This window comes from Gopherus evgoodei, unplaced genomic scaffold, assembly GCF_007399415.2.
Source record: "Gopherus evgoodei ecotype Sinaloan lineage unplaced genomic scaffold, rGopEvg1_v1.p scaffold_34_arrow_ctg1, whole genome shotgun sequence".
Lineage (NCBI taxonomy): Eukaryota > Metazoa > Chordata > Testudines > Testudinidae > Gopherus > Gopherus evgoodei.
Window position 1 is genome coordinate 2,688,041 of NW_022060016.1, and position 288,358 is coordinate 2,976,398.

A 288,358-nucleotide genomic window follows, 5' to 3' on the forward strand; every position below is an offset into this window, starting at 1 on the left:
CGGGACCACTGGGATCATCTAGTCTGACCCGTATAACACACGCCAGGGCCCTTCTCTTTCAGTTTTTGTTTACTTTATCAGGGTTTATTACAAAAAAATGGGTGAAAATCAGGGCAAAAAATTAACTGCAGGGATTTCTGGGTCGATACTGGATTTAATACAGGGAGATGGGAGGACAGAAGAAAGCAAGAGAGAGAGAAAAAGCAGGAGGATTGAAAATGAAGGCAGTTTAAGGCCGTGGAATGGTACATTAACAGTGTGTAATCTCCCACGACCCTACTGTGACGCACCTGGATTGACACTTACTTCCCCCCCCCCCCCCTTCAGCTGATGAGCCGCTTGCAATATCTGCCCCCACCATCAGCACGTGGTGGGAAGCACATGGTCTCCTGAGGCAGGAGCTTCCTCTTCTCTGTGCCCGCCCACCAGCGTCTTCCAGCCAATGGGAAGCGAGCGCTGAGGTTGCTGGTGTCTCAACGTTCTGAGCCAGCTGGGGAGCAGTGGCTGGCTGGGGGGCTCCGAGCAGGTAGGGGGGATTGTGGGGGTGGGCTGGCCCAGCGGCGGTGCAGGGGAGTCCAGGCGCGCACGGGGTATCAGACCCCACGTCTGCCCTGCTCTTGGAGGTGGTGCTGCTTCCAGTGGCTGCTTCAATGCGACCCTACAATAACAAACCCCAGGAGACTGAGTCGCTGCTTGTCTCACCCCTTCCCCCCAGAAATCACTCTTTTCCTGGACCAGCCCAGAGGCCCGGGGTTTGCTCCTGGATTGTAAGCATGCGGTGACTCCCTTCTCCCCAATGCCCTGAGTATCTCTCCCTTCCCTGGCCCCCAGCCTAAGAATCTTGAATCCCTGAAGGGACCAAACAGGAAACGGCCTGGGGGGAGGGCGATTCCTTTCTTTATTTTCCCTCCGTCCCAACGTAGGACCTGTTCTCTGAATCTGTTTTACCAACCAGAGGATGTTTATTCTCCTGTTTTTTTCTGTTTAGTGACAAGATTCATTGAAACATTGGGCTGACTCGAGCAGTCAACCTAAGTGTTTGTCTAACCTTGTCGAATTATTTCTTCCCTCTGATGGTTCCCCAGAAGGGATCAGACCGGCTGAATGCAAGAGCATATCTCCTGTCCACCACCTCCTTTCCCTTCCTTTGCCATCAGTAATATCCTTCGGCACTGAGTTCCACAGGTTGATTATATGCTTTAAACATATTGCTTTTTTTAATTAGAACTGGAAGGACGTTTTCCAAGGGCATGTTTTTCCACTGAAAAATGCCAATTCATTGACAGCTTGTGGAAACAAGTCGATTTTGATGAAATTTTGTTTGCAGGGGAAAAAATGGAAGGAAAATCCATGTGAAATTTCAGTTTTCCATTCATGAAATGACTCTTTGGTATCTTTAATTTTTATATTCTCTAATCCAGCGTAATACATTTAAAAAGTCAAAATCTAAATGAAATGTTTAGATCAACCCAAAATGAATTTATTTGCAGAACTGTGTGTAATCAGAAAAAATATCAAAATCCTGGAATTTCCAGCCCAAATGGAAAATCGAATCCTACTTTTAACTACCTCATGCCCTCACTGCTAATATTAGGAGTGGGTAAACAGAAGGTCCTTAGTGACCTGCTCCAAACCATTCCTTATTTTACATTTCCCTGTTCCCATGCGGATCCCATTGATCCCCTTTGAGAGTTGCTGATGGAAAAGTGCTAGAAGAGCTAGGAATGATTATCCACCTGACATCAGTGAGCCGAAGGGGTTATCAATTTCATACGCAGCTTCATTTTCTTCTGTCAGGGTTGGTGGCCTCAGACCATCTGAGGCTGGTGATTCATGTGATTTCCAGCACATGCTGTGCGGATGATTTTCTGTCTATTACAGACCACTGCTGGAGTGGGACCTTTGCATAGAGAAATCGAATAAGTCCTGGTGGGGTTTTTAGTGAGGAGTGTCCTGTGGTTTGGTAACTCCTGGTTCTTGGATGGGGCACAAGGCAAATCCCGTCCTTTCCTAGTTGTTAAAAGAAAAGTTATTTCCCTTGATGTCCTAGCCAAATTCCCTAAATATCTCCTAACTCTTTGTCCTCCAGTTTCAGTTGAACATAACATTATCATTTATTTTTTACTTTCTGTTCTAATCTGTGGGGCACCGTTGCTGTGCAAATAGTCTCTGTGCTCCACCCTAGAGGTGGCTGCATTTCAGTGATGAGTAGAGGTGAGGACATTCAGGTTATTGTTTTGTGGCTGGAGCCAGTACCTGTTTACAATGGCGTCAATGGCGCAGTGGTGCTGGGCCCACACTCAGAAGGGTCCCCGGCGCCTGAACTGAGCACGGGCAGAGCCTTGGGGTGGGGGAAGAGGCCAAGAAGGGGCAGGATCCTGGGGCCAAGGCCTCGGGGGAAGGGGCCTGAGGGGTGGCAGGACCCTGGGGCCAAGGCCTCAGGGGAGAGGCCGAGTAGGGGTGGGACCTCAGGGGAAGGGGCCGAGCGGGTGGCAGGGCCACGGTCCAGGCACTGGCGCCCACAGAAGATTAATCCAGCCCTGCAAGAGCACATCTCTCTGCAGCGCTGCCAGTTCATTAGTGAAACTGACATAAATACTTGCATGCTGGGGTGAAGAGTGCATTGAAATGATCACACAAGTGTGAGATGAAACTGAACAGGCTACAAAGCCACCACGGCTGATCTAATATCTCCACCTCTGTTCACTTCCAGCCCCTGTTTTGCTGCAGTGGCTCTCCCTGGTGATCTGAGCGGGTCTTCCCAGTACACCATGGCACGGCATAGCAAGCTCCAGAAGCAAGTCTTAAGCTTGTACAGACAGTTCCTACGAGCCGGCAAAGAGAAGCCGGGGTTCTTACCTCGGATACAAGCCGAGTTCCGGAAGAACGCCAGCATCCCCCGCATGGATGTTATGCACATTGAGTATCTCCTCCGTCGCGGCCAGAGGCAGCTGAAACAGCTCAGAGACGTTAACACCAAACAAATGGGCACCTTTGTCAAAACTAAGCCCGAAGCGCGGTGACCCCTGCTGGCTGGTGCAGGCGGCTTTCGTGTACTGGGACAGTTAACGTGTGAATTCAGAGATGTGCCTTCCAGATTCTCACATCCTCATGCATCCCTTTTGGTTTGCATGTGGGTCCGATCACAGTGAAGGAAAACTATCCAGTCGGTGCCATTGTCCTACCTGGACTGGAGTTCACTGGGATAAATGAAGCCTGGGTTAGGTGTCTTTACACCAGGGAGCCACCCAACAGAGGGTGCAGTTGAGAAGCTGATCTCTATAATTCTAAGATTTTTAATAATTCAGGTGTGGACGGGTGATTTGCAGGTGACGTTCTTGTTTCCAATACCTGGGACATAATCTGTTCTCCTACCCCTGTTGTCTCTTCTATTCCATCCTGTAGCTAAAGTCAAACAGGCAGATTACCCAGTAAAATAAAAGAAAGGGACAGTGGTGGGTTGAAATCCTTTTTCTGTCATTTTTTTTTTATTATCCTTAGTGCCTAAAAGCTCCAGTCATGGACCAGGCCTCCACTGCGCTAGGTGCTGTACAAACAGTGGATCTAGGTGCTACAATTCTTGAGTGTCCCACCGAAATGGCTTCGAAGGAGCAGAAAGAGCCGAGGACCTGCCTTTTGAAAATTGGGTTCCCTTAAGGTGTCTCAAGACGGGTGGCTCCCTCCCTGCAACCCCAAATCACTAGCCACTTCTGAAAATAAAGGCCTTTGGGCCAAGGCCTTTTCCAGGGTGTACTAGCTCTGTGTGTGTGTGTTGCCAGGCAAGCTTCCTGCAGGTGTCTCCCTCCCGCAGTGTACCTTGGCCCTGCCATGGAGGGACCATATCTAGGTCTGAGAGGCTGTTAGCGAGTGGTGGCTGGCTTGCTTAGCCTTGGTTTAAACTTACTAGGCTGCAGCTACCCTGGGCGAACTCTCCTAGCGAAGACACAGCTTATCCCACCAAAGTGCCTTTTCTGGTGAGAATTTATTACCAGTGCAGCGAGTGAAGCAAGCTCTCGATTCATAGACTTTAAGGCTGGAAGGAACCAGTGGATCATAGAACTGGATGGGACTCTGCGTCAGCAAGTATAGTCCGAAACCCCGTCATATAACCCCAGTCAAAACTCATTGAGCGCCGCTGTCAGATCAGTTCAATTGTTTGCCCTCAGCTCCTATCGGGAGGCTTTTCTCTCTCCTCTGATGGTTATAAACCTTCTGGTTTCCAGCCTGAACTTATTCCTGGCCAGTCTTTACCCCTTTGTCTGACCACTAAATCACAAGCCATAAAAAGTCACCTCAGTACCCATGTGTTGAGCCCAATAACTTGTGTGGGACTAAACCATCTTCCAGAAAGGCCCCTGGTCCTTGGATGGAGAATCAAGAATTTCCCATGGATGATGGCTCCAGTGTTAAGAAATTGAACCTTATTCCTAACTTGGATTTGTCCAGTTTCAATGTCCAGCCATTGGTTCTTGTTCTGTCTTTCTCTAGCTCAAAGAACCCTTTAGGACGTGCTTTGTTCTCATGGAGGTACTGTGATCCACTCTCTCATCATCAGGCATTTTCTCGGTCCCTTGAATTATTTTGATGGCTCTTTGCTGCATCCACTCCAATTTTGTCACTTTTTTCTGCCAGTATAACTGCGTCTACGCTGGGGTTCTTGCAAAAAACCAACCCCCCCAATTGCCATTATGAGAGTGGCAAAAGTTAGTAGCGTAGCTCTGGCCTTATTTATAGATCTGTTCCTTATCCAAGGACGTCCCATCCCGCAGCGTGAAAACGTTCAAGGGAGCTAAACCCAACCCCACACTGATATGAAGCTGGTGATCTGTGTATCCTCAGCTTGGCAGTTGCAGTGAATTCTCGGTGCCATGAAGATGATTTTGCTGCCGCTGGGGCTTGATTCTCTGAAAGAGCAAATCGCTTTGGTTCTCAAATGTGTCAGTCCTCTGGTATTTACAGTCCACGCTATGGCTAGACTCCGCTGCAGCCCCTAAAAATCATAGAACTGTCAGGCTGGAAGGAACCTGGAGAGATCGTCACGAAAAGCCCCCTGCACTGAGGCAGGGCCAAGTAAACCCAGCCCAGCGCTGACAAGGGTTTGTCCAGCCTGGTCTTAAAAATCTCCAGTGACGGGGATCCCACAGCCTCCTTTAGGAGCCTGTTCCGGAGCTTCACTCCCCTGAGAGTTAGAATGTTTTCCCTAACATCTCACCTAAATCTCCCTCACTGCAGATTAAACCCATTACATCTTGTCCTGCCTTCAGTGGACACGGAGAACAGTTGATCACCAGCCTCTTTAACTGTCATTAATGTATTTGACGACTGCTCTCAGGTCCCCCTCAGTCTGCTTTTCTCCAGACCAAACATGCCTGGTTTTTTTTAACCTCTCCTCCTAGGTCAGGTCTTCAAAACCTTGGATCCTTTTTGGTGTTCTCCTCTGGGCTCTCTCCAATTTGTCCACGTCTTTTCCTAAAGTGTGAACCCAGAATTAGACATCGCCCTCCAGCTGAGCAGGACAGTTACCTCCCGTGTCTGACATGCCACTTCTCTTAATACACCCCAGGACGATGTCACCTTATTGAAGGGGTTTGTGTCTGAAACCGCTTCTCTCGAAGGTGCTGTGATTGTGTTTGTCCACCTGAACTGTCTTGCTGATCTTGTTACGACTTGAAGGTGCACATCACTGTTCACCAATCTGTCTGCACCTAGGACCCTGCCCTGATTTCTGAGCGTAACCTCTTAGGTGTCGGGCCTCCTGCTTTCACCTCGCCTGGGGGGAATCATATCGCTCTGCCACTGTCAGATGGGGGTCAGGGCTACAGTGTTTTGTGCTACTTGTGATTGGTCAGCAGGGCCCCCTGCAAGACTTCCCTTCGGTGGATGCAGTGCCCCAAACGGCCGTTACAAAATGGCCTATGTGCTTATCAGTGGGAATAAGGTGTAGCCAGAGAAAAGGGTTTCTCACCCCATTCACACGGGTCAGTCTCATCCCAGAACCTTCCCATCTCTGGGGTCTGGGACCACCTTTGCACCAACTTTGCCTCTTTTTATAAAACCTCCAAGTCCTTTGTCTTCTCCTGGAGCTGGGTTTGTCCGGCTCTCCAGGGGGGTCGGAGATAGATTTCAAGGAAATTGCTTTTCTGCACTGTCCTTTAAATACTGTAAAATGGGGGTAGCTGAAACTGTGCTCCCCTTTCTCACTTATGTGTAATCTGGCCCCGGTTTGAATTAACCCTTCGCAATCCTCTAGCAAGCAACCCAGGAAGAATCAGACAGACGGATCAGATTAATAAGGCAGCTCTCACGCCTCTCGCCAGTCCCAAAGTGTGTGTGGGGGGGGCGAGGGCGGGAATGGTATATGCAGCTTGCGCTTATAAAGGTGGGAGAAATTTCTGAGCTCGAGGCTACAGGCAGGGAGGGTTCATTCATCTGCTCTTCCAGGCTCCACAACTGCAGCTGAAAGGCAATGCTTCCCTGGCTTGAAACTGATCGGTTGGCAAGTTTAGCTGCCTCTAAGCTAGCTGAGTACACAGAACAGGTAAATAAACCCGATGGCCAGTTTAGATCAGGTGCCTGCATTTATCCAGCTCAAGCAGGGCTGGGGTTTGATTGAGGCAGTGTGTGGTAACCCCACCTCTCTGGGTTTCGGTTTCTGGCTCTGCCACAGGCTCGCCTCCTGACTTTGGGGAAGTCACATTGCTCCCTGCCTCAGTTTCCCTATCTGTAAAACAAGGGAAACCACCTCCTTCTATTAGGGAGTTACAAATATATTTGGGCTAGAACCCACTTCATCACCTGTATGAAGTAAAATTGGGGAAATTTAAGTTTAGGTTTTGTAATGGTTGGGTCATTATGAAACCTAAACTTAATTTCCCCAATACTAATTTCCCCCTACTGTTACTCACATCTTCTTGTCAACTGTCTGTAATGGGCCACTCTCTTGCCACTTCAAAAGTTATTTCTCCTCCCTTGGTACCCTGTTAATTGATTTATCTTGTTAGACTGACTTAACACTTGGTAAAGCAACCCCCACCCTTTCATGTAGCTGTCCCTGCTCCTGCATCTTTTACTTCATCCATCTGATGAAGTGGGTTCTAGCCCATGAAAGCTTATGCCCAAATAAATTTGTGAGTCTCTAAGGTGCCACAGGGACTCCTTGGGTTTTTTTTGCTGATACAGACTAACACGGCTACCACTGAAACCTACTAAAGATTTGTGAGCCTTGATCACTAGCTCACAACATGCGAGGGTCATTATTTAAATGTACTTCTGGGAACAGATGTAAGGGAACCATTGGGTCAATGTGCTAGAACAATTCCTATGGCCAGTCTAGCAGCCTCTCCCTGACAGCTTCAGAAGAAGGTGCAAGGAGCCTCTACTAAACCTGCCTCTAGCGAAAGGATCTTCCCAATGCCCCATGGCTGGGGCCTGTTGTAGAGGTTTATAACACAGCTGTAGCAGTGGAATGGTCTTCCCAAGGGAAAGGAGAGGGAATGCCATTGCTTGTGATGTTTACGCTAGACTGGTCAAAACCCTGAGGACTGGAAGAGAGCAGAATCATTCTGCGCTGAGACCTGGGGTCTAGCTATTGGCTCGTCTACACTACAGGGCCTTGGCCGATATAACTCTGCCGGCAGCACCCCCTACTGGAGGCTGCTGCCAGAAGGTGCTCTGCCAGCATAACGGACTACACGAGCTGAGCCAACAGAAGCTTTCCTCTGTCTGCAGAGTTGCCACTGCCCTGGAGGTTTTGCCAGCATCGCTATGTCAGCTGGATGTGTGGGGGGTTTTCACACTCCCTAGCCAACAAAGCTATGCCGGCAAAACTTTGCCATGTAGACTAAGCCCATGGTAACCGAGGCGGGTTTGTCCCCGTGGTCGGGATCAGCCTGTCCTGGCAATGCATTGGAACTGCTGGCTGAGAAACAAGGCTCTAACGGAGAGATGGGGATGGTGTAGGAAGCAAATCCAAGTGTTTTGAGGGGTGGGATTCTGGATGGGAGGGATGACCTATACCCCCGCCTGCTGCAATCTGCCGGGGCTCTTCCAGGCTCTAAGCACAGACAGCTCTGGAGATCTGAGTTCGCTGCTCAAAACCTGGTGGTGAGCATAAAAGGACCCGAGCAGCCTCTGTTCTGCTATCTCGGAAGGAAGGGGACAAAGTTCAGAGAGTAGGTGCCAAGCTGGGCTGGAGTCTTTGAGCTCAGCTGTTGCTTTGCCCTTCCTTGAAGGCTGTGCTACAGGTGAGTGGTATTTTCAGCTCTGCTCTGGGGTATTTCTCATGGGTTCTGTGTCCTAATCTGAGAGAGATTTTGTGTATGTTTGGGGAGGGGAGGGGGTCATTAACGTGCCATAAGCTTTATAGCTTCTTCTACACAGGCTAGCCCCAACCTCTAGATCATCTGTTTCCAAGCTCTGTGGCTATCTTAGAGGCCAGCAGTATGGACTAGTGGATAGAGTATGAGGTTGGATATAAGAACTCCTGGCTCTAGTCTCCTGTGACCTGATGAATAAGGCACAGGGTTGCATGTCAGGTCTCCTCAGTTCCCAGTTCTGCACTCGCCCACTGTGTGACCTTGGGGAAGTCTTTTCAGGTCTCCCGTTCCCTGTCTGTAAAAGGCAGGCAAGAGAGATTTAACCGCCTGAGGCAAGTGCTTTGAGACCCGCATGAGTTTGTTTAGACCATAAGCGTGTAGGGACATGGGCTGTGTAAAAGCCTGAACAAACTGCTAGTGCTTGATAAATGTTGATTCATAGCGTGCATGAGGCAGTGAATAGCCAAGAGTCAGAGAAATTAAGATGCAAAGGAGGTTTTGTGGTGTCTGCAGCTGGGGATTGAAATGAAATGGAGAGTTTATGAGACCCAAGGAAGCTGTTCCAGACAGTAGGAGATGCTGGTGAGGACGCTGAGTTCGGCTGGCTGGAGCAATTCCATGGAACATTCCCGACTGGATCCTGAAGGCAATCAGGAGCCGGGGAGGTGTGTCTGGATTGGAGCTGATGTATCAGAAAGTGGCAGCGGGGACTCAGGATAGCCACTGGGAAGGGATGCACAATAGCTCAAGCAAGACGAGTTGAAAATGCAGGCGATTTTATTAGTGGCTGGTCAGCTGGATGCAGATTCCACCAGTCAAGATATTTTTGGGACTCATGTTAGTTTCATCTAATTTTGATGCAAAGTTATGAAAGCGCTTTGATCATTTCAGCATTATTATAATACATTGAGATGAAGCACTTCGGGCTTATAAATTATACTATAAATCAAAGTGCTTTATTTCAACCCATATCATATATGAACCATTATTCAATGGTAAATATTTTATTCAATGTGATATTTTTTTCAAAATTTTTAAAAGGGCTGTTCTGACTTCTTTTAAATATTATATTACAAGTAGAAATTAAGCACTTTGGGCACATATGTAAGCTGAAGGGCTTCATCTCAACATATACCCTATAGGAAACATTATTAAATATTACAGAATATATTCTATTTGAAATGAAAAATAATCAACATGCTTTGGTTTGACTTTGAAAGCCCTTTGGGCTTGTACATGATAAGAAGTTGAAGCGTTTTGTTTCAACATATATATGGAGCGTTATGAAATGTGATATTCCAAGTGAACCGCTTTGATCAAGTTGTTCCAAAACCATTTTTCGCAAATTTCATTCTGTAGGAAATCCTCACAATTTCATCTTTTTCTTGCAATTTGGGATGAAAGGAAACGGAGTGGAAATTCTGAGTTATGAGCAGCTCACGGGCTGGTGAAGCTGTGATGGAGGTGGGCAGCAGAGAAGGGGTGACAAAGGCCGGGAATAGCTCAGCTTTGAGGACAGCCCTGAGATTGTGGAGGCAGAGCTGTTCTGAGTTAGGTTGGACATTACGAAAAGCTTCCTAACTGTCAGGGTGATTAAGCACTGGAACTAATTATCTAGGGAGGTTGTAGAATCTTTGTCACTGGAGGTTTTTAAGAGCAGGTTTGACAAACACTTGTCAAGGATGGTCCAGATAATACTTGGTCCTGCCTCGGTGCAGGGCGTGGACTAGATGACCTCTCAAGGTCCCTTCCAATCCTACTTTGCTATGATTCTATGAGCTGGTGGAGCCAGGTTTTGAAAAATTTGTGTCCTCCTTAAGATCTGATACCTGCTAGGCTTCAGATACACTGGCTGTCTCTGCTCTCACAGCCCATCCTAGCTGCTGCTGCTGGAATAACTCAGGTCAACTTCACCTGTTTTGTCTTGGAGACGCTTCACGGCAGAATGGCCTATAAAGGCATCTTGCTGATCTTTGGATGTCTTGGTAATTCCTCTGCATTCTGTTTGTTTTTTTTTTCTCCCTAGCTGGCTGATCTAGTCAAGCCTCTTCAGCCCTTGAATGCCCCAGGAATTACCAGTGCGATGGTCTCCCATGCCCAAGGTAATCAGCTGGCTAGTTATGGACAAGAGTCCTTGGTTCTCAGCGCCACATTAGGCATGGAGGGTTGGGCTGCAGAAGCCAGGTCTATATGACCTGATATCTAGTAGCCAGCCCACAGCTGGTTATCAGGGAGGCAGCTGCATTGATCTGAGAATGGCTAGAAGCCACCGTGACTCATTGTGATCTGAGGTGGGGAAGTGACAGGACTTGAGACCTGGCAACATTTCCAGTCCTGCCCTGGATCCCAGAGTATCCGGCTATTTCTCATGATATGGTTGGTGGTGGGATAGTTATTTACCTAGACCAGGGATCGGCAACCATTCAGCAGTGGTGTGCCAAGTCTTCATGTATACACTCTAATTTAAGGCTTCGCGTGCCGGTAATACATTTTAACGTTTTTTAGACAGTCTCTGTATAAGTCTATAATATATAACCAAACTACTGTTATATGTAAAGTAAACAAGGTTTTCAAAATGTTTAAGAAGCTTTATTTAAAATTAAATTAAAATGCAGCTCTTATTAGTTTAGCGTGATCCTTGCCCTTGCTTTTCCTTGCTGAGTTTTCCAATGTCTGGTGGCACGTATTTGGATACTTTAAGCTGCACACAGGCTTCTGAGTGATCAGTTGTTAACCAGATGGAACCCCAGATCAGCAGCTGAGGTGAGTGGAGCTGGCGGCTGGTAGGGCTGAGCAGGGCCGTCTAGCAGGGGGCCTGCGCTGGAACTCCAACCAGAAGCAAGGTGAGTGGGGCTGTGGCGGGGACCCCGGCTGGCAAGGGGCCAGCAGCCAGAACCCCAGAGTGGCAGCGGGCTGAGCGGGTCAGCCGGCCCAGCTCTGGGGTTTCGGCGGTGGGCTGAGCGTTTCCACCGGCTCCAGCTCTGGGGTTTCAGCTGTCGGCTCCAGCTAGCCTGGGTCTCAGCCCTCTGCCAGCCTGGGGTTCCTTCACCCAGGCCAGCAGCGGGTGCTGAGTGGGACCAGAGGCGAGACCTCAGCTGGCAAGGGGCCAGCAGCGGGAATGCCAGAGCGACGGCGGGCTGAGCGGCTCAGCCCACCCCACGTGCCATCAAAAATCGGCTCGTGTGCCACCTAGACACTAAGCTTTTTGGGACTGGGGTCGTCTTTTTGTTATGAGTATGTAAGCACCCCACACAGTGAGGCTGCCAATCCTTCATTGGCTGCCTTAAGATGCTACAAATAATACAAGTAATCACCGGCAGTGCGGTTAACAATAACAATCATTAGACTCCAGAGTTAACAGCACCACAACAAATGAGGGTCTGCTGGCTCCTCTTGGAGTTACTTGTCACAGACAGACAGCACTGCGTAGGGCCTGACTGGGAAGTCTCCTTTTTAGTCATGAGATCTGGACATTTTAATATGGATAAATATATATATTAGAATCATAGACTATTAGTGTTGGAAGAGACCTCAGGAGGTATATAGTCCAATCCCCTGCTCCAAGCAGGACCAACACCAACTAAATCATCCCAGCCAGGGCTTTGTCAAGCCTGACCTTAAAAACCGCTAAAGATGGAGATTCCACCATCTCCCTAGGGAACCCATTCCAGTGCTTCACCACCCTCCTAATGAAATAGTGTTTCCTAATATCCAATCTAGACCTCCCCCACGGCAACTTGAGTCCATTACTCCTTGTTCTGTCATCTGCCACCACTGAGAACAGCCTAGATCCATCCTCTTTGGAACCCCCTTCAGGTAGTTGAAAGCAGCTATCAAATCCCCCCTCGCTCTTCTCTTCTGCAGACTAAATAAACCCAGTTGCCTCAGCCTCTTCACATAAGTCATGTGCCCCAGCCTCCTGGTCATTTTCATTGTCCTTTGCTGGACTCTGTCCAATTTGTCCACATCCTTCTGTAGTGGGGGTCCAAAACTGGACGCAATACTCAGGTGTGGCCTTACCAATGTCGAATAGAGGGGAATGATCCCATCCCTCGATCTGCTGGCATTGCTCTTGCTAATGTAGCCCAATATGCCGTTGGCCTTCTTGGCAACAAGGGCACACTGCTGACCCATATCCAGCTTCTCATCCACTGTAATCCCCTGAGCGGGATTCTTCCGTCCTAAATGCAGAACTCTGCCCTTGTCCTTGTTGAACCTCATCAGATTTCATTTGGCCCAATCTTCCAATTTGTCTGGGTCACTCCAGACCCTATCCCTACCCTCCAGCTAATTTACCTCTCCCCCTAGTTTAGTGTCATCTGCAAACTTGCTGAGGGTGCAATTCATCCCATCATCCAGATCATTAATAAAGGTGTTGAACAAAACAGGCCCCAGGACCGACCCCTGGGGCACTCCCCTTGATACTGGCTGTCAACTAGAGATGGAGTCGTTGATCACTACCCGTTGAGCCCGACAATCTAGCCAGTTTTCTATCCATCTTATAGTCCATTCATCCAGTCTATTCTTGCCAGCAAGTTAAAAAAGTATGCTGTGGGAGACGGTATCAAAAGCTTTGCTAAAGTCAAGATATCACATCCACTGCTTTCCCCATATCCACTAGGGTGACCAGAGGTCCCGATTTTATAGGGACAATCCCGTTTTTGGGTCTTTTTCTTATATAGGCTCCTATTACCCCCCACCCACTGTCCCAATTTTTCACACTTGCTGTCTGGTCACCCTAATAGCCACAGAGCCAGTTATCTCATCATAGAAGGCAATCAGGTTGGTCAGGCATGACTTGCCATTGGAGAATCCATGTTGACTGTTCTTGATCACCTTACTCTCCTTTAAGTGCTTCAAAATTGATTCCTTGTGGACCTGCCCCATGATTTTGCTGGGGACTGAAGTGAGGCTGACTAGTCTGTAGTCCCCCAGGTTCTCTTTCTTCCCTTTTTAAAATATGGGAACTGTATTTGCCTTTTTCCAATCATCTGGGAATTCCCCCGACTGCCATTAATTTTCAAAGATAATGGCCAATGGCTCTGCAGCCACATCAGCCAACTCCCTCCGCATCCTTGGATGCATTAGATCTGGACCCATGGACTTGTGCACGTCCAGCTTTTCTAAATGGTCCTTAACCTGTTCTTTCACCACTGAGGGCTGCTCACCTCTCCCCCATGCTGTGTTGCCCAGTGCATCAATCTGGGAGCTGACCTTGCCTGTGAAGACCGAGGCAAAAAAAGCATTGAGTACTTCAGCTTTTCCACACCACCTGTCACTATGTTGCCTCTCCCATTCAATATTTAAAGCAAAGGTTAGCATCTGTAGAAATGGGTGATTTCAGCAAGGAAGCAAGGCACGGAGAGAGCCATCTATGGAGGGTTACTGATCTGCCTTCAGATGTCAGGGACTGCATCATTGGGTTATTATGGGCCTTGCTGTCAGACAGCAGGAGGCTCTGGATTGAGGCAGAGCAACAGGCTACGGGGCAGCAAGTGGGTGAAGGCTGCTTGCCTGCCTTGGGAAAGGGAGAGACCGGATTTTGTCTGGGAGAGCAGCAGCTGGGAGCAACCATCTGCCTGCTGGGAGCCCCAATAACCTGCAGGAATAGGGCCCGGTTTCTTGTTCCAGCCCCTCCCTTAGGCGCGGTTGTGGCTGGCACAGTTTTGAAAGCAGAGTTACGCTGGCTCTGTAACCCTGAAGCCGAGTGACTCTGCCTGCTGGTGCTTATCACTCCCTGACCTCTTGCTGTTTAACTGGCTTGTTTAACCAAGGAGGGAAGGAAAGGGGGAACCTTTGGCCATTGGAAGGTTGCGTGCAAATGGAGAGAAAAGGATGGATAAAGAAGGGCTGAGCATGTGGTGTTGCCTTCATTTAAATACATGCCCAAAGATGCCCTGAAAAGCTGGGAGTATCATTGGGTGCCTGGCCTGAAGGAGGTGGCTAAACAGCTCGGCAGCTGCAGTTTTAGAGATGCTTGTTATTCCTGGGCTCCTGGTAATGTGTGTAGACGGCTCCCATTCAGTGGGATTTCTGCCAGGAGGATGACCACAAATAGCGGCTTTTATTTCCCATGTCACTTTCCCAGGCATCTGACTTTTGTGGCTGAGATCAAGAGCTGAATGCAACTTAAAGAGGAACTGGATGATTTATCTGGCTAGGCAGAGTTAGAATAGCTAATAATAATTCCTAGCTCAGGGGTTCTCAAACTAGGGGTTGGGACCCCTCAGGGGGTTGTGAGATTATTACATGGGGAGTCACGAGTTGTCAACCTCCACCCAAAACCCCACTTTGCCTCCAGCATTTATAATGGTGTTAAATATATAAAAAAGTGTTTTTAATTTATGGGGGGAGGGTCGCACTCAGAGGCGTGCTGTGTGAAAGGGGTCACCAGTAAAAATTTTTTGAGAGCCACTGCCCTAGCTATTATTTGTAGATCTCAAAGTACTTTAAAAAGGAGAATCAGTATCTCTCTTCCCATTTTACAGATGGGGAAACTGAGGTAGACTCACCAACGGTCACCCTGTGGGAGAGGCAGGAATATAACCTAGCTTTCTTGAGACCAAGCTCAGTGCTCTGTTCACTAGGCCACATCCAATACTGCCACAAATGTTAGAAAGGATATTAAATCTCCTGTTTCAAGGTTTTAAACCAATCTGTTAGAGACCAGCATGAGACCTCGTGGGAGGCAGATTAAGAACATCAGAATGGCCATACAGGGTCAGATCAATGGTTCATCTAGCTCAGTATCCTGTCTTCCAACAGTGGCTGACGCCAGATGCTTCAGAGGGAATAACCAGACCAGGGTAATTATCAAGTGATCCATCCCCTGTTGTCCAGGCCCAGCTTCTGGGAGTTGGAGGCTTTGGGACACTCAGAGCATGGAGTTATGTCCCTGACCATCTTGGCTAATAGCCATTGATGGACCTGTCCTCCAGGAACTTATCTCATTCTTTTTGACCCCAGTTACACTTTTGGCCTTCACAATGTCCCCAAGCAATGAGTTCCACAGGTTGACGGTGGGTTGGGTGAAGACATACTTTCTTATGTTTGTTTTAAACCTCCTTAAGCCAGTTTTCACTGGGTAGATGGTCGTGTTTTAAGATACTCTGAAAACTATTGGTTTCCAAGACATCTCATGAAGCTCAGCTGCCTCTCAGGGTCTGTCTACATTGCAGTGGGGAGGTGTGATTGCAGCCTGTGTAGACGCAGCTGCCCTATATCAAAGCTAGTGTAATTATAGCAGGGAAATCACAGCACAGATTCACAGATTCCAAGGCCAGAAGGGACCACTCTGATCATCTAGTCTGGCCACCCGTGTAACACAGGCCAGAGACCTGCCCCCAAATAGTTCCTAGAGCAGATCTTCTAGAAAAACATCCAATGCTGATTTTAAAATTGTCAGTGATGGAGAATCTACCATGACACTTAGTAAATTGTTGCAATGGTTAATTACTCTTACCATTAAAAATTTATGCCTTTTTTTCAGTCTGAATTTGTCTAGACTCAACCTCCAGTCATTGGATCATGTTAGACTTTTGTCTGTTAGACTGAAGAGCCTATTATGAAATGTTTGTTCCCCATGAAGGTACTGATAGACTGGAATCAAGTCACCCCTTCCTCTTCTCTTTGTTAAGCTAAATAGTGAGAAACTCAAGGAGCTCGATCTATTGGCCAGGTTTTCTAACCTTTTAAGGCCTAAGCCTACATTCTCGTGGCACTTCTCTGAGCCCTCTCCAATTTATCAACATCCTTCTTGAATTGTGGGCCCCAGAACTGGACACAGGAGTCCAGCAGCGGTTGCACCAGTGCCAAATATAGAGATAAAACGACGTCTTTACTCCTGTTCATGACTCTCCTGTTTATACATCCCAGGATCACATTTAGCCACAGTGCTGCCCTGAGAGCTCGTGTTCAGCTGATTACTCACCATGACTCCTAAATCTTTTTCAGCATCACTGCCTCCCAGGAGAGAGTGCCCCACCCTGTAAGTATGGCCCACAGTAGCATGGGAAGTGGCACAAGCTAGACCTGGGACTTTTTCAGGCCAGGGCAAAGGAACATCTGAGCCTTTCTTTTCTCTGTCTATCCCTCTGCATAACAGAGCGGTGAGCAAGAGTGCTGGGTGCTCTGCTAACTCCGCTTGGCTTAATACTAGCTGAAGCAGCGTGAAAAGGTACGCTTATGGGCTCCTAGTGGTGTTAAGTGCTGTAAGCTGAAATGTCGTTGCCTCAGTAATGTTGCTCAGTGCTTCTGTCTTTGGAGCACTGGTGTTATTAGTACTTGTCATAACATTTTTCCCAGATCTGGACCTTAGCGTCCAAAATATGGGTATTAGCATGAAAACCTCCAAGCTTAGTTACCAGCTTGGACCTGGTAAAGCTGCCACCAGCCAGGAATCTATACAGTGCCTGGTGCACTGTGGTCTCCCCAAAACGTTCCCTGAGGGACCCCCAGACTCAGATTCCTTGAGTCTCACAACAAAGGGGAATAAACCATTTCCCTTCCCCCCTCCGGGTGTTCCCTCCCTGGGTTCCTGGAGAGATATACAGAAGCAAGCTCCGTGAATCTAAACAGAGGGACTCCACCCTCCCTGTTTCCAGTCCTGGAAACACAAGTACTTCCCCCCTCACCCAGAGGATATGCAAAGTCAGGTTAGTAAATCTAACACAAAGAGATTTCCCCCCCGACTTCTTCCTCCCACCAATTCCCTGGTGAGCTGCAGACTCAATTCCCTGGAGTCCCCACTAAAGAAAAAACTCCAACAAGTCTTAAAAAGAAGGCTTTATATAAAAAAGAAAGAAAAGGACATAAAAATGGTCTCTCTGTATTAAGGTGACAAATACAGGGTCATTTGCTTAAAAGAAAAAAAATGAATAAACAGCCTTATCCAAAAAGAATACAATTTAACACATTCCAGCAACTATACACATGTAAATACAAAAGAAAACAATGTAAACCTTATTGTCTTACTATCTTTGTACTTACAACTTGGAAACAGAAGATTAGAAAGCTGGAGATAGAAAAATCACTCTCATAGCCGAGAGGGTACAGACACTAGACAAAGGACAAAGAACTCACACCCAAACTTCCCTCCACCCAAATTTGAAAAAGTCTTGTTTCCTGACTGGTCCTCTGGTCAGGTGTTTCGGGTTACTGGTGTTACCCCTTTACAGGTAAAAGAACATTAACCCTTAGCTATCTGTTTATGACAGTACTAATAGCAGAAAACGCAGCCTGCTAATTCAGCAGACCTCGATGTTACTCATAAAGAAAGACCACAGGCATGGGTCTGGTGACAAAGGCCCTCGGCCAGGTTATTGGTCCGAAGGCACAGTCCTAGCGCCCTGGCTCTGTGGTTACATGTACACTAACCCATGAGTGCTCCGTGGCAAGGAGCGGCTCAATCAGCAGTGGAAGTTTCTGCTACCCCCTAGACAACACAGAGGGTTAAGGCAAGGTACCCCGATATTTATAGCCTGAAACAAACAACTTGTGTACCACCTTATGTGTTTTATGGTGTGTGTTACCTCCCCTTATTCCTAATATCTTGAACAAAAAAATTCTATTTGTTATTTTGTCAAAGCATTGTATCTTGTACTAGATTGGGATGTATCTGTATTTGCTGCCATATACATAAATATCCAGAGTCTAGTGCACGAGCAACAACTTTGCCAAGTTCATGTACCGGACACAGAACTTGTAAGCATCTGTTGTACTACATGGCCTGACTTTGGTTCATAGCCTCTGGTTCATAGTCCAGTCAATTCATCATTTAACCAGCTGCGTCCTTAGCTACTGTTTAGCAACTACAGCTCAGTCTGAAAACACTAGCTATTATCTAATGGCCATGCAGCATGGGCAGGCAACAGCACGACCTGCTGTCCCACAAGAAAACAACATGCAACAGCCAAATTGCATCTAAGGATTGCCTCTGAGGAAATTTTCCAAGGCAGAGATGGGCGCTAATCTCCCCCTAAAACTTCAATAGGAAAATGGTGCCTTCAGGATGCCTGGTGTTCTGCAACAGGTGCTTCGCTTCCATGAATGTGTTATTTTCTCATTAGGTCTCTTTCCACTATTTGCATAAATCCCATTGGAGTTAGGTTGCTTTCTTCCCGACATAGCAGGGTGCAAGTTTATTAATAAAATAATTACTTTGTTGCTTCTGGTGGCCACACTAGGGTCTCTTTGCATATCCCTCCATTTCCCCTCTGAGTGCCATCCTCCCGTCCCCCACTATTTCAGGACTTCCTGAAACTCCCCCGTCAATCCCCCAATCCCAAGAGCTCTGTGTTTCCCATGTCCCTCTCCTCCATACCATTGTCCCTCATATCCCACACACACCAGGGGTTTCATAGATTCCCAGGCCAGAAGGGACCATTGTGATCTTCTAGTCTGACCTCCTGCATAGCACAAGCTGGAGAATGGCCCCAACACAATTCCCAGAGCAGATCTTTTAGACAAACATCCAGTCTTGATTTAAAAATTGTCCGTGGATTGAGAATCCACCATCAACCTTGGTCAATTGTTCCAGTGGCAAACTACTCTCCCTGTTAAAAATTTACTCCTTATTTCCAGGTTTCTGTGTGGTTTCCCCCACTACAGCTACATTAGTATGGGAGGCAGGTGGGCTAGCTGCCCCGAGAACATATCTAGGAGGGTTTCAGATGGGATCATACATGTGGCAGCTAGAGACTGCTATTTTATCTCCAGAGCTGGAGATCCCACCTCCAGCTCCAGCATAGACATACCCTAAGTTGCTCTCTTGATGGGAATCTCAATGCAGAAGCCAGGAACATGATGGGTCTTGGACCTTTGCCAAGTATTAAAAGCTCACAAGGAAAAGAACAGGAGTAATCGAGCATCCACCACTGATGCTTTCGATGAGGCTGATCTTCATGTTTTCCCTTGTCCCTGTTGCAGAATTCCAGACCAAAGAAGACGTCTACTGCTTCGCCTTAGCAAAGGCCCTGTATAGTGTACCCACACCAGTGACTGTTGGGTTTTATGCACCATGGGGACACTGCAAAAACCTGCTTTTACAGAAAATCCAGCGTGAGTATGGCCCTGGGGAACATAAGGAGGGGAAGGGATGGGAATTACAACCTTCTCCCATTCTTGGATGCTCCTCAGGAGGGATGGATTGTCAATCTGGAAGATACTCGAGGGGGAAAGATTTAAGGTCCAGGTGTCTAACGTACACCTTCCTCTCTTATTGCAGAGTACATGGTTAGCGAATCAACAAAGAAAGACCAGCAGGAACTTCAGCGGACGGGGAAAAAGCAGCGTGGAAGCTCTGGCCGGGATCTGCTCAAGATCCTGTTTCTCATGATCTTCTATCAGCCGGTCCTGACGGAGCAGCAGAAGCAGAGAAAGAACGTCCAGCATGTCTTCATCCATTTCAGTGCCTGGGAGTATGCAGGCAGTGACCAGCTGTGGGCAGGCCTCATCACCACACTGTGTGATGGCATCGAAAACCACTTTGGTCTCCTACCCGTGAGCCTTTACAGGGCCATAGGAAGGAAATGTGGCATCATCCAGAGACATGGGGATCAGGAATGGGTTAGCAAAAAGTACCTTTGCCTCCCCCTGTGGGCTGCTGTGATCCTTGTGACCGTGGTAGCTATTGGGGTGGGCATTCTCCTCCTAGTGGTTGGCATCCCTGTTGGGGATGCCTCGGGAGACGCAATAGCTGTTGTGGAGGGCATCGGAGCGACGGCTGTTGGCGTCTCTGCGGCCGCTGCCATTCGGATTGCCATCATGGTGGTACGAAACGTTATCGTTACCCAGAAGACCCAGCTGGAGAGACAGATGAATCGGACAGATCTCAGCGCTCAGCTGGGTTTCATGAGCAGCGTTAAAAGCGAAGTTAGGACAATCACCAGGTTCCTTCAGTTCATGGAAATCTTCCAGCGGCGGAAGCTGCAGGTGGTGCTAGAGATCACCCACTTGGACAGGTGCAGCCCTGACAAAGTGGTCGGCGTCCTGGACGCCATGAACATCCTCCTCTCCGACTATGATGCTCCTTTCATCTCAATCCTGGCTGTCGACCCGAGCATCATTGTCGACTGCGTGGAAAGCTCTATGTACATGAAGGGCATGGCCAACAACGGTTATGAGTTCTTAAACCGCATCATCACCCTGCCCTTCTCTGTCCCTCGGATGGACTGTGACACCAAGTTGAGACTGATCAGGGACATCACCGAGCGCCGGAAGCAGCAAGAGAGAGACCTGGAGGAGGAGGTAGGCTTCCAGCAGGATCGCAAGATGGAAGCTAACTCCAACTTTCTCTCAGGCCCTTGCTGCAATTCTGCCAACCACAATGCAGAGAATCCAGGTGCAGATGACAACCAGATACCTCTCGTAGTCAGAAACCTCAGAACCCAGGAACCAGGACCCGGTGGCTATGGGAAGAATATCAGAGCCAAAGACCTCATTCAAGAAGCTTTTGACTACCTCCTGGATGACTCCTTGAAGGAATACATGACAGACAACGTGGTGCAGATGCGGCGGATCGTGAACACCATCACCATCACCATCAGGCTCCTGGCAAGTAACGTCCCCAAGGACGAGGTATGTCCAAAGAAAGTGGTGGACTGGGTGCTCCTTGCCAACCAGTGGCCATGCCGTCTGAGCTGGGTCTTGCAGTGCATTGAGGATGAGGAGCAGAGGAGCAGCTTGGGCAGCTGCCAAGGAAGCCCACTCCCCCATGACATGTTCCTATGGGAGGTCTATGAGAAGTACATGGAAGAGCTGGACATGCTTAAGGGCCAGATGGAAAAACTTCTGGAACTGGACCGGGATCCTGAGCTCTTCCATAACTTCCTGTGCGGCAGGTTTCGGGTGAAGGAGGCCATCTTCTACTTGCCCTATACGGTCAACTTAGATCTGTCTTTGAAAAGGCAGATGGAGCTGCAACGCGGTAGTCACAGCCTGAAACAGACAAAGAAGTTCAACAGGCTCACCGCGTGCACGCTGCTGGGTATGACGGTGGATGATGTCTGCAGAGAGGTAGGCGACTCTCATGCTCACGCTGAGAGGGAGATGAGGGCTACAGGCACTGGGGCTGGGAAAAAAACTATCCCATCTAACCGATGCATTTGCAAAAGCAAACCATAAATGTGCTGCAGAACATTTTCGTTTCAGCTTTTGCTGACGCAGGGCTGGACTCAGGGTTTAGGATTGACTGTTACTCTCTTTGTAGTGTTAGGAACATAGCAGATGCTGTTCTGGATATCCTCAACACTTCAGGGGACTTTTAAAATTCATAATGACTATGCTTAACCCTTGGCAGAAGTGCTGCAATAGGGGGGCCAAGAGGCCAGAGCCCCATCACTTTTAAATGTGGAAGAACTGTGCACTTTTTCCCTGTGTAAGAGGTGAGCAGCAGGAGGAGGGGGCGGGGAGGAGCGAGTGGAGGACAGGGGAAGAGGTGGTGTGGGGATGGGGCCTCAGGGGAATGGGCAGTGCGAGGGCAAGGGGAGAAGGGGCAGCACAGAGGTGGCGCCTCTGGGGAAGGAGTGGTGTGGCCACCCCGCTCCCTACTTTTAGGAAACTCTAGCTGCTCCTGACCCTTGCTACATGCTTGAAATGGCCCAGGAAATTTCTTCTTGGAACAACAACTCTGATCTTGGAGCTCTTTCCTCTGACCCTAAACCCCTTGGCTGGATCTCCAAGGGCCCGGCGGCGGCGAGTTATATGGGCCCCATGGTGCTTGTGCTCCACCAATATTTAGGAACATGGGCCCGGCTCCAACAATGTTTGGGCTTATCCCACCCCACCCCTATTTTCACCCCTTCCCCCAATCCCCCCCCACCTCCTTCTGGCTTCCACCCCCACCCCAGAGTGATGCCAGGAGCCAGTGGGGCGGGACAGACTGGAACCGGGTCGCTCTGGGCACCACCAAAAATTATACAAACCTAAAAAGCCCTCTCGCCTGCAAGCAGGACCTAGGAAACCCCCTCACTCTGAAAGTGACAGCTTGCAATTCCAACACAGTCCTCAGTACACCACACTATCCCTTTCCCCTTAGTTGCCTGATCTTCTGTACTTGTCACACCCAGTTGATCACTGGTACCTCCAGTAGTATTCCAGCATACACCAGAGGGATTTTCCAGATACTGTTGATAGTCCTGCAACCTGCTGGCACGGCTTGTTTGCTAGAATCTGAATGAACTGACACAGGTTCCTCTCTGGAGCCATCACGGAATCTTCCTAAGAATGTGTTGTGAAACATTTCAAATATATGTGTGGCATTAATGGAAACTTCCTCTTCTCTTGCAGATGGACACAGTTGGCTTTAAGGAAGAAAATGTCCAGCAGTATAAACAGAGGCTGAGGGACCATAATCTAAATGGACGTGCCCTGGTTTACAGTGACAACAATGAAATCAAAGAAGCCCTTAGCATGAGCCTTGGCGAATGGACGCTCTTTAGCATATATTTCCTTGGAGTCCTTCCCCAGACGAGTTCATCCCTTTCTGTTGCATCCTCGGTCCCATTATATGTCAGGCAGGAGGCTCAGAAGAACATGTGTGGCTTAAGAGATAATGTGGCTAGAGGGAGCAGGCTGTCTTTGAACATCTCCAGGGAAGATCTTCGGGAGAAGTGATAAATCTTAGTGCTGTACAAAACTGGAAGCAAGATCTGGACTTTGCCCATCACTGTACTTCTCTGCACCATCAACGACACGTCGCAGACAAAGCAGTAAGGTGTCTACGGAACAGTTAGTGATGTGAATGGGGCACTATAGTGTATCTGAGGGATTTGGGGCACATTCATGTCAACACAGTGGATCTTTAGACACTGGATGTCACTGTAGTTTTGTCTGGTTAGTACAGCAGGAGACTAGGAATCAGAATTTCTGGGATCTATTCCTAGTGCTGCCCCTGGCTTCTTGTGGTTTTGAGCAATTGTTCCTTCTTTCTGGGTCTCCATTACCTCATCTGCAAAATGGCTTTAGTGCATATTTTAGTGCATATAACACGTGCACTGTTACTTTCCTAACTGTACTGGAGCATTAAGAGCAAAACTTGCCCCTTCCGCTGTGTCTCCAGGCACAGTGGAACCAGGGTGATCGCCCTGTGAAGGTGGCACCACCCAGGGAGCTCTCTCATGCCATCTGTGCTATACCTCACAGCAGAGCATGAGGAGCGAGGCCTGTGGATTCGTATTTCCACAGATCTATTGGGCTGGATTCCAATCTCTCACTATTGTAAGTCAGAAGTGACAGAAGAGGACCATGCAGCCTTCTGTCTGCAAAGCACTAAGCCAGTATTAACCAGTTAATCCTCATGCACAACATCAGAGATGGGTAACTGTTTTTAATCCCCTCTTTACTTAAGAGGGGCATGGAACAAGGAGTAGAGACAGGTCCAGGGTTACATAGCAAGCCAGTGCTGGATCTGGGAATAGAACCCACGAGTCCTGGCCCTGCATTTTGGACTCATGACTCTGGCCAGGAGAAGCTTTTATACAGAGTCCCTTTTCTGCCTATAAGAGCCCTTCCAGGCCAAAATCCTGCCCCCCCTGCATAGCACAAGCAGCTAAACTTGCCCTGGAGAACTCCTCTTGGGCTGACTGGTGGGGAGAATTCTTGCTAAGAAGCCTTCTAACCATGGTTGGGCTGCTCTTGTAGCAAAATCATCCACATTACCTGTGACACCCCCCAACCCCGCAAAAACATGATGATGGGAGGTAATTGGTTCCACAGTGGGCCTGGCTGTCTACACAGGAAGGTAACCAGTGACTATTTTTGTGTTTAATAAATGTATGTTAACACATAGTCCTTCCCTAATCTCTTTCCTGTGGAGGCTTTAGGAATTTAGGGCCCCACCCCAAAAGCATCTGAGCATCAGGCTTGACAGAAATCAGATTTTTTTCATTTTATAATTTTGATAGATTATATCAGGGGTAGGCAACTTATGGCACGTGTGCCGAAGGCGGCACACAAGCTGATTTTCAGTGGTATTCACACTGCCCGGGTCCTGGCCACTGGTCCTGGAGGCTCTGTATTTTAATTTAATTTTATATGAAGCTTCTTAAACATTTTAAAAATTTTATTTACTTTACATACAACAATAATTTAGTTATATATTATAGACTTATGGAAAGAGACCTTCTAAAAATGTTAAAATGTATGACTGGCACTCGAAACCTTAAATTAGAGTGAATAAATGAAGACTCGGCACTCCACTTCCAAAAGGTTGCCGACCCCTGGATTATATTGTCATGGAGTCACAGGCCCGGTGCTCTGGAATTGCTCTGTATGAAGCTAGACAGAACTCTGGTGTAGTGTGCCATGAAGTCTTTTCGGCTAAGGCCTTCCTAGGTCTGGCCTCGGAGCATTCAGCACCCCCATGCACTTCATGGCTGACTGCGGAGTTGGGGTGCAGGGTCCCCCTGGCTGGAACCCTGGGAGAAGCCAGGGGGACCCTGCACCCCAACTCCGCAGTCAGCCATGACTTTCAGCCAGCATATAAAACAGGTTTATTAGTTAACAGGAACAAAGAGTAGAACAGAGCTTGTTAACACAGAAAGCAGGACCATTCAGTAAAGTCCACCTTGAGGGGAGGGAACGCCAGAGCCTTGAGGTCCTGACCCTCCCCCTTGGGCCTCAAAACAGAAGACTGCCTCGCTTCCAGCAGCCACGCCTATTGCCCCATCTCAGTTCTGTCTTACCTCCTGGACAAAGTGTCACCTGGTTGAATTTCCCTCCCGGTACTCAGGTTTGCCTACATACAGGCAGTTGGAGGAGCCTCACCTATCATTGAGGGTCTCAATTCTTATCCTTATCCCCACCACCTAGGCTAATATAGAGGGAAACTGAGGCACACACAGTATTCATGCACAACATTAAGGTTCATGTATAACATAAAGGGAAAGAAGCCACTTCCTCACAAATATCCATGTTTATTTTTAAGCATATCTTTTATTTTTACAGACTGAAATTTTCAGTTGCAGGAAAATTATGGGGTGAGGGTGTCAGTAAATACTTATGCAATGACAACACACGATGAGCTTTAAGAGTGTTGTACCTATTAAACCACAAACTGTCAACATCACGTCAAACTAGGCAAAGTAAATAGCCTTCAATCAAACTCAAGTAAGTTCTCAAGCGCCATTGTCTTACGTGGCCCAGCTGTAAATGCCGGTCATTATCTATGGAAATATTTTTTCATGAGTTTGTGTGTGGACAGTGAAACTGACATTGACCAACATCTACCAATTAAAAAAATGGAATCCTTCTAGGCCTACTGTAACACGCTGGCTTGCCTTTTTAGGGTATGTCTGCACTGCATTTAGCTACTCATGGCTGGCCTGTGCCAGCTGACTCAGGCTAAGGTGCTGTTCAATTGCCACTGCCTAAGGCTGAACATCAACACTGCAATTAAACAGCCCCTTAGCCTGAGCCCAAGTCAGCTGGCATAGGTCAGTCATTGGTGTCTAATTGCAGTGCAGACATACCCATAAGGACTTGAGGCTTGGGACTGGCCAGCCCTACTTACTAAGTAGGCACACGTGCAGCCAGTGGGTGATTCCCATATAAGAGCAGCAGGACACTGTGGGAAAGCTCAGGAAGGCTGGAGACAGACTCCTACAGGGAAGACTCTGAGACCAGGGGAGCTAGCCATACTAGGAAGGGCTGGGAGCAGCCTACCAAAACAAGAAAGTCCTATGCCCAGTTTAAGAACAGAGGGAAGATTTTTGTGTTTAATTCTGAATTTTAAGTTACTCAACCATATCCTAAGGCATGCTGTTATTGGATTTACAAAGTCCTTTTTGAGTTTATTGAGAAACTAGGAGGGGAAACTGCAGTGAGGGGCCACTTGCAGTGACCACAAAGGACACCTGGGAGGAGGCCACTCATTGGCACCTAGACACAGTCATTAAGGTTCCCAAAGCGAATCTTGGTTTTAGGCTTTGCTTGTGTAAAGCTGACAGATGCCAGTTGTCATCAGCTGGGATCACACCTGGGATCTCTGGAGCTCAATGCATGAGCTGCTACTGCATGAGCTAAAAGACATCTCTTTCTTAGTCTTAGGTCTACACTCGGGGAGGTGGGGACTCGACCTAAGATATGCAACTTCAGCTACGCGAATACCTCGGGCAATGCTGGATTCAGGGGGCTAGCCCAAGCATGCTAGGGCATGGATGTCTAACGCAGTGTAGACATACCCTTACTGAGTGAATCTAATTGTAATTGGACTGTCTATCCAGCCCAAAGGGCACGATATGTCTGCGGTATCTGGCAGGCTGCTGCTCAAGTCTCTTCAATAAAAGGACTTCCCAAGGAACACAAAACAAGCTACTTACCTGGCTAACCCAGGCTATGGGGGCCCAGATTCCTTTCATTCTACACCCATCTCTTTGGTCCAGCACTAGTCCCAGGACCACATCCTTCCTCCTGCAGCCCTCCTCCCTAACTGTGCTGCTGGCTGGCTTTTATAATCACATGGTCTGTTCTCATCAGGGTCTGATAATCAACCTGGGCTGGCTGGCCCCAGGAACACTGGCCTGTTGCAGTATCCGTTGGTGTAGTGTCAGCCTTACGTAAGAAGTCCTGAAGCTGAGTTCTCCCCCCCGCCCCTTGGTAATGTAGTGCTGGAGTGAGTTTGGCATTGATGTCTCTCCTGGACAGTGATGCTGAGCGATTCTTTAGGTCTGTTTCATGGAAAGCTTTTTGCAAATTGCATTTTCATCCTCATGCTATGCTGTGAAATGGCATTCCAGAGGTCGAGAAAGTTTGGCTTCCTAAAGGCTTCACCAAGAGCCAGTGGCACTGGAACAATTTTTACAGTGCGGGTGCTGAAAGCCAGTGGTCCCCCCCAAAACTTTTAACTTCACCCCCCCTTAGTCCTGTCTGTGCCCCCCCTTCAACTGGGGCCAGGTGCAGGACCATGGCTTTGGTGGTGGGGCAACAGATGGGTAAGGGGGGCCTGTCATAAACGTATAGATAAGGGTAGCATAAAATCCCTCTTTACCCTGTAAAAGGTTAATTTCTTTTACCTGTAAAGGGTTAAGAAGCTCAGATAACCTGGCTGGCACCTGACCAAAAGGACCAATAAGGGGAGAAGATACTTTCAAATCTGTTCCTTCCAACTACCACCATTCAGGGCCCAGCATTCTACCCCAGCCCCCTCCAAACCCCAGTGCCAGTGTTCCCTCCAACTGCCATGGAACATTCAGGGCCCAACATTCCACCCCAGCCCCCTCCCACCCCCAGTGCCAGTGTTCCTTCCAACTGCCATGGAACATTCAGGGCCCAGCATTCCACCCCAGCCCCCTCCCACCCCCAGTGCCAGCGTTCCCTCCAACTGCCATGGAACATTCAGGGCCCAACATTCCACCCCAGCCCCCTCCCACCCCCAGTGCCAGCGTTCCCTCCAACTGCCATGGAACATTCAGGGCCCAGCATTCCACCCCAGCTCCCTCCCACCCCCAGTGCCAGTGTTCCCTCCAACTGCCATGGAACATTCAGGGCCCAACATTCCACCCCAGCCCCCTCCCACCCCCAGTGCCAATGTTCCCTCCAACTGCCATGGAACATTCAGGGCCCAGCATTCCGCCCCAGCCCCCTCCCACCCCCAGTGCCAGTGTTCCCTCCAACTGCCATGGAACATTCAGGGCCCAACATTCCACCCCAGCCCCCTCCCACCCCCAGTGCCACTGTTCCCTCCAACTGCCATGGAACATTCAGGGCCCAGCATTCCACCCCAGCCCCTTCCCACCCCCAGTGCCAGTGTTCCCTCCAACTGCCATGGAACATTCAGGGCCCAACATTCCACCCCAGCTCCCTCCCACCCCCAGTGCCACTGTTCCCTCCAACTGCCACGGAACATTCAGGGCCCAACATTCCACCCCAGCCCCCTCCCACCCCCAGTGCCACTGTTCCCTCCAACTGCCACGGAACATTCAGGGCCCAACATTCCACCCCAGCTCCCTCCCACCCCCAGTGCCACTGTTCCCTCCAACTGCCACGGAACATTCAGGGCCCAACATTCCACCCCAGCTCCCTCCCACCCCCAGTGCCACTGTTCCCTCCAACTGCCACGGAACATTCAGGGCCCAGCATTCCACCCCAGCCCCCTCCCACCCCCAGTGCCAGTGTTCCCTCCAACTGCCACGGAACATTCAGGGCCCAGCATTCTACCCCAGCCCCCTCCCACCCCCAGTGCCACTGTTCCCTCCAACTGCCATGGAACCTTCATTCGGGGTTCCTATGTTCCCCGGCCACAGCTCTCAAGCAACATTCAATCTCCTCCCGCCCCACCTGTCAGCCTCCGCCAGCCACCCTTCCCGGCATGCAATGCCCCACCCGCAGCGCTGCCAGGTGGGGAGACTACACGTCCCAGCATGCAATTCTCCCCCACGAGCGCCGATTCCTCCCTCGGGAGGGTGGGGCTGCGATTCTCACGGCTGAGGGGCTGGGCTATCGACCCTATTGGCGGCTCTCTCTGGAAGGGGGCGTGGTTATTGCGAGTGGCAGGCTCGCTGACCTATCCTGCTGGGGTCCCGCCCCTTGGAGGGTGGTGCTCCTGTGAGTGACAGCCCGGACCACCTATCCGCGTTGGGACTCCCTCCCCGTCCTTTTCCGGGGGCCGTGGCAGGGCTGCGGGTGCCGGGGAGACTCCGCCATGGGCTGGTGGGCGCGGGCTGTGGGGCGGGCGGCCGGGCGCTTCCTGCGGGGGGCGGCCGGGCGCGGGCCCCCCCGAGGGCCCCGCCGCAGCTCGAGCCGGGCCCCTCCCTCCCCGCCGCCTCCCCCGGTCTCGGAGCTGGACAGGGCGGACGCCTGGCTGCTCCGGAAGGCGCATGAGACGGGTCAGCGCGGGGAGGCCCGGCCCGGCCCGGCCCGGCCGGGGGCGGCTGAGGGGGCTGCGGGCAGGGGAAGGGACCCAAGGGTGGGGGGGCACATGGGGGGGAGAAGGGGGGCTGTGTGGAAGGGGCACATGGTAGGGGGGCTGTGGGGTGGGGGAAGGGGACCTGGGAGGGGAGCTGTGTGGAAGGGGCACATGGTGGGGGGGCGGGGGGGCTGTGTGGAAGGGGCACATGGTGGGGGGGGCGGGGGGGCTGTGGGAGGGGGAAGGGGCACATGGTGGGGGGAAGGGGCACATGGTGGGGGCAGGGGGGCTGTGTGGAAGGGGCACATGGTAGGGGGGCTGTGGGGTGGGGGAAGGGGACCTGGGAGGGGAGCTGTGTGGAAGGGGCACATGGTGGGGGGGCTGTGGGAGGGGGAAGGGGCACATAGTGGGGGGACAGGGGAGCTGTGTGGGAGGGGCACATGGTGGGGGGGCAGGGGGGCTGTGTGGAAGGGGCACATGGTAGGGGGGCTGTGGGGTGGGGGAAGGGGACCATGGGGGGGAGGGAGGCTGTGTGGAAGGCGCACATGGTGGGAGGGCTGTGGGAGGGGGAAGAGGCCCATAGGAGATGTGGGCTGTGTGGTAGGGGCACATGGTGGGGAGGAAGGGGGGCTGTGGGGTGGGAGAAGGGGACCATGGGGGACAGGGGAGCTGTGTGGAAGGGGCACATGGTGAGGGGGCTGTGGGAGGGGGAAGGGGCCCATAGGAGACAGGGGGGCTGTGTGGAAGGGGCACATGGTGGGGGACAGGGGAGCTGTGTGGAAGGGGCACATGCTGGGGAGGAAGGGGGGCTCTGGGGGGTGGGAAGGAGCCCATGGGGGGGCAGGGTGGAGGAAGAGAGTCAATGGGGAGGGGTCCATGGTGGGGGGGGCTGTGAGGAGGAGAGCTGGAGGGGAGGAGTGGCTGTAGTTGGGGATGGAGGCGGTGGGCTGTAGGGGAGGTGTGCTCTGGTCAAAGGAGGAGGCCTGTGGTGGGTGGGGTGTTGGGTTGGAGGGGGGGGCTTTAGGGAGGTTGTGGGGGAGCTGTAAGGGAGTGGGGCCAGGGTAGGAGACAATGTGGATAATGGGGACTGGACATAAGGGTCTTTGGGGCAGCACAGGATGTGAGGATGGGGGCACAGGAGGGTCACTGTACTGTGAGGGCAGGACGGTGGAGGGGATCTCATGGGGTGGTAGCTAGTCCATTTTCGGGTATGATGTGGTCTGAGGCATTGTGGGGGATGGGCTGCTGCCACTTGAGACATGATGTGGGGTGTGTGGACAGGGTGGGTAACGCAGGAATAGTGTGGATTAAGGGCTTGGTGTGGTGTATCAAGGCTCTGTTGGGGATGATGAATGGAACAGTGCAACATGGGTGAGGGGACAGCACAGAGTTGCAGGTACTCTGATGACAGGAATGGGGTAGGGAACTCTTGGGAATAGCATGGTGGGAAGATGGTGTAGGGGACAGTGCGATGATGGGGTTGTCATAAGGGCTGAAAGGGCATAATGTGGTATTCTAGATGTGGACGTGCACCTTGGGTTGTCACAGTGTGATGGCATCTTGACACATGGTCTTGTTTTGGTTAAAGAGAGAGAGTGTCACTGACCAGAGTGGATAAAAATAATTGATTTTAAAAAAAAATCAAAAACTTCAGATTTTCTTATTTAAATAAGATTTTTTTTATAAAATGCTTTTTGGGGAAAAAACCGATCTAAAGATAGTTTTAATCAAGATACGTTATAGTTCAAAGAGATCTCATGGAATAGGGATTATAAATTCTAATTCTATAGAATGAGACAATATATTCATGTAATATTTAAGAAAAGTTTTGTAAATGAGTTCCAATAGTTCATGGATTAGGGATGCAATCTTATGGGGTTCCAGGGGCTTCTGCATAGATTATTTAGATTGATCTGTCTGTCTACCCAGTGGGACTCAGTGCTCAGTCTAGAAGATGCCATCAGAGATGCTTAGTTTTGCAGGTCTCAAACTCTGGATTTGTGTCTCCAGAGAAAACATGCTTGTTAACAGCAAAACTGTTTTTAAAATAAATAAATACCATATATACTCGTTCATTAGCCAATTCATTTATAAGGCGACCCCCCAAAATCGATAGGTAAAAATAGCAAAAACTGTCTGACCCTTTCGTAAACTGACCTTTTATTTCAGGGATTGGAAAACTTTGGCTCCCGGCCCATCAGGGTAAGCTGCTGGTGGGTTGGAACGTTTTGTTTACCTGGAGTGTCTGCAGGCATGGAACCTCTCAGCTCCCTGTGGCCGCTGTTTGCCGTTCCTAGCCAATGGGAACTGCAGGAAGTGGCGCCACTTCCCACAGCTCTCATTGGCTGGGAACAGCAAACCGCGGTCACAGGGAGCTGAGGGGCTCCAGGCCTGCGCACATTCCAGGTAAACAATACAACAATGTATTAGATATTCAATTCAATGATTCCGTAGGGTTTTAAATCATCAAATTTTGGTGGAGACCCGCTTATAAGCCAACCCCCGCTCTTTGATGTGTTACTTTTTTACCAAAAATACTCAGCTTATGAACAAGTATATACAGTAATATATTGAGGTGAGAAATAACAGCCCTCAACCCTGTTGTCCCTCTGCAAATTTGCATACGTAGAGTCAATCCTTTTTCTCTCTCTCTCTCTAAAAGTGCAAAGTTTCAAAAAGTTCAATGAATAGAAGATTGTTGGGGGCGGGATAGATCTGGACAAGGAGATGAAGTCTGGAGATAAATGTGAGAAGGGAGGGACAGGCAGTAGAAAAACAAAAGTGAAACTGTTTGAGCAGCATATTCCATATGTATCATACCAGTCTCTCACTAGAAGAGAGAACCTGTAAAAGAGACCCAGTTTGGGAATAAGAACCATTCAGTAAATATGTTTGCTGATGATTTTTTAAAGAAAGTCACACCAGTGAACTGGTGGAAGTCACTTAAGCACTTGGATTCAGGGACTGTTGAAGTGATGATCTCACTTTTAACAGAAGTAGCTGCTTCTGCTGGTGTAGAAAGAATATTTTTTTCCTTTGGACTAATTCATTCCAAACTGAGAAATCATTTGGGACCTGAAAAAGCAGGAAAGCTTGTTTTCCATTTCCAGATTATGAACAAACAGGAAATGAATGTAAACATGACTGAGTTAGCTGCAGAAGCCAATATCTTAAGTTTCTCATGTTGACCTGGCTGACACAGTCTATTTAATTTTTTTTTAATATTTCATTAACTATTTTAGTTCAAAACAATTTTAACAAAAACAAACCTGATTTTAAAAAACTTGAATGTTTAACTAAATTCAAAAATTCATATGCTTGTTTTGTTAAAATATTATGTTTGCTATTGAAGAAAAACATCCAGAATACATATTGTTGTTTTAGTTAAACACTTGAAAAATGTATAGTGTGGGCCTTCTAAAAATGAAAACTACATCTATGAGTTGTGAAAAATATATATTAAGGTTATAAGAACCAACAAGAATGCACTTGTATGTAGAGATCCATGATTAAATGGAGTCTTCCTGACTAGTGATTTAAAACATGATTTAAATTAATTTGATTTAAATCAAATCCACACTGTTACTGACTAACACTTAACTACCTTAACAGCAATAGCTTTTACTGCTTTAATGCCTGTTTTCATCCCAAAGAACAGTGCAGTCATCTACGTACGGTGTCACTTCACCTTCCCACTAAAACACACAACTTGGGACAGGAAGTGAGAGAGAATCCCATATCCACTATGGGGGACTAAATGTAATTATCCCAGTTGGGCTGCTCCTCCTGATGCTTGTGAAATGCAGCTTAGGAATTTTAATTGGTACAGGTAGCCAGGATGCTGGTTCTATGTTTTATCTAAAAAATAGCATGGCCCCTCTCACTATGTTGAGCCATCTAAGTCAGTAATGAGACAAAGAGGAGGGCACTCATCTTTTCATCACCATTATTCTACTGTACAGTTTCCCCTTACACCATGCTGTGGCATGTTGATCAGTACTGATTTGAAAGGAAGAGCTACCCCCTCACTGAATCATTGGTGCGTCCTGCAGCTCGGGGACTTGGAAACTTCACACCTGAGTGCTATCCATACTAAGCCGTACTTAAACATCGCAACCCAAGGTGATGCAGCTGCCTGTTAACTTGATAGGGTGATAGACTGAAAAGGGAAAGTGGGTTTTAATGGGATGAAGCCAGAACTAGAGGCCCAAGGGAGATTTTAACCTATGTTAAAGATGAGCAATAATCATGGTGCCCTTCTTGCCTAGGTCTGGTAGATTGTCTTTCAAAGACACTTCTGGAGTTTCCTATGGGTGTGACAGAAGTTTGAGACACTACAGAACCATGTGGAGGTTGGATGCTGTGGAGTCCTGAATTTGAAAGGGGTGAACATGCTATAGACAAAAACCCAAGGCTGTGACAGTTAATCTTTTAAAGAATTTGCTTCCCAGACATAATGGTTCCTCGTATCCTCTCTACCACAACAGGGAGCAGTATAAACGAAATAACAAATGGCTGAAGAAGAGGAAACTCTAGCTTTCTCCTGTTCTCTACTCAGGTTTCCTGTCCTGGTTTCGCAATGGCTTGCTGGCAACCGGCGTCGGAGTAATTTCTTATGTTCAGAGCGACATAGGACGAGAGGCAGCTTATGGTAAGTAATGCACGCTATAGATGAGCAAGGGTGACATTTGAACTGGACACTGCACCAATGAAAAGTATTATTGTCACCAGGTTAGTTAACCGATCACTGAAATGTTGATTTTTGTAACTAAGGTCAGTTCACTTATGCCCTGTCAAACAATTGCTAAGCCCAGAGGTGGCCACATGTCAATTATGGGTGAAGCAGTCCAGTCCAGTGTGTACAGAATTAGTCACTTTCATAAAACACTTTGAACCACATGGCTCTAGCAGCTGTTTTCTATACCTGTAAGATCAGGGAAGGTTTATAACCACCTGCATAGCACAGGTCAGACTAGATAGATGACCAGTGGTTCCTTCTGGCCTTAGAATCTATTAATCATTTTTTATAAAGCTCCTACAAATGTATTGTCTGGATAGATCTTTAGCCAATAGACTATAATGGCTTATATGATTATAATAGTCTATACGAAGAAGTTAATAGGCATCTTGAAATTGCCTTAGTGCATATTTACGTGCTAGACCAAGGGTAGGCAACCTATGGCACGCGTGCCAAAGATGGCATGCGAGCTGATTTTCAATGGCACTCTCACTGCCTGGCCACTGGCCCAGGGGGCTCTGCATTTTAATTTAATTTTAAATGAAGCTTCTGAAATATTTTAAAAACCATATTTACTTTACATACAACAGTAATTTAGATGTATATTATAGACCTATAGAAAGAGACCTTTACAAACATTAAAATATATGACTGGCACACACAACCTTAAATCAGAGTTAATAAATGAAGACTCGGCACACCACTTCTGAAAGGTTGCAACCCCTGTGCTAGACCCAGACGGCTCCAGTGCTGTAGCAATGAAATGGTCTGTAAAAGATCTTTGAATAGTGATTATAGAACACATGCAGGTCTGAGAGTCATGCGTGGATCCAATGTCCAGCTTAGCCCATGAATCCCTGGGTAATAACCTTGAACAATTTACTTAACCCCAATATCACTTAATTTCTCAGTCTGTAAAATGGTGATAATACCCCATTGTAATACATTTTGAGAGAGCCATTGAAAAGATGTGGTAGGTATGGATCATACATACAGGCTGCAGCTGTTGGGAGTTACTGAGTTTGAACTCTTGGGTTATTGAATTTCTATGGGGGTTAACTCTCTGTTCCAGGAAAGCTGTTATAAAATGAGGAAGCTGCTAGCAGATATGCTAAAATGGCAGCAAACTGACCTGTATGTCCAGGAAAGATATGAATTGTAATGTGTATAAATGTGCTGGACCCTAGACCTTAGAAAAGGAGATGTAGCTGCCCTCAGATGAGATTTAGAGGATGATGTAAAATTAGGGGAGAGGGAGGAGGATGAATATGTAATACAGAGGCCTGTAATAAGGTGACAGTGTGAAAGTAACGTTCTTGTTCCCGCTGGGCTAGAATCTTGAAGTCTGGTGCACTCATTGGAGGAAAAAATACCAGATTTGATCTTTATATCAGAGGTCATCCATCTACCCATTTACAGAAATGGTGTTTCTCTTGTGAGGCAGTTATATTGCACGGAAGGCCTCCCATCTGAGGAAATTAAAGTTGTCTCATTTCACCAGTTTTATGGGACATGTGCCAAAGATTGGTCAGAAGCATGTGACTGTGTGACAAGATGCAGTGTTCATAACCATTGTGCTGGAAGGGTAGGGCTGCTGTCAGTGTGTAAAACATACACACTAGGATCACGACAAAAACTAGTGATGACCTTTTGACTCAAAGCCCTTTGTCAATGACATGGTGACCTTACCTAGCACTGTGATTTGAGGATCCCAAAGCATGGTACAAGCTCAGAACTGCCTACTCTGTATGGCATGTGTTCTCTGTCAGGACTTCTTTAAAATCTGTTCTTGGTTCTGCTGTAGACTTGCTGAATGAGCTCTTGGGTAGGTCACTTCCCTTCTCTTTGCCTGCTTGCCCATCTTTAAAATGGGGATAATACAGTCACCTCCCCTGAGGATATGTGTTTTCATAGAGTACTTGAGATCCTTTGAAGGGTGCTATACAACTGCAAAGTATTTGTGCCGATCCTCTAATCTAGTCTTGCTTTATTTGTTCACTGATGCCACATGCTAGTACTTAGCCTCCTAATTCCCTACGAAGAAAGTAATGTGACGACATAAATAGCTGACTGGGACATAGATGAATCAGCTAGGAGGAGCACTCTCGCTGCTTTCTTCTGCACACAGACTACAGGGAAGGGAGAGGAAATGCAAGAGAAATATGGGACTGTTGCAAAGAATTTTGCTTGAGTATGGTTATTTTAAAGCTCACCACAGTGTGGTGCAATGGTTCTTCAAAACTGAAGAGAGAAGAATTGTATTTGTAAGTTGCCTCATGTTATGAAGAGTTGTGCGTTTATGGTTGAGCTGTATCCGGTTGAAGAATTCTTGACTTTAAGACAGGAAGTTCAGGCCAAGTTTTATCTCTTGTTTTGTTTTTAAAATTGGCCTGGTCTGTTTGATTACAATGAAAGCCATTTTGGATTTTGATTTCTTGCAGTGTTTGCAACTCAACCATTGCAGCTTGGGGCTAACACAGAGGAACTTTGTGACAGAGTTGAGAAGAAAACCCATGAATCCTGAGACCCAGTCATGTGCTTTAGCCATCCTTCCTTCCCCCCCCCCCCCCCCCCAAAGAAACAACTCTTCAGAACATGTACAAGGCAGTTTTCCTTAAACCCTAACTCAAAGTGGAGAAATCATAGGGAAGACTTTCTGGCATCACCTGCACTGGCAGAATTGTGCTTAATACAGTTGTTACCTGCAGTGTTCTAGCACTTCTTGCTTGACTTGTGTGAATGGGGATTTATTAAAACGCCCCCTAGGGAGTCTGGAACAATTTTATAACTCAGTCAATCCATATCCATGCTAGCCAGGGAAACCCTGCCAGCAACGGTCATGTACAGTGCCTGTCATAACTAGCATGGCCCTGAGTCCATTATAAAGAGAGAGAATGGCCTAGAAGTTAGGGCACTAGGCTAGGACTTGAGAGACCTGAGTTCAATTTCCTGTTCTGCCACAGACTTCCTGAATGACCTTCGCCAAGTCACTTCTTCTGTCTATGCTCCTTACCCTATCGTGCAGGTGGGGATCTTAGCACTTCCCTACTTCACAGGGGTGTTAGGAGAATAAATTACATTAAAGACTCAGCTGCTCAGATTTTTCCCTTGGAGGATGGTTTACCAGGCTCTGCTCCAGATGCATGGATGGATTTCATTCTCTGTTTCTACTCTAGGTTTCTTCATTCTCGGCGGGATTTGTGTCTCTTACGGCAGCGCCTCCTACCTTGTCAGCCTCTTCCTCCTCCGCCGCACCATGATGCTTGCTTTCTCCACGGCCCTGCTGAACGGCACGGTGGTCACAACAGTGGCACTGTTCTGGCTGTGCGCCATCTCCCTCTACATCGGTCGCCTTGAGGTTGAGATCATACAGGAGGACAGTGGTGATGATTGCCAGGACACAGAAAAGGATGATGGGAAGTCGGACGAGTAAATACCAAGGTTTTGGAGAATTTTGCTGCTTTCATGATGGTCATTTAGAATGTTCTCCATTGCACTCAGTGGCCTGAGTTTTAATGCAATAGATACAGCGCCCATGGGCTGTCCTGCTCAGTGTCCAAGGGCACGAAGAAAGGGCAGCTTTTTTGTAAATAAGACACTGTGGTGGCTGCTTTATATTTATTTAACATTTTCCAGATTGGCAATGAGAATTAGCATTAATAAAATTGGATCATCGAACAGAAATATGGCTGCAGGACACCCTGCTTTGGTAGCAGATGGATTGGTGGGACGGCTTCCCAGCTGGGAGCTTGCGTTGCTGTCAAAATGGATCTCTGATGCTTTTAAAAAGTTGGCTGTCCATTGAGATCCTGTGCTCTTGTCTCCCACATACATCCCATGTCTGTTCTGCCAGGTATGCAGAAGCTGGAAATTTTAAGCCAAATTCAGCTGACGCTCCCTAGAAATGTTGAATCGCAACAGTATCCCATGGAGTTCGAGCCTGCTGCCCCGGCGTACGTTGTAAAGTTAGCACATCACATTGAGGTTACTCACTATGCCTCTTGAGCCCATTTTACATCCAGATCAGTTAATGTTTGTATTAAAAAGATCAAAACAAAACTGCTCTCTTCCTGTGTCTGAATGAAATGTACACTCTAGGATTACTCTCTCACTCTCCCCATATCCACTTGCAGAAAGGGCCTGATTACGTTATGTTACGAGTTGAGAGTACGGTTCCAGTCCTACCCTTGCTGCTGCTTTGCTCAGGTCACGTATTGCGCTTTGCCTCAGTTTAGTTATCTCTAAAATGGGATATAATTGCCTACTTCTTGGGTAAAAGGTTTGTAGAGCATATTTGAGATCCTCCAGTGGGAGGAGTAAAGGATAGGCAAAGTATTTATTTTTGATCTATAAAACTGTTTACTTAGGGTATGTCTACATTACCCGCCGCACTGGCGGGCAGCGATTGATCCTGCGGGGGTTGATTTATCGTATCTAGTCTAGACGCGATAAATTGAACCCGAGCACTCTCCCATCAACTCCTGTACTCCACCGCCGCGAGATGCGCAGGCAGAGTCGACGGGGGAGCGGCAGGAGTTGACTCGCCGCAGTGGAGACGCCGCGGTGAATAGGTCTAAGTACGTTGACTTCAGCTACGTTATTCAGGTAGCTGAGTACATGTGGGCGGAAGTGACCCTGTGAATAGCTAGAAGTAAGGCCACCTATCAATGCAAATACAGGGAGGGAAATGTGATGCAACCAATTAGAAACCTCACCCGGCTGTGACTGCATCTGTTCCCCTCTCCCAAACATTATTACTTTCATTTCTTCCAATGGTTGGTTTTCACTGGTCTGAACAATCATTTGCCACGTTGTTCATTTGAAACTTCACGACGTTGTGATCTGGAGGCTTAATCCATCCTGCAAGGCAGGAAACAAAATCAAGGGCCTGGATCCTTGACTGGAGAACACACTTTATACTTCCTTGCCCCATGGGCTGCCTCTTTGCCAGATGTAACTTGTACTGGCATTCTGAGTTACGCTGGCTGGCTGCAGCTCCAAAGTGCTGATGTGCTAGCAAAACATCAGATAGAGAAATCCTGGCCATGCCTTCTACACCAATGAAGTGTGGTGTGGTGTAGGAACCTCTGTACCAGTTCTGCCCTATTGGATGCGTCTATGCTGGGAGGATCTCCCAGGGGGCTGGTTATGTTGGCTTTCGGGTCAGACTCTCCAGGCACTGCAATGCAAGTATTTTCCCAACAGAACACTAGGAATAGCAGCTTTTACAAAGTGCTCTAAAACCCCCAGCCGAAAGATGCAAAGCCTGTGCAGATAATTAGGTGAGAGGCTTTTTATAGTCTCCTGACATCGCTCCAATAAAATCCTCTTTGTAGGAATAATGGAGGACAATATTAGTCTCTCTCTGAATTAGAAAGTCTTGCAGTTGGTATCCTAGCACCTCATGTATGCGGAGTAAATACTAAGAGGACCTTATGGAATTATTCCAGCTTTACACTAGTTTGATAGAGCATAATTTGGCCCCATCTCTTGGTCTCCAGGAAATGACGCTTGTGAAAGCCAGGTGATAAAGACACGTTGGCTATTTTTCAAACCAGAGGCGGCAACCCATTGATTTAAAGCCTCTCTGGGCAACGCATAGTGACTCCGCTCCAGGCATAAGCAATTGATGTAAATGACCTTCAGAGCATTTGGCATTACGGGCTTCCGGAAGGTGAGGAGTTGAGCAGATGGAATGCGTTAATGGCAGTTTTTGTAACTAATGCAAAACATACCTGGACCATTTTCCTGTGCTGCGGTGTACTTAATCTGCTTTGCACTGCTGTAGCTTCTCTCCTGAGGGTTTCACTGTCTTGCTGATATCTCCATCTGACCTGCTGCTTTTGCCTGGCCTTTCTAATGACGATTAGCTCTCTTCCCTTTCAGAGGCATCTGCCTTTTTTCCTTGTTAGTTGTCCACCTGTTTAAATTATGCTGTAAACTTTTTGAGGCAGGGTCTTGTCTGTTAAAAGCACCGTGCTAGCATGTTGTGTGTGTTGTGAATAAATCATATAGGACTGTCAGTCTGGCACATTTCACTAATAGCTGTTGTGAAAACTTTTTTCTCCGGTTTATAAACTCTGTCCTATTTCCCTATGGTACCTGCTGTTCAGCTCATTTGACTAGCACCTTTTGAAATACCCAAGAGGAACGATGCCCAAGAGATTAGATGAGCCCTCTAACGACTCTGGGATTTGCAAATGCTGCCAGTCCTCCTTATTTTTGAAGCAATTCTACATGAATCTTTCACAACCAGCCTACCCTCTGATAGCTGCTTTCCATGATGGATGCAGCAGCTGGCATAATAAAGTTTGTAGAAGTTTACACTAACTTTTCAAGTAAAATCTCCTCTTCTCCCATTGAGTTTGAGTGCAACTCTTGCCTGCACTGATGTACTTGAGCAAGATGAAGCAATGTCAGATGGCGGTTATTCATGAAGCATGGTCTAGTGATTAGAGCAGTGATTCTCAAACGTTTGTACTCGTGACCCCTTTCACACAGCAAGCCTCTGAGTGTGACCCCCCCTTATAAAATAAAAACATTTGTTTATATATTTAACACTGTTATAAATGCTGGAAGCAAAGTGGGGTTTGGGGTGGAAGCTGACTGCTTGTGACCCCCCACATAATAACCTCACGAACACCTGAAGGGTCCTGACCCCCAGTTTGAGAACCCCTGGATTAGAGCAAGGGATTAAGTCAAGAATCCTTGGTTATGTTTTCAGCTCTGGGAAGAAGCGTAGTCTAATGCTAAGTGTAAGGGATGGGCTTGTTTTGGTATTTCTGGGTTTTATCTCCTGCTCTGACACTGTCTGGGTCTGTAGCCAAGTCAGTTTCCTCATCTGAAAGGGAGAATACTTACCCAGATCTACAGAAGAAAACTGCTTTCGAATATGAAAGCGTCTAAGCAGATGACTGAATGTGAAACATAACTGACTAATAATTATTTTATTTCTTTAAATGCCATGTCTGCATGAAATCTAATGACGGAGGAGAGTGTAAGCAGTAAGAGATGGAGCAAGAACAGAACAGAAAATGCACAGAGCAGTGGAAGATTCTCCTCCTCTCTTCCCTAGACCCAAAAATGTGAGGGGGCTTTTATAACTTATCTCAGAAGCGCTGTTGAGTCCAGGGCTATATCTCTGAAGACCTTGTTTTTATGCACTGTCCAGCTGCATTGCCTGTGAGAGGGATTAAAGTAGGGACCATCTATCTGCCCAATTCCTGTCAGTCTGAAACCTTTTCAGGTATTCTGAAGCACAGTTTTGGAAAGTCTGACAAAGGGTATGTCTACATCTACAATTTTGCAGCGCTGGTTGTTACAGCTGTATTAGTACAGCTGTATAGGGCCAGCGCTGCAGAGTGGCCACACTTACAGCAACCAGCGCTGCAAGTGGTGTTAGATGTGGCCACACTGCAGCGCTGTTGGGCGGCGTCAAGGGGGGTTCGGGGAACGCGAGAGCAAACCGGGGAAGGAGACCAGCTTCGCCGCGGTTTGCTCTCGCGTTCCCCGAACCCCCCTGCAAACCGCAGGGAAGGAGACCTGCTTGCACGGGGGTTCGGGGAACGCGAGAGCAAACCGCAGGGAAGGAGACCTGCTTGCTCGGGGGTTCGGGGAACGCGAGAGTAAACCGGGGAAGGAGACCTGCTTGATTACCAGAGGCTTCCTCAGGTATGCTGGGATACCTGCTTATTCCACGGAGGTCAAGAAAAGCGCTGGTAAGTGTCTACACTTGATTACCAGCGCTGGATCACCAGCGCTGGATCCTCTACACCCGAGACAAAACGGGAGTACGGCCAGCGCTGCAAACAGGGAGTTGCAGCGCTGGTGATGCCCTGCAGATGTGTACACCTCCTAAGTTGCAGCGCTGTAATCCCCTCACCAGCGCTGCAACTTTGTGATGTAGACAAGCCCAAAGTGAGTTTTGTTGTCATGAAAATCACTGCCATTCTCCTTTAAATCTGCTACCAAATACCCATCCGATCTAGTAATCACTGAAAATACAGTGGGTGCTTCTTCACAGATAGTGGGCTGTTGACTGACAGATTCTGGGCCTCTGCTATAGAGGCAGGGGTGACCGTGTGTCTGAATTCCCTGATACTAAACTGAAACCCGCTCCCCAATTTAAGGCATGTTTGCAAGCAAATGGCCTGATTTTCAGAGGTCATGCACCCACAACTCCCATTGGAACTGGCAACAGCTGTGGGTGCCAGCACCTTTGACAATCAAATCCTTGGTGGTTCACAATGGGTTTCCATCCCCCCTAAGACCTGTGTCTTGCTGGGATGCTGTTCATACTGGTCACCTGACACATTCTGCTGCTGTTCCCTGGCATTTCATTCATTTCATGCTTTCTTCTCAGTAAACCAAAAGGGGAGAAACAAGTTGATTTCTTATTTATTTTTTAAGTTTTATTTTCATTGAAATCCTGGACTGCAGAAAGCAGCCGCAATGACAACACCCAGTCAACGATGGAAGCTACCTTCATCGGACGAATGGGGATGGAAAAATTAAAAAAAAACAGATCCTTCAGCAAAATTACAGAAAAAGCTCTACTGTTTGGTGGTGGGGTCGGGTTTTGTTTAACAATTATACAAATCTCTTTTTTTAATAAGTGCTAAAAGTCATGACATCGGTTTACCTTTTTAAGTGCAGTCAATGGAGTTGTCTCTTTGCATCCTTTTGTTCTCCTAGCTTTCGGGAAGGAAGGGGTTCAGAGGTGGCTCTGGCCCCACCCTGAGGGCTTGTTTTTGTTGGATCATTCAGCTGAAGTGCTGTGTTTGCATGGGGAGGGAGTGGACTGTAGAACAATGCCAGCCTGTCAGACTAGTCACTGGTTCAAATCCAGCCCAGTGTGACCAGGAACAATGCTCGCTGGAATGCGGTGATCTGGGAAATTAGTTGATCTTAATTTAGTTCCTAGTTGGCCCCACTGCAGTTCCCCCTCTTGGCAATCTCAGTGCAAAAGCCATGGATTGCAGAGACTACAGAAATGGAACTTTCCCTCATCCCTAGTGGGTGGGCTTACCAGGGCAGGGGTGAGGCACCGTGGCAGGGGACAATGTGAGAAATAGGGAGCTGACGCTGCCTCTGCTCGTGATTAGACCAGCTGGCAGAGCGGTCACTTCCAGATTCACAAAGGCATTTAGGCATCTAAATTTCTTGATTTGGGCACTATCCCAATCCACAACCCCCTCCCCTCCCCCGCTTGGCATAACTCTGTAGTTGCCTAAAGTCAGTGCCTCAATGTTCCCCAGATACCCAAGTTTCTGCCTCTGGGCATATGCACAATGCCTCATTCAAGGCATCTGGATGTCTGTCTCATGCGCAGGCCCCAGCATGATCTACACACCTGAGGAAGATAGGCGTTTGCTTGCGAGTCCTGAGCTGGTGGGCATGCTCCGAGCACACCTCCTGCTTGGGTCCTATTCAAATCTGGCCAGAGAAGGTGGTGCTACTGCCCACTTTATAGCTTTTAACTCAGTGGTCAGAGCACTCACCTGGGCTGTGGGAGACCAGATGGTGAGAGAGGATTTGAACAGGGGTCTCCCACCTTTTAGGTGTGCCCTAACCAATGAGATATTCTGATGTCGGGCTCTCAGATTCTTCTCTTGAAGTTGTTCCCCTTTGGATAAATAAATAGAGGAATCAGGGGGACTGGACTGTTGGTGGAAGCTCTAACCACTGCTTGACCATCGTTCGTACACACACTGGTCAAATGACCATTTAAGCGCTTATCGTGTGTCTTAAGAGACAGGTGAGTGCAAATGCTCTTGCTCTAGCTTAAAAGCAAATGCAATTTGCGGTTGTGCGGGCTGGATTTCAGCTGAGCCCAGCTAGTGTTTGATTCAGGACCAAGTGCTGAAGCCACTGGAAGCTCACCCCCTCTTAAGAAAAAGGCCTTGCAGTGAAGATGATCGTAATGAGAACAGGAACTCTCCAGCCAAGCTGCCAGAGCAACCTGGAAACCCTTTTCTCTGTATCCAGCTTCCATTCATCCTTCCTTGAATAGGAGAAAAGCTCCCAGTGGCACTAGGGGAGAAGCCTCTTTTACCAATCCCCCCTCCTCCTAGGGAGGAATAAAAGGAAGTTTGCTGCTGGCACAGAGCGGGGTTAGCAGAAGGCCTGGTCAAAGAACATAAGAATGGCCGTACTGGGTCAGACCAAAGGTCCATCTAGCCCAGTATCCTGTCTTTGACAGCGGCTAATGCCAGGTGCCTCAGAGGGAATGAACAGAAGAGGCAATCACCAAGTGATCCATCCCCTGTCGCCCACTCCCCAAGAGCAAAGCACTCTCTTTATTTTGTTAATAATCTGCAGGGAAAAGCACTTAAGCCTAGTTAGCCTTTACAGAGCACTGGGCCAAACTGCTCTGTGGGTCAGAAAACAGGCATAAGTGGCCAGTTAGTCTGACCCAGAGCTATGTGCGGTTGGGACACGACTGAAATTTACAAGCTGAAGAGGCCAACAGGATTGGGAGGCGTAAGAGAAGCAGCCACCTGGAGGTGGTAAGATAAAGAGGTGATGAGAGATGGGCGCCTTGTCTTACACATTAAAGCAGCTACGGAGAGGGTGTAAGTCACCTCATTTTGCCTTCCCCGCCAAACAGAATAAGCAACTCACTTAGCTCCTTGCGCCCTCCCAACTGCATTTACCCCACAGATTTCCAAGGAAGCTGCATCCGTTTGCTCCAATTTATGTTGCTCTCTCGGGGTCTTGGCTTCCCCAAACCCTGTTCTGCTCTCAGTTACCAAGGAATCACTCCAGATTTTACCCGTGTCAGAAGAAGAACAGAATCTGGCCCCCAGCTTCAACAATTGGGCTGATCTTCAGCTCCATAATAAGTGTCTGGCAGTAAGAATTGATTAACGTTTCTACAGCATTTTGAAGCTGGAAAAGTACTAGGGGCCAGATCCTCTACTGCTGTAAATCAGCCTAGCTCCATTTTTCGACAGAAATCGGGCCACACCACGAGTGCAAAGTGTCCTTTCTTCCCATGCATCATTATGCATTAATGGGAGAAAAGGCAAAGAGGGGAAGAAAGCTCCTCCTGCTTTTAAAGATATAAATCAGGAAAGTGAGGGTGAGCTGTTGCTTGCTGTGATTCTGGCTTTTCCACAAAGGGGAGCTGATTTTTAAAAAGTGCAGATTCTGTTCACTGGTGTAAATCTGGAGTAACTTATGGACCCACTTTGGATTTACACCAACATAACAGGAGCATCTGTCCCAGAAGGGTAAAGCTATGAAGCAGGGAGCAGAATACTGATCTGTGCTGTGATTTAGTCGGGGGGGAGGGAGGGGAATGAAACATGAGGATTGATTCCAGAATAAAGATTTTTTTCCCTTCTTGAAACATCCAGCAGCTCATGCGGTCGTGAGCCCCCAAGATGAGTTTCAAAGGAGCACGGACTTCAGCGCAGAGCTCAGGGCAGAGTCAGTTCAGGGTGGCATGTCTAACGAGATGCCTTCAGGGCAGCCGCTTGGCTTAGTCCTCTTTGCGCTCTGCGGCTGACAGGCTGTGGATGCTGCCGCTGGCCACAGAGAAGGGCAGCGTAGAGAACAAGGATTCGGCGGCTGTGAAAACGCCTCCCGTGGCGCCCGAAATCTGCGCCAAACCGGTGGCGTTGGCTGAGTTCCCAAACGGCGCCACCATGTTAAGCCGCTGGATGTGGTGATACATAAGTTCCATGGAGGTCTTGGACTCTGCGCTGCCGATGTCCATGAGGTTGATTGCATGGGAGGCAGGCAGCACGCTGCCTGGCACCGCCAGGGTCACGTCGGCCGGGGCGTATCGGATAGTGCTGGTGGTGTAGAGGCTCTGGGAGCCTGTGGTGCTGGCGATGCCGTGGTGCCCGCCAAGCTGGTGCACCAGCGGGAGGACCACGTTCCCCGCGTGGAACCGCTGGAGCGCCTCCATCTCGCCAGGATAGACCATGGGGGCAAAGGGCGTCGACGTGGCCCTTTCCTCACACGGTGAGCCCGAGAGTGGGGGGGAGAGCGTTTCAGCTGAGGGGGCTGGCAGCATAGCCCGGGGAGAGGTGCTGAAGGGGGCCTTGGCCAGGCCCCCGCTGCTGTCCATCTCGGGAGGGGTGAGGACAGAGTCCGGGATGGAGACGTACAGGTGGGAAGTGGCTTGCCTCAGAATGGGCTTCTCCAGGTTAAGTGCTTTGCTCACAGTGTAGGGGGGTCCCTCGTGGAGGGCATCCCGGGCAGAGGGATAGGTCCACAGGGCGGCCTTGTCGTACTTGGGAGCCTGGCTCTGCTCTGTCTTAATGCTAAGCACTGCGCTGGCTTTTGGTGGGTAGCTCCTCTGGGTCTGGATGACGGAGGTGAACTCTGATGTGCAGGGCCGGCTTGGCCCCGCGTTCCGCCCTACCGCCATATTGTACCCGTTCACCCTCCTCTCCAGCGCCACCGGCTGGGGCGGGAGATCAGGCTCCTCCTCGCTGCCGCTGTCCGACTCCTCGGTGCTGACGAGCGAGGCCTCCTGGGGGGGACTGTCCGGCTGGAACTCCAGCTTGATTCGTTTGCTCCGGGGCCCCGTGCGCCTACTCTCGGCGTCGCTCGCCCCAGCTCCTTCCGACACCTCCTCATCCTTGTAGCTCGTTTCCGGGCTGCTGGCATCGTTCTCCGCCATGGAGCAACGGGTCCCGTCATCTGGGCTGCTCCGGGAGTAACCTTTGGCCAAGACCCCAGACGCTTTGGGCAGAAACTGGTTCCCCTGCTTGTGTTCCGGCCCATGGTCGCTTTCTGGAAGGGAAGAAGAGAAAGTGAGTCAGGAGCAGCCTACTCAGCGAGGGATCTGGACGGAGGTTGTTAAACTCCACCTCGCTGCTTTCTGCCAGCAGGCGATGGCTTTATTTTATCTAACAAAACATTTTTTCAGAGCGACACCTAATGGGAGTTATAGCCCACTTTATAGCTGCTTCCTACCAGCAGGGCAGCTAATGATCACAACCTCAGGGCAAACCGGCAATGCAAAGTCAACGCGGCATGTTTCCTCTTAGACTGTGTCCCTCCTGCCAGGATAGATCTGATTCCCAGCCTCATGGCCAGAGAGGAGAGGAAAAGATTAGCTCCCTTAATAAGATTGTACTTTTCTTCCATCCGAGTGTTACAACACCGGTTCCTAGTGTCGCAATGCTCACCACCTCTGCTATACAGACGGAAAAACCAAGATGCTGAGATGGGGTCGAGGTCACACTGTACCAGAACCAGGAATAGAAGCGACCCAATGCACAGGGCTGTGCGCTAATCACTAGCCCAACCTGCCTGTCTCCAGGGTTATCTGTAGCTTCAGTGCAATAGGATTCCTTCATGCTCTGGGCTGGTTAAGGGCCCAAGCTTGGATCCTATCTCTAGGGCAATGCATTGGAGATGGGGAAATGCTGCTCGGGTCCCATCTATTCCATTCCTCACCAAGGGCCAGTGCTGGTTTCTTCCCTACACGTAGAGCTGGTCAGAAAATGGGTATTTTCCATGATTTTTTTTTAAATTAAAAACAACTAGATTTGGAAGGATTCATTTTTTGTCAGTAAATGCTGATTTCGCAAGGGGGGTGCCTCAGGGTGGAGGGGGGAAGCTGCCACGGTGGGGCACCTCAGGGCGGGGGGGGGAGGACACAAGGTGGAAGTTTCGCCTAGGGCACGAAACATCCTTTCACCGGCCCTGCATGACCCTACAATATAATTTATCATCTGCCAAGAGAGGTTAATTAAGATGAGGCTGTGTCCAGAGTGAAATTTATGATGCTTTGCCCTGCTGTGGCTTCCTTCCCCTGAGGATCTTAAAGCACCTTACAAACACTCAGTCAGAAAGCCTCATGATACTTGCCCCCACAATGGGTAGGAGAGATGACGTATTTCACCCCTCCCTGAAATGCAGCTACCTCTAGGGTGGGATGCAGCGGCCTGTTTAAAGCCATAGAACAGGCAAGGAAGGAAACATGGACTCTGCATGTATTTGAAATTGCAGAAGGATTGGGGGAAGCTAACAGTTATTGCCCAAACTGGAATTTGGCTAGGATGCAGGGAGTTAACGTGTGTGAAGCACTGGTGCTCTGCGTCAGTCCGAGCTTGGCTAATTTATGCCAGCTGAGGAAATGCCCTTAGGTTGCTGATGAAAATGATCCTTAATGATCATGAAGTCAGGGCTTCATTTTTGCCCCTTATTTGCAAGCCCAAATCTTCCATAACACAGCACCCTCCCGAACCACAGCGGGATGCTCTCTGGGGTTATGACTTAGAAGGGAGAGAACTCCTTTCTGGATAGCCCCCCACCCCCTGTAGCACGGAACCTCCCAGAGCCGCAATGGGGCTAGGAATGGCTTAGAAGAAAGAGCCCCCCCTGCTCACCGACAGAGATGGGGCTGGGACTCCCAGTTTGGGGCATTCATTGATTGTAAGGCCTGAAGGGGCCACTGTGATCATCTAGTCTGACCTCGCTGTGTGACGCAGGCCAGAGAACTCCCCTGAGTTAATTCCTTCATAGTGGATATATTGGCAAAGCCAAAGCTAAAATACCCATCGCAGTACAGCAGTGAGTTGGAGGCCTGCGGCTACCAATCAGGGCATTGGTAACCTAGGGTCCCTGGAATGAGGCAGGTGCTACCAGAACATCCTGTCGCTGGCTTGGTAGCAATCTGGCCAGGGCTTTTACCTTTGAAGTCGGGTTCCAAGTCAGACACGTCAGAGGCATCGGTCTGTCGGGCTGGAATCCCAGGCAGCTGGAAGATGTCCAGGGCCATGTTCTTACACTCGGGTTTGCTAAAAGGGTTTAGCAAAAGTAAATCAGAGAAACAACAGATCAGCTTGTTCCCTCGCTGATGGGATTTCTGTAGCACAAGCTTAGGTCCTGTGGGAGGCAGCGTGGGCTAGTGATTAGAGCAGGGAACTAAGAGCCAAGACTCCTGAGTTTAAATTCAGGGTCTGGAAGGCGAGTGATTAGAGCACGGTGGGATGACTGGGACTGAGGACACCTGGATTCTATCCCCAGCTCTGGAAGTGGACTGGGGTCTAGTAGTTAGAGCGGGGAGGGGCTGGGAGTCAGGACTCCTGGGTCCTATTTCGCTTTGGAAGTGAATTCAGCTAAATTGAATTAAGTCAATTTTAATTCTGGATAAGAGCATCCACAGAGAGGTTTAGTTCAGTTAAACGAATCCATTTTAAAAGCGAATTCAGACTAAACTTTCCTGAAACTATGTCTCCACTAGAAACTGCACAGCAGTACACCTGTAGTAAATCCACCTTGCCAATCTAGTGCTGTCTGCACTGGGGTTTAAGTTGACTTAACTATGTCTCTCAGGGGTGTGACTTCTTTGCATCCCTGAGCAATGTAGCTGAGTCGATCTAATAATCCCTGAGTGTCTCTGTACAGACAAGCCCATAGGCACCTAGGAGATTTAGGTGCCCATGGGTTTAGGCACCATCTTTGAAAATGTCATTGGCATCTAAAGGGTGGACTTAGGTGTCTAAGTAACTTGCCCAAGGTCACAGCCAGTTTGTGACGGAGCTGAGACTTTAAACCAGGTCTCTTATGGCCCAGTGTAGTACTCCTATCCCCCAAGCCTCCCTAGAAAGGGCCTCCCAAAGGAGACAGAGCAGTGTGTGCTGCTCCTTGGTAGACTGCTAAGCCTGCCGGGAGGCCATGAAATTAAACCAACTGCGCCCCTAACAAAAGAACTGAAGAAGGAAAACTTGATTTCAAGCTGACACAGCCAGCCACCTGCAGGCTGGTCTCTGCAAAACAACTCCACTAGGGCTATGGCCTTATTGTCCAAGAACAAACAGGGACAGATTGGAAATCGCAAGCTCTCTCTTTTAGAAAACAGCCAGCTTTGGGGTTTCATTGTTTACGGACGGGCAGAGTTGGATCCGATTCAATTGAGCCGATCCCTGCAAACGGCTCTGCCAGAGCTCGGAGCGGGGAGGAAGGGGAAAAGCACAGGGCCAAGTTCTCCCCTGGTGTAACAGCCATAGTGTCACTGCTGCACAGGGAGAGGCAGGATGGGTGCTAGTCGGTGTAACTCCTTTGAGGTAGATTGTGCTACACCAGGAGTGAAACTGGCCCACCCTCCTCCATGTCTGTATCAACTTGAATCCAAGGATCCCAAAGCACTTTATTAACAGTAATTTAGCCAGCAGTCCTACAAGGTAGCCATGATGACCCCTCCCCCCCATCGTCTTGCAGAAGGTGAAACAGGACTGGGTTGCACTGTCCTCCCAGGGTTAGCCAAAGAACCCAGGAATCCTGAGTCCCCCAAGCCCTCTCTGTAAATCACAGTCCCATCCCAAATAACACTACAGCGAGTAGCCACTAGTCGGTCTCCCGCACCCTGCCAATCTAGCCCAGCCAGGGCGCATGACTGGGGAGGCTGGGAGAGGCTAGCTACAAGAGTGCGCCCCTGAGAACGACCTGCTGACAGTGGGCTCAGTCTGGGGTGGGACGGGGAGGGTCCCCCTTGCCTCGCCTCATCATTCATCATGTGCTGCTTCCCAGCGAAAAGAAAGTAAATAAGTTTCCATTCCAGGAAGGCTGAGAGAAAGTTAATTAGTCTCTGTAATTACAGCACTAATTAACTAAAATACTAATCACCCTGACAAATCATACACTGGTATCTGTAATTACTTACAGGATTAGCATAATAATAGCTCCTTTTGCTTTAGCAGGGGAAAAAAACAGCCATTAATAACCATCTGTTGTAGTCATTCATATATTAATTTATTTTAGATATAAAAAAAACACCCCTCTCCTCGCCAGAGAAAGTGTGTAATTCTGGAGTCGCTTTAATGGTGCAGGTGGGGGAGACACTCCAGACAAGTGGTGATTTGTTGCAGTGCCACACCCACCCTGCGATGTTTGCTCAGAGCTGTTCTCTGAAGCTACAGAGGCCAGTGGCCAACATTCATAGATTCCAAAGCCAGAAGGGATCATCTAGTCCGGGGGTTCTCAAACAGGGGGGTCACGCGGTTATTACATGGGGGGGGGGGGTTGCAAGCTGTCAGCCTCCACCCCAAACCCTGCTTTGCCTCCAGAATTTATAATGGTGTTAAATATATACAAAAGTGTTTTTAATTTATGGGGCAGGGGTCACACTCAGAGGCTTGCTATGTGAAAGGGGTTACCAGTACAAAAGTTTGAGAACCACTGATCTAGTCTGACCCCCTCTCCTCCCGTATAACCCAGGCCAGAGACCGCCCCCGCCCCCGTACCATTCCTAAGGCAGAGCTTTTAGAAAAACATCCCGTCTTGATTTAAAAATGGTCCGTGATGGCGAATCCACCCCGACCCTGGGTGAGTTGTTCCGATAGTTAATTGCTTTCACCGTAAAAAACATATGCCTTCTTTTTCGCCTGGATTTGTCTAGCTTCAACATCAGGTGACACGTCCTGGTGCCTCTCGGTGCTGAAGGGAAAGCCTCCCTGTGCAACTGATGCGAAACAGCATACCAAGCTAACCTGAGGGGTGGCTGCCAGTGAAGGGATATTTATGGCCAGATGCATTGCTTGGGCCTGGTGAAAGGGCCCAGGTGGCATAGCAGCCAGGACACTAGATTAAAGGTGTATCCACACTCCAGTTGGGAGTGCTGATCAAGGTAGCACACTAAAAACAGCAGTGCAGTTGCAGCAGTTTGGGCTAGCAGTCGAGCCGGCTTGTACGTGGGTGGCTGGCCCACGCTACTGCCCACGCTGCTATGGCTCCGCTGCTGTTTGTACTGCGCTAGCTCGTGTCTGCACACCCATGTGGGGAGTCGTAGAATCACAGAATATTGGGGTTGGAAGAGACCTCAGGAGGTATCTGCTCCAACCCCCTGCTCAAAGCAGGACCAATCCCAACTAAATCATCCCAGCCAGGGCTTTGTCAAGCTGGGCCTTAAAAACCTCTAAGGAAGGAGATTCCACCATCTCCCTAGGGAACCCATTCCAGTGCTTCACCACCCTCCTAGTGAAATAGTGTTTCCTAATATCAAACCTAAACCTCCCCCACTGCAACTTGAGACCATTACTCCTTGTTCTGTCATCTGCCACCACTGAGAACAGCCTAGATCCATCCTCTTTGGAACCCCCTTCAGGTAGTTGAATGCAGCTATCAAAGAACATAAGAACATAAGTACGGCCGTACCAGGTCAGATCAAAGGTCCATCTAGCCCAGTATCTGTCTACCAACAGTGGCCAATGCCAGGTGCCCCAGAGGAAGTGAAGCTAACAGGCAATGATCAAGTGATCTCTCTCCTGCCATCTGTCTCCATCCTCTGATGAACAGAGGCTAGGGACACCGTTCTTTACCCTTCCTGGCTAATAGCCATTTATGGACTTAGCCATCATGAATTTATCCAGTTCCCTTTTAAACATTGTTATAGTCCCAGCCTTCACAACCTCCTCAGGTAAGGAGTTCCACAAGTTGACTGTGCATTGTGTGAAGAAGAACTTCCTTTTATTTATTTAAAACCTGCTACCTATTAATTTCATTTGGTGACCCCTAGTTCTTGTATTATGGGAATAAGTAAATAACTTTTCCTTATCCACTTTCTCCATATCACTCATGATTTTATATACCTCCATCATATCCCCCTTAGTCTCCTCTTTTCCAAGCTGAAGAGGCCTAGTCTCTTTAATCTTTCCTCGTATGGGACCCTCTCCAAACCCCTAATCATTTTAGTTGCTCTTTCCTGAACCTTTTCTAGTGCTAGAATATCTTTCTATATCCCCCCTCACTCTCCTCTTCGGCAGACTAAACAATCCCAGTTCCGTCAGCCTCCCCTCATAAATCATGTGCTCCAGCCCCTTAATCATTTCTGTTGCCCTCCGCTGGACTCTTTCCAATTTTTCCACATCCTTCTTGTAGTGTGGGGCCCAAAACTGGACACACTGCTCCAGATGAGGCCTCACCAGTGTCGAATAGAGGGGAATGATCATGTCCCTCGATCTGCTGGCAATGCCCCACTTACACAGCCAAAAATGCCGTTAGCCTTCTTGGCAACAAGGGCACACTGTTGACTCATATCCAGCTGCTCTGTAGACGTCCTGTGTCAGGAGACCTAGGTCCTAGGCCTAGCACAGTGGGGTGAGCCTGAACAAGTCACTTGGTATCCTGGATCCTCCCACAGAAATCAGTGCATGTTAAGCCCCCTAAATGCCTTTGAGAATCTGGGACTTGCCTCTGTTTTCCCTCCTCCCACTATCTTTTACTGGGTTTGTGAAGATCTCAGCACAGGTTACGGACTCTGAGTGGGGAATGGGGTCTAGTGTCTAGAGCAGAGGGGGCTGGGCGCCAGGAGTCCTGGATTCTAGTGCCAGTGCAGGGAGGGGAGTGGTATCTAGTGGTTAGAGCAGGGAGGCTGGGTGCCAGGACTCCTGGGTTCTGTTCCCAACTCAGGGAGAGGAGTGGTGTCTAGTGGTTAGAACAGAAGGGAGCTGGGAGTCAGCACTCCAGGGTTCTAGGCCCTTTGCTGTTGTGGCACTGCACATGTCATTTCCTCTCCCTGTGCCTCCATTTCCCCATGTGACCTCAACAGGGGATTCTAAGTGCTACTGTAGACGACTGTATTTAGGCACCCGACTCCTTTGATTTCAATGCGAGTTAGGCCCCGAAACACCTTTGAGGGCCTCTGTTCCTATACCTGGGGAAACTGGTGCCTGGAACACATGAGAGAGGGGCCCAGCAGAGATGCACAGCTCTGCGTGTGTCTATCAGAGCAGGACTGTGGGCGATGCAGATTTCCCCCTGCAGCCCCAGCAGGGAGGTGGACGATACAGATAGAAATGGCAGCTACCTGCTGGTCTCAGATCACATTTTCCAGGGTGTCTTCCACACTCTGCAGCTATGGAGAAATATTTCTCAACAAATTACAGCCCTGCTGGAATGGGATGGGGCAAAGGAGGTTTTCAATCAGGTTTGCTGCTTCTCTCAGCATTTAATAGCCTGTGCAGCTGGATCCTTGTCTACCAGGAACTGCTGCGATGAAAAGTATTAATCACTAAAACACTTACAAAACAATCAGCCAGCCTGGCTGGATGTGATGGGCAACGCACTAGACTAGGAGGAAGGACTCCTGAGTTCTGTTCCCAGCTTGAGGTGGGAGCGTAGTCTAGAGATTAGAGGAAGGGTAAGGGGAGGGTGGTTAGAATAGTGAGGACGGGGGCAGCTGAGGGACAGAACTGCTGGGGTCTATTCCCAACTCTGCCACAGTCTGACCGTGGGCAAATCTCTCTGTGTCTCAGTTTAAACAATGACACTAGTAAATACTGCCCCCACTTTCCATGGGTATTGGGAGGATAGGTCATTTACTGCCTATAGGGACCATCTCCTCTTATGTGTTTACCCAGCAAAGTTCCCTCTAATTTTTTCCATCCATGTGCGGAATAAATATTATGTTCACTGAGGTATGTGTGGATGTGCACCACCACTAAAAACAAAAAAAACTAGACATAATATATAGTTTTACAAAGTTCAATAGGGATAATTAGTCCAGCCAGGACAGGTAAGGCATTTTAGAACTCACTGCTCAAAGAATTAAATTGATGTGTAAGAGAAATAAAAATTATGAAATGCACAGACCAGTCAAAACACTGATATACCACACTTTGAAAGACTAAAACTACAGAGAATATACGTGCATTGCAGGAAGTACCAAGAAGTAACAATAATAATACAGGTATGTGTTGGGAGGTGAGTGTGACACAGAGAGTGTTTGACACAGTGTGTGTGTGACACAGTGTGTGTGTGTGTGTGCGTGACAGTGTGTGTGACAGCTCGTGACACAGAGACAGTATGCGTGTGTGTGACACAGAGTGTGTGACAGTGTGCAACAGAGACAGCCTGTGACACAGAGACAGTATGCGTGTGTGTGTGAGAGTGTGTGTGACAATGTGCAACAGAGACAGCCTGTGACACAGAGACAGTGTGTGACAGTGAGTGTGATACAGAGACAATGTGTGAGTGTGATATAGACCCAATGTGTGTGACACAGACAGTTTGTGTGTCACAAAGACTCTGTGTGTGTATGAGAGAGAGACACAAACAGAGACAGCGTGTATGCTGGCTGCTGGGAGAGTTTCTGAGATGCCCTGTGCTGTCTCTTGAAGACACTCACTGAAAGCTCTCCTGCTTTGTCCTGAGCCCTGTTGTCTCCCCTTCTCTGCTGTGTGGAGATGGGGTACATGGGCGGGGGAGAGAGAGAGAGAGAGTGTGTGTGTTTGTGAGCGAGAGAGACAGACAGACAGACACTGTGAGCTGGCTGTTGGGGAAATCTTAGAAACAGTGCACTGTCTCTTTAAGAAAGGCACTCAGCCACCCACCCTTCCCCGCAGCAGCTCTGAGTCCTGAGTCCAGCTGTGTCCCCTCTGCCCTGCTCTGCAGAGATGGGGTACAGGGGCTGGGGGTGAAGGGACCCCTGACATCAGCACCCTTCCTTCCCACCCCCACCCCCCCCGCACAGCCAGCAGGATGGCCCCAGGAGCAGCTGCAGGAGGGAGCAGCAGGTGGAGAGAGGGGCACCTGTACACATGCTGCTGGCTGTGCTGCTCTCTAATCAGCTGGGTGGCACTTAAATCTCTCCTGCCCTGCACGGTTTACAGGGAACACAGCCCAGCATTGATCCTGATTGGCTGCTACCGCAATCCAAACATTAGTTCACCATACAGTGCTTTGGAATCCTCAGATCGCCTGTGCACACAACATTGCCCTCTCCTGGATGAACTCAGAACAGCTCACCTGTGTGTCCTAGACCCTACAAAGCCAGCAGTTAATGGGGATTGCCCCGGAGCTCAGTGGGTGGTAGCTGCCTGAGCTTTTGGAGCAGAAGGGTCTGTGACTCTATCCCTATTGGCACTGCGTGTGGAACAGCGATGCCCTTCTTCGGTAGCTTGCTGATTTGTTCCATGTGATCTCACCTGAGGATGTAATTGACCCAGACCATATTCTTCTCACTGGGGTTCTTGATGTTGACCGAGATGGTGGCACAGGACTGAATCCACACAAAGCCCCCATTCTTCTGCAGCCAGCGGTAATATCGGGTCACGACCTGGCCTTTTTTCAACACTAATTGAAAAAGAAGTTTGTTAGCTGAAGGCTGCCAGGCCCCACCCCTTCCGTTCTATCATGAGCACAGAGAGCCAAGAAAGGGGCTTTTACCCCCCCCCCCCCGCTCAAGATCCCAGTCCCACTTATCACAGCCACGGCTCCTTAATGGTTTATCCAGCTTGTCGTCATCTCGGATGTCCCCAATTCAAGCTGGATGTTGATCAACTGGAGAGGGGTCAGAGAAGAGTCACGAGAATGATACAAAGGATTGGAAAACCTGCCTTAAAGTGAGATTCTCCAGGAGCTCAATCTGTGAAGGTTAAAGGGTGACTTGATCCCAACCTATCAGTAACCAGACGGGGAACAAGTATTTGATCATGGGCTCTTCAGTCTAGCAGAGAATGACTAACACAATCCAATGGCCGGAAGTGGAAGCTGGACAAATTCAGACTCGAAATAAGGTGTCAGTTTTTAATAGGGAGAGTAATTAACCACTGGTGCAATTGACCAAGGGCCGTGGTGGATTCCCCATCCCTGGCAAGTGTACAGTGAAGACTGGATGTATTTTTATAAGAGATCTGCGCTAGTTCAGACCCGAATTAATTCAGGGCATTCCTATGGCCTGTGTTAGACAGGAAGTCAGAGAAGACGACCAAATATGTTAAGGGTTGTTATAAAGAGGATGACGATCATGTGCTGTCCGTGTCCACTGGAAGTAGGACAAGACGTAATCGGCTTAATCTGCAGTGAGGGAGATTGAGGTGAGATATCAGGACAAACTTTCTAACTCGGGGAAGTGAAGCTCTGGAACAGGCATCCAAAGGAGGTTGTGGACTCCCCTTGGTTGGAGATTTTTAAGAACAGACTGTCAGGGCTGGTCTAAGTTTACTTGGTCCTGCTTCAGTGCAGGGGGTGGGACGTGATGACGTGTCAAGGTCCCTTCCAGCCTGACATTGCTATGATCACACTGGTCCTTCTGGTTTTTGAAGCTGTCTGACTCCATAGCACATGCCAGGGCCCGGCTCAAAGGTTTGATAGGTTAAGGGCTAGTTTTTATTAATAACGGACTGCACCTTTCATCCAAAGCCGCTTTCATGCTGCATATAAAGACCCTAGTCCAGCTGCTCCCTCTCTAGGGTGGGATGCAGCAGTTGTCTGAACATCTGCCTTGCAGTTTAGGCCAGGAAGTGTAGAAAGAATCCTGCATCCAGTTGAAACTGGAGTGGGGAGGGGAGTGGTTTAGGGAGCAGGGATTTAATCGCCAGGATTGGGATCTCGCCTGGACAAGCAGGGGTTAAATGCCTGGATTCTGACAGGAATGTTCAGTGGATTTTTAATGATCACAAGGGGTCAGGATCCGATTTGAAAGATAGCAAGGCCAGCCCAGACTGCAAAGGGAGAGCGCCCCCTGCTGATCACCTGCTCCCTGCCCCCTAGCGCCATGTTGGGGTCAGCACTGACTCAAAGGAGAGAGCGCCCCCTGCTGTGTCACTCATGGCAGCCCCTGCAGCACAGCGCCCCCTAGCACCGCACTGGGGCAACGAGGTCAGTGCTGACTCAGAGCTCCTTAAAGTTATCAACCACTTCCTACAGCACTGCACGGGGGCATTGAGATCAGCATCAACTGGGAGCAGCGTGCTGCCTAACTGGCCATAAGCACTATTCCCTGTAGCGTCCTGATTGATCCCGGGAGGGCACCCATCCAAGAACTGAGTAAACCCAACACTCCTTAGCTTGGTAGAATTGCTATCAGCCTGCCTGCCCAGAGGCATAAGCATTGCCTTCTAGTGCATCGATAGACATAACACAGACCAAATCTATCCCTGGAGACAAGGGCGTTGCGATATTCCCCTAGGTCTCTTGCACTCTCTTGCTGATCCACAGCCCATTCCTGGGCGCCTGCTTGGACTTCTCCAAAGGCAGATCAGTGTTGGGTAAGGAACTATCAACCCCTAGTTTAACATGGAACACATTACATGGATTGAAAACTGGCTAACTGATAGATCTCAAAATGTCATTGTAAACAGGAAACCCTTCTCCAACAAGTGTCTTTCCAGTGAGGTCCCACAGGGATCAGTTCTTGGCCCTACACTATTTCACACTGTTATCAGTGACCTGGAAGAAAACATAAAAATCACCACAGAAATTACACAAAAATTGGGGGTGTGGTAAATAACGAAGAGGACAAATCGCTGATACAGAGTGATCTGGATCGATTGGTAAGCAAGGCACAAGCAATCACTATGCGTTTTAGCACGGCTAAATGTCAGTGGATACATCTGGGAACAAAGACCGTTGGCCGTACTTACAGGATGGGGGACTCCAGCCTTTGGAAGGAGGGGCTCTGAAAAACATTTGGATAATCAGCTGAACATGAGCCAAAAGATCTAATGCGAACCTGGGATGTATAAAAAGGGGAATCTTGGATAGGAGCAGAGAGGTTATTTTATGTCTGTGTTTGGCGCTGGTGCGTCCACTGCTGGGATCCTGTGTCCGGTTCTGGTGCCCACAATTCAAGAAGGAGGCTGATAGATTGGAGAGGGGTCAGAGAAGAGCCACAAGAATGATTAAAAGATTCTAAACCCTGCCTTAGAGTGATAAGACGCAAGGAGCTGGAGCTATTTAATTTAACAAGGAGAAGGTTAAGGGGTGACTTGATTCCAGTCTATCAGTATTTACCTGGGGAACAAATATTTACAAATGGGCTCTGCAGCCTAGCAGAGGAAGGTCGAACATGATCCAATGGCTGGAAGTTGAAGCCAGACACATTCAGACTGGAAATAAGGTGTCAAGTTTTAAATGGGTAATTAGCCATTGAGACAATTTGCAGTTTACGAAGAACCTTGGGGCTCAGCAAGACTTGCCTGGGATCCGGCACATCAGGTCTGCTGGGGAAAGGACAGGGCTGATGGCAGATCTTGCTGGACAGGCAGTGCCACATGCCCGCCTGGAGGAAATCCAGCTATGGACAAGAGCGCATGCAGCATGGCCAGCCCCTTCGCCAGGGAGAGCACCCCTCCTAGGAGAGACGATCAGGGAGGCAGGAACTGAACCCCTCTCACAGCAAACATGACGCAGCTGAAGTTAAAAAAGCAGCTACGGAGGCAACTTTGGAGCTGCTCCTGACACTGGAGAGAAGCAGCTTAGACCCAGATCAGCGCAGGCAGCTTTTCCCAAGCGGAACAAAATGACGCACATGACAAAGAGCTAGAGGGCAGGGGCGTCTCCTGCAGAGGAGGTGAGGGGGAAGGGGAATCCATTGGCAGAGACAATTCAGCAAGTATCCCAGGAGAGGATAGGGACACAACTTTTCTTTGCACTAGGAACCCAGAGCCATCCAGCACACAGGCACAACTTGCTGTGTGTCAGAGTAGCACCTTGTTGTGCTAAGGGCTGGACCCACACTCCCAGGGAGACAGTCCCAACCCTGAAAAGCTGACATTCAAAAGAGACCAAGGAAGGATGATTAACCTCATTGTACAGATGGGGGAAAAATGAGGCACAGAGATTTTTTTTTTTTTTAAAGTGATGCAGGTTAGGGGATCTGTGGCACATGTGGGACTCCAAGACTTGTCTCCTGAGTGCCCAGTGCCTCACTCCCACAGCACTTCCTGCCTCTGGCTGATGAATTTTGGAAATCCAGCAGAGAGCCTTGCCCGCTGTTCTGAAATGTCCCTTTATATTTCTGTCCCCACCAACATGGCATGGACCCTTCACCCTGGAGGGAGGAAGAGCTGGAGCAAACCAGAGCAGGGGATTGTAACTAGGATGCTTACAGTCCAGGTGGCTCTGCCGGATTCCTTCCAAGTCCTCGCCATGGATAAACTGGTAGCAGCTTTTCCCTACCAGCTCCGAGGGGCATAGGTCCATATAATCGCTGATCCTGTGGGGGAAGGAGAGCGGGGGGGTTATAAAGGCAGGGAGAAGCAGAGAGAGATGGGAAAGGGTGGACCAGCTGAACGCCATCCCCTGTCCCAACACAGAGACTGGCTAGGAAGGGGTGCCGACCTGGCATGCCCCAGGATGCTGTTGGATGGTAGGGGCCAGATCCTGAGCCTGGGTAAATTGGCGCAGCTCCACTGATTCCAGTTGACACTAGCTGGGGGTCTGGTCCTATTGACTCTAATGGAGCGACAGCCGATTCACACCAGCTGGGGATCTGGCCCCATCAACGCCAAAGGGGTGACGGTGGCTTCACACCAGTTGGGGCCCTGGCTCCCAGAAAGGGAATGGATCCCTTATAGTGGGGCGAGAGAGACTCCCAGACTACAAGGCTGTATCAGGTATTAACCTGAGGCCAAAACAAAAGGCACAGGCCAATTTTATCTCTGACATCACTGCAGTGACTCCAGATTTACTCCCAGATGGCTGTGTGCAGAATCTGGCCCTAATGCCACCGAGTCACTCCAGACCCAGCCGTCTGCCCAGGACCCACCTGCTCTCACAGTACACGATCTGCAGATCCATGTTGACCCGGAACACAAACATGTGGCACTCAATGCGCACCTCGCTGAGCGTGGATGGCGGCAGCGTGTGGGCCAGAGCCACCAGCCCCAGGACTCGGCTGAGGACTGAATGGGCGTGGGAGAAGGACGGCAGGCGGGGGCGGAGACGGCCAGTAACGTGAATCACCTGTGTGTTGCGGAGGGGTTGGAGATAAAGAGAGAGGGGTATGTATGGGTGGGGAACATTTATTCACTGAGACAGCATCCCTGTGCCGTACCACTGACGGAGAGCCTGGGTCCCTAACACCAGGGCCATGCCAGGAATGAGTCCAAGGGAGTTAGACAGCGGGATATGGGCAGTCATGCCTAGTGGTTAGAGCAGGAGTCAGTCCAGCTGCCCTTGAGACTAGCTCTGCTGCAGGCCCTGATTCCTGACACACGGTGGGTGCCTCCTACTGTCGCTGATCCCACTGCCACAGGCTCCTGGATCCCTTTGAACTTGTGCACTGTTGCAGAGCTGTCGGCCATGGGGAGAGAAGCGGAGAGAAGGAAAGGCTGGCACTAACCATTCACAGCTCGCACAGTGGGCAGCAGGGTACAGCCTTAGCTGGGAGGAAGCATCAGGGGCAGGGCCTGCAGAGAGGTCTGAACGGGAGAAAATGATCCAGGCTCAGCAGAGGTGAGCAGCTAGCAGGGAAAGAGGGAGACTTTTGGCATTTGCATTGAAATTGATCAATCAGGTATTTCAGAGCCTGGAGGGCACAGATCTGATCACCCCCACACTATCAGCCTCTGTAGGAAGACACTGGAAAGGAGATGTGTCCCCACTTGCTAACACAAGGGTTTAGAGGCACTGCACGTAGCAGACCACACCCCCAGGCCCCATTACCTTGTAGCCAGAAGTCTTGACGTGCAGCCCTCTCTTGGTCAAGGTGGATTTCATACGGACGAAGAAGGATCGTTCCAGGGCGTCGTGCCTGGGGCGGGCATGGGAGCCGGCGGGATCTGAGACAGACACGGCGCGATCAGCGTCATTGCTCAGGCCCCCGGCAGGCCACACAGCGAGAAGGGGGCATGATCATCCACCCAGGGCTCAGACTAATCACCATGAGGGGCGTGGCCTTTGTCAGAGCGAGGCTGGCCTTCAAATAACTGAGGTGCGACCACTTCTGCAGCCCTGTAGGCGTGAGGCAGGCCGCCCCGGATTCAAAAAGCAGGTGGCTTCCTGCAGGGATGGGGGAGGAGTCTGTTTTCCTGCTGGAGTAGGGGCACGGGGCTGTGTCATCTTGCACGGCTTCTCAGGCATCACTCTTGCAACCCGCTCATCCCAAGCTCCCTTGTGCCCCACCTCTGACCCTCTGGGAACAGATCCCTTTGAACCCCAATTCCGCCAGCCCCCGCCACAACCCCCATATGCAACCCCCTGTCCATCTCTCATAATCTGGGAGTAGCCGTTTTGCTAAGACTGTGTGCCCCTCATCCCTCTGGCTTGCCACTCCCCCCCCTTAAGAATGGCACTCATCTCCAGCGGAACCCCCTCCCTCCAGGAACACACGTCTCCCCCCCTACACCTGCGCTGCTCTGCACTCCCCAGTAATGCAGAGGACGGGCCGCTGTCTTCTTTCCGTCTGGAGAGGCAGAGCGTGCTCCGGGCTGAGCTTTATATCTCATTCTCTTTTACGCTCCTGCTTCGTATAAATCTTTTAAAGGTTCCCCAGATAAAAGCCAAGCAGACGGATATCAAATGAGGTGGAAGGTGAGTGAAGATTCCCTTTCATTTCTCGCCACCCACCAGGCTCCTGGATGCCGGCTCCTCCGCACGGCCCTGGTGTGGTTGTGGATGTGCGGGGCGGGGAGGCAGGGACGGACACCGACAACCCCTGGGTGAAGGTGGCTGGCGGGGGCCAGGTGAGTGAATAACCAGCCAGCACAGAGTTTGGGCTCCTACCCTCCCTGGGGAAGCAGCTCACACATGAGTGACAAATGGCTGGGAATTCCAAGGCTCGGAGAGCGGGCCGGGGGACAAAGAGGGGGGAAGGGGTTGGGAACAGAGACAGAAGAGGAAAAGAAGGGGAGAAGGGAGAGGAAAGGGGAGAGAGAGACTGGGGAAGGGAGAAAGGAAGAGGGGGGAGATGAAGGGAGAGAGGATGGGGAGTCCAGTGGCTAGAGCAGAGAGGGCAGGGTGTCAGGACTTCTGGGTCCCACCCCCAGCTCTGGGACAGGAGCAGGGTCTAGTGGTTAGAGCAGAGAGGGCAGGGTGTCAGGACTTCTGGGTTCCACTCCCAGCTCTGGGACAGGAGCAGGGTCTAGTGGTTAGAGCAGAGAGGGCAGGGTGTCAGGACTTCTGGGTTCCACCCCCAGCTCTGGGACAGGAGCAGGGTCTAGTGGTTAGCGCAGGGAAAACTGGGCATTTGGGACCGGTGGGTTCTTGTTGCAGCCCTGGGGCAGAGGCAGCGGGTTGGGGTAGGGGATGGGTCCACAGGCTGTTTCTGGCCAAGCAAGAGAAGTGGCTTTACCGGGCTCAGAGGCCTCGTTCAGGGAGGAAGAGCAGGAGGAGGAGGAGCTGGCCCCGGAGAGGCCTGGGGGTTTCTGGCTCCTCAGCGGGGAGCCGACAGCATCGAAAGGCGGCTTGAGCCCCAGTTGCTCAGCGACTTCAGGGTGATCTCTGGGATGGATGTAGTCAAAGACGCTGCTGCCCGTCAGCTCCACCTAGAAGACAACAGAGATGGGGGGTGGGGAGTCAGAGCTGGGCTCCACTGTTTGGGGAGAGAAAGAAGCTAGCTGGGGTCATTCCCCTTTGGGATCCCAGCACCTGGGACCCCCCCCCCCCCGGTGGGACTCATGCCCAATGTGTCTAACACTAAGCTGGCTGACAGACCCAACCAGCCCTTGGCCGAGTCACCTGGCTTCTCCCTTCCCCACCTTTCTAAGCCAGGCCCCGGTGCTCCCATGCCAGACAGCCATCAGAGAGGCGATCAGGAGATTGCGTCTGTACAGCCCCTGGCACCATGGGCTACTAGGCGCTACTACCATCCGAATAACTAATAATGGGATCCATCCACAGGGGAGATGGAGGAGGGTGAACCCCAGCAGGTGCCCTTGACCAGAACATGCTGTTGTCTCACGGGCAGGCATCTCCTCCCCTGGGCTGTGCTCTGGAAAGCTTGCCGGGGATGTGATTAAAAGCCCCAGCGATCTGACTCAGAGACAGCCCCCCCACCCACCAAGAGGGGAAAATAACCTAATTAGTTAGCACAGTTGCCACCTTTCACATGGTAAATAAGCACCCCCCCGCCTGTCACAATAAGCCAAAAAATCAAGCTAATCCCATTTCAAAACAAGCCAATCCCTAAGAACTCCAGCACTCTGTGACTAGAGCCCCCCCGACATGCAATCAGGGCCTGTGGTGGGCCCACTGTGAACCCCTGACTCTCTCCCCCCAACCCCTTGCCCCTGCTTGTCGAGATACGGTCCAAAAAAACCACAACAAGCTACCAGCCAAAAACTAGCCAACAAGCAACTCCCAAGCCAATTAACCCCAAAACAAGCCCAAATTCTGCGTTGTTTTCCTGTGGGGCTGTCAGGTCTGCTAGTTAGCTGAGAGCTGATAGTTAGCTGAGCTGATGGGATGGCCTGCGATGACAGGGACTGGACACGATGTGCCAGGAGGTCCCCTCCAGCCCTGGGTTGCCTAGGCGTGGATTGCTCAACAGCCACGGGTGCCCCCTTGGCGAGGGCACACGCCTAGCAGGGCATGGACCAGGTGCCCCCTTGTGAGGTGAGAACACCAAGCAGCGATCCCTCTGTGGTCCCGGAGAGACCCAGCAGCCTGCCCCCTCTCCTGTCAACCAGGCCTGGCTCTCACTGATCACACAGGGCCGCGTCGCGGCGAATGCAATAAACCTCTGGGTGGAGCGTCTGTTCTGCAGCCAACCCCCCCACTCCCCCCAGACACATGCACGGTGCACCAGCCAGAGCGAGGTCAGCCGGAGTGACCTCCGCGGCGACTGCAAAGGAAGGGGCAGTGCCCCCATCACCATGCCAGCCTGCCCGGGAGCAGCGGCGTCCCCGGTGGAATACCGAAGGTCAGCGCGTCGGGTTAACATTTCCCACCATATAATGAAGAGAGAGGCTCAATAAATAATCATGCCGAGAGCTTTTCTTCGCCTCCAGGGTTCGGGGGCTTTCCAGAGGGCTGAGCCGCATTAAAAGCGAAAAGGAGCAAGCATCGGGCTGCCAAGGCGGCAGCTGGAGATGGGCTAAGGACCGACGCTGTGGAGGAGACCGCTGCCGCCCTTGGGAACAGTGTGCTGCACATGGGGGGGGGGTTGCCCACAGGCAGTATGCCCTAGTAGGATAGAACGGGGCAGGTGGGCAGAAACTGGGAAACAGGACTCATGGGCTGGGGTAGGGGCTACCTTTGTGTTCTGTGTTCGTACTGCACCTAGTGCAATGGGGTCTTCCCTGTGACGGGGCTCCCAAGTGCTACCACAATACACCTAATAGCACTAAAATGTACAGCGCCTAGCACAATAGGGGTCTTAGTCTATGACTGGGGTTTCTGGGCACTACTATAATTCATGTAATAGCAATAAAAACATACAGAGCCTGGCACAATGGGGGTCTTAGTCTATGACTGGAGCTTCTGGGCACTACCATAATTCACCTAATAGCAATAAAACTTACAGCACCTAGCATAGGCGGATATTAGTCCACAATCATGGCTTCCAGGCTCTACCATGTTTTAAAAAATCATAATATTTGCCATGCTGGGAGGGTAGTGGATCTAGTGCTTACAGCAGGGATGCCGGACACCTGGGTTCTAGCCCTAGCTCTGGGAGGGGAGTGTGCTCTAGTGGCTACAGCAGGTGTCTGTGAGCTGGGATTCCTGGGTTCTGCCACTGATTTGGAGAAGGGACGCCAGTGCACGCCACATCACTTTATCCCAAGATAGTGAAAGATAATACCTTCCGGGGGGGGGGGGATCACAAGGATTAATTAACGTCTATGAAGGGCAAAGACTTGGCACCCTGAGCCAGTGGCCATGGCCCGTTTGCCCCCAAGACCTCAAAGCGCTTGAAGAATTCAGTCTCATGCTGCGTTTGTGCCCGCAGGAGGGCAGGAGAGAGATCGCCGTGGTCCCAGTTACTCATCGGAGGTGTCCGGATGCCAGTGGGATGGGAGCCATGGAAGAGCCTAGACAGCAGCGCGCCTAGAGGCAGCATCCTGCTCCTGTTTTCACACTCAGGGGAAGTGAGGCGCAGGGACTCAGCCAAGGGCTCCCAGGCCTGTGTGTTAGCCACTAGCCCACGCTGTCTCCCCAGCTGGCAGCATGGTCTCAGCACGGCTGCCGCGCAAGGCCTGACTACCGCAAACCCGGAGGCTTCTGCCAGCTAAAGGGGCAGGGCAGATGGGGAGGGGTTTGTCTGTCCAGCTGGGGGGGGGTGCATGTGTGAGAAGGGGCATGGTGTGGAGGGGAAAGAAAGAAAGGAAGAAAGGGCTGAAGACCAAGAGCTATTTCCAGGGGGGAGATGGGAGGGAAGGAAGGGGATCTGGACAGTGTGTGTGTTGGGGGAGGGATGGGGGATGCCCCTCCATGAATGAGGCTGGATAATACAGAGCTGGGATGAGGTCGGGGGAGTGGCTCAAATTCTCCCCAGATGGGGGAGGGAGGGGAGGGTGCCGAGCAGCCCTGATCCAATTTCTTGCCTCAGAACCATGAGCCCCCTCCCTCCCCCAAGCCTGCGGCAAGGTCCTCTCCACCAGCATTGACTGCAGTATCAAAGGCTGCCTTCTCCTTGCCTGCGGCTGGCTCTGGGTCTGCTGTGCTCGCTGGGGATGCATTAAAAGCGCCTGCGATCTGACTCAGACACGGAGGCCCTGGGGAGCTCTCAGCGAAACCCTGACGTGCAGCTCAAACTATGCCCCACCCAGGTTTCTTGGGCCAGAGGCTCTGAAAGCATTTAACCCTCCTTCACTTATAGGGAAACTGAGGCACGGAGTGAGGAAGGCACCTAAGGTTACACAGTAAGTCAGTGGCAGAATCAGGTGTGGAAAATCTCCAGATTCCTGACTTCCTGTCCCCTATATTAACCACCAGACCCCACGCTCTGCCCAGAACCAGGGGCAGAATGCAGGAGTCCTGTTGTGTGACCTGCAGCAAGTCCCTTCCCTGCTCTGTGCCTCAGTTTCCCCTTCTACCCTTTGGACTGTGAGCTCTTCTGGGCAGGGACTGTCTTGCACTGTGTCTATGCAGCACCCAGCACAAGGGGGCGCTGATCTCAGCTGGGGTCTGTGCAGCACCATCACAATGGAACCCTGAGATCAGTTGGGGGCCACAACTAATTATGTGTCCTCACTGCCAGTCCCCTAAACAAGCCTTTGCACCACACTCCCTCAGAGGTAGGAGAGCCCAGGAGTCCTTACTCCTAGTGTCCCTCATGCCTGCTCTAACCATTAGACCAGGTACATACACCAGAGCATCATGCATAATTCCCTTGTCATCTCTTCTATTTCTAAAGCATATTGTATTCCAAGATCCCAAAACATCTGATAGACTAGCACTGGAATCAAATCATCCACCTCTGGGGTGGGGTGTGGCAGCCGTTTATACAGGCGTCGCTCACCCAGCACTGAAAGGCAACCACCTCTGGGGTGGGCTGTGGCAGCCATTTATACAGGCGTCGCTCACCCAGCACTGAAAGGCAACCACCTCTGGGGTGGGCTGTGGCAGCCGTTTATACAGGCATCGCTCACCCAGCACTGAAAGGCAGCCATCTCTGGGGTGGGCTGTGGCAGCCGTTTATACAGGCATTGCTCACCCAGCACTGAAATGCAGCCACCTCTGGGGTGGGCTGTGGCAGCCATTTATACAGGCATTGCTCACCCAGCACTGAAATGCAGCCACCTCTGGGGTGGGCTGTGGCAGCCGTTTATATAGGCATCGCTCACTCAGCACTGAAATGTAGCCACATGGCAACTGCAACAGCAATAACTGCATGACAGCCAGGCCAAGAAGAGACGAAGAGCCCAGTGTCCAGGTGGTGGTTGCTTTCCGAGGCAGAATCCCACCACCGGGACTTTCCCCGCACACAGGCGCCCTGCTGTGCTAAACTCACCTCCAGCAGGAGCTGCCAGGGAACGTGGCTGGAGCTGCTCACCCGGGAGAGGAGCCCTATCTCTGCACAGGGCACTGCTGCAAGATTCTGTCTCCCTTACCCCGGCCAGGAGCTACAAAGGTTAGGTGGCTCTCCCCAGCCCAGGTGCCCCTGTTTCCCCCACCACCCTGGAGAAGGAGCATCCCAGGGGAGACCAGGAGGAGGCCCCACTGTCATGGACAGGGCAAAGCTCCTGGATCATCAGTGGCTGAGTAGGGGCCCAGGTGCAGGAGAGGGAGCAGAGGGGGACTATACTTGGGGATCTTCGGGGTTCGTTTCTCTCATGCCCCATGCACTGGACCCCAGCACTGATGGGAACAGCCCCTGGTCCCCTTGTGCAGGACCCCTCCCATGGCAAAGTGATCCTGGGAGAGCAGTGAATGCGATTTAGCAGCTGGTAATGAGGCAGCGCTGGCACCAGGCAACTGGTCAGCTCGCCACGGCCCTCACCATCCTCTTCCTGCCCTGAGCCATCAGCATAACCCAGTGACGGAGCTGGGTTCTCTTGCCAGCTGTCTCTTGACGACCTTAGGTGATCACCCCACCCTGTGCCTCAGTTTCCCCCTCAGGGGCTGTTTCCCCAGCTGCAATCCCTTCCTCCTCCGGACACTGAACCAAGTTATGCTTGCGGCATCCTGGCTGGGGACTGAGTGCTCCCCCCATACTCAGGCCAGGAGGGATGCACTCTCCGGAGACCAGCAGAATGCAGTAAGTCAGGCCGGACACTGGTCTGACTGGCTCTGTCTGACAGGATCTGTTGTTCCAAAGCAGAAGAAAGGAGCCGAAGAACATCTTTGAAGTTTCTCTGTTCTTCATCTCGACAACAGGAGAACAATGGGAAAGGCACAGAGCTGGGGGAGGTGCCAGGGGGCAGCGGTGGGAGCCTGCAGCCGGCCCGATCGATCGATCGATCCTTTCCTTTGCTCAGCGCTGGGCTCTGAGCCTGGGCTCTGCCTTTCAACTCCAGATTTCCCCTACAGCAATTAGAACTGAAAGGGAAAGAAAAACGGGGGCTACAGAACACTGTGCTGCATTACTGAAGGGAGCGTGAGACAGCCGGGGACCAGGGCTGAGGTGTTTGGGCTCTGCATGGGTTGGGGAACCGGCGAGGGTGGGGGTCGGCTTTCCAGATCCTCGGTTCCTGTTGGGGCTAATGGTCAGATGTCACCGTTAAGATCTCAAAGCGCATCACGGGTATTTAATCAGACAGCCAACCCGCCCAGTTATCCCATTTTACAGGAGAGGAAACTGAGGCACGCAGGAGGGTGTCTGCAAGGTCAGAACTGTGGATAGAATCCAGGAGTTTTGACTCTCAGCTCCCCCTTCCCCATTCCCCCAGTCAAACCATTAAATCCACTTCCACTCCTAGAGCTGGGATGAGAACCCAGGAGTCCTGGCTTGTTTGCTGGGCTGCCTTGATGGCTCAGGGTAGACAGAGAATAGTCACAGCACAGTCCATCCCAGTCATGCTCCTAATTCACCCTCCCATGGGCCCTGGGGGGCAGAAAATAGTTCAGTGCGCTCTGGCCATGCCCCTGATCCACGCCCTACACCAAGGGGCTGGGCACAGGGTCCTTCCACCAGCCAGTGAGGCCCCCTCGCACCACCTGGAATTCCACCACGTTATGGCCCCTTGACGCTGACTGAGCAGCCTGAGTTTAAGCAGCATATCTGGGGCGGCGCAGGGAACTGAACACAGATCTGAGCCCCTGCCCCTTACCCTGCAGGGCAACCTGGAACCAGAGAGATCACACAGCTGAAGCTGTGTGTGTGTGTGTGTGTGTATGTGTGTGTGTGTGTGTGTGTGTGTGTGCGCACCCGCGCTGCCCCCTGCTGGAGGGGATAGGCCCTGCTCTCTCTGTGTGGGGCCCTGCTGAGTCTGGTGTGTGTGTGTGTGTCCCCCTATCTCTGCTGCCCCCTGCTGGAGGGGATAGGCCCTGCTCTCTCTGTGTGGGGCCCTGCTGAGCCTGCTGTGTGTGTGTGTGTGTGTGTGTGTGTGTGTGTGTGTGTGTGTGTGTGTGTGTGTCCCTGCTGCCCTCTGCTGGAAGGGATGAGCCCTGCTCTGTGTGTGTGTGTGTGTGTGTTGTGGATACTTGAAGTCCACGACTGAGAATTCACCAGGGCATTTATACAAAGATGGCTCAGTTCAGTGCCCCTTTGTCTGGGTGCTCCACCGCCCCTCCGCCCCCACCAGTCGTAGTCAATCCAGCCTTTAACACAATCGTCAGTCACACGGCAACACAACACATGTACAAGAGCCCTCATTTGTTGCAGAGATAATAGCTGCTATTAATTATTCACGCTGCCAGGGCCAAGAGACACAGCGACAGACAAGGAGAAGGGGAGGTGGCCCCAAGGTTTTCTGGTGCAGGTGAAACTCAGATAAGACAAAGCCCCGGTGTTTGCTAAGAGGCTGTTCCCATGTGTGTCCTGGCTTCGCTGGGGATATGGTGGGGGAAACTCCTGCCTCTTTTGTCCAAAGAGACCTGGTGCTAAAATGGCATCTGTGTGGTGGAGGGCCCGGGCGGGTCAGGGGGAGTCCTGGATGAGCCCTAAGCCTTTCAAGAGCTGATTTGTATCATATGGTCTGTCTCCATTAGGTTCGTAGAGGGGACAGATCAAGGTGCCGGGGGCGGGTGTATTATCAGGTTTGGCCAGGGATGGAAGGGGGTTCTGCTTCCAACTGCTAGGCTAGGGTCAGAGCTTGGGGAAGATCCTTACCCCTGAACGCAGAGATAGGGTTGAACCAAACCCATGGATCTGGGGACGTCTCAACCTGAACCTGGGCTGGGTCTAAAGACTGTAGGTTGTACCCATCCCTGCCCAAAAGGCTTTGGGCCTGATGCTGAGTTATTCCATCTCTGCATAGGGGACAAGGGTAGGTAGAGGTGGCTTTATGCCTCCTTTGTGCTCCTCAAATTCTGTGCCTAGCCCCCCCAGTGTCACCTAGAGCAGCCTCAGGGCTGCTCTAACTCATGTTCTGCTCCCCATGGAGCCCGGGAGGCAGAGAATAGCCAAAGCGCAGTGCACTCCAGCCACACCCCCGATCCACTCCCTCTGGGACCTGGGCCGGGGGGTGGAGGGGCAGAGAAGAGCCACAGTGCAATGCACTCCAGCCACTCCCACAATCTGCCCCATGGGGGGTGTTTCAACAAAACGGAAATATTTTTCAAAATTATATTAAAAAAATGCCCATGAAAAGTTTTGATTTTTCCTATAGAAACTGACTTGTCATTTCAAAATTTGCTTTCTTTTATATATATGTAAAATCAAAATGAAATGCTTTGATTGGCCCAACGTGAAACTGGGGAGGGGGGGAGGAACTTAATTTCACGAAAAATTTCTAAATTTTGGCTTTTCCTCTCGATGTGGGATGGGAAAAAAATAAACAGAAACCTCAACATTTCTCCCAGGGCAGAAAATCGATTTTCCAACCCGCTGTAGTTCCCATCAGATACCCAGACTGGTTACACACCCCAGGGATCCCTCTGCAGGGTGGGGGAACTGGAGACATCTAATCACCCTGGGGCAAACCCCTCTGCATCTAGGCCTCTTCTGGCTCTTACCAGCAGAAGCCCATTAGCACATCCAGCTCCCAATACAATTCAGACCTTAAGCTAGTCTGACTACTCAGCACTTTCCAGCTGGAGACCTCCAAGTGTGCTTCAAAGGAGGTCGGTATCATTATTCCCATTTCACAGATGGGGAAACTGAGGCATAGAGCAGCCCACAGTCACTGATAAAGCCAGCCTCCACAACCACCTGCCCCTTCTCAGAGCTAGGAACAGAACTCAGCAGTCCTGGCTACCAGCCCCAGGAGTCAAACCCAGGAGTCCTGGCCACTAATCCTGTGCTCTAACCCCAAACCCAGGAATAAGAACCCAGGAGTCCTGCCTCCCAGCCCTGTGCTCTAACCACTAGACCACCTGGCTCCTGTGTGTTTCTCTTAGACCATCACAGCTTGGATCTTACTCTCACTGAACTTAACGAGAGATTTGCCACTAGCCTCAGTGGGAGCCGGACTGCTGGGTGTAACACTGATGCTCAGCGGTGAAATGGGAGGCACTTTTCCAGCCACTGATGCACCAGACCTGGTAGATCGTCGCCTTGTGATTCTCACTGCAGCCCACCAGGTCACGTTGCTCATGCGTTTTAAGCTGCCGCATGGTCTGGCCACCTGATTGGAATTTATTTCCAGCGGGTGTATCCATTATTCATGTTAGTACACAGCTCGCATCGCTCCTACCTGCGAGAGCCCGAGGTAAATAGACACCGTCTCGGAGATGTAAAGAAACTTCCCCTCTTGGTTAAGTGCAAACACAAACCCGTCCAGAGACTGAGAAGAGAAGAGAGAGACAGAGAGAGAACAAATTTACTATGCAGCTCACTTGGGCCGGGCGCCGGCGGCGCCAATGCTTTCGATGCCGCTGGGGTTAGCTCGCCATCGCAAAGGCTTTCTTGTACACGCTCCGCGCCCCAGCGAAGTGACTCGATTTCCAGAGCTGGCCACCACCTGCCTGGCTTTGCAAAGACGACAACTCTGTTCCAGGGGAGGGGGAACAGGGAAGAGGGGACAGATGCTTGAAATAACCCAGTGGGTGGGAAAGCCAAGCTGGGACCAAAGCCTCCATGAAAAGCTGCAGCTTGGGAAATCTAACAGCATTCTCCTGCCTGCCTGTCTGTGTCCACCTGGTGTCCCCTGTCTTATACTCAGGACCGTCTTTTTGTTCTGTATTTGTACAGCGCCTGGCACAATGGGGTTCTGGCCCATAATTGGGGAGCCTAGGTGCTACCATAATACATCGAATAGCAATACAAATGTACAACGCTTGACACAATGGGATCCTGGTCTCTGACTAGGGTGCCTAGGTGCTACAGTAATACACCTAATAGCAATACAAATGTACAGCGCTTGGCACAATGGGCGCCAGGTCTCTGACTGGGGTGCCTAGGTGATACCGTAATACACCTAATAGCAATACAAATGTACAGTGCTTGGCACAATGGGATCCTGGCCCACCGCTGGGGTGCCTAGATGCTCCCATAATACACCTAATAGGAAAGAAATTGTACAATGTCTAGCACCATGTGGGGGCTGGTCTGTGACTGGAGCGCCTACGTGCTACCGTAATACACCTAATCAACAATAATCACAATGGTTTGATACTTTCACCATGCTATGGAAGGCCCCAGGTGCCTTGTCCCATCTCCAAGTGCTCACCGTGGCCCGGGCCCAAAAGGAGATCTCAGCCGACATTCCACAGACCATCGTGCAGGGCCGATGAAATGTCCTGCACTGCCAGCCCTGGAGGCTGACAGCAGCTGTGCACCCACAGGGCTGCTGCAGGGCAGGATCCGCAGACACCCTGCTTGTGCCACATGCCTCACTCCAATCCACACTGCTGATCCGAGCCTCCGGCCTCCCTTCTGGTGTGGGTTGCATGCCCTTTATCCAGCCCCCTGGGCCATTAAAGCAGCTGTTTAAATAAGGCCAGATGTGTGGGTGGGGAGGGGGTCCATGAGACGAACCTCCCCCAGCAGCTGCCTGCCAGCATCCCAGGTCCTGAGCCCACTGTCTGGTTTCAGGAGTGAGGGTGAATGGGGCACCCATGGAGCTGTGTGGGCTGGTCCCAGGGCTCAACACACAACAGCCTCAGCCCCTGAAGGTGTTTAAAATGCCTGGCTTTCAGATGAGATGCAAATTGATATCCCACTGCAATTTATGCAAGAGACAGGAAGGTTAATGCTGGTGTTCTGGCCAAATTCCAGCCTGGCTGATTGTATCTCACCTCTCTAAATTCCCCTGTCAGTGGGTGCAGGATTTCTCTTCATGGCCTGCCCTAGACTGGCATGCAGCCTCCTCGTCACACAGCCCCTGCGCCACTCCCCACAAGCAGCTGCATCTGGGCAAGGGATTCCTGTGTAACAGCTGCTGCACCCTGCCCCAGAGGTGGCCGCATCTTGACAGAGTGTGAGCGATGCCTGTATAAACATCTGCCATGCTGTACCCCAGAGGTGGTTGCATCTCAGCACTGGATGAGACGTCTTTGTACCAATAGCCCTCACTGCCCCACCCAAGAGGCAGCCCTAGCTCAATACCAGGTGAGGGAATCCTGCATAAACATCCTACCCCAGAGGCAGCTAAGTTAAGGTGCACTGCAGGGAGTCACATTCAGGAAAGAAAATCCTGGCATTTCGGCACCAGATGATAGTGCCGTTTATAAACAGCTGCTGTACCTCACCCCAGAGGCAGCTGCATTTTAGTGTAGGGTGAGGTTATCACAGTCTTAAGGCACTTTGGGGTCCTTAAACTGCCCTCCCCCACCTGGGCTGGTTAGACTGACTACCGGACCCATTTGTGATGGCCCAAGCCAGGATTTACCCCACTGGACAGGACACCCTGCAGTGCTCCTGAACTGCATCTGCAAAGGAGTCAAGATGCCTCTAAGGGTCAAACTGGTGTAACTCAATGTCATTACACCTGTTTACACCATGGCTGTATTGCACGGTGGAGCACTGCTCCCATTCAGGTGAATGTCGTGTTAACCCTGCTGCCCAATGACATCTCACCCTCCCACAACATTGTTAACCCTTTCAGTGCTGGCCACCTGAGGAGGAACAGCCACCATCACACTGAGGCCTTCCCCCCCCCCGGGGGGGAGGGGGGCACCCCATAAATTAAGAAGATCCACATAGCTACTAGAGTGCACTATACTCTGAGCACAGTGTGAGCACAGGATTCCCAGCCTGGCCACCAGGGGACACTGGACAGCCCAGACAGGCTGGCCTGGCTCTACTTCATGCAGCTGTAAAGTTGGCTTCAAACTTGGGTGATTTTAGGTGGCAGATTTCTTTACTCCCCCCCACCCTCCATCCCCAACCTCAAGCTGTGGCTGGCCTTGATTTCCTGCCTAGTGAACTGAGCACAGGACTGGGAGCCAGGACTCCTGGGTTCTCTTGCCAGCCCTGGGAAGGGAGTTGGGGGCTGGTGGGTTTGAGCAGGGTGGGATAGGCGTTAGGACTCCTGGGTTTTATTCCCAGCTGTTGGGAGGGGAGTGGGGGTCTAATGGCTGAGAGGGGCGGGCGGGCTGGGCGTCAGGACTCCTGGGTTCTATTTCTGGCTCTGGGAGTGAAATGGGGTCTTGTGATTAGAGCAGGGTGGGCTGGGAAGCAGGCCTCCTGGGTTCTAGCCCCAGCTGTTGAGAAGGATGTTGTAGCTAGCATTTAGAGCAGGATAGGCTGGGAGCCAGGACGCCTGGGGTCAATTCCAAACCCTGCCACTACCCTTGCATGGGACCTTGAGGTGAGTCACTCCACCACCTTGCAAGAAGGGATAAGGACAATGGACCTGCTTCTTTGCAAAGCCCTAGGAGGAGACGGACTCAGCACTGCTCAGAGGGCCCCGCGGACCAACCCAAGGGGGCAGGGACACCAGACCAGCTCTGGTCTCTGATATAGGCCGTGCATGCACGTGGATCCAAGGAACAGGCACAATTGTTCTGAATGCCGCCTGAATACATTTGTGCCAGTGCAATCCCCCTCACCATCCTGTTATGGAGAGACATGATAATAATGGGAGATGAATGCCACTGACAGTCACATTAACGTTCAGCCGCGTTAATTACCGCTGCCAGACAAAATTGCTTTTTTATCAAGTGGTTGCGATGAGCCACTCGCAGGTCAACAGTAATTAAACACTTGACCCCTTTTGGGGGGAGTAGGGTGGCTTTCATGTGATGGGGAATTGATGTGTGTGTGCATGTGGGGGGGTGGGAACTACACCCCCCCCAACAGATTATTCCTATGTCAAGTTTATTACAGATGTGGGAGGGGAAGGAGTTAAAACATGAAAACTCCCAGCCCCTCCTGACACCAACGTTTTAAACACGATGGACTAGAATCCAGCCTGTTCTGGGATGGCCCAGTGAGGATTCTGTGCCTGGCTCTGGGAGGCGAATGGGTTAGCACGGGGGGCTGGATATCAGTTTCCTACTATAAAGTGGGTGCACAACTGGTTGAAAAACTGAGAGTAATTATCAGTGGTTCACAAGCTGGAAGGCTATATCGAGTGGGGTCCCGCAAGGCTCTGTCCTGAGTCCGGTTCTAGTTAATATCTTCACCAATGATTTGGATAACGGCATAGAAAGTGCACTTAAGAACATCAGAATGGCCATACTGGGTCAGACCAAAGGTCCATCTAGCCCAGTATCTTGTCTTCCGACAGTTGCCAGTGCCAGGTGCCCCAGAGGGAATGAACAGAACAGGGAATCATTAAGCGATTCATCCCGTCGCCCATTCCCAGCTTCTGGCAAACACAGGCTAGAGACACTTATAATGTTTGCGGGCGATACCACGCTGAGTGGGGTTGCAAGCACTTTGGAGGGCTGGATTAAAATTCAAAATAATCAACTACAGAAATGGTCTGAAATAAAGAGGCTGAAATTCAATAAGGACAAATGCAAAGTGCGCCACGTAGGAGAGATCTGGGAGTTAGAGTGGATCACAAATGAAACATGAGTCAAGGATGTAACGCTGTTGCATAGAAAAGTGAACCTCAGTCTGGGCTGTATTTGCTGGCGTGCTGTAAGCAAGACATGAGAAGTAATTCTTCCGCTCTACTCCACGCTGCTAAGGCCTCTGCTGGTGTATTGTGTCCAGTTGTGGGTAGTACACTTCGGAAAAGATGTGGACCAATTGGAGAAAGTCCAGTGAGAGCAACAAAAATGATTACAGGTCTAGAAAACATGAGGGAAGATTGAAAAAACTGAGGCCATGTCTACATCTAAAATTTTGCAGCGCTGGTTGTTACAGCTGTATTAGTACAGCTGTATAGGGCCAGCGCTGCAGAGTGGCCACACTTACAGCAACCAGCGCTGCAAGTGGTGTTAGATGTGGCCACACTGCAGCGCTGCTGGGCGGCTTCAAGGGGGGTTCGGGGAACGCGAGAGCAAACCGGGAAAGGAGACAAGCTTTGCCGCGGTTTGCTCTCGCGTTCCCCGAACCACCCTGCAAACCGCAGGGAAGGAGACCTGCTTGCTCGGGGGTTCGGGAACGAGAGAGCAAACCGGGAAAGGAGACCAGCTTCGCCGCGGTTTGCTCTCGCGTTCCCCGAACCACCCTGCAAACTGCAGGGAAGGAGACCTGCTTGCTCGGAGGTTCCGGGAACGCGAGAGCAAACCGGGAAAGGAGACCAGCTTCGCCGCGGTTTGCTCTCGCGTTCCCCGAACTACCCTGCAAACCGCAGGGAAGGAGACCTGCTTGCTCGGGGTTCGGGGAACGCAAGAGCAAACCGGGAAAGGAGACCAGCTTCGCCGCGGTTTGCTCTCGCGTTCCCGGAACCACCCAGCAAACCGCAGGGAAGGAGACCTGCTTGCTCGGGGTTCGGGGAACGAGAGAGCAAACCGGGAAAGGAGACCAGCTTCGCCGCGGTTTGCTCTCGCGTTCCCGGAACCACCCAGCAAACCTCAGGGAAGGAGACCTGCTTGCTCGGGGTTCGGGGAACGCGAGAGCAAGCTGGGGAAGGAGACCAGTTTGATTACCAGAGGCTTCCTCGGTGATGCTGGGATACCTGCTTATTCCACGGAGGTCAAGAAAAGCGCTGGTAAGTGTCTATACTTGATTACCAGCGCTGGATCACCAGCGCTGGATCCTCTACACCCGAGACAAAACGGGAGTACGGCCAGCGCTGCAAACAGGGAGTTGCAGCGCTGGTGGTGCCCTGCAGATGTGTACACCTCCTAAGTTGCAGCGCTGTAACTCCCTCACCAGCGCTGCAACTTTCTAATGTAGACAAGCCCTCAGTTTGTTTAGTTTGGAGAAGAGAAGACTGAGAGGGGACATGATAACAGTTTTCAAATACATAAAAGGGTGTTACAAGGCGGAGGGAGAAAATTTGTTCTTCTTAACCTCCGAGGACAGGACAAGAAGCAATGGGCTTCAATTGCAGCCAGGGAGATTTAGGTTGGACATTAGGAAAAACTTTCCAGCTGTCAAGCTAGTTAAGCTCGGGAACAAATCACCCAAAGACATTGTGGAATCTCCGTCATTGGAGGTTTTTAAGAGCAGGTTGGACAACCCCCTGTCAGGGCTGGGCTAGATAATACTTAGTCCTGCCTCAGTGCAGGGGACTGGCCTAGATGACCTCTCGAGGTCCCTTCCAGTCCTACATTTCTAACGATTTCTGTGACTTCTGGAGACTGTTGCCAGCTCTGGGAGGGGAGTGGGGCCTAGTGAATTGAGCAGGGGAGGAGGTGGGGCTGGGAGTCAGGACTCCTGGGTTCTATTCGAGGCCTAGGGAGGGGGGCAGTAGTGACCAGTAGGCAGGGCCGTATGTGTCGGATGTTCTGGGAGTCAACCTGAGCATCTGGTGCATCTGGGATTTTCTGCCCGCCCTGGGGAGAGAGATCCGTGCCTGCCAAGGATGGAGCCCTGTCTCTTCCACGGGGGCACGGAGTGCTGTGGGCCGGGCTGTTCCTTACTTTGTTAGCTTCTGAGCTTGGCTTCCCCGTGGTCAGCTGTCAGGTAGAGCAGAAGGCAGAGGAAGGTTGGAAGAGGGGAAATGGGCAGGTAGGGAAGGAGTATGAAAGGGAAAGGAGGAGAACCTACCCAGTGCCCCCATCCCAGTCCAGCAGAGCCTGTCTCCCTTGAGCCAGCTCTGGGACAGAGACCCTGCATTGCAGAGAGAGAGATGGGTCTGAGCTGGAGTGGATATGGGACACCTCATGCTTTGTCTAAGGGGGTAGGGGGGAGAGATTCTTAGAGTCTGCCTCCAGCTCCAGATTTTCTAGAACTTTGCCAACTGGAGGTTGCACTTGGCCCCAGCTACGTGTGATCTCTGGGCTGCAGCAGGGGTCTCAGTTTGGTTGGTTGGTTTAATTGGGCCACCTCACAGAGGTGGGGCTGTTTTGGGGGGGCTGTGGAATTTCAGCCTCCATTTAAAAGTCTCATTAAGTCTCTAGGTCTTACGCAGAGAAAACCTTGAGCATCATGAACCGAGTGTGCCACGTCTGCCGCCAACAGCTCTGAGAGAAAGCAAACTGACCTCCTGTAGCTCTGTGGCACGTTAACTCTGAAACCTAGTAATGGCACACCACATCTCAGTGGTAACTCTTTAATTGCTGCTCAAAGCCAGATGCGCTATTCCAAAGCTGGGAAGGGAACCCAGGAGTCCTGACTGCCCGTGCCGCCGCTCTAACCCATGCCCCTCCCAGAGCTGGGCACAGAACCCTCTCTGGACCATCCCAGAACAGATTGTGGATTCTACTCCATTGTGTTTAAAACCTTTCCAGTGTTGGAGGGGATAGTAACTTTCACATTTAATTCTTCCTTTCTCACTGGGACAATCTGGCACCTCAATTTGTCGTCTTGAGTGGGCAGGGCTTGCTTTATGGGTGTGGCTTGTGAGAATGACTCACTCCCCTCCCAGTTTGACCCCCACCTTGCTCATCCTAAACATCTGGGCAGGGTGTTATTCCGCACAGTGGCATGCTCCCCCAGTTACAAATACCATGGGAGCGCTACGGGCTGATGGCTACAGCACTGGGCTGAGATGCGGGGGAGCTGGGTACTAGTCTTGGTGCTGCCACTGGCCCGGTGGGAGGGCTTGTCTTTTCCCAGCTCCGTGCCTCAGTTTCCCCAACTGCTACTGCCCTGCTTTGTAAAGCTTTGATATCCTCTGATTAAAAAAACACTATATAAGAGCTATGAATTATATTCCCACCCAGCTCTAGGGATAGAACCCAGGAGTCCTGACTCCCAGCCCCTCCTGCTCTAACCACTAGACACCACTCCCCTCCATGAGCTGGGATCTATTTCATGGAGGAAGTATAGCTCCTATATAACTACTATATATGGCATTATAATGAATTATTACTGAATGCCCTTTGAAAGATAATGGCTTAAATCAGAGACTCCCCACCTGGGGCCGTGCACCCCCAGGGGGGAGAGGGTCACAAGCAGGTTTCCAGGGGGTCACACCCATCCCCTCCCTTTCTGAATGGGGAGATGCAAGGGGCTCCTAATTGTCCTGGTGGGGGGATCCTGGTGCAATTTGCCTGTTGTAACACTGGAGGGGGCAACTCTTAGGAGCAGATTGGGAACCATGGGGTTAAATTAAAAGGGGTGGGGGAGGAACTATTACAACCTATGAACCAGGCAGCACCAGGCTATTCCACTGCAGGTCACCCTGAGATCTGGGGTCCGCCCCCCCCCCAGCAGCCGTTCTCCCCCCCAGCCTCACACACGTCCACCTGATTGCCCGCAAAGCAGCTGCCAAGCTGACCCAGCCCTGTCCCTACAGCTTCCTGTCCCCTACCCCCAGCCCATAATGCAATTACTTGGAATGAGGCTGCATTAGTCCCAGGGCGAGCGCTGGGTACCAGGAAGGCAGCAGGTGCCTGGGACGCGGCGGGGATTGCTGGGGAGGAAATGCAGTTTGCAAGGGCCTGGCCGAGCAGCGCAATCACATTATGTCTCTGCCCCTCGGCGCAGCGCCGGCTCACAAGCCGGTAACTCAATAACGAAGCTGCTCACCTCGGTGCTGGGTGCACAACACCTGTCCCGAGCTCCTGGCGGACCTCCCTGCTTCGGGGGGGACGTGGGCACCAGGGGCTGAGCTGTGCAACAGAAGCAGCTTTTGCTCTGTCTGCTCCATGTGGCTATTGGAGGGAGGCTGGGAGTCAGGATTCCTGGGTTCTATTCCCAGCTCTGGGAGAGGAGGGAGGCGGGGTCAGGATTCTGGGGTTCTATTCCCAGCTGGGAGGGGACTGGGGCCTAATGGCTGGCAGGGTGGTTGGGTGGGAGTCGGGGACTCTTGGGTTCTGTTCTTGGCTTTGCCATTGATGTGCTGAGAAAAATCACTTCCTACCTTTGCCCCGACGAGGATTGCGCGAGTTAATAAGACAACGTCCCCTTGAGCTGTCCCTTCCTTTGCCAACCCAGAGAGGAACTGAAGCTGAGCAAGATGGCAGGAAAGATGCTCCCGAAAGAGTAATTCCCACTGGTACAGGAGCGGAGGATGGCTAGGGCCCTGAGCAGCGTGCTGGAGAGCTGATCTCAAGAGAGGAGACCAGAGGAGCAAGGCTAGACACAGGCTGCGACGACAGCTGAGCTGGTGGTGACTGGAAACCCCAGGGAGGGAGATGAGCTAGTGAAGCTAACAGACAGTGTTGGCCCAAGAAGAAATGACCAGGAATCAGTTGCGGCTGGAGATTAGGAGAAGGTTTCTAACCATCAGAGAAAGGAGAGTCTGGAACAGCCTCCCAGTAGGAGCAGCGGGCGGCAAACAACTAAAGGTGATCTGACGAGGGGGAACTGGATCCATGACCCTATGTCCATTCTATGCGCCGTCTCCCAAACACCCCTGTGGCTGCCAAAAGGTGCTGTGATTATTTCTACTTCAAACAGGATGATTTTCGAAGGGGAGATTCACAGGCTGGAGGGTCCCACAGGGAAGGAACTGGCCCAATCTCTATACCAGGAACACGAGTCTTGTCTGGTTTGGATCAGAATCAAGACCCATCAAGCCCAGTATCCCACCTTGGACAGCACCTGGCACCAGATACTGCAGAGAAAGGTGTCAGAAACCTGCCATGGATAGATGTGGGATAAACACCCTGAAGCGGAACCCTGCTTCCCAATGCCAATGAGATCGGGGAGTGAGGTCAGCTGGGCCGACCAGTTCAGAGTACCCCTGCTCACGTATGTCATAATCTATATCTACAGGGGTTGTGTAAGGGATCCCTGGAAAACCAAGGACACACTGACCAATATTCCTGCACGGGGTACGTACGGGAAACACCTAAAGCACTATACAAATGGGAAGGAAATATGCAACTAAAATGCTTGACCCAGACAAGCCTGGGAAGTGGGGAACCAGGAAAGGCCGACGCCTCCATCCAGGTGCCATCACAGCTCAGTGGCCACGCATGGGCGTATTGGAGGCTGCAGGGACAGATTGCTTTGCACTGCAGAAAGCATCAGCGGGGAAAAAAGAGCCTGGAACCTTCCCCGGGAAAGCCATGGCATCTTTCCCCACGGCTGGGACCCTGGACTTGGAGAAGTATCTGGACTATAAAAGAGAGGGGAAAAGAACCCCTAGGTAGGACATGGTGGGAGACCCTAGGCAGGGGGTTGGGAGCGGGGGAGCCACCTTGCTGTAGGTGTGGTAAGAATCTTCCCTATAACCATCCTAGTAGTTTTTCAGGTCTTACTCACTGTGTTTTTCCCAGACCCATAGGGTTAGAAGGGACTGTAAGCGTCATCGAGTCCAGTGGCTCTCAATCATCCCAGCCTGCTGTACCCCCTTCAGGAGTCTGATTTGTCTTGCACATCCCCAACTTTCACCTCACTTAAAAATGACTTGCTTACAAAATCAGCCCTAGAAAGACAAAAGTGTCCCAGCCACGGTGTCCCTGACAAATGGCCGACTTTCTCCTTTTTACCACCTAATCGTAAAATAGCTCAGTTGGGATATTAACATGGCACTTACATTTCAGCGTACAGTCTCTAGAGCAGTATAAGTAAGTTGTCGTCTGTATGAAACTGGATTGTACTGACTGCGCTAGCGCTTTTTATGTAGCCTGTTTGTAAAACTAGACAAATCTCTAGCGGAGTTGACGTCCCCCCTGGAAGACCTCTGGGTATCGCAGTCGTACGTGTGCCCCTGGTTGAGAACCACTGCTCTGAACAACATAAATCCTTACTGTGAAATGGGACATATGTCTAACCCTCCACAAGGTGCAGGATTTGTTGTGTCTACCAACAAAGCCCATTCCCGTCACTTTTAGTTGCTTTGGTTCCCGTTTCTGACTGCAGCCCTCACACTTAAAACCGCTCTCTTTTCCGTTACAGAAACTTGGCTGAGTTTTATTCGAAATCAACCTTTTATTTTGAATCAACCCAGTGCTGGGTTTGGGGGAAAGTCGGGACTGGGGGGTGTGCTGGGGTCACCAAGGCTGGGGGAGCTCAGGGTGTGGCTGGGGGGTGACAAGCAGGTTGCTGGAGTCAGAGCTGCTGAATCAGGGCTGCTCAACACACAGACACTCGGCACATGGTTGTAGTCAGGCTGGGAGCTAGAGCAGCTGAACATTTTAAAGTACTCAGGGTTCACCACTTCTCACTGGTCTGGGTTGCCCCCCCCCCCAAAAAAAAATGCGACAGGCTGAGACTCAGGTGATCTAGGATCTATTCCCGGCTCAGCCACTAGCCTGCTGGCAAGTCACTTCTCCTCTCCGTGCCTCAGTTTCCCCACCATAAAATGGAGAGTAGAATACTGATGACCTTTCTCAAAGTGCTCTGAGGTCCACGCGTGATAACTGCCAGAGCTGTCGTATTATTAATCTCCTTTCCCACCATTTCCGTTAGCACAAACCCGTCTAACTCTTGCGACAACAGGGTCAGATCTGCCCTTGTGACGCCCCTGACTTGATGGATCTTACACCAGGAATGGAGTTTTCTTGCTATTTTTTATCCCTTGCTTTCTGCTGCCTGGGACCCTAATTGGAAGCTGTTGGTGGGGAGCTAAAACACCCGCCTGAGTTTGAATTAACATGACAGGTGCAAGGGTGGGGTGGAGGGGTCTTCATTTTGCTCTTGAATTCTCAGTCCAAATGGGCTTTGACTGTCCACTGGTCTGAGCTGGAACGCGAGCAAACTGCAGGCCTGGGGCCCACGTCAGAGCATCCGCAGGCAGGAAATCCCCCACCCCTTCCAATTGCTCTGGTGCTCGGGGGGGAAGTTCTCGGTGGTTCTCAAGGAGGGCTGCTGGGTGGCCTTTTGAAAGATGCCGACTCGTGGAGTATTGACTCTCCTCTGCAGTTCGTGTTCTCTTTAGCTCGCTTGGTGGGTCCGAGTGGGGCAGCGACACCCTGACAATCGAACCAGGGACGCCCCCATTCCGTGAACTAAAGCAGAAGGGATATTGACTAGGGATGGAGGAGAGACGGAATTGGAGCCGGTGGGTTAGATGAGCACAGATGTGGCCGAGCCTTTAGGCTTCGTCTTGGCTAGGAAACCTGGCTGCATTTAGATCAGGCTGAGAAAGCAAAGGCGAGTCATGATCAGTCAAGGCCTGATTTCTCACTGAGCTATGCTGTGTTCGGCCATTTGCGCCCAGGCTAAATGTTACCCGCTCAGAATGGGGGTGAGGTTCACCAGGGCTGTGCAACGCACAGGGCGAGGGAGGATCTGCCCTTCTGTGCAAACACGCTCGTGTTACGTGGCTCAGTCCCCAGGCGCTGGCTTTAAGTGGGAAGGAAGCAGGACTGGGGGCATAAATCGCAGCTGGAGTGCTGGTGGGTTTCCTTCAGAGATCGAACGAGCATGGTCGTTTCTTCCTGGGAAATCTGCATGCGAAGAACCTGCGAGGGGCTGTCCAAATCAATAAGGTGCCTGCAGAGCAGAGATGGCAGCCTTCTTCTCAGAGTCAGCCCTGGGGTCAGCGGCTGTCGAGTCGCAACCACTCTCCTAGAGGCAACTGGAGATCAAATCCAGAGGCTTGATGGCATCGCCGGGGTGATGGGCAGTAATTGCTGGAGGGGAGCGGCCAAGGTAGCAAAGACTAGGAGCTTCTGCAGGCTGCGGATAAATGCCAATAGTGCCTTTCATTTCGCCTGCATCAGACTGATCAGGTGGGTTGCTAGGGTTGGATCAGGCCAGCACTGCAATGCAGCTACCTCTAGGGTGAGGCACGGCTGCAGTGTATATAGGGATTGATCACGCAGTGCTGAAATGCAGCCACCTCTGGGGTGGAACCTAGCCGCTGTTTCATTGCTGCACAGCAATGTGACACAGCAGGATACTGACTAGGGATGGGAGTGATCCTCATGGATGAAAGATTTCCTCTTTCACCAGGCAGATGGGATCCAGAACCAGCTGATCAAACCCAGGGCCAGGAAGGGACGCCCTCCCCAGTTTCAAAGCTAGGCCCCCAAATTTCATTGCTGCCTTTTGCACCGTTTTCAGGATCAGCCCCATTTTACTGCCACCTCCCTGCCAATCCTGTGACCTCCCAAAGCACCCCCCGCCCCCATGAAACACCCCACAATGCCCTTTGGCTGCTAAGAATTGGGATGTGCAGGATCAGATTCCTTAAAAGCCCCCACCCACTCGGGGGTGTGTGGCCCCTGTCCTAGAGCTAGGGAAAGAACAGATTTTTTGGTTTGCGGGCAAGTCTGAAAAATGGGGTGGGGGAGGGAGGGAGCGCATCATTCCGGGTGGGACTGAAAACAAAATTTTCTAAAACTTTTGGCAACTCGAAAAGTTGGGGGTGAGGGTGGGGAGAGGGAGGAGGAGAAACGGTTTCGGGCCAAACAAAACTTTTCAATAGAAGTAACTGGTTATAAAACTTTCCTGGCCCCGTTTGTGGAGACGAACCAGCTGCTTTAGAAAGCAGGTAAGGAAGGAGCTCAGGACATCTCCAGTTTCAGCTTTACCGTCCTTTGCCGGAGACAACAATACCCAAGGCAGACTGCACATAGCTGGGGCCAGGAAGGGACACCCTGCCTGATCTGAAGTTCAGCCTGGATTGCCATGCTGCCTGTCCTGGTGTTTTCAGGATCGGCTCCATTTTAATTCCCTTCCACCCTGGCCTAGGACCCTGAAATGCCAGGTCTCTATTTTCTTTTCCTTCCCTCTCTAGGTACCATATCTATCAACTTTGACCACTCAATCGGTTTCAGGCGGTTTTAAAAGCGATGTTGAATAAAAAGTCATTTTTCAAAGTGAAAAATCAAAACTTTTTTTTTAAGATGCCAAAATGAAGCATTTTCATTTTTTCTGATTTCTTTTTACCTTTTTTCCCCCAAATTTTTGCAGCAAAACCAATTTGCTGAAACAACCCAAATGCACAAAAATTGGGTTGTGGGGTCTAGAGAGATGGATTTATTGGTTCTGGGATCTACAGAGATGGATTTATTTATTTTTAATTAAATGGAAGCTTAGATTCCAGCGCACAAATCTGCAGCCACAAATTGCAAATGAGCCTGCCTATAAGATCAGAATCTAAGGCACCCCCCAGCATCCCAGGGCCCCAGTCTCTTATGTGTCGGGCCCTATCAAATTCGTGGTCCATTTTGGTCAATTTCATGGTCATGGGATTTTTAAAATCGGAAATTTCATGATTTCAGCTATTTAAATCTGAAATTTCACAGGGGTGTAATTGTAGGGGTCCTAACCCAAAACGGAGTTGTGGGGGGATCCCAAAGGTTATTGCAGGGGATGTGGGGTTTGCAGTATTTCTATCCTTACTTCTGTGCTGCTGCTGACGGCAGCGCTGCCTGCAGAACTGGGCTCCCAGCCAGCAGCCGCTGCTCTCTAGCGGCCCAGCTCTGAAGGCAGCACAGAAGTAAGGGTGGCAATATCGTGACCCCCCCAAAAATAACCTTGTGACCCGCCCTGCAATTCCCTTTTGGGTCAGGACCCCCAATTTGAGAAACGCTGGTCTGCCACATGAAATCTCTATAGCATAGAGTAAAAGCACACAAAAGAGCAGATTTCACAGGCGGAGACGAAATTTCACAGTCCGTGACGCGTTTCTCATGGCCGAGAATTTGGTAAGGCCTTACTTATATGCATAGCCGTTTCCTTCTCCATAGCAGGCAATACTTAGTTGTGGCTCTTCAGAAATTTGAAAAACCGCATCAGCTCCATAACTAGGCTTGGCAGAATTGGAGTTTTATTTTTCTATCATTTTGATGGGTCATCTCAATGTTTATTTTTAAGCATTTTTTCAGATATTTATCAATATAAAGTTTCACGGTTGTGCAAAATTATGGGTTAGAAGCCTCCGTATAAACATTTTTATCGGTTTAAACTTTTACAGTCACAGGAAATTGAGAGGGTGCAACAGACAACAGGGAGGGGGCTCAGACAATAATTATTTTATGACAGTAGAGGCTGCGATTCAAAAGTTAAAGCTTTAGAACTGTTAAAACACAAATCGTCAACGTCACATCTCAAAATAGGCAAAGTTAATATCCTTAACTCCAACTCTAATGACTTCTCAAATAGCATTTTTCTTACGCTGCCAATCTGTACATTTCAATTGTTATCGATGGAAAGAATGTTTCTTCGCTTTGGTTTGTGCCCACGCGCATGTGTGCTGCAAAACGAATGTTTCCCGACATTTACTGATAAAAGTCAAATCCTTCCAAGCTTAACCATAACTAAGCAGGTTTTTTCCTTCAAATCATAAGCATCAGGGCAGGGTCTGCGAGGAGACGTAGTGCTGGATGGGGGATTGCACTTTGAGGGGTGAGTGATCAGGGTGTTTGGATATTTCAGGGACGGCAGACCTTGACAGTAAGGTTCTCAGAAGATCTTGTGCTTAAGAGATTAGGACTCAAGAGACACTGGGTTTCTACCCTGGCTCTGGCTGACACTGGGTACATCACTTAATCACTCTGTGCCTCGGTTTCCCTCTCAGTAAACTGGAGGTAATGATCCTCTCTTTGTTTATTTAGATGGTGAGCTCATCGATTCCAAGGCCAGTCGGGATGATCTAGACTGGCCGTCTGTATAGCACGGGCCAGAGAACTGTCCTGAAATAATTCCAGAGCAGCTCTGTTAGAAAAATATCTCATTTTGATTTATGAATCGTCAGTGCTGGAGAATCCGCCACGACCCTGGGTAAGTTGTTACAGTGGTTAGTGACTCTCACCGTTAAAAATTTACGCCTTATTTCCAGTCTGAATTTGTCTAGCTTCAGCGTCCAGCCATTGGATCGTGTTAGACCTGCCTCTGCTAGGCTGAAGAGCCCATTATTCAATATTTGTTCCCCACGTAGGCACTGATAGACTGCGATCAAGTCATCCCTTCACCTTCTCTTTGTTAAGCAAAATAGATAGAACTCCTTGAGTCTATCACTATAAGGCAGGTTTTCTAATCCGTTAATCATTCTCGTGGCTCTTCTCTGAGCCCTCTCCAATTCATCAGCCTCCTTCTTGAATTGTGGGCCCCAGAACTGGACACAGGATTCCAGCAGCGGTTGCACCACTGCCAAATACAGAGGGGAAATAACCTCTATGCTCCTGCTTGAGATTTCCCTGCTTCTGCACGAGCCCTTTTGGCCACAGTGGGAGCTCATGTTCAGCTGATTATCCATCACCCTCCCCTGCTCCCACCCCAAAAAAACTCCACCCTTTTTCAGAGTCACTGCCTCGTAGGATAGAGCCCCCCATCCTGCAAGCTCCTTGGAGCGGGGACAGTGTCTGTGCAGCACCTGGCACAATAGGGCTCCTCCCAGGTGCTACCGTAATGGCAGGTAGGTAGAAAGAGCTGGGGGGATGGCTCAGCTGGACTCAGAATTCAGCCTCATTCTGGGGTCTGGGGCAGGTTTGCTGCACGACGCCTTCGGCCTGCATCCAGTGAAAGTTTGATGGTGGCTGTCTCAGAAATTCTCCTTCATCATTCCTGCCTTTTCCATCTTTGGGGGCTTGGGAATCCCTTATCCCAGCAGAACAGCTCCCCCGTGTCACCAGGCCTCTTCAGGGATTCACTGGTGTCACCATGACCAAAACTGGGGGTAGGGGTGACGGTAATGTACTGGGGGCTGCACAGACACATGAGATCTGGCACAGGCACAGGGATAGGAAAGTGCATGGCCATGGTCATAGGGACCAGGATCAGCACACAGGTCTGCGGGATCACAGTCTGGTGCCCTGTTCTCCAGACTAAGGTGCACACATATGTATTAGTGGGGACCTCCGGACATTCAGAGCAATCTGCTGACTGATGCAGCTACTCCAGACGCTCACCTTCGTCCCAGGGGCAATATAATTCCTGCTGGCCCGGGCAGGGGGAGAATCCCCAGTGCCCAAAGGTGGCAGCAAAATGCACTAATTTCTGGGCTCATGGGATGGCCCATGAGAAGGCATCTCTAACATACGTATCTGTCTGCGAACCCCACCAAACTCCTTGGCTCTGGTGGTTTGTACTGGCCCATTTAAGGTGGTTTGCAGATCCCCCCCAGGTTTGGTTCAGACACAGCTCTCATTTTAACACACAAAATCAAATTAAAACTGCCCCCACTTTCTGGCCCCCATGGCCATGTCATGCAATAGACACTCAGAATGGGATTGTGTTGACGGGATGAAAGGTGCAAACAGCCAGGGATTGCTCATCCAGTGCTGAAATGCAGCCACCTCTGGCGCAGGGCACAGCAGCTGTTTATACAATGATTGCTCACCCAGCGCTGAGATGCAGCCACCTCTAGGCTGGGGCACCACAACAGGGATTGCTCACCTAGTGCCAAAATGCAGCTGCCTCTCGGATGGGATTCAGGGGCTAGTTATACATGTATTGCTCATGCAGCACTGAAATGCAGCCACCTCTGGCATAGGGCATGGTGGCTTTTTATACAGGGATTGCTCACCCTGTGCTGAAATGCAGCCACCTCTGGGGTGGGGCTCAGGGGCTGTTTATACAGGGATTGCTCACCCAGCACTGAAAGGCAGCCGCTTCTGGGGTGGAACATAGCTATTGTCTGACAGCTGCACAGCAAAATGATGCAGCAGTTTTAGGGAAGAAAGTATCCTGCTTCTGTTTGAAATTGCGGGGGTATTTAAGGACGAAAAGTGCAATTACCCAGGATGGAATCAATATCCCTAATCCCACAGATAGTGCCACGGGGATCTGCCAACACTACAAGCAGCCAGGCCTTAAGTTTTGCACCTCATGGACATCTTCAGCAGCACAGCCCCCCCCTAGCACCACATGGGGTCAGCACTAACTCAGAGGGGAAGAGCGCCACCTACCCCACTCCCTGCAGCACAGCGCCCCCTATGGCCCCATTAGTGTCAACCCTGCTGCTGACGGAATAGCACCATCTCCCCGTTTGCAGTACCCCGGGGTTGTCTGACTTGTCTCCAACCCAAGTACTGGGCCAGCCTGACCCTGCACAGCTTGGGAGCTCAAAGCGGACACCAGGCAAGGGGTACTGGGTGCTCACATGTAAAAAGCATGGGCCATTCCCTTTGGATTGGGAGGGGGCCACAGCTAGATTCCACACCGGCGCACAGAGGCAAGCCATGCAGAACGGGGACCCCAGAGGGCAAAGCGACAGAGAATCAGGACCCAACAGAGTCACTCCAGGAAATTGCTTTGCCAGGGCTCCAGGCACCTCTGTACCGTGTCCGTCACTGGCCTGGGTGGATGGTTAAGGGGAAGGGAAGGGGAGGAGGCTGATTAATTGCTGTTTAAAATATTACCATATGCCTCTTCTGACAATTAGGCAGCAGCCTGGGGAGACAGCTGTAATGAGAGCTCTCCAGCGATAATTAGCCTGATCTGTCTGGCTCAGCCGCGCTTGCCCTGAAATACCAGGGATCCAAGCTGCAGGACTGCACCGGGAGCAGAGACCATGAATCCGCCGCCTCCCCTCTGCCTCCCCTGGGTGACCTGTGGAGCCTACGGCCAAAACCTGCCGCGCTTCCCTAGGCCTGGGGTGGGCAGGGGAGATGGAGAGGCCAGTTGGCCCAATCCAGCACCCCCTGGAGTGAATGGAAAGCGTCCAATTGGCTTCGGGGGCATCGGTTCAGGCCTATAGCCTGGGGAAATTGGGAGCATCTGGTCCAGGTTCTGTGTTACATCCAGCACCCGGAGGTTGGGCGGATTGGGGGTGTGGGCGGAGCACACTGAGCTGTGGGTGTTCTCTGGCCCCCAGGCCCCATATGGGGACCAGATCTCTCACCAGCCAAGGAGGAGAGGGAACTGGGAGGGGAGTAGAATGAGGGGATGCGCACTCTGCTTTTAACAGGAGAGGGGGCCTGTTCTCCCCCTGGAGCTTTAACCCCTTCTCGCTAGACAAGGAGAGTTTTCCCTGATGTTCAGCCTTTGCTGAACCCTCTCCCCATGCACCGCCCCAACCCACGCCATCTGGCCATGGGGTTTGTCCCCTTTCCAATAGACACACATCATTGTCCTATCCTCCCCTACCCTGCATTCCCCATTAGCCAGGCAATGCTCAGTTCACCTCTCTCCCCAGGTTGGCCTCTGCATCCCCTGTAACCCGTTAATTCCCGGGAAGCTGGGACTCACCTGCAAAATGTGTCCTCCCAGATGCTGTTCAAAGAGCTTGGTCAGCAGAGCTGCCATGTTCCTCCTGCCGGGACCTGCAGAGAGGAATGCAAGTGTTCAGAGCCGGCCTCCGCCGCATGGCGCCCGCTCCCCCCAGCCTGTGGGTGTGATCGTGAGGGACTGGGCCACACCAGTTCCAAGCCTGATGGAACCAGTAGCCTCCAGTTCCCTCCTCTTGACTGAGTCACTCTCCCCACCCCACCCCGTGCCTCAGTTTCCCAGTAAAATGGGGATGGTAGCGAATGCATCCCTAACTCCCCAGGAGCGCTGGGGGGGTCGTGAGTCAGTGACAGAACTTTGCCTGTCTTTAGCAGCTGTAATCTGAGGAGCCCAAAGCATTTTGTAAACATGACTGATTTAGGCCTCAGACACATGCATGCTGGGAGTCGGGGGGACAGGTAAACCCCCATGTGAAGGATGGAGGAAACCAAGGTACAGAAGTTGCTTAAGGCACCGAGTGAGTCAAGGGCAGAAACAGGAGCTCTGGCTCCCAAATCCCTGCTTTAACCATTAAGCCCCCCTCCTCGTGTTGGGAATAAACCCAAGGAGCTGACTCCCAGCACCCTCCCAGCCATTAGGTCCTGCTCCCCTCCCAGAGGCAGGGATAGAACCCAGGAGTCCTGATTCCCAGCCCCACCTCCATGCTCTAACCACTAGCCACCACTGCCCTCCCAGAGCTAGGAATAGAACCCAGGAGTCCTGATTCCCAGCCCTCTTGTTGTAACCACTGGATCCCACCCGCCACCCAGTGGGAATTTTCCAAACCATCCTTGGCTTGGAGTGATACCCCAGTGGCTGACAGCTCACAATGCAGGCCTGTTTCACGTGCTGCATTAGACCTGATCTGCGATGGGGGCGGAGCGCAGGATGGGGTGGGGGGGATGCAGACCGAGATTAGACCGTGGGGGGTGGGGGCACAGCAGGAATCTGTGTCGAGGACTGAGGAAAGAGAGGAGCCAGGATGAGGACAGGGAGGAAGTAGACAGCAGTACAGTCCCTGAGCCAGCACCCTCCGGCCTGGCATCCCCACTGCAGCTGGAGATGGGGGGGAGAATCAGGGTCTCCTGTGCCTCCCAGAGTCTCAGCTGTTCTCATTTTGGGGCAAGGCAGGTTGCTGAAACGAACGCAGGGTCACGGCGAGCTACTTATGTCCCGCCCACACCACCCACCTGGAGGCCCAAAACACTCGGGGGGAGCATGGAAGCTGTAGCCCTTCCATCAAGGAGAAATGAACGACTGGGGAGTTCTTCCCCAGCCGGGGTAACAAGTGGGGCGAGCAGCTCTGGGCACAGGGGCTGAAATAAGCATTGTCTATGCCTTGAATGTCAGTCGCATCCAGTCTCCCCCAGGCAGCGTTCACGCGAGTTATAACTCAAGTGCCGTCCACACACAAGACACCGTCACTCAAGGGCAGTGCAGCTTTTAACGCAAGCTGGCTGCCCTGCCGGGGGTCAGAAGTTACAGCATCACTCAGCCCAGTGCACCAGCCGCTAACACGACCCCTCTGCGCTGTGTTTTCTTGGACAGGTGGCTGCTCTCGCCTGAGCTAGGCTCAATTCTGCAAATAACTTGAGTTAACTCTCCAGCAAGGACGCTGCCTAAGGACCCTCACCGGTGTTACTGCATCAGCTCCAGTGCGGTGACTCCTGATTTACACCTAGATCAGGGTGATGGGAATCAGCCCCCTTGACTCCAGTGGAGTTACTTCTGATTTACAAAGGGCAAGAAGTGAGGGAGGACAAGTTTCCCTGAAGTCCAGTAAAATTTATAAGGCAGTGTCTGTTTCCTAGAGGTTTGTGGGGCGGGGGGATCTTACAGAGCCAGGGTCTCATCCTGCATCTTAAAACACACACACACACACACACACACACACACACACACACACACACACACACACAACTTGATGAAGGAGGATTTGCACATCACGCAAACCAGAGAGACCCACTGCACTGGGGAGAGGGAGAGAATTTGCCATTGTCCTTTGAACATTCCAGGCGGATGGCAGTGGAATACTTATCAGCTCTGCATTCACAGCTCCCCCAAAAGCCTGAAAGGTTCACAGGACCTGAGCTTAACCTTTCTTTCAGGCTTTTCTCATTGCTACACAGAGCCCTGGCTCACAGCAGCTGAAGGCAAAGATCCCTGGCTCTTGGGGTTGATGGAGGAGCTGGAAGGGAGGTGGGGGCAGGAACCGAACTGATCAAGACAACAAGGAGCAAGGTGACGGAGGGTGAGGGGAGGTGGTCGCCTCCAGGATGAACACAGTTGTTCCCCATGGGTTTGTCGCTAGAGTTGGCCGAAAAAAATGTTGCCAGAACCGTTTTCCATCAGAAAACGCAGTTGTGTTGAATCCGAAAGGGGTCGATTTCGATGAAATTTTTGCTGGAAAAAATGTTAAAATAAATCAGTTCAACTTTCTTGCTTTGATTCATTTAGGTTTGACTTCTACGGCACGTGAAAAATCTTCATTTTGTTATATTGATACATGATATTTAATATCATATTGTATATAGTTTATTCTGACATTTATAAAATAACGCTTTGAGGTTATGAAAAGGAAACGTTCACAGGCTTCCAGAATGAATTCTTTGGGAATTTTCAACCCATGCGCCATTTTCAAAATTTCAACGCTTCATTCCAATTCAGGACGAAAATGAGTTCCCCCGTGACAGATTTCCCCACAGAATGCAAATTCCATTTTCTGACCAGCTCCCTCCTTCACCACCTTCCTCAGCTGTCTCCCCACATGGAACAAACTTGTCTCCTGACCCCTTTATGCCCCACTGATGGACTGAACATTTTCACGAAAAAAACCCACAATTTTTTTCAATGAAACTGGAACCAAAAAATTAAGAGTAAAATTGGTTTGTATTGACTTTCTCATTTAAATATTTTCTTTCTTTTCTTTTTTCCTTCCCTCCATCTCCCCTCACCCCTCCACTCTCTCTCTGGCGCATTCACACTCTCGCGTTCCTTCGTTTTCTTTCTAAATTGGCTGAAATCAAACTCAGGAGTAGCTGGGCAGGAGTCTCTGGCCCGGGTTATTCAGGAGGTCAGACTAGATAATGGTCACAACGGTCCTTTTCTGGTCTTAAAAATCTGTGAGTTTATGGGAGGGAAATCACTAATTTCTTTTTTAAATAATCAAAATTGGGTCTGTTCTGAACCCTATGAAAAGAAAAGAGTTTTGACATTTCAAGAGGAATTGGCTTTCTTTTTTCAACCTGCTGTTTTCTGCCCTCCCCCGCTCTGTCCCATAAGCCACCTAGTGTGGGTACAAGAACCTTCTCCTCTGCTGCTTCAACTTTCATGTATCCTTCTGCTTCATTGTCTGCCCCCTTTGCCCAAACCTGGAAGCACGATCTCCACCTCCACCCTCACTCCCAAACCTCTTTCCCATACACTTTCATTTCGCCACTGCCCTCTGTTACTGTAAAACTCTCGCTAATATGAGGATCTTTCCTCTCCTCGAAGAGTTAAGCACAGAATGGCAGTGCTGCTTTATAAAACACAAGGGAACAGCTGTGAGACTCTGAAGCAAGTCACTCCCCCTGCCTTGTGCCTCAGTTTCCCCATCTGTAATAATAATTTTCCTCCTTCCTACAGGGATCAGGAAGATAGTTCTGGTTTGTAAATTGCTTTGAGATCCTCCACAAGTGCCAGATAGGTGCAAATTGATCACTTAATAGTAACACTTTCCTCTCCTACGTGGATGCTTGATCTCCAAGCACTTTACAAAGGTGGCCAATATCAGAGATGGGTGAGTAACAGATTTTTTGATTCATTGGCAATTCTGAAAAGTCTAAAAAAATTGTTTTGGGTTGGACCGAAAATAAAAATTTTAGACATGTATGGCAAATGGAAAAGTTGGAGAAAAAATTATTTTGGGGTCAAATCAAACATTTGGTTCTGACAAAATCAAAATGTCCTGCTTTGATTTTGACAATTTTTTAATTAAAAAAAATAAAATCAAAGGAAACTCTGAAATATGAAGTCATTGCAAACTGAAAAAAACAATCATAGTGAAATGAAACAGTTTGAGACTTTTGGAATTTTTTGTTTTTCCTAAGCCAACAATTTACTGAAATCAGCACGAAGTCACAAAATGTTTTGGTGTCGCTGAATCAGCATTTTTGGGCCATGAACCTTTCACCTGAAAAATGTCACCCAGCTGTAGACTGTATCTTTCTCCTCTTTTTACAGCAGGGAAAACTGAGGCACACAGCGGGGAAATGATTCACCCAGCGTCACCCAGCAGCCCCTGACAGAGCTGGGAATAGTACCTAATTCTCCCACATGCTCCTCCACACTGCCTCCCTATGCTATTGTAAAGCCAGTTCTGCAGGGTACCCAGCAGTCTATATTAAATAATGTTACCCTTTATTATATGTATTACAGTAGTGCCTAGGCACCCATCATGGGCCTGGACCTCATTGTGCTAGCCACTGTACATATTTTTTTCTCTTAGGTGTATTATGGTAGCACGTAGGCGCCCCAGGACTCCATTATGCTGGACCAGGCCGCTAAGCGCTAGGTGCTGTGCAGACACAGAACTTAAAGCAATGCCCTGCCCCAAGGAGCTGGCAGTCGAAGTAAGGTGCCTAATGTCTAGCTGCGGGAGTTTGCAACTAATACGTGTCCCGGGTTCAAGGCCCATGGCTGGAGGCGGGCTGTAATGCTCTTCACCCCGCTCCTCGTTAGCCCTCAAGGCGCGAGGCCTTTCAAGTGTTCCACAAAGCTTCCCGGGCACTGGACTGGGATTCAGAAAACCTGGATCCTGTTCATAGACTCACAGAGGTCAAGGTCAGAAGGGATCAAGAGCTCTCCTAGTGCGCGTGACCACTGGTACATCACAGGCTGCCAGCCCCTCCCAGCAACCGCATACTCAGGGCTGGCTCTAGGGTTTTTGCTGCCCCAAGCGGCGAAGAGGAAAAAGAAAAAGAAGCTGCGATCGGCAGCACTTCGGCCGATGCTCTACCGCTCCGCTTCATTCTTGGACGGCAATTCGGCGGCCGGTCCTTCCCTCCGAGAGGGACTGAAGGACCCACCGCCGAAGAACTCGGACGTGCCACCCCCTTCCCTGGACCACCCCAAGCACCAGCTTGCTGCGCTGGTGCCTGGAACCGGCCCTGCGCACACTAATCCCAACAACCGAAAATCCACCACGGCCCACAGGAGACGAGACCATTGCATGCCACAGGCGGAGAACAGGAGGGACTGAGGGCCCCCTGCCACGGCACGGAAATGGTTAACTGAGATCTACCCAGGTAATCGGGCAAGAGACCTGCACCCCACACTGCAGAGGAAGGCACAAAACACCTCAGGCTCCCTGTCAATCTGACCTGGGGGGTGGATTCCTTCCCAACCCAACGCGTGGTGATCAGTTCAACTCAGAGCACATGAGCAAGAACCAGCCAGCCAAGCACTAGAGAAAGAGAATACTAGATGCCCCCACAGAGCCCTGACCCACCCCGTTCAATATCCCATCTCCAGCCATGGCCATCCCCAATGCTTCAGTGGAAGGCGATAAAAAGAAAGTCTCCCAGAATGCACTGCAGGGGGGAAACCCTTCCTGACCCCTACAAGTGGCCAGCTGGAGCCTTGAAGCATGCGCTTTAAGTACATAAGAGAGAAACCAGAAGTGAGCCACAGGGCTCCTCAGCCCTGCCCCCCACAATCACAAGAGCCCCACCATACCGTCCCACTCAGATATTTGTCCAGCTCTCTTAAAACTAATTAAGTTGCTTGCCCCCAAACTCCTATTGGCAGACGATACCGGTGTAGCTATCCCAGTCAAACTATAGCCACAAAGGACTCCTAGTATGAATGCAGTTTATACCAGCAATGCTGAGCTTTTACTGGTAAAACGTATTCCATTCCCCTAGAGTGAGACAAGCTGTATTAGACCCCCCTCCCCTCCCAGAGCCGTGATGAGAATCCAGGAGTCCTGACCTCCAGCCCCTCTCCCCCTGCTCTAACCACTAACCACCACTCCCCTCCCAGAGCCGTGAGGCAAACCCAAGAGTCCTGACTCCCAGCTCCCCGCCAGTAAAAGCCCAGCTTTGCCAGCATACTAGGGGGCTTCTGCCAGCCCAGCTGTGATGCTCAGAAATCTTTTCTCATCAAACCCCCAGCCAACCCAGCTACACTGCAGTGTAGTGTAGACGTGGCCTTTTCCTGCTCCAGCTATTCCCCAGCCATACAGAAATAGCCACACCAATACTGCCATCCCAAAGGTTTAACTGTTAAAGCAGCACAACTTTCTCCTGTCAAAACGCCCACCCTAGGACAGTGGCAGAAGTCGGGATGAAACCCAGGCACCAGGGCTCTAACTACAAGCCCAGGCCGGCTCAGGAAGCAGCCAATCTCCTTTATTAACTGTGCAGTCATTTACACACATACAAAATGCTCCTGTTTGGAAGCAGACATGGAATGAACCTCTAGGACCGGTGCTTAACAGATGCCCTGCAGGGCTGGGAGAGAGAAGGCGGTGCGGGCAGAGAGTAAGTCCTTTTTTCCCAGGGCCCTACTTTGGAGGAGAAATATTATTTTACAAAGAATTAAACAAAAAAAATATATAATAATAAAATAGCTGCAGCACCATGCAGCAGCCGAGATGGCATTTATAATCGCTCCCTCTGTTATCTGTATGAATTTACTTGTAACTAACAAACACAGAGCTCCCTTGACAGACACGCCGAACAATGCAAACTCCGCTAATTGCCGCAATTTTCTCTGTCATTTTCTTTAATTCCTTCATTTCGCCTCTCTTGAAATAACCCCGCAGGTCAGACCGAATGCTCCTATAATTAAAAGCATTTAATGTAGGAATTAGAAAGCTGCTAGGCTGGGAGGGAGGGAAGAAGGGGGGGACATATATATATGAAAAATACCTTCTTTTTTTTAATACTTTGAAAGTTGCCAACTCTTAAAGTAACAAAGCACCAAATAACAACCCCTGCTGTTCATCTCAGCCTCAACGTCTCCTTGGTCTCTTAGGACAGGTTCAGAGGGAAAGGGGAGCCAAAGGCTTATATTACATCCATTTCCGTTCAGCACAAACTTTAAGTTACAGAGTGGAGTGCTGGGTAGTGGTTAGAGCAGGGTCTCTGTGTCACTGATCTCAGGGTACCAGGACTCCTGGGTTCTATGCTGTGGCTCTGGGAGCATGTAGAGGGTGTCTAGTGGTTACAGCAAGGAAACTGGGAATCAGGACTCCTGGGTTCTGTTCCTGGGGCTAGGATGGAGCTGCGAATTAATGCTGGGTTTTGTCCTATGGCTCTGGGAGGGAAGTGGGATCTAGAGGTTAGAGCCAGGGGGTGCAGTCAGAACTCCTTGGGACTATTCTGTGGTTCTGGGAGCACAGGGGGTCTAAGGACAGGAGAGGAGCCTGGGAGTCAGGACTACTGGGATCTATCCCTGGGGTGGAAATGGGAGACAGGATTGCTGGGTTCAGTCCTCCTGCTCTCAGAGAGAGAGTGTGGTCCAGTGTGTAGCTGGGGGTCAGGATTCCAGAGTTCTGTGTCCCTGACTTGCGCTGTGACCTTCACCAAGTCATGGCTTCATGCTTCAGTTTCCCCCGGGACAACAGGGGCTGCGAGACTGAGAGAATGTTTGCAAAGCATCTTTAAAAGCTGCCTCACAACAACAAGCCCTTCCATAGCATCCTCCTGCCAGGAGAGAGCTCCCTGCTTTACCAGGTCAGACAGATGATCACAGTGGTCCCTTTGGCCTTGGAGATTCTGACAGCGTTAAGGAGCGTCTCCTGAACGGAGAAATAACCTGCCCCAGCCCTGGGTGATGCCGCAAGACATCAGCCTGCCAGGAACACCTCATGTGATCACATCAGCCTGCAGGGCCTCCTTTATTATGTGTATTATGGTAGTACCTAGAGGCTCAAATTTCATAGATATGCAGTCTCTTCCCCAAAGTGTGTACTTTATAGTCTAAACGGCACAAAAGACAAAGGGGCAGACAACTGGGGAAATGACTTGCCCAGCTGGCACAGCTAGGAACAGAACCTGGGTCTGGTGGCTTTTAGGCCTGGCCCCTCACCACTGGCCCACACTGCCTCTTGCTTGGTAAGGGAGCCCCTCTTTCCCTATCCAGGTGCCTGTACATGCTCCCTGCCCTGCTAATATCTGCACACTGCCCAGTCATTAATGAGTCCTTCATCACAGTTCCTTGGAAGCTACAGCAGGGGCATAAGCCCCGTCATACCGAGAGAGAAACTGAGGCAGAGAGCGCTCATGGGAAGAATGTTTGGAAGCACCTGGCATGCTGGGTGCAGAGCCCTGTTGATAATCTGGCCCTGACTGTAGGCACTGTGCACCTGAGAAAATCTTGCCCCATGTGATGGGCCCAAGGTCACAGAGGGAGGCTGTAGCAGATACAAGAACTGAACCTCAGTGCCAGCCCAGGGCCTTAAATACTAGCCCATCCTTTCCACCTAACCCCCCACTGACTCATTCTCTTCACCCACTTCCTTTCCTTTCCCTTCCCAGCCCACACTGCCCTCACCACTCAGCCATACTCCCTTCCCAGAGCTGGGTGGAGAACCCAGGAGTCCTGGCTCCCAGGCTCCTAATCACCAGCCAACACTCCCCTCTAACCTGCCCCAGGCAATTTTCCCACAGCTGTGTCATTGCCAGTTCTAACATCTGCCCAACCCTGCACGCTGAGCGAGACGGCAGGCGAGTGAGAGGCCAGTTCCTGCCCTGACACAGCCCGTGGGTTGCCCCAAACAGCTCGGGGCCTGCCAGGACCGGGGGGGCTTGTCTGTCACAGGACCTGACAGCAGGAGGGGAGTGGTGTCTAGTGTTTGGGTGGGGGGCTGGACTCCTGGGTTTTCTAACCAGCTCTGGGAGGGGAGGGCTGGTGTGGTTAGAGCAGGGTTTTTTTTGAGCTGGGACTCCTGGGTTCTATTCCTGGCTCTGAAAGGGAATCTGAGAGAGTAATTAGAGTATGGGGGATCCAAGAGTCAGGACTGCTGGGTTGATGCCTAGCTTAAGGATGATGTGTGGATAAGTGAAAGCTGGGAGGGATGGGGAGTCAGGACTCCTGGGTTCTATTCCTGGTTCTAAGAAGGGAGTGGTGTCTAGCGGTTAGAAATGGGGGCTCTGAGTCAGGGCTCTGGAATCTTGGAAGGGAGTGATGTCTAATAATATAAGCAGTGCGGACTGGGGTCATCCTGGGTTCTATCCAGGCTCTGGGAGAGGAGCGGTGTCTAGTGGTTAGAGCAGGGGCAGCTGGGGCTCAGGACATCATGGGTTCTATCCCTAGCTCTTCTGCTAACTTAGTGTGACCTTGGGCAAAACACAAAACAACAGTGAAATCACAGCACCACTGCTCCGTGCCTCAGTTTCCCCCTCTAAATGCTACTGCAGTGAGGAGGGGAAGCAGAGATCACAGCCACAGGCAAGAAAGACTGGGCTGTAAAACCAATCAATGGAGCAACTCAACCCAAGGGAAGGCAAAGAGCTATGTTTCGGTCACCCCCAAAATGACACTAAACTTACTCTGTCCGCATAAATGGGGTAGGGAGCAGTGCCTTCTGGGTACTATCACAAATCACAAGGGTTTAGTGGGAGGTCGCTCCAAGGAGATGTTCCCCTGGCCAGAAGGGATGCGTAGAAGATCACCCCAGGTCAGTCACCCAGCCGGACAGCACTGGGCTCATAGGGAATTTTTCGGTTCCTTGGCCATTCCAAAATAATTGTAAAAAAAAATTATTTCTGACCGAAAGAAACATTTTGTTCAACCCGGTTAAAAGAAAAAAAATTGGAAGGAAATTTCCAAACAAAAAGTCATTTTGAACGTTTGCCCTTTTTTTGAATCCATTTCAACCCAGGGCATTCGCGAAACCAACACACATTCACAAAATGTTTCAGTGCCCCAAAATCTGGGGTTTTCACTAAAAGAATTCAACCAGCTCTTAGGGCTTGTCTACACGAAGAGTTAGCGCATGGCAAACTTGAATGTGACTCCAGTGCATGCCAAAAGTTTTCTAGCGTGCTTTGATCTATTCTGTTTTGACACAGGAGTACGGTACTGCGCACTACAGAAATTTCAGTGTGCCGCAGCAGGGTCCAGCCAGACATAGTGTGCAACAGGCTCGTACACTGTAGAGTCACATCCCAGCTTGCTGGCCGCTAACTCTTTGTCTGCAGGTTCGGCCGATCGTGGCTCCCAGTGGCCGCGGTTCGCTGCTCCAGGCCAATGGGAGCTGCTGGAAGCGGTGCAGGCCTAGGGATGTACTGGTGGCTGCTTCCAGCAGCTCCCATTGGCCTGGAGCAGCGAACCATGGCCACTGGGAGCCGCGATCGGCCGAACCTGCGGACGCGGCAGGTAAACAAATTGGCTGCCCCGCCCCGCCCTTTCCCTGCACAAGTGGTGGAACAAATTTGGGAACCACTGATCTAGACAAACCCAAAGTCTGACCTACATAACCCCCATGCCAGGGATTCCCACTCCCCCACAGGTGTGCCTGCCTCCAGCCCATATCTGGTGGTCGAACTAGAAGAGCAGAGCTTCTGAAAATAAAAAGATACCAAGACTGAGGGAGATTTTCCCTAAGGGGAGGCTTTCAGCTTCCCTTTTTGAGCTTGTCCTCCCCTGACACAGAACTTGGGGTTTGGGCTTTAAAGTTTGTAAAAGCAGCAAAGAGTCCTGTGGCACCTTATAGACTGACAGACGTTTTGGAGCATGAGCTTTCATGGGTGAATACCCACTTCCTCAGATGTATTCACCCACGAAAGCTGATGCTCCAAAACTTCCGTTAGTCTATAAGGTGCCACAGGACTCTTTGCTGCTTTTACAGATCCAGACTAACACGGCTACCCTTCTGATGCTTTAAAGTTTGTTTGCTTTGTTGGTTTCACCCCAGCCCCAATCTCTAGGAAAGCAGAAAAATGTGCATGTTCAACACGCTCTCTCCTGAGCCGAGATTTCTCTTTAAAAGGCACCTCACTTCCTTCCTCCCCCCTCCGCCTTCGCAAGCAGACTCCTTCCTTTTCAAGCCAGCACTGCTGAATAATTGAGCAGGATATTCTACTCGGCATGAGAGAGGCAGGGTTCAGTTCATGCCGCCGGTGTTCCAACAAGCTCTCTGGGCCCCTCCGGGGCCACTGAGCCACTGACACACCTCCCACCTCCCCCCCACCCTTGACCCCACTTTGAAGTGGGAAGTGGAAATTTCTGAATCTTGGGCACGGGACTCCAGTCCCGGTTACTCAGAGCTTGCAGCTTTATCATCACACCGTGAGATTCTGATAGTCTCTGAACGGGCTGGTGGTCCAGTGAAACAGACAGATGGTCTGAGCCTCGTACATAGAAAATTATTCATACACCAGGACAGGTCACTGACGCCTCAACTCGCCTGATTTTTTGTTTTTCAGCCCCCAGCTGTAGGAGCTGACAACTCCCTAAGAATCACAGCTTCTGCTTCGAGAGCCTCAGGGCGGCTTGGGGCAAGGCTTTTTGTTACATTCTGTCTCTGTCCAGCACCCAGCACAGCGGTGGGTCCTGCTCCATGATGCAGCACATAGGTGCTACTGTAATACACCTAATAGAAATAAAATGTACAGCACCTAGAACAATTGGGGTCCCAGGCCATGACTGCAGCGCCTAGGTGCTACCGTAATACAACTAATAGCAATAAAATATGAAGTGCCTTCTAGCAGAATGGGGTCCTGGGTCACGACTGGAACAGCCTTCCAAGGGGAGTAGTGGGGGCAAAAGACATATCTGGCTTTAAGACTAAGCTTGATAAGTTTATGGAGGGGATGGTATGATGGGATAGCCTAATTTTGGCAATTCCTTTGGCAATTGATATTTGATAATCAGCAGGCAAGTATGCCCAGTGGTCTGTGATGGGATGTTAGATGGGGTGGGATGAGTTACTGCAGAGAATTCTTTCCTAGGTGCTGGCTGGTGGGTCTTGCCCACATGCTCAGGGTTTAACTGATCGCCATATTTGGGGTCAGGAAGGAATTTTCCTCCAGGGAAGACTGGCAGAGGCCCTGGAGGTTTTTCGCCTTCCTCTGCAGCGTGGGGCACGGATCACTTGCTGGAGGATTCTCTGCAGCTTGAGGTCTTCAAGCTACAATTTGGGGACTTCAATAACTCAGACATAGGCTAAGGGTTTGCTTCAGGAGTGGATGGGTGGGATTGTGTGGCCTGCGTTGTGCAGCGGGTCACACTAGATGATCATAATGGTCCCTTCTGACCTTAAAGTCTATGAGTCTATGAGACTGGGGTTCCTACATGCTACCATAATACATCTAATAGCAATAAAAATGCGCTGCACCTAGCATAATGGGGTCTTGGTCCATGACTGGGGCTCCTAGGTGCTACCGTAATATACCTAATCCAATAAAATTTAAAATGCCTTCTAGCACAGTGGGGTCCCGGGCCATGACTGGGGCTCCTAGGTGCTACCATAGTAACCTAATAGCAATAAAAATGTACAGCACCTGACACAGTGGGGCTCCTAAAAGCTACCACAATACAAATACGTAACAATAATAATGCCACTTCTACCTTCAAATTAATGAAGGGATCGCTGGGGAGGTGTGCGTACATGTTGTTATGAAGAAATGTGTTTTTCACTAGCAGATCTCAAAGCACTTTACAAAGGAGGCCAGCGGCATTATCCCCATTTTATAGACAGGGAAACCGAGGCATGGGGCAGTGAAGTGACTTGCCCAAGGTCAGCAACTCAGTGGCAGAGCCGGAAATAAACCCCAGGTCTCACAAGCCTGAACTCCGCAGCTGGGGTATCAAAGATTGGACCCTGTCTTGGGCTGCTGATAAAGCAAGTCACTTCTCCTTCAAAGCAGAGTTCAGTGCTTGTAAAAAGCAGCCAGATCTGTCAGTGCTGGCTCCTGGGCATCCTCCAGGTAAGGTGCTACTTCTAGGAACAAAGTCTGTCCGTGGAGAACGGGCCCTGAAAAGCAGAAACTCTGAAAAGGATAAGCAACAATCACGAGGTCTCAGTGTGATGCTGTGGCAAAAAAAGGCGAAGGTGAAGTTTGGATGTCTGAAAAAACGGGAGAAAGTCGGTAGGAGCAAGGAAGTCTTTTCCCTCTGTCTATAGCATGGGTAAGACCGATGCTGGAACCCAGTTCTGGTGTCCATGTTTTTAAAAGGCTGTGGAAAAATGCCAGGGAGTGACAGAGCTGAAATCAACAAGAGGATCCAAAGGCAGCTTGATTACAGTGTCCCAGTGGCTTCACGAAGAACAAATGCTGGGTACTCATGGGATTGGTAATCTAGCAGAGAAAGACAAAGCGAGAACCAACGGCTGGAAGCTAAAGCCAGGAAAATTCAAACTAGTAAAAAAAACCCTAATTTTAACAGTGAGGACGGTTATCCATAGAAACTAACACCCAAGGGAAGTGTGTGTGTGTGGGGGGGAGTTCTTCGTCTCTTGATGGCTCCAGATCCAGACCAGCTGCTTTTCTGGAATATGCTTTAGTCTGCCCAAGCTACTGGGCTCACTGCAAAGGTCACTGGGTGAAACTCTGTGGCTTGTGTTATGGCGGAGGTCAGACGAGAAGATCTAACGATCCCTTCGATAGCCTTAAAACTGACGTATCCACAGAGCAGATCCAGCATCTGGGCAGCAGCATTCCAGCGTCTTTTGATTTCCTTGGGATTTGGAGGTGGCACGCTGGGCCGCAGGGGTGAGAACACAGGCCTGGCTCTGTGACCCTTTTAATATTGGGTTTCTGTCCAGACTAAGGACCTGCCGCTGGCCTGCCTACTGGCTCGCATAACACCCAGCAGTCTAACGAGGACCGCTGGGCCCATGCCAGCCACTCGGCTGGCCCAGCCGCCCGACTGGCTCTTGGGATCAGCAGCACCAGCAGTTTGCTCAAAGTATTCGCCTACTTGTTCCCAGTCCTGCTCCTGCCTGGGATTCAGCCTTGCCCGTCACGGCTCACTCCAGGTAACCCGGTTCTGACTCGCGGCTCCGATCCTTGACTTTATCTCTGACCCAGGCCTCTGACCCCTGGTCTCCCATTCCTGGTTCCTGACTCCAGCTGAAACCCTGGCTCTGACACCTGGCTACTGACTGTGGCTCCAACCACTAGGCATGACTGCCCATACCCTGGTCCTTAACAGTTTCACTGCTGAAGCTACCGGGCAAGGGGGCCAGCTATTAATGCCAACCACAGTGGCAGATGTTACTGTCCTGCTGAGAACCCCTCTCAAATTCACTTCACTCAGGCCACCACAACAGCCCCAGCTCTCAGCAACAGACCAACCCTGCTGCAAACTAGCTGGGCCCCTCTCCATGTCACCACCGATCTCCTGAGCCAGCCAGCCCCCTATTCAGGGTGCAGCTGTTGGCTGAGGAAGAGCTGGTGTCTGCTGAACAATACGAGATATTTTTATCCATTGAATGCTTCGATCCACTCAGCCAGTCGTGCATTCAGAGCACGAGGATCACGCCTCCCGGCTCCGTAGGCAAGAAGACCAGAAATCTGCCTCACGCAGACTCGGCCTGCTTAGTTTAGCCAAGAGAAGGCAACTTGTTTGTGGGCCACAAGCCCCTACCCCTGGAGATTTCTGACAACGGATGGCTCTTAATTGAGCGGAGAAAGGCAGAAGGAAAGCTGATGACTGTGGGTTGAAGCTGGCCAGATTTAGAGTGGAAACAGGGACGCACATTTTAACGGGGCAGGGGAGTAATCATTGGAACAAACGCCCCAGGGTCAGGGTGGCTGCTCCATCACTCGGCATCTCCAGCGACAGCAGAGGTCTCTTTCTAAAGAGATCCATGCTAGCTCAACCACAAGATCTGGGCTGGATGCAGGGATCACTGGGTTACGCAGGTCAGACTATGTGATCAGAAAGGTCCCTTCTGCCTTAGCCCCTACAGGGCTGATTAGCACCTACACTGTGCGGTGAGTGTCATTTATGGCCGCTTTAAAGCCCCAATAACACGGCCAAAGCACTGAAAGGGGCCTTTGAATGAGGCTCTGGAGGGATGAATTGTACCATCATACCTTAGTATCGTCTCCTGCTTTATCAAGACATCGTCCAACTGTCTTCATGCTTCTTTCCCTACCTCAAGGACTGACCCACCCAAATGAAACTCTTGAGGACAAGCAGAGATTGCTGTCCAGGACCACCAGCTGTGATGCCTTCTCTGCTCAAAGCTCTGGGAGTGTCTGTGTTTGGGGAGGGGGTCTGGCTGAACCCCCAGGATTCACAGCAAGCCAAACTCAGGGATTTTGATTCCAAACTCTCTTCCGCTGTTATTTTCCCAGCGCTGGTCAAAGCGTCGAGGTCACTGAATGCACAGCCTCTTCCATTCACCAAGCCCGTAAGCCCTTTGGAGGTCTCCTGCACGCAAACCCCCTTCCCCGGGGGGAAGATCCAGTTATCTGTCCTCCCCGCCACAGGGCGCGGATCGACTTTCCGTAGCATGACACCAGCTGCCGTGAGCTGCCATAGCCAACTCACCCCAGTGCCTGCCCTCCGCCAGCCATCTTATCTCACACACACCCGTCACGCTATGAAGTTGGCAAGTTCTTAGAGGGGAGACATCCGAGTTAAGACACATGATTCTGCAGGGAGCAGTGCAAGTGAGCCAATAGAGGCCACTTTCTGTTCCAAGCCAGTGCTGACCCCAAAGCCCCAGTATGGTGCTAAAGGGCACTTTGTGCTACCAGGAGAGGGGTGAGGGCTCAGCAGGGGCACTCCCCCGTCACAGTCGGAGCTGACTCCAATTCCCCAGTGCAGCACTAGGGGGCACTGTGCTGGAGGGAGTGGGCTCAGCAGGGGGTGCTCCCCCATCGCAGTCAGAGCGGACCCCAATTCCCCAGTGCAGCACTAGGGGGCACTGTACTGCCAGATGGGGGCTCTCCCCTGGCAGCCAGCACTGATCCCAATGCCACAGCATGTGTCTAGGTATAAAACCAAGACCCAGGGTCCATTTGAAAGAGCCCCAGGGTCATGTCCAAAGTGCAGTTCGCCTCCCTGTTTCTCTCTCCGGTAGTCCTCGCTGTCCTAAATTGCCACATGCCCAGCTGTTAAAAACAGCTCCTTGCTTTCCACGCTCCACCCCAGAGGCAAATGCCTTCCAGCAGGGAGCAGCGAGATTTCTGTCTAGAAGAAAGGCTGCTTTGGGAGAATCCCAACCTGAAAGCCAACCCAGCTGCTCCCCACCCACCAGGGGAAGCACTGGTGAATCCACACCAGGCTCAGTGCTCCTTGGCAGAACAGGAATCCCACCGTGCAAACCCTGCCTGGCCAAAGGGCCGGTAGATCCCATCCCTGTCATTCAGCTCTGCCTAATCACCCTGTTGCTCTGATTGAAAAGAAGATTCACAGATGTGTAGCCCATAAGCCACTGTGCAGTCTGCCCCCCCAACCCCCCACCCCAGCTTCCTTCTCGTGCACAACGACACCATTAAAGCAAAGAATTCGATGACTGGGACTCCTACTTGCCAATCGCTCCTCGATAAATTTGGAATATGGAAAATGCCCAGTCCTCTGCTCTAACCATTAGACCACACTCCCTCCCAGAGCCAGGGACAGAACCATGCCACCCAACTATAATCTCCCCCAGAGATTGCATAGGTCTCAGGAGTCCTGACTCCCAGTGCCTCACTGCTCTAGCCACTGTCATCCGTCCCAGAAATGGGGACAGAACCCAGGAGTCCTGCCTGCCGCAGCCCTCCAGCTCTCCTCTTTGCAATAGCAAAAGCACTCGGGGACCCTTCTGGATGGGATGAATGGTAGAAATGCCGCTGGTCTTTCCGAAAGAAGGGAGCAAGTGATCTGAGAACACTGACCTCAGCCAGCTGGACTGTGGTGACCCACGGGATTAGGAACGACATTTACCATGCCATGGGTAAGTGACAAAGCCTTAGCTGCCACCATAACCCGGATCAGGCAGGGTCCAGTGGGATGGAGCGGAGCGAAGAGCTCCGGGAGTTTCTACAGGGTGAGAACTACCCAGTGGAAACAGCAAGAGAAGCTGAAGTCACCCTCCTTGGAAACCTAGCAGGGAATGCGGAAGGTTTCAACGTGCACCTGGGAAACAGGAGGCCGGGAGAATGAAGAGCCGCTCACCTCTAGGGGACTAGTTCCACTCCACCTCTCGCTGACAGCAACTCACTCCATGAGTCTGTGGCAGAGGTAGGAACAGAACCCAGGATCCTGACTCCCAGGCTGCTGCGCTAACTGCTAGACCACACTTCCCTCCCAGAACTAGAAATAGAACCCAGGAGTCCTGAACCCCCATCCTCCCTGCTCCAGCCCTTAGACCCCTCCCCTCCCAGAACTGCATGTTTCTACAGAGAGCAACAATATTTGGAGTGACAAAAATCCATGTTAACAACAGTCTTGGAAGGGCTATTAATTAAATATCCCGTATCAGGACTTAAATCAATCTCTATTAGAGATTAGGGTGAGACCTAATGTAAATCATAAATTACAGGGCCAGAAGGGACCACTGCGATCCTCTGGTCTGACCTCATGTCTAACGCAGAGAAATGCGCTGAATTAACTCTTGTTTGAACTAAACACCTTCGTTTATAAACACATCACATCTTGATTTAAAAACTGCCAGGATGGAGAATCCACCACGACCCTTGGGAAGGTGTAAATGTTTAACAGTGAGAGTAATTAATCATTGGAAACATTTACCCAGGATCCTCCATCACTAGCAATTTTTCATTGAAGGTGGGATATGTTCCTCAAGGATCTGCTTTAGGAATTATTGTGGGGCAGTTCTCCAGCCTGGTTTATGCTGGGGCTCAGAGCAGATGATCACAGCGGTTCCTTCTGGCCTGGGACTCTCTGCATCTAGAAATGTGGGGGCAGCTTTATCCACAACCTGAAACTGTGGGGTTCGTACCCCTTCCTCTGAAGCATTTGGCACAGACCACTGCCAGAGATGGGAAACCAGGCTAGACGGGCCTCAGCGCTGATCCAGCCTGTTAGTTTGCATGTTCCTAACGCAGCATAAAGAAAAGGCATTGCAGGGAGAAGATCAAACAGGTAAAATCATGCTCCAAACACTTGGCAAAACAGCAGCAATGAGAGTGGGATGGGTAGTCAGCTGTCCTGGCCTCAGGAGACGCCCACAGCCAGTTTTCATTTGAACTCGTTCCCTGCGCCACGCCGCCAAATTGTATTGTGAGCCGAGCCCATCACGGGAGATCAGCAGAAGGATCGTGGCAGCTGGACGTTCACTAGCGGCCTCCTCCCTATTCAGTGCTTGTAATCAGAGCTGGGCCAATAACTGGATTTTGGGTTCCGAAAAACCAAAACAAAACAAAAAACCTTTTGGATCGAAAATGAAAATTTTCAACATTTTCAGCAAATAGAAAAGTAAAAAAAAAAATTGTTTCAGGTGGAACAAATCATTTTGACCTTTTTAGAAACATTTCTGATTTGCTAATAAAGTTAGAGGGAAGGTTTTTCTGTTTCTTTTTTATTTTTTTAACAAAAGCAAAAAAAGTTTGGATTAGTTGTTGTTTAGGGTTTCTTTCAAGGGAAACACCCCCAGGACAGCTGTTGTCTGTGGAGACAAGGTGCAGTGCAGAGGCAGGCATGTGTGCGTCATAGAGTTAAAGCATCCCAGCCAAATGCTTGTTGTGTGGCCTCTATATTCTATAGATGTGGAAGCCTGGATTCTGCAGCACCCTGCACCCCAGGGGGAAGAGAGAGCTCAGTGTTCAACATCTTACACCGCTTTCCTCCAGCACCCTGCACCCCCAGAAGAGGAAGGGGGCAGTGCCTGTATCCTTTAGCATCCTGCACCCCATCCTCTGGTGCCCTGCATTCAGGGGGCTCCCTCTGGATTCTCCAGCGCTCCAACACCTTGCACTGTCCTTTGCACCAGTGCGACGCACAACTAGATCAGAACAGGGCTGATTTGCACTCCTGCTGCCCTGGTGCAGATGACACAAGGTGAATCAGTCCCAGGAGCTTGGCATCTTGTGCTTCTAGAACAGGCTCTTCCCGTGCCCCCTGCTCCCACTTGGGCGATGCAGACATGGTGCTTTGGAGACGCTGGGGGTGGAGAGGGAGGCATATCTTGCAGCAAGCAGCAGGGACAATCTGAGTCAATTAGATTGAGAGGCTGGTAATTGTGGCTGGATCCGGGCCAGGTCTCCACAATTTACCTTTACAAGGCAACCAGCAATGGGGTTGGGTTTTTTTAAGCCTGGGAGGGAAAAGAAAACATGATTTCACCCTCCTATAAGCTCAGGGCCAGCCTTCCCTTCCCTGACAGCTGAGCAGCCCTTAATCCTCACTGAGATGTCAGCACCAGCCGAAGCCATGGCTCTCCGGGACCCAGCCCTACCTAGGGGTGTAGCGTGGGTCAGCACATTGCTTTGGTTGAGCCATTTCTGAGCCTCTCCCCCGAGGCAGCCCCCACGGACTTTGGGGTGGTCTGCGCCACCTTAGTGGCCATGAAATACATGCTCCCCTGCAAGGCTCTGCACATCTTTGCCCCCTCCCCGATTATCTTTCCTGGACTCCTATCGTGTTCTTCCCTCCACTCCACCAGTGATGCAGCTTCAACGCTTGGCTATCAGAAACAATTTCCCCAAGTCAGGCTGTGCGGCCACTATTCTGCTTTCATCCAGCAGCCTCCCATCTCCTCCAATGCCCACAAAATGCAGAAAGCCTGTGGCCACCAAGCCTGACTATTAAGCAAAAGGGAGAGAGGTGGCTCATTCCCTGGGGAGGTTGGGCTCTGCTACTCATGAGGCCTCTGCTGTCTCCCCTGCTCCAACTCTGCCCCACTGCTGGCTGGGGATAAAGCTGGTTTCCTGCATAATAACCCAATCTGGAGAATCCCGCCCAGCCATTCCTGCATCCAGCTCTTATCTGGTGGGTGAGCTGGAGCAAGGTTGGTAGAAAGAGACATTCAATCTCAACTCCAAGTGATGGAGATTCCACCCCATCTCTGAGTCAGTTGGTTCCAGTGGTTAAGTTCCCCTCACGGTTAAAAATGTGCCTCTTATTTCCAGCCTGAATGTGTCCCATTTTAGCTTCTAATCACTGGATCTCAGTCAGCCTTTGTCTGCTGGACTAGAAGGAGAAATGAGTCAGAAGCATTTATCTATTCCCCCTAAACACACACCCTTCCCCCCCAAGACAAGTACATTAAAGCTAGTCAGTTTCACTTTGTCTGTAGTCAGTTTCGCTTTCTGGTTATCCCAGTTCGGTTTCCAACACAGCAGGGAACATAACAATTAGCCAGACTGAATCAGACCAATCTAGCCCCGTATCCCATCTCTGACAACGGCCACTATCAGTGGCTTTATAGCAAGCCGAAAAAACTGCTGTAGTGATGGGGTAACTTGCCTCCACAGAAACTATCTTCCTGACCCTCAACACTTGATAGGTATCTCCCTGGAACATGAGGATTTATAGTCTTTCCAACTCATTTGGGGCACCCATTTGTCTTTGCCTTGCTCTTTGGGTGGTCCCTTTGCAGCAGTGCAAAGCAGGAGCCTTTCATGCCCACTTCTGCACTTGTGGAAAGCACCATGCAAAGTGCAGAGCAACAGTGAATTGTGCCCCTGGGTTATTTCCCCCCCTTTGACCCTTGGTGTTTAACTCAGAATCTTCTGATTATCCCTTGAAATCCTTTTCCAATTCCTGCTGAGCCAGCATGAGTTCCACAGATGCAAATGTGGGCTTGAAATTAGTGACTAGTAAATACTAGCTAGCTCTTTCCATCTGTTGATGGTATTCTACCCATTTTACAGCCGGGGAAACTGAGGCATGGAGCGGGGAAGTGACTTGCTTTGGGACACTCAGAAGGCCAGTGGCAGAACTGGGAACAGAACCCAGGTGTCCTGAGTCCCCAGCCTCTCAGCAGGCCACACTTCTTCTCATCTTTAAGGCCCACAGCAAGACTGCATTAACAGAGGCCAAATGTCCCCAGTTAAGAGGAAGGATGGTCCAGAAAGAAAGCCTGTATACAGCACCTGGCATTCCCAGGTGGTCTCCCATCCATGCAGGCAGGCCCAGGTCAGTTTAGTGTCTGAGATAAAATACGGTCTGGCTAGGAAGGATTGCCCGGTCTTTATGGTGGTACTCTAGGATTTGAGAGATGTGAGTTCAATCCCCTGCTCCACCACAGATTGCCCGTGTGATCTTGGGTAAGTAACTTTGCTGCTCTGTGCCTCAGTTTCCCCACCTGTACATTGAGGTAATAGCTCTGCCCTGCCTCCCAGAGACGCTGTGAGGTTAAAGAATGCCAGATGCTGTGGTGAGGTGATGGGGGCTGTTTAAGGTAGACAGACACAATCTCTGTCTTACCGCCTCCCTAGCCACTTTCAATAAATAAATTATTCAGACTAAATGGTACAACACAGACCTCTCTGCATCGCTGCATTTCAGCAGACCATTGGTGCTTTACAAGGACCTGCATGTCACTGTGGTAAGTACAACATGACCACTCAGAACATCAAGGCTGGACTAGCACTCAGACCTCGCTGCTTCACAAGCCCAGACCCTGCCAGTTGAATTAAAGGAGAATTGCCACTAGCTGTTATCAGTATAGGGGTCTATGACACCCAGGTGAGCAGTTCTGATCCCATCCAGCAGAGGGCACCAGCGCATGCACACACAAGAGCCAATCATGCTTTACCCAGGGGCCAATGTTTTCCAAAGTGACTATTCATCTTGGCAAGTATCAGGGGGTAGCCGTGTTAGTCTGTATCCACAAAGACAATGAGGAGTCCGGTAGCACCTTAAAGACTAACAGATTTATTTGGGCATAAGCTTTCCTGGGTAAATAAACCTCACCTCTTATTCATTTTGGGGGCCTCGCTTTTAAGGGGTCTCAAGCTGTGTAACTGGAAGGGGCTGATTTTCAGAGGGCAAGTGATCAGCATTTTCTGAAAATCAGCCCCCCTCGCAACACACTTTTAAAAGCATCTCAAAATCTCTACCCAGGTCTGAAAATCTTAGCCCGTGAAATGTGACTCCTCATCTCGTGGTTACAGCAAAGGACAACTCTCCAACCTCCCGCAGATCTGAGATCAGCACCCTGCAGTCCCGACACTAGACACTAAACCCACTAGACCCCACTCCCCACCCAGATTTCAGAACAGACTCCCAGAGCCCTGACTCCCAGCCCCCATCAAAACAACAGAAGTCGGTCTCGGCGCCAGTGGGCCCCTTTTCAAACCTCAGCGATCCACCCCAAAAACTGGCAGCATTTTGCTGGATTCTTCTTTCCAGAATTCAGCTCAGCTTTGGGTGGCTAGATGACGCAGGGAAATCAAACTGCCTTTGCTGTCAAATTAGGAGCAATTTGAGCAATTGGGCTCTCTGCAGATGTTTAATAAACTGCTGATTATTAATCAATGTGACCTTAATATTTTCCCTGGTTAAGCCTGGAAGACTTTTGCTGTCAGCATAAATGCTGCTAATTTCACTAATGCAATTGATTAGGAAATTGGCCCCGGGTCAAAGATGCTAATTAGCACTAGAAATGGTGCAGGACAACAGCTGTATTTGAGAATGGGGAGGGGTTGCATTACTTTAGGACTACAGTAATTGCCAAATCCAGGGTCCTGAGAGATGATCCGGTGCCTGTAGGAGGAAGGAAATTGAGCCCAGGAAGGAGGAGGGACGTGGAGTTATGTTATATCCCACATGGATCTCTCACTTAAACATACAGACATCACTACACCTGGGAATGATGACAAGGGCCCCGATCCTGCACGATATTTACGTGCCCAACTCCCTTCGATAGCTAAATGCCTTTGAGGACCTAGAACTATGATTTCTAGTAGCCATCTCCCCTAGTCCCACTAATGGCAGCTGAGTTTCCCTCCTCATCTTTGAGCATACAAGTATCAAGAGCCCAGGTGATGCTGTCACGGCAACCCCAAAAGGGGTCAGCAATAACTCCCCTATCCCAGCTGATGGGAAGCAGCAGGAACCCCCTGCCCTCTCTGTATAGGCTCAGAGACGGACTGAGAGCAGTAAAGGGACATTTTAAAGACAGTGTTGCCTAGTGGGTGGGTTACTGGCCTGAGACTCAGGATGGGGTCTATTCCCATCTCTGCCAGCGTAAAGTCTCTTCCAGAGCTGGTGGTGAGATATCAAAATGTTTTCCTGTGGCAAATTGGGACGAAAAGTCGAAACCCTAACAATTTTCACTAACAGAGAAATAAAATAAAAAAATATTTCAGTTGAGGTCAAATGAAACGTTTCCTTTTGATTTCAGGCATTAAAAATTATTCTGATTTGCTGAACTGTCTGAACAAAAAGTAGTTATGAACTAGAGAACCAGAAAAATCAGAAAAACATTCTGAAAATATGTCATAACGAAACAATTTTGAAATTTTTTTCCCTCAAACATTTTTCAAGTAGAAAAGTCTGTCAGAAATTTTCCAGGGAAATGTTCCCTTTTGACCAACTGGTATTTTCTGACAAAAAAGCATTTTAGTTGAAAGATTCCCAACTAGCTGCGGTCGTCTCCTGCCTGCGTGCCTCAGTTTCCCCGGACATGGGGAGAATGAGCCAGAAGACTTCCTTTGAAGAAGGCTTTGAAATCCACGTAAGTATTACAACTATATGAAGCCACATCATGTGCTAGTCCTAACAAAAGGAAGTTTGGGTACCAGAACAGCATCTCGGCATGACTTGACCCCTCGGTCACCTGTATTCTAATGCTCAGAATCAGGACTCCTGGGTTCTAACCCTGACTCATTGTGTGACCCCGCACCTCAGATTTATCTATCAGGAATAATGACAGCGCTCTGATCTGCTCCCCAGCTCACCTGGTGTCAGGAAATCGGGATTAGTTTGTTTTTTTCAAAGTAATGTTCACCAGGATATTTGAATGTGCGAGGGTATTTCCTACTGCAAAGGTGGAGATCCAGTCATAACACGCACAGCACTTTTGATGCAAGAAAGGGCGCAAATATAGGCTTACCCCCAAAATGACAGCCTGCAAGGAAAGCTTTGCAGCTATAACTTGGCACCTGGCGTGCTTTGCAAGTGGAAGCCAAGAGGCAAGTTAGGAACCTCATTTTATAGCTAGTGTAACCTTGTCCAAGGTCATGCAGTGTCAGACCTGAGAACAGAACCCAGAAGTCCTGGTTCCCAGGTCCCCACCCTTCTCTAAATCCTTGCTCATACCCCCTCTCTCAGCGATCCTGACTCATCCATCTCCCTACCCTCCAGCTCTAACCCCTAAACCATACTGCCCTCCCAGAAACAGAACCTAGGAATCCTGACTCCTCCCCCTGCTCTAACCCCTACATCATACTTCTCTCCCAAATACAGCAAAAGAACCCAGGCATCCTAGTCCTCCCCATCCCCTGCCTCTAACCCCTAAACGGCACTCCTCTCCCAGAAACGGAAGCCAGGAATCCAGATTCCCCCGTCACAACTCCTAGGCCCCTCTTCCCATCGCACCACCTCTTTTCCCCCCCGAAGGCCAGCTGCAACGATATCAAAAGCAGATCGAGTTCTCAGGCACCCGGCATCCTCTTGCCAAGCTCATCATTATCATAATTCCTCTCCCAACAGATCTTGGCTCCGCACGCCACAGGAGAGGCAAACTAAGCCGGCTGTGTGTCGGAATCCGTCTGCGTGTGAATGTCCTGGAGGGGGATGGACAGCACAGGGCTGGTCTGCCCAGCTCCCCTTGTAACAATAGGCAGATGTTTATCCCTATTTCAGGGAACACATGTTATTTGCCTGATAACTACCCCGTGGGTAATGACAGTAATCAGAAATCGCTGGAAGCCTGTATTCTTCCGAGGCAGTTAATTTGCTTAATTACACACTTGGAAGCTGCATTATTTAAATGGTGATTTATTGCGTGGCTAATCAATGCTATTTTCTGTGCGCTCTGGGTGCGAGGGAACGCGCACATGTGTTGGAATGGAGCAGCCGATGCCCCTTCGATAGGACAAGGGCAGGGAGAGCTGGAGGTGAGGGGGTCACAATGCCCTCACTGGGCACATATCAGGAACCCCCGGGAGCTGGCCGAATTTGCTGTGGCTGGTCCACCCAGAGGATAAAAGTCTACTGCTGCTAGCAGCTAATGAAGTGACTCTTCTAGGGTAATATTTTGGAGCCAGCGATTAGGGCACTGGACTGAGATCTGGATTCTGTTGCCGGCTCGACCGTGCACTTGCTGTCTGACCATGGGCAAAGTTGGGCCTCTGTTTTCCCCTTCTGGCCTTTGCCTGTCTTGTCTATTTAGCTAATAAGCTCTCTGGGGCAGAAAGCCGAGGGGAAGAATGGCCACAGCTGGGATGCTAGCGGAGCCAGGATTCAGTTCCTGCTTCTTGTGCGGCCTTGGATGTGCCAGCATAGGCCCAGATCCTCAATCACCTGACTCCCTTGGATTGCAAATGTGGGGCAGAGCCGATGAGGCGGGGGGGTGGCGACTGATTGAGGGGCAGATGCGTGTCTGAAGCAGGGCCTGAGAATCAGCTTAATAAAAGTGCGAGCCCTGGCACTAGTAAGTGTCACCGATGCATGGCGGGCAGGGTGGGGGGGCAGGGGTGTTGAACACAAGACAGACAAGAAACCCCGATTAGTACTTTGAAAGATAATATTAACAATCTCATGGGCTTGGGGCTGGCCAATCTCATGATGTTTTGGGGTCCGACCTGTGATTTTCACACCTTTAGGGTTGGTCACGCTAAGTCAACAGCTCTGCCTTGCCCCACGGGGAGCTTTGTGTGGGTCAGGTACCACGATGATGGAGGTCAGTGTAGATGGGGTATAATCCCTCTTTACTTCATGATCCATTGGGTTTTTTTCCCCCAGCATTGATCACTAAGGGGCTGGGGAGTTCTTGCAGGTGGGCACAGTAGGGGGAGTCCCAATTCTTTCTGCTTCTCCGCAGCTTTCAGCTCTTACCTTTGCTGGCGGGGCCAGGCGGGGGGCTCCCTTCAGCCCGCAGCCCCCATGGGGGCTCGCCGTGGCTGGCGAAGTCGCGCATCTTGAGGTAACTGATGGTGAGGCGGACAATGGAAGCTTTGTCAAGCTGGCTGGTGATGGCGCCGGGCAGGGGCAGCATCTTGGCCAGCTCATAGAACTCAAAGTTCTCCTTCCCACGCCGGGAGCGGGCGGCATTGCGAGATTTCTCTTTCCGCAGGGCCTGCAGACTGGGGGGAGGGGGAGCACACACAGAGTGGGGTTAGAGAGCGCGAGGGTTGGGGGGCTGCTCCCCACCCATCTTCCCGACTCAACCAGGCAACACTGGTCCCCTCTCAGCCACCACAGAGGGCACTGCCACTGCCCTTGCCCCCCCAACCCTCACCCAATGTGCAGCCACCCAGCCTGCCCCCCCCCAAATGCAACGCAGCTCTGAAACGTTTTCCATTGTGGGTGGAGCCACGATGAATTTTTCCCCGATTTTTCCAGACCTCTTAGTGCTCAGTAGCCTGAACGTGGTGGGCTGGAAAAGAGAATTTGCCTTCCAGGATGATTGCAGAGGGTTACTAACTTGGCAGGGCCCCTGGGGAGCGCAGAAGGGATAAATGAGGAATGTATTGGTCCGTGGGATGCTCAGAGGGTCTGATGCTGGAGGGGAGAACAGAGACCCAGCACCCCAAACTCTAGTCCGCTCATGCTCATTTGCTAGCTCCCAGGCACCAGAGCAGAAGTCAAACTTTGCATCTGGCTCTGGACAAGACACCGTAACAAGGGGGTCTGAGAGTGGGCTGGTTTTGCTGCTTCCCGGACCGTGTCTGCTCTATGGACTCCAGACCCCTGGCCTGACAACCCGGCCCCCTCAAAGCAAATTTAAAAAAAAAATCCCTCGCTTTTTTTTCCTTTAAATCACAATTTTTAAAATAGTGTATCTGGTACCCCCAGCACGGAACATCTTCAGATTCATGGATTTCCGAACCTCCCTTTAAGGGTATCCTCCTTTTACAGATAGGGAACCGGAAGCCTGGGGCAGCCTGCCCTAAGCAATCTGCTCAAGGGGGACTGAATTGAACTTTGGTCTCCTGAAGCCCTACCCACTAAGTCCCCCTTCCATCCACAGCCAAAGAGGGAACAAAGAGGGTGCATCTATACTGCAAAAAACCAACCCCATGGTACTGAGCCTCCAAGCCCCCAACTGACTCAGGTTCACGCTATGGGGCTTCAAACTGCAGTGGAGATGTTCCTGCATGAGCCAGAGCCTGGGCTCCGAAACCCAGAAAACGGGGTGGATCTCAGCATCTGGACTCAGCCTGAGCGGGAACGTCTACACTGCAGGTTTAAACCCCGAGCTGACAGTCACTGCAGGGCGAGGGGTATCTCTGGCACCACACAGCCTGCTGCAGAGCTGAGCAAATAATGGGTTTTGCAGATTAGCCACCAAACCAAAAAATAAAATAAAAATTTCAAACATTTGGTTTGATTCCACTGAAACAAATGTGTTTTTTCCCCCAAAATTTTGCATTGAATGAAAAACTTGAAAATTTTTTCAAAACAATTAAAACTTTTTGGTCACCTCAAAAGGATTGTGTTTTGAGTCAGCTGTTTTCAGGCGTTTTTCACCCTTTTCTGTGATTTTTCTTTGTTTAAGGATTTTTTTTTAATTTGGGTGTTTTTTACCCTTGTTTGTGGGGATTTTAGTTTTTTGTTTTGATGTGGGTGTTTTCCACCCTCTTCCGTGGCTGTGTGTTTGGTTTTTTAAAGGCCAAACTGAATTTGAAATGGCATTTTAAAACAAAAGTTTTTTGCAATAAAACCACCTTTTTCCCTCCGCTGAAGCTATTTATGCCCCGAATTCATGGATCGTTCTGGAGCACAGAGAGCTGCATTTCTCCACGAAAAGTCTGTTGAAAATTTTTCCCTCCACTCTAGACCTGAGCACTGCTGCAGCTGCCAGGCCTGCCTGGGGGGATCCCTAAATGGGAGGGGCTCCCGATGTGGGGCTGGTGGAATCAGACGAGGGATCCCAGGAGCGAGTGGGGCAATCGCTGGCACATTTCCAGTTAGTCTCATGAGGCGGGATACACAATTCTGGCCATGAATCGCCCCGGAAGCTGCCAGGACTTGTTTGTCTAGTATCAAGTCTAGACTCACGGAATGGCTAATAGCCATGGAGCGCTCTGGGTCCTCTCCCCATGAGGACACAACCCTCAGCGACGGCTCCCCAAGGACACTGGGGAAACTCTCTACGCTTGGCAGCTAGCCAGCTCAGCCTCCAGCTGGGAGCCCCACCAGTGGCCGAATGGAGGGGGCTGCATTTGTGTGGGATGTTTCAGCCCAGGGTTTCCGCCTTCAGAGATACGGTGGGGGGTGGGGAAGACCCTTAAAAGCGTCAGAGCGACAGTTCGGTTCAGTGGCAGACGTTTGGAGGCTGGTCCCTGCTACCCCAGGATGAGAGACTGTCAGCAAGTGGGCCTGGAAAATCCTCACCGCGGGGAGGGGCTGGAAGAGCAAAGGGTGCAGCAGGAGGGGGTACAGCAGGGGGCTAGAAGGCAGGACTCCTGGGTTCCATTGCCAACTTAGGGGGAAAGCGTTTAGCAGGGCCGTCCTTAGGATTTATGGGGCCCTACGCAGTATTATTAAACTGGTGCCCCTATGCCGGATGGCAGCCCAAGCTCACAGCCTGGTGGGGGAGGGGGAGGAGGGACTTGACAGCAAAGGATAATGAGATGCCCGGCCTGCCTCATGGTGACGGAGAGTCACAGTTCCCCGCAGAGACTTCCATGCACTCTCCCTCATGCAGAATGGACATGAAGAAAGTACCTAATTAAAACACTAAAATTTGGGAATAAAAAATGTCAGTCACAGGTTTTTTGATATGCCTTAAAGTTTGTCAGAGATTTATTTGCAAAAACTTCATAGTAAGGGTGAGTCAGCTGTCCTGCTGAATACAACATTACATATAATGGAATACATGATGCAGCTCTTCTCTGTTTTACATTTTCTTCATCAGTATTTCTAAATTGAATTTATATTTTAAATGTACTCAAATCTTAAGCCAGCGTTCCAGATTACTACATATTTACCTCACTGAAAAAAAGACATTCTTTTAAATTAATCAGAGAGGTTTCGTGTGTTCATAACAATGTTCATTGCTTTTAGAAAAAGGGAACAGTAATTTACTTTGTGTGATCTCCATAACAAGAGACATGGTTATGAAATTTCACCAACTTTAAAAAAATATGTTTCCAAAGATTTTAGGTATAACAAGGATTTTGTCTTACTAAGGTACTGATTTTGCTGGAGGGTTCTTTTAAAACTAGTTTGTCGGATAGTCAGAAGTAAAGAAAGGGAATTCTTTGTCCAGCTATCTGGAAGGGAAGGACTGTTGTCCCTTTAAGGGCTCTCTTCAGTGGGGAGTGGGGGGAGAGGTGGTGAAGGGATGGACAGAAAGGACAGGAAGACTTGGAAGCACTTTTTTTTTAACTATAGTAATTAAAATGTGTATTTTAGATAAGGGAGGTCTTTTGAAGGATTTATTAAAGAAACTATGTCTGAAGATCCACACATTTAAGGCTAAAGATGATTGTGCATCTAAAACTCTATGCAAGCATTTTTTAGAAATGTGATTTTATAATCTTCACCAGCTCACTAATGAAATATTTTTAAAGCAAATTTTAAACTAAGGTCCTGTAGACTGACATGTCCTGTGTAAATATTACATTAATGCACAACTGTTTTTGTCAGTAAAGTCAGAAACTGACAGTATAAAAATTTATTTGGGCATAAGCTTTCGTGGACATCTGATGAAATGGGTTCTAGTCCACAAAAGCTTATGCCCAAATAATTTGTTAGTCTTTGAGGTGACACAAGGACTCGTCCTTGTTTTTGCTGATACAGACTAACAGGACTACCACTCTGAAACCTGTCAGTATATACTTGGGGTTGGCAAATGCCTGTTAAATGGCTTTATTACCCCTTGAATGTCTCTTTAACAGTTTCAATGTTGTGCTAATAGGTCTGGCAGGCTGGAGATTTTTTCACTTTTAACTACTAGATTCTCTCCCAAGGAAGACTCATCAGGCTAGAGCAGCCATCTGTGAGAGCCTGCAGGAAGGGTCAGAACAGGGATACGAAAACAAGTGGTGGACACTAAGACCCAGTGGTGCCCCAAATTTTCAGGTGCCCTACGCAGCTGCCTATGTTGCCTATGCCTAAGGACGGCCCTGGCGTTTAGTGAGTTGAGCAAGAAGGATTTGAAGTCAGGACCTCTGGGGTCTATTTCCAGCTCCGAGAGGGGAGTGGGATCTAGTGGTTACAGCAGGGGGGACTGGGAGCTCGGACTCCTGGGTTCTATTCCCAGTTCAGGGGCAGGGGGAAGTGGTGTCTATTGGTTAAAGCAAGGACTCCTGGGTTCTATTCCCAAACTAGGATGAGAATGGTGACTAGTGGTTAGAGCAGGGGACTAGGAGTCAGGACTCCTGGTTTCTAGTCCAGCTCTGGAGGAGAGTTACTTGGGCCAGTTACTTCTCATTGGACCTCAGTTTCCCTCAAGGACAACACCATCTCCAGGGGCCGGGGCTTTATTAACCCACACCTGTACGGTGTTTTCAGACACACAGGTGGAAGGGGCTGTATATGTGCAAAGAATCCATCCTCTTCAGCATCTTACCAGGGCACCGGCTGATTCTTAACCAACAGTCCTTGCAAGAAGTCCCACTCTACGCTAACGCACTTCACCTCATTGCCGAACGGGGCTGCCATCTTTACTCGGGGCGCTGTGCTCCAGATCGGCCGACTTCAGGCAGTCTCTGAGCGGCTGCCTCTGGAGAAGGACCAGGCCTCCTACAGGAACAAGAGGTGAGAGAGGCTCAGTTTTCTTCCCCGCCCCAGGGAGCCACTGCACGGACGGTGGAAGCGCCTGTCGCTGAAGACCCTGCTGCTGTTGCCAAGGGCTAGGGGATGATGAAGAAGAGGAGAGACTAGGGTGACCTCTGTGGGAGGCAGTAAGGCCTAGTGGATAGAGTATAGGTGTGGGACATGGAAGACCAGTGTTCTAGTCCCAGCTCTGCAGAGTGACCCTGAGGGAGTCCCTTTCTGTGCCTCAGTTTCCCATGCCTCTATGGGGAAAATAAGCCCCTCCTTAGATTGTGAGGTCTGTGGGGCAGGGACTGTCTCTCACTTGGTGCTACCATAACTCATGCCAGGCACAGCTACGCTAGCACTGCAGAGTGCTCCTCCTGTGCCAGGATAGCTGCAGCTACGCTTGGGGCATTTGCCGGCACTGCTGTCCGTCACAGATCCCAGCTCTTTGTGCCCCTGCCTGAAGGAAGTCTGTTGTGCAGACCTGGTCTTTGCTCAGGCAGGAGGCTTGGTCCCCAGAACAGGAGCTGCCCATAGGCACATGGCCTAGATAAGGGTAGATCAGCTGCTCATAGAATATCAGGGTTGGAAGGGACCTCAGGAGGTATCTAGTCAAACCCCGTGCTTAGAGCAGGACCAACCCCAACTAAATCATCCCAGCCAGGGCTTTGTCAAGCTGGGCCTTAAAAACCTCTAACGAAGGAGATTCCACCCCCTCCCTAGGGAACCCATTCCAGTGCTTCACCGCCCTCCTAGTGAAATAGTGTTTCCTAATATCCAACCTAGACCTCCCCCACTGCAACTTGAGACCTTACTCCTTGTTCTGCTGGGAGCACGTAGGGCATAAGCTAAAATTGCAGCTGTATCCTTCAAGGATAAGCAGTGGAGACAGAAATAATCTATCTCTCCTTAGAATGAATGGGAGAGACCACCAGGCTCACTGGATCTCTCGCCTCTACATGAGATGAGAGCAACACCCCCTTCTTTGACTCTAGGGTCCCCTCTGATGCTGGTACAGACCAGCACATTCACTTATTGGTCTGCATCATGCAGGGAACAGCTGCCAGAGAGGTTAATAATCTTAGACCACTATTATTACAGTAACACCTGAAATCAGGGCCCCGTCGTGCCGGGCGCTGCCCAGACACACAACCGAGATCGGGGCCCGTCGCGCCGGGCACTGCCCAGACGCACAGTGACCAAGATTGGGGCCTCGTCGCACCGGGCGCTGCCCAGACACATAGTGACTGAGATCGGGGCCCCGTCACGCCAGGTGCTGCCCAAACACACAGTGACCGAGATCAGGACCCCGTCGTGCCGGGCGCTGCCCAGACACACAGTGACTGAGATCAGGGCCCCGTCGCGCCGGGCGCTGCCCAGACACACAACAACCAAGATCGGGGCCCGTCGCGCCGGGCACTGCCCAGACGCACACTGACCAAGATTGGGGCCTCGTCGCACCGGGCGCTGCCCAGACACATAGTGACTGAGATCGGGGCCCCGTCACGCCGGGTGCTGCCCAAACACACAGCGACCGAGATCGAGGCCCCGTCGCGCCGGGCGCTGCACAGACACAGACCCTGCCCCAAAGTGTTCACAACAATCTAAATACACAAAGGGCCCTGAGAAGATCAGCAGCTGCGCTGGGACAAGAACCCAGGTGTCCAAATTCCCACTCCAGTGCGCTATCCACTAGACCATCACTCAGCTCTTCCCTAGTTCTTCCTCTATTGCAGTGTGTGTGGGTGTGTGTGTGGGGGGGGTATGATCTCCAGTTCTTTGCCCCCATGGGAGTGCCCGACAGCATGCCCTCTGCGGGTGGTGTGCCCCATGCATGCCGCCCAGTCAGCTTTTTTAATTGGACTCAACGGGATAGAATCTCAGAACCCCAGGATGAGAAGGGACCGCAAGGGTCATCTAGTCTAACCCCCTGACAAGGTGCAGATTTGTTGGGTCTAAACCACCCAAGACAGATGACTCCAGCCTCTTTTTGAAAACCTCCAGTGAAAATGACCTTCTCCCCAAGGCTTCTGTTCCATTGTCCTACTGTTCTTACAGTGAGGGAGATTTAATCTAGATCGGCTGGGCTGTAGTTTGAACCCACTACCCCTTGTCCTGCCCTCTGTGGCAGGAGAGAACAACTTTTCTCCATCTTGCTGATGGCAGCTTTCCAAGTATTTGAAGACAGCTATTGTGTCCCCCTTTCATCTCCTCTTTTCCCAACTAACCACATCCAGCTCCTTCAGCCTTTGCTCTTACGGCTTGTGTTCCATCCTTTGATCATCTCTGTCGCTCACCTCTGGATCCTTTCCAGTTTCTATACATTAGTGACCAAAAACTGGACGCTGTTCTCCTGCTGAGGCCTAACCAGCGCCGAGCAGAGCAGTACCGTCACCTCCCAGGACTTGCCTCTGTTACTGCAACCTAAACTGCACTTGCTATTTTTTTACAGCAGCAACGCGTTGCTGACTCATGTTGAGGTTGGGATCCACAACTCCCAGCAGCTTCTCAGCAGCGCTGCTGCCAAGCCAGTTACCCCCCATTCTGCATTTGTGCATTTGGTTTTTCTTCCCTAACGGAAGCACCTTCCATTTGTCTGCGCTGAATTTCATTGTGTTGTCTGTAGCACAGTTCTCCAATTTATCAAGGTTCCTCTACCCTCCAAAGTGTTGGCAAGCCCTCCCCCCTCCCACCCCGCACCACTACCCCCAGCTTTGTGTCACCTGCAAATGTGGTCAGCCTGCTCTCTCTATACCTACACCGAGGGCATTAATAAAGATGTCAAACACCAAACCCAGAACAGATCCCTGGGGAACCCCCCTCAAGACCTCCCTCCAACCCGACATTGTTCCATTAATCGTTACTTTTTGTTTGCAGCTGTTTAACCAGTTACGAATCCACTTAATGGTAGTTCCGCCGAGCCCGCATTTCTCCAGCTTAGTTATGTCACGTGGGACTGTGTCAAAAGCCTTGCTGAAGTCCAGGTATATGATGTTCACTACATTCCCCCTGTCCACCAAACCAGTTACCCTGGTAAAGAAGGGAATCAAGCTGGCTTGGCAGGGTTTGTTCTTGGTAAACCCAGGCTGGCTGCTAGCGATCACCCCTTCAGCCTGCCAGTGGAATGTTTGCAACATGGCTCTGGTAGCTCCCAGTATTGAAGTCAGGCTGATGGGTCTATAGTTCCCTGGCTCCCCCTTTTTAAAGATGGGCTCTACGCTGGCCCTTCTCCAGCCTTCCGGGATCTCTCCTGTCATCCATGTGTTTGTATCATCGCCTGCGGCTCTGAGATTTCTTCATCTAATTCCTGCAGTACCCAGGGTGAATAGCACCCAGCCCTGCTGATTTGACTTCATTCGAATTGGTCAGATCTGTGACACGTTCTTTACTTTATCCTGATCTGCCTCCCTTCCCCTGTTTTGTCTGTGGTAACTTCACTAGTTGTCCGGTCACATGCGATAGCCTGAGGCAAGGTCGGCATTGAGCAGCTCTGCCTTCCTATCATCCGTTCCCAGCTCACTGAGCAGCAGCCCCACACTGTCCATGAGCTTTCTTTTTCGCCTGACATATTTGAAGAGACCCCATCTTGTTGTCGCCAACCTTCCTTGCCAGCTGTAGCTCATTCCTTGCCTGGGTTTTCCTGATTTCGCCCCTACGTGCTCGCGCTATTCCCATGTATACGTCCTTGGTGCCATGCCCCTCCTTCCATTCCCTGCGTGTATCCCTTTGGGTTTTTAGATCCCTAAGAAGCTCCTTCTGCAGCCACATTGGCCTCCTGTGACTTTTTTTAATCTTTCCTCTGCATCAGAACAGCTTGATGCTGAGCACCTAGCGTTACCCGCTTTTAGGAACTGCCAGTCCCCCTTAGACTCCTTTTCTTCCTAATTGGTCTGTCCATGGGACCCTGCCTGCTATTCCTCTGAGCTGGCTGCAGTCCGCCCTTCTGAAGTCCAGTGTCCTTGGTCTGCTGTTCTCGTGTCCTCCTTCCTGTAGGATCTTGAATTCTACCAGATCCTGATCACGTCCTCCCAAGTTCCCGACCACCGTCGCCTTCCCAACGAATTCATCCCTGTTGGTCAAGACCAGATCCAGAATGGACGACCCCCGAGTTGTTTTCTTGACCTCCTGAATCAGTCACCTACAGGCGCTAAGAATTTGCAGGATGGATGATGTTTGGTTTTGATAGTCTTCCAACAGCCACCAGAGACCCCTCAGCCTGGGGCCGTGGACGGGAACTCCCAGCATGGGCACTTGTCATCCCCGGCCCTTCTCCTCAGGCCCCCACCAGGAGTAACCGAGGGGGAGGGGGGTGTTCCAAGGTGATGTTGCCGTGGCAGCCCCAGGAAAGGTGAGGGGTGTGGGTATCAACAGCCACCTGCTGCTCTCTCTATATGGGATCAGAAAAGGGGACCCAGTGAAAAGGGGCAATTTAATACATAGGGGAGAGGCAACATGGCCCAGTGGGCAGAGCACTACGATGGGACTCTGAAGACCTGGCTTCTAGTCCTATGTGGCGTTGAGTATCGCAGCCCTGCTCCCTGCCTCAGTTTCCCCTCGCACTCTTTGCTAATGTATACAGTGAACCCTTCGGGGCAGGGGCTGTCTCTCACTCTGCACCTGGGCAGTATCCAGCCTGAGGCGGGGGCTCCCGGTTTTCACTGGGGCCTCCACCATAACAACAATAAGGGACACAGAGAGGTTAAGGCCAGACACCCCCGGGAGTAACCTGGGCGTGGCGGGAAGTTACAGGCCTTGCTCCCGGCAAGCTGACAAGCCGCCTCAGCATACAGACAGAAGAAGAAGGGTACCAGGGACAGAAAAATCTGATGGAATCTGACTAATTAAGGGTGTCATTAAGGCTTAATTTAAAAAAAACAATCAGCTGCCATTTACTTGGTATAACTGAGACACTGATCCTGTACAGACATACACAGACGCCCTGCAATAGGAGCGCCAGGGAGTCATACAGTATAGCTATAGTGTCTGTGAAATTACCCATCTATCCTAGGAACTTATATGGTGCCCATCACTACAGTATCTGAACACCTCATAATCTTTAATGGATTTATCCTCATAATCCCATAATGGCTGTTATCCTCATTTTACAGATGGGAAAACTGAGGCTCAGAAAGCCTAAATGACTTGCTCAAGGTCACGCAAGAAGTCAGTGGAAGAGCAGGGCATGACCCACAGGTCTCCCAATGCCTAAGATAGAGTCCTAACCCCTGGGCCACCCTGCCTCATGTAGCCAAGCCTTTCGACAATCATGGAACTGACTTTTCCCCTTCCCCACCCCTAAGGGAACGTGGGCTGGTGGTTAAAGCCCAGAGCTGCACCTCAGGGCTCCTGGTTTCTAACCCCCAACCCTGGACAGGACCCTTGGCCTCTCTGTGCCTCAGTTTCTCCCCCATGAGAAAAACGCTCACCTCTTCCTGGGGTGGGTGGGAGCATAATTAATGGACATAAACTGCACTTCAGGAGCTGGGGCATAGACCTCCCCCCCTCCCGCTACCCCAGCGAAGAGAGTCACTGACATCAGTTTGAACAAGGGGTCCCTGCTGTAGACCAGCCCTGATTCTGTGTCTGCAAAGGGCTTTGAGAGTCACTGGCCGGCAGGGACTAAGAGGGAGGGTAAAGGGTTAAAAAGGCACCATGATGCCCAGGGAGACACAGGCTCGGCTGCTGCAGCCTCAACCCAAAGGCTGCCAGTGGTGAGACCAAGGGGGGTGTCCAGCAAGGGAATAAACCCTGAGTTTAGGGACCAGATTAGGGCAGGGACCATCTTTCTGTTCTGTGTCTGTACAGCCCCTTGCACAATGGAACCGCCTAGGCGCTACCGTAATACACCTAATAGCAATACAAATGTGCAGCAGCTGGCAAAATGGGGGCCTGGCCCGTGATTGGGGCTCCTCAGGCTACCATAATACACCTAATAGCAATACAAATGAGAGGAGGAACTGTGGGAGGGATCAAGAGGGGGAAGAGAGCCTGAACAGCCTCCCTCCCCCGTGCACACAATCCACAGCTCCTGGGTTTGAGGTCAAATGGTGAGTCAGTGGCAGAATCCAGCAGTCCTGGCTCTCAGTCCCCTGCTCTAACCACTAGTCCCCACTCCTCTCCCAGAGCTGGAGCTAGAACAAAGGAATTCTGGCTCCCAAGCCCCTGCTCTAACCACTAGACCCCACTCCCCTCCCAGAGCTAGGAAGGGGGTTCTCAGGATACAGAGGGTGGAGCGAGCTGCCTCCCTTCTTTTTCTGCCCTTCCCCCACATCCTTCCCAGCCACCTTGCCAAGCTGCAAACTCCCTGTTGGCTCCTCACAATTTTAAACATCCAACCAGCTGCTGACCCAGTGAGCCCGCGGCCCCGGAGCAGGGGACAGGGGTGTTCAATGGAGAGCCTGGGGAGCCCGTGGTATAACTCCGGGCTGGCCACACGGATGCAAATGCTGCGGCTACAGCTCCCCACACTCCTCCCAGCCACCCCCCTAGGGCAGCAGGACAGAGGAAGCTGCCTCACCCCTGCAGCGCTGGTAGAAGGAGGCAAGGACTCCCATAAGCAGCTCAGAGCCTTTTCTTTGCCTCTTCCCCGTAAGCCAGATGCCTCAGCTGGAAAGGTCTCAGTTGACTCACCACCCCCAACCTCAGGGCACATCCCAGCTTGATCAGGGGCTCCCATGGAGGAACATTCACCTCACCCCCCATGCTTCTCATGCTTTCAGAGAACTATCCATGATAATTCCCAGTGTTTGATGCTCACCAGGAATCCAGGTTGCACCAGACCCTACTGTGAGCAGCGCCTCCTGCCAGGCTGCTATCCTGGTGGCTTGTCTGCCACACGCATCCGTAAGTGTCTAAATGTTTCGGGTTTATCCTGGGATCTCAGTGCACTTCACAAAAATGGGCCCGGGATCACTGTGCCTGTTTTACAGATGGGGAAACCGAGGCACGGTGGGACATGAATCGCCCTCCTGATAGTGAATCAGGGCAGTGCTCAAAACAGAACTCAGCAGTAGTCCTCCTGACTCGCAAGACCATTTATTTAATCTACTAGACCCCAATCCCCTCTCAGAATCAGGGACAGAACCCAGGAGTCCTGGCTCCCAGCCCTTCCTTCCCACCCCCCAGCGCACATGCACACACCACGGAGTCTCTCTCTCTCTAACCCTGAGCTCATGTTCCTTCTTTAGATAACCTGAGGCAAGGGGTGGGGGGTGCATGAAATTAACTTGGTATGTTAATTTCACATTTTACACTCTAGGCACATGCACGGCCCATCTGGATTTTGATCATTTATGAGAAATTACAAAATTACACTTTAAAAAAGGAACATTTCAGAGCCCAAGTGGGTCTGAGCTGGTTTCCTTCCCCCACGAGTGGGAACTCCCCATCAGAACACCCCCAAACTGGCAGGAATATTGGGGTCAGGATCCAGACGCTGTCACTGGCCTTTTGCCTCTCAGGCTGACCCAGACGGCAGGTTCCACACACTCGGGGACAGCATGAGCCCAGTTCTCCATCCCCCTGCACCCTGTGCCACCAGGGGAACCAGTGAAAACTGGGGAGGTGGTGCTCTCCCCACCACTTTGCACTGGTGTATCGTACATGCAACATCACAAATTGCTCATTCCTCTCCATAGCATGGCTCCTAATGACTTCCCCTCCCAATTTTTGTTGTGATACCAAAGTATGCAGCAGCGTGGCTGGCAGTAGAGGCTAGCTGCCCTGAGCGTCTACGCTGGGTTTCAGAAGGCTTGGGGCTCACACAATCATGGGTCCATGGCTATATTTAGTGCTCTAACTCGATCAGAGCTAGCCCGGGTACATCCACTCCTCCGGCTCCTGCGTAGACATATCCAGACAGATTAAAGGATTGTCTACACAGGCAAATTGACCAGAACAGCGCCCTTCCAAAGTGGAGTAATTATTATTTTATTGCTACTAGGTGTATTGCAGTAGCACCTAGGAGCCCCAGTCATGGACCAAGAGCCCATTGTGCCAGGCACTGTACAATCACTGAACAAAGACAACGATAGGCTTTGTTTTGATAATTCCCTGCAAAATTTTTGACACCGATTGACACATTCTGGCACAAGGTTCCGGTCGAATCAGTACTTCCCAGCAGCAGAATGCCGTACGACCAACTCCAGTCCGTACCGACCCCCCTGAGATGGCAAAATCTCTAGCAGTGAGGCGGATCCTTTCAGCAAAGGTCAAGGAACCCAACCCCAGATTCAATCTTCGGGGTCCCAGCCAGCCATGCCAACACCATGGAACAAGTCCAAGCCAACAGCAGGAAACACACAGAGCTGGGATAAGCTTCTGCGCCCTTGGGGGACATTGGAGTAACTGTTACAGCAAGAGGGGACTGAGAGTTAGGACTAGAGAAACAGCGAGATTTCTGACCATCTCAGTCCACTCAGGTTCCAGGCAGGACTCAGGGTGATAAAGTTGGTCCCAATTTATACCCAGAGCAGCCCTATTATTATGATTAGTTATTTGTATAACCACAGCATCTAGAAGCCTTAATCAGAGATCAGGACCCCATTGTGCCATGCGCTATGCATACTAATTGCTATTAGGTGTATTAGAGTAGACCCCTGACACCCCCCAGTCATGGAGCAGGACCCCATTGTGACGTGCGCTTTGCATACTAATTGCTATTAGGTGTATTATGGTAACACCTGAGAGTCCCTGCCTCGGAGCAGGACTCCACTGTGTACATTTTAACACTGTTAGGTGTATTATGGTAGCACCTAGGCACTCAAGCGATGTACCAAGCCCTTATGCCAGGGGCTGTACAAACGCAGAACACAAAGACAGTCCCTGCCCAAAAGACCTTCTTTTCAGTCAGGCTTTGTCCATAAAAAAAAGTGGTCCCACCTTAACCGCCCCAGTCTGAACAATAAGGGGACCAGAAGACTACCACCATGCTAACCAGCCGAGTAACGGAGGCTGTGGGAGGCAAAATTAAATATCTGGAATTCAAATTCTATCAAAGATAACAGGAAGGAACACGAACTCCAGCAGTGTAAGTGTAAAAGGATAATAAAGCAGGTAAGGAAAGAATTTGAGAAGCAACTTGCTAAAGACACAAAAATTAACTGTCAGAATTTTTTTTCTAAGTACATCAGAAGCAGGAACCCTGCCCAACAACCAAGAGGGGTCACCAGATGATGGAGGTGCTAAAGGAGCACTCAGAGAAGACAAGGCCATTGCAGAGAAGCTAAATGAATTATTTCCATCGGTCTTCACTGCAGAGCATGCGAGGGAGAGCCCCATATCAGAGCTATTCTTTTGGGATGACAAATAAGAATGTAAGAATGGCCATACTGGGCCAGTGGCCAGTGACAGGTGCTTCAGAGGGAATGAACAGAACAGAGGAATTATCAAGTGATCCATCCAGTCTCAGCTTCTGGCAGTCAGAGGTCATGGCACCGTATGGGGTACCATCACACACTGATGTGTCAAGAGAAGTGGTTTTACAACAAACTCAGAGATTAAACAATAAAAAGTTATCAGGACCAGATGGGATTCACCCAAGAGGTCTGAAGAAACGCAACTATGAAACTGCAGAACTACTCTCTGTAGTATGTAACCTATCACTGAAATCAGCCTCTGTACTGGTAGATAGCTAATGTAATGCTGATTTTTTTCAAAAAGGCACCAGAGGTGATCCTGGCAATTACAGCCCGGTGAGCCTATCTTTAGTACTGAGCAAACTGGTAGAACTTCAGACACCGAGGGTATGTCTACATCTACAATTTTGCAGTGCTGGTTGTTACAGCTGTATTAGTACAGCTGTATAGGGCCAGCGCTGCAGAGTGGCCACACTTACAGCAACCAGCGCTGCAAGTGGTGTTAGATGTGGCCACACTGCAGCGCTGCTGGGCGGCTTCAAGGGGGGTTCGGGGAACGCGAGAGCAAACCGCGGCGAAGCTGGTCTCCTTCCCCGGTTTTGCTCCAGTGTTCCCCGAACCCCCGAGCAAGCAGGTCTCCTTCCCCGGTTTGCTCTCGCGTTCCCCGAACCCCCGTGCAAGCAGGTCTCCTTCCCAGCGGTTTGCTCTCGCGTTCCCCGAACCCCCCTGCAAACGGCGGGGAAGGAGACCTGCTTGCTCGGGGGTGCGGGGAAGGAGACCTACTTGCACGGGGGTTCGGGGAACGCGAGAGCAAACCGGAGAAGGAGATCTGCTTCCCCGCGGTTTGCTCTCGCGTTCCCCGAACCCCCCTGCAAACCGCTGGGAAGGAGACCCGCTTGGGGGGGGATTCGGAGAACACTGGAGCAAACCGCGGAGAAGGATACCTGCTTGATTATCAGAGAGGCTTCCTCAGGTATGCTGGGATACCTGCTTATTCCATGGGGGTCAAGAAAAGCGCTGGTAAGTGTCTACACTTGATTACCAGCGCTGGATCACCAGCGCTGGATCCTCTACACCCGAGACAAAACGGGAGTACGGCCAGCGCTGCAAACAGGGAGTTGCAGCGCTGGTGATGCCCTGCAGATGTGTACACCTCCTAAGTTGCAGCGCTGTAACCCCCTCACCAGCGCTGCAACTTTGTGATGTAGACAAGCCCATAGATAAACATGTTTTGTTGGGGAAGAATCAACAGAATTTTTTTGTTTATTTGTTTTGCATTGTGGAAATTTTTGAGATTTTGACTTTTTGTCCCAACTTTGAGGATGACTTTTACTTATTTATTTATTTATTTATTTTTGAAATCTAGGAAATTCTCAGGAGACGGGAAAACCAGAGATGGCTTGATTATAGCGTATCAGCACCTTCGTGGGGAGACACTCCCGGGCACTAAGGGCTCTACAGTCTAGCGGAGAAAGGCAGAACAAGAACTAGTTCAGGTTAGAAATAAGGCTCACGCATTTAACAAGGAGGACAGGTGGAATCAACTCCCAAGAGAAGGGGAGGATTTTCCATCTCTCGCTGGCTTCAGATCAAGACAAGGTGTGTTTCTGGAAGAGAAACATTAGTCTAACACAAGTGACTGGGCTCAAAACAGGGGTAACTGGACGGGGGGCAAAGAATCTAACTAGTTTGAAGACAGGGCTTGATAAATTCATGAACAGGATTATACCATGGGGTTGTCCGTGACTGTATTCGATGACCCAAGAGGTCTCTTCCAGTCCTCTGTATCTACCACTTCTCTCGCCTGGGCTATTTAGGAGGTCAGAGTACATGGTCTTCTGGCTTTAAACTCTATGAATCTACAGTAGGCATCCTGCGCCTGGGCAGATCTGGGACTTATAGGTGAGCTGCCAATCACAAGAGGTTCACTTCCTGTTACCTGGAAAGCACTGCCAGTGATCTCCACCGTAAGGACCCTGCTGCAAGCTGCAATCCGTGATGCCAACGCCAGTAACACTCTAACGAGCTGTGAAAACTCTTGGCCACTTTTTGCTACAGACCCCCGGAGTTAAAAAACAAACGAAAATACCATGAAACGGGACTGCTCAGAAACAGGATATTGGGCTAAGTGTTTTGCGGCTGGTGGATCCTGAAAGCCGAGGGCCAGAAATCACTCTGAAAGGCGCTGCCCTCTGTGAAAAGCCCACGTCATATAAGCCACCAACTCCCCATCATCACCTTTACAGGCAGACTCAGCAGAGGCCAAAGAGGAGACGGAGCTCCCTTTATGGGGCTGGGTCAAGGGAAGAGGGGTATGTGAGGTTTGCCCAGCCTGTACCCGCTCTGAGAATCAAGAGAGAGAATCTATACTTCGAGTCCACAATGCAGCACCTTTCCCCAGGTGGTTTTTATTATTATTACTACTCTGCCTTGATTCATAGGGCTCCGATTCTCCCATCAGCCTACACCCTTGTGCATTTACACCAGTGCAAAGCAGGGGCATTTTGCACTAGCATTAGCACGGGGCAGAGGGATGGACAGATGGGGACAGTACAAACCGTCAGATGCCCCAGGGTGCAGAGCGAAGTGTGAACAGCACCCGGCAGAGTTTATTCTCTACCATCACGGTGTGAGCGTGAGGCACCTTCAGCAAAAACCACACCTCAGATGCATGAATGAAACAGCCCGTTATCTTCACACACAAACCTTTCCCATCCAATGTGTTTCCCACCAACCCCAAGTTTGTTGCAAGGAGAAAATTTAAAAAAAAAACAAAAAAACGACAGACTCTGGTAACAAGACTAGAAGCTAGAAGCGTTGGAGAGAGATCTTTCTAAAAGCCCCTAATTGCAAAAATATTAGCATAAACTATGACATGAATTTAGCTCAATTACTGCAGGCTCTCGCACGGGAGTTATAATTAAAATCCACAGCATTCGGTACAAACCTGCAGAGGTTAAGAGGAGTTCTTTTTCAAGTCAGGGGAACTCAAAATCTCTATTTTCCCATCAGAAATACCACAGGATATGTTTCCATTCAGTGAAGCGATAGATCTTTTGCACAGATTATTTTCAGGAGGACTTTCCCCAAACAGCAAGGGGGAGAGAGAATATTTTTCCTTTTTTTTTAAATCATCATCTGCTAGGAACTTAAACCAAAGCTAGTTCTGGGTCACCAAGACTCTCTTCAATCTGTTTGTAACAATGCCTAGGAACCACACATCTGAATAACTAATTCATATTAGGATGGCAGCTATAGATATCAATCAGGAGAAGTGGAAGCTTAGGTCAAGAAGGACTTTTAAAAACATGCTGAAGTGTTGGGATTAAAAAGGGGGTGAACTAGAAAATTTTAATGGCTTTGAGATTGTTCCTCATTTAAATTAAAGACAGGTTTGTTCGGTTTTTTTTTTTTTTTTTTTTTAAATAAACCAAGGCTGGCTTGCAGGTAACACAAACACAACAAACAGCTGCTGGGCATCTGAGCAGGGGTTGCAGAATGGGAAACTGACCGATCTGCTTTCCCTGCCACAAACTCATGTAAAGATAAAATGTCCAAACTGCACCTTGGAGAAATCTGGCCTCACGTGTCCACAGCAGATTCATTCCCAGACAGCATCTGCTGCTGCCAATCGTGCCTGCCAGGCCTGCATGCGCCCCTCGGCCACCCTGGTGTGAGCCAGACCCAGCCGCCACATCTGCCTCTGCGTTTGGGGCTAGTCTCCTGGTGCCCTTGCCACCAGCCTGCGGATCTCGCTCCAGCACGAAGCACGCCTCCCTCCTGGCCCGGATGCTTGGATGCAGAAGACAGCGAGGTTTGGGAGAGGTGCTTTGCTTTCCCTCAGCACAACACCAGCCTCCACCCGCCCGCAGCCACAGACCTGCTCTGGCCCACGTCCTCGCCACACGCACCCATGCATACCGATCCAAACGCACGCCCCACCGCACTCGCACCCTCTCGCACATACCAATCCAAGCCCACACCTCTCACGCATATCAAATTGAGCTCATCAATAGAAAGGCTGCTTTGTGCATACCAATGCCAGCCTGCCACTAGCAACACAGGCCACAGGCGGACGCTGGAGAGGGGTTTGGGGCGATCAGTTCCATCTTTTAAGCTCCCCAACTCGGGTTTTTTCCCCCTGTGGGGAGTCGGGGTGGGTGGGTTGATATTTGTCCATCAGCTTGTTGTTTGGTGGCTGGAGGGTTTGCAGAAGGCGCAAGGCTATGGATGAGCATTAGGAAAAACTAGGTGCAAAATCTGTGATCATGGAGCCATCCCCGAGCCACACGTCACATTCCACCCTGAGTGTTCGCAGCCCCATAGACTAGACCCATGGGAGAACTTGGGAGGGGGAGGGAGTAAGGGAGGGTGGCAGAGGCCCATGTGCATGATCAAAAAATGTACTCCCTCCACTCAAAGTGGGCAGCAGAGAAGGGCCCGCTCTGATGCCATTAGGCCCCAACTATGAAAGCAAAACTCAAAGGTCTTTATTAAAGATTCCCCAGGATAGTCAGGAGCGGATGGAAGCAGGCTAAGGTGTCCCCTTGGGGGACTACACCAAACCACTCCAATCTGGTACACCAGCTTGGCTGGATCTGCCTTCCACAGACAGGAGGGCTCTTGGCTCCCCTTAGAATCCTTCCTCCCTGGCCCAGGGGATTTTTGTAGCAGCCAGCAGCAAAACTATACACCCCCTCCCCATCCTCCATTTCCAGCCCCACTCTCTGCCTCCTGCAGCATCACCGGGAGGAAAGATCCTGCCCACAGACTCACAGCTGGTCTTTCTATGGCTGTTGCATGAAACTGAATAGACCCCGGCTGGCTCCCACATTGCTGCATTACCTTATGCCCTCAGATCCACTCTCACCCCACGCTGCCACTTGAGCTCAAGGAGAATCTCCCCAAGCTCTCAGCACTATGGAGGCTATGACCTACGGCCAAGCTGTGTCATATACACACACTAGCTGAGTCATTGCCACAAACATGCAGGTCACATCCATAGCAACTCCGTCACTGAGGATCTCCAAGCAGTTGATACGCAGCAGCAAAGCCACACAGCCACCCTACAGGGTTAGGTGGACATCTGTGCTCCACAACTCAGGAAACAGTAGGAACAGACTAAGTGACTGGCCCAAGGTGTCACAGCAAGTCCAGAGACAGAATCTAGAATAGAACCCAGGAGTCCTGACTCCCAGCCCCACACTGCTGTAAGCCCCCATGCCCCTCCCAGGGCTGGGAACAGAACCCAGGAGTCCTGACTCCCAGCCCCACACTGCTGTAAGCCCCCATGCCCCTCCCAGGGCTGGGAACAGAACCCAGGAGTCCTGACTCCCAGCCCCACACTGCTGTAAGCCCTCATGCCCCTCCCAGGGCTGGGAACAGAACCCAGGAGTCCTGACTCCCAGGCCCCACTATTGTAACCACTAGACTCCACACCCTCCCCAGGTCTAGTGGCTATTCCTCTCAGCTCTACCTGTCCTCCCGGGCCTCTCACCTCTTCGGGGTCATAAAAGGGGTCCATTTTCGAATGCAAAAATGGCAGCCAAGTGCCAAACTCCCAGTGACTTTCAGAGGCGTCAGGCACCAAGCCGGGGAAAATCTCCCTGGAAATTCACATCTGGGTGGGGAGAAAAGTGCCCTGGACTTTCAAGAGGGCCCTAGAGGAGGGCGGTAGCTGTTGGGCATTTGATCAGGACTAGCAGGTGGTGGGTCAGGGGTAGGGGGGAGCCCAGATTAAACTCTGGAGATTAGACTGTGGAGACCAGCCCTGGGATGGACTTGGTAGAATCCAGCCAGTCTTCCCCAGTTCTAGGACAGACAAGCTCCAGGCCCGGACAGACACATTCTCTGGTTCCTTCTCTCCAATCCCAACCCAGCTCTCTGCTCTTTTACCATGGCTGGGAGCAGCAGCTGGACAAATTCAGACAGGAACCAGAGTGCGCGTTTGTAACAGGGAAGGGTAATTAACCCAAGGAACAGCCCCTCTCAGGACAGGGGGGATTCTCTACTGCTCTGAGCTTACGGTGAGATGGGGCGTCTCTTTCTACACGCTCCACTCTAGCTCGCCCCCCAGATTGGGGCTGGATGCAGGAATCGCCGGGCAAGATTCCCTGGCCTGCGCGATGCAGCACAGAACAAAGCTGAGAAACCCAGCAACCCGGGCGCAGTCCGGAAAGCAGACCAAGGCTCGGAACACCCCGGGCAGGTGTTATCCCACCCCGGGTCTCTCTGCAGACGGGGAGACCCCAGACTCCTGGAATGAGCACTGATGCTTTGCCAAACTCTGGCCAAACAGGCTGAGCAAAGCCCTGGAGAAGTGTGTTAGGGGATGATCCCAAACTGCCCCCCAGGGTATGAGCTCTGGGATCCATCTAGGACAGCTCCCTCCCCCGCCCCATTAGTCCTACATTTCTTCTCACCCCCTGCACTCCAGTGGGACTACATCACAGCCTAACTCGCTCCCAGCCATTGGGGCCGCCCTCCCTCCACAGCCTGATTCTGGCTCAGTCTCTCTCCACCTTCCGCCCCAGATGGGCTAGGGAAGGAGGGCACGAGGCCAGGGAATGGGACAGATGGAGTTGGGGGGATGAGGTTTGTGGCTATAATGGCTGAGCTCTGGCTGGGATCCTGCACGGGGAGCCGGCTGCCCAGATTAAGAAGCCACAGAGAACCACAGGGTTGGTCTGTCCCCAGCCACCTCCAGAAAGAGAATCCCCTTTATCATCAGCCCAGTCCTGCCCTGAACATATTTGCTCAGCAGACGGCCCAGGGCAGAGCAGGTAACCAGTCAGAGCCAGGAATCCTTCCACCCATAGCCGCAGAAGGCAGGAGATGCTGCCAAGCTGCCAACTGGCATTCAGGCATCAGAGCAGACATGGTTTTGAGGATAAGACATAAGGGGGGGGGGGCTTGTTACCGACACAGCAAAGGAGCAAGATTCACCTGCTGAGACATCACCTCTGAATGAGGTTTGGAAGAGCGATGTCCCAAGCCGTGCCCTGAGCTCTGCCATGGCAGCTCCTTGGTATCTCCAGCACTGGGAGACAGCTGCTCTCTGGCCGGCTCTGCACTCCCAGGGAAGTAGAGAGGCCCGGAGCTCAGAGCAGAGCTGGGGCTCTGGGCTCAGACCCTCACTGTCTCCAAGCCCCTCCCCTCCACATATACCCCAAGCACAATGCTCAGTCACTAGAGCCCTTACCCTGGATCTTTGCTCTCGCAGTGGGTCCAGCCCTTCACCCAGCACAGAGAGAGAATGGGGGATTCATATTCAAAGCCAAAAACAGTACTGCTCCCCCTGTCCCCCCACCCCTTCCACAGCCTGATGGGAAGGGGAAGATGCCAATCCAGAATCCAACGGAGCAGAGCTGGGCTCTCCCCCAACATCCAGGGGGAGAAGTGGGTGGGGAGGGGAGAAAGTTTCCCAGATCAACAGCTGCACATCAGTGCTGATCATGGGGGGCGGAGGGTGCACTCCACAAGATGTGCCTGAGCAGATCTCTCTGCAGGGGCTGGGGCTCTGTAGCCCCCTCCCTCCCTCCCAGGGCAGCAGCTGAGTGTGGCAGGAGCTGGGGTGGAGGATTTTATGGGATGAAGGTGCATGGCATGGAGATAGAGGTGAGTGCGCTAATGAGAGCAAAGGGTGGTTTAGATGGCAGGGGGAGGCCAGGTCTATACCGAGGGAGTAGGGGGGAGGGCAGGTCCATTTCATGCAAATACCCTGACCCAGAGCCCCTTCCCCCCAGCTAAAGTTAGGGGACCCACAGGTTAGGGCATCCCCCTCCCCCCAGTTGCTGTCAATGCCATGTGCTCTGGAGCCAGGTAGGAGCAGCCCCTCACCAGCCCTTGACAGACCCCCTCGAACCTACATACATACCCTCTCCATGGCCTCCATGCACTCCAACACAGGTGCATCCCTACCTGGCTTCCCCAACAGTTATGAATCCCATAGAACCCTCCGCCTACATATTCAGCCCCCAGTTCCCCCCACTCATGCAATCCCTAGACCCCCTCATCCATGCAGCCACTGCCCCGCACACTCAGTCCCCAGCCCCCTCTCTATGCAGACCCCGTTCAACTTTCATACACCCACTACCCCATCATCCATGGGACTCCCACAAACCCAGCTATGCACCCCAACCCCCATTCAGCTCCCTGCACCTGCTTTTATACAGATCCCCCCACTCATGCACCCCCTAGACCCCACGCTCAGCTCCCTGCACTCCTTCTATCCAGAGCCCATTTCCCATATTCCCAGATACCCACATTCCAGCCATGCAACAACCCCCCACAATCCCCAGCCAAGCCCCTGCCCCCCACAGCCTTCTGCATCCCTTCTCTCCTGACCTCTACTCCCATGCCCCCTCAGCCCCCTGCCTACCACACAGAGCCCCTGCACTCCTGTTATCCAGCCCCCCAACTCCATGCACCCCTGCACTCCATACTCACCCCCTGCACCCCTTCTCTCCAGCCCCCCATTTCCATGCATCCCCAGCCTCTCACACTCATCCCCTGCACGCCTTCTCTCCAGCCCCCACTTCCATGCATCCCCAGCCTCCCACACTCACCCCCTGCACCCCTTCGCTCCAGCCCCCCCACTTCCATACATCCCCAGCCTCCCACACTCACCCCCCTGCACCCCTTCTCTCCAACCCCCCACTTCCATGCATCCCCAGCCTCCCACATTCACCCCCCTGCACCCCTTCTCTCCAACCCCCCACTTCCATGCATCCCCAGCCTCCCACATTCACCCCCCTGCACCCCTTCTCTCCAGCCCCCCACTTCCATGCATTCCCAGCCTCCCACATTCACCCCCTGCACCTCTTCTCTCCAGCCCCCCACTTCCATGCATCCCCAGCCTCCCACATTCACCCCAGCACCCCTTCTCTCCAGCCCCCCATTTCCATGCATCCCCAGCCTCCCACACTCACCCCCTGCACCCCTTCTCTCCAGCCCCCCACTTCCATGCATCCCCAGCCTCCCACATTCACCCCCCTGCACCCCTTCTCTCCAACCCCCCACTTCCATGCATCCCCAGCCCCCCACTCACTCAGCCCCTCCCTTTCCTATCCAGCCCCCCCGAGCCCTCCGAGGGGCAGAAGGCGGAGGAGTTACCCGGCTGGCATGGCAGGATCCCAGGGCAAAGGGGCAGGTGCCCGGGCCGCTGTAGCTGCTGCTGGCGGCTCCTCTCCTTCCCGCGGGGGGGTGACCATCCGCCGTGGCCTCGGGGCGCTGGGGGCAGCAGCCGGCAGGCGCCTCCATAGACCCCCCCCGCCGCGCTCCCTGGGGCTGCCCCGGCTGCACGGAGGGCGCCCGGCGGGTCCCGTCTCCTCTCCGGCTGGCTCCGCGCACCCCCCTCTCCCCAGCCCGGCCGCCCCGCCTTTCAGATGGTGATTAGCGGACATTGTGAGCGGCGGGGCGGGGGGCCGGGGGAGGGGATTCCGCTGGAGCCGCCGGCACACCCCGCTGCATACTGATGCTGCCAGCGCCGGGCGGGCTGAGTGGCTGGGACTGGAGGGAGGGGTGTCCCCCCGCCCCATAGCCCGCACAGGGACCCCCCCCTCTCCTAGAGCGGCACCCCCCAAAAAACACCCTCAGCAGCACCCCCAGCAAGGGCTCACACTGGGACCCCCCCGCGCCCAGCACCGATGCAGAGGAAGGATCCCTCATCCCGCAGCAGCACCCCCAGCCACGATGGGACCCCTCCTTCCAACCCAGAGCAGCACCCCTCAAAGACCCCTGAGCTACACTCCCCCGAGCCCTGATCAGCACCACCACCCCCCACAGCAAGGATACACAGCAAAGATCCCTCTCCCAGAGCAGCAGCCCCCCACACCAGCCAGCAAAAGACCCCAACCCCAAAAGCCACTCCAGCAAGGACTCACACTGGGACACCCCCCCCAGAGCAGCAGCCCTCCCCCTCAGCAAGGATGTACACCCAGGGCCCCCTGCCCAGAGCAGCACCCCTCAAAGATCCCTGAGCAGCACCCCCAGTCCCAACCACCATCCCCAGCCAGGATGCACACAGGCACCCCAGCACCACCCCTCACCAAAGACACCCCTGTCCCAGCACAGCAAACCCCACACCCATCACCCCCAGTAAAGATGCAGAGCAGGGACCTTCCCCAGAGAACCACACTGGGACCACCCCATTGCCCTCAGCAGGGATACACCCCAGGGGATTCCCCAAGCACCACCCCAAGCTCACACTGGGCCCCCTCCCATAGCAACACATCCCAGCAGTGTCCTCCATCACCCCCAGCAAGGATCCAGAGCAGCACCCCTCAAAGACCCCCTCCCAGAACCCCTACCCCCAGCAAGGATGCTTCCCAGGGGCACCCCTGAGCAGCACCCCACTCTGCTGTTCCCTACCTCCACTGCAACACTACTACTCCTCCTCCCCCACCCACACACTTTAAAACACAAGACACCCATCCTGCTGCAGCCAGAAGCCTCAGGTCCAATGCCCCTCCCTTCCACCCCCAAACCCAAGCCTGCAGCAAGGCGGACCACTAGCACCACCGCTAGCCTCACACCCTAGCAATTTACACCCCCTTCCCCACCCCCCAACATAGCCCCGTCTCCCAGCAGAGCACTGGACAAACACAACTACCCCTCTTCCCTCCATCCGCAACAGAATCTCATCAGACTGTGACCCCAGCAGGGCTGGAGGAGCCACAGAAAGGGGTGAAGGTGATAAGGGGCACATCTACCAGCTGGGCCTGGAGGCAGCACCTCAGGGGCTCAGGCAGGAGGCAGGGGCTCCGCACATGAGCACAGCATAATCACAGAAGTGCAAACTGATCCATCAGACAGGAAATAAGACAGAAATTTTTAACCGGGAGCGTAATGAACCACCGGAACTATTTACCAGGGGTCGTGATTCTGCGTCACTGACTGGTTTTAAACCAAGATGGGTTTGAATTGGAAGTGCTACAGCTATCCTGGAACGGCCGCACTGGGTCATGGCAATGGTCCATCCAGCCCAGTATCCTATCTCCCAACAGTGGCCAATGCCAGGTGCCCCAGAGAGAACAAACAGAACAGGGAATCATCAACTGATCCATCCCCTGTTGCCCATTCCCAGCCATGGCAAACAGAGGCTAGGGACATTTCAGAACATGGGTTTACATCCCTGCCCATCCTAGGAGTCCAATGTGCAATATTTTTCATTTATCAACATTGAATTTCATCTCCCATTCTGTTGCCCAGTCACCCAGTTTTGTGAGGTCCCTTTGTAACTCTTTGCAGTCTACTTTGGATTTAAAATTAAGTAGTTTGGTATCATCTGCAAATGTTGCCACCTCATTGTTTCCCCCTTTTTCCAGTTATATTATTCCAGAATAGCTAGTCTGATCCATTTTCCCATGTAAACAAGCTCTTAGATAAAGTCTGAGGTTTTCAAGAGCAACTTGAATATTAAAATTACCAAGGGTCATGGTGGGTTCTCCATCACTGACCATTTTTAAATAAAGATGGGATGTTTTCCTAAAAGATCTGCTCTAGGAATTATTTTGGGGCAGTTCTGTGGCTTGTGTTATACAGGGGGTCAGACTATCACGAGGATCCCTTCTGGCTTTGGAATCTGTGAAAATCAGCTCCCAATTTATGGGCAGGCTGTATCTGAGGAACCCCTTGACCAAATGATCCCAAATTTGTCCCAGATTCTACCCCGCCCCTGTTGCAGCTTACCAGTTTTAAAGATAACCTCACTATGCACCTGGATTTTGGAGCATGTCGAAAATTAAGAATAGTTCACACTGGGAATCTCTTGTTCACAGGACCCCATATTTGCTCCCTCAAGCTTTCCCCCCAATCCCTGTTCTCTCTTATCCACTTTCAAGGTAATCTCACTATGCACATGGGACTTCAGAGCATTTTAAAAATTAAAAAAGCTCATATATGCGGGGTGAAGTATATACTGGGAACCATTTAATTAAATAATCCCCAATTTGCACCACTATTTCTAGTTTAGCGCCTCTCATTACACATCAATTTTCAAGACAATTTCCATATGCATGTGCATTTTAAGACCCTTTGATTATTAAAATTAGGTCTTTATCAGGGCGGGGGGCTATATCTGAGGATCCCTTGACCAAATGACCCCAAGTTGTATCACTTGCTACCCCTTACACAGCACTTCATGATAGGGTAGCAGGATGTCCATTTTAACACAAGTAAAAGGTCTGCAAACATTCTGTCCTTCGGGTTAGAGGCAAGACTTTTAAATGCTCATTGTAGTTTGCACGCTGCTTGATTTTTCTGAAGTGGTGTGTGGAGGGAAATATCACTTGAGGTTTGTTATGACAGTCTGGAACTCACATATTTTCTATTTTCTCACTTTGAGGGGTGACATTGATAAGCGTGCTTCTCTGGATTGTGTAGATTGGGAACGTGAATGAGGGTAGAAAGTTGGTATTTGTTTCCCATGTTTATTTTGCTCACTAATGAGCATCACAACTGCTTGCTTTTCTTTGATCACACGCAGTCCCATTGTTAGAGGGTGAGCACCATGTGTAAGGGTAGGTTAGCACTGGAACTAATGACCTAGGGAGGTTGCGGAATCTCAGTCACTGAGATGTAGCCATGTTAGTCTGGATCTGTAAAAGCAGCAAAGAATCCTGTGGCACCTTATAGACTAACAGACGTTTTGGAGCATGAGCTTTCGTGGGTGAATGCCCACTTCGTCGGATGCATGCCATCCACAAAAGCTCATGCTCCAATACGTCTGTTAGTCTATAAGATGCCACAGGACTCTTTGTTGCTTCTGTAACCCTGGTGGATCAGAGACCTGAGGTCCAGTCCCCCTGTTCCCATCATTCTTTCGTTAGATATCCATAGTAGGATAGCTTCAACAGGAGAGACTGAGGGATACCACACTCAGATCAGAAAATCCCAGAGCTCAGTGGTTAGAGAACTCTCCTGAGAGGTGGGACATTGGCACCGACTTTTACTTTTCCACAGGGGTGCTCCAGGCCCTGCCCCCACTCCGCCCCTTCCTCTAAGCCCCGTCCTCACTCTGCCTCTTCCCACCTCTATTTCACCCCTTCCCCTTGGCCCACCCTTGCTCCACCTCTTTCCATCCCCTACTCTGCCCCCTCCCGGAGGCCCCTGCCTGCCTGCCAGCCATTCACTGCTCTCCACCCTCCCCAAGCTGTTTGGCGGGGCCCCGGATCAGCTGATCAGGGGCCCCGCCAAACAGCTGATCAGCCACAGCACCGATCAGCTGTGGCTGGTGGGTGCTGAACACCCACTATTTTTTTTCCTAAGGGTGCGCCAGACCCGCCACACACATGGAGTCGGTGCCTATGAGGTGGGAGATGCCTGGTCCAATTCTTTCTTCCCTTCAGGCAAAGAAAGGGGGAATACCACCTCGGTCTCCCACATCCCAGGTGAGTGCTCTGACCACAGGCCTAAAAGTTAGGTGGGCAACACTGCCCCCCTCGTCGAGGAAGGCAGGAGCATGAGCAGCCCGAAGCAGGAACATAGGTACCAATGGACCTTCCACCCTGAAAACGTAGGTGCCACATGAGAGTAGGCGCTTAACAGAGTTTAGCTGGAGTTTTGTGGATGGCAGTGAAGCCCCAAATGGGGATTTAGGCATCTAAACCCAAGATTTAGGCACCTAAGGAACTTTTATGGATCCCACCCTGGGGGACTGGCCTGACAGGGAGTCTGGGGCAGAGCAAGAGAGAGACTCTGCATCTCCCATAAGTCCTGATCACTGGGCCATCCATCCTACCTAAGAATAAGAACATGTACCTACCTAAACTGAAGGGGTAAATAGCCCTTTGGTGATATGAATTTGATGGGTCTTAGGTCAGAGGATCTGGAATAATTGTTGCCCATGCTGGAAACAGACCAAGAAGACTGAATGCTCTCATGATACTTAGTTTTTTCTTTTAAAGACCTGAGCTCCTGGAGTCACGTGATTAGCTGAAAATCTCAGTTCTCTCTCTTTTTTAAAATAGCAAGTTACAGAGGAAGGCTGGAAAATGTGACGCCTAATGGCTTCGACATCAGAAGGGGAATAAAGAGACCCCATCGTGGATTTTCTTTTAAGATATCACAATTTTTAAGCCACTCTCATGAGTTTATGGGACCTGATTTAGGCTTAGATCTGGGCCAAGGTGTTCCAATGGAACAGTTTTCCATCTAAAATGCTGATTCAATGAAGCCGAAATGTTTTGTGGGAATGTTTCGCTTTCACCAAAATCTGATGAAAAAGTATCAAAGTGCTTGGTTATCACTTCAACTTCTATATTACATAATATAAACAAGGCAAAATAAAGCTCTTCCATTTTTTCTGTGAACAAACTGAACAAGATGTCAGTTCAGGTCTCTCAAAATAAAATGTTCGGCTCATTTCCACAAGTTTTGTTTCGATTTCAACCTTTTCTTTTTTAACTCTTCGTATTTTGATTTCGAAACAAAAAGCCATTTTGAGCCAAAAATGTTGAAAGTGTCAAAACTTTTAAAAACTTTTTTCCAACATTTTTTTAAGGCAGGAAATTTGTCAGAACAGACCCTTTCCTGCAAATAGTTTGTATTTTGACTGTTGACCAATAAATGCTGACTAGCATACTTATATATAATCATATTAATATATATTATCCGCACCGTCTATATATTAGCATGTATTATGCACAAATAGCAGTAAGCACAATTATTATATCTTAAACTGGCCTATATCTTTACTATAATCCTGTTCACTTATGCTAAGGATCCTGTAAAACCTTGCAGAGTGTTTACCATAACAATAGTAGGCAGAGAGTTACTCTCGCAGGTTAGTACTGGACTGTGCAAAAGGGAGAGGACAAAATATATGTATATTCTACCCTGGCACAAACCTAGGAGGTGCCTTCACACTTCTGGGTACCTGGAACGCATGCGTTCAGAACAAAGAGATAAGCGGTACAGCATGGCACCAGAAAAACAAGGTAAAAAGCTGATTGGTAAAATCTAGTTTCAGATTATGTACACTGTACCTTTTACTTCTACACAGGAAGGGTATAAGACAGGGGTCGGCAACCTTTCAGAAGTGCTGTGCCAAGTCTTCATTTATTCACTCTGATTTAAGGTTTTGCGTGCTAGTCATACATTTGAGCATTTTTAGAAGGTCTTTTTCTATAAGTCAATAATATATAACTAAACAATTGTTCTATGTAAAGTAAATAAGGTTTCAAAATGTTTCAGAAGCTTTGTTTAAAATTAAATTAAAATGCAGAGCCTCCCAGACCGGTGGCCAGGACCCAAGCACTGTGAGTGCTACTGAAAATCAGCTCGCGTGCTGCTTTCGGCACGTGTGCCATAGGTTGCCTACTCCTGGTATAAGAAGATAGCTTCTAGAGGCATAACTTTGGAGCACACTTTCTGCATAAGGTGAACGTAACGACGCTGCTTGAGACAACTATACATATAAAATGATGATAATATAATCCCAACTACACACACAAAATGATGGAGTCTAAATTAGCAGTTACCATGCACTCAAGAAAGAGATCTTGGAGTCATTGTGGATATTTCTCTGAAAACATCCACTCAATGCGCAGCAGCAGTCAAAAAAGTGAACAGAATGTTGGGAATCATTAAGAAAGGGACAAACGACAAGACGGAAAATATCACATTGCCACTATATAAATACTTGGTACGCCCACATCTTGAATACTGTGTGCAGATGTGGTCACCCCATCTCAAAAAAGAAATATTGGAATTGGAAAAGGTTCAGAAAAGGGCAAAAAAATGATTAGGGGTATAGAACGGCTGCCGTATGAGGAGGGATTAAAAAGACTGGGACTTTTTAGCTTGGAAAAGAGATGACTAAGGGGAGATATGACAGAGGTCTATAAAATCATGACTGATGTGGATACAGTAAATAGGGAAGTGTTATTTACTCCTTGTCATAACACAAGAACCTGGGGTCTCCAAATGAAATAAACAGGCATCAGGTTTAAAACAAACAAAAGGAAGTATTTCTTCACACAAGGCATAACCACTCTAACTCCCAGATCTTTCCTAAGTGGCGTACTTTGCATTTGTCCTTATTGAATTTCAGCCTCTTTATTTCAGAACATTTCAGACCATTTCTCCAGTTGATCATTTTGAATTTTAATCCAGCCCTTCAAAGTGCTTGCAACCCCACCCAGCTTGGTATCGTCCACAAACTTTATAAGTGTCCCTAGCCTGTGTTTGCCAGAAGTTGGGAATGAGCAACAGGGGATGGATCACTTGATGATTGCCTGTTCTGTTCATTCCCTCAGAAGGACCTGGCATTGGCCACTGTCGGAAGACAGGACACTGGGCTAGATGGACATTTGGTCTGACCCAGTATGGCCGGGAGGCACTAGGAGGCAGGGAAAGATAAGACATATAGGAATGTTTTAAGCAGTAAAAAAATATGATCTTTTCTCCCATTTTTACGGTTTCCCCGACTTTTGCCAGTTGTAAAAAACAGTAACAAAGTGCAAGAAGTAGGGAGAAACCCCCAATATTTTGAAGCAAAAAAAGTTGTTTCTTTTTTCCCTCCTGAAATTTTCCAAAAGGAAACATTTTAAAAAAATCAAATATTTCTCTAAACTAAAAATTAAAAAGGAAAAAATAAAAAAGGTTTCCTTGAAAAATTTGGGTTGACTGAACTCTCTTTTCCAACGAAAAAAGGTCTCACCAGCAACTATGCAGCTAAAGCAGCAATCTTACTCAGTTGTAGCTCTCAAAGTGCTTTACAAAGGAGGTCAGAGTCATTTTTCCTGTTGTCCAAATGGGAAAATCACACAGAGGGGCTGCCCAAAGCCACGAGAACCCCAGTCTCCCGTGTCCTGCTCCAATGCTCTAACCACTAGGCTACACCACCTCCCTTATAAAGAGCAGACAGAGGATGGCCTGGTCCATTTTGCACAGCCCAACCACTGCCATTAGTTCTCTGCCACTAGCTGGTGACCAGACATGCTAGTGACTGGTGCATTGTAAGGCAGCAGCAGGCCAACTTGGCACCTGTTCAGTTACCTTGGTGGTGGAATATATCAGCTCTGACCAGAGGATTCAGGGGTCCCGGGGCAAAGCAGGGAAGCTGTGGTGCTTGTACTCACCCGGCGGTGGTCTGGGTCTTTGGCAGCACTGAAGGGCCCCCCGCCGCTGAAATGCCACCGAAGACCCGGACTGCCACCAGGCCAGGGCTCGCGGGGTCCCTGTGGTGCCTGGGGCAAATTGCCCCACTTGCCGCCCCCTCTGGGTGGCCCTGGAATGTATTCACACCAGCACTACAAGGCTGGAACCAGCATCAGTGAGTGGCTGGAGAAAGTTTGGCAGCTCCCCCACAACTTTCTGACAATCAGCCCCCTTTAAAAGCCACCTTAAGTCGGGCAGCCCAAGAAGTGCAGCCACCCCAGGGACACTCCTGGCTCTGATCCAAGGCACACCTAGGACCCAGCACACTTACACCCAGAAACTCTCCCCTTTCTGCTCCAGGGCAGGAGACTGATCATCCTGGCATCCCCTTGCACTGAGACTTACATAGATCTGGGAAATCGCTCACTTCTCTTGTGTAGCCCCTTTTTGATCTGAGCAGTTTGCCAATATTCAGGGCTGTTTCCATTAGAAGGAGAAATGGAGGTTTGGAGCCGGTTACCTTTGATGCAATCCTGCCTATTTACAAAGTCCTGTTTCCCTGAACCCAGCCGGAACCAAACCTCAGCTCACAGTTCCAAGCCTCGTTCTAGCCAGTGCTCAGCCCAAAAACTCTCTCACTCCATTTTTTCTCAGGGCCACATTATCAGCGCTTCCACAGCAGGGTCTGGTGCTTCCTTCTCTCCCTGCTTCTTTCACACATGCACAGACCTCCACCAAACAATAGCAAGCAACACGCCTTCTGTCCACAAGTGCCTTTGTTTTGGATGGAAGCTGTTACTGTTTCCACAAAGGAGCTTAATTATTTATTATATTTATCCCAAATGAAGGGCAGTGGTTACACCTACTGGCTTCAGCAAGGTCCTATCGTCAGGAGAAGACTGGTCCCTAGAAGATGGTGGGTGGTGGTGGTGGAGGGGTTGGGGAGGAGACTGGGCACAGCTCAATCAGTCCAGGGAGAAGTTCAACGTGAAAGAGCCTTTGCAGCGCTATAAAGCATCTGGGCGTGGATTGCTTAGCTGAGCATTGCAGATTGAAAATTAATTAGCTTGGTAATTTCCTCTATGGCCCCTAATAGCCCAGGCTGGGTCTTGTAACTAATTGTAAGCAGCCTCCCAGTGACCAATTAGTTTCACTGGAGAAATCTCTCCCCCCCACCCCGCCCCCATGCATCACACAGGTCCATTCACTTCTCTCACTGTCAGGAAGCATGCAGCCAATTGGAGAATCCTGGGGGCCGGGGGAGCAGGAGGAATTTCCCACCTTTAGGATGTATTTGGTGGGCAGCAAAAGTGCCAAAGCAAGTAAGAAGGAGGGAATTAATTGCGCGGGTCTGCTAGTGGGGCTATCCTGCCAAGAAATGGTGAAGTAGGCTGTGCTCAGTGATGAGGGAGGGGCTCACTAGGTGAGGAAAGACCTAGGGTGTGGGCTGAGCAGCCCCAAGGGAGGAATCCTAGGAGCAGACAAGTTCTGGGGAGGTTACAGATGAGGGGGAACGAGCAGAATTAGGCTGTGTGAGCAGCAAGGTGGCCTCCACATGCAGATAACTCAGCATCCAAAGGACATGGCTTAGAGCAAGCTGTGGCAATGGATACATTGCAGCAGCAGCAGGGATCGAACATGCAACCTCCCTCCCATGACCCAAGCCCCTACTGCTTAAGCTAAAGGGCTCGTGTCCAATGGCAGACTGGTATGATCTCACTCCAAGCCCCGTGGACCTGCTGGGCCTTTTCCCACCTCTGGCTCCCCCCATTAAGTGTCTGCCAACATCAACCCAGCTGGAAGCCTGATGGAGCCATCAGCACATGTAGGACGGAGACCTGAATGCCACAGCATGCCTGGGGAGGGTTTCCCCCCAAGGACCTGGGCAAAGCCCACCAGCATCGGGGTCGATGTGCACCCAGTGCTAGCACACCATGCCTCTTTCTCCCTCCAGTGGCTGCCTCATAGGAGAATAGCTTACTACTGCTGCTGCCCTGCAATATCCTGGAGCTCCTTTTCCTTCCATCATCATGTACCAAGCCAACTTCACCCACTCTACAAGGGAGTGGGGAAGATATACTCAGTCGTCTCCCTTCTATGGGTCATCCCCACCTCTGGGTCTAGGATACAGAGCCACTCGTGACCTTTGTGATACCCCACAAAACACTCATGGGACCTCGTTAGCTATTCACTCCCCACCCCCCCTCCACTGCTCTATTTATAATACCAAACTGCTCGATGCAGAGGCTGCCTGCTTTGGAAGAAGAATCTATCTATGGTACTGAGGCACACCCCATTTTCCCACCACTTCCAATCCGCTTTGATGCCTTTATCCTCACAACATAATGCCCCCATTTTACAGATGGGGCACTGAGTCACAGAGAGAGGCAGTAACTCACCCAAGATCACAGATCAAGATTACCCTGTGGACGGTGGAAGAGCCCGTATCTCCTGTGAACCAGGTTAGCATCCCTAACCACTGGGCCAGTCTTCCTCTCCAACAGCAGAGCTGCTGTGGATAGGTAGAGCTCAGCCACCCTCCTCTAGCTTACTGCAACCTTCCCACTGCCTAGCCGGCACTAGAAAATCACCAGGTCCAGAATCTGTCCCCAAGCACACCATGCCCATGCCACACTGGCCTGTGATCTGGACACAGGTGCCCGGAGGGCAGCTCTTGCTCTGACTCAGCCTGGGGAGGGGATCAGGACAGGAACTGGTTCTGAGATGCTAGGTCAGCTCTGAGCCCAGATGGTCGGCACACCCGCCCCTCCGCCCTTGACAGCATCTGCCTCCCTTGCTCAGAAATTAGGAGAGAGAAAGACAAGAAGGAATGACCGAAAGAAAGAAAAAGAGACGCAGCAAACACTCAGCATTGCCTTTGTCTGCGCAGCGGTAATTGGGCCTGACAGATGCAAATAAAAATTGATGGAAACACATCTTCCCCGCACGCCTGATTGACAGCAAACACATTATTAATGCAGAGAGATTAGCACATAATGGACATCTGTCAGCTGTAATGACCAAGGTGGGCCCAGCGTGTCACTGCAAGCCATGATTGACACATGGCGACACACAGTCGCGCACGGGGACGTGGGCCTGGAAGGAACTGCCAACAGGGGAGCAGGAGGTTAGGGGGCAGCGTTAGCGAGGTCATGCAGTTGGCACCGTGCCCCCCCCTTGGGCACCGAGACCACAGCAGCTAAGACAAGCCTGGGAGCCCAGTCCCAGCTCTGCTCGTCACTCACTCAGGGACCTTGACTCACTTTGTGCCTCAGTTTCCCCACCTGCCCAATGGGGGTTGAGGCTCCAGGCTTGCATAGCACTGGTCCGGTTCACAGCTTATTAAGTGCTAGGGGTTAGCTGATCCAGGGCCGAGTGGCTCCGAGATCAGCCCCCACAGCCCCAGTGGGCATCACAGCTGCTGCAGGGGTTTGGTGGGGGAGGAAGGCATGTGCCTGTCCCACCTGCCATACAGGGGCCCATTTGCAGGGCCTATCCCCCAGCAGCACACCTGGGGCAGGATGCTTACAGGGACGGCATTTAACCCTTGTTTTGCTGGGACAGAAGGTCACGGCTCCCCAGCCCCCCCGTGTGCCCCTTAGCCATCCACATGGTGCCTTCCCTAAGGGTCTCCCCTCCCCCTGCTTTATGTCCTGCCTGCCCACTCTCCTCCTCCCCAGAGGTGGCTGCATTTCTGCACATATAAGGCTAGAGGGGAGCAGGCAGGGACAGAAGCGGCTACTAGCCCCACCACTGCATCGGTTCCCTCTTCCCTGCCCCACCAGCGGGACAGGGCTGGATCTATGAGCTCTCTCGGATACCAGGACACACAAGCAACTGCCTGCTCCCAGTGAATCCAGCCCAGCTCCTGCTGTGACACGGGGAGAGCCACAGGCCGAAGGTGGGACAGGGTGGGGAGCCTGGCAGTGGTGGAAGGAAAGTCCTGGGGTGCTGCTCTCCCTCCCCCTGCCCCCCTCCGGTGTCAGCAGAGACGTGGGGCTGGCATGGAAATGGAGCATCTGGAGCAGGCAGGGCAGGGTGGGGAGGAGCTCCCCTGCCCACGCCACCTGCTGGGACTAGGCCTAACCTTGACCTCTGACTCAGGCAGGCAGCCCGGTGACTCCGGGGGGCCGCAGCTGTCAGTCACGCAGCCTCCAGTCCATGTCCGGGGCTCCCCGCGGGCTGTGGCATGCCTGATACGCCAGCTGCCAGCCACCAGCCACTGACACATGACTGACCCCGTTAACCCCCGTGCCACCAAGGCCCTACCCCCTGTGCCCATCCACCCACCATTAACCCCTGCGCCACTGGGGCCCTGCCCTCCTGTACCCATCCACCCACCATTAACCCCTGCACCACCAAAGCCCTGCCCCCCTGTGTCCATCCACCCACCATTAACCCCTGCGCCACTGGGGTCCTGCCCTCCTGTACCCATCCACCCACCATTAACCCCTGCACCACCAGGGCCCGTTGCCCCTTGACCATCCACCTGGCATTAACCCTTGCACCACTAGGGCCCTGCTGCCCCATGCCCATTCATTCACCATTAACCTCCATACCGCCACGGTCCTGCTGCTCCATGCCCATCCACCCGGCGTTAACCCTGGCACTGCCAGGGCCCTGCTGCCCCATGCCCATCCACCCACCATTAACCCCGGTGCCACAAGGGCTCTCCCTCCCCATGCCCACCCATCCGGAGTTATCCCATGTGCCACCAGGGCCCTGCCACCCTGTATCCATACACCTGACATTAACCCCTGCACCGCCAGGACCCAATACCGGTACTCTGTCACTTGCTACTCTTTAACCGTCTCACTGCTGTGGCCCACAGCTCCCCACTCCCAACCTTGCAGCCAACATTCTCCATGGGCAGAATGTATATAACAGTAGCCTCTGGAGGGCCAGAAATCAGGGCCCCATCGGGCCAGGTGCTGCCCAGACACACAGTGACCGAGATCAGGGCTCCTTCGGGCCAGGCGCTGCCCAGACATACAGTGACCGAGATCAGGGCCCCATCAGGCCGGGCACTGCCCAGACACACAGTGACCGAGATCAGGGCCCCGTCAGGCCTGGCGCTGCCCAGACACACAGTGACCGAGATCAGGAACCCGCCGTGCTGGGCACTGCCCACACACAGAGAGAGACAATCTGTGTGCTGAAGAGTTTGCAATCTAGACAAAGGGAGAAGGGGAAACTGAGGCACAGAAAAGGGAAATAATTTGCCCAGGGTTAGTGGCGGAGCCGAAAACAGAACCCAAGTCTCCCCAATCCCTGAACCAGTTCATTGCAAATCTTGGCCTTTAGGCTTTGAGACCAGTACCTCTAAGAGCACATGCTCCGGCTCTGCACATGAGGTGACCGTCCCGTAACCCTGTGAAGCTGCAGCCAGGTACTGGGGAGGCAGAATGCAGCTATCTGCAGTTAACGGGCCTGTTCTTGGGGAGGTTGTGGGGCTGGGCGGGTGGGGAGGGGAGAGAGCCAGGGGATTGTGACAGGAGTATGAGTAACTAGGGCTGCCAAGTCAGGTGTCATCTTAAGGATGCACACAAATCCTCTGTCTGCGGCTACCGAGATAAAGGGACAGAGAAGGAAAAGCCCAAGGAAAGCATGGCGGGGGAGATAGCACCTCCCGCAGGAGATGCTAATGAGAAGCGTGGCCAAGATCTTCAAAAGGAAGGTGCTTAAAGTGACCTGAGAAATGGGGAGGGAGGGGGTGCCTTGCATAATCTGGAAGGAGGCAAGACAGAGCTTAAAGTGCCCCCCTCGGCGACCTGGCACCATTTGTAAGGGGTTTTTATGGCTGGGTCTGCACCAAACACACTTTAAGCACTGTGGAAGAAGCACCACCGGAGACCCCTTAACAAAGGGGGGAGGGGCTCAGCAGAGGCCCCTTTTGGAGCCTCAGGTTGGGTGCCCCCAAAATCCCCCAGTCTCTTCTGAATGCTCTTGCCCCCTGTATCCCAAAGGGTCTGTTAAAACTCCCAGCGTGGGCCCAGGATCTCAACACCAGGCATGGCCACAGAGATGCCGATGGAGAGCAGAATGCAACTCACCCCCCAACCACGCACCCAGGCCCACCTCTCCTCTTCATCATCTCCAGCCCCCCAGATCTCCCATGGGGCCCCAGGATGTGCAGCCACCCAGTAAACCAGTGTACCTTAGGTTTGCTAGTTACGAGGTGCCCTCTCTTCCCAGCCAAACTCTCCCCACTTGGCTGCTGCCCCATTCCACCATGGCTCCCTTGGGGGTTATCGCACCCAGTGGGCTCAGCCCGGAGTGGAGGGGCCAGCTCGGCTGTGCATCGTTGGAGCCGGTCACTACCCCTCTGTGGGCCTTGGGTAAGATCCCGCCATGGCGAGAGAGTTCCTTACAGTGGTTTGAGATGCTACAGGCAGCTGCCAGGGTGGGTGAAGGAGGGCTGGTACCTTTGGATCAGGATGGGTGGTGCTGATTTCACTGTACTCCTGCGAACCCCAGAGCAGGGTTCACCATCACCCTGCTTTACAATGCAGAGGACAGGAAGGGCAGTTCTGCCCCCTGGTGGAAACAACATTCAATATTGGGTACCTTCACCATCAAACTATTCAGTGTCTTTATGGTAGTGCCGAAGGGGCTCCCCGTGAAACTGAGACCAGATCCCCATTGTGGCAGCATCTGCAGACAGAAAGTCCCTTGCATAAATAGATCAGATGGACAAGGAAATTGAGGCACAGAGCAGGAACAGAGCTAGCAGGTGGGGACCAGAATCCAGACCTCCTGAGTCCCAGTCCAGGGGTCTAACCACTAGACAACACTGCCTCTTCATAGCCACTAGCAATAGCACTCTATTCCCAGTACACCGGATGAGTGTCATTTCACAGAGGGACAGGCAATCCTGAGAGAGAACGGAGCACTATGGTTTGGTGGCTAAGGACTCCATTGGGATTCAGAAGACCTAGGCTCCATTCCCAGCTCTGCCATTGATTTGCTGAGGGAGCTTGGGCAAGTCACTTCCCTTTTCTCTGCCTCAATTTCCCTTCCTCTGTTCAGCCGTGAGCAGTTGGGGCAGGGAAGGCCTCTCACTGTGTCTGCCCAGTGCACCACACAATGATCTCAGCTGGGGCATCTAGCCCTTAATCTCCCACCTCCCAGGAGAGTTTAAACACAAATACCATTCTCAGAAATAATTCAAACTTTCCCTAGGGCCTATACATTGTTGCCATCCTCACCTGGAGGATTCAGGCCCCCACAGATTGTTCTATACACCCTCCCTGTTTAAAAAACAGGTGACAAAACTTCTAAGCATTAAATGCATATGCGACAAAGTGGGGGCGTTTCTTGGTTTTTCCATGTTTTCCAGCAGGTTGCATGCAGAGAGAGTGGGACTCAGTGTCCCCGGCTGTTACTGGTTTAACGAGGTGAGGGGAGAGGGAGTTTGTTGTTATAGAGGACCGGAGAGGGAACTTGAGACCCCGGCTGATGGCCTGGAGGATGGAGACCCCAGCGACTGATGACCTGGAGGACCAGCTCAGGAGTCACAGCTGGTTCTGGCCAGTGAGAGGACAATGGGCTGAGAAGAGAGGATCCCAGTGACCTGACCAGCCGGTTCCAGCCAGAGAATGGAAGAGAGGAGAGGAGAGGAGGCCCAGGCCACCCTGTTTATGAGCCTGTTTACCTGGAGAGAAGACAATGGACAGAGGTGGGGCTTGGGCCGATATCAGAATCCCAGCTGGGAAGCAGGGGGGCTCTGGGCTGGAGAGGAGGAGCAGGCAGAGCCCATCAGGATGTAGGGAGACTGGGAGGTGCTGTGCTGGGCTGCGGGAGGCCAGGCCTGAGACCCTGAGAGTTTCCTGCGCTGTGTTCAACCCTCAATAAACCCTCCTGTTTTAGCCTGGCTGAGAGTCGCTCCGGGATAGAGAACAGGGTTGCATCAACCGCTTCAGGAGTGAAGGCCTGGAGGGCCCAGAGAGAGTGGACTCCCTGAGGGGGTGCACAGCGACAAACAGGTGTGCAAAGACTCAGAGAGGTGCAGCTCAGGGAGGTAAAGTGGCCTGACCCCAACAGAGAGTGAACCCCTGAGAAGGGCTGTTGCACTGGAAGAGGCACCCCCCATGGACCACACGGGGCCACGAGTGGGAACGATCTGTGAGTCTGTGACAGCATGCTCTTTATAAAGACAGGAATAAAAGATCCTTTAGAACCACTTCTACAATGTTTTTGTACAGAGAAATCAGCCCATAAGCCTCCCAGCCCCGTGGGTAAACATTTACTAGCAATATTTTAAAACAACAGATTAAAAATGTAAAACTAACCTTAAAATCTGCCTCCCTTATAAAGCAAAACACGCAGGCACCAAATCCTAATTAAAGCTACGGCCACAAATACTAAAAGGAAACAGTGAATTATTAAAGCTCATAATAAAACATATGGAAGCTGCCATTAAAAATGTAAACCCCAATTTTTTGTACTAGCTCCTTTAAGATCAAGTGGTAACTTCCCTGAGAGGAAGCATAGCCTTGTGGGTAGCACACTAGATGGGCACTCAGCAGACCTGGGTTCAATTCCTGCCTCTAACACAGCTGCCATATGTGAGACTGTATGCCAATTACTTAGCTAGTTGTGCCTCAGTTTCCCACATCCATAAAATGGGGGTAATTATATTCCCCACCCCTGAGATAAATACCTTTATGGGAAGAAAAATCCTGGGTACTAAAGAACTCCTTAATGTAGCAGAGAAAAGGCAGGACTAGAACTTGAAGCCAGCCAAATAGAAATAATGCACAAATATTTAACAGTGTGGATGATTAGGCACCGGAATGAACTGCCCGGGGGAATGGTGGATTCTCCATCACCTGGTTCCTTAGATCCAGACTGGCTGCCTTTCTGGAAAAGATATTTTAGTCCAACACAAGTCACTGGACAATGAAGAAGGAACTGAATGGACCCCCATGGCCTGTGCTATCCAGGTAGGCCTGGCTAGGTGGTCCAATCTTTAGAACACTTAGACTGGCTCTTAAAGGCAGGGCCTGTCTCTCACTAGGTGTCATGCCACACCCAGGGCAATGAGGCCCTGCTCTTGGTTGCTGTCTCTAGCTGTTCCTGAAATACAAGTAATACATTATCCAGGGTGGTAGATCAATGTATTTAATCTTCTTCCAGCAGTAGTGTCTGCTTCTGCACGATATTTTAAATTTACCATGGTCCCCCCGTATGCTGTATGGATTTAATCCCCAGAAATGTCCTGGACTTAGAGGGATAGCTCAGTGGTTTGAACATTGGCCTGCTAAACCCAGGGTTGGGAGCTCAATCCTTGAGGGGGCGATTTGGGAATTTAGTTGGGGATTGGCCCTTCTTTGAGCAGGGGGTTGAACTAGATACCTCCTGAGGTCCCTTCCAACCCTAATAATGTATGATTCTATGCAACACCTTGATCCTCCCCTTGGGACGAACTGAGTCTGTGGCCAGAGGGATAGTTATGACTGTCCCATCTGACCTCCTGTTATAGCAGAAGCAGGAAAATCCTGCCCAGTGATCTCTGCATCCAACCCTATAACATGTACTAGACCGGACCTGTTAGCAAGAGACACCTAGAATCATAGAATATCAGGGTTAGAAGGGATCTCAGGAGCCCAGCCCCAACTAAACCATCCCAATTTAAACACTCCAAGTAACTCCACCATGTCCTTATCTCAGTTATTTCAATGCTTAATTCCCTTCCCTGTTAAAAATTTGCACTTTGTTTTCAATTGGAATTTTGCAGATTTTGACTCTCACTCTGCCTCTGCCTGCTAAACAGCCCTCCGCTGTCAGATCTCTTCACCCCGACAGACTATGGAATCCAGATGCCTCATTCTCAAGCACCCCTATCTCCCAGCACGCAGCTATGGGGCAGAATCCAGGTAGACTGTACCTGGAGAAATAAGTTGATACACAGAGGGGCTACACAGATAAATTGTTACAACCTGCGTGCAACCCCGTCACCTAGTGGACACAGCTAGAACTGCATGCATCCATGGCTTTCCCCATCCCTCCAGCCAAGCAGAGACTTGGAGAAGTTGTTAGAGAGGCTACTCATTAGGGCCTCTTACCCAGTGTTGCTCTCAATGGCATATCTCCCAGGGCTTTGTTCAGTCTAGACTGAGCCTGAATAAGAACTCTGTTTTTCCTTAGGACAGTTGTTTCAATTCAAACCATGTCACCACAACTGGACAGATATGAAGTAAAAATGAAGTCGGATCATGTACTGTAAATGTATTGAATTTTCAATGTATTTTTGAAAGTTAAAAATAAAATTGTTAAGAAAAATCACGTTTTTAAAGACACTTTTAAGTCACCAGTGGCTGTCCTGCATTTTGAATCTTGTATCTTTTTTTATACTGCTTTTCAGAAGCTAAAGTTTGCACACTTCCCACAGAATTGGACAGTATATTAGATTCTAATAGCATACTGACGAAGCTCCCTTTTCTTCCCAGATCTAGTACACATGGAGTTATAAAGACAAACTATTGTATACTGTCTCAAGACAGAATCGCTTATTAGGATTTACTAAATATTGTAGTTTGCTGCAAAGGAAAGCATTAAATCACTAGGGAATGATACCTTCAGAAGTGTAAAGTGATCCTTTCCCCCCTCCAAGTTTTTAAATCCTAATTGCAGTATGAATAATAGTCCATACAGTACTTCAGAGTTAGTCTCTTTAGTAAAAATACCAAGGTAACTATCTGTCCCTGTAGGGATCATGGCTCCTCCCTTAGATGTGACTTCGGACCAAAGTGATGTCCAGTGTCCCTATAGTCTGGAGTACACTGGCTGGGGGAAGGAACCAGCGAATAGCACACGGGTGGTGCTGGAGCCTTTACGCCATGGCTGGTACTTGGAACTGGTGAAGGATGCAGCATGGGTGTGGGAATGTCCAAAAGAACTGTTGACTTGGCGATTGCCTTGTTCTGTTCATCCCCCCTGAAGCACCTGTCATAGGCCAGGATACTGGACTAGATGGATCATTGGTCTGACTCAGTACCCGTTCTTATGATTCTGGATGAGCGTAGATTGCTAGGACTTTGATAATGGAGTACTCAGGCCTAGCTGGCAGAGAGTTGGGGGACCTTTGTCTCTGCGTTGATCCAATAATGCAGGTTTGGGTTGGGCCGAGAGTGTCAGGACCTCCAAAGAGGACTTCCTCAGTATGCTACCAGATCCAGGCTTTCCATGAGCTCCAGGCACACCCTACCAGGGCAGGGAGTCTCACTCAGTCCCGAAGGCAAGGGGGCAAAAGTCATTTCCTTAGAGGTCTTAGAAGGTGATTAATCCTGCTTCTTATGGGAGTATTTGCCGTTTACCCTTACCCTGCTCAGACAAGGCCTTGGATCTGACCTCTTAGGAGCTGGAGCTAGGGAGCACCACTGCCAGAGGGACAATACTCAGTGGCTCCAGTTGGCGTGCCAGAGAACATGAAGGCCCAGGATCAGATCTCGGCCTTGCAGAAAGCTCTGCTGAGTGTCCACAGAGCCAGGATTCATGAGACTGTCTAGTCCGAGCAGGGGGGGGAGGGGGACGGAAGGAACAGAATGACAGATCTTGCACATACATGGAATGTGCAATACTTTGAGGCAGCACAAACAGCTCTGGTGTGGATCACTGCCTGGGAAAGACCCAACGGCAAGGTTCGAAGCCTGGTATTTTGGGCATACCAGGTGCCCCAGATGGTGGGACTAAAAGGAGGACACCCAAAAATTATCTAGCACTACCCAAGGGAAAAAATCTATTTCCAATAACAAAGTGTGTTTTGAGCAAGAACTCTAGTAAAAGCTGCAGACACTGAGGGGCTCTGTCTCAGACCATGAGGGAAGGAACTGGAGAGGCAGTCAGTCCACACTGCCCCTCAATGCCCATGGTTCAGAGCGCACGCGCGCACACACACACACTATCGATAGGGACTATCCCCCCCCAAAAAGAAGTGTCAGTTTACTCCATTTAAAACAAACATCTCTGGCTTTCAGCTAAGGTTGCTTTGCATTGTGATCCTTTCAGAGCTCAAATGAAAGAAGTGTTAAACTTGAGTCTAGGACATCCCTAGGGGAAATCTCAGCTGTAGGAGCTAGTGCTAGTGGTTCAGTAAATGGCCGGGTTTTCTCAGTCAGTCAGCCTTCAGGGGTTATGACAACAGGGGGCTAGGAGTACATTGGAAGAAATAACTCTGGGCTCTGGATGCCACTGAACACCCAAGGTCACTTTCCCTCTGAGGACAGAGTGGTCAATCCCACTGCAGGTGATTCCATTCTCCTTACATTCCTCATGCAGTTTCCATTGGATCCAGCATTGTAGCCTCTCCTTCAATACTGCCTCGCTAAGCTGCTTGGCAGAGGTGCTTACGCTCAATAACTGAGCACAGCTGAGACCAGTTTCAGGATTTGGGGTGCTGCAAAGACCTTTTGTTCATTGCAGCCTTCTGATAACATCAAAATGTTTCAGGGTCTTCTTTCCTTCCCTAAAAATACAAAAGCGTCCTCAGCGTTGACACATTCCCGTGAAACATTTCGGTTTCCACAAGTCATTTTCCAGCAGAAAAATATTCCATTGGCCAATTTTCAGCCAGCTGTAGTTAATATCGTGTTGGCTGCAGGTATGATTCCATATAGCAGAAGGCAGTAAGGATACACACAGACACCCCGCCCATATAGGCTTAGAAACTGATTTCCTTCCCCAGGCGGGAAGAGTTCTGCATAGCTAGAGTGTACCTTCCACCAACAGAAGTTCGTCCATTAGAAGATATTACCTCGCCACCTTGTCATGCTCACGTTCTGTTCCCTTACAAAGAAACAGCTGCAAGATCCTGCCCTCACACATTCCAGTTGGGCTGCTGAGGGTGGCCCATGCCAGATCATACTTCCTTTCCCCTGCTGCTATGGCCACTTCCTGATGTTTCAGAGGAAAAGTGACCAAAACCCATAATGGACCCAGACCCCTTGGGTGAAGCAACAGAGATAGAACAAGGAGCGCCGTCAGGTAGCTGCTTCATTGCCAGTTCTGTCCCACCCATAGCCCCAGCACTGTAAATATGTGAGAGTCCAGGCCTGTGGAGATGTGGGCTCAACATCCTAGTCTGCCAGATTCCCTGTGAGACCTTGGTTGAGACACTTCAATCTCTCAATTCCTCCCCCCGTCCAAGAGGGATAACAGCCATGGCACCACCTCCCAGAAGTGCTGTGAGGATGAATGCCTTGAATATTGCCAGGTGCACAGTGAGGGGCCGAAAGATTTGACAGCACCTCGTACAGTGGGGTTTGGGTCCATGACTAGAGCTCCTAGGTACTATAGTAATGATTAGCCTGTGCCCGCTTCTAAGAAAAGGTTGGGGGATGTGTCCCTCTCAAAATAAAGTTTTATGCTTCTATGACCTCCCTTCATACATGCTTTCCCAGTACTTTATTATAGAAGCAATTGATAACTCCATGGCCTTTTATACTGACAGGTTACCTACTTTAAGAGGAAAGAAGAGATTTCTGCTGCATTTTAGACCACAGCCCTAATTATGAAGTTTCTTAATTCTTTGAATTTTCCATGTAGTTTTCAGAGTAGCAGCTGTGTTAGTCTGTATCCACAAAAAGAACAGGAGTACTTGTGGCACGTTAGAGACTAACAAATTTATTTGAGTATAAGCTTTCGTGGGCTACAGCCCACTTCATCGGATGCATGTAGTGGAAAATAAGTAGGAAGATAAGATAATACGTAAGCAGAGTCAGGATGAGCTCTACCCTGACATCTGGTGGTGAATTTATGGGAAGTGTGGAAAGAATGTCCGGAAGGTGAAATCTCAGATATTTGCATGGGCACACCCAGCAAGGCAGCCTGGGATGGTTATTTTGACAGCTCTGGGATCCCCAATTTCTTTGTTATTGGGGCAGGATAAATAAAGTGTGGCCACCTGATTATGTGAATGAGGAACTACGAGACTGCTTTATGACAGAAATGTCTCAATATAACTTAAGTGACACTTGCTAGACAACGGACATGGGTTCCAAAACCCAGTGAATTGAGAGAGGTGGGGGGCTGGTATGTGTATGTGATGGCATGGGCCCGGAACACCAATTGCACATCCTCCTCTCTCCACTGTTAAAGAGTAGAGCTAATTTTGATTCCATTAGGAGTCTATCTAGAGACTGCTGAGCTGAGTTCATGTTGGGCCAATGGGGCACCAGCACTAGGGCTCCCCTGCTAAGAGCTGAAATCACCGAGTGCTGCGTTAACTAGTGGGGGAGCCTGAAGACCTATCATTAAGTGGCTGGCAGGGCAGAGCAGTTTGCAGTGTGTTGGAGCAGCCCATGGAACAGTGAGCGGAGTGAAGTGGTTTGCAGGGACAGCTGGAGGAGTGGCACAGCTGGCGGAGTGAAGCTGGTCGTGGTGAAGGCTGCAGCAGAACTCCACGGAGAGGCAACGCAGTTGGCCCTGGCCCACATAAGGTGCCCCTTAACACCCTGTGTGGAATCCCCCCCTCCATTTCCACCCAGGCTGGGGGGGTAAAACTCTGCAGATAAACTTTTGAATTCTGGGGTGGCACTGACCAGAGACTTTTGGGTTGTTGGACTTAAGACCCTAATGGGAAAAGGACATTGCCAAACGTACTTGGAAGTGGGTTTTTGTTTATGGTTTCTGTTATAATCCTGTTTATGGTGTTTCTCCAATGGGATGCCGCATTGTTTCCTTCATTAAAAGGATTTTGCTACACTCAGACTCCGTGCTTGCGAGAGGGGAAGTATTGCCTCCTAGAGGCGCCCAGGGGGGTGTGGTATGGAAGTGTCCCAGGTCACTGGGTGGGGGCTCGAGCCGGTTATGCATTGTGTTATTGAAACAGAACCCCTGGATACTGAACCCGGCCCTTGTTGCTGCCAACTCAGAGGGGCAGAAGGGTTACCACACACACACACACACACACACACACACACACACACACACACACACACACACACACACACACACACACACACACACAAACAACGGCTGTTACCATATACACTATAAGGAGAGTGATCAGTTAAGGTGAGCTATTATCAGCAGGAGAGAAAAAGAACTGTTTGTAATGAAAACAGCCCATTTCCAGCAATTGACAAGGAGATGTAAGGAACTGGGGGGTGGGGAATAAGCATGAGGAAATAGTTTCACTTTGTGTAATGACCCATCCACTCCCAGTATTTATTCAAGCCTAGTTTGATGGTGTCCAATTTGCAAATTAATTCCAATTCAGCAGTCTCTTGTTGAAGTCTGTTTTTGAAGTATTTTTTGTTGTAATATTGCAACTTTTAGGTCTGTAATAGAGTGGCCAGGGAGATTGAAGTGTTCTCCAACTGGTTTTTGAATGTTATAATTCTTGATGTCTGATTTGTATTCATTTATTCTTTTACGTAGACTGTCTGGTTTGGCCAATGTACATGGCAGAGGGGCACTGCTGGCACACGATGGCATAGATCACATTGGTAGATGTGCAGGTCAACGAGCCCGATGGCCACTACAGTTTTTTTTTCGCCTGCTGATAATAGCTCACCTTCATTGATCACTCTCCTTATAGTAGCAAAGAGTCCTGTGGCACCTTATAGACTAACAGACGTTTTGGAGCATGAGCTTTTGTGGGTGAATACCCACTTTGTCAGATGTATGTAGTGGAAATTTCCAGGGGCAGATATATATATGCAGGCAAGCTAGAGATAATGAGGTAGTTCAATCAGGGAGGATGAGGCCCTGTTCTAGCAGTTGAGGTGTGAAAACCAAGGGAGGAGAAACTGGTTCTGTAATTGGCAAGCCATTCACAGTCTTTGTTTAATCCTGAGCTGATGGTGTCAAATTACAGATGAACTGAAGCTCAGCAGTTTCTCTTTGAAGTCTGGTCCTGAAGTTTTTTTGCTGCAGGATGGCCACCTTAAGGTCTGCTATAGTGTGGCCAGGGAGGCTGAAGTGTTCTCCTACAGGTTTTTGTATATTGCCATTCCTAATATCTGATTTGTGTCCGTTTATCCTTTTCCGTAGCGACTGTCCAGTTTGGCCAATGTACATAGCAGAGGGGCATTGCTGGCATATGATGGCGTATATTACATTGGTGGACGTGCAGGTGAATGAACCGGTGATGGTGTGGCTGATCTGGTTAGGTTCTGTGATGGTGTCGCTGGTGTAGATATGTGGGCAGAGTTGGCATCAAGGTTTGTTGCATGGATTGGTTCCTGAGCTAGAGTTACTATGGTGTGGTGTGCAGTTACTGGTGAGAATATGTTTCAGGTTGGCAGGTTGCCTGTGGGCGAGGACTGGCCTGCCACCCAAGGCCTGTGAAAGTGTGGGATCATTGTCCAGGATGGGTTGTAGGTCCCTGATGATGCGTTGGAGGGGTTTTAGCTGGGGACTGTGATGGCCAGTGGAGTCCTGTTGGTTTCTTTCTTGGGTTTGTCTTGCAGTAAGAGGCTTCTGGGTACACGTCTGGCTCTGTTGATCTGTTTCCTTATTTCCTCATGCGCTTGGTGGAGATTTTGTAGGTGTTGGTCTCTGTCTGAGGGGTTAGAGCAGATGCGGTTGTATCTCAGTGCTTGGCTGTAGACAATGGATCGTGTGATGTGCCCGGGATGGAAGCTGGAGGCATGAAGGTAGGCATAGCAGTCGATAGGTTTTCGGTATAGGGTGGTGGTAATGTGACCATCACTTATTTGCATCATGGTGTCTAGGAAGTGGACCTCCTGTGTAGATTGGTCCAGGCTGAGGTTGATGGTAGGGTGGAAGCTGTTGAAATCGTGGAATTTTTCCAGAGACTCCTTCCCATGGGTCCAGATGATGAAGATGTCATCAATGTAGCGTAGGCAGAGAAGGGGCGTGAGTGGACGAGTGTGTATATAGTGTGTATAGTAACACCCACTGTTTCATGTTCCCTCTGTGTGTGTGTGTATATATATATATCTTCCTACTGTATTTTACACAACATGCATCTGATGAAGTGGGCAGTAGCCCACGAATGCTTATGCTCAAATAAATTTGTTAATCTCTAAGGTGCCACAAGTACTCCTGTTCCATGTAGTTTTGTTTCTCTTCATAGTTCCCCCACCCCAACAGGAAAGGTTTGAAATTTGTCTGACTTTTTATTTTGTTGGCAGTCTAACCCATCCATGGGTCAATGACTTTAAGTGTTTTTACTAAAATTAGGTAGAGACATGTATCCCAAATAGATCTAGTGCAATAACTGAAGAAAAAAATGTATTTCTGATGAGTTTTTCATCCACAACAAAAGTTTAAGCCCCAACAGGTTGCTGATGTATATTCTTTATGTGCAGCTCCTAACACATGAACGCATGTACAACAGTAGTTAATGGTGGATAAAAATTTTTCCATTAGCCGTTACATTTACACCTACCACTCCTCTGTTTCTGTCCAGCCCTTTTGCAATGCTAAAAACTAGCTTGATCCTATTAAAAAAAAGGCACCTATGAAATTAATATACAAAAATACTTAGCTGTGCTACACATAACATAGACCTGACTCAACTCCCCTGAAAGCAGCTGTATTGGCAGTGGGTAGTTTGATAAAAGGATTTGTGGAGAAGGGAAAGTTAAAGGGGGACAGCTAAGGTTGCCTTGTGGTGTTATGGGTAAGGCATACGCTTCTAAGTGAGTAGGGATTATGGACTGTTAGTGGCATAATGTTTCATGCCCTTGCTTGTGAAGCTGGTATGCTGTGTAAATGCTTCATGACAAAGTTTGTGTATTAAGATAGACAAGTCTCCCACTGCCAGTTTCCTTCATTTTTTTCTTCCTGGGAGAAACTACCTTTCACTTTGCAGGGTTCCAGTCAAGACTTTACAAAACAGAACCACCCCCCTTGCCCTATCTGGAGGATCGGGCGGCCATTAAGTGTTCTAAGGAAGGGGAATACATGCAGCTCGAGGCACTGACCCTCAGAAGAGATCACGCTAAATACCTCTCGTTCCTGAAAAGCCTGCCCAACCCATCCCCGCGGTTCCATGGGGTGGAAGATGTTCCTTAGCATGCGTCTCCAGCTCAACCAGCTCCCAGCGCTGGGTGCAGCACAGACTTAGGAACTGTGGAGTGCTTTTCTCCTTCACAACGAAGGAGCCAGTGGCAGAGAGAAGAGGAAGGCATAAGGCAGAACATGAAGATAATTAACTGCTGCACATTGATAGCCATGCACCTGCAGCAATGTAAGGGTTAAACCACTGGTGGAAGGGTGGGGAATAAAAAGGTGAAGGTGTTTAATATTTTAATTAGAGTCATTTACCAGCCCAGATCCCCAGCAGAGCTTCCTTTTACTGACACTGGAAGGTTTGCACTAGGATCAAGGGAAGAATACAGCCGCCTTTATATGTAGTAACTACAGGTAAAATTTTCTAAATTGCTTACATGATTTAGGAGCCTAAGCCTTAAATTGCTTGAAAATGGGACTCAGGAACTTTTGAAAATTACACTAAGTTGTAGATAGTAAAGTTACTGTTCTCACATCTCCCAGCTGTGCTCAGGCTGGTTTTACCAGAACTCCTTCACTTCAGAGTTGGCCGGTTATCTTCACAGGGTACACAAGGGCTACATCTGTTTCTGAAGAAAAAGCTTACGGTCCAATGTGAGATTCTGTTCTTCGGAGGGGCTGATAGATACAGCAAGCAGCTCAGGAGTTTGACCCCAGCCCCGACCGTGTGGCCTTTTCCCCCACCATAGCACACCAGTACTGTGATACTCAAATACAAACAAAGGGCAGGTTTCTCCAGCACTGACCCAATAAACACTCTTTTCTCTCCTCCCCCCCTGCCCCCACCTTTGGTGGAGATTTGTTTCTGATAGGCATTTAACTATGCCCTATGCCTGCACCCTGGTGGGCTGTTGGATAGCCTGCAACAACACTGCCTACCTCCAGAGCAGACAAAGAGAAACAAGACAAAGGGGAAGCCACCAGAAGAAACAGCAGCATGGGTTGGTTTTGGAGGGATCTCTCTTTGTTTTTGTTTTTTTTACAAGATTGATTTATTAACTATGATACATATCACGTAAGGCCTTTAAGTTTTTACACCATTCCCATTGAGACAATTACAATACTCTGTAGCAAATACATGATTTTTTTTTTAAACTCAGCAGAAAACGGGCTCTTTGGCCCAGAGCTTTAAACATTATCATGCACTAATTGGATTGGCCCTGGAAAATACCACAAATTGTTAAAAATGTCCTTAAAAGAAGCTTAAAAGGAAATATATTCTATCACCAATAACTAAAGGATGTAGCTGTTAGGCCCCTAAAAATACAAAGAAATAACCGTTATACTTTTCTTTACATACAGATCTTCACTTTTTTTTTCCTGCAAAAAACTTGTTTTGGGCACATACTTAGCTGGAACTACTAACACATTTTAATACCATTAATATTTTTTTTTCTTCGTCTTGAACTCAAAATATTTGTTAATTCAACATATATAGAGATCATTTTACATGTGAAAATACAAGTACCAGAAAAATAAGCTGGGTGCAGTACTAATCCAACTTTTCAGGACAAGTTTTATTCCCATACAATTTAAGAGACAGATTTTTGTTTTTAAAATGTACACAGGGAAAAAATTAAGGATTTTTTTTTATTTAAACAATAACTTATGTCCTGCTTTAAACTAAATTTTAAATACAATATTCCTATTGTATTTCAATTTTACAAAAAGGGTTTTTAAACCTAGAAAAACTAGGATCTATTACACAGGAAGTAGGGAGAAAAAAAACAGTGGGAGCTCCGCAAATCTCTGCAGCACCCTGGGTTAGAGTGACAGACAGACTGAATGACACATACTTGAATGCGGAAATGATTTAGGGAAACTAAACCTGTACGTGGCTGTACAAAAAAAAAAATCAGACTCTGGACCACAGTTGCTGAGTCACTGAAATTAAAGACAAATAATCAGCATAACAATTAAAGTGGAAGTGGTTAAAAAATTCATTTCCCCACTCGGATGACTGTTTAAGAACTATGAAATGTCACAGGTATAATCACTGATGAAATGTAATTGCCAAGTATAAGAGCCGAGCACAGTTGAAAGGAAGAGCTGGCTACATGTCCAGAAAAGCTCCCTAGTGTCCAATAAGCATCCTTCTCCAATCAGGTTATTTTAAACAAGTGACAAACCTCAGCTGCCTGTAATCTATTTAAAAGGGTTAAATTTTACTTTAAAATAACACAGAATAGCAAGGATCATGGATGCTGAGTTACACAAGAAAGGAAAAACAATCACAGAAAAGCTGGAGTGCGCTGGATTAATGAAGCAGGTCCTAAGCGCTTCCAAAAAACACATGAAGAAAACATCCATTTGCCTGACAAAACAAACGAATACTTTGGAAGAATTTTACCGCTATCTCTATGATAGGTACCATAGACTACATGGGCAAGGAAGCAGACATTTCCAGCCTCTAGCAGAACACTCTCCTAGGCAGATAAGCTGCACATTGGATAGCTGATTTAGCCACATGGTGAGCACACAGCCAAGACAGTTTTCAAAACGCAACCAGAAGCTAAAAAGACTACTCAAATTTCCACTCTTTGGTGCCTACTTTTCCTCTCCACCCTTCCAGCCTGCAGTAGGATCAGTGCTGTTAATGGAACACACACATTATTCCGGGGGGGAATGCTGCGCCACCATGCACATGCAGAATTCATGTGCTACACAGAATGTTTTTTCTCAGCAGAAAATACAAGTTCTGCAGTTATGCCTTTCATGCAGCAGGTGTCACTGTGGCTGTGCCATTCCAGGGCAGGAGCAGCCTCAGCTCCTGCAAAGGAAGAGAAGAGGCTGCATTCTTCACAGTGCCCTGCCCATGGGGCCAGGTCAAGAGGTACGGGATATAGAGGGACGGACAGTGTGGGGCACACAGGGCTGCTGGTGGGTCAGATTGGGGTTCAAAAGGGCTGGGGGGGGGACAGACTGAGGCAGAGGATGAATGGGAGGAGGAATGCAGTGACATCAGATGGGGAGGGGGTGCAGGGATGGGGAAGGGTGATGGGGGTACGGGGACACATGGGGGAGAAGAGGTGGCTGAGTAGGGGTGCAGGGACATAAGGGGCCAGGGCCAGATGTGCCTGACTGATTGAGAGAGGCTAGTGGTCAGCCTACATCTGCATGTGGGAGGCTCCCCAACAATCCCCCTCCTCACACAAAAAAACCCAAACCCCGTTACATACTTTTCTCACTTACACCCAACAATTCCCCAAGTTTATATCCAGGCTGCTTCCTAGCAATTACTTCCCTCTCCCTCAGCTCCTCTGTTTCCCTGGACTCCCATAAGCCTTTGCACTGCTTCTGAGGGGTTCAGGAAATACCTTTCTATATTGTAGTGTAAATGAATGATTACTCAAAGTTCTGTATTTATATACCTAGTAAGGAATCGATTTGTCAAAACACACTTCCTCAATCTTTCTATCATCTGTATTTTTAGAGACATACCTGCTGATAGGTATTTTGAAATAAATTACCAAAATTATTGAAACGGATGTGATTATATTATGTTATTTTGACAAATAAAATATGCAGAATTTTATAATAATGTGAGAATTTTTTATTTTTTGGTGCAGAATTCCCCTAGGAGTACCACATGCATGGTGAAACCAAACATGCACTTCTTGTCTGCTCTAGAGCCGTTGCCTCCACCGTACAGAAAAATCACATTCCCCAGAACACAGAAAAGTCTTGACCATTTGTAAAGCACAGGTGGCATGAAAGATATGTGAAAAACTTAGTATGTGAGGTATGGGCAGAACGTTACTGCTCAGGGAGGGACAGATGGTTAACACCTATCAGTGAGGAGCAACCAATCAGGTGCTTTGCAACCAGGTATGTGCCAGCTGATTGGAGACAGTACGTTCTGTTTCCCTTAGGACAGGCCTGATAGTCTACCTTCACAGCAGGCATCTCCAGGGTCTTTCAGGGCAGAACAGAAGTAGTGAGCAAACCCCGTAGGAAATCAGTCAGCAGTGTTTTCGTTTTTTAAAATGAGGTACATTATTTCCATCCTATGGGTAAAAGCAGGCTCCCCTACTGCATCTAGAATCTCAGACTAGATCACTACAATTACAATGGCTGCGCCCTTCCTACACACCCCACTCCCTATGCGCCACGCCTCGCTGCTTCATTCAGCAATATACACAAATTGAGGACAAAATCTCAAGGCCACAGATGGGTAACCAGGCAGAACCAGCCTCTGTACAGTAGAGCAATCCAGGATGGGAGTTCCTGAGACTGATTGCTTTAGTTCTCAGGCAGAACAACAGGAACTGATTAGTGCCTCAGGGGAAGAATGCATTACTGCTTTGCAGAGAATGGGTTTTTTTTCATTTTTGTGTGTGAAGGAAGGGGTCCCGTCCTCTCAACATCCTCAGACAGGACAGCTCTGTTCTGAGTAGGCTTTGGAAAGAGGTACCCAAGAGCTGTCTAGAGAGAAGTTTAGCATCAGGCCTATAGAAAGGCACGGAAACAAACTTTTTTACACAAAGCAAAATGACCCCAAAGAATCCAAAGGAAGAACACCAAATAAACCTTTCCCATACTCACTGCCTACAGAGAAGCAAGAGAGTCCAATGGAGCACAGATGGGTCCTTATTTTATGGTGAAAGGTTTGAAAGAAATCAACCTTGGGCTTCAACTCTCCTTCTCCACTCAGAACGTTAGCATCACACATACACAACCTAAGGGATTTCACGGGGAGGGAAGGGGTTTAAGTTCTAAAAAACCGTCATCCAATATTTACATAAAAGCTTTTGTTTTAAAGCATGAGAATACAAAACTTGGAGGAATGCTATAAGAAGTCCTTTCAAGCACATTATTCTGTCATAGGTATAACTTTAAATGCAGTTTTGTCAGTACATAAATAACCCAGCTTATTTATGGGAGGGATTCAGTTCACTGAGAGCTGGCTCTGCGTGCTGAAGGGCGGAAGGAGGGCAGGGCGTGCTTTGAGGCTATTTTTGTTTTTAATTTTTTTTTTAAACTGCCTAGATATAGGGACTCAAACATCCTTGAAAGATAAAAAATAGCGATAAACCACAGATCCCATATTAAAGTGCGAGGAGACACAGGAGGGTCTTTGTAGGGATTTCTCCCATTGGTACCATAGAAACTCCAGTTAAAAACTGCCCTATGTTAGTGAGGATAGGGAGGCCACACAGAGAGGAGATGGGGAGAAAACACAGGTTTAAGAGGTGATTCGCACACACAGCAGCTTACGTTTGGGGAGAGAGGAGGAGGAAGGTGACATCCACACATGACAATCTAGAGGGGCCAGGGAAAGGACGGCAGGGCTGTGGGCGGGACTGGATGACACACACACAAAGCACATGCAAATGGAGGTGAGGGAGAGGACAGCAGGTACAGCAGTTCAGGTGCCTAATTAGCACTTTGCATGTCATGTAGCACTAGTTAAACCTGCACACGCTTTTCTGTGGTGGCACCATACCAGGAATCCAAGTATGGATCCTGAAGGCTGGTCCAAAATGGAGCCTTGAGAACCTACCATCCTTTTTACTAATGCACAGCCTTTTTTGCACCCACTCCCCTTCAACATTCACTCCCTACCTTTCTTGCTAATTTTGTGGCATCAACCAGCAGCAGGTGAGAATGCAATGAACAGCCGCTACCCTTTGTCAAAAAGCCCAAGTGTGTCACCTAACTGCTACTAGCTGGAGATACAATGAGGGCCTGGAAGGTGAGTCCCTCTCTCACAATGCCATCAGGCTGGCTACAATTTTTTTTAAGCAAACAAAATCAGAGCCTTGAGGGGACACCAGTAACATACTCCACCCTCCCGTTTAGCGGGGATACTTGCACCGAATCTTACCCACAAAGCCAGAATGTCCTCAAGATTTACAGAGGCTTCAGCCGCCACCCAACTGATGGCTGCTAGAAGTGTCTTACTACTGCAGTCCCTGCCATGGACAAGTTAGCTGCAATACTGTCCGCGCCTTCAGAGCCCTGTAACACACTGCAGACACAGGCTTCCCTCACAACCTCATTGCACAATAAGTGCTGGACTGAAAAACCTTTCCACCAACAAAAGAAAAAAGGGTTCTAGTCCCACCACCTGCCCCCCACCCTCCCCATACTCAGTTTAACAAAAGTGTTTCAGTAACAATAGTGTTTTAAAGGAATCAAAATCCAGCTTGTCTGATAGTAAACATCTACTGTGTTTCCAAACCTCTCATCCTGTAAGTGCTAATGCCAAATTCTACCAGGGTGAGAGATATGTTGTGATTTGTCAAGGAAAAGGCATGGCTAAGCCAAACAAGCCTGAACTCTCCTAAGGACCCTGTTGCAGAGTAGTTCTGCTTCCAAGGAAAAGGGGCCATCGTCTGTGCCACGTCTCTCATCTCTTGATTAAAACCAGTGGATGGTGGGAACATGTTAGTTTTCCAGTGTCCCTTTGTTCTGAAGGGAGATTCCTCTCACTTCCCACCCTGGTCATCAGTTAAGTCAGAGAAAGTTACATTCTAGCTTTGTCCACACACAAAGCTGTACTTGTTAGAGAGATCCTGGGTCCAGACCTGTGGTGATGCAGCTTTCGGAGTAGCTACGCTGATCTGCTAGCAGTGAGATTGCTCTGAGTTATGATCCCCATGATTAGAGTCTTTTCTTTTTTTTTTTTTTTAAAGTGTTGCATGAGGCTCAACCATGTCCTGCGGAACGTGTTTGGGTGTTTGTGGCTCTGCACTCTGGCACAATCTTTCTGGTGCACAGCTGAGGGTGTTGCGAAGAGTCAGTAAAAGGACATGTTCTGTACAAGCAGCCAAGTGGACAGAAGTAATAGATCTCAGAGCCCTAGACTGAATTCGGTAGTGTTGTCATGAACGTAGGTTGGCTTGGATCAGAACCAATCACACCTGAACAGATTCAGTACTCGAAAGTGCCCCCATTCCCACCCCTACAAACAAGAGAAAGGTCCAATGTCCTCTTCAACCCAGCCCCAGGCACCAGTCTGGAACGCTCAAAATTTGCACCTGATGCCCCAACTTGTTTCTGCTTTCTCAGACTGCCAACACAGCTGAAGCTTGCAACAGGATGGTAGAGAGAGGGGGACAGCAGAACCCTGGGTTTTCTTTCCAATCTCCACGCTGTGTGAGAAAAGACCAAACCTCCTTTCTCCCACGCCAGTTCACAGTGTGTGCTGCTCCGCTTGAAGCTGGGATGGGAGAAGAGGCTGGAGAGGAGACTGTGGTGATGGAGGAGGTGTCTGTGGTGGGGACGGCTGAGTCATCACAGGTGTGCTGGGTAAGAAAGGTGTGCTGGCAGGAACTGCTGACGGAGAACTGGGTGTAGCACTGGGGGGCTCGATAATTGGTCGATTGTAGAAAAAGAAGGGGCACTGCTGGATGAAGAGTTCAATGATTGTCTGATAGGTGCGCGTTGCAGTGAGAGCGTCCATAGTGCTGAAGTCAGGTCTCATCAAGGTGGGCCAGAAGCAGATGGAGAGGTTCTCGCTCGTCATCAGATTCACTCTGTTGTTTTGACTGACCCTGCAACAGAGAGAGAGAGGCCGTGAGCACAGTCTGTTCACAACAGGAAGAACACTCACATATCTAGGACGTGAAGGGTACACGAAGTAATCAGTTGTCATCCAACTCATTCCCTTTACAGCATTATCCAAATTCCGGTGGACTAGGAAACCATGCTCAAAACCACACCCAAGCTATCATCATGTGCCTTCTGGGAGAGCTCTCCCGCTTCCCTCCCACTGGCAGTGCAGAACGATGAATGCAGGCTCCCTGCTGACTTCTAAACTCTGCAGCAAAGAAGTGACCTTGCACCACCAGAAGCAAGTGACATCCTAAGCAGAAACTAATGGAGTTGGAGAGATGTGGGTCTAATGTAGGTTTTCCCCACAGAATTCCGCTAGTTCTGATGTAGCAACGTTTATGGAACTTAATTAGCCCCCCTGATAAATGACATGTCTGCTTAATTGGGACAACTGCCAAGGAACAAATTCACTCCAGACTGCTTCCCTACTCTATTACAGCTGCTAAGTATGTCAACATTAGCTTAATATTGTTCCAGTGCTTTGTACACAGCTTATGTCAAGAAGCTGCTCATGGAATAAAGGGGACAGTCTATGTATCCAACCGCCATCCATGGTCATACAGAGTAAGAGATCTTGTACATACTTATTCAAATGAGAGATGACATATTTGAAGACCTCATAGTTCTCCTTGGGAAATTTCTTCAGCACCTCTTTGAGCGCATGCAGCTTCTGCTCTCGGTCATTAATTTCTGTCAAAAGAAAAAAGCAATGAGAATCAGAAATTTCTGAGCAAGTGAAATGCTCAAGAGCATTTGATGAGCTGATTAAATACAACTCAAAGGCCACCAGCAGCAAAGAGAACCTGGTCAAACATATGGATGTGAATCTCACTGGGTCTTCTCCAAAGAGGAGCCGAGCGTCTCAGGGAATTTGTTCAGACAAGTGTCATCCTACTGTTCAATCCAAAAGTTTACTATCAGCAGCTAATCCGAAAGCCACATGCACTTAATTGTTGTGCCACAGGTGGTGTAGGATAGATTCACCCTTTAAACGCACATCACTGCATACGGAGAAGTGCTACATCCTACTTGGTTGCATGACCTCCACGGCGCAACAGTGAGGGAGCAGATTCATAGCTCAATTAATAAGTCTCCCCTACAAAGAACACATCATCCTTGGTGTACTGCTGTATTGCCTTCAGGAAACATAATTACCACATTTGTATCTTCCTTTTTCATCCAGCACATGGCCTAGAAAAGCAGTAAAATAGAGCTGTGTACGTACCTTTGAGTAAAACATTATCAAAGAAACAGTGGGCACACTCAGATAAGACGCATCTCAAAACTGGATGAAGAGGGATGAAAGCTTGAGGCTGGTATTTTTGATCTCCAGCACACATAAGGAGGAAATTCCTTGTTACACCTGTGTAAGTCTCCTCCTGCACTTCAGACCATAGATTGATAGAGAAGGTTGCTACAGCTCTGGGTGTCTAACTTAGACATGCCAAGAGAGGCCAGTAGGGAGGGGAGGGTGCTGCAAACTGGAATGAGCCTGGAGGCTGACAACACAGGCAATGATCTCCAACTTTTGAAGGCATCAAGATCTGGCCTTGTACCCTACTGGCTCTAGGTCCTCATTCTGAGGTGGGGAGGGAAAGTTATGAAGCAGCACTGGTACTATATACTTCCCTATCCAGCTCTTGAGCATCCTGAACAGGTCTCCAGCGCGCTCTCTCTCTCTTTCAAGGACAGAGTGGAGATTGGTACCTCCACCATATTCTATCATCCATAATGTACATGCAGTTTTCCAGAATAAAGGGGAATAAATTCACTGGAATAAATTGCTTAGGGAGGTTGTGGAATATACATCACTGGAGATATTTAAGAGTAGGTTAGATAAATGTCTATCAGGGATGGTCTAGACATTATTTGGTCCTGCCATGAGGGCAGGGGACTGGACCCGATGACCTCTCGAGGTCCCTTCCAGTCCTAAAATCTATGAGTCTTCCTCCCCTTATACACCCCTGGCCATTACACAACACAATCAAGGGGAAGAGAAGATTTACAGGAAGATGACCCACATTTATCCCACTCTAGGTATAACCTCATCCTCTACAATCCTGAAGTTTCAGAAACGAGCAATAACCCATTGCTGCTACAAATCGTCTTTTCCACCTGTTTCAGAAGATCCTGCTCTGGTGCTGAAGAGCAGAGGCACCTAACAACGAGCCAGATGATGTGGCCTAACTCTTTGAACCTGGTTAGTTCCCAGATGGATGGCTTACCTAGGTACTGGTTGGCTTTAAGGGAGGGTTAGGGGCACTAGTACTAATAATCCCTGCAACAAAGAGACAGGGAGGACTCTAGACAGGAGTAAGTTGTGCTCCTCACTGCCAGGAACTGTCCCGGATCTCTAGCATATGATTCCAACCCAGCCAACCTATGTGGGACTGGGAACCACTACTGGAAAGTAGGTTGGTTGAAAACCAATGAAACCATAATGGGCAGTGGCTGAGCATTAGGCTGGCAGAGGGAAAGAACTGATCCTTGGGAGCAAAGGTTGGTGAAGAGAGGCTTAAACTGAAATACACGTCCACACCTTTTGCACCAGTTTAACTAACTGAATCACTTTAGAATCACACCTCTAAAACCAGTGCTACTCTGCATGTGCACAAGCTCTTGGTGATCTGGAGAAGTCTCTCCAACCCATCAGCCATCACTGAAAAACTTTCTTTCAAAAAGAATTAAATGGAAGGAATATATGATCTTCCACTACACTGAACTGTCAACTTACAGTGGTGTTCCCTGGTCTCCCCCATCAAGCCCAAGGTAACTCAGCCGTAATATTTTATTTGCATTTTCCCCTCCAATGAATTGTATATCTAAATTCCTGCTTATATGTGTACGTTTGTCTTGCGTACCTCATTTCATCGCTCTGCTTAGCCCCTGAGTAGATGTACCCACAAGTTAAAGTGTGCAGGGCTGTGCCTCTACCACACTTAAAGATGCTGTGAATATCCGCACAAGGGGTAGCAATAAGGAGGACACTTAATGAAAAGGGAAATTAAATCCACCCCAGGCTCTTGCTGTTTTAATGTGCTGTCTTCACAGCAGAATCACTGGGATGATATGCGTGTTTTAGAAAGGCTGCTACACTAGAATGACTTGATTTTTCTTGCCAAGATTTCTTAAGTCAAAAAAAAAAAAAAAGGCAAAAGATGCAGTGTCAGCAGTTTTCTCACACAATGGAATTTTTAGCATGCCTTTATCTTTTACACCTCCAGATGGCGCCATGGCAAGGCTATCACTAACAAACCTATTTGCTTCCAGCAGGCTGTGAGCCCCACATAACTGCCAGGAGAGATCCATTTTTCTAGCTGAATCTATAGCCTTCCTAGCCCAATTAATATGCATTATTCCAAAGGCTCTTTCTCTAAGGGCACTGGTCATGTTAAGAGCCCCTCATAGCTTTATCTTAAGGATAGGGGAGGAGGAAAAGAAGTGTACTGAAGGAGGACAGACTCACTGGGTCTTTTATCCTTTCCTCAGCATGGTGTTCACTGCTAGCATTAGATGCCCTCAAATCACTGGGGATGGAGTTCTCCTCCCCGACATTAACTCATTCTCGGAAACTTTCAGCCCACTGGACTGTCAGCTAGTCTCTGGAAGCCCAAGCTCAGCACTGAAAGCATTTACAAACTCCAGCTGATCCAAGGAGAAAAGCTATCTATGGAACATTGAGACATTAACAGGCAGTGCTGCGTATTACACCGTCTCCCTCTATTTGTGGCAAACAGCAACATGCTCTAGAGACCCAACTGACTGTCAAGAACCATTCTTTAGGAGTGTCTCATTGGACCCAGCTCACACAGGGCAACTAGAACCAGATAAAGTCACTGGACTGGGTTGCAGGCCAGGCACATAAGGAGAGACCACCCACTATAACATATTCATTGTGGCAGGGTAGGTTCTGCTGTGAGAAGACTACTTTGGATAGATCAGGGCTTGCCTGCTGATAGAGATCGTGTACTGACCGAGCAGCTAGACTGAAAGCCTTGCTCAGCCCTAAAAGGTAACAGCTGCCTTTTTGGCATGTGAAAGCAGGGGGTCAATGCCCCCACCGAGCAGCTACAAAAAGAAATAAAAAAGGGAAGGAAAAACTTGTGCAGGGGCTAAACTCCAGCTACATTAGCAAACCAAGAGAATAAGGATTCACCCCACTGAGGTCCAAGGAAACTGGCTGCAATTTTGGATTTATACCTGCCCAAACAATGCTGACTTCAGGACCCATTGCATCCCAGTGCAATACATTGGAACAAGCAAATTTCCAGATGTGCCCAAGTCTTGCATTTGTGTTTCGCAATCCACGTCCTAAAGAACGTGATGTTATAGGCAGAGGGTAGAGCGGTATGATTAGGAAAGCACCCCAAATGTCTCAGCTCAGTTCTTGCTCTACGCTCTACAAGTGGAGATGGTTATTACTGTTGTCATGATGACAACACACAATACGGACTAAGTCAATTAAAGCTAGGAAATCTGCAATTAACGCCAACACACTGCCAGCACAATGTGCTCTGCCACTATGTTGATGTATTTCAGACAGGAGAAAGCAGTTTCCTACAATGCCAGATGGACGGAAGAATTTGGATTCTTTATGCTCTGAAACAATGGTGTCACCCACTGCCTTGTGCATACTCACTGTGGGCCTCCACCAGTTCAATCTGCATATTGTACGGTACCAGGGGATCGGGCAATTCTGAGAAGAAGCTTTTCATGGCACCAGCCACAGTATTCACTGTAAAGTCCTTCTCTGCCAGGTCTAGATTGTGATCTACAATGAAAGCATTTAACAGTTAAATCTCACCAAACACAAGACAAGACATGCAGCTGCTGCGGTGAAGCAAATGACACGCATGAGATCCTGACAGGGAAGAGATAGAAATCACTTGGCAGGCTACAAATGAGACTTAGAGAAAGTGCTGAATGTAGAGGGCCTATGTGACAAACAGCTAAAAAACTTGTCTTGCACAGAACACAGAATAACCATCCCCTGGTCTTATGAGAAACTCCAATCCTGTAAGATGACCCCCAATTGACTGATAGCTAAACAGAAACTCTGAGGGGGGCAATTAATTTGACAGGTCCAGAAAAGGGATAAAGGAGTCCTGACTTCCATTCTTACCCTACCCAGTAGGTAATACTGCCTGCCATGAATCTTTTGGATCTGGCTAATGAGATTACTAATATTCCTGCCTTGTCCTATTTTTCAAAGCTGCCCACAATTAGATAAATTAGCAGAAAAGTATTTACAATCTTCTTACAGATCCCTCCCCCAAAGCAGCTACTGATGAAAAAACTGAAATGCGGCATCACTGCAGTTAATGTCTGTAGGCACCTTTAAAATGTTAAAAATCATATAAAGTGATATTATGAGAATTTTGCTCTATCATGTCACCCTATAGTAGACATCATTGTAAAGCTAGTTTGAATCCCTACACTTTTCATATGACCAGAGTTACATTTATTCAGTTTTAAGTCACTTTATCATATTTAAAGACCTAAATTTGCTTTTTCAGACAACGTTCCCAGCCAGGAAATAATCAAAATCCCAGTGGTCAGCGAGGGCCCTGGAAGAACAAAACATTAAACTTCCAGTGTTTTTGTAAGTCCTAAACACTGGTACACAGGAATTAGTAGTTTCATTTATCTGCACTAAATAAATCTCTTAAACACTTTATTGAAGGAACATGTCAAACAAGAACTCCTACACAAAGTGGCAAAACCTCACGTGAATACATTAATTACGAACAACTGAACCACTCACAGAAGAGTGTGGAAGGAAAGGGAGAGACTTACCTAAGGGTAAAGGGAAAGTGTCAGATAAAATGGTCTACAGAGGCCAGTAGCAACAAAGACAAACCATAAAAACTGCCAAATGCACAAGCTTTTGATGTCCCAGAGCCAGAAAATCCTATTTGCAAGCGTTATGGTACATATTGTGATGCCAGGAATTTAAAAATCAAGGCAGGAATTGCAAGGTCACGAATATCAGTTCTACAAAAATAACTGCAGTTAAATTTGGTTGTCACCCAAACATGTTATAATATGTTTTCATCTCACTTGTGTCATCAGAAAAGACTTGCTCTGTTTGAAGGTCCACAGCTAACTTAAAACTCTCATTACTGATAACCTTTCCCCTACAATTGTTCCAAGTAATACCCATGATCACTATAGTTGAAAGATTAGAGAAAAGATATTTCTCATTGTGTTTTCACTTTGCTTACTTTGCGCATTTGACAGCACATTGCTTCTATTCAGTTTCACTGTTTCCCCTGCAGTTAGTTTCCCACTATCTGTGGATTTTCCACATAGCAACAGAAGAGAGAAAATGAAATAATTAAAAAAAAACAAAACAAAAGGGAGGGGGCAGAAGCTTGGCTCATGGTACCTTAAACTAATTTAACTCATTTTCTAACCTGTCCAGTTCTTAAGTTGTGCGAATCCTTTAAGGAATCATGCTTTAGCCTAGGAATCTAGAAGCCTTATAACAGGCTACCTTACACGGTGCAAAGGGCACAACACCATAATTAAATATGGTTATATTCAAGGACTTAATGTCTGTGCGGTACTTTGGCACCCTCATCTAAATTTAAACATGGACATTCAATTAAATACGAACACAAACAACAATCAATATGCTAGTCACCATGGTATTTGTTTTGATTATAAATTTATTTTATTTTGTATCAACAGTTTAAGTTTTGAATGTGCTGAAAATCTGTGCACTGACAATATAAAATTGGATTGCAATAGGTGTCTGGGACCGATGGGAGTTGGGTAAACAACAGGTGGGACTTCTGGCATGTGGGAAGACATGGGATGCAGTTTGGGATTCTGGACTAAACACAACAGCTGGATGTTTCTACTAAAATTATCAGCCTCAAGCAGTGAAACTGTAGTTTAAAATTATTTTGTTTTGTGTTTCAGAGTTAACCCCTATTAAGATAATGGAGCAGCTCACGCCTCTGAGGTCTTGTCTATATTATAGGTTTATTACACAACCAGGAACCAAAATATCAGTCTGTTTTAACTCACACCCTCATCTATTTTGGTGCAAATCTGCATGTGGACACACGTATTTCAGAGTAAGAATGTTCTATTTTGATAAATCCAAAAGAAGTGTGCACCCACAGACTCAAGTCAAAATAAATCAGGGTGTGAATTAAAACAGATTGGTTATTCCAGTTCCACATTGTACTCTATGAAAGTGTTTTTAAAACTAAATTAATTATTAGAGTTTGAGATCACTTGCCACAACCTTTAAAACCATGTCAGCTGGTACCTAATTAACTCTAGGGTGTTAGCATTAAAACGATTTCTAGACTGGGTACAAAACAGTATTTCAAATCATGTTAGCTGACAATTTAAAATACACCTTTTACCTGTAGACTAGACAAGGCCTGAGGGCAGTTTGCAAAGCCAGAAAATAAAATCTTGCAGGTACTTCAGAGGGAATGAACAGAACAGATGATCATCAAATGATCCATCCCGTCGCCCATTCCCAGCTTCTGGCAAACAGGGGCTAGGGATACAATCTCGAGCCCTTGTATTCTAGAGTACCACCATCCCTTTAATTCTAGAGCATAAGTCTGCTTTAAGGGGTGGATTGTGTTGCAAGGTCTACAGATGAGGAAGCACAGCACACATAGGATCCTGACTATTTCAACAGAGCAGACACAGCCTAAATATTTTGTGAAGAACAGAGTACCAACACAGGATAACAGTTACAGCAGTTCTGGCTGATAATTTGGCTCATTATCACAACCTGATTGGTCAGGTTTGAGAAATTAGAGCAAATTCTCAATCAGTCAATGAACAAATATTAAAGAAAGCTGTGCCCACTATAACTAATCTCATGGTCACATTCAGACATCTCAGCTTTCAGTCTGAATACCAGTAATAGCTTAAAAGGTGATTACAGAGGCCCGGACCTGGAATCAAAACAGATTGTACAAAAACACATCACTTTGATCTGGATAAGACTAGACGATCCTAAGTAAATTAAAAAAATTATTTCCTATGCTACTGCCACATCCTAACCCCTTTGCCCAATAGGAACGGACATTACCTTGATCAAACTGTCTCTGCAGACTCTCCATTTCAGACTTGTTTCCACTCACACGATAGATGCCTTCAGTACTCAACCCTAGTGAAACAAGAAGGACACAAGAAGTCAGTGCAACTTTGTGGAAGTGTTATCTGGATGGAACAGAATTCTCTGTCTACAAGGAGAAAAAAAATGAATCAGTGCAAAGTCTCCCATGTCACAAGAACTGGAAAGTGGTGCACAACTTTTATTCCTTAGAACAAGCAATATACTTTGCAAAAATACCCAGAGGGAAAAAAAAAAAGACTTGAGCTTCTCTACCAGTTTTCCTCAGAAGATTTCAGGGTACTTATAAACAAACAGTAGTTAAGTATATACTGAGAGGGAAATATAATTAGGTCTAGTCTACACTTAAAAGTTGGGTCAGCACAGTTACAGCACTCAGGGATGTGAGAAGTTCACACCTCTGAGCATGCAGCTAAACCAACCTAACCCGCAGTGTAGGTGCCAAAGAGCTAGATTACCTACAGCAACAGAAAAAAAAATCCTTCTCTTGCTGTAGGAAATGTCTACAGTACAGTGCTGTAGTGACATAGTTATGGTGGTGTCACCGCGCCACTAGCATAGACATGGCCTGAGTCACCATTTTATAGATGGGGAAAGAAACACAGAGGTCACACTGCAAGCCAGTGGCAGAATCAGGTTTAGAATCTGGGGTCTCTGACTCCCCTCTGCTCTAAGCAGAGGACAATACTGGTTCTTACCTAAAATAAACATTGTGGCAACTGCAAAAAAACTTCTACAGGAAGTTAACCTGCTAAATTAATATACTGAACAAATAATACTGTTTCACTAAATAACTTCTTGGGGCATAAAATTAGATTTTAAAAGGTGCTTCTGTTTTCCACACATCTGTGCAACAGATGGAAGAAATAAGGCAAGTGACTCCTGATGTCCATGGGTATTTGGAATCTGGCTAAAGGAAGAAGCTACCTTTGCTTATTACTATCTCAAGGACAAATGCCTGTACATACAGCAGCTCATGCAGCTCTGTTGCAGTAACCATAGCATATACAGAAGCGATTGGACACAAGAGGGTAAGGGTGATCATGATCACTTGCAAGGCAACTAGGATATGCAACTCTTGCAGTGAATCTATAAGCAGGGAGAACAAATGTCTCAATTTAGCCATCATTTTAATTGATGCTTTCTGAGAAGCCCACGTTCAGTGAGATAAAAGCAGAGAACCTGTCTTATGATACACAGTACATAAAAGGATAAATGGACACAAATCAGATATCAGGAATGGCAATATACAAAAACCTGTAGGAGAACACTTCAATCTCCCTGGACACACAATAGCAGATTTAAAGGTCGCCATCCTGAAGCAAAAAACTTCAGGACCAGACTTCAAAGAGAAACTGCTGAGCTTCAGTTCATCTGCAAATTTGACACCATCAGCTCAGGATTAAACAAAGACTGTGAATGGCCAGCCAACTACAAAAGCAGTTTCTCCTCCCTTGGTGTTCACACCTCAGCTGCTAGAAGAGGGCCTCATCCTCCCTGATTGAACTAACCTCGTTATCTCCAGCCTGATTCTTGCTTGCATATATATACCTGCCTCTGGAAATTTCCACTACATGCATCCAACAAAGTGGGTATTCACCCACGAAAGCTCATGCTCCAATACGTGTGTTAGTCTATAAGGTGCCACAGGACTCTGCTGTTTTTACAGGTCCAGATTAACACAGCTACCCCTCTGACACAGTGCATTAATGGTATTTGAGTCTGAAGTGCAAAGGATTTATTCAATATATAGGTCATCAACTGTACAGGTTAAAAGCTTTTAATTGCTAAAGAAGTGGTCTGTATCAGGGTCTCATTTCACAGAAAGAAACTCATCTCATCAGAAGAAAAAACTGGGTTAATGGACCAACCCAGAGGATCATAAAATTCAGGGCTAGACACAAAAGAATCAGTGTCTGTGCACTTGGAAAGAAAAACAGGAGCTGCTGCCACCATTTGTCTCCCTGCAGCCCAAATTCAAAACAAGCTTGCCATTAGACAATGGGGCTTATTAAGGCAAGTACCTGTTTAATGTACACATAGAGCAAGAAAAGAGAGCCCCATCTCTTTGCCTTTAATCTGAAGCTCTGCCTTTCTGGTCCTTGCTCACCCTTGTCTCAGGCTATGTCTACACTACCATGGTACATCAACTTAAGTCACGCAACTCCAGCTATGTGAATAACGTAGTTGGAGTCCAGGTAGCTTAGGTCTACTTATTATGGAATCGACAGCAGGCCAGGTCGACAGGAGAGTCTTACTTTACTCCTCTCATTCCTGGTGGAGTACCAGGGTCGATTGGAGAGTGCTCTGCCGCCAATTTAGTGGGTCTTCACTAGATCTACTAAAATCAACCCCATGTGCATCAATCACTGGAGCATCGATCCCACGGTAGTGTAGACATACCCTCAGTTTGACTCATTCCTGATGGACATACCCAAACTGTCCAAAGGTGACTTAAAATTGACAGTAACTAGTTCTCAAGATTTGTTTCTGGCCTTTGCCGAGCTATAAAATATTGTTCATATTAAGTGTTCCCAGGAGTTGCACTTTCCCCAAAGATTATTGTGCTCTGCTTCTCGTGTTTTGTTACAACCCCCAGCCCACGGTGAACCGTTACTGTTACAGCACCATGTTCCCAAAAAAGAGGCAGCCTAGTCAGAGACCCCAGTGCTAGTTCCATTTTCATATAAAATGGGACAGTCACAGAGAAATCAAAGCAGGTATGTGCAAACTGCAAAAATAAAACAGTGGAAATATAAAGAGCTGTTTAAAAGCCTAGTATGGTCATTAAAAAACTACGTGCTCCCTAACTCTTGTTAGCAAATCTGACCTCAATCATTTCTGTCACACCAAACTCACACATAACAAAGCCAGCATCATTCTTCCCTTAAATAACACTGGCACTGTTGAACCTTACAGAAATACTAAGCAATGAATGCATGCAGCAAAAGGAACATCAGAGTCACAGACATTCTGGCAATATCTTTCTCTTTCTTTTTTTCTGACTCGTTGCTCAGACATGTAGATGGAAAGGGAATAGACACTATGGGACTGCAAAGACTGCAAATGGCTCCACAATTGTTCCCCAATTAATTTTTTCTGACAGAACATTACCACTCAGCACAAAGTAAGATGAGTAACTCCTTCTCTTAATGACCGTCCACCATAGCCGCTAATCAGAGTAAATGACAAATTAATTATCAGTAGCTTAAACGAAAGGCATAATGCTGACAACACATATAATGAAAAATTGAACCAAACATAACCTGTAAATTCAAACCATCCCCTTTCATGACGGAGCAACCAGTGCATATTTAAAGTATGCACTGGTGTAGCCATGTTGGTCCCAAGATATTAGAGAGATAAGGTGCGTGAGGCAATATCTTTTATTGGACCAACTTCTGTTAGAGAGAGAAGCTTGGAGCTTACATGGAGCTTTTCCTCAGGTCTGGGAAATATACTCAGGCCAGGTCTACACTACACTCCCACTTACCTCAGAACAATTTATAAAAACAACAAGGAGTCCGGTGGCCATTGGACTTCTTGTTGTTTTTGTGGATATAGACTAACACTGCTACCTCCTGATACTTGACACCATGCAAGAATAGTGTGTGTCATTCAGGGGTGTGAATAAGTCACACCAACTTCAGCACCAGTACGGACAGCTCTATCATGCTGACATAACTACCGCCTCTTGTGGAGGTGGATTTATGATGCCGATGGAAGAGTTCTCTCCCGCAGGCGGAGCGTTTTCACCAGCGTTTCCACTGATGTCATGCTTCTAGTATAGAGTCAGTCTCATTGTCACAGCTAAATATAAAGCAGAACAGATGGTTTCGCATAAGCAGTTAACATATTTCAAGTTACCATTCAAGGTGAAGTGACCCATTAACATTAACTCCCAGCCAAAGGAGGGGAAAAAGTGTGTGCGCGCGCAGTTATAGATTGTTGTAATAAGCAATACATTCAGTGTCTCTATTCAGTCCATGATTTTTAGTATCTAGCCAAGTCATGAATTTAAGCTCACAGGATCATCTTTTGAAGGTATTATGTGGGTTTCCTTTGAGGATAAGGACTCTTCTGGTTTTCAAACAACCCTCCATGCTCTCCAAGCTCGCTACCAGAAGCAAACGCCCCAGAGATCAGGACCCACCAACTCAAAGCAGCACCAGACCTTGCCAAAACAGCACATGTAAAACCTGTATCCATACCTCCACCGCTACTACACTCTTGATTAACTCTCATGAAAAAAATTAATAGAAGATAAAAACACCCTATTATTTGTGGGTGAACACTTCTGACAAAGCGATCACTCTATATCTGACATCAGTCCTCAGCCTCAACGGAAACCTGCACGACACCTGCAAAAGATGAGCCTGGGAGTTTATATTCATAACTTTGCTAGATACTAAAAGCCATGGACTCAATAAAGACTTTGTTTAGCATAAGCCATAAATCCAATCTGTTCTACCTGTACCTCGATATGGCATGAGTACATGAAGAAAAGCTCTGGGTAAGCTCAAAAGCTTCTCTCTCACCAAAAGAAGTTGGTCCAATAAAAGATATGACCTCACCCACCCTGTCTCATCAGTATTTATTAACTGACTTAATATTTCCTGCAATCCACTTCTATGTTTATTTTACGAAATCCTGTTTTACACTAGCCACATAGACATTGCAAATATGTAGCATCAAGGCAGGCTAAACATCATTTGATCTGAACTGAATTATTGATATTAACCATTAATTTCATATAAATAGAAATAAAACCTGGGAAGAAGCTGCAAGGAGTAACTTGACTTTAAAGCACAAAGCCCTGTCTACACCACTGCTAACATGGTCCAGCTCCATCGGTTTTGGCAATTTTGGGAGCCCCAGCACAGAAGGAATTACTGCACCATATCCATACAAATCTCCCAAGTAGCTGCACTACAGCAGTGTAAGACAGGGCTTGCATTTGAGAGAGTTACTGGAACCTAAATGTGCAAAAAAGCAGTCAGATTTATCCTCAGACATATGGACACGAATTTTGTGAAAAATCAAGATAACCTGTGCATACAAAGGCAATAGATTTCCCAAGATATGTATGTATCCACTGCATGAGGAGAGGATCAATCCATTCATTTTGAAATGAAACAGAATGAATGGGTATCTGAATAATGGGGATACAAATCCACCATGGGGTTTCTATGATAAAAAGATAAAGTTTTTTAAAGGGAGTTCACCAGAAAAGGTAGAACAGTACCATAACCAACATAATTTATATAAGGGTCATGCTCATTACAGGGTCTATGTTCATCAGAGGTTTCTAATGCTACCTGCCTTCTGCTCTTGTCGTCTTCTCAACCATCAGTCTCTGCGTGACCCACCTTATTGCTCTTAACAGTGCCCAAGCTATGCTCCAGCAGCACCAACTGGTTACATCTGGTAATTCATGTAAGTGTCAACACATGACTTTCACTGGTTAAAATCTAGTCGAGGCAGTGAATGACAAGATTAAAAGATACCTGCTGCAGTGTTTTCAACAATACAATTCATGTATAACCTCACTTGTATGCTTGCTCCCCACTAGTTTTTGTCAATAGCTGTAAGAAAGTTCACGGATAATGGAAATAAGGTGAGAACACAAAATGACCAACATCCTGAAAGATACTAAGTAGGAAGAGCTGAGAGTTTCTCACTCTTGCTGTCAGATTCTCAGCAGTAACATCTGACAAAGATATATAATGAGCCCAGTGTGGCTACCCTGGAATATCTTGTGTGGTTACACCAACCAAAAACTGGCTGCTGAGAGTCCTCCAGTAGAAAGGACTTTAACATTGCCTAAGTGGCATCCCCATTAGCAAGAACAAGAGGAGAAAGACAGCAGTTATTTTCAACATAGTCCTTAATCAGAGGCCCAGCTAATTAATTAGAATCCAAAGAAAAAAGCTGGTTGGACTTTCCAAATAGATTTGTTTATTCTCAATAAAAAACCTTTATTAACATGAGCCAAATCTTAGAAACAAGTGGTGGGAAAAGTTAATGAAGGTAGAACCTTAATCTGTTTCAGAAAAGAATTATGAAAAAAACATGCAAATATACCTTGCCTCTCTAAAGCACTTCATTCTTCCAGCTGACATTTCTAAAACCAGAAAGTAAGATTCACATACAATACACTAGCTACCAAGAATCAAATGACTCACTGGAGACCTTCATAAATGTTGAGACATCCATGGCAATAACCGTCCATGACAATCTAGGTTTTTTAGCAGGACATTTAGATATGATAGAAGCCTTTAATAATCCACAAAACTGGAAATAAATCTGGTTTCTCAATCAGGGAAGGCTTCCCAGATGTTTAGGCCTTATTATATATCTGAAATGCATCCCTGTGACAGAACCTCTTCTCCGGATCATCACTTGAAGGGGGGGGGGGGAGGGAGGCATTAGGCACATTAGTTAGCGACTAGAAAAATGATAGCAAAGTCAATTTTCTGAGTTGTGCCACACAAGAAGCACTAGTACAGATGTGTTCATAGAGTCATGAAAAGGAGCAAAAAAAACACGGAGAGGACAATTATATACATAATACAGTTTGAGGGGGAAAACACATACTGCATATATAGGATAGCATCAGGGCAAGGTTCATGACATTTAGGGTCTCTAGAGCCCTTAATTCAGCTTTGGAGAGAAAAATCAAGTTAAATTAGTTCTGAAAAAATATAGCAGCACGAAACAACATAAATGAGAACAAAAGACAAAATGCACCTGTTGAATAATTTTCAGAGCTACAAAGAATGACCTACGATGACACTGAACTAATCCAACTAGGGCCTGTGAGAAGTTGGAAATAGATTGCTAGAGTAGCTTCAGGGGTTGACAATTTCCAGGTTTAAAATTCACCACAAAGCAGTAAAAACACTATAAAGATAAAAGAACTATTACTTACCTTACAGTAACTACGGTTCTTCAACATGCATTGTCCACATAGACTCCACTCCTGGCATGTGTGTGCCCCACTCGCACAAGATCAGATGTTTTAATCAACAGAGTCTGTTGGGACACACCCTGTGCTCTAGACATCCTCACATCCCTCACCCGAAGGATGGAGCAGGCCCAACCAACCAAGATGGTCTGCAACACTGGGTCCTTACTCAGCCGCTTATGGTTGTCTGTAAAAGTAGCAAAGAGTTGTCTGGGAATTGTCTGCTGACATAATCTGTTAGCGAGTCTGAAAGCCTGGAAGATGCAGTGCCTTCAGCATGATAAATACACCAAGTTCAGAGCTGAATGGTCTCCAGACAGAGAGCTGGTGACCTGGCTAACTCCCTGCCTCTGGACATAATGCACAGCTGTGGTGTTGCCTGTGAGCACCTGGATTGTGGATCCCTGGAGTAAAGGTTGAAATGATTTTGCATACCAAGTGGATGGCTCTGAGATCCAGGACATTTACGTGCAGACTAGCTTCCTGAAGGATCACATCCCCCTATTCCTCAGTGGAAGCATTTGTCACCAGTATCTTGGTTGGAAGAACTGCACAGAAGAGTACTCCCTTGCACACCAGAAGAGGATATTTCCATCAGTTTCGCAAGGAGATGACTTCTTGCAGGACTGTGACCATCATATACCCATGTGGTGCCTGCTGGATAGATACACTGATTTCAACCACCTTTGTAAGGAATGTAGGTGAAAGCTAGCAAACTACTTCACATAGGTGCATAAGGCCTTTCGTCCAGAAGTCTAAGGCATGCTCTTACGATGTCTGTGAGAGGCTGAAGTTGGCTGATGAGATTCGCTAGCATTTGGAACCTCTCTTATGTAAGGTAAACGTGCACTGACATGGAATCTAACTCAGCTCCTGTAAAACACTATGTTCTGAGTTGAAATAAATATATTTTTCACTGTTGACTTTGAGACCCAATTCACTGAAGAGCCTTACAATCATGTGAATCAAGTTGGTCACCTGCTAGCGTGACGTTCCTCAGATCAGCCAGAAGTTGAGACAGACCTGGTTCCCATGCTTCCTTGAACAAGCTGCCATAACTGCCAAGCACATGGCGAAATACCTTCAATGCTGTGGAAAGACCAAAGTGGGCAGGATCCTGTACCAGCAGTGAGATGTTTCTATCAGGAATCTGAAGTATTTCCTGTGGGTTGGACGAATGGACACATGAAAATGGCATGCTGAAGGTCAAGGGCCATGAACCAGTCTTGAGAATCTACCAAAGGAATTATGGAGACCAAAGTCACCATCCTGAACTTGAATCGATGGATGAATTTTGCCAAGATGTTGAAGGTCCAGAATGGGATGCCAACAACTCCCTTTCTTCTTTGGGATGAGAAAATAATGGGTATAAAAACCCCTGCTGCGTCTGAACTCTAATAGCACCTCCTTCTCTAAAGATCCACGTTGTAGATAGACGTCCGTTTCTTTCAACAGTATCTCATGATATCCCTGAAAGGGGACAGGGAAGGAGGGTAGGAAGAGACTGGAATTGGAGAGAATACTCCTTATTGACAATTTCCAAGACACACTGGTCTGAAGTGATCAGAGTCCAGGCTTCTCAAAAATAAAAAGCCAAAGAGGGGTGGAAAGAAAGATCAAGAAGTTCTGTCAGGCTCTGACACTGGCATCAAACCTGCTGCCTGGCAGAAGCAGCAGACTGTGAAGAGGCAGAAGAGTTACTGTTGGAAGAAACTCTGCTTCTCTCAGTGCCTCCGAAATCTTCTGAGGCTGATGACAGTAACAGGCAGAAGGAACACTGTGGTCTTAGTGGCTTTCTTCTTAGGGCTGAATCGCACAGTCCCAAATAATGCAAAGTTTTCTTGTAGTACCTTCAGCAAATGGAGAACCTGATCCATTTTGGAATTAAGTTCATTAGCCTTAATGGGAAGGATCTCAGTTGTGGTTTGGACTTCCCTGGGAATCCCAGGGGACTGAAGCTAGGAGGATGTTCTTTCACAGATGTGGCCATAGTACACACTGCTGTGTCTGATGCATCCAGTGCTGTGCGTAGGGAAACGTGGGCTATTATCTGTCCCTCGGTAGTCATTTTAAATTTCTCCTGTTTCTGTAATAGAGCAAAAAGCGCTCTATGAGGAACAATTTTAGATGAACCCCTAGCTTTTAGTCCACTTAGAAAAGGAGTGACATAGAGAACATTACTTAGGAGAGGTCATATTTCTGAACAAAAAGAAGCACCTGGAGTGCCTGACATTAAGCATGATTGCAGTTTCATTTGAGGTACAGGGTTTGAACTCCAGGGATTTCACTTTTGCATTGCTACAGCCCCTATAGTTGGGGTCGCGGGATGGGCAGGGAGCTTAGACTATAAACTGACTAAAGATTTTTTGTGCCAAAGAGCAGAGAGACTAAGACTGACTAATTAACAATACCAATAACTAACACTAGCACAGTGTGCAAAGAAGCAGCCAGACAACCGCAGGGACTCTTTCAAGAGTGATAAAAGGGAAACAAGGACTTTCTCCATAGTTTATGTCCTTGGGTGGTGGGGCATGAGGTCATCAAGGGCACTGGCACATACACTGCTGGCCAAAATAATCCAGTCTTAGGCTCATGCACACCAAGAGTGGAATCCATATAGGCAATCACTTGAGGAATCACACACTCCTCATTCTTTCCTGCCTGGCAAGTTGTAATCACCATAAACACTAACGCTAGTGGTCTCAAGGGATTTCCTTGTTTTTGCGATTAGATCCAAACCTGTAATGTTATTTCACCACCATATTCTACATTAGTTTATTTTCTGAAAGTGTTGGTTTTATAAAACATTAAAAGTCTTATACTGAAAATGCAAGTCACCTGAATTAAGATCTAGCTATTTGCAGATATCTAGTTCTGTGCATTAGCAATGGGTTGGTTTTTTTCATAAACTGTGTTGTCCTAGCCATGTTAGTCCCAGGATATTAGAGAGAAAAGGTCAGTGAGGTAGTATCTTTTATTGGACCAACTTGGGTTGCTGAGAGACAAGTTTTAGGCTTACACAGAGCTCTTCTTTAAATTATAAATTCACATTCAAAATCTCCAGGATATAAACTGTGAAAGCAATATTTCCTTTTAGTTTTAAAAATATTTTTATAATCTGCTTTAAAAAAATAAACTTCCATGATTAAGCTCATAAACTAACAGCATTATATAAATTTCACACAAGTATTCATCTAATTTCTAAAAGAACATATTGATCTAGGATTTTAAATATACTTAATGTATTTGATAGCAATTTGAACAGTCAATTCCACTGTTTCCCATGTTTGCATGGGACCATTACACAACAACCAGGGAATTGGGGGGGGGGGGGGGGGGGGAAAAGAGAAAGGAAATGTGATTACAGAACCATAAAATAAAATTGGCACAGGGTTCAGAACATGCTGGACCATCTGAAACTCATTTGCTCAAATTGTCTAGATTGTGCGTTGACTATGTCTCCTGAAGTAACTATGCAAAATATAATACTCAAAGAAAAATGGGTCTCACCCACAAGATAAACAGAACAAGGAATAAACTCGATACAGTACAGACAAAACTCTCTACAAAAGACAAGGGTTTTAGAAACAGGTTAAATTCAGTCCTTGGTAAGAAGTCATGAGAACCAATGGAGTTACACCTGGTCTGAACTGGATCCTAAGAGAAGAACAAAGGGAATACTTATATTTTTCCCGTAAGGTACTCATACTTTCTCAATTTTAACTACAGTATCTTCCATGAAAATCTGCAGTTTCTTTTTTAAACCGTTATGACTATCTGTCCATATTTATACACATTTGACATATAAGCCACAACACACAAAACAAAAAATATAATGTAGGACACATTCTTAATTTACAAGTAGACACTAACATGACCTATCCCAATCTTAAATTTTATTAACAAAGTGGTTTAAAATATAGAATATTAGGAGCTGACAAGAAAAATATTCTGCTCTGGTATTAAACCATCCTCCAAAAAGTCACCCAGAGCAGACCAGATTTATTCTCCTCGCCATCCATTACCTTTTCTCATTCTTATTTACATTAGTTGGTGCTTCATAACGAGCTGCATCAAATACATTTGCCAGTGTCCTTACTTAAAGGATTTTCACCCCTCATCCTTTACACAGGCAGAAATTCTGCACACAATCCATATTTCTCCTTTAAATTCTGAGTGGACCTAGCGCTAGAGAAAGGTGTCTGACAGCCAACTCAGGAGACTCTAGCCCTGCATTTTTACTGGGTATTTCTTTTTGGCAGCAAAAACCTAAAGCGTAAGTAAGCGTGTCAACTTTTGGCAATACGCCACCTTCTTTCACTGAAACATGGACTTGTGATATCTACTCAGTCTGTTATGACAATCTTGATGACTGCCAGCCAGGCGACCAGATGCTGTCACTCTATAAATTAGAAAAGGCATTGTGTACACAGCCAGCTGTGTCATAAATCCCTAGGTTAGGAAGAGCAGAGGTGCAAATATCACACCGTGTCTGTGGTATCATATGGATTTGACATCTGGTTGGTTCCTTCTGTGCCTCCCATTACAGATAATATATGCTGGGGAGTTTCTGAATGCATGTCCTGATCTAAACCAGAAACCGTTTCAGTGATCTTGGCAGTTAGTACGGAAATGCACATCTTCAGACATCTTTAAAATATCCACATTACCAAATCTCTTTCTATCTCAGCATCCATTTCTATAGCACCGAACTTGTCTACACTTACAAAATTTACCAAAATCGCTATTCTGGAATAAACATTCGAGAATAGCTATTTTGGTAAGCTTCCAAGTATAGATAAGCCATAAGCATGCCCTAGGTAAACCAGATCTGCATGCTGATGTCCTGAGTATTTCTGCTCTGCACTTTTTCCTGGTGTAGAACATTTCTCTTGGACTATAGTCTCTACTATTTCAACACTATTTGTTATCGATCTGTTGATTCAAGAATTAAAAAGTATTTGAAACAACAGATACAGATATCAAAATAATAAAAGAGAATAAGGCCAATACTAAAAAGTTAGGCTGACCCAGCTACATTGCTCTGTGGTGTGAAAAATCCACCCCCCTGAGCGACATCGTTAAGCCAACCCAATCCCTGGATAGATAGCAGAAGGTTGACAGGACTAGCTATCACCTGCAGGGGAAGTGGATTATCTATGCCAACAGAAGAACTCCTCACGTTGGCATATAGGTAGCATAGGCAGCGGGTACCATAGGCTAGGGGAGGCTGTGCCTTCCAAAACAGACAGGTGTGGCCCTGCCCACGCTCCACCACCAGGACTCTTCTGCAACTCCTCCTGCGTAGTGGCCCTACTTGGCCTCCTGGCACTCCAGGATTGGGAAGGCTGGGGCCACACCACCCACCCTCCCGGCACTCTGGGGCACTAGCCTGAGGCAGGGGCTGGCGGCCACGGTCGGAGGGCTCTGGCGGGGGATGGATGCTTCATGCACCGCCCATGATAGGTAGTGTCTACACTGAAGTGCTATAGTGATGCAGCTGCACCACTGTAGCGTTTCAAGCGAAGACAAGCCCTGAGTGATGAAGTGTAAAAGCAGCTGGGAGTAAACAGTCTGCCAAGTATGTGAGACACTCTGAATCCTGAAGTGTGAACTTGTTAGAATGCCCATAAAGATTTTATTTCCTCATCAGTGCTCTTCTCCCTTTCTCTACAACACTATATTCCCCCTCTGAAAGAGAGGGCTGACTGCTCTTCTGTCTCCACAAGACATCACTAGAGGTGCAAGTGTATGCTGCAAGACCCCTCCTGTCTCAAGGAGGTTCGCCTCTGCAATGTTCTCATCCAGACGCAATCGGTGGCACTAATGAACCAAAGTTTAACACAGAACATTTCATTAACAAGTATCAGGGGGCATCTGAAGAAGTGGGCTTGTTATCCATGAAAGCTTATGCCCAAATAAATCTGTTAGTCTTTAAGGTATCACTGTACTCCTCGTTGATTTCATTAACAAGAACCTTAAGGTGTTTTTAGTGTTTACAGCAGAACAAGAATGGAGGCTGCAACTCTGAAATGTTTGAAACTCTGAACAAAGCCCAGTTCAGGCTTCAGATCCAACAGCTGAGACTCCAGCCAGGATTCAGCAGCAGCTGAGCAACCTAGTCAGCCCTGGCTTGAGTTTGCAAGCTTGCCCCCCTCCAGCAGTGGGTGTGGGTGTATGTAAACAGCACGTGCCCCTCCTGGCTGGGCGAGGGGGGGGGGGTAAAAACAGTGTGTCCTCTTTCTGGTTGGGGGCTGGAGGGAGGAAAGCTGCGCAGACCCAAGTGCTGTTCCTGCTCTGCTGGCTCAGCACCAGCTGCCTTGGGCTGGCAGCTCAGTGTTTTGTAGTAAGTGGCTACCCTGTGAGTGGGGCTGAGGGTCGGGTGGGCACAGGCAGCCCAGATGTGCCTACCTTTAAGATGCAAAACAGGCACAGTACAGTACTTGAAATTTTTTTAAAACTCTGGTGTTTGTGTCTTTGAGGTTCTACTGTGGTATTATGTATTCCAAATACTGGTCTCCATAGACATTGGCTTATCACAGTCTTGATTGGTCTTCTGTGACCTTTTCCTCAGGGCACTCAATGGAGAATGGCTCCTCCCTCTCTTCAGAGGCGTGTCGGCTCCAGAGGGTGAAATGCCAGCACACTCAGCCTTGCCCAAGCACAGCAAGTGCTGCATGTTGGACTGCTGTTATGAATTGCCCCTCCACATAACAAACAATGTTTAAAAATCCCAGTGAGAGCATCACCAGGTCAATACTTAACTAACGCTAACACTAAACGGGTACTAGGGCTATGGCCATGAGGTGGGAATGCTGCCCCTGCTAGGCAAAATTCTCCACACATGTCTAAGTGGAATACACAGCTGCATCTACTCAAGGAATTAACTTTTTTTTCGCAGACCACTTGAAAATTGCTGAGGGTCTTGGCAGACCACTTAACGATCTTTCCAAATGTTGTTTGTACAGTTAGCTAACTATTGTAAAGTGCTTTGGATAAAAGCGCTATATAAAAAAATTTAACAAATTGTTTTTGTTCTACAAATAGAAGCACCACTCACATTTTAATATCAGTAGTCTTACCTTCCTAATGCAATGGATGTGCCCTCTCCCCCCTGCTGCGGCAACCCCCAAGCTAGGGCTGGGAAGGTGGGGGGGGGATCACTCCTCCTCTCCTCTGCCGCAGCAGCCCCTGAGCTGGGGCTGGGAAGGAGGGGTGGGGGTCTCTCCCTGGCAGCCGCAGCTCTGGACCTGGGGAAGGTCGCCTCTTTCTCTCGCCGCCGCAGACCTGCACATCCCAAATTCCACCCACCCTGTCTTCTCATCCCACTGCCTTACATGCGAGTCTTCTCCAGGGTCCGGGCACCTAATTAGTGGAACCATGCCTGAGCAGCTCCACTAATTAGCGTGTGGCCCTTCATTCTCTCACGTGTGGCCGCCCAGGCGCACACCTTAGAGGGAACTAGCTGCAGACCACCTGAATAGAGCTTGTGGACCACTGGTGATCCACGGACCACAGTTTGAGACCCTTTGATCTATTCCGAATACTGGTCTCCATAGAAACTGGCTTATCACATCAAGGATTTCATAGCTGCATACAGTGCAATGCTCTGAGACCAAAGCAGGATTGCTCCTGTCTACAGCGAGGTTTCCACAAGTGATGGAACATTGATCATATCTCATGGGAGAATATTCCACAAATTATTAGATCTCACTGTTAGGAATTTTTCCTAATATTATATTAAAGCTAATTTGATCTTTGCTTAATTACACACGAGCATCTCTCAAAGTATCATTTAAACCATACCTTAAAACCACAGAAAAAAATGCTACACGCTATGTCAACATTACTGAAGTTTTTCAACTCAGCTTAATCCCATGTTTCATCCCAAAGTATATTTCAGTACTTTTTCAAACGAGGCACCAACACTAATAAGCTCATTAAAATGCAGAATACTGAAAGGAACTATGTATTTTAATACCTTTTTTCACCACCATTAGAAACAATGCACAAACAGTTTATAAATTTTTCTAGTTTAATCACTTATACATTATCAATTAAAAGGCAAACTGACTGCCAGAGTGGAACTATTCTACATTTTATTTATTTGTATTATGGTATTACCTTAGAGGCCCCAGCTGAGACCAAGGTTGTGATGAGTGCTGTATAAAATACGAGGCAGTCCCTGCCCCCAAGAGCTTACAAACAAAGGAGCTATTATCAACGTTTTACAAATTGGGAATTGACCCCAGAGAGATTAAGTGATTTTCTTCAGATCACACAGGAAGTCTGGTAGGGTTTCATATTGAACACAGGTCTGCCAAGTCCCAATCTAGTGGCTTTATTATTTTTCACTAAATTTAAAAAAAAAAAAAAGGCCTCATTCTAATACACTTTGATCTTTAGAATGGTGACCACTAAAAATTAGATTAAATTTAGCAAACAAACCTGAGACTATGGCATGAAAGTTACTGTATTCTCTCTAAGTAGCACTCTCTTGGAAGAGTGTGAAGTAGTACTTTAGGATTCCGTTAATAAGTTGCTGCTGAATTCTAGCATAGACTGAGCAATCATAAGCAGTACAGTGTTGCCAAGACATGGATATTGTATTAAAACGTGTAATCTATCTTGTGACAACACAACTGTGAGCCCTCCTACCATTTCCTCTGTTATTCATCCCAGAATTCTGTACACCCATAGAAAGGACATTGCTGTGATCCTGCTGTAACTCCACTAAAATAAATGGGATTATACAAAGGATGAATTTGGTCCCATTTTAAGAGAACGAACTGGATTATGCAATCCTGAAATTTGAAGACAGATAGGGCAGGGGACTGGACTTGATGACCTCTCAAGGTCCCTTCCAGTCCTAGAATCTATGAATCTATATAAAATCATCTGCCTGTCTTAGTGCACAGTTTGGTCTTTTGGTTTCTGTTACCTTCTTACTAGGTCTCCGCTCTATGATTCCAAATTCTGTTCTATTATTCTAAAACCTGACAGACATTTTATGTTTATAAGGTTTTGGCAACTACAGGAAAATTTCAGAAAATGGTTTCTTAAAAAGTTACCAATGCTGACAGTGTGAAATACTGTCTGAAAATCCTGGTCATCTTTGGCACAATACAAGATACAGACGCATCAAATGTTTAAACTCGCCAATACCCAAAACTACCTTTTCCTTTGTACGCATTAAGGAAGGATAAAGGTTACTAATAATGGATCACCTCTTCCTATGTGTATGTACAATTACCGCCACAATTATTATCTACATTGTGAGTACACCTAAAGACAAGTACCAGGTTGAATCCCGCTGTGCCTGGCAATGTACTAATACATATTATGGGGTTCCCATCTCAATTGTAGCCTCTAGGTGCTGCTGCTTCCCTACATCCACAAGGCTTGTTACCCTGTCAAAGGAGGATATTAGGTTAGTTCAATGGTCCTCAAACTTTTCCCCTCACACCCGCTTTACCAGTAATAGAATGTGTCTGCGCCTCCTCTCCCACTCATCGTCCCACCCCCAATCAGAGTTGCGGCCGGGCCATGGCCACAACTGGGGCAGGGGCCAAAGTAGAATTGGATGGCGCTCCCACCCCACCCCCTCATGGGGGCTGGCCCAGACCCTGCTGCGCCCCTCCAGACGTTCCTCTGTACTTGCCTCGGGAACTGCGTCCCAGTTTGGGAACAACTGGGTTAGTTTGACTTGATTTGTTCTTGACAAATCCATGCTGACTTATTATCTTCTAGGTGCTTACAAACTGACTGCTTGATTTTTACTTCTATTTCTTTCCAAGTGCCAAAATTAAGTTGATTGGCCTATAATTCTGTGAGCTGTCCTTATTCCCCTTTTTATAGATATTATATTTGCCCTTTTCCAGGCCTCTAAAATCTCTCCTGTCCTCCACGATATCTCAAAGATAATCACTAATGCCTCAAAGATCTCTTCAGCCAGTTCCTTACGTATTCTAAGGTGACAACTTGAAGACATCTAATTGGTCTCAGGGCTTGTCTTCACTTACTTCGCTTCAGCAGCACAGCTGCACCACTGTAACACTCAGGGCATGTCTAGACTTACAGCGCTGCAGAGGCACCGCTGCAGCGTGTGTGGTGAAGACACTTTGTGGATGGGAGGGAGCTCTCCCGGCAGCATAAAAAACCACCCCCGTGAGCAGCATAAACTATGTCGGTGGAAGAAGCTCTGCCACCAACATAGCACTGTGCACACTAGCGCTTATGTCGATGTAACTTCAGGGGGATGGAATATTTATGCCCCAAGCAACATAAATTTTGCCAACATAGGCAGTAGCGTAGATGTAGCCTCAGTGTAGACACTACCTATATCAGGTAGTTCTTCCATCAGCAGAGATAATCCACATCCCTAAGAGGGGATAGCTAGGTCGAAAGAAGAATTCGTCCATTGAACTGCCATTGTCTACAAGGGGATTTAGGTCAACTTAACGATGTCACCCAGGGTGGTGGATTTTTCAAACCCCTGAGCAACGTAGCTGGGTTGACCTAATTTTCTAGTGTAGATGAGACCTACATAATTCTTAACTCATTCTTTCCCTATTTTAGCCTCAGATCTCATGCCACTGACACCGATGTTCACTGTATAAGCTGCCCAATCACTACTAACCTTTTTGATGAAAACAAAAAAATGCATAATTAATATTAAAAATAATGCATGATAAAGCTGTGGAACTCACTGCCAAAGGGCATCGCCAAGACCAAGAATTAACAAGATCAAAAGGTGAACTGAACGAGAATATCCATAGTTAATGGTAACATGAAGTATTGGAAGGAATATAAAATCTCATGCTTCAGAGATTAAACCAGTTTGACAGTGAGGGATTAGGATGGGCCCTTAATGGGGTGCAGATTACCCAATATCTGCCCACTGCGTAGATTCTTGCTCTATCTTCTGAACATGTGGTGGTAAGCCCTGTCAGAGACAGGACACTGGACTAGATGGATCATGGGTCTGATCCAATCTGGCAATTCCTATTTTCCTAACAAGGCATGGATAACAAGAAAGCCAATTTTAACAGGCCAATCCTCAAATTACTGATTTCTCTCTCTCTGAACAGAGTAAGTGTTTTGTCACTTAACAGGACGACTAATTGCTCAACCCACTTTGTTGTGATTTTCAGCCTAAAACACTGTCAATGACAATTATAAGTGTTAATGTGGCAGTTAAAAGTCACAATTTGCTTGCGGCTTAATTTTCGGCATGTTTCAATGAATTAGGAAAGGGCCAGAAATGCATTGGCTACGTTCATTTTACTAATTTTATATTTTAAATTACAAGTTAATCTGTTTTATGCACTAATAAAATGTACATTAATTGTAATCAGGCTTCAGACAAATGAAGTGAGCAGTAAAATTCAGTACTGTATAAACTGTTTACATGGCATGCTTGTTCAACTGAGACATGGGTATACACAGAGGAGACCCTTAAATCGGTTCTCCTGAATTTAAAACAAAATGCAGATACAGATATTCACAATTCCCGTTTCATAAGAGCATTTCCTAGCCAAGTTATGTGCTCTTTGTATGATCCAAGGTATACCGGGTTGAAAAAACCCTATATACAGAAGATTTACTTACACACACACACACACACAACACACACACACTTATAAAAAGCTAAAAAGAGAATATCCATTATTCTAATCCACAATTTGATTTATAAATGACAATTCTTCATAGCAAATCTGAAGTTTTAATGAACATTTTGAATTACCTGAACACAAAGAAAACAGAGGGGAATTTCAGCAAACATTTTACACACACTTGAAAAAAATCCACTTGTTAAACCGAGAACTAACATGGGAAATATCAGTCTGATGAATCAGTTTTCAAAAAACAACCAACAACCAACAAACCCCCAAGTGCCTGTAAACGGAGGTTTAGAATGAAAGTTCTACCTCAACCCCAATTTGCTGCTGCAACACTATAATCTGCAGAATTGTCTCAAAACAAATTCAGCAACATTTTTTCATGATGTGTCAGTGACGGTAAGGTGACATCTTTTTGAGCTTTGTGTACAGATCTCCTTAGAATTTACATTAATCTTTCTATGTTTTCATGCATTTGAAAAGGACCGTGCTGGATAAAGGCTCTCATGTTAAGAAATGTCTGAGGAAGCTAACAGCTTGTTTAATTCCCTCTTCACTTCCAGCACATAGACAGAGGAATTGTACTAGTTAGCACTCTCCTAGATGGTTCATAGAACACTTCACTCCCTATACATGGAGGTGGACATTATTTTTAATCCGTTGGAGAAGAACTGCAGCAGGTTTGGGCAACATTAAATACACTAGAAACAACCTGCATTGCTTGGAATGAAGCAAGAGATTTTAAACTGTATATAATTTCTAATTATACATTAAGGCAGAGTGTAATATCAATAATTTAATAGTAAAAAACATGACAAAGCTGCTATAATTATCCTAGAATCAGGCATTATAAATCGAGGAAATTCAAAGTTGAGGTTATACTTAAAAGAAAACCGAACATGTTACTGTAAGGTGCAAGAAATGCAGTTAAGACATCCAACCATCTTAATTCTGCCCTGTAGTAATTGTCATGCATAATTAAGGAGTCATTTTAGTGTCAGTGATTTTTAAAGAATTTCTTTTCATATTTTTCCTCTCACCGAATCACTACAACAAGGAATTAACCTTGCTTGGGTGCACTGATTGTCAAAACCTGTTAGCAATTTTCAAGCAAGAAAAATGTTTTAAAAAGCCACTGCTCATTAGAAGGGTTAACTTTTCTCTGGCCAGTATCAACAGGACTGTAATGAATCAGCAGTCTTTCAGAATAAGCTCTGATACCGAACAACACTGAAGACAAATCTCCGTAGCCCTGATGTTATCACAAGACCCCCACTGTGAGAGTATTCACTGAAACATTTACTGGCTCAAAGCCTTGCCTTGTTTGGTATTTAACTTCATACTTCCTGAACTGCCATTGTCACTCTGATCAAGCAATAGTCTTGATTTTAAACTTCCTGAATAATCACTGTACAGTGAAATCTCTAACAGACAATTACAATGGCCATCTGTCATGGACCTAGAAGTATGCACACCTTTCCTCAGAACTAGTCATCTATTCAGGCTCCATTAGGCTGAGTTTAAAACTAGAATCAGTTACTAAAACCTACAAAAGAAATTTACATCTTTATTTATGCAAACTTGCTACTGGTTGCTGTGCCTTTCCTGGGAAGATACAGCCATCTGTGTACCTCCCTCCCTTCCTCAACCTCCCCTCTTCCTGGCTCCATGCTTTCCTAGCTGCCTCGGACAACATAAACCTCAAACTTGGGAGCAGGCACCCAGTCACCCCTACAAGAAGCCCATTCCCAACACCTGACAACCACCCTAACTGAATTGGCCTCGTTAGCACTGACCCCCCACTTAGTAAGGCAATTCCCATCTTTTCATGTGCTATGTATTTATAGCTGCTTACTATATTTTTCACTCCATGCTTCTGATGAAGTGGGTTATAGCCCACAAAAGCTTATGCCCAAATAAATTTGTTAGTCTCTAAGGTGTCACAAGGACTCCTCGCTGTTTTTACTTATAGAGGAGACTAACATGGCTACCACTCTGAAATATTTAAATGAATGCATCAGTCTTCACATTTAAGCAAAATCATGTTTCCATCATCCAGAAATGGAGGAAACATTTTAAATGTAGGGCAGGGGTTCTCAAACTGGGGGTAAGGACCCCTTAAGGTCGTCGAAAGGTTCTTACATAGGGGGTTGCGAGCTGTCAGCTTCCACTCCAAACCCCACTTTGCCTCCAGCATTTATAGGGGTGCTAAATATATAAAAACACATTTTTAATTGGGGGGGGTGTCGCACTCAGAAGCTTGCTATGTGAAAGGAGTCACCTGTGAAAAAGTTTGAGAATCACTGATGTAGGGGAAGGAAGTCAAAAAATTGTCATTCATTTGAAATATTTCATTCTGTAGCTGTGCAAAGTCAAAAAGTCCTCTATGTGGGAAAACAGTGGTAACCACAATAGGATATTAGCATGGTGACTGTCCCATGGCCACAGAGCCATTCAGATCTAACCCAATTACCTGTCAAAAGAATGACACATTATTGAGACCTCAAGTGCAAGTTTCATTCACTGAGCTCTCCAGAGGCCAAAAGAAATCTGTTTAGTTAAATAAAGGACTGCACAGAGCAAACCAGATATGTAAATTTCTCATCTCTACAAATGATAGATCTCAGTGTTTTGATCTAAAACAATACAGTTGATTTGGTGGGCTGCTGCCAAACCCGGCCCAACAGTATCATTAGAGGAGAGGTTTTGTCTGGATTGCCATGAATCGTTCATTTATCATGTATTTCTTATTCACACAAAACCACTTTCAAATCATTGTTTAAACTGCTTCATTGACTACCAAGCTCTTTAAATGGCTGCTAGAATTTCAGAGCCAGGAGAGGCTCTGCTTGTTGTCAGAGGCAAGCAAACGCTTCCTGCAGGACACAGGGTTCGAGGGGAGACAAATGTCAGAAGAAAGTTCCCTAAAATTGATGACTGGTAGCTTAAAACAGCAGTTTCCAACTTTTTCAGACACTACCACCACTCTACTAGAATAAGACCTCAACAATGCCCACCACACCTCCCATTTATTACAGACATTTTGCAATGGTTTAGGCTCCTCAGGATCCCACAATTGGTTCTGTAGCAGCTCAAGCTCCAACACAGGTTCAGGTGCACCCAGTTGATTGCTATGTATATGCTGCAGCGTTCCCTCTAATTTTTCCCATCCATGTGCAGAATGAATTTTATGTGCACCAATATGGAGGTGATGTGAGACATCACCTTCATATTGGTGCACATAACAAAATTCATTTCGCACATGGGTGGGGGCAGGGAGGTTCAGAGTATGGGAGGGGGCTCAGGGTTGGGGTGAGGGCTCCGGTGTGGGGCCGGGGATGAAGGGCTCAGGGCTGGGGCAGAGGTCTGGGGAGCAGGGGGTGAGGGCTCTGGCGGGTGGTGCAGGCTCTAGGGTGAGGACAGGGATGAGGGGTTTGGGGTGCAGGAGGGTGCTCCAGGGCTACAACAAGGAGAGAGGACTCCTCCCCCAGCTCTCTCCCTGCTGCGGCAACTCCAGGGGTGGGGCCACAGGATAGGCGCCACTCCCCTTGCCGCGGCAGGTCTGGGCCCGGGGTGGGGTGCCACAGCAGGTCTGGGTCAATGTGAGGTTCGGGGCAGGGGAGGGTGCCACTTCCCCTGGCTGGTCCAGGCCAGGGCTGGGTTTGGGCCACCCCTCCCTGAGCCACAGTAGGTCAAAGAAGGGTGGGGTCCCTTGAGTGCCTGCACAGCACTAAATAGGCTGCTGCACAGCCGCACAGCTTATAGGGAACTTAGGTACGCTGAGTTACACCAATATGATGTATGGAAGTATAGAAAATAAAAATGGGAGTCTCCAATCTGAAGAATTTACAGTCTAAGTTAAAACAAGAACGAGAGAAGAAGATACGATGCGGATGAAGGGGCTTACATACTTGGCACAAGTCTCAACTACACCTCTACCCCTATATAAAGCTGTCCTTGGGAGCCGAAAAAATCTTACCGCATTATAGGTGAAACCGTGTTATATTGAACTTGCTTTGATCTGCCAGAGCATGCAGCCCCGCCCCCCCCCCCCCGGAGTAGTGCTTTACCGCATTACCATAGAATCATAGAAAATTAGGGTTGGAAGGGACCTCAGAAGGTCATCTAGCCCAACCCCCTGCTCAAACCAGAACCAATCGCCAGACAGATTTTTACCCCAGATCCCTAAATGGCCCCCTCAAGGATTGAATTCACAACCCTGGGTTTAGCAGGCCAATGCTCAAACCACTGAGTTATCCCTCCCCCCCCAATTATATCCAAATTCGTGTTATATCGGGTGGTGTTATATTGGGGTATTGATTTGTATGCTGAAGCCTACGAGCCAACTGGCCAAAGTGAACATGTGAAAGGTACTAAAGTGAAAGCACTGAGGTCAATGTTTCAGGAATAAATTAATGGCTGAGAGTAGGACTAGAAAATTACCACAACAAGAGAAAATAGTCAGAAAAAACAGCTTAAACTCAGGTATCTGGTCATAAAGCTCTCCCATTTTTTTTTAAAAAGCTATTACTAGAGAGTTTTCGTAGCACTCTTCTAGAACCTGATTTCCACCAATTGGGATCACCCACAAATCAACCGTGTGGGCAGCAAAGAGATAGAAAATCTGAATTCAAGACAATGATATTTTGCTATACCACATGACAATCAGTCTGCATCTCGTCTGAACATGCTGTGTACATAAAGCTCTGAAAAAGCAGATTTCAAAATGATTTTCCATCTTTTAATGCTGAATGGAGATCAGCTTTGATTGTATAGTCCAGGATCACTGCTGAGCTCTATTTTCAGCACTGAGAACCCCATTCTTTACATCACAGAATTCTATGCAACAAAGGACAGGGGTGCAAAACAGATTTTACTGAAGGGTCAACAGAATGTAAGTAAAAGATGACGGGTAAGAGATGTAAATGGCAAATGTTAAAGTACTAGAGAGTCCAAGTCTTTACAATGTTAGATACAATCTTAGTTAATAAAGTAAGTTATAAACTCCTTGGGGCAGGGACTACATCTTCCTCCATGTTGATATTGCCAGGCATAAGTTTACCATTCAGCAAAAAATAATCCAGTCCCTGATACCTGTCTGCGTTTATTTCATTCCACCTACTAAAATATGACAGTAAGGCACCAAACAGCTGTTAAAGTCATAAATTTTAGATGAATTTTATCTAAAAATAACTCTCTGCTTCCTATGTTATAAATAAATATATGCTGTTGTAAGTACCCCTTCTAGTACCAGAACCATGGTACTCTCAACCCAAGAAGGAAGAGTAGTCATGGACTCCAACAGAAAAGATTTGTTATGTTTGTAAGGATCTCACTCCTCCTTACTACGGTACAAAATACAGGCTCCTAAGAGGAAAATAAAAAGGTGGAGAGGGATGACATTTCAGTAGTGGTATAAACGCACATGGTACCTTATAGACAGACAAAAGCCCCAATGAGCTAGCAAGGACAATAACCGGAAAAGATATGGCTCTGAAGTTATAACAGTCTCATTCCTCACACAGGTATTACAACATATAAGGACAAATTCCAAAACTCCATCTACACCAAAGGAAAGGAAGGGAGAAGTGAGCTTTAGAGGCTAGAAATACTGCACTAACACATGCCACATCTGCTTGGCTAAATATGATTCAATTATCTAATGCTGAAACCTACCAGCACATCAAACCATAGAGGATGAGATGTGACCAGCTGGGTCTCAAAGTGGAGACTATCTTTAAAACATCAAGGTCACAGATCCACAGTATCGGTGCTACGCCCCCAGCTCTGGAACAGTCTCTTAGAGGAACCCCTTCAGTATGCTGAACCCCCAAGGGGAGACTCTCTTCCTACAGGATAGGCCACATGGCCTCTGTCTCCTGAGGCTGATCTCTGCTGCTTCAGCACTCCTGCTTCACACCATGAGCTCTGTCCAGTAAGTCTACCAGAGACATACTCGTGGTGGAGACTTATACATTCTTTAGGGATCAATGCACCTCACCAAGCATTTGCAGTGACACTCAAATGGTATTATCAAAACAGTAGGGTTTATTAGTCAACTGGCACACAACATAGGAAGTCCTTATGTTAGCATTGAGAAATGAAGGTTAAGGCCTAGACCATTCTGGTTAGTCAAGAGCCCCCAGACAAGCCTCATGTTCATAGTCCATCTCACCTCCTTGTCAGTTCTAAGTGAGAGCCCATGACTCGCTGTAGTAGGCAACTTTTGTCCCCCACCTCACATCTTCCCCAGTCTTTTATTCTCAAGCTAGGAGATTTTGCTCAGCTTTTCGGCTGAAAGGTGGGGAACTCCATCTTTCTCTTGGTCCTTGGTTGCTAGGCATCAATGTCCTGGTGACTGGATTTGCCATCTTCTCAGATTTTCCACTGATATGGGGTCAGCCTCGGCCAATCCTTTTTAACAACCCATTCAGGCTCAAAGAGCTAAGTAACTTCATATCTATGTCTCCCAGCCTGCTCTGAGAGCAAACAGTCCTGCCTCTCCCTCTCCCGGTAACATGCAAAAGATAAGGGAAACTGAGACATACACAGGTGTCATAAAATTATTACAGAAAATTCCCACTTCGTCACACCCAGCAATAAACAGTCATCAGGGCTAGGATAACATACACAAATTCCAAAGGGATATATTGTAAGATTCCCCACTTTTGAAAGACATTTTTCTGCAGTTCTGCTTATCACAAAATACATATCTGTCTCCCAGAATAATCACTGAGAATCTGTTTTCTAAAGGTCTCTTGATCTAACCAGAAGTTGCCTTCCTGAAGACACCATCACAAATTAAATGTTAAAATTTAAATGTGTTCTTCCACACAAAACACTCTGCTCATTTATTCAGTCAGCCTAGCAAACAGTGGTGGGGATCACAACCATCCAAATCAAAAGTCTGTTTTTATTTAGAGCTTTCAATTGCAACCAAAGAGCTGAGGCTGACGTGTGAACGTTCAATGACGCACACAATCTGATCTAACGCAGCCACGAATCCACAGCTGCAGGTTTTAATGTCCTCCCTGAAAGAATATTTCCAGGTAATGGAGATACTCTTCATCTCTCTCTAGTCCTAATGCTAAAGCTTGAGGCAGTTTTTCCTTTAGAGATAGGTAATGCTGATGGATCTTTCATCCAGGGAGTTATGCTGAAGATTCACCCTCTTGCAATGCTGCATTAACAAGAACATCTACCGATATTCCCTCCCCCACAAGGACCTCTTGTATTTAAAAATATCAAAGCTACATCAGCAGCATTGCTGCTAAGACCTTTGGGTTATTAAACACTGAGCTAACCACTGGGAAATTAATTGTTTCAACAAGTGATCATTGAATGCCACATGTGAAATACTACAAGGTGAAACTCCAGACAGTATCACCCTTATGCAGGACTTGGGATGGCGAGAGAGTATATCGAAGTGATTACTTTAGCCCACACAGCAAGCAACCTGGAAGCTTTACTCTTTTTACTGTAGGTAAAAGAGAAGTTACTTCACTTAGAAAATCTGATCTTCAGTTTTAGACCAAGGTTCACAGACTAGTTTTCCTAGGGGGACAAACATGCAGGGATTTATTTTAAGGCATCAAGATCAACCTGGCTAAAATCATATATTAAAATAGTTCACAGATGTTATCCAGTTTCACCCATCACTGCTATAAGGGATAAAAAGAATCTATATTCTGTCTGAACTTCCGCAGTTAGTCACATTACTTCAACTATTAATGCTGCAGAGATGAACTGATGAAGAGTGAAGTTTAGAGGATCAACACATACACAGGGCAAACTTGTAACTAGTGAATTGGATTTAGTCTTTGACAGAGAGAAACCAACATAATGCAGTTTCATTTGTCAAGAGCTCATGGCTGTTGGATTAAAAAAAGCAATACAGCCTACCTTCCAGGATATCAGAGCTAACTGCATTACTTCAGGCTTTCAACTAAGTTCTAGGGCTTTGTTTTGCTTTCTGTATTTTTTTTTTAGTTTTTAGTTTTTGTTTTTTTGTTAAATAAACAGTGTTAAAGCTGAGCTAATGAAGGCACAGAGTGGCTAAGTAAGTTGCCAAATTTAACAGAATTGAACCCTTGGCCTTCCTACCTCCCTACATTCACAAGTTTTTTTTCCCCTTTTGGCTAACTTGCTAACTATTTTCCTCATTACAATTACTTTTTCCTCTACTATACAGATTAAGGCTCCTCTAGGAAAAGGCTCTTGTACATGAAGTTAAAACTCAGAGCAAACGTTGATGAAAAAGTTATGAGCCCTCAAACAAAAAAAACCCAATTACATTAGTTGGTAGAAACTGATAAAACATGGATTCCCCCTGCTCATGCTATAGGGTTAATCAAAACAGAAGCATGTGATCACCAGGAGAATTAGTTCAAGACCTGCTGGAAGGATACATCATAATGTCCAATATAAAATACATATATTTATGTACCCAAATCCCTGCCAAATCGGGGCCAGAGAAATACCCTGAAGTAAGCTAATCTTTCACATGGTGTTTAGTGTTGCACCATGAAAGGTAAAACAAATGAACAGATTTTCATAGCAAAAAACAACAACAACAACACACACACACACACAAAAAAAAACAAATTGTCAACCCCACTGATTTAAAGCATCTTCAGGTAAGGTGACAACATTTAGGTTTCACTTTGGAGATTATCAATGGCTGATTACTGCCATTCCACTTCAGATACAGAACAAAATCCCTCTTCTAACACACCAGCTAGAGATCTATTGTATGTGCTGATTCTGCCTGTTTCGGAGCAGGTTAGACCTGCACTCTCAGCATATCCATCATAAACCGTTTCAGCAACATGACAAAGGGCACTGCACACCATCAATACATACAGCCAACCACCCAGTACTTGGTCTGCCCAAAGAGCTCTCAGTCTCTAACTGATCTACCAAACTAAGAAAAAGATCAACAATACTCCATTATTTGAGGGAGAATTCTGACTGCTAACTGCAGGGTATTATTCATCCCACTGGGGCAGAATGAGCTACAGATGCACTAACAAAAACCTTGCCCTGATAGCTATTTATACAGTACTGTCTGAATACATTATAGCTAAAGATGCATATAGCTGTCAGGTGCATTCACATGACAGAAGCAGCCTTGCACGTAAAATCATTCCACTAGCTATTTGTAACACAGGGGGAGGACCCAGTGAGGACTAGTTGCAGCTTTGATGCATTATGAACTTTGAACATGCTACACGAAAAAACACATGATTTATCACTGAATGGTCAACATGATGAGATCATGTCACCTCACAATTTTTTTTAATAAAAAAACATTTTGCATCTGCGTTCAAACCCTGCTAGAGAAATAGCCTGAGACAGCACCAGTGGACATTTTAGCTTAAGCTGGTTTAGTTGCAGTCTGAACAGGGCTTCAGAGCTTGCTGTGGAACTGTATTAGTAAAGCCATACCAGATAATCTTATACAAAACAAAGATCTAAACCAACAAGTAGATACACACACCTCTGTGTCTATTACAGGGCAGCACAGCGTAAGCATGATTCCATGCTTCACACAGTACATCTGAACCGATTCCTAAAACGGTGATGTGGAAGTTCTAATAGTTGTGAAAAGTGTTTTGCAAATCCATGCTAGCGTGGACATCACTACAGATGGTTTTTCTAACACCAATGCTGCAATATGCAACAGCTCTAACTGAAGATACTCACCTCTCCTTTCACCAAGGAAGTCAAATGTTCATGCAAGGCATGGAACTACCTACTGGTTAGGCAGCAGCCATGAAATGTAGATCCCCGTCAGCCAATTTCCTTTGTGCGGGAATCTGAGGGTATGGCTACACTTAGAGCTGCACAGCGCTGCCGTGAGAGCGCTCCCACGGCAGCGCTTTGAAGTGTGAGTGTGGTCGCAGCGCCAGCGCCGCGAGAGCTCTCCCAGCGCTGCACGTATTCCACCTCCCCGTGGGGATTAGCTTACAGCGCTGGGAGGGGCACTGTTTACACTGGCGCTTTTGCAGCACTGTAACTTGCTGCGCTCGGGGGGGCGTTTTTTCACACCCTTGAGCGAGAAAGTTGCAGCGCTGTAAAGCGCCAGTGTAGCCAAGCCCTGAGAAGTGGATGTGTGTGTTAACTGGTGGTTAAACCTTCCCTGACCCGCTGATGCTACAGCTAGCGGTGCTAATGATACCTCATTTCAGTTATGCCAAAGAACTTGCTCTATCTGATGGTGAGCAATTTCCACTGACAGACTGAAAGCTGAGTATCTCATTAGTACACTACAGAAAAAGGTTTTTCTATTGTGAGGGACAGACTATTGTGTTTTCACAATATTAAAAATGTCTGCAGACAGAATCCTAGAGGACTGTTTTCTACGCACCGGCCATTTCAGAGCACAAATCAATCTCTCACACAGAATGGCTGCAAATGGATTAATCAAAAGGCTCAGAGAAAAGAGCAAGCATGTATAAGAAGCAATCTATTCATAAGGAAGCATAGTACAATGATACCAGGAACAAGATCTGGCTTCCTATTGCTATATTCCAACATTCCTGAAGGAAGAATTTTATAGTCCCTATTCTGAAAAAGGTCTCATTCAAAGCTCTTCCTTCCCACTGAACAGTATAAACAGAAGTTACAATCAAAGTGCTCCAGAGAAAAATGGCCTTATATTATGCAGTTCTACCAGAATGCAACAGCCAGAGATTAGAGTTAATCTGAAGGCAGTTCTAAATTCTAGAACAGGATTACTTCTGACAAAACGGAAGCTCGACAGGACTGTATTACAAAATTGCTGGATGTTCTATGCCTGAAAATGCTACTACTTGCAGAATTTACACTTTAGTTACATGTTCAAAAGAAAATAATTTATGTTTTGGCAGCAGCCAAAAGAAGATGTGCAAAATGTAAGTAGAAGAAGCAGCATTCAGAACCTTTGGCATGATATTAGGAAGAAAAACCACCACACCACTTGGCATTTTATTCATCTTTAGGCTGCTGAAGCAAAGACGGCTTTAAGATAAAAACCTAGCACAGCAATTAGAGCCTTAAAAATACTTGTGAAGCACTATGATATTTCTCTCTATTGAAGCACTAATCTGCTAGCAGAATACCATGTTTACTTTAAAAAAAAATCAACATTGTCCAATTGTTTAGGCTTACAAGATCTGTATTAATGTTCAGAACTTCTCTCTGATGCCTCCTGTGAATGTCGACTTCAGTTTTAAAAAAAACAAAAACAAAAAACCCCACCTGTTCTGAGTCCAAATAATGTTAGTTAGTGGCTGTGTGTCAGTTTTGACTGCAGCACTCATTCACAAAAGGGGATAGATACTCTGTTTTCTAGGACCACCTGAGCTCCTTTCAGGCAGGCCAATGAACAGCTGTCAAATGCTAACTTTCAGTCCCTACTGATACTGGTTTGATTTGAACTAGTGACCCACAGGGGAAAGATTCTGTATCCTATTACCAACCCCCTACACCATATAATCCTCGCTTGCCTTCCTCATGCAGCCCTTGACCTCTGCTAGCAACAACCTATTGGCCTTCACCCTCACTTTTGGCAAATTCAAGCAGAACAAAGAATCACTTTTCCAAACTCTTACCAAAACATTAAGAGCCCTTCCTATCAACTCTACATAAGAGAATATTCTTTCAAACAAATCTTTGATGATTAGTAAATCAGTGACTACTGCATGTTTTTGTACACACCACAAAGAGATGTAAATAGGGGAAAGGGAACTATACCTTTTGGGCTCTTCTGAGTTTGGTGCAAACTAGTTACATACAGTTAATACAAGCTCGCTGCCATATTTCTCAGAAAACCAAGAACTTGGGGTTGTCCTCCTCCCTTCACATAGAACACATTTATGAGACCGGATATTGAGATACCGTATATACTCATTCATAAGCCAAACTTTTTTCGTAAAAAAAGGGAAGCACTAGAGAAAGGGGTCGGCTTATGAATGGGTATAGAGAGGGAGCGGTGGGACACAGCCCCTCCCCCCAACAGAGGGAGCAAGGAGAGGCAGCACAGCCAGAAGGGAAGAGGTGGGGCCAGAGTCTCTCCGCTTCTGGCCACGATGCTCTTCCCCCCCAGCCTCTGAAGCAGCTGCAGCTCCTGGGCTGACAGGCTGCAGCCACGCCGCTCGGCCCCACCTCCCAGAGCTGGCTGTGGTCACGCCGCCCAGTCTGGCCCACTGGAGCACGCTGCAGCCGTGCTGCCTGGCCCAGCCTGCTGGAACATGCTGTGGCTGCACCGCCCAGTCTGGCCCGCCAGAGCAGGCTGTGGCCGCGCTGCCCAGCCTGCCGGAGCAGCTCCAGCCAGGCCAGAGACATCCTTCTCTGGCTCTCCCCAGATAAGGTGGGAAGGGATGGGGAGAGTGTGGTCACAGGGGTTACACTCCCCTGACACCCAGCCTCTCCCCCGTCAAAAAATTTCCCCACCAGTTGCTGTCCGGCCTGTCAGGGCAAGCAGCTGGCACCCCGGGACACTTTGGTTTACCTCTGTGCACCCCGGGTTTACTTAGGTTTACCTCTGTGCCTGCAGACACTTGAGGTAAACAAACCATCTCGGCCCCAAATGACCATAAGCCCGCCAGCGACTTATCCTCATAGCCCGGGAGCCAAAGTTTGCTGACCCCTGAATTATAGGGTCGGCTTATGAATGAGTCATAAAAGAATTATATTTTTACTTATCCATCTTGGTGGGGTCGGCTTATAAATGAATCAGCTTATGATCGAGTATACACAGCAATTATCATGATTTAGTGGAGTTCTGATTAACTTGCCACTACTCACCCCCACTATATCTCTTACCATGCAAAGCCAACTTCCCTTTAAAGTGCATATGTTTAATTTTACAACTCGAGACCTTTTACAAGCCTCTGCACCGCACTTCGTTCATGTTAGCCCATGGAGAAAGACCAGATAACAGGCTTTGTATTCTGATAGTCAAAAAATCTCAGACTCGTCTACAAGAGTGTGTACATGCTGAAACAACTGACTGCACGTGCTTGATCTGCCAGTTGAGAGAACAGTATAACCCAGTCCTCCAGTGTATTAAATGATTAGCAAACGGGGCAGCTATAACTCCTTAAGCAAGGCATTTCCTTTTGTATCAAGCCAACTTCAGACCACTATTCAGGAAATTAAAACTACTGGCTTTTCCAAAAAAAACTTCCATTACAATTAAAGTAATGTGCATATTTAAACACACATGAAAATAGGCCGTAACTGCCAGTAAATATGATGTATTGATTACCCCTAAAGCAAATATACAAAAATTAAACCAATTTATACTCTGATACATCAGTGTAGCTGTGCAAATAAAAACCCAGACCAACATACCCAAGGAGTAAAATACTCTAAGTTTTGTCTATGCACACAGGGCTGCACCAGTTTAACTAAAGGTGTGTTTTTTTAACTGATTTAGTTTGCTACTTTAAGTTTGTGTGTAGACAGTGCAAGTTCAGAATCACAAATGAAGGTCATCAAGTCCAGCCCCGGGCACTGAGACAGGACTGTACCATTCCTGACAGTTGTTTGTGTGTAGACAGTCTTAAACTGAAACCAGAACATGTGCACACAAGCTTGCACCAATTTTAACTAAACCAGTACCCAGCAGCTCAGGAAAAGTAGAAGTAATATCTGGGCAAATAAATGTGTCAGGTTTCCTACCTGCTGAAAAGAGGCCATGGATGAGGCTGGGGCAGAATGAGTGACGTCAATCAGAGGGAACGGTGAAAGAGAGGGGCCACAAGGAATGGCAGCAAAGAGAACTGAGCTGCCTCTGGGGTAAGGAGAGAAGAGGCTAAACAGAACAGAACTGAGCTGTTATTCTGGTGAGAGAAGGCAGATAGGGAGGTGACGAACATTAGTTTGAATGCGTTGACTTAGCTCTCTGATCACAGGTTTATGGTGACTGGGAAGAGATGGAGCCTGGGTTTTTCAGCTACTCTGGTAGATTAAAATAGTCAGGTAGGTCAAGAGCAGTTACCTCTTCCCAAGAAGATAAGCAAGAAGTTTAATTTTCCAGCCAAGCCAAAGCAAATTGTGTAGCAACTTTTAAAATCTGTCTACACTAAAGGACTTACATTGTAAGCTTTTGGGGACACAAAATTATATCATCAAAGCAACAAAGATGCCTGTCCCCTTTCTTCCCTCATATGAGCCATAAGGGAACAAAGCTGAAACATATGTAGAAAAATTTAGAGCCCCCAAGAGAAAATGGCCATTCAAGGCCACAGCTGTAGGATCAAAGATCTTCAGGAGAAAATGGCAATTCCCTCAAGCTAAATGGACATATCACCAAGTAAGAGAAAATCTTCCATTGGTCAAAGCGAAGACTCCAACAGCTGAATCCTGATAGCAATTTAAATACCACACAGGTCTGAGGAGCCATATCACCACTGTGAAAAAAATTAGAACAGATGAGGACCAAAATGCAATTGTGTCTAGCAAAAATTCTTCAGAGAAGGTAGTTTAGGTATTCGGAAAACTCTGAAGCCCAACATGGATTAAGGGATAAACTCATAAATCAAACCTACTGGAGAAAAATCAGTGAAAATGAAATATCAGCAGCTGGATTTTCAATATCTATGTCAGGTCTTCACCTTCCAGTTCATCAGAGCATTACAAACTCAGTGTCCGAAGAGGATACAGAAGGGTAGCTGAATATTAAGTTCCATCGACACATTGCGTCAAACCCCGAAACCTTTAACAAAAGAAGAGCATAATGGAAGGGACCAGGAAAAGCTACAGGGGTGCTACCTACAACTCTGTTCTGTATACGTGAGACATTAATTTTAAATGAAGTCTGAAACCTAAAATACACGTCACTAGCTTTATTTTTTCTGTATACATTACGCTGTTGTATGACTTTTGAGAAGGTGGGGATAGACACCAAAGATTTACTTCCTTTAGCACCCCAGCAAAGCTTTGCTGGCGTTTAACAACTAGATCAAACAGAAGAAAGTATTTGTCTAAAGAAGCATTTTCAAATATAGCATACAGACTTAACACTGAAGAGTTATTTAATTGGAACTAAGTCAGTATATCACACTTTAAAATTGACTTTTTGGATTGTTTTCTAGGCTTCATTTGACCCAGACCTTGAATGATTAAAAGTCCGTGTATTTTCCCCCTTGCCATGAAGTTTCAAATAGTGAGAGTGTTAATGCCATCACTCAACTCCAGATGTTGCTATCAGGGTTAATAGCAGGCTGAGGCAATCCGTCCACACTTAATGATACTTAAGCATTACTGATTACACTTGGATTAGAGGGAATAAATCCAGACATAAAGAAACTGTAATCTGCAGCCTGACTGTGTTGGGCTACTAACACATTAGTATAAGCCTGTAATCTTGAGCATAGCTATTACTGCAGAAGAATTTGCATTACTAGAGAGTAAGAGCACCTCCCACCTCAAATGCTATCAAGGCTTTGAAAGCAGCAAGTAAAAACCAGAGGAGGCGGGAAAAGGATCAAAAATTCACACAGATATAGTTAGGGCATCTAGAATTCGTTGCCACTTAAGGAATTTTGACACAGAAGTTATGGCAGAACTGAATCTTGTGATGACTTTCAGTACAATTCAATCCTAGCTGCAGAATTCAAGGATAATCTCTAACCATTAAACAAACTTCCAAAATTAAATCCTTGCATCGCACTTCAGATGCAGAACAAGCAAACAGGGAAATTTACAAGTAGGCCCAAAATAATGTGTTTCCATGCAGCCCTACTGCAGTGTTGAAGGGTTTAGAAGTCACTCCCCCAGAAATGGAACTAGAACTAGGTATGGGAACTCTCTATCCCTACAATTTGATATCAAGTGTTAGAATCAGGAATAACCTCAGGGCCTACTGTATTAACACAGGGAAGAGAAAAGCACTCACTAATACCGAAGGATGGGAAATGGAGTTATTTTAAAATCAGTTTTAAGTTATGCTTGAACAATAGTTCCTTCCACTACTGCCCTGCTACTGTTCGGTCTTCAGGTTGCTAACTGGCAGCTCATGCCGTTCCTTATGCCTGTGGCAGACTCAGAGTTGTAAAAGGTGAATGTTCTCTCTTCCTCCCTTCTCACTGATTCCCCAACTACCACCCTGAAAAACAGTCCAAGAACAGTAGAGGCCGGAGGTTCAGTCTGCACCTAAAACTTAGGCTGACCTAACTACATATCTCAGGGATGTGAAAAATGTCATGCCCTGAGCACCACGGTTAGGTCAACTTAACCTCCAGTGTAGATGCGATTAGGTGTCATAAACAAATAGTTAAGGGTTAATGTCTCTTTTACCTGTAAAGGGTTGCAAGCAGTGAACCTGGACCACCTGACCAGAGGACCAATCAGAAGACAAGATACTTTCAAATCTCGGTGGAGGGAAGTCTTTGTTTTGTGTTGTTTGTTGTCTGTTGTTCTCTCTGGGTTCTGAGAGTGACCAGACATACCTACAGGCTCTCTAATTTTCTGTTCACATAGTAAGTACAAGTAGAAGGGCGGTTTACTCTTTTTGATTGTTTTCTTTATTTGCAAATGTGTGTTTTGCTGGAAGGGTTTTAATTTGTATTTGTGCTGGGGGGAAGGTTTCTCTCTAGTGTCTATAAGCTGAAAGACCCTGTAACCTTCACCATCTTAATTACAGAGACAACTTTTACTTTTCTTTCTTTTATTAAAAACTTTTGTTTTTTAAGACCTAATTGATTTTTTCCCCTTGTTGAGGCTCAAGGGAATTGAATCTGTACTCACCAGGGAATTGGTGGGAGACAGGGAGAGAAAGAGGAGGGGGGAAAGGTGCATTTCCCTTTGTTTTAGATTCAAGGAGTTTGAATCACAGTGATCTTCCAGGGTAACCCAGGGAGGGAAAGCCTGGGAGAGGCAACGGTGGGGGAAAGGGTTTACTTTCCTTTTGTAAGATCCAGAGGGTCTGGGTCTTGGGGTCCCCTAGGAAGGTTTTAGGGGGGACCAGTGTGTACCAGGAACTGCAAGTCCTAGTTGGTGGCAGCACTACAAGATCTAAGCTGGTAATCAAGCTTAGGGGGATTCATGCTGGTACCCCAACTTTTGGACGCTAAGGTTCAGAGTGGGGAATTATACCATGACACTAGGTCAATGGAAGGATTCTTCTGTCCGTCTAGCTACTGCCTTACAGTGAGGTGGGTTAAGTACATTGATGGAAAAACCCCTTCCTTTGGTGTAGGAAATGTCAACACTATGGCGTTACAGCAGCACAACTGCAGCAGCTGTAGTGCAGACATACCCCTAATCTATGCCACTGCTACTCACAGCAGTTCACAGTAGCAGAGTGAAGGGGGCCAAAGTAATGTCATTTTCACTCTGCTATAAGGCAGAGACCAGCAGTAACAGTAGGGGTGTGATCCAGGGAGAGGATGAACAAAGTAAAAAAGACACAACCTTCCTGATGCCCTTCCACTCTGGATCTGTAAGGGGGAAGGGAGAACACCCCATCTTTCTCTCTCCAGGAGCCAGACAGAAAATTAAACTCAGTATATAATCAGATTTTCCTAGCCACGCACAACATGAAACACATCAAGTTAGGGGCCAGAGCCATGAAGAGAATGACTACACTGGGGATGTTGGGTTTGGGTTTCTCATTAGGACACCACTCCTTGACATGGGGGGAGTGGTATTTTCATATTACTCTCAGGCTGCCACATTTAGTTCTGTGGCTAGTAAGTATTTGGCAAACTTCTGAAATCACAAGAATGGCACTTTATATTTTCAGTGCATTACAAACCTTAATACATTTATCAAACAAAACGAAATTAAAGAAGCTATTTTTTGTTGACATGAAACAGCAAAGTGCACGGTTCTACAGTATCCGCATGCAATTTCAGTGTAGTATGATTGAGGCACAAACCCAAGTCCATGTTGGCACCAAAATAAAGTTCAGCTTTATCCCAACAAAGCAAATTATCTCATTTTCTAATCTCATGAAATACAAATGATTTGTCAATTACCTATACAAATCAGGGAAGCTGAAATTGCAAGGAATGGGAATTCAAGTTCACAGCCTAATACTGCATTGTAAAGACAATCATTTCAATTTAACCTGTCAGACTGCTTGTAATACAGATTCTAGTATAATATCTATTTTATTTTATTTCCAAAAGAGTGCAGTGCAACCTGGCTTACTTAAAGGGTTAAATGCAGGAAGCTTAAGGAAAATGTAATTCCAATCTTCCAATATGTAAAAAGGTATACGCATACAAACATTTTCATAACCCTCTCTCCATCAAGGGTAATATAATCCTGGACTTCTGAACAAACTATATGACTTTTGCACTAAGCTGCCAGCGGACAGTTTACTTACTCATTGATGCTTGCCCCAAGAGAAATTCTTACCTGTTGCTTCAATGTATTCAATACATCGCTCGATAAAGATGGGAATAGGCTTTTCTGGAGTCACTACAGTGGACAAAGGCACCCCAAAATAATTACTTTCCCACGGAGTCTTTGTGATGGACGGCCGAGGCTTTGGCTTTGGTTTCTGTAGAAGAGAATGTCCTTGAATTAATAACAAGAAAAATACCACAACATACACAGGATTATAAACTCTAGGACCCTGAGAGGTGAGAGGTTCATGCCCAAACCCAAATATCTATGGGTCGCAATTAAACAGCCCCATAAGCTTGCACCCGGTGCGTCCTAGTCAGCTGGCATAGGCCAGCAATGACATCTAATTGCAGCATATACATAGCCTAAACCACTTGGAAACTTCAGCTAGTCCAGACTGTGGCTGCCCATTTGTTTAGCATTGTTCTGCATACGTAGCACATTACATCTGTGCTCTAGAACTGCACAGGCTTCCGACCAGTTTCTAGATACAGTCAAACTACTAGTTCCCATCTTTATCATCTGGGCTATAGTTATCTATGAAACTATCTCCATTCTTTGAGTGAGGCTGCAAATGTTGAGATCAACAGGGTTATCTGAGTTTACTGTCCACAGATTTATAGATCAGTGGACCACAGGAAGGGCACTCTCAACGAAGAGCCTTTTATCCATCGGAATTTTTTCCACCCCTATCAATTTTTTGTCATCCCCCACCCCCTACACACATGCACACACACATTTATTCAGTCTTTTTCTTAAGCAGGTGGATTGAGAAAGGATGGTTTTGGTTGAGTGAAGAAGCTCCCTGCAACTTATTTTGGGCATTATGTGAATGCAATTGTTTTTGAAATGCTTGTACATCTAAAGAATAAAGTTGGCTAGTCAAACACTTTTCAATAGGCAAGCTGGCTAGTCAAACACTTTTCAATAGGTACTGATTCATAAAATAAGCATTAACATTCTCTCCAGATGAGGTAGATGGTAGGAGATCTAGCAGGAGACACAGATGTTGAAGTGTTGGACGATATCAATCAGTGGTGGCTCAATTTCCATACAGTTTCTAGTTCAGACAAAAATAACTTATGAGAGCAGGTGTCTAGATTTATTTTGAGCCCTGGTGAGTTGATTATTCTTACTCAAACTCCTGACCTGCAGTGTCATAGAACTGTAATTCTAGAAACCTAATAACTGTATATGGCTGCATGAACAAACCTCCCCAGAGAGCACTGCTATCCAGATGCTGGGCCATGTGACTCCAAGAAACACACACACACACACACCCCATTGTCTATATCCCCACCCCACTGGAACAGATCACTTCCTGTTTAGTCTGTGTTTCTATAAAACTTCCTCCTGCATAGCAGAGGTGACACACATGGACACATTAGAACAATACTGAGTTTGCAATAATGAGAGAAATGTTTATTTTTGTGCAAAAGACACAGCATCTTGTTTGTGCCAATAAAAGCAAACAGCAAATTTAGAACAGGTATCACGTGACAAATTTTGTAGCAAAAAAGTGGTGAAAAAAGGAATGAAAACTTTGTCAATACTTAAAGCTAAACCCATACAACAACTGTAATGTAACCTACTACATTTACCTGTGTGTGCTGGTCCTGTGTACAGAAAGTGAGGAAAAGTGAGCAGATCAGTACAGGGAGACACTTATTTCCACCTTTCTAATATATGTACTTTACAGTTCTCAATCCTAATGTCAATTCCTTGCCACGCCTACTATATCTGTGATGCGCAGTTTCTCACATGCCCCTTTGCTATGTGCATGCTTGCTCTGTGTAATAAATTAACAGGTGAAAAAGAAACACTGCCCTCTTAGATTTGGCTCCAAGATGAGATGAAAAACCTCAGCACACCCCTTTTGGGAGGTTGTCTAAAATAATGCTGCCATACTCTAGCTCAGAGATCTACTGAAAAATTGCCAAGACAACAAAATCCTCATCTTTCCCAAAGAACCCTATGAAGTATGGTACACTATGCTTGGGCAGGGTTAACAAACAAGAGAGACCTCTTCAGCGCAGAAGAAGTTTGCAATCAGTGTTTCAGTCAGAGATCCAATAGTGAGACGACAGGAAGCTGTAATTGGGAAAGCTTTCAAATTGTACATCATTTTAATCATCTATAGCAGGGGTTCTCAACCTTTTTCTTTCCAAGGCACTCCCAACATGCTGTAAAAATTCCATGGCCCACCTGTGCCAAAATTGTTTTTCTGCATATAAAAGCTGGCCAGCATTAGGGGGTAGGAAACAAGGCAATTCCCTGGTGCCCCATGCTCAGGCTTTGGCTTCAGCCCTGGGTGGCGGGCCTTGGAGCCCTGGGCTTCAGCCCCAGGTGGTGGGGGCTTCAGCTTTCTGCCCTGGGTCCCAGCAGGTCTAATGCCAGCCCTGCTTGGCGGCTCCCTGAAACATGCTTGCAGACCCCTGTGGCCCTGGGCCCTCACTGAGCACCACTGATCTATAGCACAGCAAGATGATGGAGGAATACAAATACTAGAACTGAATCTCCCTTCCTTCCTTCCTCAGAAATAGTAGCTGGATGAACCATAAAGGGGAAAGGAACTGCATTTACAAGAAGCAAATTCTCATGAGCTAGCAGATTTCTAAAGAAGTTTGTGAGGGTATGTCTTCACTAGCAATGTTAAACGTGGCTGTGTAGTCGCAGCACCAGGCTGGAAGAGAGCTCTCCCAGCGCTGTTAAAAAAAAAACCATTTCCACGAGGGGAGTAATACCAGTACTCCCTGCTGGTGCACAGTCTACACCTCCACTTTACAGCGCTGAAACTTGCAGCACTCGGGGGGGTGTTTTTTCACACCTCTGAGAAAGTCGCAGCGCTGTAAAGTGGCAGTGTAGACAAGACCTTAGACTCAGCCGAAAGGCACCAGAATGCTTGGTAACCTGTAGCTCTACCTCTAGCCTCCTGTGACTAGATGCAATGTGCACCGAAGTCAGAGTATCAAGGAAACTCGAGGCTACAACATATGTAGAAACCCTTCCAGAACTTCAGGTTACTGTGTAAATTTCAGCTGGAAACATCACCCTTTGGTGCCACCTGCCAGATGTCTAATGGGCAGTCCCCTGCCCTTAGCTGGGCATGTGTCACTCATTAGGGAACCATTAAAAGGGTTAGAGAGCAGCAGCAGGCACTCAGCAAGAAGAAAGCAACACCATCCCAACATCCATCTTCATTTACAGTCGCTAATTCTCAGTTAGCAAATCAGACTGAAAGCCTCTACAAAAGAGAGAAATTCTTTAGAAAGACAGACACACGTCAGTGCTACCTATTTTTTAGAATTCACTAAAAAACCCACCAAGAATTGTACTTACAAAAAAGCATGTCCACTTCATACAATAGAACTGCCTGCCCCACACATCTCCTGCTCAGAAAGAATATAATTGTTTGGTCTTTAAAAGAGTAACGACTCTTCACAGCACTTCAGGCATGCTGACAGTTCCTATAAAAACAGCAGGTGTCTTGGCTGGGTCTCAGCATTAAGAACCTTGCCAGAAACAAAGGCCTGCATACAGGGATATTTATAATTTATGCCTGCATTGCTATGTAGGAGACTCACTTGGAATCTGCTCGAGGACTCCAACTTTTTGGCTGACGGAGACCAGGAGAGGGTGGGAGACAAGAAAGAAAGCAGCAGCAATGACAACACTCTTGCTTTCCAAGGAAGGACTCAAGAACCCATTTATGAGCACCTAATGAAGCAGCACATTCTTCAGTGTTCTTCCCCTCTCAAAAACAGAGGCTCTGGAAGTTGCCATACCAGGTAAAGCAGACAATGGCTTTAGAGTGAGAGAAAGTGGAAAGTAGACAAAAGACCAGGAACTAGAAGTGGGTAACTGCCAAAAAGTTTCAAAGTTTATGCTTTGTCCTCTCTATTATAATGAAGCAATTATATCATGATCCTGCTGAGAGGTCTCCACACAGACTTAAAAGCATAGCTGTCTTTATTTCAAAAATATTTAATCGTCTGTAAAATGGGGATAATATTTAGCTATCTCAGAGGTGTGAGGATGGATTAATTAATGGCTGTGCAGAACACGAAAACACAAAGTGCTGAATAAATGCTAATGTATTATGCTTTGGACAACAGTATGGTACATAGCTGACAAAATGGTATACGAGGTTGTGTTTATTTTTCAAAAAAGCAATAAAGCAGAGTCTGGTAGCTGTTTAGAGTTACCCTGAGAGCCAGAACTATTTGGATCTTTGCATTCTTGAAGCAGCTCATTGGTCTGTTGGAACTTGGCAAAAAATAGTGTTTCTGCTCAACTGAGCTGAACTGCAACGGCACACCCACAGCGTGTTGAAGGATATGATCAGATTGCACAGAGTGATACACTGACACAATGGCATCACTTTGATAGCCAGAATATGGAGAGAATTCTAACAGCAGCCCAGAGCAGCCTGATGGTTAAGGGAAAAGCTGCCCATTCTCTCTGTAACAAAGGGGAATTATGGTTAAGTGCCAAGAAGCATCACATAGATGATGGCATCTCTGCATCTAAACCACAACAGGCAAAACTTCAGGCAATTCACTTGGACAAGACTTATGTTCTGGGATGAGGTTTTAGCTACTTAATTACTAGACAAGATTAAAGGTGAAAGAAAATGGATAAAAATGTAAATGAGGACTGAAGTGGGATGGTGGTTAAACAATGACTACAAGTATGCTGGCAGCTTTTTCCAACTTGCAATCACAACCAACTTGTCAGGTGGTCACAAGCAGAGCTACCTTTTCTCACTAGACATCTGTGAGGAACTGATGCTGGAATCTGGTTACCGGTATCACTCTCCAGTGCTGATATGCTTTACCTGATACACCAAAATGAGAATAAAATTGGCACCCTGCAATCCTAATCAACGTAGGCACTCTTCCAGTGTGGGCAAATGGGGCTACTCAACTCCACATATGCCAGCCTGAAACTGAAAGAGGAGGAAAAAGCATAGTAATACTTTCTTACTAAGCAAAAAAGTCAGTAGCTGTGTTTTTGTTCTATGTTTGTACACGTCTAGCACACTGGGATTTCTAGGCACTACAATAATACAAATAATAAATAATTTTTTTTTAAAGTGAATTTAATGCTGGTGAAAGGTGTTGGACTGGTAATATTGGAGACTGATATTTTCTACTTACAGTACAGACAGCAGTAACACAAGTTGACTCCCATGGATGTCTCAAACCTGAGCTGAATAAACTATTTCTAGCATTCAGAAAGATTGTTCAGCTTCAGTGTGTCATTCAGTTATTCGTTTCCAATGAGACTGCCAATTTGCAGGCCAATTAGTGACAATGATTTGTGAAATATGGATATACATCCTTGTCTGGGGCTGGACCAAAAGTCCATTTGTTTGTTTCATCTGGACCACTGAAGCTGGAATATGCTAAATTTCCTATCATCCTGTGCTGGATTCAGACCAGTAACCCAGAGGTGAAAAGCATCATAATCCATTGTTAACATAAGAACTGCCATACCTGGTCAGACCAAAGGTTCATCTAGCCCAGTATCCTGTCTACAGACAGTGGCCAATGCCAGGTGCCCCATAGGGAGTGAACCTAACAGGCAATGATCAAGTGATCTCTCTCCTGCCATCCATCTCCACCCTCTGACAAACAGAGGCTAGGGACACCATTCCTTACCCATCCTGGCTAATAGCCATTTATGGACTTAACCACCATGAATTTATCCAGTTCTCTTTTAAACCCTGTTATATAGTCCTAGCCTTCACAACCTCCTCAGGTAAGGAGTTCCACAAGTTGACTGTGTTAAAGACAGAGTTAAAGTTCTGTTGCATTTAAACATGGGTTCTCAAACTGGGGGTCGGGACCCCTCAGGGGAGTCGCGGGGTTATTACATGGGGGTTCACGAGCTGTCAGCCTCCACCCCAACCCCGCTTTGCAGCCAGCATTTATAATGGTGTTAAATATATAAAAAAGATGTTTTTAAGTTATGGGGGGGGTCGCACTCAGAGGCTTGCTGTGTGAAAGGGGTCACCAGGACAAAAGTTTAAGAATCACTGCATTAAAACAAAGTAGCTAGAACTAAATTACATCATCTCTTACCAACGGCGATCAGACCAAGTACTGAATCAGCTACAGAAAGCTTGCAGACTATGGAAGATGCTAAGAAGGAAGAAATTTATCATGAAAATCAAAGTGACTGAAAGGCTAGTAGAAGCCCACACTGGACATGTTACTCTGACAGTTGGCCTCATGAAGGTGCAGACACTGTAAGCTTTAAGTAATGCACTACTGCATGGGTTATATTAGGCATATTATCTCCAAGGCCACTGCAAACACTTATGAAAAGATAGAATTGAAATGGTATGATCAAGCCCCTTGTGATACCTGGAGCTTGAATTTCATGAACCAACTGTTTTCTCCCACATACCTGGAGAGATCTTTGCCTTTTACAGGAAGCAGATAACATTGAATAGAGTGAGGAAGGCTACTAAGTAAAAAGCTGGCAGGACAAAACAGGAATATGTTAAAACACAAAACTTGCAGAACTAATTAAAATGCCAAGCACAATTTGCCTCTTACCAAACTTTAAATTCTAAAAGCTGCTGAACACTCTCCTCTATCCATCCCTGTCTTGGATTTAGTCCCAGTGTATATTTTGCTCTATAATATCATTTGAGTCTTAAAAATAAGTTAACTTTCTGACCAGAGCTCAAATTTTAGACCCGAAGGAGAAAATTCATTTCTTAGCCCAAAGAACTGAGCAAAATCTGCCCTGCAACGAACTCCGGTATCAAATGAGTCACTAAAAAAAGATTAGAGGGAATTGGATCCTCTTATTAGCAGCTTGATCTTTGAAGATGGAGGTCATAATGCGTTAACTGAAGTCTTCCTATTTTCTATTTGCCAGATTCAATCAGTTCTTCAGGGATAGCTAATGGATTTTGCAACATCGCTATACAGATCTTTCAGCAGATTAGCAAATGTGGAGTATTAACCTTCATTTTATATCTATATAAAGCATTAAGTGTGTAAGTGTTACTATGTTTGTTTTAAGACCAGGAAAACAAAATGATGACTAGCTTTGTGACCCTGCGCAAGTCATAACCTCTGTGCCTAATTTACACCATCTGTAAAAGGAGAATAATATAGTTACTAACTGCATAAACAATGGACCAGAGAACCACAAGAAAACATGCCTTACAGAGAGATTTAATAAGCTTTAGCTAGCTTACTGAGAAAGCCAAGAGGCACCTAAGTCATAAGCACTTCCACAGTCAGTTAATATCTGAGTAGAAGGCTCTTTAGACAAGCAAAGGCATAACAAGAACTAATGGCTGAAAGTTGAGGCTAGATAAATCCAAACCTGAAAATGAGGCACAATTTAAAAACAAACAAACAAACAAAAACCACTACAGAGTCGTTAGTCACTGGAACAACTTACCACTGGATGCAGGAAGCATAGGATGAAATTCTATGGCATGTGTTATGCACGAGGTCAGACTATATGAACACAATGGGCCCTTCTGCCCATAAAAATCTACCCACATACCTGCTACATCCACCAAGTGTACCTATCTAATGCAAATGAGCTTACCTCAGGAAAACAACTGCCAGAATACAGTCCTTATCTGACAAAGAATGAGTTCAACAGACTGATGAGTTGAGGTATGTTTTTATTTTGACTCAAAGAATCAGAGCACTGATTGGTGCCAGCTCATGAATTACTCAGGGTAACATGCTATTACAACTTAAAACTTTAAATTTAATGGGTAAGTTTCTAAAAAAGGGATACCAGCACAAGCATTTTTACTCCATTATTTATTCCCTCTGAGAAGTTTGAAAGATTTGTCATTATTATAAAAAATATTAATTTTGCCATTTTCTATTTGGCAAATATTTGAGGTTCTCTCCGTGTATTTCCAATGGAGCTTGAAATTAACAAAACCTTTCAATTTACTTAATTGTTTGTGCATCAACATCAAGAGCTAGTAATTATGTTTGGCAATTAGCTTGTGCTCCCTCTGCTGGTTCTGAAATAGCCAAGCACAAAACATTTTTTTAATCCAGGTATTCCATAAGCAATGGGTTTTGGAGGAGACTTCCCATGTCCTGTGATCTTTTAGTTAAAAAATACTTCAAATTTTCATCTGTGATCGATTTTTACAGCACTTATTGCACAATATTTAAGCATGAGTTCTGCACCTAAATTACTAAAATGTGTCCCTTTAAACCAATGCACAGTTTAGCAGGTCTATGGATATTTGTTTTTCTTACAGAAAGGAGTTCTCCATATCAGCACTTCTCATGCACCTCAGAGATTGTTCCCACCCAGGTAAAACTCTCACCTTATAGGTCAAGAACTGATGTCGTTCACCTCCTCTTTAATAAAAACTTGGTTTCCTGTCAGAGGTCTGCATGCCAGGATCTTAGAATAGAGAATATAGTTTTCTAAAAATAGGCTTTTTCTTATTCTAATTTAATTCCCAACAGTGTTAAACTCTGACAGATTTTAAGAGATTCTATTTTTATAATTCAAAGCAAGTGCACAATACAAAAAGGTTTAAAAATTGCAAAAACCTCTCCACTTCAAAACAATTCCTCAGACTGTAGAAGATTTCTACCAAGTCAGCTCTCCTTTGTTTTTCAGGAACAGCACTCCAATGCCAATGAAAAGAAGTATACCACCCTAGCCTGTTTGCCAAGGGACAGCTGCTGCAAGTATGAAATCACCACTGTTTTGCAAAGCAGTAGCAACATTGTTTAAGAAGACAAGAGTTTAAGGATGAAAGAATGAGAATACCCTTCAATTTAGTAGCTATTATTATTGTTCATTATAAGGAACAATCTTCTACAGCGCAAGTTGGCAAAACCTGTGTGAAAAGCTCAATTTGAAGCAAGGAACGGAACTGACCTTACATAATCACTGAAGAATAGCCTTCTCAATAATTTCACGTTAAAGAAACAACTGTAATCCAACTGGTGAGAGAGGGTGTTTGCAATGCAAACCACTATAGTTCCTTACAACAAAAAACATTTTTCCTCCATGCTGTAAGATTACACATGGTTCAAATTTCATACCATTCAACTTGTCTGTCAAAATTCACCAACTTTTCAAGGGCAGGGAAATCCAAGTGTTCGCCAGCTGCTGTTTATTCATAATTCACATAACTCTCCAAATGAAAATATGAAAATTTGGAGGGGAGGGGGAAATTCTCTTATTTCAGGACTAACCCCACATTTCCATCCTTACAGAATAAGGAACATCTAGGTAGGCAGCAAGTAAGACATACACTTTCTCACTCAAAGAAGAGCATCTGACTCATCTTAAAGATGACGTACTGTTGGCAAGGCCATACAAGCAAGGTTATGCATCTGGATTTCCAAAGGAATATTGGGAGAACAATGTTTTCACCAGTGTTTTCTGAAAATAAATTGCACAGCTCCTCTGATGAACTACCTTTAAAACACACTGGAGGGAGGGAGAGGGTGGTGCATGAAGAGACTTTCAGTAGCACTGCCCTCATGAGCAGTCCTGAAATGTACACACTTCATTTTGAAATCAAGTAGATATAGCAGACAACAGGCTGATTTCAAAATAGCTCAAAGAAGGAAATGAAATCATGACAAACACACCCAGGTATGACTACCAGGACAGATGCATTAGCAATGCAATTAAGAGATTTCATTTACATTTGCAGTGAAACCATTACCTGGTATGTAAATTTCACAGCTTCATAGCAACTAGCAAATTAGCTGAGAAGTCAGAGAATTTCCTGCCCTTTCCCCTCATTAGCATTCTGCACACAGTGCTCTGTTGCTAGATCTGCTATTCTTACACCAAGCCCTTTGACCCCTTGACGTGGGCGGTGGGAAATACCAACTCTTTTAGATACACACAGTGGACTTTCATCACTTATGCTTACACTACTCTTTCAAATCGGCATTTTAAACACATGGTCTCTGAGCCTCTAGTCTTCCCCTCCCTCCACATACATGCCCTCGAAAGATACTCCACCATTTATTTACAGGCATTTTTATACCATAGTATTCAAGGGCCTATTGATTTATGGCACAATATCAGATCTAGACTACGCTTGTATTTAATTTTTCTCAAAGATGTGGGGCAATCAACTGAAAACAGATTAAAACTAATCATTGCATGTTCACCAGTGACGGATTACTGATATTGCCGCCTCAGGCCCTGAAATAATTGTTGCCCTGCCTGCCTCTGGCCCCGCCCTGACCACCCTTTTGCTGCCCCCATTCCAACCCCTTCCCTAAAGTCCCGCCCCATGCCACCCTCTCCCTGCCCCTATTGGATCCCTTCCCCAAATCCCCGCCCCAGCCCCACCTCTTCTCCCTGTGCGCCGCATTCCTCCTCCTCCCCCCTCCCTCCCTTCCCCAAGCGCTGGGAGGGAGGGGAGAGAGAGAAAGGACGCGGTGGCACACTCGCAGAGGCAGCGAGCTGGAGCAGGGGAGCTTCTCCATGGGTGCTCAAATTTGCCGCCCCTTCAAATTGGTCGGCCTAGGCAATAATACGCCACTGATGTTCACTGGCAACATTCCTGGGACGAGGAAGTTTAAGTCTGAGAAATTTTAATTGCAGATTATTTGTCCCTAAGGTGTTCCAGACTCTAAAAAAGTAATCCACTGCTTTCTGCTGTGCTTACAAAGTTCGGTGCTTTTTACACTGACTGTACAGGCATTTGTTTTAATAGGATATCATCCTGCCAATGTTAAACCCGTAAAGCTGAAATGCACAGACAAAAGTCTCAGCTCCCAGGTACATTATCCTACATGTCTAATTAGGAAATGATATATGTTATTAATGAATTATGAGGAAAGAGGAAGCCTGAAGGAGGAAGATAAAGGGTTACGTCTCAATTTTGGGATCTACATATTATTAAAGTAGCAATTTAGCTTTATAGGATACATTTCTATCTTTGTATGCAGTATTGTTGTAGCCATGTCAGTCCCAGGATATTAGACACACAAAGTGGGGGAGGTAATATCTTTAATTGAACCAATCAGCTCTTCTTCGGGTCTGGGAAAGGTACTCAGAGTGTCACAGCGAAATACAAGGTCGAACAGATAGCGTAGCATAAGCAGTTGACACATATTCTAAGGGGCCATTCAAGGTGAAGTGACCCTTTAACATCCCTATAGTCACAGGACAAAAGGGGGAGTTAGTGGATTACAGATTGTTGTAAAACGACAAATCCAGTGTCAATATTAAGACCATGATTGTTAGTGTCTTGCAAAGTTATAAATTTAACCACCCAGGCTTGACTTTTGAAAGTATTGTGCAGGTTTCCTTTGAGGATGAGGACTGATGGTGATCAGTCTATAACTGACCTTTGTGAAAAAAAAAGAAGAGCAACTCTCTATAAACTCAAAAGCTTGTCTCTTACCAACAGAAGGTGGTCCAATAAAAGATATTACCTCATCCACCTTGTCTTTAATTATGATTAAGGCATTTTAGGGTGTGTGGTCCCAGATTAGATTACGTTTGTTTGTTTTTTCATATTTCTTACCTATCATAGCATTACTACACTGCAGAGCTAAGGCTGTTTAAGGTGCCTTAATTATGCATTTCTTTCTTTAACATGATTTTGATTTCTTTTAAATATTACCTTAATTCTATTTTCTTAGGTTTACAATACTTTATTTTTGGCTATTTACAACAGCATTACAACAATTCTTATCCTTAAATTACTGATATGTACTATAAATCTTTGCCTCTTAATGTAATTTGCATTTCCGGGAATTTCCTTTGTTTAAAATTTAAAACATCATACGCAAATGCTAAAAAAGAAGCCTAAAGAGAATTCTACCATGCAAGATTTCTATTTATTTCAAGATATGTAATATCAACCTTTTTTTTAATTTTGACTTTTAAAGATTCATTGGTATATGAAAACCGTGCAATGTAGCCAGAGTTCACTAGCAAGTGGATATGGGTTTAACAGCAGCTTTGCGTAACACAAAGCTGCCAAAGTGTTCTGCTGAATCTATCCCTTAATCTGCAATGTACTTTTTGATGTAGAAGGCTGTGCTGCAGAGATCAGTGCTGTGTAAAGGGAGAACAAGTCGAGAGCCCCATCCGTAAATCCCAACATGTCTGTGCTTCCCCCGCACTCCCACCTCAGTTCATCAGTACTTCCTGAATGCCCAGTGGAGTTGAGAAGGCAGTACATGGGGAGCCTTACAAACTCTGATGGCTCAAGCTAGTATGCCACCATGGAATCTTTAAAGGAAAGTGCTGGCTGGACCACAATCTACTGATGAGAACTCCTGACTAGAGTCCACGGAGCCTCATATCAATGAGTCATTATATGCAATAGAACTGCTGGACAAAAATCAGCTATGGAGGAAGGGTGGCAATTGGTTGAGTAATCTAACATCACAATGGCCCCATTTACAGTTACCCAAGCCTGTCTGTAATCCATATCATAACAGATATAACTGTTAATAACTTATCTTAATTACAATTTAATTTCTTCAAATATAGCCTGTGTCGATGACTTCAATTAATTTTAACTACATGGGAAGTTTGAAGTGTGTTATTTCATTGTTAAGATCATTTGAAACAAAGATGACTTACAGATGTTAAATTTCTTAATGGACTCAAACTAACTAACTGCAGCTCAAAGTTAATCAATGGATTTACTTGTAAATTCTCAGAAAATTCATAGTGTATTCAGAGTTAGTGCTGCTAGCTTGGGGAAGATATTGCAAAATTGGAATCATGCTTGCTGGGGGGGGGGGAGAACGGGAACGGGGACACAGGCAAGACTCTGCGGCATCAGAGGTGGGAAGGGAGACACAGGTAAATCTCTGTGGGGTCAGAGCTGGGAGAAGAACACTGGGGAACAGACTATCCGAGTATAGAGATAAGCCCGACTAGCATGAAGGGCTTTGGAATATGCTTGCTTAGAAACTAACCTGAATACACATCACATTGTCTGCGCTTCGGACTTCTGGTCTTTTGCTGCTTGCTGACTGTGTGACAAGAACCAGGAAAGTGGGAGGGTGAAGAAAAAGCCCTCTAACACATTTTATTTACATATCAAAGCAGTTGAAATTCTACTTTAAGTGCAAATTAGAACTCAGCCTTAACTACTGAGTTGCAACAAGCACCTCTGTAACAAAAAAAACTATAATTGCACATAAAAGATTACAAAATCGGTTACAGCACCATTCACCTCATCGGAACACAATGCCTTTCCAAAATATGCAAAGTGAGTTTGTGGGTTTCAGCCAAATTCCTAGTAGACGGGTATCTACGTAAACCTCTGTCACAAGCGAGATGGTTTCAGACTCAAAAGGAGAGCGCAGAAGAGACAACTCCACTAATGCCCTCACAGGTAACCCCCTCCATACCAGGGTTGAGGTAAAGTGGACATACAAGGCTATGTGGCACTTATCAATAGAACAGGTAGAACTGAAATAATTGAAAATATTTCAGTTTCCAATGCTGACAATTAAATACCTTACCACAAACAAGGTACTTCAGAAAATTCCACCTTAAGTTCCTTTCAAATAAGGTAGTTTTTAATATGTCGATTTAATATCTAGCCATAGGGCCATTTCAAGAAACCTGTACTCCAGCAAGCCAGAAGTCCTGTTTATTATCTAATTCTGTAAAGGAATTGGGCAATTTTGCAGATTGGTTTCAACTAAATAGGGCAGCGGTTCTCAAATTTTTGTACTGGTGACACCTTTTCACACAGCAAGCCTCTGAGTGTGACCCCCCCCTTATAAATTAAAACACACTTTTTAAATATATTTAACACCATTATAAATGCTGAAGACAAAGCAGGGTTGGGTTGGAAGCTGACAGCTCGTGACTTCCCATGGAATAACCTCGTGACCCCGAGGGGTCCGAACCCCCAGTTTGAGAACCCCAGGAACAGGTGTACAGCTATGCTGCTTACGTGATATTTTCTATTAGGAGATTCAAGAACTTTGAAGTATTAGTTTCCCAGTCTCCCAACTTCCTGCTAATTTGCCTGAGACATACAGCACAACAAAATCAAAGACATCGTTCCTGGGGCAATGGAGAACGTCACTCACTACTCGATACTCCCAACATCCCCTGCCTATATAGATAAAAATATGGGGGAGAAATTTTGACTGCCAAAAACATGACAGCTGGTGGAAACGAGATCGATGTTCACTGCCAAAGGAGTTTGGCACCAATCACTGTGACTCTTGGTCTCTCAATAGGGAGATGCCCTGGAAAAGAGTAAATCTGATCGCAATGACTGCACCTAGTGTTGTCAGTATAACAGAGATAAGTAAAGCACCGTAGACTACTTTTTTAAAAAGGAATGTTGAAGAACCATTCCTACAGCATCTACTTGCCTAGTCTAGATACCCACAGTTCCAGGGTCTCTCTGGATTCAAGACTTATTATCTTCCTCTGCATTTGCTTATTCTCTCATTTCAGGTTCTGAGCCACAGAGAGGCTCCTTCGTGATTTTAGCTAAGTGTACTTTGTGACACATTCAGAGCTGCTCCATAATAATTTATGATTGAGTGTATTGATTTACTGCAACAGAAGACTGTCTGAAAAAACTGGCAGGATGGGAAAGAACTGCTCAAAAGATAAGCCAGATATTCACAAACACTTGAAGGTGGTAAAATGAACAATGCCAGGACTATTATCTTTGAAGATTTTGCCTCTTCTCCAGCTAACCTACAAAACTAGTATTAATCAGGACAGGAAAAGGCCTGAGAACACATGAGATCAAAAGAACTCTGGCAGGTTTAAAAAGGAATTCTCTCTCAGGAGGCAAGTAGTTGTTCAGGGAAACCCAACTGGGACGACACCCCATTAAGGGTCTGAAGAAGCTAGGAGGCCTAAGTTACTGTCAGGGAACGGTATGCATTTAGCTAAGCTAGACATGCATGCAGGCTGTTTTTAAATCCTTTTTGTCTAAATGTTCTGGTCTTAATGTTAAAATAAACAATTACTTGTTTCTATGAAGGCTGTCTAATCACTGTATGCCATTGGTCTCAGACTCCCAAAATGAAGAACCACAGGTTACCCGAATTCAGTCAGACCTGCTGGGTAAGAATGCCGGATACGCAGGATACTGTAGCCTAGGGCCCAGTCTAACAGTAGAAGAATTGCAGAATTCCACCCTGGGATAGGTAAAGGCATGAGACTTGACACCTGAAGGGGTTCACTGAAAGAGAACAGAAGGGGGAAAACAGGTGCAGCTAGCTCTAACCATGACATACTATACTAATACCAATGTATTTGCACAAACTTGTTGGCAATGTATCAAAATATAGTAGTTTCATGTTAACTTCTCGTTACTATATATGTTAAGCTCGTCAGCATTCCTTTTTTAGTGAAAAAATATACTGATAAAACTGTTTATTTTTTTTTTTACACAGTAGCGATGTTAATCTCAAAGCATTCATGCAGTATCTCAGGATTGTAGGATTATATCCATGGATACTTTCAGGTATGGAGACAAATGGACAGAGGAGGGAGTTAGAATTTAATTTTTCATTCCTGTATGACTAAATTAAGTTAAAAACAAGGCTGTAAAAGTTACGAGCAATGTGCTTTTAAGGACTCAGTTTTGACACCAATTGTTATGTAGTCACCAAAGCCTCCTGCCTCCTTTTCATGCACCGTAAAATCTATTGTTGCCATTTACTCTCTATATAAAGATGTATTCAAGCCAAAGATGACATCTTCTATCACTATTGATTCTGTGCTCTTTGGCATTTCCCACAGTAAGTTCAAGGAGAAGGACCACCATGCAACGTAACATATAACAAGGTGTTCATCCCTTCTCTTTACAGAGGTGCCAGCAACAATCCCCACACTCTTGGGAAAAGTGGGCCTCTGGTACCCAAGCTCTGAATCTTCTGATCAGTTAATTATACACCCTCAAACCTCCACACGGGGTGAGGGAAGCACCAAGAAACAGTATGCTCTGAGCTCGCTTGGTTTTCAGTGGACAAAAGTAACTACTGGGCAACTGGGGCCACTCACCTCTTTACACCCTCAGAAACCTACATGAGAACAAGCTATCTGGGGGGAGGGTTACAGTGAAAAATGGTTCCAAGTGACACTGCTCTCAAAGATTCGGGGGACGGGGAGGAGAGGGGGACACACTTATTCCAAGAACAAGACGGAATCAGTATGGGCAATTGTGTTAGACAACCACTTTCGCTACAGTAAGACAAACATGTTAGGTGTTCTTTGGCACAGCATCAGTCTTACCGTTAAACAATTTCTTGCTTCAATCACATTAGATTGTAACATTCAACTTAAGGAAGTAACCCAAGAGTATTCTGCAAGAAACTTTATTGAGACTAAATAAAACAACACTTATTAGAAATAATATTTTTTTTACTTAGGTGCAATACAAGGATCTTTCTACGCAAGAGAGATGTTCCTTGGTGGTGAACTATTTACTATCATCGTCCTTCCTTCCCCTCTGCTATCTTCTCCCCGCCTCTTCCCCCCCCCCATGCCCAGTTCACAGAGATCTAGTCAGAAATTAAGAACGTGTAGGGGAAATTTAAAAATATATCAAGTATATAAATGACTGTAAAAGTCATTCTGAGCCCAGTTTTTAATGCTCATACTAACTGGGTTGTCTAATCTGTGAGGTTGAAGTCAGTTAAGTCAACAGTTCCCCAACTACTCTGTTCTTAGAAAGTGTATTTTTTTTTCCCATGGAGGAAAGACACTTCTATAATCCAAGGTATATTTTAAATCTCAAACTCTAAAGCCATAAATTAGCATTTTACCTTTGTTGTCCTTCTCAAGCTTCGTAAAATGTTCCTTCTCCTTGGATCTTCTCCATCTGCACTTTCATACGGAATAACAGCATTATCCCCCTTATATCCTTGGGATGTCTGGTCGTCTTCTTTCTTCCTAATGGGCCCCAACTCATCATCGCTTCCTACACTGAAACTGGTTCTGTAACTGGCAAATCTCCCAAGTCTTGCACATCTTGTCCGATACAACACAGGTTTACTAACAATAGACACCTTTCGACCACGTTCCAGAGAGCTTGTGTCCATTTCACTGTCTGAACCATTACCACTGCCATTAGACTGAGTTTTGTTAATATTACGAATGGTGATGATTTTGCCTTGGGTGCTGTCATGAGGCACAGAGTATATATTTTCCTCCTCATTCCTTGGTTTGACCACAGCATCCATAGGTTCTGCATAATCAGAAGGGTCAAAACTATCCGTAGGCAGCCAACTACTAGATGACATAGACTTCCTCTGTCCATCTCTATGCCCTTGTTCCAAATAAGACAGATCCCCCTTTGTAATGTCAAAGTGTACAGGGGGCTTTGGTTTCACTGGAGGAGGTACTTTGTTGTTCAGCTTGCTTTCAAAAGTGCTCATAACAGAAAAGACAGACAGACCATCATTCCCCTCCAGCAGTTCCATTGAAAGTTTAGAATGATCTTTGGGCAAAGTGGGCATGGATGTGTCCTCTCTAAATGGGCTGTACGATGGTGGCTCAGTGTCTTCTTCTGAATCCTGAAGGTTTGAATTACAATGAGGTGAGCCAGCCCGAGGTGAATTAAACACTTCTTCCGTCGTGCTGCATGCTTCTGCAGCATTATCATACATATGAGTGGCTTCAATTATATTTTTTTTCTCCACCACATCTTTAAAGAATGAGTGAAAGATCTCAAGTTTGTGTTGAGGTGGGCTACAGGGTATTGTCATAAACTTTCCATCAATTTCTTGGGCAATCTCCTGTCCCTCTGTCAGCTGTTCTCGACTTAAGTCATTGTCTAGAATGTCTATTGAGCCATCTGTGAGTGCCACAATTTGAATGGGGATAATATCCTGCACTTCACAAAGAAAGGCACGTAACATAGCCAAGGATGCCTTACGTTTTGCTGAAAAAACCACAATGTACCCATGGACTAACCGGCTTTTCCTAATGCTGAATGAGGAATGGTATGAAAGGATGGACAGTTCTATCCGTCTTTTGTGTGGTCCTATTGGTAGTTCAAGTAGAACTGAGTTACTGCTGCCGCACTGGGAAGGTCTGCAGGTTTGGGACTGAAGGATAGGTAGAAGGATGTCATCTGTATTAAAGGGATCTCCACACAACAAACACATAACAATTCGAAGGTCAACATCTGCTAAATCTTTGATGCTAGATGTAGAACTTACAAGATTTAAGTTACGCTTCGAGTCCAGTAATCCTTTCAAAACTTGACTGATTTGCTTTTCATTAATGTTACGTCCATATCCAATTCCAGCAGAAGCGGGGTCAAGAAAGACACACTGTAGTTTACTGGCAATCTGTTGACCTTGTTGTATTAAGCTATGCAGAGTTTCTCCACTGGTATCCCCTCTCTTGTTAACCAGTATTAGTGTCAGAGGAAGATGAACCAAGTGATTGTCCCTTCTGCCAAGGGTGGACTCTCTACTCTTTTCAATGCTTTCTACAACGTAAGATAGAGATTCCTTTGAATTATAAAGGCAGAGACAACCGTGTGGCTGAAATGTTGGTGTCTGAAAAGAATTAACAGGAAGTCGGACATTACCCTCAATTGGTCTCAAGGAAAGTTCATACATTTTACCATCTATCACATACTTGTCATCATTTGTACACAGAGCTCGAATCTCATTTGCCAGTTCACGTGCAAGGCCATCTTTGCCAAGAATAACTAGATTGATCCTATCTATATTGGAATCGGAAAGCAAGTTTTTCTGATTGCGCTCAGATTGTCTTATAAACCTGGAACTGATCAAGTGCTCGATTTTAGAGTCTACACAAACTGGGCAGCTAGGACAAGTTTCCTTAGTTGGGTGATACACAAAATGGATGTGCTTCAAAATAAGGGCGTCTCGTTCAGCTTGCAGCTTTTGTAAAGCTTTAAATCTTTGCTCTTCGCCTAAAACCTCTTGAATGACACCCATTTTCTCTTTGCTAGGTTTAGCATCAAGTTCCAGCTCATAAAACAATTCTGAATATTCCAGAAGCAGTTCCTGAAACTCCTCCTTTGCCTTTTCTATAATCTGTTTTTGGTGTTTGCAGTAGATATCCACATAGACAGCTTCCTCCAGCCATATGTAAAATTCCTCATTCATAATAAAACTACGAGCCTCTTCCCATGGTTTTCCAGGTGTTATGAAAGGGGAAGTCTCCAGATTTTCTTTGAAAGCCCTTCTCATTTCTGCTCTTTTCTTCTCATTTCTCAGCTTTTCTAAGTGAGCTTCATAAAGCTGCTCTGCAGGGAGAGTCTCCATCAGGTCAAAAGGAATGCATTCATTTTCCATGTTGTCTATATGGCTAGTAGCATCCCAAGGGGTCTCATCAAGAACAACAAACCATTTTAAGAAATCTGGCTTAGTCTCCAATAACTTCTCTACTTTTATGCAGCTCAGATGATCTATTTCATCCAGATTAGGAATAAGAGCATCAAATGCTAGAGGAAGAGCAGCAAGATACATCTTTCTTCTGCGCTCTATATGCTCCTGCTTGAGGCGATGGATATGTTGTAGGAACAGCTTCTTGGCTTTCTGTGTTCCTTCCAAATACACGTAGTCCAGATATTCTGGAGAGGACTGCATCTTTCGGCTGACATTTGACCATGTTTCATTATGGTTTTTGACAATGCGGCTAACCAACCATTCATACTTATCTTTTGAAGCAGCTATCTGTTGGCTCTGCTGTTTCAAAGCTTCAAAGTAGGGGATAATTTTAGTCTTCCCCCTACTTTTATCAATTAGCTGCACTAAAGTGCTGAAAGCCAGGTCAACGTTCACATTGGATCTAGCAGATGTCTCCACAACCTGGAGGTTCTTTTTGCTTAAGGCAAAAGTATGTGCATCTCTAATGTACCGCTCCACTCCTTCATCACACTTCGTCAGGACCACCACAATGGGCTTTTTTGTTTTTGTTAGTTGATTGTAAAGATTTGAAATAAACTTAAGTTGATCATCAAAGTTCCTGTTCATACCTCTACTAACATCGATGCAGAGAAGAAAACCATCAATCAGTAGCTTTCCATCTGGCATTTGTTTTTGTTCAAAGTCCTGTTCCAGCCCTAGCTGATCAGTGCAAAAGTACATGAGCTTTTCAGCTGATGCAAGTTTGGTTGCAGCCGCCCTTTTGATATAGGGCTGCAGGGCCGTGCTACGATGTGGCTGAAAAGTCTGGTCATCAATAAATTCAGTCTGTTCCACAATATGCATTTTACAGTCCACGCAATCCTCCAGGGGACGCACAACTTCCCCCCAGTACAGAAAGTGATCATTATTGACAACCCTTCCTCCAAAGTCACTGGTGCTGAGAACTGAAGTGTGGTCCAAATGAAAGTCATCTGCACTAGGCCGCACAAACCGATTGCAGAGGCAAGACTTCCCAATGCCACACTGCCCCTTCTCCTTCTCCGTCCCGGACAATCCCACCACACTAATGTTGTAGGTGGGAATGCGAACATCTTGCTTTCTTGCCATCATCATCATCCACACATCCTGCCACAGTCAACTGCTTCCGAGAGGATTAGTATTTCCAGTACTCTGTGCAATTTCAAAGCTTGCTGGAGGAGGGGTGACAGTTATCAATCCAGGCGGCCTGCCAGGACAATGAAGTTTGCTGTTCCCATACCGTATGCACCAGCAGCAGCTCAGTTCTCACTGAGTCTCATAACTGGGTAGCCTGCATTTCCCCCTAGGAAAAAGAAAAAGAATAATCAGTATTACAGTTCTGAAATTATAGTATAAATAAAATTGAACTCAAGAAAGACTCTGTCAGTACAGTTTAATACATTGCATTTAATCACAAACACAAATGGCAACTAGTAGCAAATTGTTCCTTAAAATATTTTATCAATGCAGTGTCTCAATCTTATAATTCTGATTTTCACATTTGTCATCTCCCAGAAGTCCCACTGCTTAAGCTGTATATGTTTGGTCACCCAAACAAATGGGAATACTAGGCCTGGAGAGGTACTCTGACCATGCTACCACCACAACCACGGTTTTGTAATCAGTTAGAAGGAGATCACCTCAGCCAGTTACAAGTTACAGTTCAGTTTGTGTCCAGGCAGCAGTTTTTCTTTCATCACATTTATGTTTGTGTATCTGCACCTGCCATGCACTTAAATCAAGTCTGTAACAGTGCACTAAACGGTTCTCCTTCTGGTCTCAACTGGGATTTGAGTGCCTGGAGAACATGAACGAAGAGAAGCATAAGAGGCAATCACACCCGCTGGCAGGAGGGAAGACCACCCAAACCAGGTACACAGACACAGGTGAGAGCCCTGCTCCCAGTTCAAAATGCTGTGCCAGACTGATTACAGGATAACATGTGACAGTCTAGGCCTCTGGCAAGGACAGAACATTTAACTTCCATGGTTACTAACCGTGTGCTATCCTAACCACGATGGACACCATTTACTCAGGCATCATTATAACTGCCATCTCTTGTGGTGTGTGGGCACAAACCACAAATCAGCCATGTCGCTAAAGGTTACAAACTCAGTTAAAAGTTGTAGTTTGCACAAGTCCTTAGGGTGAGGGCTGGAGAAGGGAGCAACCCACCCTAGAAAGCCTGGGAGCAAATACTCCGCAGGAAAAATGAGTCAGCCTGACAGAGACTTGAAAGGGAGAAACAAGAGTCAGTTCTGAAGACAGGAGAAAGCACATCCACCCCCAAAGGAAGGGGGGAGGGGAGGAAAGAAAAGAAGACAAAATGCTGCATATGTATTCCTGTTTAACATATTGAAAATAATTCCTAGAGCAGCAGAACATAAAGTCTTCTGTTTGCCTTCCAGCTAAGATCAAGTATGGTACTAGTTTAATATCTGATATGTCTTCTACCAGGAGGATTATCTCCTGCACTTGCAGGGGAACAGATTCAATCTAATAGGATCATAGTAGTTCAGAGAGTGAAAAGATCTAAGTAAACCCCATAAAAAGGAATATAATTTCCATATACTTAACCATATATACTAAACCTTATATACTAAAATAAGGAAGTCCTCTTAAACTAACACCTAATGAAGGAATGGTTCCAATTATACTATTTGTCAATATGGTGATATGTTTAAATAGCAGAAGTGGGAGAGGGGAGTTACTTTAAAAGAACATTTCAGAATGATGTTGATGTGGTAAGCTTTTTAAAATGAGACAGAAAAATTAACTGGTATACTGGTAACACTGTTGGTCTTCGTTGTAACTCTGTCTGTTGCTAAGCATTGAATATGCAGCTAGTATAAAATATTTTCTTTGCTTTGATGTCTGGATAATGCAGTTTTACAAGTTCTTCGGTTGGACTGAATTACAAATAGACAAAGGCTGCTGTAAATCTGAAATTGGTATCATACATCTGAGTCTGAGAAGGCAATCTTAACTCTTAATCTTAAGCATATTCAACTTCTTTAATAAGTGGTTAAAATTAGCTGAGTCACCAGGCTATATTATCTAAAAGCCACAAAAGCAATGAAAGTACACCATGGTAGTCAGGTACCAGGAGTGATGACAGGACCCTCAGAGTCCAAATCTGGAGATTTTCTTCTTAGTATCTTTAGCTCCTCAAAGACCAGACATGGTTGAGGGATGAAGATCTCTATATTTATAGGTACAATACTTCACTCTTAAAGACGAGAGGTGAAAGGGCATAATAGGAATATTGTGTGATCAGTAAGCTATTCTGCTGAGCTGCTGTTCTGTCCTATTTTTTTTTAATTATTATTTTGAACAGCTACTCTTAACATTAAATTTAAAGAACTACTGATACCTCCTGGAAAGCTCAGCATATTAATGGCTCAGAAAAATTTTGCTTGAATGTTATTTTCAGGGGGGAAGGGGGCTAGCCTCTCATTTATTAATGAGAAAATGTGCATGTAAAGAGCCTCTCTAGATGCTTAGCTGCTGCACCTGCTTATTTCCCAATCCTTGCCAATCTTCTGACATTTCCACCAATTAATATCTCTGAAAATGTCATCTTCAGGTAGGGAACAAATCTGTCTCAGTCAGTTACCTAACAAAGATCCCAAGTTATGCCAGATTACCTAAAAGTGTGTTTTTAACCTGTGTGAATCAGGGCCGCGGGGGGGGAGGGGGGGGGGCATTTGCCCCGGGCCCTGGGCCCCCGCGAACCCTGGTCAAGAATCCCTTCCCTGGCTAGAGGCACCTTTTTAATTTTTACTCACCCCGTGGCAGTCTGGGTCTTTAGCGACAGGCCCTTTGCTTGCTCCAGGTCTTTGCCGGCACTTCGGCGGTGGGTCCTTCCGTGCTGCCAAAGACACGGAGCGAGTGAAGGACCCACCGCCGATGCTGAAGACTCGGAGCGCCGTCAGGTGAGTACAAGCTTTTTTTTTTTTTTATGTCCACTCCCCCACTTTGCCCCAGGCCTCATGAATACTCTGAGCGGCTCTGGTGTGAACATATTCTGTTTAAAACTGCTTCGGCTTACACTTGTGAATTCACCAATGCAAGGAAGATCAACATAAGAGAGCATCCACACAGGGAGAACTAAATCAGTTTAAAAACACATTTTTAGATAAACTGGTGCACCTTCGTATTTAGCCCAGGCCCCAGGTTCAAGAGAAAAGGGAAATCTACAAAATACAGAATAAGCAAACAGATTTGTTTCTGAACAGAATGCTTCCAGTAAGTTTAAGTCTTTATCTGGGCCTCTCAGTGGTTTCCCTGTCCCTCCCCAGATGCCCTAACTTTGGGGGCAGGGGGAAATATGAAATGTTAAAGTTACTGCTGAAATCTAGGAAATGTCAGTCCAATACCGTTCAAATCACTCAGGACAAGGAGTGCTACAAAAGTTTGTCCACCATTAACAGTCACATTGCATTTTCTAGCTACCTTCTGGTATAAATTAGGTCAAACAATAATACACTGGGCCAAGATTTTCAAGAGCGACCACTGATTTCAGGTACCTCTTATAGGACCTGATATTCAAAGTGCTGAGCATCCACTCTCTGAAAAATCAGGTCTCGTTACAGCATCAAGTTGGGCATTCAAAAACTGAGGCACTGAAAGTCACAAGTCACTTTTGAAAAACCTTCATTTGAAGCTACACATTATTGCCCAAATTTGTATTTTTATATTATACATGCATTTGGTAGCCAAAAGGTAACTTTTTAAAATTGTTACAACATATGTAACTCCCTCCTGGGAACAGCGGATATGATCTTTAAAATCCTGGTTACATTGATTGAAGAAACATATAGCCAATTTTGTGCTTGCTCACCTCAAAGTGAATGTGGGTGTAAGCCAGAGGAAGAATTTAGCAAAGAGGCAGGTCAGACAGGCAAATCAAATAATACTGAACAGTAAAATTTATAATGACAACTAGGTTGTGGAGCCTTTGTTCTCAATAACAGCCCCAAGTTAGATGTGTCAGTCACTAAATCCACCCAACACTGTAAGTGCAGATAAGCAACAAATATATACTCGTTCATAACAGGGCCACCCAGAGGATTCAGGGGGGGCCTGGGGTCTTCGGCAGTCCGCTGCAGGTCTTTGGGACACTTCAGTGATGGGTCCCAGAGTGAAGGACCCGCCGCCGAACTGTCGCCAAAGACCTGGAGCGGAAGGAGCCCTCGCCGTCAAACTGACGCTGAACACCCAGAGTGGAAGCAGCTCCGGGTCTTTGGCAGCAGGTCCTTCACTCGCTCCGGGTGTGTTCAGCAGCACTGAAGGACCTGCTGCCGAAGACCCGCCGAAAACTCTCGGGGGGGCCCGTGCACCTAAAAATTAATATTTAGAAAAGTCTATGTCATGAGACTCTTAGTAGAAAGGCATTCCATCAGTTTCCTGGACCCAAGTTTTGGTACAGGCACATTTCAAGCTTTTTGAGAGGACAAAGTACTTGTCAATCTTGAGAGTTCAACTGAATGCTCCCACACTGTACTAGTAGGACTGGATTCTGTATTCCTACATCCTAAATGAAGTTATATAGGATAGTGTAGTTATGCAAAACTAATATAAAAATATCCTAACAGTTCTTTTTAAAACTGATCAAAAATTAACCGAATTTAAGAGAGGTTTTTGGAAACAGGAATGACAATTTGTATGCCAGCTGTAATGTGCATAATTACATGCTGTAGGAAATCAGAGTTTATAAAGGAAACTTGAGTATGGCACTAAAGGATGCCATTACACTGATGCTGAATATATTGTAGGTATATCAGTGTGGAAGGATTTCCTCACAGAGCTGTAAATTTTCTCACTGCATCACAGTGGCTCAAGTGTAGAAAGTCTCTGAAATGGGTCATTTGTATCTTAGGAAAGACTGATTTAAGCATTTAACCATCTGGATTGGAAATGCTTAATCTCACACAACAGATGGGCTATTCTTAGGCAAAGGGCGTGCATGCAGCCTACATGCCACACATGCTATGCAGCACCCCCTCACTGACCACCCTTCCCCACAAAAATCACTGTGGTACCCTCTTATAGGCCTATGCAGAAGTCCACTTCCTTACCACTGCACAAAAGAATGTCAGCAACAAAACTACGTTTCAGAACTGTATGTGAGGATCGATTACAGAAATTTGGCTAAATGCCATGTTTTAAATCTGAAATGAATAAAGGGAGGAATGTACTGAGTCTTAATCAACAGCAAAAAGGGCAACTGTGAGCGTTCCTTCATCATTTATCCTGAACCAACTCAGTTCTTCATATAGCAAATCCAACTCCACTCATACAGCAAACGTGACCCAATCTCCAGGCATTTGGATTCCCTGCTAACAGATGCAGAAACCAGAACAGGCTTCCACTATTCACCTTTGTCTTGCCCTATAGTAAGGGGCTAATGTTTCACTGAGAAATCTCAATTTTAGGCATTCAGACATTTAGCGGCTGGTCATAAAATTAACATTTCCAAAAGCAAGATGTTCTGAGAGTGAAAGCAAATTCCAATGGTGACTTCTTAAGTACTTCCTTAAATGTAATACTGCTGCTTTTACAAAAATAAACAGTTGGAGGATAAACACTTCTTACACTGGCAAAAAGTTCTGATACCAAAGAGTACTTTCAAATAGGCAAACACGTCACAAATGGTGTTTCCAAATAAAATATTATTCTAATTTTAAAAAAAAGATAAGGGCTTACAAATCATAAGAGAGACACTATCACAATGAAGGTCAAAAAAACTGCAAATACCTCTGCCATTCTCTCCCCCCACCCCAAAATCAGATCTGCTTCATGTTCTTTGAAAATTAGATTTTTAATACACTGAAGATGAAAAAATGGGATTTCACAAGCGCAGTTGCATAAAAGTTGATTTTAAAAGGTTCAAGAATGACGGCGACATTCTTTCTAGCCACCTATAGCATTGTTTAGCTAGCATTCATAATATTATATGTTACTCTCCCAGGGATGTGAAGTCAATGCAAACCCTATTTAAGATCTTAGATCATTAACATACACATGTAGCCTTACAATTGTAAATATATAACATTTAAAAACAAACAAACCCTCTTTACTTTTACTTGCCCCAAATCTGCTTTCAAAGGTCTCTCTGTAGCAAAAACTAACATCATGACTAACACCTCAAATAGAGCAAGATGCTGTGTCTATTACCCCAAGCTAGAGATGTCAGCAAGAGAACCCTGAACACAAGTCTTGACAGATGAGGAGATGATTTTCAAATACATTGTTTTAAATAGATTTATAACTTGTGTTGATACATGTATTTTAGTTTGTGGTCTAAAATCTAGGGTGCTTTTAAAGATAAATACAAAATCCTTATCACCTCACTCTGAAGAGGACATATATTGATGCTTACAGCACAGCCTGATAAAGTGAATCTTTTTCATGGTGGATTTGATTTTAAATCATAATTTAAATCACTAGTTAGGAAGACTCTATTTAATCATGGATTTCTACATAGAAGTGCATTCTTGTTGGTTGTTAAAACCTTAATATATATTCTTCACAACTCAGAGATAGATGTAGTTTCGGTTTTAGAAGGTGCACACACTACATTTTTAAAGGGATTTATTTTGAAAACTTTTCAGATTAGTTTTATAGCTATATCGGTAAATGAATGATTGTTTGGTTATTTTATTTACCAAAGGTAACTGAAGCAGATATTTATGAAGTCACTGGGAGGTGAACCATCTCCAATTCAACCGGTTAATCATTAATATTTGGAGGATTTTCTTGCCATGCTGTATTAGGAGGAGATCACCACCAGACAGACATTTAAACTATTTTATTTAACTAAAACAACAACATTATGTATTCTGGATTTTTTTCTTCAACAGCAAACATAATATTTTAACAAAACAAGCATACAAATTTTTTAATTTAGTTATTTGGAGGATTTTCTTGCCATGCTGTATTAGGAGGAGATCACCACCAGACAGACATTTAAACTATTTTATTTAACTAAAACAACAACATTATGTATTCTGGATTTTTTTCTTCAACAGCAAACATAATATTTTAACAAAACAAGCATACAAATTTTTTAATTTAGTTAAACGTTCAAGTTTTTTAAAGTCAGGTTTGTTTTTGTTAAAATTATTTTTTTTAAAAATCATTTAAATTAACTATGAGAAACTTAAAATACTGGCTTCTGCAGATAATTCAATCATCCTCACCTTCATTTTCCTGTTTGCTGATAATCTGGAAAAGAAAAACAAACTTTCCTGATTTTTCAGGTCCCAAAAGATTTCTCAATTTGGAATGAATTAGTCCAAAGGAAGAAAATATTCTTTCTACACTGGCAGAAGAAGCTACTGCTGTTAAAAGTGAGATTATCATCACTTCAACAGTCTCTGAATCCAAAACTTTTCTTAAACATTACATGAATGTATTGTCTCATACTACAGAACAGGGGTTGGCAACCTTTCAGAAGTAGTGTGCCAAGTCTTCATTTATTCACTTTAATTTAAGGTTTCATGTGCCAGTAATACATTTTAATGTTATTCAGAAGGTCTCTCTCTATAAGTCTATATTTTATATAACTAAACTATTGTTGTATTGTAAAATAAACAAGGTTTTCAAAATGTTTAAGAAGCTCCATTTAAAATTAAATTAAAATGTTGATCCACTGCTGGTCTGGGGTTCTGTTCACCTAGGCCGGCAGCAGGCTAAGCGAGGCCTGCGGCCAAGACCCCAGACCGGCAGTGGGCTGAGCCACTCAGCCCACTGCCGCTCAGGGGTTCCATCCACCGGCTCCTGCCAGCCGGGATCCCGGTTGCCAGACCTGCTCAGCCCACTGCCGGTCTGGGGTCACGGCCCTGCCCACATGCAGTGGGTACCCACCCTCTCCCTGATTCTGGCCCATTCTCTTCCTCTCTTTGCACTGAGCTGAGGGTGGGAGTGCGCTGAGCACAGGGCTGGGAGTGAAGGATCTGGCCAGGAGCTAGAATGAGGGAGGGGGCTCAGGGTTGAGGCAGGAGGTTTGGGTGTGGGGCACTTACCTGGGCAGCTCCCATTTGGTGCGAGGCGTGCAGGTGGGAGTGTGTGTGGGGAGGGGAGGTGCAGGAGCTCCCGTTTGGTGCTCAGGGTGGGGGGTGATGTGGGGGGTGCAGGAGTCAGGCTGTGGGGGTGCATGGGGTGTGGGGTGGGCTGAGTATGGGGGGGGTGCAAGAGTCAGGGAAGAGGGCTGGGGGCATGTGAGGGGGGGTCAGGGTAGAGGGGTGGGAGGGGATATGCCTCTATTCCACCATCCCCCCTTCCCCAAAGCCCTGCCCCCGATTCTTCTCTGCCTCTGCTGGGAGCAGCAAGCACACTGACTCTGCTCCTTCCCGACTCCCTCCCTCGCAAGGGCCATCAGCCGGAAGGGAGGGAGGGAGGAATGGAGAAGGGGCAGGAATCCAGCAAACTATGGGAAGAGGCAGGACCAAGCTTCTGCCCCCTGCCCCCGTGGGGGAGGAGGAAGCGGGGAGGGGCAGAGAAGAGCGGGCGGGGCCAGGCAGGATTTTTAATGGCACGCTGCTGCCTGCCTGCACGCGTGCCATAGAATTAGAATTTATAATCCCTATTCCATGATGAGATATCTTTGAGCTATATAATGTATCTTAATTAAAACCATCTTCAGATATGCTTTTTGAGGAAAAACCTTTTATCAAAAAATCCAATTTAAATAAAAAACTGATTTTTTTTTAAATCACTGATTTTTATCCTCCCTGATCTTTTTCCATTTTCAAGTGATACTATTTCCTCTAGTAAAGAGAAGGGTGGGGGTGAGTGCAGGTTTCTATTTCCCCTTCTCCCTTCCCCAGGACCCAAGCTAAAGGGCAGGCAGTAAGTGGCCAGAGAACAACTTTCCTTTTCTGACATAAAAACTAAGTTGGAAGCTAGTCATTACTCCCTATTTTGTTTTGATTTATACAAGAAAGCAAGTTATGGGTAGTATTTAGGCCACAAAATGTTCCTAATGAGGAACAGGAGTCAGGAGAAGGAACTCAAATAGTTCAGTTCAGTGAATTTTAAGAGAGAAAAAATAACAGGCTTAAAATAGAGAAAAGGCTTTTCTAACCCTTCTCCCTATAAACTCACTTTCACAGCAGAAAGATATATCGAAAGCCAACTCACACACACACACACCCATCTTCTCTTTTTTGGGGGTTGTATTATAAAAATTCTGAAATTCGGGAACCACCAGCATATACAGTGGGGGGTACTGATGTGCTTGGGTGTCTGGAGGCATTCAACCTTCAGCTTCACAGAACACCCAAGGTATGCAATTGTCTAATCTAAAACACACCATGTTGGTGGTGTATTGCTACAGCAGCCATGGAGTTAACAATATGAACAACTAAACAGTTTCACAAAAGCTATGAAAACCATATAAATCTAATACACCTGATGTTGCACATAAAAGTCACTAAGAAACAGAGCAACAACTGCCCTTCCCACCAGCCAGGTTCTATTCACAGCGGATAAGAATACCTAACAACCTGCTCATTGACTAACTTCATTGACAATATACTGCATTTAAAAGAACCTCAAGGTTATGAATCTAACTTACAAAAGACAGGAAATTCAAAGACAACACTAATACTCCTGGCTTTTGTCCATTTGTTTCACAGTTTTCTGATCTCTGAACTTCCTCATGGCATATTTAACCTTTTATGTAGTTAGAAAACATACACCTTCTCACAGAACTCTCAACCGCTGTAGTTAATACAGAATAAACCTCATTTAAACATATTTATTACAATTGTCTAGTCAAGGTATTTATAAAAATTGACGTTAAATTGTGGTTTAAAAGTTTTAGGGCCAGATTCTCAACTGATGTAAATCTGTGAGCTTCATGCAAGTCAAGGAGACTGCAATGATTTACACTAGCTCAGTGGCTCTCAAACTGTGGAACAGGACCCCTTTTAAAGGGTTTGCCATAGCCAACATTATACTTGCTGGGACCCAGGGCTGAAGCTGCAGCCCAAGCTCCACCCCCACTCAGGCTCAGGCTCCCACTCCCCCAACAGCGGGGCTCAGGCTCCCACTCCCCCAACAGCGGGGCTCAGGCTCCAGCCCCACTCCCCCTACCCAGGTCGTATCGTAATTTTGTTGTCAGAAGGAGGTCACAGTGCAATGAAGTTTGAATACCCCTGCCCTCGCTGAAGATCTGGCCCTTAATTTTGAATGACTCTGTGCATGTAACAAAAAGAGTGCCCAGCTTTTAGAGAGAAACTCAATCAACCTCCACCACTGTGCTAGATTTCAAAGTTAATATGTTTTGTACTACAGCGGCTCAGAGGCCTTGTCAGGATCAAGTCACTGGTGTGCTAAATGCTGCACAAAGATGTAGACGAAGAGAGATTCCCTGTCTCAAAATACACAGTCTTCAATAAAGCACACATTAACATACTTTTCTAAAAACATGGTGATGCAACAGATAATCATGGATCCCACACCACACCCTCACCTCTCAAGATTTGTCATCATGAATACCACAAAAGCTAGCAAGAGTGGGAAAACTTGCATAGACAAGGCACTGGTTATTTCTGGCATTTCTGCCACCTTGTCATCTAGACCAGTGGTTCTCAACTAGGGGTCCAGCATCTCCAGGGGGACCACGAGCAGGGGGTCCGCCAAGCAAGGCCAGTGTTAGGCCTGGTCCACACTACAGCGTTAAATCGATTTAAACAGCGTTAAATCGATTTAACGCTGTACCCGTCCACACTACAAGGCACTTAAAATCGATTTTAAGGGGTCTTAAAATCGATTTCTGTACTCCTGCTCAACGAGAGGAGTAACCCTAAAATCGATATTACTATATCGATTTAAGGTTAGTGTGGACGGAAATCGAAGTTATTGGTCCCATTCTTTTACTGAGCTACCCAGACTGCACCGCTCCGGAAATCGATGGTCGCCTGGGACCATGGACGCACACCACCGAAGTACTGTGCCCTAGTGTGGACGCATAAAATCGATTTTATAAAACCTGTTTTATAAAATCTATTTTATTAATTTCGATTTTACTCTTTAGTGTGGACGTGGCCTTAGACTTGCTGAGGCCCAGGGCAGAAAACTGAAGCCTTGCAGTGTGGGACTGAAGTCATTATGGCACTGGCAGTTTATGGAACAAATCTGTCCGTTCTGCATACATTCCTGAATAAAAGGTTCTTAAGTTTTCATTTTATGAAGAAAAACCCATTTAGAGATAATATATTAGTTAAAGAAGACTTAAGGCTCTAATCCAGACACCAGACTAAATACGGGAAAGTAAAAAAAAAAATCAGTGAAATATTGGAGAAGACAGCAGCAGCTGCAAAACCTCAATAGCCGGCCTTCTACCCAATTAAAGACTACCAACTTCCCTCACATGCTACCCTGAAGCCACAATTAAAATACAGGGCTCATGTAGTAAAACACGAATTTAAAGAAACAAAACTAACCAACCATTTCTGCACAAATACCCCTTGGTTTCTGATTGCAGGCAGGGTGAGGGTCATTCTTGTTTACATGGGCACCACAAACAAAACACGCAGCAGATAACACGGGTTCTATTACTCCCTGCAGGGATCCATTTCAAGAGAAGCAGAAAGGAGTCGTTGCCCCACAGGTGACTTGGCTACAAGCCTGAAGGCATGATCGGGCAACTGCTTCTCAACAGTGGTCCATGGACACCATGTGGGGGGCGATGGGGGGGTGCTTCTGGATGATCTGAAGCAGCAACACGCTGGGATCACTGTCTGGGGCCTGCTTCCTTCCCACAGGCGGCTCCTGCTAAGACAGTAGGGGAGGAGCAACTGAAGGACAAGTGCTGCAGCCCCCACCAAGTAAAGCAGTTAGCTCCCTATGGCTGTCCCTCCCTGGGGCCACTCAATCCCCCTCCACAAGTGGCAGTCTTGTCAGTCAACAGCCCTGTTCAGTTTCCTCAGTTCTTGCTCATTATCCCCCCCACACACACACAGGCAGAAAGTTTTTTATATTGGTGTGCCTTGGTCCCTCCTATTCGCTGCCTGTGGCATAGAAGTTTAAGTCTCCTGAGCACTCCAATACTTTGGTCTCATTTCAGATGTTGGGTGGTGTTGGTGGCCCGTGTTATACCACAGGTCAGATTAGATGATCTGGTGGTCCCTTCTGGCCTTAACTTCTGACTCTCATCTGCACTCCCAAGTCAGTCACAGATCTGTATTCCCTGATAGATTCTTGAAGGAGGAAGAGAGGGAAATTTTTCTTGCCTGCTGGAAAGTCTCAGACTAGCAGCTGGGACACCGCCCAGATGCTCTGTTCCTCTTCCGCTAGCAGCCAAGCAGTAACAGTGCAGTGTATGTCCACTAAAAGGGGATGTACAGCTGCATGTCACCAGCATATTAGTGCATTAGAGCCCTTGCCATCATTCACATCTCCCAGAGGCCCCAATGAATATAAGCGTGGGGGCAGGGCAACGACCCAGGTCCAATCCTGTGGGACTCCACACACAACAGCCCTTCAAAACAAGGAACATCTGCCCATCACAGTGATTTGGTACTGGTCTGAAGGGAATGATTGAAGGCAGTTTACTGCTGCTCCATCCATCCCAGCAAGGTCATGCAGAAAGCAAGCGTTCCTTATGATCCACAGCAGACAGAATGCAGTATGCTCACCAAGATTTATCATCTTATCCATAGCGGCTGTCCAGTGCTACCACCCAAAGATCTGTCATACCCTTGCCTGAAGCTTAAGAGCATAAGAACGGCCATACTGGGTGAGACCAAAGGTCCATCTAGCCCAGTATCCTATCTTCCAACAATGGCCAATGTCATGTGCTTCAGAGGGAATGAACAGAACAGGTAATCATCAAGTGATCCATTCCCTGTCGCTCATTCACAGCTTCTGGCAAACAGAGGGTAGGGACACCACCCCTGACCATCTTTGCTTGAGCGGTAACAGCTAATTTAGACCCCCATCATTTTATATGTATAATTGGGATTATGTTTTCCAATGTGCATTATTTTGCATTTATCAACACTGAATTTCACCTGCCATTTTGTTGCCCAGTCACCCAGTTTTGAGAGAGCCTTTTGCAGCTCTTCGTACTCTGTCTGGGACTTAACTATCTTGAGTAGTTTTGTACCATTTGCAAATTTTGCCACATCACTGTTTACTCCTTTTTCCAGTTCATTTATGAATATGTTGACTAGGATTGGTCCCAGTACAGACCCTGGGGGATACCACTATTTAACTCTCTCCATTTTGAAAACTGACCATTTATTCCTATCCTTTGTTTCCTATCTTTTAACCAGTTACCAATCCATAAGAGAACCTTCCCTCTTATCCCATGACAGCTTAGTGAAGGTCCTACTAGGTCAGCAAGGTTAGGTGCTGGAGCTTACGCACCACTTTTCAATGATTTTGACTAAACAAAGTCGGAGATCAGCCTGCAATTGCAATTTATGGGAGCTCATTTTACAGAATATCACCTCCCCAAAGTCTGCATTAGGCTGTACTGGATTCCCACAATGCCCAGTACAGCTATGGATTGAAAGAAGGCACTTCCTTCTCCCAAAAGCATAGCCATGCTCCCTCCACAGCCTTCCCAGCCTCTACTGGACCCAAAACCTGACTCTGATTTTGACTAGTTCCAATTTTATTAAAAGACTGCAGGAGATAAAAGTGGAAAAAGTGACAAAAGAGAATTAAGAGTAAACTCTAATTTCAAGTAAAAACACAAGCACAGACAATTCTGCACAAAAGCCACCATATTCCTAAAGGAACAAAATTCATCAGCAGTCTAAAAATGACTATACTGATATAATTTCTCTTTCAACAGCCACACACCAAGACAGTAAAAGGCTATTTCCTATACAACACAAATGCCTTCATAGAGAGGTGGCTGGCCACAATACTTCTATTGACCAGGGGATACTCCTTTACAGTGGCCTCAGCTTCCAGGAGGCAAAAATGTCCCACTCCAGTGCAGAAAACAACTTTTCCTATCTTGCAATTCCATCAGTTTATCGTTGTATATCTGAGCACAACTACGACCAAGCCCTGTCATGTTGCTTTCAACCCTTGTGTACATGCTAAATAACATGAAAATAACAACACAAAAACCAGGCCTTTAAACATGTTAGTGTAGTTTTGAACTACTTGCACTTTAAAACTTAATGAAGCTATTATGGGGGCAACACGCAGCTGAAATTTAAGAAGGGTCCTTCAAATTCCTAGTATCTACTGATGGATTTCATCATCAGATATCAATGAATAGTACCTTCATTATATTTTTTAGCAGTTATGTGGATTATAGAAATAAAAAGATAAAGTTAAGACATTTAGGTTGACTCTTGTCCGCCCCACGCTCTCTGGCCCATACAAGACTATCACCTAGAATACTTTGTGCAGTGTAATTTTTACTGACCAAAGCAATGGGGCTTTCACCAATATCAGCATCTACTCAGTTAATACTGTTTCAATTTGTATAAAAGATATAAAATCTAACTATAACCTAGCTGCCTTTGAACAAAGCGATTGTTTTAAATAAAAAGAACCCTAAAATTAACAGAGCATTAAGGAATGAATAATTCACCTTGGTTCTGCTTTTGAACCAGTTAAGTCACCTTGAATAATTGCTTTGAAAACAGTGAAACCTCATATCTCATTTTCCATTCTCGTATATTGAGGGATTTTTTTTAAAGGTTAAATCCTGATAAGTCATGCTAGCTGCACCATTATAAATTATTACCTGAACTTCGGAAGTCATCTGTCCACATTCCAGAGCTGTGAAAATGAGTGGGGGAGGGATACAAGGATTCCTGCTTGTCATTAGGTGTATTAAATACATTTAACTATCAAGCCTTCCCTCTAAAACTCAAAAAAACCAAAAAAACAAAAAACACCTTCCAATGAGCAGCATCTAAAAATGTACAAATAGCTAAAGCTTTGCTGTGTTCCCGTCTCTAGTCATACTAAGTCAGTGGTTCTCAAACTATTGTTCTGGTGACCCCTTTTACATAACAAGCCTCTGAGTGCAACCTCCCCACCCCCCCGCTTACAAATCAAAAACACTTGTTTATATATTTAACACCATTATAAATGCTCGAGGCAAAGTGGGGTTTGGGGTGGAGGCTGACAGCTCGCAACCGCCCATGTAATAACCTCGCCACCCCGTGAGGGGTCCCAACCCCGTTTGAGAATCCCTGCATTAAGTCCAGAGTTGCAATCTAATGCAACACTAAATTCGACTTTTGTTTCCAATTACAGACCAAAAATTACATTTTAAACAAGGCTGCTGCAAAACTGCATGCATTACCAAACAAGAACATCCCAAATTTTCAGCCACTAAATGTTCTTCAGAAGTGACCTTGTTATTGAAGGGTCTGTATCTACGTGGCTGCCAAATAAATGTCAGGTTGCACAACAGACTGAATCTTTACTCTAGACTTTTGGAAAAAAAAATTGTGTCAACCTGTTATTTGCAGCAGATAACAGAAGCCCTGATTTCTACTTCAAAACACACTAACAAGCAAGCTGAACACTTAAAATGAAGGGCCCATTCTGTCACTTTTACTTATTTTGAGTAATATTTAACTGCAAGGTGTCTCATTGATTCTAATGGGACTAATTGCAGGGTAAGGTACTGTAAGAGTGGCAGAATCATGCCCTAAACATTTAGAAGTGACAGTACCAACAAATAATTTGAGGTATTCTGCTACTAGCTAGCTATCTCAGGCATTTCTAAGGACCCTATCACTGTGATATCTAAGTGCCATGTAATATCTCACAGCTCAGATGGTGGAATACCTGGACAATAGCCAAGCGACTGGGCTCCTCCTCTGGCTGGGTCATTAAAACTCTCTGAAGGGGGGAAAAACAGGCTCTAGTTGAGCAGTATCTCTCAATCTGGAAGCTCCACTTCCACCAGTTTGTTCACTGGACAAAGATGTTCCTCAAGGAGACAGGTAAGTCTATTGTTCCTAATGATTACTTAAGACTCCTGCAACTATAATCACATAGATAATGACCAGCTTTTAGCCACTGAACCGGCAGCCATACATTTAATAGCTGAGCTACAGAAAAGATCTGCTACCAGCTCTGCTAGCAGGAACAGGAACCGAGCAACTGACAAGTGGCTAGAGACATTTTCTTTCATACAAAAAGAATCTTCCGAAGCTTTCATCAGCACAGGCAACAAATATTTAGGCTATAAGAAAACAATCTACTAGATGCAACAGATTTAAGGTAGACGCCACTAAAGCTAACAAGACTTCCAGCCAGCAGATTCATTTCAACAGTATCTTATGTCACTAGAAGGGCATGATTTGCACTAATGCAAAAAACAAGTATGTCAGTGCAGCTCCCAGAGGTCAACCCCCAACCTGTAATTGTCACTTACGTTCCACATTAAGAACTACACAGCATGACAGACCTTTGCACACATTATATTTATTCCAAGCTAGGTATTGCTAACATATCCATCACAGTAACACTCAAGTACTTCTGGAGTTTCTATTCAGCTATCAGGGTTACATTTCACCTTAGAGAATCAGGGTTTCTTTGAGACTACAGGATGAGGAAGGGAATAGGACACAATATAGTCTCAATGGTTACAAACCAAACAAGACATTAAGTTCTGTTAAGAAATGGAGAATATTTGAGATAACAGCATTATATAAATCAATGGTACTCCCTTGGCTAGTATACTGTGTTCAGTTATGGTCACCTGTTCCAAAAAGAATTCAGCAGAAACTGAACAGGTCCAGAGAGCGATCACAAAAAGTGATTAGCAGAAGAGAAAGACTTCTGCAGCCAAAAAGTATAAAGATCAGGGGTAACTTTTTTTTAAGTGCCTGACTTTGTCCCATTTTCAAAAGTGACATTCACTGGGGAGCTTAAATCCTGCTTAGCTCTCATAGAGCTTTGATGCTTTTGAAAATGTTATCTTAGCACTTCTTAAAAAATAACGAATGGTTAACAGGCTTATCACACACTCCATTTACCCTCCTAAAACTAGAACAAGGAGATACCAAACAGAGTTATAACGTATCAAATCTGAAACTGAAAAGGATTTAAAAAAAAAAACAAACAGTCATTAATCCCAGGCCACAAGACATGGACCAAGAGTATAGCAGGATTCACAAAAGCTTTGGGCATTTATATTGTATGCAAAACAGTCAGTTATTAACAACGCATTGTCCACATCTCTGTGGCACCTAAAAACCTCCCAAAGAGCTAAGTACGGAAACTGCAAACAAAAGTAGCTTGATTGGTTTATAGATTTCGTTTGGAGTTTTTTTTGCTTGTTTACATGAATAAGTGTGCTATGTGCACATGTATGAGAAAACTGAGGGAAAGCTTAACTGAAGACATGAATTTTGCCATTACACATCTACCTTGATATAACACTGTCCTCAGGAGCCAAAAAATCTTACCATGTTACAGGTGAAACCGCGTTATATTGAACTTGCTTTGATCCACTGGAGTGCGCAGCCGCCTGCCTCCCCGCCCACTTCCAGAGCACTGCTTTACCGTGCTATATCCGAATTCTTGTTATATCGGGTTGCGTTATATCGGGGGAGAGGTGTATGTCTGAGTGGCTGGTTCTGTGGTCATTCTTATCACTTGCAAGAGCTCCATAGCACAGGTAATGCCCCTGTGAAAATTCTGTCTCCCATACCCTCAAGCCTCTTGCTACTGGCTGACAATTTCATTACTGCAGTGGCATGTCATTCTTGTGGGTGTTCTTGTGAAGGGAGAAGAGATCTCATAAATAGCTTGGGACAATCCCATGAAGGGCTTGATGATGAGTTTACAGAAAATTGTGAACACATTACAATAGGAGGGCTACTGTGTCTTGTACTCATTTTTAAAAAGCTCTAAGAGTACACAGCTTCATTTCTAGATATGAGTTCATAGACTCATAGACTTTAAGGTCAGAAGGGACCATTATGATCATCTGTATAACCTCCAGGGTTGAGTATTACAAACACATGGAGCACAGGCCAGCTTGATGTCTGATAGAATGATGAGCAACCTTCTAAGCAAACAGGAATGGAAATGGGAATTTTTTGCTTCTATGACTATTTGGCCATTTGGTTACATTCGGGAATCCAAAATGATCCCATGGATATGAAGTGACTTAGGGTAGGTCTACATTGAAACCCACTATCCTGCAGTAGAAAGTTTCAGAGACCATATCAACTAATTTGGACTTGCACTACAGGGCCAAAAAAAGCAATGTAGACATTATCGCTCCGGCTGGAGCCCAGACCCTCAAACCCGGCGAGTGTCTCTAACCCCTAGCTCCAGCAGGAACATCCACACTGCAAGCTCGAGTCAGATGAGAGCACAGACTCTTTGCCATTGTTTTTTCTCTGCAGTGTTGACATACCCTCAATTGGAAGGCATCTATAGTGGGGGATGTTATGAGGCAAGTTCTTCAAAGTGACTCCCTTTTCCTACCAGCATCATCTATCTGGCAGGGATCAGCTTTAATAAGCTGCTCTTCACCCTGAAAAGATTTTGGCTAGTCATTCACAAGTCTGGGAGATGGGACTATTTGAAAAAAAGATGCAGAGACTAGTTTTGATGTGAAACTACTGGCACTTCAGCCTAAGTTATTTCACCAACTCTCAGCTTTACACAGATGTTGAATGATCTGGGTTAGAGGATTGAGCCTTGTGGGGTTCTGAAGGTTCTGTCAAAAAAACACACACAACCACCCACGTTTGGTGTGAAAGGACTAATTTGAGGCATTCAACATTTCTACTCATCCCTGCAGCATCTTGGGAGACAGGACAGATATATCAAGTAGTATCAGGTGGTGAACAGTAATATTAAAAAGAATAGTGTCCCAGCAGGAGGAATATGAATGGACTTCACCTGGCTATGAATCGAAAGCAGTCATTCACCAAAACAAAAGCTTTCTCATTACAGTGACCTACCCTGAAGCCTGACAGTTATCCAGGACACTGACAGCTAACAGGTGTCACTGGAAACTCTTTGGTACTAGCTTCTTATTTATCTTGGTTAGAAAAGAGATGGCAGCCTCTGACGGTAGTCTGCAAAGACTTTTGCACTAAGCAATGTTTTCTTTAATACTGGTCAGACAGCTACATGTTTTAGCTTTACCATCCAGAAAAGGCAGGGCTCAGAGTCACACATTGTGGCTGTAATTATTCCATGCCTAATTCATGTGAATGGGTCAAATTCTTGTATTTCTGGGCCTGCTTTTGGCTTTTACTTCTTGCCCACCCCACGAGTGATCTCCTCTGGGAAACAATATAATTCCTCGCAAAGGCAGATGACACATTCCAGGGTAAGAGTGGTGGCAGCGTGAGTTTACAAAGCAATTTTTCATCCAGCAAGGCTCCGCAGAACATGATTTTACTGCTTCAAAAGCAGATGAGATGCGAGCTCTTTGTTTCCTTTGCAACAACAACATAGACTTCTTGAAATCCTGTGTCTCATGTCTACATCTGACTATGTTTTCTGACATTGATGCACAAGTTTTCTTCCTGCCTACTTTGCCACCTGAGAACCCTGACAATACGTGTGGGCAGTGGAGTGAGAAAGGGGCTTCAGTGCTAAAGTCTATAAAAGTAGCAAGGAAGGAGTTGTGCTGTCTCACTAAGTTTCTTTTTCCATAAGAAAGTTTTTGAAACTGGGGGAGCCGAATGTTTTCAGGGAAAGACAGTTGTAGTAATTTCTTATTTCACTGCAATAGTGAGAGTTTATTTCTACATAGAGGAGAAAGTGGTCTGACCACCAACACACAATTACTACTGCATTTCTTACGTCCACATGCAACCTGAGAATCCCATCCAGACTATGGCCAACCACAGGTGGGATTTAAAGAAGTACCTTAGAAACACCTAGGGTGCTGTGCTCAGACTGGAGTTTTGGGGCTAATCATATCAGAGGAAGTGTCATAGTGACGCTGAAGTCTCTCAGGACAATGAATCTTGTGAATCTCATCACCGTATCTGCTCCTCTTGGAAGCCATTGGTGTCTGGAGGTTTACAGACTAGCAGAAAGCTCAAATTAGTCTTGCTTCTTGGACTCACAGAATAAGTGAATTACTCCAAGGATTTTGATTCAAGTGAGTTGTACCTGCATTTGAATGATGAAGGGAATAAAATGGCTATTTCACCTCCAGATCGTTTACCCTGGGTTGGGGTGACTAGAGTATCATACAGGCACGAGGTGTTATAAAAATGCATACAGGATTTCAAACCTAATGATTCAGAACACAAACCAACCGGTAACTTCTCAGGATTAAGCATGAAGTTCGCCACTATGAGGGTGGTATCCCTCTTCTGGTATTGCTATTTCACCAAAAATGTAGAAAAGCATTTTAAACTCTTTAATTTGGTTTAAGCGTAACGACTTTTCCACCATCTATATTCCCTCAAACTGGATTTAAAATTCCTACCGATGACTCTAATTTAAAGCAAAATTCAACAAACTATTTCCTAATATGCTTTCATGAGTCAGCAAGGATGAGGACAAATTGCATTAGAATCATATTTTTTAAAAAAGAAAACAGTGTCATACTAATAATTTAGCCTCATCCATGCTGGCCAGTCATACTGTGTTAAATACCAATTTAGCTGGACCTGAGTTAAACATAGCTAACTAAGTTTCAGTCCCAGTGGAGATATGGCTTATGTTAGAGGTAGATGTAGGTTTTAAGGGAAGGGAACATGCGGCAGTAGAAAATTAAAGATTAATGGGATTACCACCCATTTTTCACCTCAATCTATGTGCTCATTTAGCTCAACTTTAATCACAGTATCTATTTAAATGAGAGGTTTTATGAAAATGGTCTTCCAAAACAAAAACTGAAAAGTGGCAGCTTGAAATTAGTTTACAGGCTAATGTTACTATGCTTCAGCGTCGAAGATCCAGAGATAGGTGCTTGTAAAATAAGGTAGAAAGTCCCATTATACCAGTTGTTAGCCTTACCAATCCGAGTTGTGACTTCCAGACTGGCTTATGGACTCTTAATCAAACCACTGTACAGCAAAACTTATGTTCAGCTCTGCTCTGATGTTTCTGAATCTTGTCATCCCCACTTTCCCTCAAAGCCATTCTTTCTGTCCTCTCAGTGCCAGTTAATCGTTTTACAGAAATTCACTGTAGAAATTAAACTTCAAATTATACCAGCTACATGAAAAGACCTTACTTCATCTCTTACAGGGATACATTTATCTAGCCAGATTCACCTTAAATTATAAGGAAGAAGAGTGACAATACTCATCACACAGTGTAAACAAAAGTGTTACTTCATGGGATGGCCTTTTTAACACCTCACTTTAACATCAGACAAAATTTCTATGTAAAGAATTCCCAAATGAAAAAATCTGAGTGTTAAGATTGTAAATATATCTCCCTCCAGAGGTGGGGGGATGTTACTAGAACTCTATGGTTTATGAACAAACAGCTTTTAACCCTGCCCCCATCTCACATCACACTATGAACTATCCACAAAACTTAGATATAGGTTTATGATGTGTTTCAACTACTTTTCAAATGCTTGAAATCATTCAGTTCCTTCTATCTTCTATTTAGTTTATGTAAATTCAAACTTATTTTAGAGGAGAAAATACAATGGGGGTCCCAAACTGATAGGACAAAATTCTGTCCAATGTAAATCAGAGTAACATCACCAAAGTTATGAGTAACTCCAGATCTCTACCAGTCAAAGACAGCAGAATTTGACTTTCTAGAGTGCACGTGGCCAAAAAAGGCCTCTGGTTGTACATGAGCGATGAAGTCTTGGATGGTAAGCAGATGGAATTCCCACCATGCTCTGAACAGTACACAGCACATCGGCATACAGCCAAAATCAGGGTAACCATCCTAAGCATGGATGTTCACAGGTTTCCTTGTAGGACTTCTACAGTCCCTGCCCCATCTTGGGGGCTGAATAAATCCAGGAATTCAACACTGAAGGTGAGAGAGAATCCCCTTTCTCTCAACTCGCCTACTGATAATTTATACAAATCATTGGGATTACAGTTTGTTCACAGTGCTCAAACAAAAGTAGAAACACTTATTTCAAATGGAAGCAAAGGTTGACTTTGCACATTCCATATTTTCAACCAGTAAGTGTGAAGTCTCCATAACCATACCTGTCACTTTCAACATCTAACCACCATTTGCTACACATCTAGAATGCTGTTTTTGTTGGTCACTGAAATTCTCACAGATCAATACACAAGAAAAGAATCCTTACTTAAAACTTAACAGGATAGACAAACTTTACTTCTAATAAAGCTGCTCTTAGGGCTTGGAAACACTTAGTAGTGAAATACAGAAATTTATTAGTAGAAGATGTATTTTGCCTTGTACATCACTGAGCTGCTTTAATGTGTGTGTAATTCTGCTCCAATCAAGGTCTAGAGGAAAACTTACCCGAACATATCAATTCCACATAAAGATCAAGAAAACAAAATTAAACAGCCTGCCAAGCCACCAGAGATTACACTGTCCAAAATAGAAGGATAATTTCAGTAACTCCATGTACCTGTCCACCATTGACGGTTTTTTCCACTGCCACCATGAGAGATATGAACTTAGAGCTTAAAATGAGCATGTGATCTGTAGTTCATATCTGTGAGGACATCAAGAAAAATTCAATAAAATCTTGGGTGAGGTTTTGGGAATATTAGAAAGTAAATCAAAGTTCAGTAGAACCTGCAAAGAGACTTTGGAACCTACGTAGTATACTGGCCTTTAAAACACATCTACAGCCATACTACATTATTCCACAGTGCACAGGTTTTCGAAGTATGGTACAATGACCATTGGTGGCCCCTGAAAAGTTGGCTGTCAGCTGGTGTTGTCCTCTCTTCCTCATTTCGAATTCTAAATCTCACTAAAAAGACTAAAAATGCATTAATCACTTTTCTAAATTATTTTATGTAAACAATTGTTGCATTTTCTACAGAGGTCATAAGTGACCCTGAATCATAAGGGAAGTGGTCTGCTTGACTGTGAATGAGAAGGAAAACATACTCTTAAAATATATGCCACTCTAAATGTTTGAGACGCCTCTCCACGGCACCTTTCAACCTGACAGATCCCACCCAAAGTGCTTTAAAAAAAAATATGAATAGCACTGAAACAGCTACCTTGTGATGTAGAGCAGCAGCCAGTTGGTGCACACAACACAAAGCAACATTTGGAAGTGGAGGGAGAAGAGTCAGAGGCAACCACATCTCTTACAAAAAAAGTGCAATCGTATCTTTAACGTCCACTAGTACTGATGGGACCTTAGTTGTTCAGGTTTCTCACACACACACACGGGAAGCTGAATGGAACTTAATATGGCTAAGTTACCCCAGTGAAATTCAAAACTATGCCTCCAAGAAGTGCAGGCATTTCAAATCTGACACCAACAAGCTATGTACATAGAAGCAGATAATTTCTTTATACCAGTTGACTGATGTCCTCAACTCCAGTTTAGCATCTGGGTAGACAGGGAAGTTATCTGGAACATGAGTTCGTCACTGGACACTACTGCCTATCAGAATATATTCTGTTTACAGTTATACACCCAGAAGTCCAAAAGGGAGAGAGGGAAAGAGGTTAATTTAACAAATACTTTTAATTTATTAGCATCTGCAGGCTCTCTTCGTATTAAGTTATCTTGTTGTGACTGTTTTTGTGGGACCTAAAAGCTAGCATCTTTTAAAGCAAAGTGAGACCAGAATACCTACAGGATACTACTTGCATTACTCTAATATTAATTTAACAGATAAATACTTTAACATCTATTGAAAAAACTATTGAAACATCTACTGTTTACCACGACGTTTATACTTCTACGACACTAACATTAGAGATTCAGTAGTAGCAAGCTGACAATCTAATTTGTCCTAAAGCATTCAATAATCTAATATTTGCTCAAAAATATAATAGACAAATAAAATAATCAAACGAAGAGGTACAGATTTTGATATATCTGGTTCCTTTTTTCCACTGTAATATCTAGGGTTATCCAGGTTATTTCTCTTTTAATATTCAAAAGGAGTGTGTGTCAGTGCCCAGATGAAAGCATAAGTATTACTGTTCTGCTATGGGAAATTGTGGGGAAGGTGTCACCATGAAGATCACCTGGCGTCCCCAGCATCTGATCTGGCCATCCACCCACAGGTACACTATCTCCTTAAGTGACAGCTCTCTCTCTCACCTTGAAAGAAAAAGCATTACATTTAGCAAATTATTGCAGGTCCTATCCTATTCTGCAATTCCTCTGCAAGTGGAACTGCCCTGGATTCTAACAAAAGCGCTGTGTACAGGGAGCAGAATTAGGCTCTGTGAGTTAACAGCTTAGGGCCTGATCCCACTCCTGTTGAAGTGAATGGGAGTATTTCCATTGACTTCGGAAGTCTGTCATCACACATGCCCTATAGCAGAAAAAAGCACATTCTCCCTCTCTACCTGGGACTAGAGCAGTGGTTCCCAAACTTGTTCCTCTGCTTGTGCAGGGCAAGCCCCTGGCGAGCCGGGTCGGTTTGTGTACCTGCTGTGTCCGTGGGTTCGGTCGATCGCGGCTCGAGGTTCGCTGCTCCAGGCCAATGGGAGCTGCTGGAAGTGGCGCAGGCCAAGGGACGTACTGGCCGTCGCTTCCAGCAGCTCCCATTGGCCTGGAGCAGCAAACCACGGCCACTGGGAGCCGCAACCAGCCGAACCTGCAGACGTGGCAGGTACACAAATGGGGCCCAGCCTGCCAGAGGCTTTCCCTGCACAAGCGGCGGAACAAGATTGAGAACCACTGGACTAGAGTAAGAGTTTCAGATCACTCCTGGGATAGATGATAAAAATTAACTAGCAGCTGTAACTATTCTGTGCATCTCATGGCAGAAGGATAATCAGGGACCCGAGAGACCTGTTTCTCCGCTCTAGCAAAGAAAGTCTGAAGACACCGGTTAATGGGTCAGCATGGCAAAGCAAGTCCTGAAATAAGCTATTTTCGTTCAAATATACATCCAGAAATATGTGGAACAGAACTGTATCATTCCAAATTTTAGACCTGATAATCAATAATGAAAGATACACCAGTGCATGTGTCTGGGTCACAGCTTCAGAGGACAATATATTCTAGCTCTGCTTCCAAGGCAGAGGTACACTCAGATACAAAGTGGGAAGGAGGCTTACTGAAGACAGGAATCTTGTAAGAGACCAAGACACCAAAATGTTACTGTCTACAAAGTCAATAGGAAGAGGTATTTCCAGAACTAATAGCATGACCACTGTCCTGGAAATGAGCAATTTTCACATTTCTATGCATGTCTGATGAAAACAGGAAAACAGGCATACTATTAGTAGAACCAAAATTTTGAACTAAATGCACAGCAACATGTAAACTGAAACACACACAACGGCTACAGAATAATACATAAAAATAAAGTGAAAGAGAATGCAGAAGGCCTCATCAGTTATCTGTAAGAGGACAATTAAAACCAAAATATATTGAAAATATTGTTAGAAATAAAACAAGGCAGAGCAGATCCCAGGTTCATAGCTCAAAAGTCTAGTATATACTGACAAGCAACAACTTTTGGTAGTCAACTTACTGGTTTTCCTGATACTTGGGTAGTGAGTAGTTATAAGTTTCCCCTGTATCGCGACATACTGTTTAATTCAAACAATACTCTGTTATTTTTAACAAGATTATGAGGGCCACAGCAGCTTCATCCTACTCTGCTACCAGACTGCCTGTTATCCCCTATATATTAGAACCATAGTGATGCGTCCCCAGCAACCAGCACACAGGATTCAAGGCAAGCTGCCATAGTGTCACAGTCAAAGCAGCATATCAAAGGCTTCTGAAATATCCTTATAGATACAGCCCTGTTATCCTTGCATGTAAGAGCATTAGCAGAGAGGAGGAACGCAGCTTCATTACTACAGCCTACCCTGAAACCACAGCCACATAAGAGCACTAACTCTGTGGACCAGTGCAGCTTCACTACTATAGGCCCGCTCTAAAATCACACTGGACATCAAAGGAATTGAGATAAATGGACCAGTGACTGATTAGCTAAGAAAAGCCTGGGTAACACTGTCCTAAAATTAGAAATGCCAGACAGCAAGGAAAATTTCTTTAAAAGTATAACAACCATTTGAAAGGCAAGATAAAAGAAGAAGAATATGAGTACCAGGTACCAATTAAATGTGAAAATCTTTAACGAGTTTAACAGAGCAAGGATCCAAGGGATAAGTTACTGAATGCATGGTGCCCATCAAATACATTCACTAGGAAAGAGAAAAATTCTCTAATAATCAAGAGTGAAATGTCAGGCTGTGGTCAGAGCCCACCACTGTAGAGGAATGTGAAGGCAGGGCTTTTCTTTGCAAATAGAAAAGTAACACTACCCCCCTCCCCAACACCCACACCCCCAAAAAAGCAGTAAAGTGAGAATAAAAAGTAGATCTAGCAACTTCAAGAAAGAGCAATATTCCAGGGTGTTGGATCTTCAATGAACCGTTCCATTACAGCCTTACTCCTTCCAATCTCCTGTCACCACATTTCTCCACACCCTTTAACAAATAACTAAAATTAAGGCACATTACAACTACCATGAACTGCCAATGTACTCAATATTTGACAGGCAAAATTGATATTAAAATTTCATCCTAATCAGATGAGGATTCAAAAGGATATTAAACTAAAAAAAACTCTTGGAAAATTTGTCATCAAGTATAGGAGGGTAGCAGCAAAAAAGCAACAAGTAATGGTCAGAAATAAGTACGGCTGGCTCGGAGAGCTAATAAAACAGCTTTGCACTGCTATGTGAGAGAGAAACACTGGAAGCACTTCAGAGGCAGCAGACTGCCCCTGGGAGAGGAGAGAAAGGAATATGCAAAGCATTGCTAAACTGTGACCCCTTCAGCCAACTGAGCAGCACTGATGGATTCCCTGGGGTGGGGGTGGAGGGGTCCTGCGCAGCCATCTGCAGAAAGATGGAAGCTGAGATGCAGGGCCAAGAGACAGCAGCAATAAAAGGGGAAATGAAGAATCATGACGGTTTCTTCAAGAATGTGGATGACCCCAAATGGTTAAAAAGAGTACTTCACCACAATATCAGAGTAAGGCCATTTGATAATAATGGTCTTAAACTTGCATGCAAATCCATAGGCACATATTGCCACACACTGCACCTCAGGGAATAAAAAAAGCAACTGTGATAGCAAAACCAAGGACATTACATGTGAACCATCTATTTGATAACAAGCACTTAGGATTGTGGTAGGCAAAAAAATAAAAATAAAAAAATCAGATTTTAGTTTATTTTCAACAACTTCCAATGGACTCAAAAAACAAAACTAAAAATTTGGATAATCCAGATCAGCAGAAAATAATTAAACAAAGAAATCAGGACAGAGAAAAACAGAAACACAAGTATCAAAGCATAAGTAATAATGTATACTGTTCTGTAAGCATATTTACTACAACATTTTCCACATTCCAGTATCATATGCCACTAGAAGCAAGACTTTAAACTAGAACCCAGATGACAGTGTTGTATAAAATTCCAAACTATTACAAATGAAAAAGGTAAACATCACCATGTCACACTGCAAACTGATCTGGGCATAAACAAGACAAAGACACTAACCTCAGTCATGCAGCCCTCAAGTTCACTGGCCACTGGAGCTAAAACCATCATCTTCCCAGCATTTGTATTCCATGACTGTTTACTGGGCAAATGCCAATTTCACAGGCCCACAGCTAGTCCTCTCAGAAGATTTTTTTTTTAAACATTTATGAAATGGGTTCATTTGCATTCTTTTACTGACTAATCAGTGCTTGAATCTCACATCAGTCAGCAGGCTAAAGAAATAAATCAATGAATCCAGGCCATTAAAAATTACATCACAATAGCAGCATCAGCCAGCAGTCCACCTACAATCTAAGCAAGCATTCACTCCAAGCTCTATCTGGCCAGATTAAAATGCCAATTATCACTAGTCCATTTAGATATTCTATCCCCCATAAAATCACTATTTAGATATAAAAGCCCCTATTTGTCTAAAAATCCAGATTTAGGAATCATTGTCAGAAGTCTAATAATCTCATATGTAACATATTATCCACTTTCATTTGTAAACAATTTATTACCAAAAAAGGTCTTTTTAATTGCCTATGGCAATTAATGGTAATGATTTTTCTCTTGTTTTATTCCTGTGAAGTGTGATCACTCGCTCACACAGCTGCCATGTGTCAGTACATGCAGAGGCTGCAATAGATTATGAAACTGTCCATCATTGACCTTCCATGGAGAAGGAAAAACTGGGATTTTAAAGGTTTCCTCAGAGGTCCATTGCAACTATATTTAAAAATCAATACAATTCCAACATGCTGCTTTAATATGCAACAAAGAAACGTATTGCTTTGGTCATGGTCAATTTATACATCAGTTAGACTAATTTTCAAAGTACATAACACAGGATATGGTGTATGTTGTGGATTGTACAGTGTATCTCTGTAAATCTGATGCTGTAAAATGATTGCAGTTTTCCCAAAGGGAGAAATAATCCTTCATATTTAAAGGAACAGTGTCAAATATTTAGAGATGTTTACTGCTTATCTAAAGAAAAAGATTTTGGAAGGTCTTAAATTAAAAACATTACTACAGCCTATTCAGAAAATTTATAATATGTAAACCAGCCACCAACCGTAGCAGGAAAATATTTAGGCCTTTCAGAATGCAGGATATGAGCATATGACAGGACCTTCAGTCTCTTCATTACACAGAGACCTGATGCTTGCTGAATACACTATAGTCACTTCGCAGAAGAGTCCAAACAGAGATTGCATCAATACGGCAACTTGTGTTTTGGGATAGTAGCCACGTATTCAAAATGCAGTTCAACTTGGTGCTCAGACAACCAGAAGTCCAACGTGTTTGTTGTCTTCTGGCTGCCAAAAATTATCTCCCCTTGTACTCAGCTCCCCATGCCTTCCTCCCTGGAGAGACACTGTCCATTCCACTCAGAAAAAGACTAATACTACAAGCTCCTACAAAGGAGTGCACCCAACACTACAAATGCAGTCTCCAAGGCCAGACATACCTGAGGAAAAAGCCATGTTTTCAAAATGTGATAGATAACACATTTTAAAATCCTAGGGTAAACAGGGCCAGTTGTAGTTTTAACATTTCTTGAGAATTTAGAGAAAAAGAATCAAAAGGTAGCATGTGGAGAAAACAGAATGGGAAGAGCACAATATTTTAAGCAATAATTCAGTTAATACACAGCTCAAGAGAATACTTTAACGTTGCAATAATCCCACCACCCTCCATAATCAAGAAACAGAAAGCTGTTAAATTTACAGAAGAACAAGTGAAAACTAAAAGATCTCTTCCATAATAACCCTGCAAAACTCCAGAATGAACATTATGAATATAATCATTAAAAAGTAAGGAGGGCTCTGCACTTTCAGAAATATTGATATAGAAACAAATTGCAGTAATTCAAGCCATTCAATCAGATCTTTGCTATTGGAGCACTGGGTCAACAATGACTCAGCATGAAAAGTTAAGTCTTCTTTAAAAATGTGTAGTCAAAATATGAATTAATTTCCATTTGAATAACTGCAAAAAAATGAAACAGGGCACGTTTGTGCTTTATTTCACCTGTTCAATGCAAACAAGAACTGTGCAACCAAAACACTGATTAAAATCAAGAACTTTACATTCAGTATTGCACATTAACTGCCACCCTCTTCATTATCCAACACCTCCTTTGTGACTTGAGCACTTTGGGTACTAAAAAGTGAGGTCCAAGCTAGACTGGAAAAAATAAAAAGTAACTTTATATCAGAATGTGACACTGAACAGCTTTACAAGTCAGGAAAACCAGAAATTATCAACATGGTCATGGCTGCCTTTCAAAGAGGTCAGGTAATTCCCAGCTCCTTTCACAGAAATAATGGTTAGGAACACACCCTCACCATCTACTCCTTCGATAAGAATGTCCTCACTAACCCAGCTTGATCTCTGCTAAAGGCATTCCAGTGATGAGAAACGCAAAATCTATGCAGAAAACACACTACCTTGCACCAACAGGCACACGTAACTATCACAGAAAATGTTACCACCACAGATTCTTGAAGCCATCAATACATGAACAAAAGCAGATATAAATATATCATTTGCTTTGAATTCCTTCCTTCAATGTCAGATCACAGCATGGAAAGCTGCTCATCCCCCAGTCTTTACAAAATCAGTTATCAGCTCAAGTAAGTTGGGAAAAACATCAGCTCCTAGTAAATCTGTCTGCTCATTCTATTATGTAAACCAAGCACAAGAACATACATAAATACACCTCTGCCCCGATATAACACGACCCGATATAACATGAATTCGGATATAATGCAATAAAGCAGTGTTTCGGGTTGGGGGAGGGGGGCTGTGCACTCCAGTGGATCAAAGCAAGTTCAATATAACACGGTTTCACCTATAACATGGTAAGATTTTTTGGCTCCGGAGGACAGCTTTATATTGAGGTAGAGGTGTATTTCTTTCTTCTAGTAAGAATGTGAATGGCACCATGCTAAGAAAATATTTACTGCCACACACAATATTTTCAGACCTGATAGAGTCACACTTTAAGAGAATAAACCTGAATTACTGGGACAAAAATAGTGCACAATTCTGCCCTGGAGTGCAAATGAAACTTGCAGGGCCTTTTAGAAACTGCAGACCATATTATCTTCCTGATTATAATTAACTGGCTAAAAGAAACTGTGTTTTCTGTCTCACAGCCTTTGCTAAATGTTCCTCGACACCATTTACAATTAAAAACTCATGATTATCCTACTGATCACTGAAGTTATTTTGATTTACATCACATAGCAATGTTTTTACTCAGTGACTGTGTATCAGTGATACACACACACAGAGGATTTGATTTCTAATCTAAGTAAGAGACGATAAAACAAAGTTGATCAGTGTAATCTTGCTAGCCCTTCACACAACTGCTCCCTCAGAGCTATGGTCCAATCCTGCTGCCACAGAAGTCAGTAAGTTTCCAGCTGACTTCAATGTGAGGAGGACTGGACCCTAGTAACTGATTATGGGAAGGATTATTACAAACATATGCAGCTTGATACCCCCCAAAGGATGTGCTAAAATGGATATATATGTCTGTACTGAACGGACAGGTAAAGACAGATGACCGTCCAGGAAAGCCAATTTATTCTATTTTAATGTGGAGAATCATTTAAAGCTGCAGTTTCCAAACCCTTTGGGACAACTGCCCCACTTTACCAGCCAGTGCCTGATGCATCCCAATTAACTGTGCATGCTACAAGCTCCCTGAGACAACTGGGACCCCCTGATCCTCAAATATTGCCCTCGGACTGGATAGACCCCTTGTTCTATAGGAGATGGTGGGCAGAAGGTATGATAAACTGGTGCCCATCATTTGTCATTCAACTGCATATGCTAACCCACCAAAGAATTTAATTTGTGAGGTGAAGCTGGGAGGTGGCCAAGCTCTCCCACGAACTGGTGAAGAGAGACATATGAACAGGAGGGGGGCAGTGATGGCAAACCAGAGAGGAGGGAATCTCTACAGTACCAGTAACAAAACTGAGAGTTTCCAGCGACTGGGAAATCAGAGTTCTCTATTGGCATGGGGATACTGGGAGCCAAGGGAGGAAAATCACCTCTCTTTCTGCGGGGACAAGGGGTCTTCTCTCCCCCACCTCCCCAGCTCAGAGAAATTATTTATAATCGAAAGAGCAGGTAAATTTACTCTGGACCCCTCCCCTAGCAAGTACAAAGCAAAGAGGATAGAGAGGGCGAGGCCTAAAATCTGCAGCACTGTGCCTGAGGACTAAGGAGGGGGACATATCTTGAAATCTCCTGGCACTGAGGGTGGAGCAGACCACACTAGGACATGGGAGGAGGGGGGTAAAGGGTGTTAGGAAAAAACCCCAGGAACAGTGAACAATATTCCCTGGCAGCAACCATACACTTCCTCATCCTCCCCCTGGCACAAGAGAGGGGGCTATCCGTTGACACAGGAGAAAAAGAATGGGAAAAAAACCTTAGCAGGAGGGTGGGGACTGACGCAACAGCCACCTAGAAGGAAGTGAGAGGACCAATGTTCCCTGGCACTAGGTGGCTCTCACATTTAACCCTCCCCAAGGGCCACAATGAGGGACAGGAGGCTGCTTCATGGTACCTGGTCACAGGGTCCGAAAAAGAGGGCACAGTTCCCCACTATGTAAGCAGGGGCTGAAGGAGGCTGCTCCTCACCCCCTGCCACATGGCATCCAGGTGGAGGGGCAAGGCAGGCAATTCATCATCCCCCTGCCCCCATGACCAGAAGGGTGGGGGAAACACCCACCCACCCCCACCTCCCAGGGCCTGAGAGACAGGGAGAGGCATGCTCCACTGCCCCCACTCCACCCACTCAGGCCCCAGGGGCTGGAAAGGAGGGCAGGTCATTCTTCCCATCCTCCACCCCCTCTCCCCTAGGCAGGGAGAAGGGGTCACTCCCCACTCTTCCCCTCCCCCATGTCAGAGGGGATGGGGGGGCCATTCTCTGTTCTCTACCCCCCCAAGCCACAGTGGCAGGGGGTCATTCCCCCTCCCCCCCATATGCCAGGGTGGGGGGTGGCTCCCCCTTCATCCTTCCCCCTCCCCCATGGCAGGAAAGGGGGGTCGCTCCCCCCACATGCCGGGGTGGGGGGCGGCTCCCCCCTCAGGCCGCGGCAGGGGGTGGGGCCCGGCCCCATTGTTCCCGGCGGCGCAGGGGGAGGGGCCCGGCCGGCCGGGCGGGGGGGGGCGATACTCACCCTGGCGGCGGCGGGTCCGGCCCGGGATTCCGGGAGGGGGAGGAGGCGGCGGCGCCGCCATGTTTCTCCCGGGCGGCGGGGGGGGCGATCCCTCTCGGGGCGGGCTCGGCCTGTAATGGCGGCGGCTGCCGCGGCTCCTTCCTCCTCCCCTCAGACTCCGCCGCCGAGGGCCGCGGGAGCGAGCGAGCGAGCGCGCGCGCGGCGGGGGGCGGGGCCGCGGGCTCCGGCAGCGCGGGGCGGGAGAGCGCGCGCCGGCGTGCGCGCGACACGCGGGAGCACGGGGCGGGGGCGCGCGCGCGGGCAGCCGGGGCCGCCGGGTCTGAGCGGGCTGCACCACGCGCGGCCACACCCCTCCTCCAGCCCCACGCGTGACCCCCCCACCGGCACCCCACGGACACCCCCCTAGCCCATGCGTGACCGCACCCCACGCCTATCCCCGCTGCCCGTGACTCCCCCACCCTGGCCCCACGCCGATCCCCACCCCCCCGCACACCCACGCGTGCTCCCCCCACTCCGTGTCTGCCCACACCCAGGCGCGCCTCCCAGCTCCGCACACCCCACGTGCTTGGGCCCCACGGAGAACATCGTTCCAGCTCTACCTGCCAAGTGATGGGCTGTGAACTAGCTGTAACCACTCAAGACAGATCGTGGGGTCACCGGGGATAGTTCTCGGCTCACTGTGCAGCCGCAGGCCAAAAACCTAACGGGATGTTAGGAACCATTAGGAAAGGGCTAGATGGAGAAAGAGAAAATAGCATAATGGCAGGGTATAAAGCCATGGTACGCCCACGCCGGGACTCCTGCCTGCCCCTCTCAAAAAAAGATATATTAGAATTCAAAAAAGCTGCAGAGGACAACAAAAATTACTGGGGGGCGGGGTATGGAACAGCAACCATATGAGAAGAGATTGAAAAGCCTGGGACTCTTCAACTTAGAAAAGAGACAACTAAGGGGGGAGATGATAGAGAGCTCTAAAATCATGACTGGTGTGAGCAGGTGACTAGGGAAGGGTTATTGACCCCTTCATGTAATACACAAACCAGGGGATCACCCAGCAAAATTCACAGTAGGAGGTTTAAAACAAACAAAAGGAAATGTTTCACTCAGCCCACTGCAGACCTGGGGAACTCATTGCCAGGGGATGCTGTGAAGGCCAAAAGTGTAATTGGTTTTAAAAAATTAGAAGTTCCTGGAGGGCAGGTCCATCAATGGCTATCAGCCAGGATGCTCAGGGACACAACCCCATGCTCAGGGTGTTCCTAGACCTCTGACTGCCAGAAGCTGGGACTGGGTAACGGGACGGATTGCTCAATAATTGCCCTGTTCTGTTCATTCCCTCTGAAGCACCTGGCATTGGCCACTGTTGGAAGACACGATACTGGGCTAGATGGGCTATTGGTCTGACCCACTATGGCCGTTTTTATGTTTCCCACCCCCATGCACACCCTATACGTGCACCCCATGCCTACCTCCACCCCAGTGCACACCTCCACATATGTCCTCATGCATCACGGCTACCCTCCATCCCTGTACACACCCCCACATATAGCCCCACACCTACCCTCCACCCCATACACAGCCACATATATGGCCCCACACCTACCCTTCACCCCTGTGCATACCCCAGGCATGCCTCCCACATCCCATGCCTCTGCCCATCCTTATGCACCCTCCATACATACCCCATGCTCTGCGCCCTCTTCCCCCACCACCATGCACTCCCCACACTCCATGCAACTCCTGTCCCTCCTCTTTCCCTTTTGCACAGCCCACACTTACTCCCAAGCCCAAAGCCCACCTCATGCCCCATCCAACCCCACATCCTTTGTGCATCCCCCCACCCCATGAATGCCCCCATACCCAGGCACACCCCATGCAACTCAACTCCACCCCTCCCCTTCTCCTTGTGCAAGCCCCACACTTAGCCCCCCATGCAAACCATCCAACCCTACACCAGCCCTCTCCCCTCCCTGTGCACAAACCGTGCCCTAGGCACACCCCATTCAAATCCCACACCTCCCCTTCCCCTTGTGTATGCCCTACACTTATCCCCTGCATCCCATGGAAATCCCCTCGCTCCATCCAATGCCACATTCCCATGCATATCTCCAAGCAACCTGCTCTCCTTCCCCATGAATACCCCTCATGTAACTCCCATGCAACGCTCATACCCCATGCAACCCTGCCACATATTGATCCGGCCCCACATCCCTGTGCACACTCCACACAACCTCCTTTCTCTTCACTCTGCAGACCTGCCCAAAGTCCCCTATAAACCCATCTATGCCCCATCCAACCTTCCTCCCCCGTGCATGCCCCCTGCAACCCCCCATCCCACCTCATGCAACCCACCTATGCCCCATCCAACTTTACATTGCTGTGCATGCCCCATGCACACCGCCACCCATTTGTGAACAACAACCTATACAGTCCCAGACCCCCAGCCTCTGCAAATCCCACAAACTCTGTGCATAGCCCATTCCTTGTACACATCCTATTCATAACCAGCATGCCCCTATCCAACCACACGCACCCTGGAAATACCCCCAGGTCATTCACAGCCCAGGCAACTCCCCCCACATCTGGGTTCACCGCTTGTCCAGGTTTTCCCAGGATGGTCTCTTCTTCGAGGTAGCTGGGGTGCTCAGTGTGCACAGCCAGCTGTATGGGGTCAGGCTCATCCTGGATGTCCCAGTCTTTTGTATCTCAGAGGTGGCAACTCAGTGGAAAGGCCTCCATGCCCAGGCCGCATCCTGTTCACATCCCCTATACCCCATCCAACCCCATACATGCCCCACAGCTTGAGAAACCGAGAAACCACACCTACCTTCCCTCATACCATGCATTCCCCTGCCTTGTGAGCACATCCCATCCCGCCTTATGCACACTTGGTACAACTCTCCATTCACCACCCCTTTCCATCGCTCCCTGGAGCCACGCCAGGCACTCCCTCCCTCATGTGAGCCTCTGGCTCCCCCATCCAGCCCCCCCCAAGCCTGTGCATGTCCTAAACAACCTCCCCATTTTCCCACACTGTCCCCACACCGCTCCCTTGGTCCTCTATGCAATCCTTATACAATACACAACCTCCACACAAAAACTTATGTGAATCCAATGTACAACCCTATGCAATTCTGCCCCCTCCATCTCCGTGCACCTCCCTTGCCCCTATGCAATCTCTATACACACTTTTGCCTTATAGCATCCTCCTATCCCTGCCCCTCTGGCATTTCTGCTGGCCACAGGGCGATGCAGGCACCTCCCCTACAGAAGAAGGGAGGAATTAACACAGGCCAGTGCAGAAAAGCTACCCGTGCCTTAATGTGCGGTTCTTCGCTTTGCAAAGCAAATGAGCTTTGGGGAGAGAGTCTCCTCTTGCAGACAGTAAAGTGATTCTGCCCTGTGCTGAATGTCTCCTAGAAGGATTCAGGTCTGCAGAGAATAAGGAGGGTCTTATGCCAGCCCTAGCGAGCTGGAAAGTTTCCTCTCTATTTCTACAGCCCTCTAGCCCAGCATTATTTGGTAGAGAAATTGTGCATATGAATGGCCTGTGATAATGCATCAAGGAACTGTTCTGAAAGTAAACCACACAAATTGGTAGAGGCCTGCAGATATCTGTGGACCATTTTTGCGGATTTTGGATTGGATACAGATACAAATTGGACCAAAACAGGCCTTGAGACCTCCACGGAAAGAGCCCTCAGCTTTCTTAATTCTGACCCTCTTTGCATGATGCTGTTAAATGCTCCCCTGCCCCTTTGCTCCCAAAGGGTCTCCTATCCAGCTGGGAGTTCCAGCAAATCTCCTCTCCTCCTCAGGCTCTGAATGGTCAGCAGCAGTGTTAACTGTACTTCAAGACACAGAAGGGAGTTATTACTATCTCGTTGCAAAGCCAGCGCAGCAAACTCCATATGCCCATGGTTCAGCACAGCCCTAGTCCATGCTAAACAAAGAATACAACTTCCAGAGTGTCTCAAACTTTTATTGCTGGGACCCCCTTTGAAAATATTTCAGACTGTGACAACTCGCGCCTGAAAAAAGTGACCACATCCCCATATGACACCACCCTTACTTCTGCGCTGCTGCTGGGGGCAGTGCTGACTTCAGAGCTGGGTGCCCAGCCAGCAGCCCCTGCTCTCCAGCCATCGGGCTTCGAAGGGCGGGGGCTGACAGATCGTGACACCCTCCCATAATAACCTCGCGATCCCCTGAGGGGTCATGGCCCCCCTGCCCTAGCACTATGGGTTTAATAGCCCACTGTAGAAACCTTAGCCTTTGCATCTGGCCCTACATCTTTTTCTCCTTTCTCTTTCAAATCTTGTCAGGCGAGGAAACCTTCTCCCCCACTCATATAAGGATGGACTCATCTCTCAGGGAAGGTGTGTGTGATCCAGATTTAGCACCGGGGCAGGTTTTACATTAGTGAGATGCCATGGAGAGTAGAAGCCCAGAGGGAGGGCATATGGGGGCAGTGTGGCCTACTGGAGAGAGCACCAGATGGGGGTCAGGAGACCAAACAATATCAAGTCACTAACATTTCTAGGCAGCTTTGGATTTGCCTTTTGTTTGGGCGGAGACCCATGCCTGTATTTGGGTTGGAGACTTCTATTATTTCAGGCACTTCTTTACATTCACCCTGAATGAATGGCGATGCTTATGCCCAACCTGTAACAACAAGGTTTAAAAAAAAAATCACATCCTTAATAGACAAAGTTATCACCTTCACTTTGATCGATCCGCGTATAGATTGCACCGATCACAATACATCTTCCATTCTTCCCTTAGTTATACTGGGACAAAATCTAAACATAAATCAAACCATAGTGAGAGACAGTCCCTGTCTCAAAGAACTTACAAGCTAAACATATAAGACAGACAAAGAGTAGGAGAAGAAACAGAGGTAAAGTAAGTGACTTTTGATTCCTGGTCCATCACCCTATCCAATAGGTTATGCTGCCTTTAGGTTGTTCCCTTGGATGGACCTCTGGGCCCAGATCTTCAAAGGTCATATGAGGAAAGACTAAAAAGATTAGGGCTGATCAGCTTTGAAAAGAGACGACTAAGGGGGGATATGATCGAGGTCTACAAAATCATGTGAAGAGTGGCAAAAGTGGATGGAGAAGTGATATTTACCCTTTCTCGCAACCCAAAAACTAAGGGTCATCCAAAGAAATTAATAGGCAGCGTGTTTAATACAAACACGAGGACGTACTTTTTCACAATGTACAACTGACCTGTGGAACTCATTGCCAATGGATGTTGGGTTGGCCAAAAGTACAACTGTGTTAAAAAAAAAACTGGATAAGTTCAGGGAGGATAGGTCCATCCGTGGCTATTAGCCAAGATGGTCAGAGACGAACCTCATGCACAAGGTGACCCTAAACCTCTGACTGCCAAGAAGTCAGGAGGGGAAGACGGGCCGATCACTCCATAATCACCCATTCTGTATACTCCCCCTGCAACTCTGGTACGGCCCACTGTCAGAGACAAGAAACTGGGCAAGACGGACCATGATCTGACTTGATATGACAACTCTTATGTTCTAAGGTATTTAGAACTCTAACTCCTTTGTGGGCCTTAATGATTCCTCCAGGCTGGGAGAAGAAAAGCTGCTAGACCTCAGGTTTGGTAGAGCTGAGTGGGTTACAGAGAGCAAAATGAAAGGAAAGGTCTCTATTGCTTTAGTTAAAGGAAAATAAACTTGATATTTGCCTCATTTGTAATGGGAGTTGGAGCTGCCAGCCCTGGTCCAGATGAGCAGGAAGAGGCTGCGGCAGAAACGGCCAAGTTTACAGAAATGAGTCCTGCAACGCAGCACTGCCTCTTGTAGATTAGGTCTTGTCCATTCATCTGGGAGGTGGGCGTGGTTGAGGAAGCAGTGACTGATGGGAGAAAAGGGCCAAGCGGCTATTCAGTGCCTGACCCACAAGGTGGAAAACGTTCTAGTTGAGAAGAAAAAGCCATTCCTAGAGCTGGTCTCTTTAAACAGCTGGTCCTGGAAAAAGCTACAATGTCCTAACACTTGTTTGTGTATATTAAGAGTAATAATTATTTAAGCTACAAACAAAAGGTTTCCGGAGCGAATGCTAAAAGTGGAGCCCGGGAACGAAGACAGTAGCTGGGACTCTCACACGTGCTGGGAGCTGGTATATTAAGTAGTAATCACACTTGATCTTTCATCTAAGAATTTCAAGCCATGTTATAGCAGTGAAGACAGTGGCAAATTTCGAGTTAGTGGGGCCCTGTGCACAGCTTCATTTTCGGGGGCCCTCCTCGGGACCCAGCCAAGAAAAAGAACATTCTCTCTTATCCCCCATTTCTCATTCTTTTTTTCTTCATCTTCCTCCTATATTATAAATAATGGGAAGTAAATGAAAATAAAGTGAGGTACCTTGATTGGGGCGGGGGGCTGAGGTGCAGGAGGGGGTGCAGGGGGCAGGCTCTGGGAGGAAGTTTGGGTGCTGGGTGTGGGCTCTGGGCTGGGGCAGGGGGTTGGGATGCGGGAGGGGGTCAGGGGAATGGCGCTTACCTCGGGCAGCGCAGCTCCCAAAGCAACCGGTGTACACACCCCTCCGGCAGCAGCCCCTAGGTGGGGGGGCAGGTGGAGCAGGGGGTCTCCGTGTGTGGCTGCCGCCCCCGCAGTTCCCATTGGCCTCAGTTCCCGGCCAATGAAAGCAGCAGAGTGGGCGCTTGGGGTGGCGGCAGCGCGCAGAGCCACCTCCCCTCCACCCCCCGCCAGGGGTATGCAGAGACGTGCCAGCAGCCGGCCACTTCTGGAAGCAGCGTGGGGCCACCGCCAGGGCATGCAGGCAGCCTGCCTGCCTGAGCCCTGCTGCGCCGCCGGCTGGGACTCAGGGGCAGGTTGTCAGATATTTGTCCCGCATTTTGGGGGCCCCCCTGCCGTTGGGGGCCCTACGCCACCACACGGTTTGTTTCCTGAGTTACGAGGTGTTATCCCCATTTTAAAGATAGAAATGTGTGGCACAAAGATGGGAAGGCCACGCAGTGGATTGGTGGCAGGGCATTCAACCCCACAGTTCCCAACTTCTAGCCCCGTGCCCTAACTGCTAGGCACCGTTGCCTGGACGGTAGCTTTTATAGCTCTTTTGAGGGCTCTTCCTCTTTCTTCCAGAGCAGCGGAAGCCTGTGTCTGTCTGTCTGAGGGAAATAATATTTGTTCCTTTACACTGTGTCTACGCTGGAGGAATTTGAGAAAGAATTCCCACCATAGGCGCTGGCCTTTTCCACTGCCCAGGGGTGCTCAATCCCTGCTCCGCCCCCACTGTATCCCTTCCTCCAAACTCTCCCCACTCCACCTCAGCCTGTCCCGACCATGCACCCACTCCACCCCTTCCCTCAAACCCCCATGCCCGCCCCGCCTCTTCCTGCCCACGCTCTGCCCCCTCCCCACCTCTTCCCCTCCCTCCCCTGAGCCCACCCCATCCCCACTCCTCCCCGTCCCTCCTCCTGCACGCCGTGAAACAGCTGATTGTGGCAGGCGGGAAGCGCTGGGAGGAAGGGGGAGGATTTGATTGATAGGGCTACCAGCGGACTGAAGGCACTGGCGGGGAGCTGGCTGCCAGTCCCATGGAATTGGCAACTATGATTCCCACCAATGCTCCCGCTAGCTGTCCTAATATAGATAAGACTCTGGTGCACAGGCACTGACTTTCTTCTTTCTGGGCGGGTGCTCCACTCCCACTCTGCCCTGAGGCCCCACCCCCAACCCACCCCTTCCACCAAGGCCCCACCCTCGCTCCACCTCTTCCCATCCCCGTCCCGCCTCCTCCCCCCAGCACTTCCCACCCACCGCCGAACAGCTGATCGGTGGGTGGCTGATGGATGCTGAGCACCCACTATTTCTTTTCCATGGGTGCTTCAGCCCCGGAGCAACCACGAAGTTGGCACCTATGCTCTGGCGTACTGGTTAAACCTGCTGAGTTAAACTGGTTAAACCTGCTGAGGAGGTTGTAGGGGAGACTAGAGGCCAGGGCCTGGGAATTCTTGGATGAAAGAGGATAGAGAAATGCACAATATCAGAGCTTTCACACACAGGTACCCACTTACAAAAGAAAAAAAGTCCCCATACCAGTTATCATCTTAGATTAGCAGCTTATTCAGAGTCAGCCCTGGAGCCAGGATTTAAAATCCTGCTTTGGTAGAAAAACTAGGAGGGAGTCATGGTTCCAGCCCCAGACCTTCCAGCTTTTGGCGTTCCGGTGAGACAGCGGGGTCTGCAAACCTTCCTGCCGAGTGTGCACTGTGTAAATGTGTCGTGACTATTCATGTAGATTCTTAATATAGATAACGGGCATCCTAATTACATAACATGATAGACCAGCACAGTTTCATTTTGCCGGGCACAGAACCTGCTTCTGAAAAACACCCACATAATTACACAATTCCCCTGGAGTCTGGAGAGATGGCTCGGGATTCATTCCAGAGCAGGTGAGGAAAGTTTGAAAATCTTCAGGGAAACGTTCCTTCCGGAAGTGTGGAGGATTTATTTAAACACACAGAGCTACATGTAAATTACCTTAGTCAGGCCCTGATTGTGGATTTTGCAAACAAAAAGGCCATCAAAGTCTAATCAGAATTGGAATGGAACCAGGGGAGAGCTAGGACTATGATTAAAGGAGTGGAAAACAAGCCTTGCAAGGTACATCTACACTTATAGGCAGGGCCGGCTTTAAGAACTGCGGGGCCCAATTTGAACATTTTCAGCAGGGCCCCAGCAGGGATGACTGCGCCCTTCATTTCTTCCATGTATTATTTACTTTCCATAACTATATAAATAATAACAAAATTGTATATTATGTACATTGCGTCACATATTATAAATATCAAGTTGGTTAAGAAGAACTTTATTGTACACCTCAGGCAGGGCAGGGGGTGTGGGGCTGGTGCAGGCAGCGGGTGCAGCAGGGGCTGGCTTCGGGCAGGGGGTGCAGGTACAGGGGGTACAGTCCAACGGTAAGTGCCCCCTCCTCCTCCCGGGGCGACAGAGGCAGATGGAGCCCCCCACTACCCCAGGGCTCTGGGGGCTATTTAAAGGGCCCGGGCTCCCCTGCTCCTACTGCCCCGGTCCTTTAAATAGTTGCTGGAACCCTGGGGAAGTGGTGGGGCTCCAGCAGCTATTTAAAGGGCCAGGGCAATAGAAGCAACGGGAGCCCCGGACTTTTTAAATAGCCCCCAGAGCCCCGCAGCCCTACCCCATGGCTCCAGCAGTGGGGCTCTCGTGGCAGTTTAAAGGGCCTGGGGCTCCAGCCCCTGATGGGAGCCCCAGGCCCTTTAAATTGCCCCCTGGGGAAGCCGGGCCTCCCCAGTGCGGCACACCAGCTCTTGCCAGTATGCTGTATTGGGGCTTGGGCACGGGGTCCTCTTAGGGGCGGGGCCCAATTCAGGGGAATCAGGCGAATCGGCTTAAAGTTGGCCCTGCTCATAGGCACTGATTCTGCAGGTGCTCCGGGGCTGGAGCACCCACGGGGGAAAAATGTGGCAGCCCCCCATCAGCTCCCCCCCACCCTCCCAGCGCTTCCTGCCCACTGGCAGGCCCCGCAGATCAGCGCCTCCCTCTCCCTCCCCACGGCTCCCACCCACTGTGATCAGCTGTTTCGCGGCATGCAGGAAACTGGGGGGGGTGGAGGAGTGAGGATACAGCGCACTCGGGTAGGAGATGGATCTAGGAGGGAAGAGGCAGGGCGGGGTGGAGTGGGGCAGGAAGAGGCGGGGCATGGGTGAGGCCTTAGGGAAGGGGTGGAGCGGGGGCGGGGCCTGGGGCAGAGCCGAGGGTCAAGCGCTCCCCGGCTCTTTGGAAAGTCGGTGCCCATGTCTACACTGCAGCTGGGAGGTACAATTCTTAGCTCAAGTGAACAGAGATGCACTAGCTCTGATCAAGCTAGCACCTAAAAGCAGCTGCGTGGCCCAGGCAGCTCAAGTGAGCACCCGAGTACGTATCCAGGGGAGCGGGTGGGACTGCAATCCTTGGATCCATACACAGAGGAATCTCAAGTACTGTATTTGGCACTGGTGTGACCGTTGCTAGACTCCTGTGTTCAATTCTGGTGCCCACCATTCAAGAAGAATGTTGATAAATCGGAGAGGGATCAGAGAAGAGTCACTGGGGTGATCAAGGGTTAGAAAACCTGTCCAGCAGTGATAGACTTAAAGAGCTCAATCTGCTTAGCTAAATGAAGAGAAGACTTGATCCTAATCTATCAGCACCTACATGGGGAACAAATATTTGATCGCGGTCTCTTCGGCCTAGCAGACTAACCCAATCCAATGGCTGGAAGCCATTTCTAGTGACGACGCAGCCTGGGGGGCTGTTTCAGCACTTCATGGACTTTCTAAGAGCTGTTGTCTTTTGTTCTCTCATTCTCCCGCCCTGAATCCAGGTGCTCTAGTCATAGAGTTTAAGGCCAGAAGGGATCATTAGATCTTCTAGTCTGACCTCCTGTATAGTGCAGGCCACTAAATTTGCCCACTTACCCCTGTATTGAGCTCAGCAACCTGTGTTGGGCAAATGCATCTTCCAGACAGGCATCCAGTCTTGATCTGAAACGCTCAAGAGATGGAAAATCCACCACTTCTCTTGGGAGTTAGTTCCAGCGGTTACCCTCCCTCACTGGTAAATGTTTGTATCCAATTTCAACCCCGAATTTGTCTGGCTTCAGCTCCCAGCCGCTGGGTCTTGTTCTGCCTTCCTCCACCAGACTTAACAGCCCTTTAGAAACCCATATTTCCCTCCCATTAAAGTATGGATAGACCATATTCAAGCCACTTCTCAGTCAACTTGAGCTCTTTCAATCTCTCATTGTAAGGCATTTTCTCCAGCCCTTGCACCATAATGCGTGTATGAACTATAGATCGTCAGCTCTCTGGGGCCCAGACTGTCTCCTTTCTTATTTATCTGTACAGCCCTTAGCACAATGGGATTTCAAACCCTCGACTGGGGTTCTTAGACTCATAGAGTTGGAAGGGGTCATTTAGCCTAACCTCCTTAGTCTAGCCTTAAGCTCTCCTGCAGTATTAATAACAGGTTGGGGAGGTGCATACTTAAAGAGGTTGTTTCTTCCAAGTGTTTTCTGTTAACAGCAAAAAGCAGAGTTTTAAAAAGTCTGGGGGTTGGGGGGAATCATTTCCTCTCTCAGTTAGTCAGGTTCTCATAGACTCATAGACTCATAGGTCAGAAGGGACCAATCTGTATCCTTAGCACGGCTGATGTCCTAACCCTACCTGTTCTCTGGTCTTCCACCAAAACTTCCAGGGTAGACAAGACCTCAATTTTTAAGGGGGTGGGGAGGGATGGGCAGAAACTTATTTTTCCTTGAAATAAATAAATAAAAGTCAGGCTGCCTTTAACCCTCACGGAGCATTAAAAGAAGGCACAAACCTTTTTTGTTTGTTTGTTTGTCACCTTTAATGCAGAGACTGTCTGGCTTTCTTCAGCAGGTGCATTTTCTATTGAAGTGGCTGGGTCAAAGGATCCGGTAGAGTCAGAGAGAGTTATTTCTGTGCTAGTCGAATTGGGATGGCTCCAAGAAACCCCCATCAGGGTGGGGGCACTGTAACAACAGATCGTAAGACAGGGTCCCTGCTGGGAAAAACTTCGGCCCAGATCCCCAATGGGAGTTAAGCACCTAAATACCTTAAAGGACCTGGACCTTTCTCTCTGATTTTATTTGCCTTTGCTTGTTGCCTGCTCCCCTCCTATCACAGACTGACTGTCCCTTTAAGGGGAGATGAGTCCAGCCCCACCTGCAAAGCTCTTAGCTTACCTCCCCAGATGGAGAAAGTGAACAATGTCACATGACAGGCAGGGCTGGTGTGGGGAGGGCAGATAAAACAGAAGCTTGTAGGGAGCCAGAGGTGAGTAGGAAGATACCAGGAAGCTGCTGCTCAGTACAGAGCAAGGTGTGACCCAGCAGAACCCAGAGAGTGGGGGTGAGGAGTGCCTAAAACTTAGACAGACAGGTAGAAAGACCAACCAACCATTAGGAAGGAGGAGGGTCTGTGCCTAGCTTGAGATGTGGGATGGGAGATTCTTCTGGGGGTGTGTTTTGGATATCTTGGAAGAGGTTGGCTTTTTCCCCCCTTAACGACGTAGCTGGAAAGCCAAGTCACTGCAGCAACCAAACAAGGCTGGAACATCAGGGGGAATCTAACCTGAGGGGAAACTGAGTCAGGAGCAAGCACAGCCAGCACTGCTACCCTTCCTCTTCAGGATGGCTCATTTAGATGATGTAGTGATCCCCATGTCGTCTGACAGACCCAGATCCTCAAAGGTATTTGGGTGCCTAACTCCTGGTAGGAGCCTAAATACCTTTGAGGAACGGGGCCTAAATCTTTAAAGAGCTTGGTGGCTAGCAAGGCTCTGTGTAAATTAATAAACAACTACCCACTAGGATAAAGAGCCAAAAATGTATAGAAGAGGCAGCATCCTAGTTGTTTTCAGTCAGTGATTGGAAAGATTGAATAGCAGGGACCCGATTCCTTTGTGGTTAGATAGTCGCAGCCTTCTGTAAACTCGTCCATGGGAGGTAGAAAATACTTGTGGCCCAGGTGCTGTGACTCGGGCAGACGGCTATTTATGGATTTATCTTCGCAGCATGCTGGGAGGCAGAGAACTGTCATTATCCCCATTTCACAGAGGGTAGAGAAGGTTTGCCAGAGTAACTCATACCATTATAGTGGAGATGCAGCTGATACGGGTAATAGGGTGTTTTTGCCGGTACAGCTTGTATCAGTAAGCTGTACTGGCAAAAGTACTCTTGTGGTGACATAAGCTGCATCTCCACTAGCAGATCCCATGCTAAGGGTTTTTGCCAATATACAAAAAGTCACTGACGAACATATATTTCTAGTGTAACTTTGGCCTTAAGCCCAGAGATTCAGGGACTTCTCAAGGTCCCCCGGGAGTTTGGGGCGGGACAAAGCAGGGAATTGACTCTAGACTGCCTGACCCCCACCCAGAGTTTTAACCACAAGATGGGCCTACTTGACCGATGTGGGTTCAGGAAGACAAAAACTACAACTTCAAACTCATTTTCCAATCATTGGGGCCCATGAGAAGTCCCACCGCTGAGCATGTCTACGCTGCAAAAAAAAGGGTGTTAGCTCGGGTTAGCTAACCCGAGCTAAAATAGCAATGAAGACACAGCAACTTGGCTTTGGTCAGGTTAGCAGGTCCCGTTCAATGCCTTTAGGCTTTAACTCGAGCTGCTAACTCAAGTTAAAAGTCTGACGCCATTACTAGTTTAACCTGGGCTAGGACACCTCTTTTCCTGCAAGAGTACACAGACATAGCCATGGGTCATGTACAACTAAACCTCAGAGCTAATAAGGACCACACAGTCTTTTCATTGTTTTAATTCCCCGGCATATGAACAGCACAAGTGTGTCCAGGAAACGGCTCTCAGCCAGCCCTAAAAGAAACAGACTTTTATCCTAGACACCTCTGTGCTGAATACCAGGCCAATGCAGGGACACTATAAACAAACAGTTAGAAGCTATTGACTGCACCAAGTGCCAGAAGCAAGACAGCCTGGTTGGAGGATGATGCTCTGGGGGTGGGGGAAGACAAAGGAACCAAGGTTGGGATATCTGCTGCCCAAGAATCAGTGTGTCTCTCCCACCACCCACATTTGAGGCATCGCCACCAAGCAGTGGCTGCAAACAGAGCTGGCATTTGTCTTTGGATAAGACTTTCTAAAGTATTGTTTTTATGAAGACTCCCAAACACCCCTCTCTAATAATCACACCGTGGGCTACATTCACAAAGATATTTAGGTACTTATGTCCAACCTTTAAGCACCCTAGGCATTGGCAAAATCCCCGCTCAGCTGCCACCTAGCCCTGGAGACACCTACATTTCTGCCATTAAAGTTCCCAAGGCACCTACATTTCAGCTTCTGGGTGTGTGCACAGCCACCCACATCCTGGCACTGCTCAGCAACGCACTGCCTCGCTCACCTCTAAGCCTCTGTGGGATTCACAAACTAGGCATTCCTCCCCCCCATAAATTGCTTTGGGGCCTCAATCTGGTGGCTGTGCTCAATTCGCTGCCTACATCCTCCCCTACCCTCGAAGCTGTTCCATTGTGTAGAACTTCGTAAGGGAAAACTCAAATGTTGTATAGAATATTACCAAGTACTTACTACTTATAATAATAAACTACAGATTGCCAACACATTCACCCTTGGGAGCTTGTACATGCCACTCTTCCTTACTCTGTGCCGTTAATACCAAACACACTGTTAACCAGAACAAGGGAGATTACTTAACAACATACTGTGTCACTTCAGAGAATAATCAACTTTTCCTCTTCTGGGCTGTACGTTCAGCTCCACTCTTTGCTGCCCAGTTCTTTGCTTTCGTTGGCTTGAAGTACTCCTTAGATTCAGTGTTCCTAAGACTGGACATCTTTTCACCACGTTTATCCACAAACAGGGTTTCTTCACTTAGTGGACCCTCACTTGTCCATTAAGCACCTCTGAACAGCATTTCTTCAATAGCTGTTCACTCAGTCATTCTCTCTGTTCATATACTTTAGATCAGGGGTTCTCTGCCTTTTTCTTTCTGAGGCCCATCCAACATGCTATAAAAACTCCATGGCCCACATATGCAACAACTGTTTTTCTGCATATAAAAGCCAGGACCAACATCTGGGGTAGCAAGCAGGGCAATTGTCGGGTCCCTATGCCACAGTGGGCTCCCACAAAGCTCACTCAGCTTTGGCTTCTGCCCTGAGTGGCAGGGCCCGGGGCTCTGGGCTTCATCCCCATGTGGCAGGGGTTCAGCTTTCTGCCCTGGGCCCAAGCAAGTCTAATGCCGGCCATGCTTGGTGGAGCCCCTGAAACCTGCTCGCGGGGCCCCTGGTTGAGAATCACTGCTTTAGATCCTTTGTAAGTGGGTGTCTTGTTTACTGTTTTCAGGATCAGTTTTCATCTAACATGGCTCTTTGATCAAGCCCCTTTTTCACCAATTATATTTCCCTTCATTTTTTTCCCCCTTGATTCTCTCTCTCTGGTACATCTGTAGATTTTATTTCCCTCTACTTCCCTTCTCTAACTGTTTGCTCACACACCCTGGTTTGTTTTTGTTTCTGCGTCTCCTGACCTGAAGCCTTTCCTATTTTCCTGCTTTCCTCCTTCTCACTTCCTAGTTCCTCTACATTCTCCTGTTCTTTTATCACCTCATCTCCTATCCAGACTCCAGTTCGTCCATTAGCTCAGGCATCTAGATTCCTATAGAAATCGTAGGACTGGAAGGGACCTCCAGAGGTCTTCTAGTCCAGTCCCCTGCACTCAAGGCAGGTCTTCTCCATCTCTAACAGCTTTTTTTCCAACTGCCCCCCTTCGGTCATAGGGTGACCGGATGGCTTCCAAGCTCACTCCCCAGCTCCAACTGCCCTCATTGGCTGTCTCTCTCCCCCCAGGACAGCATTCCATTCTGCTGCATCCCATGCTAGTCCAGGGTTAGGGTTACCACATGCATACCACTGCCATCTACTGGATGCCACAGGGACTGCTCAACTGTGGGTCATAGGTTCATATGCTACTGCTAGCTAATGGGGATTCTCCTTTAGCTCAGATGGCAGAGGTCTGGGCTTTTGGAGCAGGAGACTCTGACTTCTAGCCTCAATGTGATTACAGCAGAAAACTATAGTGCTAGAGGGCCTCCAAAAGATAAAGTCCATGCTCGAAGGAGCTTGCATGTCACTTTGATCTGTCTGGGGTCCAGTCACTGTGGGGTCTGGGCACAAAACACATGTTTAATCCAAGCTATTTACCTGGTCCCTCATCCCTGTAGTATCTGAGCGCCTCACAGTCTCTAATGAATTTATCCCCATTGTGCAGGGGAGAAATTGAGGCCAGAGGAGGAGGTGACTTGCCTGAGAACACAGGGAGCTTATAGCAAAGCAGGGACTAGAACCTGGGTCTCCTAAATTTAAGGCTCACCAAAAAGCCGTTCTGTCCTAAGCTCTGTTTAGCTTCCGTTCCTGGTTTTGCACCCTCCACATAACCTTGCATGGTCACAGACCCCGCTGCTGGCTGGGCTGGGGTGGGGGTCACACGCCCACTGCTGAAAGTCCGCGCCCGGCTCCAGGGCCAGAGCGGGAAAGGAGCTGGGTCCCCAGCTGCCTTCCCATGACATTGCCCCGGGACTGGGGCCAGGCTCAGGCCATGAGCCGCCCCCACCTCTGGCCCTGGAGCCCAGGGACAGGGGGCAAATCAGGCCATGAGCCGCCCCCACCACTGCCCAAGATGGGGGAATTGGCCTGGAAACTGCCCCCCCTTGTGTCCCGGGGGGGGGGTTCAGCTCGCCTCCACCGGGGCTGCCAGGCTCGGGCCTACGAGGCCTCTCCCAGCAGCGGGCTAACGTAGGCAGCTCTCCCGGCCCCGGGGGTAGGTTCCCGGCTGGCGCCGCCAGGCGACTGCCCGGCTCTAGCAGCCCGCGGCCCACCCAGGGCACCGCGGAGCCCGGGCTCCCCCTGGCGGAGCCGGCGGGGAACGACACCGTCCCACCCTGGACCCGAGGAACTACAACCCCCAGCATGCACCGCCGCGGCCGCACGGCCTGCCGGGGCGGGCCGCTCCGCAGCGGCGTCCGGGACTACGGCTCCCAGCAGGCCGCGCGATGGGAGGGCACCGGATATCCGGTGGGAAGGGAAGGGGGGAAGAAACGGAGGGGGAAGAAGAAGGTCTGGGGGGGCTGCTAAAGACGGGACCATCATGGTAAGAGGGGAACACCACGGCGGGGTTCTATGGGGGCATGTGGGT

General features: G+C 47.6%; 6 protein-coding genes across 16 annotated transcripts in view; 4 read left to right on the forward strand and 2 right to left on the reverse strand.

Moving 5' to 3' along the window:
- The first annotated feature begins 202 nt into the window (after nucleotides 1-202).
- Nucleotides 203-3,753, forward strand: SDHAF1 (succinate dehydrogenase complex assembly factor 1). 3 transcript variants are annotated; one of them, XM_030544369.1, is made up of 3 exons: nucleotides 203-526; nucleotides 1,798-1,919; nucleotides 2,714-3,753. In XM_030544369.1, exons 2-3 carry the CDS (start codon nucleotides 1,861-1,863, stop codon nucleotides 3,021-3,023), a joined length of 369 nt encoding a protein of 122 aa, XP_030400229.1. In that variant the 5' UTR covers nucleotides 203-526; nucleotides 1,798-1,860; the 3' UTR covers nucleotides 3,024-3,753. The 3 variants fall into 3 exon arrangements, with proteins under 3 accessions (XP_030400229.1, XP_030400231.1, XP_030400230.1); XM_030544371.1 differs by having other exon boundaries at nucleotides 1,882-1,919; XM_030544370.1 differs by lacking the exon at nucleotides 1,798-1,919.
- A 6,645-nt stretch (nucleotides 3,754-10,398) lies between these two features.
- On the forward strand, nucleotides 10,399-24,054 carry LOC115641300 (NTPase KAP family P-loop domain-containing protein 1-like). The gene is made up of 4 exons (XM_030544346.1): nucleotides 10,399-10,417; nucleotides 19,242-19,373; nucleotides 19,540-21,329; nucleotides 22,602-24,054. The coding sequence occupies exons 1-4, from the start codon at nucleotides 10,399-10,401 to the stop codon at nucleotides 22,926-22,928; spliced, it is 2,268 nt and encodes a 755-aa protein (XP_030400206.1). The 3' UTR covers nucleotides 22,929-24,054.
- A 4,899-nt stretch (nucleotides 24,055-28,953) lies between these two features.
- On the forward strand, nucleotides 28,954-37,960 carry TMEM160 (transmembrane protein 160). The gene is made up of 3 exons (XM_030544348.1): nucleotides 28,954-29,137; nucleotides 33,716-33,808; nucleotides 37,072-37,960. The coding sequence occupies exons 1-3, from the start codon at nucleotides 28,954-28,956 to the stop codon at nucleotides 37,326-37,328; spliced, it is 534 nt and encodes a 177-aa protein (XP_030400208.1). The 3' UTR covers nucleotides 37,329-37,960.
- Nucleotides 37,961-44,093: 6,133 nt separating this feature from the next.
- NPAS1 (neuronal PAS domain protein 1) lies at nucleotides 44,094-139,899 on the reverse strand. Of its 3 annotated transcripts, none has more exons than XM_030544548.1 (12): nucleotides 139,817-139,899; nucleotides 121,224-121,328; nucleotides 116,472-116,719; nucleotides 90,552-90,625; nucleotides 71,764-71,853; nucleotides 62,877-63,069; nucleotides 61,250-61,365; nucleotides 60,351-60,547; nucleotides 59,692-59,798; nucleotides 55,786-55,933; nucleotides 48,554-48,660; nucleotides 44,094-46,645 (listed from the first exon to the last, which is right to left on the reverse strand). In XM_030544548.1, the coding sequence occupies exons 2-12, from the start codon at nucleotides 121,226-121,228 to the stop codon at nucleotides 45,381-45,383; spliced, it is 2,550 nt and encodes an 849-aa protein (XP_030400408.1). In that variant the 5' UTR covers nucleotides 121,229-121,328; nucleotides 139,817-139,899; the 3' UTR covers nucleotides 44,094-45,380. The 3 variants fall into 3 exon arrangements, with proteins under 3 accessions (XP_030400408.1, XP_030400407.1, XP_030400409.1); XM_030544547.1 differs by having other exon boundaries at nucleotides 121,156-121,328; XM_030544549.1 differs by lacking the exon at nucleotides 71,764-71,853 and having other exon boundaries at nucleotides 121,156-121,328.
- Nucleotides 139,900-166,774: 26,875 nt separating this feature from the next.
- On the reverse strand, nucleotides 166,775-271,671 carry ARHGAP35 (Rho GTPase activating protein 35). Of its 5 annotated transcripts, none has more exons than XM_030544330.1 (8): nucleotides 271,575-271,668; nucleotides 235,166-239,072; nucleotides 231,329-231,385; nucleotides 218,406-218,550; nucleotides 181,419-181,496; nucleotides 177,990-178,121; nucleotides 173,935-174,040; nucleotides 166,775-173,289 (listed from the first exon to the last, which is right to left on the reverse strand). In XM_030544330.1, exons 2-8 carry the CDS (start codon nucleotides 238,865-238,867, stop codon nucleotides 172,929-172,931), a joined length of 4,581 nt encoding a protein of 1,526 aa, XP_030400190.1. In that variant the 5' UTR covers nucleotides 238,868-239,072; nucleotides 271,575-271,668; the 3' UTR covers nucleotides 166,775-172,928. The 5 variants fall into 5 exon arrangements, 3 of the variants coding, with proteins under 3 accessions (XP_030400190.1, XP_030400191.1, XP_030400192.1); XM_030544331.1 differs by lacking the exon at nucleotides 271,575-271,668 and adding an exon at nucleotides 245,974-245,990; XM_030544332.1 differs by lacking the exon at nucleotides 231,329-231,385 and having other exon boundaries at nucleotides 271,575-271,667.
- Nucleotides 271,672-288,219: 16,548 nt separating this feature from the next.
- The window catches only part of AP2S1 (adaptor related protein complex 2 subunit sigma 1), a 12,689-nt gene continuing 12,550 nt past the window's right edge, over nucleotides 288,220-288,358 (forward strand). For 2 of the 3 annotated variants that reach the window (XM_030544564.1, XM_030544566.1), the window contains exon 1: nucleotides 288,220-288,313. In XM_030544564.1, coding sequence (XP_030400424.1) covers nucleotides 288,311-288,313 — 3 coding nt within the window. In that variant the 5' untranslated portion in view covers nucleotides 288,220-288,310. The remainder of the gene's footprint in view (nucleotides 288,314-288,358) is intronic. The other variant, XM_030544565.1, reaches the window with a different exon arrangement.

Excerpts from the sequence above, each read along its gene's own strand:
- ARHGAP35 (XM_030544330.1), bottom strand. The coding sequence starts at position 238,867 with ATGATGATGATGGCAAGAAAGCAAGATGTTCGCATTCCCACCTACAAC. Across the intron at positions 178,122-181,418 it reads GCAGAGACAGTTTGATCAAG|ATCACAATCTAGACCTGGCA; the intron begins GTAATGTCCGTT and ends CTTTCATTGTAG. Across the intron at positions 173,290-173,934 it reads GTCATCTCTCATTTGAATAA|GGTCAGTCAAAACAACAGAG; the intron begins GTATGTACAAGA and ends TCTCTGTTGCAG.
- LOC115641300 (XM_030544346.1), top strand. Across the intron at positions 19,374-19,539 it reads GCTTTTACAGAAAATCCAGC|AGTACATGGTTAGCGAATCA; the intron begins GTGAGTATGGCC and ends CTCTTATTGCAG. Across the intron at positions 21,330-22,601 it reads TGGATGATGTCTGCAGAGAG|ATGGACACAGTTGGCTTTAA; the intron begins GTAGGCGACTCT and ends CTTCTCTTGCAG.
- NPAS1 (XM_030544547.1), bottom strand. The coding sequence starts at position 121,247 with ATGGCAGCCCCGTTCGGCAATGAGGTGAAGTGCGTTAGCGTAGAGTGG. Across the intron at positions 90,626-116,471 it reads GCCTGGCCCCGCCAGCAAAG|GTCCCGGCAGGAGGAACATG; the intron begins GTAAGAGCTGAA and ends TCCTCTCTGCAG. Across the intron at positions 60,548-61,249 it reads TCAAGACTTCTGGCTACAAG|GTGATTCACGTTACTGGCCG; the intron begins GTAATGGGGCCT and ends CGCAACACACAG.
- TMEM160 (XM_030544348.1), top strand. The coding sequence starts at position 28,954 with ATGGGCTGGTGGGCGCGGGCTGTGGGGCGGGCGGCCGGGCGCTTCCTG. Across the intron at positions 29,138-33,715 it reads CCGGAAGGCGCATGAGACGG|GTTTCCTGTCCTGGTTTCGC; the intron begins GTCAGCGCGGGG and ends TTCTCTACTCAG. Across the intron at positions 33,809-37,071 it reads AGGACGAGAGGCAGCTTATG|GTTTCTTCATTCTCGGCGGG; the intron begins GTAAGTAATGCA and ends TTTCTACTCTAG.
- SDHAF1 (XM_030544369.1), top strand. The coding sequence starts at position 1,861 with ATGATTTTCTGTCTATTACAGACCACTGCTGGAGTGGGACCTTTGCAT. Across the intron at positions 1,920-2,713 it reads CCTTTGCATAGAGAAATCGA|CCCCTGTTTTGCTGCAGTGG; the intron begins ATAAGTCCTGGT and ends GTTCACTTCCAG.